This window comes from Apis florea, unplaced genomic scaffold (genome assembly GCF_048593485.1).
Source record: "Apis florea isolate Af1SG1 unplaced genomic scaffold, ASM4859348v1 contig_3036_pilon, whole genome shotgun sequence".
NCBI lineage: Eukaryota > Metazoa > Arthropoda > Insecta > Hymenoptera > Apidae > Apis > Apis florea.
The window spans coordinates 676383-911502 of record NW_028256694.1 but is presented as its reverse complement, the minus strand read 5'-3'; the positions used below and the strand labels follow the sequence as shown (position 1 = coordinate 911502).

At 42.1% G+C, this 235120-nt stretch overlaps 4 protein-coding genes and 2 long non-coding RNA genes across 12 annotated transcripts; 3 read left to right on the top strand and 3 right to left on the bottom strand.

Moving 5' to 3' along the window:
- The first annotated feature begins 2791 nt into the window (after nucleotides 1-2791).
- Nucleotides 2792-93026, top strand: bi (T-box transcription factor bifid). 4 transcript variants are annotated; one of them, XM_086908114.1, is made up of 7 exons: nucleotides 2794-5197; nucleotides 17279-17603; nucleotides 38957-39070; nucleotides 41343-41496; nucleotides 84238-84384; nucleotides 85362-85438; nucleotides 91827-93026. In XM_086908114.1, the coding sequence occupies exons 1-7, from the start codon at nucleotides 4471-4473 to the stop codon at nucleotides 92647-92649; spliced, it is 2367 nt and encodes a 788-aa protein (XP_086764240.1). In that variant the 5' UTR covers nucleotides 2794-4470; the 3' UTR covers nucleotides 92650-93026. The 4 variants fall into 4 exon arrangements, with proteins under 4 accessions (XP_086764241.1, XP_086764240.1, XP_086764239.1 ...); XM_086908113.1 differs by having other exon boundaries at nucleotides 2796-5197; nucleotides 41343-41505; nucleotides 91830-93026; XM_086908112.1 differs by having other exon boundaries at nucleotides 2796-5197; nucleotides 41343-41505.
- Nucleotides 93027-93187: 161 nt separating this feature from the next.
- On the top strand, nucleotides 93188-125467 carry LOC105737020 (uncharacterized). The gene is made up of 2 exons (XR_001112997.3): nucleotides 93188-97396; nucleotides 124919-125467. It is a non-coding gene; the product is annotated as an uncharacterized LOC105737020 (long non-coding RNA).
- A 20770-nt stretch (nucleotides 125468-146237) lies between these two features.
- LOC147657638 (uncharacterized) lies at nucleotides 146238-147142 on the bottom strand. Its single transcript, XR_015292058.1, has 2 exons — nucleotides 146756-147142; nucleotides 146238-146676 (listed from the first exon to the last, which is right to left on the bottom strand). It is a non-coding gene; the product is annotated as an uncharacterized LOC147657638 (long non-coding RNA).
- An 11267-nt stretch (nucleotides 147143-158409) lies between these two features.
- Nucleotides 158410-218761, top strand: LOC100872417 (Fanconi anemia group J protein homolog). Of its 2 annotated transcripts, XM_012487619.3 has the most exons (15): nucleotides 158410-158580; nucleotides 158825-159350; nucleotides 159467-159578; nucleotides 204909-204971; nucleotides 214793-214922; nucleotides 215011-215112; nucleotides 215219-215312; nucleotides 215583-215807; nucleotides 215901-216134; nucleotides 216396-216707; nucleotides 216931-217239; nucleotides 217434-217766; nucleotides 217847-218043; nucleotides 218130-218181; nucleotides 218262-218761. In XM_012487619.3, exons 1-15 carry the CDS (start codon nucleotides 158489-158491, stop codon nucleotides 218343-218345), a joined length of 2865 nt encoding a protein of 954 aa, XP_012343073.3. In that variant the 5' UTR covers nucleotides 158410-158488; the 3' UTR covers nucleotides 218346-218761. The 2 variants fall into 2 exon arrangements, with proteins under 2 accessions (XP_012343073.3, XP_086764203.1); XM_086908077.1 differs by lacking the exon at nucleotides 204909-204971.
- On the bottom strand, nucleotides 218387-220853 carry LOC100872533 (coiled-coil domain-containing protein 86). The gene is made up of 3 exons (XM_003694424.3): nucleotides 219900-220853; nucleotides 219615-219819; nucleotides 218387-218733 (listed from the first exon to the last, which is right to left on the bottom strand). Exons 1-3 carry the CDS (start codon nucleotides 220103-220105, stop codon nucleotides 218653-218655), a joined length of 492 nt encoding a protein of 163 aa, XP_003694472.2. The 5' UTR covers nucleotides 220106-220853; the 3' UTR covers nucleotides 218387-218652.
- Nucleotides 220854-220985: 132 nt separating this feature from the next.
- Nucleotides 220986-234560, bottom strand: LOC100872650 (synaptic vesicle glycoprotein 2B). Of its 3 annotated transcripts, XM_012487623.3 has the most exons (14): nucleotides 234400-234560; nucleotides 234193-234236; nucleotides 232103-232663; nucleotides 227689-227751; nucleotides 226530-226691; nucleotides 224163-224325; nucleotides 223775-223896; nucleotides 223201-223445; nucleotides 222856-223013; nucleotides 222454-222646; nucleotides 222064-222178; nucleotides 221809-221968; nucleotides 221594-221721; nucleotides 220986-221446 (listed from the first exon to the last, which is right to left on the bottom strand). In XM_012487623.3, exons 3-14 carry the CDS (start codon nucleotides 232125-232127, stop codon nucleotides 221376-221378), a joined length of 1605 nt encoding a protein of 534 aa, XP_012343077.1. In that variant the 5' UTR covers nucleotides 232128-232663; nucleotides 234193-234236; nucleotides 234400-234560; the 3' UTR covers nucleotides 220986-221375. The 3 variants fall into 3 exon arrangements, with proteins under 3 accessions (XP_012343077.1, XP_086764204.1, XP_031772909.1); XM_086908078.1 differs by lacking the exon at nucleotides 232103-232663; XM_031917049.2 differs by lacking the exons at nucleotides 226530-226691; nucleotides 227689-227751; nucleotides 232103-232663; nucleotides 234193-234236; nucleotides 234400-234560 and adding an exon at nucleotides 226362-226496.
- Between the last annotated feature and the right edge of the window lie 560 nt (nucleotides 234561-235120).

The window sequence follows — 235120 nt, the reverse complement described above, 5'->3', positions numbered from 1 at the left end:
TATGTGGACTCTATTTACACTGGCTATACGATTCACAAATGCGCGTGAACGCATTTTTCAATGTGGTTGGGGCCGAATTTTGGTTTCGAAATCACTTCGAAACCTACGTGCAGTCGGGCGTTAAATTATTTTACATAATACACATCGAAAGATTCTAGAATTGTTCTTATTCGTATATTCGTTGATTCGGATCGGCTCGCGACGAGTTGTGCAAACTTGTTGCAAATGATTTCTCGAGGACGAGGAAAGGGATCGATTGGAAACGATGTTCCAAAAAGATCTCCAAGAAGATATTCGATTAAAATATCAGTTTGGGGGGAAAAATTCAATTTCCGTTATTGATCGACTACTTCACAAAGAGAAAGAACCCCGAAGCGGAAAATCGAGTCACCGGAGCATCATCCCCTCCATTTCCTGGCCAAACGATCGAAAAACTCAAGAAGCCTAAAGTTCTATCTCCAAAAGGGGATGTCCAAGCCAATTTTCCGATGAAAAATCCCCCCCTCAAAGTCTCAAAATGTCACGATCCGAAAGAAAAGAGGAAAAAAAAAGAAAAAAAATCCAAATTCTTTCTTATCGACCGAGCGGACCGATATTCGAAAAAAACTTCATCGGTAGCAAATTCGAAAGTTGCTTCGAAAGTAAAAAACGAACGCAATGCCGTCCAATGCGAGATCTTGTTTCGCGGTTCCCGATTTCCGAGCGTGTGTGTTCCACACAGCACCAAGTGTTTCTGGAAATCACGGTGTGTCGGTGGAAAAGCTCTCGCGGATTTGGCAACACTGTGACGTGGCTGGGCGTCTCGCTAACACTCGACGGCGCGAAGGACGAAGGGGGCCACACGGAGACCGGGGCGAAAAACCGAGAGTGGTTTTACGCGGCGGAGGTGGGGGGCGGAACCGAGCCGTGGCTGAGGAAGGTGCCGAAGGGACGCGTGAGACTGACTGAGGTGGTGGGGCAGGCGCGTCACGTGACCGCGAGCGGTGGGGATCGCGCGGGCGGAGTGGGGACTCGGTGGGCGGGGCCAATGGTTTCTCCTCCGTTGACGACTCTTGCGACGCAGGGCGCAGGTCGACTCGAACGATCCGCACGAGGGACCGATGGGATGGGAGGGGGAGCGAGGGAGAAAAGGGGAGGGGAAGGGGTAGGGGATGGGCACGGGGTGATGCTCGTGACGCTGGCTAGCGCGAATTTTGGCACAGCTCGCGAAAATTTCTCACTCGACTTTCCGCGGAAAACTCGGACGGCTCTTGACACGGCCAATCGGCTTGAATTATGACTGATGAAGTGCCGTTTCCGGGCTAATGGAGGAAACCGACCGTCGAGGCTAGCCTGTGTGTTAAGCAGTACGGAGGAGCATCGTCGCTTCACGAGAATCCCTCTTGACCTGGCTCGAAACACAGGACAGGGACTAAAATTGGAGACGTTGGACGGCATCGTTGATTCACGAGTAATTCGGACGTACGTACTAATTTTATCACCGATGGTGATAGCCCGATTCGATGATTTCGAATCATCTTGACTGACCGAACTTCGAACGAAGAATACGATATAATTTTCTTGTTTTTTTATACATTCGATCTTTACTCTCGCGGAGAAAACGGTCGAAGGACGGCTAACGACGGTCGATCAATATCCAATACGGATCAAGAATTCGAGGAATCCGGAAAAAGGAATTTTCCCCGGAACAGGAAAAAAATACTCGACACCTTGCAAATACTCTCTATCAAAAACATCTCGTCACGGGGAGCGCACTCTCTCGTTCCTGAAAAGCTGCACGTACGATTTTATCGCAGCCGAACCGCGGCAAAGCCCGTGAAAATCCAGCAACGTGTCAATCGGCTGCGTTGTCGACAGCGAAGTTTCGAGCAACGTCGATCACCCTCCTTCCCTTCCCCACTCTCACCCATCCCGCCACCCCTCCCCGTCCCGACAACCTCGAGAACAACCCGATGCCGCGGGGAGGGTGGTGTTAATGGGCGTATTCGCGGTTAACACCCTTAAATTCACGCTCGGGTGGGGAGGGGACGGACGGGCGACCAAAAGAGAGAGAGAGAGAGAGAGAGAGAGAGCGAGAGAAACGAGGGAAGAACATCCGGAGCGTTGTGCAGAACTCTCGTCGTCGGGGAGGGGGTAACGAAGAAGGAGACACAGAATTCAACCGGGAGAGAGAGAGAGAGAGAGAGAGAGAAAGAGAGAGAGAGAACGTCGGAAAAGGCGTCGAGAGCAACGCCGCTCGGATTGGCGCCGGAACGCCAATCCGAACTACGAGCGCTCATTATCGCCCGCTGCTCGGCCGTGGTGGGGGGAGTCGGTAGACAGCGCTCTACCCCTCCTCGTCCTTCCCTCGCCGCTCGGCTAGTCTCGTTCTTGTTCGACGCGGTGGTGCACCGCGGTCGCCGGCTAGGTTGTCGAGGCAGGTTTCCCCCACCACGGCTCCCCGGCCGAACGGTCGAAGGGGAAGGGAGGAGGAGCCCCTGCACCGTCTCAGTCTTCGCGTCGCTGCCCTCCAGCATTCACGCCTCCCGCGTCCGTTCGCAGCGGCGCAGGCACACTCCGGTCCGTCCGTCTGTACGTACACGCACATACACGCGGCCGCCACCTCCCCCCGCCTCCCCCCTCGGCCCAGAGATCACCGCCGCCCCCTCTCCTCCCACCCTCCCTCCCTCCCTCCCTCTCTCCCTGTCTCGCCACCGCCGCCGCCACCGCCGCCGCCGCCGCCGCCGCCGCTCCCGCCCCGCTCCGGTCCACACGTAGACGCGCGCGTACACACGCCCTGAATCCGGACGAGGACTTTAGCACACCAACACCTCCGCGGGAGGTGTGGGGGTGAGCCCCCAGAGGAGGTGTCAATCCTAGCGCTGCTCAGTGACCATCGCGGCGCCACCCAAGTAACACCTTTCGTCCGCTCTCCAGCCCCGGCCGAGGCGGCTAGCGCGCACAGCCCACAGCACACACAGTGTCGTCCAGAGAGCGCCTCCTCTCTCTCGCTTTTTTGGCCCCTCTCGCCTTTCGCGTTTCGCGCGAGGATCGAAAACAACGAGCGGTCCAAACTGTCCTCGTCCTCGGCCCGTGTATCGTCCGCCCGTCGGACGGTTGCCGGTCTCTTCTCTCGCGTTCCGTCTCCGTTCCGTCTCGCGACGAGGGACAACAGGCGTGGAATAGATATATATTCGACGAAAAAGAAAGAGAGTTTTTTTTTCTCCACCATTGGTCGCGTGTCGGTGTCGCGTAAACGTTGTTTGGATTCGTCTCGCGTCCCTCGAGTAACACGAAACGCGTTCGAAATATTCGAGATATATATATATATATATATCTGTATAGTGTGAGGTGTGCTCGCGTGTCGCGACGAACTACTTACTTACTTACTTACTTACTTACTTATCACGGGATATTGTCGGGACGGAACTTTGTCGGTGTTGGAAACGAAGAAGTGAATGAAAATCAAAAGTGAACAGTGAAAAAAGCAAAGGAAAGATTTATATATATATATATATGTATGTATATATAACGTCCTCGAGGTTGGTGATATTGTTCGATCGATCGGTGTTTTCGGCCACGGTGTGACTCTGTCTAAGCGCCACCGCCGTCCCTGCGAGTTCATTAACTTAAGATCTATCTACCAAAAGATCCTTTCCTCGTGGATAGAGGAAGAGTGCTTGCTTTTGTCGGTGCTTTTGCGTAACTCCTCCCACCCTGGTGTTTCTCTACCAAAGTAAATTTCGGTGAATATCCACCGAGAGGCGGATATCGTTTCTCGAAGCGGGGGAAAAGGCTTCGGTCAGGATTCTCGAGGCAGGAGACGTTTCAGGAGGCGTACGATGTCGAGCGAACGACTCGCGACGGACTACTTCGAGGGGAGATCGCAGCGGGAGCGACGAGAACGCAGCGTGGATCGCGGCCTACGCTCCTGAACGTTTTTTTGTTCCCAGACCACGTTTTCTCTTCGCGTAGCGTAGACACGTAAATCGAAAATTCGGAAAAACTCGAGTATGCCCGAGATCCGTGCGACGGTCGAAATCGCGCGGCACCACCTGGTAACATCGGCGTTACTCGACGCGGCACGGATCCTTCGACGGTAAAGAACATCCCTCGTGTGTCGGGGGAGAAAGAGGAAGGAAAAGAAGGAGAAAAAAGAAAAGAGAAAAAGGAAAAAACCGACCGCAACGTCTAAAATTCGATCCCCCTCCCCCGTAATGTGTATTGTGTTGTTGTGCGTGTGAAATCCAAGTTGTTCGGGCGTGCCTCGAAGAGTGGTAGTAGTACAGTACGCGAGAGAAAAGAAAGGGCGGTGAAGAAAGGAAGAAAGAAGGAAGGAAGGAAGGAATCGAGAAAGAGAGAAACGAAGAAAAAAAAGAGAGAAAGAAAAGCGCGAGAAGAAGGAGAAGAAGAAGAAACCCTGTTGTTCCAGTTGTTCATCGAGTCACTCGAAGAGGAATCTCGCGCGACTCGGCACACCCGCCCGTCTCGATGAGATTCGAACAAGACACAGCGTGCAGGGGTACCCACTGCGCCAGCACTCCGCAACCCTCCGCGCTGCAGCAGCGATCACGGCTCGAGGAGGTGGTGGAGGAGGAGGTGGACTCCTCGTTGAAGGACATCGACGTAGGCCAACGACGCAGACGAAGAGAATTGGAGGCTAACGTGGTCGAGGGTGCGAACACGGGGCCGAGGGCCGAGGCGGGGGGGCCTGGGATGGCGTACCCCGCGTCAGCGACGGCTCTCAACACCCAACACTCGGCCTTCGCCGCCACCTCGATCGCTGGCACGCCGCCGGCCAACCCCAACGGCCACATATCCGGCGGCCACCTGCCGGCGCCGGCCGCCCCGCGCCCGACGGACTTCAGCGTCTCCTCCTTGCTCACCGCCGCCACCACTCATCCCCCGATATTAGGCGGCTCGTCCTCTCAGGGCAGCGCCTCGCCGCCGCCCGGCGGACCCGGCAGCCCCGCGGCCGCGCCGGAAACGCCGCCCCCGTTGCCAAGCCAGAGGGAATTGTCCCATCCGTCCTCGGCGGTCGCCGCGGCCAGCTACTTCAGCGCTGCCGCCCTGGCGGCGGCCGGATTCTACAATCCGGCGGCCCATCTGCCCGCGACCAGCTCGCCTGGCCCGACGGCCCACCACCTCCAGGGCAAAGGGATCCTCAGCGGCACCCATCATCATCCGCATCTCAACCCCCACGGTATCACGCCGCCAGGTAACGACCGATGTAACGCGTCTACTCTCCTCTCCTCTCCTCTCTCCTCCCCCTCGCGGCAGAGGAGGATGGGAGAGAAGAGGAAGGAATAGTTTTTAGGAGCGGTTTTTTGGTAGACGATGGTGGAGCGGCGTTAAATAGAAACGTTGTACTGGAATGGAAACAGTACTGGAAGGATAAAAACGAACGCGAGCGATTATTTGTCTTAATCGGAGAGATCTGTAAGAATACGGGCTTTGTTGATCCGTGTGAACGTTTGGGGGAACACATTTTCCAAGAGCAAAAAGTAAGTTCTCCTCGTTTAACTCTTTGTCTCGTTGAATTCCTCCAAGATCCTCCATCCGATCTTTCTCCACTTGTGGAGAAACAACACTTTGTTGTTGCATCGATAAACATCTTGCCGCCTAAGCGTTCTTCCGAATCTGGATCGGAGACGCGAAATTTGCGGAGCATTTAATGTTAAGAATAGTTTCGAATACCTCTCTCTTTCTCTCTCTCTCTCTCTCTCTCTCTCTCTCTCTCTGGTTAACAACTTTGGTCGAACTTGAGATCGGATCTAATTATCTCGGTCGAGGAATTTGTTCGATCGTGAGAAGTGGATAAATTTTTGGCCAAGTGTTCCCCAAAAGCGTTGGCGAACAGTCAGTTCAGGGAAAAGATTGTTCTCCTAGTTTCTTCGTAACGATGGATTTTTTCCCTAGGATTGGATCGTTCGAGAATTAATTAGAACTATTTCTGATCCGTGCAAAGCATCGTCCAGCAGTTTGAACCCACAATTTTGAAAAAGTGTATCCGCGAAACTTTTGCAAACTTTCGATTCGAAAAGATTAGAAATTCTCGAGAAGATCGATCTGTGGAATCTTTGACGATCAATGTCCGCTTGTGCAATCTCGAACCATCTCAAACTATTCCTTACAACATTCCTTAAAAAAAAAAAAAAAAAACGTAGAAAACTATTCGCTGCACAAATTCTTTAAATTTCATCTTTTTCAAAAAAAAATTCCAAAAATTCTCGAGCCCTGCGGCGTGGAAAATCCACGGAGAAAATTCGATCGAAATACCGATACTCGCCGTTGGAAAAATCGGGCGGCATTTAATTACCGTGGATCCAGTTTGTTTTACGATCGACTTGTTGCGCGCGGTTTGCGCAAACCGCCGCGATTTCCGGCGCGGAATCCGCTTTTCATCCCACTTTTCGCCTCTGATCGCTGAACCCACGGTTCGTCCATCCTCGATAAACCTCGATTCCTCGGCGACGAGACGAGGGATCTCGAGATGGACGCTTGCCACGCGAGCGATGGCAACCGTTCCATTCGCGGATATATTTACGTTCGATCCCGTTTCTTGAGATTCTCGCTTGTCACTCGGACGAAACTTGGACGGTTGTTGGCGGATTCGAGTTTGCGGTTTTAGGGGATCCTCCCCCCTCTTCCTCGGCAAGGAAGGTGATTTGTTTGGAAATTGGTGTAAGTGGTTTGCTCGAATCGATGGATTAAAATAAGCGAGAGAAGCGATGGGATTCAAGCGATGGGAAAAGGTGTATAAACGGTTGAGTTATGTTTGTGGCGGTGAAACGAAATTGGAATAATTTATGGATAGAGCGGTGAAGATAGAGAAATATACGCGAGTTATTCTTACCGTTGCAAATAGGAATAATTTATTGAGGTGTGCAGCGATGAAGGTGTAGCAAAGATATCGTAACTTTTTATTTCGTGGGTTAAATTTTGATTCGATCAATCTTTACAATCTTCGCGATTCGCGTTGAGAAGGAGCAGCTTCTTCCGTTTTTTTATTTTTGTAATTTTGTAATATCGATTAGAGAAATTTGGAAGAATTGCGAGAAGAATCGTCGATCCGAGAATTTTCGTTCGCCGACAGAATCGATTCACGGAAACGAAATCGAGGAAATTGAGATTGAGATTAAAGCGGAAACTCGGCGAAGCGTGTTAAAATTACAAAAATTTCCCCAAATTTTCGATCAGAATCGTTTGAAATAACATCGTTAAATAAAAATTAACCTTAACTCAATTTTTCCTTTTCTTTTTTTTCTTTTTTTTTTTTTTCTCTCTTTTCGATCTTGAGGACGACCATTTGAAGTATCAGGTGTCAGCTGAATATAAAATGGAAGCTCAAGCTGCCCTGTATTCGATCACGAGTTTAAACGAGTTGTCAAAATTTACAATTTACGTGGTCTGTCTCATTTCTTAAAATTCAAAAAATTCCTGCACTCTTAGTTTATTATACACTCAAACCGCTTCGAATTTTCTTGCAAATAATTCGTTCTTGTTCGTTCGAGCAACCTATCATCGAGTAATCGGGAAAATGGAATTTTTCTATCTTGATCCGACAATCGTCCAAAAAAGAGAATCTAATTTAATACTGCGCAACGATCCGAGACAAAGATCTCGTGTCTGGCCGGTAGTGTCCTGGCGCGGTGCCATCCTTCCGAAACCGGAAGCGCGCGTCTTACGCAACGCGGCCGACGGGAAAAGTCTGGAAAAGTGGCGCTTTTGTTCGAAAATACCCGGCTGGACGTTGTCCGACGCGATAAAACGTGGCTAATTAACGCGGCGTAATTATTCCCTCGCATTCAAATCCTTTTGATTATCGTGAAAGACTGTAATAACGTTAAAAAAGAAAAAAAAAGAAAAGAAAAGAAAAGGCTATTTAAAGTAACAAAAGTAGTAAGAAAAGTCGTTTTCAATAAAACTTTCGTTCTTTTCTTTCTGGACGCTTTTTAAAACCCCGTCCCTTCGATTCGATCGAAATATCCCCCGACGCGATAAATATCTTTTTCCCTGTACAATTCGATTTACAATACAATTGCTGGTGGATCGAAAAATTTCGAACGAGATCTCGTCGAAAGAGATAATCATTTCCTTCTTCCAATGGAAATTCCAAATTCTAACAAATTTTAACGGGACGATTTCTATGGGATTAATTTTCAGATTAATGTATTCGATGTAACCGAGTAAAAATCGAAACGAGAATTCATCGTAATTCGTTTCGTTTTGAAAGAATGTCGGCGATAGTTGGACGATAGTTGGTTTAAGATTGATTGTAATTGTGATATCACGCGTGCGTTGTCACGGTTTAGAAAGCTACTCCTTGTCGTTCCGTGATTTTTTCCCTGTTCCTTCGTTGTCGAACGAGGCGGGGACAGAACGGGGCGAGGAGTGCAAAGAATTCTTGGCGCGTTTCTTTGCCGTAATGTCGGCCATGTTGTTAACCGGCGACTGGCGCATTGTACTGCCCTCCACCAAAGAAACACTCTACGCTCAATTTTTGTCAAACGGAGAAATCTCCTAATTTCCCCCTATTGAAATTAATTGAACAACGCATCGTGGGATATTCTTTTTTTTTTTTTCTTTTTTTTTTGCGGTTAAAAATATCTAAGAAGAAAAGAACTCCTCCTTGCTTCCTTCGTCGTAATGATCATTAAATTATTGGATGTAAAAGTTGAGGAGAAATTTTTTCCAAAAAAGAAGAATAGAAAGAAAAATAGATGAAAATGACAAGGAGTGTCGAGTTTGTTCCAAGATGAAATCGATCGTCGGGGAGAGATCGAGGGGGAAAGGGAGGTTCTCGAGCGTTCAAGATCCATTAGCAGGAACAGAGCATAGATTAAAAAAGCTGTCAACGGAGCCGCGCCGCGAGGAATTAAGCATCGCCATCTCCATAAATCTCGGTTGGAGAAACTGTGAATTAATCCGGAGCTGATAGCCATCGCGGGTCACACGGCTGGTTATGGTTCTGGTTCAACAGGATGATTAACAGCTCAACCCCGTTCCGCAACTTGGAAACCGTTCCAACAATAATACGAGGAACGTGAATTGGAAATTGTGGTGGAAAAACGCGATCCAAAGGCGATCGTTCGTCGAGGAGGACACAGTGTGGTTTTTCTCTCAGTGTGGATTACATCGGTGGAAGAGGAAGAATTATGATTTTCTTTTCGAAAAAAGGATTGAGGAAAGGGAATCGTTATTATTCGTGCTTTTGTGCCCTTCGTCGTGACTTTGTTGATTCATAGAAAGCAAAACGTGGAGAAATTTAAAATTGTTGGATTTAAAATAAGTAAACCGTGAATCGATTTTATTGAAGGATTGTTGAAGGGAAAAAGGAGAAAGAAGAAGTTTGAGAAATCTGGAAAAGTGTGGCCAAGGTCTGATTGCCAACACGTGCCAATTTTTGAAATTCTTCAAGTACTATGGTAATCGTAATTTTTAATTAAGTGATTTGCAAATGGCGGCAATTAGGCGATAAATGTATTTCGAGTGCGACGCAATTATTATTATCAATACTTCATTACGAAGTCATTTCCACTCGTTATCCGTAATAATTCTAAAAATAATTCTAAAAAAAAAAGCGTGATAAACCGCGATGACTAGACTAGACAACAGACGAAACTCGTATATTTACATATTCTTCCCCTTTAAGGAAACCAATGAAATTCATAAAAACGGAAAAAAAAAAAAAAAAAAAAAAAAAAGGAAATAATATTCAACGAAACCATTTTATCTCTAAACTATCTTTCCAACTTCTCCAAAATTAAAATATCCATTGATTTATAATATCCCTGACAAGCTGCAGCTCAAAAAGGAAAGGAAAAAAGAAGAAACGTTTACTTCGTTTACCTCGAATGATGAATTAAATTTCGATCGTAGTCACGCGTTGCCCTTCTTGCGATCACGGATGTCGAGCTGTTGAACTGTTTTGCAGAAGGAAAATTCTGCTGTACTACTCGGTTTGACGACTGTTGGCTCTCTTGTGTTTTGTACAAAAGACGTGTAGAAGATCAGTAGTTTTTAGTATTTTAACAGACTATTTTGTTGTCTTTCAGTTCAAGAATTTTTTAACAGATAAAAAAGTATCGTTCGTTGTTCGTTGTCCTTTCTTCTAGCCAATTTACGGATTTGGTTTCTGGATTTTTCTGGATTTTCGCCCTTAGCTTTTAGCAAAGAAGAAGAAAAATTCGAGAATAATTATTTCTTTATTATCGATATTTCTTGTACTCGTGACGTCACGTACTAAACTCTAGGGGAACTTCTAGGCTCTTTATAGGCAATAAATTTTAATAATTACGTTACCTATGTGGTATTATACTACGTAAAATATGAAATTTATAGTAGACACCGCATCATAAACACGACCACTCTTTCCTCTATATTAATAAAAGGTTAATTAGTTGTTGAAAAATATGAAATTTCTTTTAAATATTTTATTATTATATTCGTTTGAATTCTCTCTACAAAAAAAAAAAAAAAAAGAAAGAAAAATTCTCAACAAGTTTTCCCATTTCGTGAAACGACTCGTGGCGAATTTCAATTTCGTTAAACGACGTTGTTGTTTTACAGATTGTTCCTTCAAATCGTTCCTCGACACTCCTTTCTCTCGAGGGAAAAATTGCTGCGGAGACAGATCGATTTTAGGTATTTGGACGACGAATTTTCGTGCGCTTTCGTCTCGCAGTTTCCCTCGCCTCTTAAATTGCAGCCAGTTTGCATTCCCCGGCGCAGCCCGAGTATCTCGAGACGTGCGAAGAATATTCCGTGGAACGAGGAGCCGCGCGATGCTCGTTTCGTAGGCGATAGGCGCGAAGCGTGCTCCTAAAGCGCCGAGACTTTATTGATCGTTTGTTGTCGCTAAACTTGAGCTACCGTGTTAGAAAATGCAAACCTGCCCCGACCATTCTATCTATCCGATCTATGTAACGCCCCATCCGAATCAATCGAAACCTCTTCCCTTTTCCCATTCCAAAGAGAAATCTTCGTACATCCTCCGTTTGCATTTTCGTTCGTTTTCGCAACGCTTGATTTGTACACGCGTGACTCGTGATCAAAAAAGAAAGAAAGAAAGAAAGAAAGAGAGAAAAATCTTGGTTTAAATAATCGTCCATTATTTATATATATTTGCTCGCTCGAAAAAGATGTACGCGATATCGTGAAGCGATTTATATCGCAGCCCGAAGTGGAAAAATTGTTGCACGGTGGCGCTTTTCCCCCGAGATACGTCATCGGGGGGGGAGGGGGGGAGCGATCTGTCATTCTTATTGGTCGTCCGTCCCGTCATTTCTCGGCCTCTTCCTCTTTTCTATCCGGGCTGCAAGCCAACTGACCGCAGTCCAGCGGCGATTAATCTCACCAAGGGCATGACCGACGTTCCCCGCATTCGAAATTCCCGCCACGTATCGCGCCGCGTAACCCGTGGAGAAAACGAGCGGAATGAGGAAAACGGGGAAAACGCAGACCGAGTGTCGTCCTCCGCTATTCGATCCTTTTTTCGATCGATTTTTCTTTTTCTTGCGAGAGAATAACTCGAATAGGTTTAAAGATACTTTAACCGTGAAAGTTTTTTCCGTGGAGGAAAATCACGTTTCGTGAATAATAAGGATCGTATTGAATGAATTCAATCACGTTTCGATAGAACGGAGATTAGAGATGGAGATTAATCGATACTATCGAGTTACAAAATTGTACAAATTTGATTAATTTGTGAAAAAAAAAAAAAGAAAAAAGAAAAAATTTGCACGAATTTGATAATAAATTGTGCAAACGAATTTTATAATTTAGAAACAATTGATCGTCGAAATAAAAGGCGTTTTATAAATTAAAAGTTCGTTACTCGCAATTTATCGTTTAATAATTTTCGTTAATTTTCGTCAATTATTCAAGTTCAATTAACGCGAGAGAATTTTAAGAGTTGATCGTTATTTCGACTCGATAGGAGTACTCGTTTCGTTAAATTTGGATTTGAATGTAAGCGCCACACGGTGGACGCAGAATTCCGACCGCAGAGACATCTGCGCAGATATCGTAATAATTATGTTTAGACGCGTAGTATACGAAGCAGAGGCGAGACAGGTTAGTGTTCAGCTTGCAAAAGTTTAATAAAACGGTGTTAACAGTGTGTTTTCGTTTAATTAATCGGTGAATCAGTGAAAATAGCGAGGGACTGGTAATGCACGAGCTGTTGTTTGGAAAGATTAGGTAATTAACTCTCCACAAATACATAATTTTTATTCTTCTCTCCTTACTTTTCGTCGAGCTTTATCGTACATGATTGCTTCGTATCGTTTGGATTTCGATCCTATAGAAATCCTTTCAACGTGAATATTTCTTTATAAACAATCCGATGTTTATTCGTTCAATATCTTTCTACGATAGAAAAAGCGAGTATTAGTATCGTGATCGAAGAGTGAACGGTATAAAGATATTAAAAATTGATATATATATATATCGTTATTTTTTCCGAAGAACAATTATTATATTTTTAATACAGATTCGATTTAATAGAGAAAAATCGAGGTATATGAAAATCGTTTTATGATATTCGTCCAATTTTTCCTGCCATTTTTTTTTTTCTGGTCGAGAAGAAATCGATTTGAATCGAGTCGTTCACATTTCGAGACATGGTATGTTCGGTGTCGTGGGGAGGGGGGGAAAATAAAAACAGACGACCGATAGAAAGCGACGCAATTAATGGCAGCCGGCATTGTAGTCCACGTTTCCAGGTGAAATTTACCCGGATAAAAAATGGAGCGATCGTTTATCGAAACTCGCCGTTCGATTTTTCATATTGTACGCGATAACATTCGGAAAATCGTTTCTTCCTTCCTTCCGATCGATATTCAACCGCCATTTTATCTCGATAATTGCTTGTTTGCGAATTCAATCTTCCGAATGTTATTCGCAACAATTATTCGCAAGAAAATTTTACAGAATGATTAGTTTAAAAGTTTAAGACTAAGGAACAATAGAATTTAATCTATTAATTATATTTGATCAAAATATCGGATTATTATTCGATAAATAATAATGTTTAAAAGAATTATAACATATTTCTTTTCTTAAATAATTTTTATTCTTTTTTTTTTTTTTTTTTTTTTTACCATCTATTCACTTTCACAGCAGAAGAAAGGTAAATTGAAAAGAAAATTCTTTTCGTATTCGATATTCGCGATATAATTAAATCGATTTCGAACAATTCGAACAACCGGAACACTTCGATATTCCATATTCGGGAAATTGACGAGCCAACAAGTGGTTCGAAAATCGAGACTCGGCTCGGCCTCGATGAATCATCGTCATTAACGTGCGTAAAATATATAAAACACGACCGGTAATAATTATCTCCGGGAGCGGTAATGCTCGAATAATTACGTCGAACGTACACGAAACAGTTGCACAGGTTTTCCAAAATTGCCGTGCTCCCTTCCAAAAATTCGCTCGAAATGTACACGTTAGCCGGCCGCGATGATGGAACAACAATACAATTTAATTGCACCGCGGTGGATCGTTTATGGTGAAATAATATTATCAAATTATTAATAACCACATTTCCGTTTCTAACTGGTAGGAATATCAACACCGTTGTTGAAATTGCATCGTTACAAAGCTTGTTGAAGAAAATCAACAAGCAAATTGCACAACATTTCTCGTGCAATACCATTTGCACGAGTTTTAACAATTTCCCACAATTCGAGAATAATTTCGAGAGGGAGAAGGAATCGAGATAGGAAAAAAAAAAAAAAAAAAAATATGCAGATATATTTTAAAGATACATTTTATTCCTATCTATATTTTATCCGTATTATATTCTATTCCAACTGTTGGAAAGGATTGGAATTGAATCGAGGCTCGCGCATTGGGATTTGAGAGGAATTTTTAATTATTTATCTTACATCAAGTTATCAAGTATTTGCGCGAGTGCGATGCTTAGGAAACGATTTTTGCTAAAGAAATAAAAAAAAAAAGAGAGAGAGAGAAAGAGAGAGAGAGAAACGAACGAAATATACGGTTGAAATTTTGAATTTCAAAGAAATTTTCAATTTCAATTTAAAAACGAAGCCTCGATTTACTTTTATTCTTCGATTATTCTTATCTTTTGTAAAAATAAAATTATCAAATCGTTATAAAGGAACAAAAAAAAAAAAAAAAGAAAAAAAGGAAAAATTTAGGAAAGAAATGCCAATTTTAAAATTTTAAAAGTGGTAATCGTTCCATTTTCTTTATTTCGTCGAAATGTGCGGTGAAAGGAAGAGACGAAACGTAAAAATCAGGATCCATTATCCGTGAAAAATGAAGGGTGTTCGCTTGAAACACGAGATACACGAAGGAACGGTATATACAAAACAGATAAATAGTATCGATTTAAATGATCGGCTCGCGCGGACTTTGCATGATAACAATCATGAAGTCATTAACAGTGGCAACAGGTTTTGTATTTTTTTCTTTTCTTTTTTTTTTTTTTTTTCTTTTTTTTTTTCTTTTTTTTTTTTTCTTTCTTTCTCCTACCTGCTCCGCTGTCGGTAATTGATTGAAACGAAAAGAAAATACCGGGAGCCGTGTCCGTGTTGTTAACTATTAACCGTGTCATTATTCATAAATAATATAATCGTGATTTGCATCGTTATGAACGATAATCGAGCAAGCTTATTCAATCGTGTATTCCTTGGTTGAAAAAGAAATTTGTAAACGCATTGTTATTATTAAATAGGATATATCGTGGCTAATTAGAACGATCTATCTTTCTTTCTCTTTGAAATGAAAAAATGATTATGATTAAATTTAATCGAGTGTGAAAATATTTTGTTTAAAGATTTTCTTTTTTCTTTCTCTCTCTTTTTTTTTTTTTTTCTCTAAAAAAATTTTTTTAAAATCGAAACGACGAATATCTCGCGTCGATGTTGCATCTCTGTGCAACGTGGAATATAGCGGTGTATAAAAATTGGAGGATGCACGATAGTTAACAAGTCCTTTTTTTTTCTTCTCTTTTTTTCCGCCAAAGTTTTGTAACCGATCGGAGGATTTTACGAACGAAATTTTACGAACGAGAGTGATGAGTTTTATTTTTCTTTTTCTATTTTTTTTTTCCTTTTTTCTTTTTTCTCTCTTTTTTTTTTTTTTTTTTTTTTCAATGCAACAGGTAGTTCGCGATTGATCGGAAGTAAAGAAAACACGTTGGAAATCGAAGGATAAGCCGCTGTAAATAATGAAATTGTTCGCATGAGAAAAGCGGTCAGTGGTCGAGCTCGAATTCGTTCTCTCTTTTTTCGCGTAGATTTTTCGTACAAAGATCGTATAAAGTCGAATTTTTTCTCTCTCTTTTATTGCCTAGCGATTAATAATTAGGCAAATTAAACGGGGGCGATCCGTTTAAATGAAATATCGTTCGAGAGAAAGAAAAAAAGGGGGGAAAATTCGATAAATTTCGATCGAAAATTCGGTAATAAGAACTTGGAAGCTGAGTCTTACTTGGTTATCTTAACTGTCGCTCGTTTATTGATACTCAATTTACCCGAAAGGATGCCGACGAATTTACAAAAATTTCCCCAAACAAGATGGAGGTATGGAACGATAAATATCGTCTCTATTTGTGGAAGCATTATTAGCATAATAAGATGTTATTACACGACAATCGAGTGGAGAATATTTAGGTAATTATTTGATTCATTGGGAAACGGTAAATTTGATTTGACAAGTTGCAACAAGGTTTTTCATTTCTATTCGTTTATCGATTGTTATTCCAAAAGTGTACATAATATTTGCTCAATACTTTATCCAATGTTTGCACGCTAGTAAATATTCCAACTCTATTCAAACTCTGTTCACGATGATTTCGAATTATTCGATAAATCGTACTCGCCACTTGACGCTGTTTCCACGCATTGTCCACGCGTTGAAATTTATTTATTCGAAAAACGCGAAGCGATTTGTCTCGCCACGAAACTCTCATTTAACAAATTGTTACAACTTCTTCCTTAAAATTTATTTAAAGGTTCGTTTAATACAAAAAAAAAAAAGAAAGACGATCCTATATCGATACGAGGACCGATCATTTCTGTTCTGTAATCTCGATTACAAAGAACTTGGCGATTATTAAAAAAAAAAAAAAAAGAAAGAAAGAAAAGATAATCGTTCCAATTGAAACACAATTGGCGGGCACAGGATTCGAGGTTGAAGGAGATCAAGGGATAAAAAGGTGAAAGACAACCGCTTAAAGTTCGCGAGGGTGGATCGACTGACAGTTCGCAACCCCCCACCCGTTCAAACTACTTGTTACTTTTTTTCTTCTTCTTCTTCTTCTTCTTCTTCTTCTCCTTCTACTCTCGTGCCCCGAAGGTTGCTCTGTCTGAGAAAAGTTCGAAAGTTGCCCGAAGGCAGATGGATTTCTCTCTCTTTCTCTCTCTCTTTGAGAAGAAAATCGCGAATATACTTCGTCCCTCGAGCGCATCTTAAAAATAGAGCTGACGCGGATTCGAGGGTCAATAGTGCGATCTCTGTATTCCAGACAATTGCCCTTCTCTCGAGACGATCGATCGGAAACGAGATCTTTTCGAGGGTCCCTTTCGGTCTTTTTAAAAAGATTAAAGTTATATATAGTTTCGATTCGAAAGGAATATACGAATATACGAACATTTATACACCTTGGAGAGGTTATTATCGAATCGACGGTCGTTTAATAAAATTTGTGGGATCGGTTGAAACCGGGCCATTGCCAATTCACTGTGTTTAATTTATATATAACAAAAGGTCATCGTTGATAAATATCGGATATTTTTCCATCAGAAAGGATTACACGCTGTTCTCGAAAACAGCGGGAGGGAGAGGAGGCGATGCTGCGTTACCGTTATTTTTGCGGTGGTTGCGCGAACTCGATTGGAATTAAACGTTAATAATATTTTAATTAAACATCGGAGGGGAAATCGTAAATGCGCATTATCAAAACCGACACTCGGGCCCGTATTGTTGTTGATTTACAGCCAGCAAGAAAGATAAAGTTTATCGTTCCTCAGTTATTTAACGGTTCCCGCGATAAAATAAATAATAACTTTGGCATTTCCAATTGTGCGCGTTTCAATCCTCCCCTTTCACGGATTTCACCCTTTATCAACAAGGGACGAAATGATCGAATTAATCTCCGTGATAAAATTCTAATGAAATTACCCCAAAAACTTGGCCAACAAATCAATTTACAAATTAATTCACGAATTACACGCAACAAAACTATCGTTATACTATTTTCAATTTTCTCACAGGCCGTTTCATTACCCTAAAATCCATTTTCTTTCTTTCTTTCCAGGTTTAGGCTTGGGTCCGCACACGCCCGAGGAAGCAGCCGTGCTGGCGGCCGCGGCGGCAGCGTTGCACCATCATCATCAAGGTGGTCCTGGCGGGCCAGCGATGAGGCCGCTCAGGCCTCCCTTGCCTCCGGGGATGCTGCACACCTCGCCGCACCCTCTGGCGCCGCACCACCCCCTCGCAGGCCCCCACCACCCTCTCGTGCCCCCCCATCATCCGGAGGAGGACGGGGTCGTGGACGATCCCAAGGTGACGCTCGAGGGGAAAGAGCTCTGGGAGAAGTTCCACAAACTCGGCACGGAAATGGTCATCACCAAGAGCGGCCGGTAAGTGTTTATTTCTGCATCCCTCTTGCGCGACAATGGAGTTTCAATCTGGATTGAATTTCGCCGATATTAGTCGTGCAGAAGGCTAGGACGACTGGATCGAGTTAACTTAAACGGGGGGGAATCTATTCGATTGTATCGATTGTAAATTGTAAAAAAGGGGCGAGATACGAATTTTAAGGTTTGTTGTTTGTTGGCTTGATTTCGATGATGACACTTGTTTCAAGAAAGGAAAGAGAGAGAGAGAGAGAGAGAGAGAGAAAGGAAGGTAACGGCGTAAGGCAAGAGCCGTGAGAAAAATGACGGGTTTCCAAGCGAAACATGAGAAGTCGCCGCGAGAAACCGCAGAAAATCGTTCCCGGCCTGGCTTTCGTTCGCGAATTCAGCCGGAATTCAGCCCGCGAAATTCGAAATGTGCGCGAGATCGATCGCGTTTGATCTACGTGTGCATACACCTATCACTTTCCTACAGGCTACCTTCTACCACCTTTCATCGCGTTTTAAAGATTCAGGCCTTCTATGGCCGGCCCGCACACTTTCCCCAACCCTTTCCACGATTGGAAATCCTTTCAAGCGCAAACTTTTACAACGATCGAACGGGGACGGGTGAAAAGGGGTAGTTTCGATGGAAAACACACGCGGCGTGACAGATACGAGTTATAATAGTTCACGGGGAAAGAGCGCTCATGCTTATACCCCTGCGTTTATACTCGTTCTTCCTTCCTTCTCCCCTCCCCTCCCCTCCCCTCCCCTCCCTCTTTCCTTTCGCGATGATCGACGCGATGTACGATCCCGTCTCCAATCTCACGAAACAATTTATTCCTATTCTCTCTCTCTCTAAAGAAAAAAAAAATCCCCCCTCCAATCCTTCGAGATCCGCGTGCTTAACCCGTGAATGCAATTTTTTCGGGTGCGGTTCCTCCAATTTCGTGTATTCCACGCGCTCGTGTGTCCCGAAGGAAAGAGAGAGAGAGAGAGAGAGAGAGAGAGAGAGAGAGAGAGAGAGAGAGAGAGAGTCTCGTAGACGAAGCCAGAGCCAGCTTCTCGCTTCTCTGGGCCCGGGTAATATCTCGTTTAGAAAGATTACAGGTTCGGTGAACAGGCTGCCAATGTATAAAACAAACATCGTTAAGCGAGCCCTATACTTAGAGAAAGAGGGTGAGAGACAGAGAAAGAGGGGGGAAGGCAGCGGTCCTCGGGGCCCTGGATCACCCCGGGCCATTGTACGAGTCCATCGTTCTCTCTCTCTTCCTCCAGTCAGAGAGAGAGAGAGAGAGAGAGAAGGATGCGTGGCTGGCTGTCGGTCGACCGGCCACTGGTACAGGTCAGGAGCGAAACGAATGGACGGAGAGGAGAAGGGAGGAGGCGCGCGTACGAGTATTGAGACGTAGACCACCGGACGCAGGATTGGGCCAGCCGCAATTTCCGCGCGTGTAATTATCCGTGATAGTCGTCGTCGTCGTCTTCGTCGTCGATCGAGCCTCGGCTTCGAGGCCGAGTAAGCTTGTTATTTAGCTATGGAGATTGATTTAGAGCGCGGGCAGGCCGCCCTCGATTATGCTCAAGGGGGGGGAGGAGGATTGGTCTAGGATTCTTGGAAAATGGTCAGGTGGCGAGGATGTTGATGGATTCGGGGAGATTTATGATATATCGGAGAGATTCGCTGCCTGTTCATTATTTTGCGTATCCCTTTTTCTGTCTTTCTCCCTTTTTTTTTTTTTTCCTTCTTTTTTTTTGGAGATGGTTTTATTAAACGCGTCGTTTAAACTCGTACCGTGAACTGTTTACGATTCGTATATTATAAAGGGGAAATCGGTGTCGTTATTTATAAAGGAACGTAAGGGTAATCTCCTAGGTTTTTCGATCGATTCGAAAATTATCCTCCCTTGCGAGATCGTTCCAAGAATAGAAAATCGATCGACGACGCAATATTCGACGCGCCCGATATTATCCAATGTATGATAATTCGTGTTATACCCGCTTCCTTTACACGAGTGGATCCCCGAGTGTTTTTTTTCTTTTTTTGCGCATCCTGGTGAAACGTTCGATCTTTATCTTGTTTACTCGGTTCTCGGTGAAACTTGAACCACCGCGCGTTATTCTCTTTTCTTGCGTTAAATATCGCGATAAGGAAATAAGGTCCTCTCTATATATATATATATATATATATATCCGACGCGTACTAAAATTTCTCGAGCGTTCACGCGATCGAGCTAGCACGATCCCTCCCTCCTCCTCGTCTTTTCCATATGATAATAATGAAATTCACGGTAATTACGTGAACGTAAGTACAGGCCACTCGGTCTCAGATCGGCTACCGTTCCGAGAAAATCAACGGTTAATGGATCCTCCTCCTCTACACGCTAGTTCAATTCTGAAAGAAACGCTTAATTACGGTTTTTGGTCGCGTGTGCGACACGCACACACACACACACACATACGAGCGGAAGTGCGAGCGTAGAAATTCGTAAGCGAGTCGATCGAGGAAGGGAGAGAGAGAGAGAGAGAGTGAGAGAGGAGGGAGGTGGGGGAAGGCCGGTTAAACGAGTCAATTAGGCCAGCGTCTAAGCTGTATAAGCGTTATATATAAAGTATAGGGAAAGAGACGACTTTTTCGACGATTTGACGCGGTTACGAGAGACGTTCTCTTAGCAATTGCTCGCAGCCTGTTGAAATCGTTTAGCCACTCTTTTATGAAACTTAATTTCGCGTGATTTTTAAATGAAATAAAGCGTCAAAGCAGGGAGCACGCGAGCGAACAAACAAGCAATAAAGCTTGCCCACAGTTCCACGGGGATGGCTTGAGTGAGTTCAACGGGGAGTAGAGGCTTGTGCTATCCATTTTCTTCGTTGTTGCATATTTTCTCACCTTTTTTTTTATTCGCGAGAATTGATTTTTATCCTCAATTATTATGAAAATTTCAAAAGACGAAATAACTTAAACGGAATACGTATTTTTTTTTTTTATTATTTGTATTCTGGAAAATTCTAATTTCCACATTTCTTGGAAAATCAACGTTATGTCTGTTCGGAAATAATCGATCGATCTTATTCAACGAATCCTTCTCGATCTCTGCTCGTCTATCTTTAATTCTTGCTAATAAATTTTCCTTCCTTCTTTATTTCCTTTTTTTATCCAATTTCTAAAAATTACTCGCTTTGAAAGTTGGATTTGCAGATTTTCTTCTCTCTCTCTCTCTCTCTCTCTCTCTCTCTCTCTCTCTCTCTCTCTCTCTCTCTTCTGCTGCAACAGGTTTTTTTTTCTTTTTAACAAAAGTCTCGTCTCTAGATACAGGCGTCGAGGACAGGTGTCGCGTTAAAGGCAAGGCGAATTATCGTGCATTATCTTCGGGACAGGGGTACAGTAATTTTCATAGTTGCGCAACGAAACGAGATATCGGCGTTCCTGTGTCGCGATCGGACGCCGCCGGCTCGGTATCGCGGCGCGATGAAATATGCATGTCCATTTTGACGTTTGAACTTGTACTTATCGTTAATACCGCCGCTCATCACCGTTATCTTCGCTTCGACAAACGGGCTTCTCCACCTCGACGGGAAACGGATGGTTAGCAGGGGAGGGGAGGGAGGGAGGGAGAGGAAATGATCGTGTGAAGATATCCGCGTCCTCGCCACCTTCTTCTTCCTTTTCTTCTTCTTCTTCTTCTTCCTCTTCTTCTTCTTCTTCTTCTTCTTCTTCTTCTTCTTCTTGTTCTACCACTGTCGTGTCATTACAGCGTACATTCGAAATAATAATAATAATAATAATAATAATAATATAGGATAGGGATATTTTAATTTCGACGAGGATGAGGAGTTAATTTAACGATCGGGGGAGGGATCGCTTTCGCTTTTTTCGAAAAGTGTGAATGGAATAATATTTATTATTAATTTTCGTTTATCGTTGTTCGAACGTTTATTATTTTTAAACTTGTGCACGTTTGAACGTGGTTTACACGGTAAACGACTAGTTTCGGGCTCGCGAGGCGTTAAACGTCGAATGATAATGCCAGATTAACTATCATTTATTTAAATAAACGTTATGAGAAACGTGGTACGTGTAACAGGTATCAATTAATGTCGACGATAGATTAAAGAGAAAAGATAAATGGCTCGATGCACGTATCATAATCGCGGTATATTTTCTAACCAATGCCGCGTAATCACTCTCATTACCAACCCGCGCGTATCAACCTGCGTTGAAAAACTATCTACTATCTATCACCACCCCGTTATTTTCCCGAACAAAACACGGATCGGGCAAATCTCTGGAAATTCTTTCATCGACGACACGAAAACTACTATTACGATCGTTATTCAACGAAAAGTATGGGGGAGGGGGTTGAATTTCTTCATTTTTCTTCCGCCTACGATTAAATACTTTCCCCAAAGAGAGTCAAAGCGCGTGCTTAACAATTGTTGGCACAGATTCCGTGAACGATCATTCGCCTCTCTTTATCGCTGCTTTCTCGCCGAGGAAAGGCCGAGGAAACAAAAGCGATTTCCGTCACGCGTTCGCGTGCGTATCGGCGGGACGATCGCGGGTCGATTTACTTTTGCCGTCCAATTGAGGGAGGAAAAAAAAAAAAAAAAAAAAGGAGAGAGAGAAAAAGGCACGCGTTGGTGTGTACACTTACAACGTAATCGTTCGCGTAATATCACCCCCCGCGAGAAAGAAAAGTGTTCAAACGAAATGATTAATGGTCCAAGAAAGATATCGTATATAAAGGGTGTGTGTGAGAATCGGTGATAAGGAAAAGACGTGAAAAGACAATTTCTAAATTACGAGATATCGATTTAAAATAACAAAATTTTCGCTCTTGTTCTTTTCGTAAAAAAAAAAAAAAAAAAAGAGGTTAAAATATCCTCGAACTTATGAGATTAAAAAAAAAAAAAGAAGTCCTCCTCCTTCCCCTGCTCACCCTAAAAAACCCTCAACGCATCGCTCAGCCTCCCTCGCCCTTTACCTGCGGTCCGCGATCGCCTCATCCTCCCCACCACCGATCCTCCTCCTATATCTCTGTCTCGCTCGGGCGCCCGAGCCCCACCATTCAATCGTACGAGTTCGTTCGTCCTCGTCTTGGCCTCGGCCGTGGCGCATGTGCGGGCCTTCTCAGTTTCTCTCTCGGCCGCGAAGGGGACGCTTTCTCCTCCTGGGTCGCGCTCATCCCGCGTTCATAGCCGGGGTCGGTAATTAGCCGTGGTGGCCTGAGCACGCCTGAAAATGCGCTCTGCGATTGTGGTGGAAGTGTCGGAGAGTGGTTGTATCGCGGCCGTGTGTTGTATCGACGTTTCCTTCTCGCCACACCGCTCGCGAAGAGGAACGAAAGCGCGGTGGGAAAGGAAAGCGAGGGGAGGAGGAGGAGGAGAAAGAGAGGAGGGGTGAGAAGAGGAGGGAGGGGGAGACGGGGCTCGTTTGAATGCCTGCCGTCGGTCCCTCCTGCACGAGCTGGGCGCACGAGTGCACCCGTGTTTTCTTCGTGTTTTTCACCACCACCACCACCACCACCACCACCATCACCACTGTTTTTGTGCCACCCTTTTGGCCTGGCCAATTCCCACGTGGTGTCTGTGCCGGGACCGGTGTGGATCCAGCCACAAGGCGTGGAGATGGGAGGTGAGCGTTTTTGTATAAATATATATGTATATATATATCGTTCTCTCGATGTTGGACGAATTTTACGAATTTTACGTTAGAAATATCGTTAGAGAGGAGAGGAGGTATTCGTGCGTACAGGGACAATCGATGTAGAATAGAGTTAGAAATTGATCAATGTTGCGAGGTTAGATTGTAATTAGGTAAAAAATTGTAAGGAGGTAAAAGAGTGGACGTGTTGAATTTATGTACGGTTGTTGAATTCGTTATCGGTGGCGTGCGTGGTACAAGGACAGTTACGGGATTTCGAGAACAAATGTGCGCGATGTACACAAACGGCGCCGCGATGGCTCTCTCGGTGTTTGTTGACATTATAGTTTAGCACATGCCCGCTGATTCATACCGTCGTTTTTAACGCGTCGTATATATTATATACTCGTGATGATGATGATGATGATGTGTAACGCGTGTTTCCACGATTGGGTCACAATCGTGAATAAAATTATACGGGACCGGTTCGTTTCGAAAAATCTCGTTTTCTATAATCTCACTGGGGATCATTCTCGAACTCTGTTAGCATCGAATCAGCAGAGAGAACTATTAATAATAATTCTTTCCTCTTAATATCATCACGCAGTGTATGTATACGTGCTATTACATTTTAATTTCAACACCGAAAACTCGAATTCTCGGATCCACTTGATATCCCATTTTTTTTCCTTTTTTTCTTTTTTTTTTCGAAAAAACGCTTGCGCGCGACCCCGCCCAATTTTCGTCCCCCTTTTTCGAATTTCCCCGGTGCTTTATCGGTTTCTATCTCGATCTTGCATCGGTCGCGTGACACCTCGTTTCGACGCGACGTTGCTTATTCCTCGCGTTTCGATGAAACGAGACGGCGCTCGAGTCGAGAAAAGGAGAGGACAGCGCGGCGAGGGTGGTGGATCGGTGGATGAACAAAAGAAGGGCGCGTGGGCGCCGTGGCTGCGCGGAGGGGGGGCGCTTTCGACGCGCGCGAGATTGATTGCTCGAGCTTTCGGTTTAGTGGCTCGTAATTAGGTCTGTCGAGTCGCTGAGTATTTCTTTATTCGCGCGCACTACGCCTCTTACCCCGCCAAGCGTGGAATAGAGGCTACAGTGAAGCGCGCGATGGGGTACGTACGCGCGCGTGTGCCTCGATCCAACCCCGTGATTAAGATTTTTTTTCCCCTCCATCTCTCTCTCTCTCTCTCTCTCTCTCTCTCTCCTTCGTCGTCATCCTCCTCGTGTCTTTCTGCTGGATTTTATTTCGATTTTCGTCCCCGCGTTTACTTAAGTTTTTCTCGCTCTTGCTCTTGCTTTGCTTTCGATCGAGTTAGGAAAATTTGCGGGAAATTACAGGAAAGAAAAACATCTCTTAAGAAGTGAAAATATAAATGATAATTCGTCGTATGATTATTTTCAAAACGAATGAATAGAAAATTTAAATTTGCTCGGGGTTAAGACATGTTTTCACGATCTTAAAAATTTCTTGGAACGATTTCCAACGATTTTGCCATACTCGCCATTTTTCTTTCGATCCACGCTTGAAATATCTCGGTATTTTTATTCGACTAGTTCTCTCTAGAGGAAAAGTGGCGAGATTCCAATTGCTTTCTCCTCGCTTTTCCTCGTCCACGATCACCACGTGATCATCCTTATCGTAGGGATTATTCGTCGATACTCAAATAAAATCGGATGAAAATCGAGCGAGATCTCCTCGTAGCGAGCGAGGGGATCGGTTAATTGGCACCGAATACAGGCATTTTAACTGAAATATTATTGGATACGTTTCGATTGAAATTAATTCGAAGCCGGTTTCTCTTTTATTCCATAGGAATGGTTATGATATCCACGCGTTACATTAGCCGGCAAGATTATACGATTTTCCGATGGAAACTCGATTGCAACATTAGCCACCGGGATACGGATATTAGGTTATTCGGTGTTTATTGAAACGTTATATCCCCGGTAGCCGATTAATTTTCTGCGCAACCCAATGATTCCGATGCAATTCCATCTGGTTCTTGTGCAAATTTTTCCTCCTCCCCCCCCCCCCCCCCCTCATATCGATCCCATTCGAGAAATTCTTTTACCAACCAATTAATTTTTATTCCGACGAAATAATATTTTCTTATCTCGAATCGGGTGCAGTCGTTTCGAAGAGATCGAAAATTCCTCAATTTTTAACTCGATCAAGAATCCAATTTCGTTCGAAGAGAAACCTATTGTTACGTTTGGATGTCTGGTTTTCGAAATTACTTTGACACGCGCAAATATAAAGATTTCTTTGACTCGATCGCTATTGAAAAAATTTTCAGAAGAAGAAAAACAAAAAAAGATTCAAAGAGAAGAAATTAAAATAAAAAGAAAGGAACGGATAAATAATAATTCCCGCGCCCCAGAAATTCATTCTGCCCATCCTCTTCGTTCTATTCGAATATGTCCTTATCTGCGACGACACTTTGCAACGTGTTCCAAGGCTACAAAAGCCTGTACACGCGATTACGAGATAGGGAATGGAGCGCACGCGAGGCCGACACGACTTCTTCTTCTTCTTGCCCGAAGTGGAGAGCTGGTCTCAGCCGAGGCGTTGAAGGATGGGGCCGTCCGCGTTGACATGATCGAAGAAGAAGCGCGGTTGACGGGTGTGGGCGGTGCCGATTGTCAGACGCTCGTTAAACGGTGCAACGGGATAACAAGTGGGACGCGATTGGAAACGGAAGGTGTTGAGATTCCTCGTCCCAATATAAAGAAGAATGTGCTTCCTTTTAATCAAACTTAGTTTTATTTAACTCTGTAAAAAGTGTAATTCCGTGGTTAGATAGAAAAGATAGATATGAAAAAAAGCGTGTCTCAGAAGCGTGGTGTAGAACTGGTAATTCGTGGCGAGAACGATTGGTTAGACGCGCAGTGGACGTGCATTTTATAATCGATCGATCAATCGACAACAAACGCCTCTCGAATCCATCCATTCGAAAATCATTACCCTCCGCTCGTTCGTTTCTCTTCTCGAATTCGTTCGCAAAAGTTTTAAAATCGTTTTTATTTTTTCGCAGAATAAATTTAACAATTCACGAGGCTCGAGTTTCGTAAATTCGAGTTATTACATGGCAAATATCGTATCGAAATTTGTATCGAGCATTTTTATTCCAACAATTTAATAACAATTGTTATTAAAAAGAGATATTCCCCGTTTAAAAAACTGTTGTTAATACGAAACAACAACAGAGAAATTCTTTCGAGATCGAAAAAGAAGAAGAGAATTTCTTCCCCTTTTTTTAGGAGGAAGAAAATTTGTGGAAAGTCGGTGGCAAAAAAGGAATTGTGCGCCATATCCCACTTACCATTTATATTGGTGTCCGAGCGGCGTGAAGAGATAACGACCGTTTACGTGGCCGTCTCTCCACCGCTTTTTTCCTCGCTTCGTATCGTGCGAATATATAACGCGCCGCGAGTATCGTCGTGGACAGGATTCTCGTGCGCTAAATATCGATACATTTTCCCCCTTTTCAATCTTATCGTCCCTTGGAATTGACGAGGAGGAAGAGAAATTTCCGATCCTCTGAGTGGAACTTTCCTTTTCTTTCTCGCCGAGCATTGCGAATTTTTCGTGTGAAATGCGATCATAGATAGATGGAAATCCCGATCGAAGACGATTTATCATACATTAATTTCCACGTTTAAGCGACCGGTTTCCATTCTCGAACAATTCAACAATATATATATAAAGTTGTAATTAATGCATTAAAAATAGACGAATCGAGAGGAAATTTTCGATTATGGAGGAGGGAGGAAGGGGTATATGAGAAGATAGATGGAATAGATGATATATCCACGTTTAAACGACTGGTTTCCATTCTCGAACAATTCCAATATATATATAAAGTTGTAATTAATGCATTAAAAATAGACGAATCGAGAGGAAATTTTCGATTATGGAGGAGGAGGAGGAGGAGGAGGCGAGTCCTCGGTCGGAAGGAAGGAAGGAAGGAAGGAAGGAGGTCGCGGTTCCCCGGCCAATTTCTGAATGCAAATAACGCCGGTGTCGAAAGGGAGGTCGCGAATGAAAAGGGAGAGGCAGTGTGCAAATAGAAAGCTGTTACGGTCGCCTTCTTCTTCGTTCTCTTTCGACCTCCACACCTCCCTTACGGATGCACACACTCGCTCGCCTACCCCTTCTTTTCCTTTTTTTTTTCACCGCGAGTAGTGTACACGCGAGACGTGTGAAACGCGACCAGATAGATGGAAAAGAGAGAGAGAGAGAGAGAGAGAGAGAGAGAGAAAGAGACGCGCGAATTCAACTTCATTCTTCAGCTCTCTCTCTCTCTCTCTCTCTTGGCTTTTCTATTCTTCTGAAGCCGAGATCCGTCTTGGCGACACCCTGTCCCCTTTCACGCGGTGGAAACGTCGCCTCTTCGTCTCCTCTGGATTAATTGATATCGTCGTCGGCCCACTCCCTTTCCACTTTCATCGCGGTGGACTCTCCTCTTTTTCTCAATGGGGAAATTTGGATTTTTTTCAAAGAGATGTTTGAGATGTTGGAAGGATGGATGTGAAAAGATCGTGTTTCTCTCTCTCTCTCTCTCTCTCTGTCTCTCTGTTTCTGTTCTTTCGTTTATTGATCGTGCCAGTTAATGACACTTTTCGGATTCGTATTTCGCGTTTTACGACTTGCTCGCGTGATAAGTTGCTTTTATGATTTTATATAGGGGGAGGGGAGGCCGCGCAGAGGTGTGATAAGTGCGTCTAACGAGGTATAATTATATTGTAATTAGTATCGTTAACGGGAAACGAATAATTAACGAAGAGCAATGAAAGTTAAACGTGTGTTCTCTGGGTTGGAAAAAAAAAAAGAAAAAAAAAACAAGCTGGTTCATAATTATATTAATCCGCACACCGTGTCCGTGTTCCTTAATCCCTTTAACGTATTTTAAAATTCTATATTTTGACGACATTGAAATTAGAAACAATGCACGTGATACGATGATTAAAAAAAAAAATCGAACTAACGTATTCTTCTTCTGCGAGTAGAAAGAAGAAAACATCGAGGAGGAGGGAATATAAGTATTTTTAAATCAAAATACGCGTTAACAAATATCGGTGGGTACGAGTAAGGGGATAAAAACGGTGGGATAAATAAATAAATTGAAGAGAAAATAAATTGAGAAAAATATATATATTTCCATGGAAGTATCGCGTTACCTCGATCCACGTGCATCGCATAGGCGAGTGGTGAACTGGATCTGATCAATTACCCATTGCATGCGGGCAATTAATCTCGCGCTTTATCTAGAGGACTTTAATAGGTACCCCGCTATTCGCCAGCTGCCACTGCAGCCTGCACGGGATGTGGCCAGCATACTTTTACCAGGCCGTATTAATGGGAAGGATCGCTCGCGCCACCACAACAACTTGGTGCTAATTTACGTCCGCTCGTTAATTCGCGAACAATGAGGGAATTAAATTCTTTGATTCGGATACGTGGATTGAAGGAAAATAACGAAGATGATATAATACAGAGAAGTGTGTATGAGAACGAAATCATTGAATTCTTGCGAACGATTGAGAAGAAATTCGGGAGGAAATAAGAGTGCGTTTGATGGGCACACGTTTGAACATCTCGTTTATACATTATTCCCCCAAACTTCGACTCGATTCGATCGTTACTCGATCGAGCGGTGGAAATACATGACGTTTCGACATGACGCTCGTTTCGAATTTTCGAGACGAAAATCATTTCGTTTACCAGCTGACATCGGCATTGCTGGAAATAAGGGATAAAAGTTGGGAAGAGAAATTATATAGCGAGAAACGGATGTTAATCCGAGCATTGGCCCGTTTCATCGGCCGTGACGCGGGAAATTTCTCGGCAAAGACATAATTGCACGGTAGCCACGGGTTACACGATCGCTCGGGGAACGTGCTGGCCTCGTCTTCTTGCATACGTGCGCGCGCTCCACCTTGTCTAGGTGGATGCGATGATCGTCGGCGCTTTCGTGTCCGCCGGTTTTATCGCCGATCTTAATAACACACGGAGCGTTGGAAATAATGCCGGGTTGGGCAAACAAACGATTCAACGTCGTGGCCAACGATATTACGATACTAATCGAGGGAATACGAATGGATTTTAAATCGATGAGGGTTACACCGCGTCCGATTAATTGACCGCGTCTTCCAGTTTCGTGACGTTCAACTTTTCAAAAGTATCGATCACATTGCAATTTTTTGAATCTAGTGAAAACGGTGATAATAATCATTTACAAGAAGATTTATTCCAACGATTGATTCCTGCAACACGAGTCACCCGGTACATATCGATCGCGTCATTATAATTCAAGAGAGGCCTCCGCATTTTTCGCACCTTGGACGAACAACCGCCGGCCGAGAGGATCGATAACCCCCTCCCTCGTTTGTTTCTCCTCGGCTAATCTCGAATCTCGGGCTCGAGAGGTTGGCTGGAATCAGAGGTTAAACGGTCGATCACCTCCTACTGTACACCTCTATTTCATTCCTGATCAAGCGAGTCACACCGTTTCAACGAAAAGAGAGACTCGAAGTGAAAAATTCGATCGTTCCACTCGTACTCTACATCTCTCGGACGAAGTTGCTCAAGCACCACCCGGTATGCTGCCGATCGACGATCTTCACGAGTTTCTCACACCTCGAGCTTGCTCGAGGGCTAATAAGAAATCGTATAAGGTCGAAGAGGGAGTGGAAAGGGTGCGATAGAGAGAGAGAGAGAGAGAGAGGCGTTTGACAGGCGCGTGTGTGCGTGGCCAGGCATATAATGGTTGGCGTGTGTAAACGGGTAAGAGATATAATGTAACACGGGTGGAAGTTGGGCTGGCGCCACTCGTTATTTATACAGCGTGTCTCGGCCGACCGGCCGTCCGGCCGGCCGGGGGGGAGGAGGAGGAGGGGAGGGGGAGGGGGAGGATGAGACGCCCACTAAATTATTATTTGTTCTTGGCGAGTCATAAACGGGGTGAAATTATGCCGAGTTTCTCGAGGTTTGGCTCCGGCCTTGGGAGGACCACCTCGAGAAATCCGCGCGAGAATTAATCCCGAAATTCCGCGCCGTTTCGTGTGGCGCCAATCTATATCTATCGGTGTGTGCGCGCGCCTCCTTTCCTCGAATCCTGTGTGCGGCCCTGTGATTGGGGGGATGATCGGGCTGAGATGAAGGGTGAACCGATTCTTTAATGGGATTTTAATGAAGAATCGCAACGCGAATAATTATGTATTTCGTGGATGAAGACAAATTGTAACTGGAAATTTTAGCGTTAGGGATGCCGTGTTTAATTTTAAAAATCGACACTTGTTAAGAATGGATTTCGAGATGATTGAAGTTTAATAATCGAATCGAATACCTGACTTTCTCACGCGAGCCGATCGAATCGATCTTAAAAAACCCAATTTCCGAAAATAGATTTCCAGGAGGAATAATCCCATGTAGAGAAAGAGAGAGAGAGAGAGAGAGAAAAGATTCACGCCCCGTGTGAAAAAAAAGAAAAAAAAAGAAACTCGTTCTATTCCGTTCGATTTTTTAGGGGATCCGTTTACGAGCTGCCCAAATGAATATGCAATTAGCCGCGTTCCGTCGATCATTGTCGAAGGGGGAGGTCGATCATTCCAGAGCGGATGCTCGTTCCATGGTATTATTTTGTAGAAAGAAGCACACACGCACACACACACACACACACACACATATTTTTTCGTTTCTTTTTCGAGCCGCTCTCCGGCTGGTATAAATGAGACGCGGGTAATTATTGTCCTCGGGCGTGAAAGGTGGACCTCGGGACCCCTTTCAACCGTTCAAGTGGATACGGCTCATTGTGGCGGAGGTGACGCACGAGGACAGGGACGTGAATCATTTTTCAACCGAGGGAAACTTATTTCGCCAAACTTCTCCTCCTCCCAAATACTTCGATCTTCTTGGACCAAGATCGAATCGGTATTCCCATCTCCCTTCGTGGAATCATCGATTCGCGAGCATAAAGTGCTATCCCATTTTCTTTTTAAAATAGGCCGCCTGCAAGAAATCGCGATAAGATCCTCCAAATCAATTCAAATCACCTCAGAGAGAGAGAGAGAGAGAGAGACGTAGAACGAGTTCACCGATATAAACGCGGCCAGAAATCAATCCGAGCTGCAAAATCTCGGCTTGCACACAAATTTTCTCTCACAAAGCGGCTAACGAAGAAACAAAGCCGATTCGTTCCAGGCCCGAGGAAAGCGAAATTAAATCGTCCGATCCGTCCCCGCCTTCTCCTCCTCCTCTGCGTCGAGAACGTAAATTGCGAGGAGGAAAATAGGAGGAGGAGGAGGAGGAGGATGCAACGTTCGAGACAAGGGACCCTGGCTCCCCTGGATCCCCGGTTAAAAAACTTGCACGCCGCGGGGGTCCCGCGGCCCCGGGGATAAAGGGAGAGCCCCGACTATCGGTTTCCCTATCGGGGCTGGTCATCTCGGTTCGACCGCCTCCACGCGTATATATATAAACTCGCCTTAACTGCTTTACGACGATCGTTTGTACCGATTTGTTCGACAAGGCCCCCCCCCCCCCTCCTCTCTCTCTCTCTCTCGCTTGATCGAGACTTGGCCCGTTTCTTTTTCGCCGGTTTTAACGGGGGCGAACTGCGTTCCTTTTTCTTTTTTCTGGAATTTTCCAGAAAACGAGGAGGATTTGAAATCGTATAGTTGCTCGTCTAGGGACAGGAGGCAAGCTCGAGTTCTTTCCTATCGGCTTTCACCCTCTCCATCCAGCTAAACTTCCCTTCCCTTCCAACTTCTTTCACTTCACGCTTACGTTACTTGCATCGTCGTTATCGGATTACCATATATATATATATGTGTGTGTGTGTGTGTGTGTGCGTGTGTGTATTATGTAGTCTCCATCGTGTATTAGGCGTGCGAATAAGTTCCTCCTCTTGTTCGGGAAAAATAAAATTTCAACAACCCTTTGCACTCGTGCTCTACGTATTATATTTATTAATAATAAAGCGACATATGAATACAAAATACACATTGAATGTGAAATTTAAGAACAATGGAAAGGACAATGCAATTCTAAATCTAAAATTGCACGTGGTACAAGCCAGAATTGGAATACGTAGGATCGAACAGTTCGCGTGACAAGCGAATCACGCTGGTAAGTCTTTTTCGCGGATCAAAAATTCGAAGGGTTCGAGTATATTTCGCGAAATACCGCGTGGAAACGTCTCCCGTTATCCGCGATGTTTCTATCGCGTTAAGCCGGCGACGGTGGCGGGGCGCGACCCGGAAGGGACTCTTTCACGCGTCGGGGGACAGGTTTTCGTCTTGCGGGAAGAGGAGGCGCGCGAGGTAATTACGCCTACGCGGGCTCGCTTTCACGACACGCCACCCTCGAACGGGAGCCGCGCGGATGAATCGTTGTTGTCTCGACGACAGAGAGAGAGGGAGAGAGAGGGGCACAGCGTCGCGAGTGCAGGGAGAATCGATTCGAAATTTATAGATGGATAGGTCTTCGAGTTGTGGGAAGGATAGGAGCGAAAAAATTCCTGGACGTTTTCTAATTAAATTTAATCGATTAATTCGACTTTGCATCGACTTTAATTCTAATTGAAGATAGAACTGTTCACGAATGAATTCGTCGATTGAAGTTGTAATTAAACGCGAAGGAATTTATATATATAGGATAGAGGGGAAACTGTAAAATTTTAAATTTTTTCGATAAGGATCGTGCTCTTCTTTCACGATAATAAATTTATCGATATCCGTTCCAATTGCTCTTGCTCGCCGTTTAATTAACGAAATCGAACATAAATCGTGTCACGTATCGGCTTCCATCCGCAAGCGTAGATATCAAATATATAGATATATATATATTCTCTATCACGCGATCCTTTTAAAACAAAGATCGATCCAAGATTCGCTTCTCGCATTGGCGGAACGGCGTTATCTCGTACGGAATCCCGAGTGACGAGTGGTTGCTCTATACGCACCGCGATTGCAATTTACAAGTAAAGCCTCTCGCCGCTTCTTTTTTAATCTCGCCATAAAACGCAGCGGGGCTTTCAATTTTATTGTCACGGGCATCCGTATGGAAGAGAGCGCGGCCGTTGGCCGGGTGAAATGATCGGTGGGCGAAGCTTGGCGATAAAATAAATTAAGGGGGGATGCTACCGGGTTGCCGCGGTATCCCAAGCTTTCGGCGGGAGCGTCGCGTCGGTAATGATGCCTCGTAAACAACTGTTCGATTTATCGGCCGAGGCGGGCGGGAATATGCGCGGGAACGAATGCGCGTTAAAACGAATCGAATTTGTCCCGGTCTTTTGATCGATCCAACCGCGGGGCTATCTCTTTTTACGCGGATTTTGCGAAGAGAGTACAGAGAGTTGGTTTTACAGTTTCCAAGCGACAAGTTATTTATCTTGTCGATCTTGATTTCGAAAATCTTGATATTGATTTTGTTGAAAAATCATCAGATAGATACATCCTCGGTTGAGTATCGAAAAATTGCAATAGTTTTCGGTTTGATAAAGCGAGTTTATTTATCATATTTTGCAAGCGTTTCATTTTGATCGGAAAAATTTCGTACGAACGAATTTGATCGATCGACGCTTCCTCCTCCTTCTTGTTTAATACAGATCAACACTGGAACTATCAAATCCATTAAAACGATAAAACTTTGGTTATTTATTTTTTTCAAGTATTCTCGATATTTATGCAACAACGGTGGATAATTTCGAATGAATACTACAATACTAGTAGCTCTGATAGCTGTTGTAAAAAAGCCAAGAGGGAATTCATTACTGCGATTAATTCTTTTTTTTCAATTTCCTGCATTAAACATTTGAAGCGGACGAGTCGAGAATCGTTACTTCAGACACCACGGCAAGTTTCGCGTGGATTCGAGTAAAAACTCCGATCGGAATATTACGATTTTATAAAAGCAATAATTTTTACCTTTCATCGTCGCTCTACACCGTCGCTTAGAATTGCACCAGAAGGTGTCCTAGCCACTAGTCTTTCTAGTTTCTTCGATTCCATTCTACGTTAACGAGAGGACAGGATGGGAAACGTTTGAGGAGGAATTGGCCGGAGGCGAGATCGGCCTCGGCCGATAGAGCCGTAACGCCGAAAATTAGCGCCGTCCGAGAAACAAATACGGGCGGAGAGAGAGGGGAGGGGGGGGGTGGGTCCGAGGCTATCGGACGAAGAAAAAAGGAGGAAGAGGAGGAGGAGGAGGAGGACGAGGAATTTGGAGGGACGTGGAGCTGCTCGCCGCGTGCTTATATCGTGGGCCCCCTCTCCTCCTCGTTCTCGCGCATCACCGCGGGCTCCTGAGGTGTTTCCTGGAAGCGAGGAGAGGAGGTTCTCGCTTCCACCTGCCGCGGAAACGTGTACACCGGGTGTCCTGAAATCCCTCGGCTCGAGAGAAGAAGGGTTTAAGAGGAAGGAAGAAGGAAAGAAGCACCCTCTTCGAGCTACTTGAGAGAGAAATTTATTGGAAAGGGAAAATCCAATTTTTCGCGACTACGTAACAATTTGTTGAAATTCGTATCAGGAATTTTGGAATTAACTTAAGAGAGATAGGATACGTTGTCTCGACGACAGGGTGAACATTGACGAAAATTATTAAAAATTGCCGGAAAGGAATTGGAAAGGAGTCGATAGGATATTTTCGTTCATACCATAACCGGATTCTGTAACACTGTTTACGCAGAACAGGATGAAATTTTATAGTTGAAATGGATACACCGAATTGCGATATCCACTGTGCAAATGACACACGAGGTGTTGGAGCGTAGGACACGGATACCCGCGGAATTACCCGAAAGTAGAAGATTGCCGACCAGGTTTTACGAAGAACAAGTGAGTTGCGTTCCTTTCAGCATCCTCCCCCCTTCGAGAACCTTCGCAAGAACAATTGCATTCCTCAAAATCAAAGAGACTAAACCATCCTAAGAGAGAGAGAGAGAGAGAGAGGGGGGGGGGGACTACGTCAATTTCTCCTCGTCGATCAAACCTCCTCCCCTTCCTTAACACTTGGAATTCCCCCGAAAACCCACAATTCCGGCAAAAAAAGCAACGATCCCCAACGTTCCTGGAACCTCTCCCGGCCGAGAAGAGCAACGCTTACTAAAACTCGTCGTGTCCTCCTCTTATAAAATCATAAGGCCGAACACGTGTCCGTGTTCGACGCTCATCACAGCCGAACGTTCTTTTCCCGTAATCTGTACGAGAGAGAGGAGGAGGAGGAGGAGGGGGAGGAGGGGAGGGAGAGGGCCATTAAACCGGCGGACGCCTTCGAAAGGAATGTCACGGGGTTACGCCCTTTCTCTCCGTCCGACCGAAACGGCCCCCTGATTTCTCTCGGTGCTCGTTAACGACCGTTGCGTCCACCAAAACGAACCGACAAACCAGCCTCTTCCTTTCTCCTTATCGATTATCGTTTCAAACAAGTTACGAAGTACAGGCGCAAGTTTCAATTTATTTTTTCTCTTCTTCCGAGAATCTGGAATTAAAAATCATAAATAGTAGGAAATAATTGAAACTTTGAGTTTTTCTTGCGTCTCTGGTGGTTGGAAAGTATTTGAGGAAAGGGGAGGAAATTGGTAATTTTGAATGGGTAACAATTGAGACAGTTACAATCAATGAATTAATTTTACCAGGATCCAGTTTCTCTTTTTTCTTCGAACCAAGTCAAAGCTGAATGATGTAAGCTGATTTAATTTCATGATTGTTCGAGAAACAAACGAGAGAGAGAGAGAGAGAGAGAGGGGGGGGGGGGAACCGTTTAACCGTAAAAAAAAAAAAGAAGGATCGTGGTCGGTTGTGCTCCGCAAGTTTTTCACGAGGATCCGGCCGTTGTCGTCACCATCCACCCGCGGGATATTTTGCCTCGCGTCGCAAGGATAATCCGGCTTAGAGTCCTTCTGCGTGCTCCACGTGAATGAGGGTCGAATGCCTCCTCCCTTCACGTCACGAAATTCAGGACAGTAGGCAGATGCTACCAAAAATCCCCGAGCGGGCTTTTTAAAGTCGCCCGATCGACCGATTTTTCATTTCGACCCCTCTCACGGCTTCGTCGCGTGAAAAACTTTGGTTCTCGTGAATCTTTCGTGTTATTTTCCTCGATCTTTCTTCGTACATTTATATAGAGAAATTGTTATTTATACCTTTTCAATATTCGTGGTGTCCACGCATGCACTACGTACAAAGGTACGAATAATATCTCTTCCAAATTTTCCAATTTTTTATCTTTCACCTTTAAACATATCTCCACTCATTCGCGTACTTATTTCAGGTAGCTAAAAATAACGTGTAACGATAAATAACGCGTAATAAGTTTATTTACGCGATTCAAACGATTGATTTCTTTCTAAATTGTTCCAATAATAATAATAATAATAATAATAATAATAATAATAAAATTCAAAGAATAACGTCTTTTTCCCTTAAAAATAATTCGATCGTATACACACACACACACACACGCGCGCGCGTATATAAGATTTTTCCTGATCCCAGCCAAAACGCTTCGAAATCTGTAATTGATTATCAGAGGGCCCGGAACAATGGATCCACGAGGATCCGGATGTTCACACCGCGACATCCTTCGACTTATATTTATCGAGGCGGGTCGAGGCCTAGTATTGTTCGTGCCCCGAGGGGGGAGGTGGTTTCTCAGACGCTATTCGTTTATGGCGGCTAATTACCGTAATTGGCCCGGCCGTTATAACGGCTACGTTTAAGGATACTCGCGCCGTTAGCATACAAAAGTACAATAATTCGACGGGGGTCGAGGCGGCGATTTCTCTTAAGGCAGTCGCAGCTTCCATAATGGCGTGCGTTCGAGGCGTTGCGCTCGAACGTACCCTTTTTTTGCCATCTTTTGCGCGGCTGTGGAAGGAAGAAGGCACGAGAAGAAGGAACGAGAGGGGGCGAGCGACGGGGGAACAGTGTAAATTGGAACGTTCCGATTATAGCTCTCCGTTGCGGTGGAATTTTAATTTCCTTACCCCCACCACCCTGCACGAGCAACCTACTTCTTAGTCTATCTTTTTTTATTCCCTCCTTTCGTCCCTTCCCCCCCCCTCGTTTTCTCTTGGTTATTGAATTTTTGAATTTTGTCCACGGAGAGGGAGATGAATCGGTGGCATCGTTCGCCTTCGTTCATCTTTTCTTCGTTCTTCTTTTAACGTCGAACGCCATTGTCGATGGAAAAATTTGGCTTGCAGAGAGAACTCGAACGAGAAAAGATTATTGAAAAAAGAGACTTCTTACTCTCTTGTATGAAAATGATGAAAAAGATATAGAAAGATATATTTTTAAGCGAAAATACCTCGACTCGAAGTTCAGTTTTAATTATTTATTTTTAAGAAGAAAGTTACCGAGAGTCGCTAAAATGTAATTACATAATTACATTTTGAATTATTTGTAAGCGGAGGCAAGAATATCCTCTCGCTTGTTTTAAGATCCTGTTTTTATCATTCTTTGAGTATATCTTCTTCTTGGTTACGGCGAAGCACTCTCGACTCGGCTTCAAGAACCATCCACTTGGCCATCCAACTTGCCAGTCTTTGTCACAATCGTTTAACCTAACCTACCATCTCCTAATTTCTCCCTCTTCTGTATACCTCTTCCATTGTCCTTTCGAACCGAAATAGAGAAATATAATGCAAAGCCTCGTTCGATATTGTTCCGAACAAATTCGAAATCCAAGCGTCGATCGAGCAATTGACCATCTCGTCTAACACAATCTCTTTCTTCCTCCTCCTCCTCCTCCTCCTTGGCGCGTTTGAAAGAGCAAAGCTCGCAAGAACGCCTCGTTCGAGGGTCGACGTGGAACGATTTCAATCTCTCTGCTGCCCCGGCATTTTCGCAAAGTGGCGGCATTCCATCGGGAGGGGGGAGGCCGCGAAAAAGTGAAAACACGCCGAAATGGGCGGCCGAGCGACGAGTTTTCTGAGGCGCCCTTTCTTCGGGATCGGGATGATGATACCACGCCACCAAAGCGATCCTCTCCTCTTTCAAGCCCGGCCCGCGACGAGATCCGCTTTTTATCCGCGCCCACCTCTGACAGCGGCCACTCGATTGACTCGTGCACGTTTCTATTCCTATACCCATGCCCAGATTCCGACGAAAATTCCTCCAAGAGCATTTCCACCCAGGCATTTTCGTTCCACCCATCTTCGATTGATTTAATATCGTCGATTAATCTCGCGTTTCCTCCAGCTCTTTGAAAGCGAGGAAAGAGCGAATCTTGTTTCTCTTTCCTCGAAAATTTCCCAAGGTTAATTGAATCTCTTGGAAGCGGCTAGGCATTTTAAATGCTTTTTTAACACTAATCTCTCTCACAGAAATAATACTGTGAAAGTAAATACTCGTAAAAATATATTGCAAAGTTTGATAACGATATGATAATTCTGTAGATAGGTTGCCTCGCAAGTATATCGATGTGTGTATGGGGGTGTTTGATGAAGGGTGGTGAACGCCTATGGGTCGTTCTGCGCATGGGTCGAATTGGGGTATTGCGATTGGATATCCGTGGATATTCGATCGCGTCTGAGAGAAGCGGCCGAATTCTTTAGAAAAAGTATTGCTCGATTCTTACAACATATTCTCGACTTGAATGAGGATGAAAGAGAGAAGCAGCCTATCTTCTTTCAACTTCCGTTAATAATTCGAGCTTGGTTATTTCAATAATCAAGGTTCTCAATCTAATCGAACTGTATCCGTTGATCGGTTCCAGGCAGATGTTCCCTCAAATGAAGTTCCGAGTTTCCGGATTGGACGCGAAGGCCAAGTACATCCTGCTGCTGGACATCGTGGCCGCGGATGACTACAGATACAAGTTCCACAACAGGTAAGGGTCGAACTTCCGGCCAATCGTAGTCGCCACGAACAAACTGTTGCGTCGTTTCGTGACCACGCACATATTCTTCGTTCGTTTCGTGTTCTTTTTCATTCGAAATTTAATTCAAATTCGTTTCGTTCCGTTCGTTAATTCAATCTTGGAAGATTATTCTCCTCCTCCTCCTCTTCTCGTCACTCCCTTATTTTTTTAAACGCGAAAGTTTGCCGCGTACCGTCTAATTTTCTCCACGAGGAGTTTTTCTGCCCCGAAATGACGAGTTACCAAAAATAACCCGTTTACCCGCCGATACCGTTCAATTTGAACCGCCACTTCCCCCACCAACGGAGATTTATACCCCGAAATTATCACGTAGCAAAGCGCTCGTTCGATCGGAGACACACACACACACTCTCTCTCTCTGTCGAGTTGGCAAAGTTCGACCCAAAAATTGTTGGAGATAACGAGCCTGGAATCGAAGCCGATCGCGTCGATATTTATAACTTAACTTTCTCTTAACGCGGGCAGATTACAATTTTCATCGTTTATCTTTGCATCGTTGATTCGCGCAAGACATTTGAAATTCGAACTTTTCTTTCCTTCGTTCGCGAAAAGAATCTCTCGAATTGAGAAATTTCACATCGCCAAGTTGGCATGCAAAGAGGATGGAAGACAGCATGGATGGAAAGAAAACTTGTCGCGATTGTAAAGTTTTTACCACGAACGAATCTCCTAAAGGGATGAGTTTCCACCGTTCCCCCTTCGATAATTAGCCGGCCATTAACTTTTTCCTAGAAAAGTCGAAACGTGCAGACACGCGTTCTCACGATTCTTCCCTCGTTTTTCCTCCAAGTCGCGTGGGCGCTAAACGGAACATGATCGAGGAAAGCGGCCGATCTCTCGCGAAAAAGAGTCGTGGATTCTACGAGCGAGCAACTCGAGCTCCCGTTCTCACGAAACGAATTCTTCTCTCTCTTCCAGTTTCGTGGAATCCGTTTTGGGGAATAATAACCAAAATTTCGAGAATCTTTTTTTTTTTTTTTTTTTTCTCTCGAAAGGAACGACGAGCAAATTTTTCCCTCTTTTTCGAACGAGCTTTTTCTTCTCTCGACGCAGCGTCGTCCGTTTATATAGGGGGCCAAGAGAATTGGGGAGAGCGGAGGAAAGTCGACGGCCAATCGAAAGGCAGACCACAATGAACGATTACATCACGCCGGCGACCGCAGCCACTTTGGAACTCGTCGAACGGGTTTCTTCTTCGTTCGCTTCTTCGTTTTGACCCACCTGCGACAACGACGACGACGACGACGACGACGACGACGACGACGACGACGGAACTGGCAGACACGCCTCCCTTAAAAGACAACAATCGCGGTAGCCGGTACTTAGAGAGGAGAACGATCGACACCTTCCCGCTTCCTATTTCGTTCCTACTCGAATTCCGCGAGAATTTTCCCAATTCTATCGTGAAAACGATCATTTTCAGATCGATTTTCGATTTATATTTATTCGATATATTTTTTCGTTCGAGTCGGATTTTTTTCTTTTTTTTTAATATTTATTCAAAAAAAATTTCTCGTTTGTACGATCCAATGTTTTCGACACGCGTGATTTTTGTTTTTTTTTTTTTTAAATATTAAATACGGTATACGTATATTTTTTTTATTTAATCTGGTGGTCACATTTATGGCATGACTTTTCTTTATCGTCAACCCTTTTTTAACTCTTTTTTATCACATTAAAAATTAGTACATTAACATTTTCTATTTCTATGTTATATTATATCGTTATAATCGAGTCGGTCGTGATAGACGAAACGTATAATAACAAATGCGAACCGCGGCGACGAGAAACAATGTTCGAATGTTATTGAAATATCGATTCGACAAAGTCGCTTTCCGGACACGGAACGGGACGGACGTGTTTCTCCTCGCTCTCGCGAACGAATATCGTAGTAAATTTTCAATAAATTAGAAACTCGCGTTAACGAAACATCGCAATTATAAAAATAATTACGAAATTTCTAAAAAGTGGTCGTCGAACGATATTCTAGTAGATATTTTTTCTTTTAACGATAGCGATCGATATCCTTTTTTTTCTTTTCTTTTTTTTTTTTTTTTCTCGAAAAGAGAATCACGCGTAATATCGTTCCACGCTCACACTCAATCTAACATAATCGCGAATGAATCGAGAAAGAAAAATTCACGAACACACGATGATATAATTGATAAAATTGTTTAATGATCGGTCACTAATTGTTTAATAATCGGTTTGCACGGAGCAGCAGGTGGATGGTGGCGGGGAAGGCCGACCCGGAAATGCCGAAGAGGATGTACATCCATCCGGATTCGCCGAGCAGCGGTGAGCAATGGATGCAGAAGGTGGTGAGCTTCCACAAGCTCAAACTCACTAACAACATCAGCGACAAGCACGGCTTTGTAAGTACTGTACGTAACGCCAACCAAACAATTACTTACTTACTTACTTAGCCTCTAAGTTGGAGCTCCGAGTCTCGCAATTAATTCGCTAACGAATTTGCCCGGCTAACGACCTAACGATCGCCTCGATTAAAAGCTCGTTAGGCCGCGTGCTCGACGATGACCGCTCTCTTGTTGTGTGCTTGTTGTTTCGCGAATTCCCCCCACTCCCTGCCAATCCCCTTTATTCGAAAGGGGAAGGAAAAATTGTCGCGGAAATTTCGCTCGAATTCGAAAAAAATTCGCGATTCTTAGCGAGAAATCGTAGAACGTTGGATCGCGAGTTTTAATTAAAATTAAAATTCCATCCTACGCGATTGATATTCGAAACGAAATTGGACCCGAACACTCCATTTTCCTCGTTTGATTAATTCGTCGCGTAATAAAACGAAATCGCGACAACGATGGTTCAACGATCTTACTACGACCGACCCCGTTCGAACAAACGAAGGAAAAAGAAGAAATAACGCGATTATTATCCTTGTCCCGGCAGACGCATACATAATTTCTCGTCGAAGAAAGTGTAACACGCGAACAACCTATCCCCGTTTATTCGATCGAGAGAATAATAGAAGCAGGGCTCGCTATTAACCAAGGAGGAATCCATAATCCCGCAGGATTAAGTTATCGCGATGGATTTCGGCGTCAAGTAGTTGCAGCAGCGGGCCGCTGCAGCAGCCTGGCCCCTCCTCGGCCCTCTCCTCTCTATTAGCCTCACCCTGGTCACACGCATAGCAGCGGCCTCTTTCCATCTCCGCGAGAAGAGGACGAGGGGGGCGAAACGGGCGGAAGCAAAGCAGCAGTCGAAGCAAAGAAGAAGAAGAAGAAGAAGAAGAAGAAGAAGAAGAAGCCTGGTTCTTTCAGCGGCCACAACCCCCCGTCCCCTGGACGCTGCTGCTGCACCGTCCTCCTTTTTTGCGAATCCTTTTTGCGGCGGTCCGCGTCGGCGCCCTTTGAAGGATCCTGCATCGCTGGCTCGTGAAATCTAGTCCTCCAGCCCGGGGCCCGGAGCGATGTCAATGGCTGTGCCACAGCCCGACCTTTGTTACGGACCAGCACCAGCCTTCTCTCTTCCTCCCTCTCCGCTTGGAGGAACACCGCGTGCCAATCGTGCGGTACGCCACCATGCTCTCTCTCTCTCTTTTCTGTTTTTCTTTTTCTTCTTCTTCTTCTTCTTCGTCTTCGTCTTCGTCTTCTTGGTTGCTCTGGCAGGGGAGAGGGCAAAAGAAGGGGTTGAATCGTTTTGGGTTCACGGTTCACCTGCGCCAGCCCTGTGCACGAGCCCAGAAAATACACGGAGGGGGGGGGGGGTTTCTACTTAGAGAGGAGGAGGCGGCCAACCCTTTCCGGATTCGGGGAAGATTTCGAGCGATCTCGAGATTATTCGCTTTGGTTCGGGGGATGTGGGGCGGAAGATGCGCTTTTTCATCCTCAGCTGCGTGGATCTTTATCTCTTGCACGCTGTTCTTTCTTCCTTTTTACCTTGTTAACCCTTTCGCTACTGCGCGCTGCTATAACCGCTTCGTATACTTAACATAGTATATATCGCTCTGCACAAGGATTACAATCGTTCTGCACAAGAAACCGCGCTATCTTTTTCTGACGAAACGTAGCATCGATATTTTCTTTCTTTTTTTTTTTTCAATAAACGTCGTCAACTCAAGCAACTCGAATCGTGGAGGCGGTCACGTCGACGATCTTTCTCGAGCATCGAGTTGTATATTTTTAACGCGGCGAAGAAGTAGCGAAAGGGTTAGGGTATATCAAATTGTACGAAGAACGCGGCACAGGAAGAATTCGAAGGGGGGGATAGATGGGGAAAATTTTTGGGGAGATATTTCGAGGAAAATCTGGTTCTCGGTTATATTAATTTATGCTATGTGTATAAGAAGTTCGAAACGGATTAAAGACGCGTAATAATAATGTAAAATAAACCTCGGTCGAAAGCCGAATTGTTATATCGTGCTTCTTGGAATCGAAACAAATAACGAATTCGTCGACGCATTGAAAAGGAGAAGATTGGCTCGTTGCACGTGTTCATTTGATCGGAATGAAATATCGGAGAGAAGCGAAGGAGGAGGGAGGAAAGAAACGCTGTTGTTGCCGCATGTTAATTAAACCCGAAACGCTAAAAGCTTTACCCTTTTTACCCGCGAATCCTCGAGGAAAATTACCGGCGATCGAAACAAAAGGAAAGTCCCAAGAAAACAATTCCGGGTGTCCCCCTGGAAAAAAGGTGGCCCCCGAAAATCTCGGATGTCCCCCTGATTTCCCTCCTCGACCCGTGCCCTCGAAAAGCAGCAGGAAAATTAGCGCGAACGGGCCGAGGATGGATCCTCCTCGGTAATCCTCGTCCGGTCGGCCTCTTTGTCGGGAAAATCCCGTGGCGGCAAACAAAAGTGAGACACTCGACTCGCCGCTTCGAGTCCTTCGAGATGGTTGCCGTGGCACACGAGCAAACACGCACACGCACAGCTCGACGAGCCAAAAAAAAGGGCCACGAAGCGTTAGCAAACAGCGGGAAAAACGGCCGTCCCATCCTTGTTGGCTCCTGTTGCTCCCGTTTTCTCTTTTTTCTTCTTTCTTTCTTTCTTTCTTTCCCTCCCTCCCTCCCTCCCTTCCTTTCTTTCCCTTTCACGCGTATTCGAAGTTGGAGACGCGTGGGAACGGGCGTTGCCACCGATTTTCGGGGGCTGTTCGAACCGTATTCACAACCTCGGTTAATGGTTAATGGATTCCGGATTTGGTCAATTCGACGTGGAAAACGCGATGAAGTTTGTCCCCTTTGGTCCTCTTTGTTAGTTAGAGGAGGGGTGGGAGGGGGGGGTGGGGGGAGAGAGAGGTGCCCCTTTTTTCGGGAGGGTGGAAAAATGTGTCGCGAATAGAGGTTTGTTTTCGAAGAAGTTCGTTTGCTGATCTTTACGGTTTACAGTTTTGTTTGACCAGTGTTTTATTTGCACGCAGGATTTTGAAAGGAAAGTTTCGGGAATTTGTTTAAAAGGGGAAAAAAAAAAAAAAAAGGAGAAAACCAAGTTAAGCAATATTTTTCGTTTAACGAGATAGATTTTGGGGGAAAGTCGAAGTTTTTCTTTATCGAAATGCTTTATAATTTAAATTAGTTTCGCGGTATTATCTATTAAACACGTACAGTCAGTCGGAAAAGTATAATCTTATCTAGCGAAATCGGTGAAACGAAACGCGCGGATGGAATAATTTTGCCAAGAGAATTTTTTTAAATATAACGACAAAATATGTTTCAAGTTTCAATTGTACATAAATCCCAACGAAAGAAAGAAAAGAGAAACTTTTGCAACTGATTGATCGATCTAAAATAACATTCAAAGATTATACACACACACACACACACACACATATATATATATTTTCTTAACATTTCGAAAAACTATTCAATCATTTATTATCCTTCGTGCATAAAATATATCGTTGGTTTCACTCGATCGAGGGACAAGGATTTTCTTGCTCTTTCCGCGGGAAATAAAAAAAGAACGAGGAGGAGGAGGAGGAGGAAGGGAGGGAGGCCGGTGTCGCGAATTTTCCCCCGATTTGGTCGTTCTCCGCGCCACTTGACCCCTCTGCCTTTATCAAGAATACTTGATCTCAGCGTTTAATCCGAGCAGCCAGCTCGTCCTTTCACCCCGTCCTTTCCTCCTCTTCCTCGAGTGTCTTTGTCGACAAAAGCGCATCCTCTCCTCTCCTCGTTTTCCTTCTCCCGAATATTCCGCCATAACTCGGACGAAAATCAACTCGGACAAAATCGATGGAATGGAAAATTTTGCGATTCTCAAATTCTTTCTCGAGGCAAGAATATTCAATTCGTTGAAACGTAAGGGATATCTCGTAGGGAAAGAAAAATGGATAGAATAAAAGAAGTGGAAAGAATGTAGGAGTTTTGAATATAGGAGTAGGAAAATCAGAGTTTTAATGCTCGGTTGCCGAGAGAGAGAGAGAGAGATCCTTTTTTCCCAATATCCTGAAAATTAAAACGGGAAACAATCGGACGAACGAAACTGGATCAAACGTGCCTCGCAGCTTTAATTATCCACCGTGTCCAACCTCTCGACGAGGAGGAGCGGAAAATTGCGCGCTCCCTCCTCCGCGTGATTTGCTTAGCGTGCACACCTGCACACCTGGCGCCCCCTTCCACGTGTCGCTTACCGTTCCATTACCCTTCCACCGTTTTTTTCCCTCCCGATATGGAAATTGTTTCGAGCGGATGGAAAAATTGGCCGATACGAGTGTCGAAGGGAAGCTGCAGTTTTCGAGCGAATTTTTCTGGATGGAACGTTTCTCCCTCTCGATTCGAAATTGCACAGTTTTCTCGAACCCCCTCGTCTTTGCTCGATTTTGGATACATATTGGAGTGGATCGAGGAGGCTTTGTCGTGGAGAAGTTTTTTACGGTTTTTGATCAGGTTTCGATTATCAAGGATTATCTTTCTTTACCGTTCGTTATAACGAATGCGAACATTTACATACAAGAATAATAGGGAAAGAAGAAAACGGTTGGAATCGTAGATTCTTGTTACCCTTCCGTTTCAAACAGGCGATATCGATTGAGAAAAACAGAGTCAGAACGCGGCTGAGAAAAGGTGGACCGCTTTCGACAAAGAGCAACCCCGTAATCCTCCCCCAAAAAAGAAGTCAACGAATCAAAACAAACCTTTCTTCCAAACTTTTCTCTCATCGCGACAACAAAAATTCTCGCCAACAATCCCCTCCTCTTGCTCGAGGATAATCCAACTTCACTCCTCCCCCCCAACACGTAGTCGTCGCAACATTCCCTAAAAAAAAGAAGAAAGAACCGACGACGGCCGAACAACGAATCACTTTTCTTCGTCCAACGAGGCCTCGTTTTCTCCTTCTTCTCTTCCTCCTCGCGGTTGCGTGCCACGCACCCACGCCGCCTCATTACGGTATCGCGTGTTTCTCGAGGCTTGGTCGGGGGCCATTTTGCCGTTCGCCGATTTCGCGTGTCGCACGCGCCGCTCGATCATTCCACCCCCCCTCTCTGCCATTTCTCGATGCGTATGGACGAGATGAAGATGTTGGAAGGAACGATCCCTTTTTTTCAATCGTGATAACAGGGAAGTGTCTGTTTGTGATAGGAGAAACGGACGTTTCTCTTTTCCTCGAGGAAGTCGAGGAAGATTTTTCAGTGGTAAAAATTGGATTATGAATCCCAGTCAACGTATATCACATGTTCGGAAAATGAAGAATCGCGGTGGAAGGAGGTGGTAATTAGATGGTTTGCTTTCGGATGATATTTGAAAAATATGAAGGAAGGGTGGATGTTTGGTAAAGGGGGAAGGTTCGGAAGGGTAGAAATTAAAAGGTCGTGTGACTCGAGGCAGTTTATTGGCCTCTCTCTCTCTCTCTCTCTCTCGATCCAAGAACAACCCATTTCGGGGATTAGGTAATGCGATGGAAGGAGGATCCGTAATAAAACCTAACATTAAGGAGAATATGCTTTCTCAATTTTTAAAGCGAGATTATTCGGATGTCTTGCTTGTGATGTAACGCGTCATCTTCGAAAAAAAAAAAAAAAAAAAGAAGAATTTCCACTCGAAGATGGGACGCGTTTCTGAAAAGCCACCCCTTTTTCCCGATTTAATCGAGAGACGGATAATTTTCGAGGGATAAAAGGAAAAGAAAAATTTGTTCATTTTAAAGGGATAATCAGAGTGGACGAGTAAAAGTTGAGCGTGAACCGAGTCGAGATCCACCCCCGGGTAGAATCTGGCGCAGGGGAGAGAGAGAGAGAGGGAGGGAGGAGGAGGAGGCATCCCCGAGGGAAATCTGCAGGAGTGCGTGTCGAATGTGGTCACACGCGAAACGGTGTCTGTGACAGAGGGCGCGCCACCCCTGTCGATGAAATTTCCGAAAAATTCCTATCCGATTATTCCTTCCTCCCAAGATCTCTCCAAAATTTCACAACGAAATAAAACAACGAGTTTCAACGTCTCGATTCAGCGTCCAACCGAAACAGTTTCCTCGAATTGTTTGTCGAATTAATGCGAGGGGAAGAAGAACGAAATCTCGTAAGAATTTACATTGAAAAAGGAAAAGGAAGGTTCGTGTAAACGTTCCATTCCGTACGAATGGCGGTTCGTGCGGAGGAAAAAAGCGCATACGTCGATGATGACGATCGATCGATCAAGACGTGATTGCGATAAATGGGATAACGATGCAGGCCACGCGAGGAAATATCGTAATTATTCGAAAGAAGGTTTCGATCGATATCAAAATTTGGGCGAGAATGCCAAATTTTTCAGATCAACGAAGAGACGTTACTGCAAATCGAAGCAACGAGTGGATGAAGAAAGAAAGAAGGAAGGAAGGAAGAAAGGAAACAAGAATTGTTTGTTTCATTCATTATCTGCTCGATTAGCCGGTGTCAAACGCGCTAATTATCGGGCAACTGATAGCAAGTTGAGAAATAGAAAAGACGGGAATAATAATTTTGTTGAATCTTGCAACGAGATGGCCGAAGGGATTCAAAGTTGGCAATGATTAAACCGTTTCTATCGCCACCTCCTCCGTGCGATTTCTCGAAAACGAATGTACCCACCACGACGCGCGTATTGCACGTGTCGAATGCTAATGCGTGGAAGGCACCTGCGCGAAAGGCGGTTATTCATGAGTTGCAGCCGACACGGGGGAGGGAAAGAGGAGGAAGGACGCGTATGCGGGCGCTGATCGATCGATCACGGACGATTTTTTTCAAATATTTCTCTAAATTGTTTTCCACTCCAACTATCCTCGTAGCTTGTTTACTTGTAACTCGATACTTAACTCGTAATCGGCGATGAGCCGACCGCGATATAATTGGCGAGATCTCTTTTTCTTTTCTTCGAAAAGAAAAGACACGTTCGATGATCACCGATGCGATACGATTAAGTTAAATCGGCGGGTTTGCATCACGGAACGGTGAAAAGTTGTAAGCGAATATTTGTAATCAAGAAAAAACTAGTCACTTTTCGTGTCTCATCGTTCTTAAAAAAAATATTAAATAGATTCAATTTAACTTTAAGGCGCATTAGCAACCTTAAAACTTCATCGATCGAAACGTTTCTTTGAAAATCGTTTCCTCCTTCTTTCCTTTGTGGTCGATAATCGGTCGATAACGCCAGCTGACATTCCGATTCACGATTTATTAGAGCGAAGACGCGTGTCACCTGTCGCTTCGAACTTCTTCTTCGACGGCGAACGCATCGAGGCGAACAGCTGTCGCGAACGGTTCGCCTCGCAAATTCGGATCCGAGGAGGAGCGTGTGACAGCTGTCGATCATCCGTCCGTCCACGAGGATCAACGAAGCCGAGGTCGGCGCTGTAATTTCCCCTGTAATTTCTGTAATTTCGCGGTCGATTTTTCGGTTTTTAAAATTTGATTCGAGCCGAATTAATTGTCCGTTTTCTCTAATTTTTATTTTTTACGGAGGGTGAAAAATAATATTTTATCGTTGAGAAGTTCGAAAGTTTTATTTTATTCGTTGTGTGTATACATAATCGAAACACTTTTGCAAACCTCGAAAATACGAAAAACCGACCGTTAATAACCCCTCCCTCCACTGGGAGACTGGGTCCAAGGATCGCTCGAGGAGCCTTAGATAAAGGGGCGGACGTGTCTCTGGCAACCCCCGTCGGGGACAGGATACTCGTTTTTTTAATAGAATCGAGCCGATCCGTCTTCCTCCACCACCAATCCAGAGACGAAGAATCCCTCCTTCCTCCTGCCTTCTTTCCCTCTCCGGAAGCAAACAACGTCCCTTCTGCCCCAACGGTTGATGGATCAACCCAAGAGCGAACATCTTGTTGCGATGTGTCGCCACAAGAGGGTCCGCCTTTCTTCTTTCCGGGTTTTACACGGTTTCAAGGGGTTTTGGAATTTCGTTTCTATCGAAGGGGTGGGTTTTTAACGGCTAGGGTAAGGGTAATGATAATCGGATAGGAAGATAGGTTTTATTCAAGGGGTGTGAATATTTCTTATATTCTTATATCAATCCGCGACCCGAGGAAAAATGTGAATATTAAGACAAGATTGCCGTGTAATTCTTCTTCTCGCCAAGTTTTTCTGCTCAAGATTCCAAGAGATTATAATTATTCGTGCTAAAAAGGAAGGGATTGTTCGTTTGGCGGTGAGACGAAGAGAATTTTCATTGGGCGAGAGAATTATAAATTGTTTCCAAGCTTGTTCTCCACCGAGAAGATAAATAATTCTTGTCTGGTTCTTGGCCGGTGGTAAGAAGATGTTTCTTCTAAAGAACCTTTCCCTCTCTCTCTCTCTCTCTCGAGAAGGTAATTTACCACCCTTGACGATGTTTTCGCAAACAACTGACGCTAAAGTCTCGGCCGCTTCGCCCGGAATAATTCTAAACGCGGCGAGAGAGCGTGGAGAAAAGATCTCCGCGAGGAAGGAAGCCGCCGCCTTTTATCCACGGTGGAAGAGTTTCTTGTGGCCGACAGTGTTTCTTTAAATACACGTAACACCGTAACCTTGTTAACCTCTTCTTAATTAATTGTGACCCTTCCCCGCTTTCAATTCGCCCCAAATTTTTGTCGAAAACTTGCAACCACTTTTCAAAATTTCTGATCGCAAATTCCAACGTTAAAAATTCCTTCTCAAATCTACCGAAAAAAAAAAAAAAAGAAACACCTTCTCTCTCTCTCATCTCCATAGTTTCTCTTGGACGAATATTCCAGGGAAGAAAAACTCGAGAAACATGGACCAGTCGATAAATTTCTCAAACGTGTCGCAAAAAAAAAAAAAAAAAGGAATCGAAGAAAATGGGGAGAAATAGAGAACGAAGAAGAAGAAGGAGGAATAAGAATAAGAGGTAGAGAACGATTTGCAAAGCGCGTTAACAAAGAGCGGAGAGGACGACAAAGAGCGCGTAACCAGCCCACCCCTCGGCGCACACAGAGAAACCGAGTCCCCCTTCGACGTGGGTAAACGTGGATGCGCGTGCACATATTGCACGTACGTCGCGGCATATGCGTGAGGGGAGGCAAGAAGGGCGTTTCTGGAGGCGGTCGCCACCCCCCACCACGTGGCCAAGAGTCTGGCCGGGGGAGGGTGAGCGAGACAGGAAACGCGCGGATGTGTATCCTGGAGAAGGGCGAACCCCTACCACCGAGAAACTTGTCCCCTTTGCTCCTTTTTCTTCTTCTTCTTCTTCTTCCTCCTCCCCTCCTCCTCCTCCTCTTCTTCTTCCTTTCCCCTCGAGAGAGGCAACGCTGGAGGCGAAATCATCATCATCATCATCATGATCCATCGTAAGGTGTCGTAATTTGCGGAATTGTCAATGGGGAGGATGGAGTTTTTGGTTGGAGGAATTGGTAGGAGAATTTTTTGGCTAACTTGGTGTTAAGGATGGGACGCAGCCAAGATTTCGAAGCGTATTTCCGTGATACGAATCGAATAGCTTGGAATAATTACAAGGATTCGGTATCTCTTATTCAACAATGTGTTGTGTTGTAGTACGTCTGTGAATTAAAGAATTAAGGATAAGAAAGGAAAGAGGATGGATCGTGTTCGAGAAAAGGAAAAATTCAAAAAAGGGAAACTCGTGCTGCTTGTTCCCTGGAGAGAATTCAAGGCTCGCGATCCCCCCTCGAGAATTTTTCCACGAAATGACCGAGTTTCCATCGGGCGGTGATTCCACGCGTGTCGGGCGCGCAGAAAAAAAGACGGGGAAGGAAAATAAAAGGATGGCGGGCACAAAGTGGTCCGCAGGCCGCGCGAAGAATTCCCCTCGGCTCGGTGAGACGAAAATTCTTGGAATTCTTTCGGCGAGCTCGCCCCTCCGCCGGCTCCACGCATGGCGCCACCAAAGTGAAATAGACTCGAATATATTTCGATAGGGGGCAGGGGGAGGGGGGGACCCTTTCCGAATATTCCGCCTCGAAATTTATTGTTCCTCGATCGCCTCGTTTCACTCCCGTTCCGTGAAACCTCGAAGTCGAGGTTGAGCGAGAGAAAAAAAAAAAGAAAAAAAGAAAAAAGAAAGGAAGAAAAATTATCACTAACGTTCGTTTAAAATTCTACTTAATCTAAATGACACGATCTCGAAACGTCTCTGCCACTCTGATTCGATAAACGATCGAGAGAAACATAAAGAGAAGAACCGTGAAAGAAAAAAGGGGGAGGGGTGGCAAATTACAAGGAAAATTTTCCTTTGTTCGCTCGTACTATCTCCGAGAGAGAGAGAGAGAGAGAGAGAGAGAGAGTTGCTTCTGGTGGATAGCGAGGGCAAGGTAATGCGATGGCGGCGTGATGTTGTCGGAGGGTAAATATTAATTAGCGTTGCCTCTGTGTTCATTTCGTTGTGCGCCGCTTTCGCCGTTTACACACCGGCGTTTCCTCGGAACGGCGTTAACCCGAATAAACACATTTTCGCCCGGCGCCAGTCACACCTTCCGGGATTTTCGCTTTCCCGAATAATTAAACGAGGCCCCCCCCCTCCTCCTCCTCCTACGTACGCCCGTCGAATTTCCGCGTCGAAATTTCACGCTCGGTATCGATCTCCTCTCCTCCCTTCGCCTATCGCCGATTCGACCGATTCAGAACGAGCCCCGCAATGCGACTTATTCCCCCGTATTCTCGTCGCCTTTCTCGTTTCGAAGGATGGATTTATTTCTCTTATTTAATTCTATAATTATATTCTCAATTTAAGATCGATATGGAAGGGAAGAATATTCTTTCTATCTAGTGAGAGAGGGAGAGGTCGCTCTATCCCTTCCATCGGTCGAGAGAGAGAGAGAGAGAGAGAGAGAGCAGTAAGGTTCGGAGCGATATCGGGCCGCTCGATGACGGACGAGGGAAGCGAAGAAAAGGGGGACGAAAAAGGAAAAAATCGGAGGGAACAGCGGTGAAAAGCAAAGAGGGTTGACGAGCGGGAGGAGGAGCAGTTTTCTGTCTCTCACCATCGAAGCGTGAGGCGGACAAGTCCACGGCTCTTCGTCCCCGTTTGTAGCGGCTAAGCCGGCGCGACATCTCGAAAACCACGACACGGCCTTTGGGCCTTTCGTCGTCTTGCCACGTTCTCCCTGGTGCTACTCCGCTGGTAACGTTTCGCGTTACGCAATACGCCGACCACCTAGGGAATTTCGCGCGCCGTGCAATTATTTCTTTCTCTTAACGTTTTTGAGCGTTCTCCCTTCTCAAAGGGACGAACGAAAGACACGAGCGAACATTTTTTATGTTCGTCGAGCCAGCTTAGGATAGGAGTTTGGATTTATTATTATTATTTCGAAATAGTATTGTTTGAAAATTGAGGGAGGGGAGAGAAGATAATCGAGACGAAAGAAGGGAAATGAATAATAAGAATTAAGGGAGGAATAACAACTGTAACGCGTAGAACGCAACGTTTTTAATTAAATAAAGGAACACGTGATCATCTCTCTCACGCGTGGAACATTCGAAATTTGCAACTCGCTCACGTCGCTTTGCTTCTTGTATAAGCCTAGTCTATAAATTGTAAATCGAAGAAATAACGTTGAATTCGTAAAAGTTGATAGGAAGGTTGTAAGGAAGGTAAAAATTAGAAGAAAAAGAAAAAAAAAAGGGAAAAAGATAAAGTAACCCCAAACGTTGAAGGGAACGACGATAGGTCGGAACGATTAGTATCGCGCTGAAGAAACTGTGTTTTTCCCGACGGTAGCCGATGATAATTACCTGAGATAAAGGAAGGAAAGAGGACATTCTATCGAGCCGGTGGTAGCCATCGGTCACAGGGGAATAACACGAAGCTAAAAAAGAAACTAAAACGACTTTCGGCCAGATGACTCGCTCTTCGATCAGGCTATTTCTCGAGACCCGCTTGCCAAGTGGCTCTCCCAATCCAACCGTCGTCGTCGTCGTCGTCGTTTCTCCATCCTCGTAATTCTCGAATTATATTGTTCCAGTCTTTTTGAAAATTTTGAAAAGTATTCGGAGATACATTCTCTCGAACCCGAATCGTAACACGCTTCCTGGAAAAATCTCCCTCCGCCCTTCGATGCGATCCATCGAATCGAAAGAAAGAGAAACCCCCAATCTTCTTCCCCCTCCCTCGAAAATCCCTGGAAAAGCCGTAATCGCGCGCCTCGCTCGGGGCGACGCTCGTCCTCGCGCTTTTCCCTCCAATCAACAACATCTCGTTTTACGAGGCCCTTGAACAACCCTTTTTGCCGCGTTTTTGTCGCGGAACGAGCCAGCCAGCGGCCAAGGAAGTCGAAACGATTACCGGTGGTTATCCTTTAATGGCACGCTTCGATCCTGGACCACCGTCGAACCTGGAACACCGTTCTCTTTTTCTCCACGCTGACGCGGCAGAAATCGTGCTCCAACGACGAGGATGATGATACTCGCCGACGATCGGTTGTACAAAGCTCCCTCCTCGATGGGATAGTTTGTTTGTTGGATAGGAAGGGAAAAAGAGAAAATGGCGGCGGTAAACTCGACGGTATGTATGGATAGTTTCATCAGGTGGAGGGTTTCACGAGTGGAAGAGGAGCAATCACGAGTCTACGCGCATCGATTTGTCTCTGCTCGTCGAACTACTTGCTGTTGCAAATTTTAATCTTGGCTTTAGGCTTTATTGGATAATATCGCTCGATTATCACGATTTTCTCAACGATAGATAGATCTCGATCGTGGAATATTGCGATTGTGAAGATCGCGTAGAAAAGAAAACGATGCGATTCATTTCAGTTTTTGCCCACCAACCATCCATATTTCACCTTGTTATCTCTTCATGCCGTACGATATTTATCCCATAGATCGCACAGATTACGTCCAAGTTGAGTTAGATCGATTCGAAACGAGTTAATAGTAATCACCACACGTTTGGAATTTTTCTCCTCGAAAAGGAGTATTCGCGAATATTCTAAGAAAAAAAAAAAAAAAAGGAAAGGAGTCGAGCCTTATTAAGCCATTGAACTTTCTCCTTTGTCATTTTTCCTTTTTCTTCTTTGCCCCCCCTGCGAACGTACGAGGCTATTTGCGTGACTCATCCCCGCCACACGGGTTTTTCCTTCCATTTGCGGATAGAAAACCGTTACCTCGCCGCTTACTTTGTTTTCCTGAAGGGGTCGCGTCACGCGTAATTCGCCATTCCATTCACTCTCAACTCCCTCTCCCTCTCCCCTTCTCTCTCTCTCTCTCTTTCGTTTAAATAAATAATCCTTTCGCGCACGAATAATTTATCATCCTCGCAAGTTTTTGATTAAATTCTGGCGGAGAAGGAGGAGATTTTAAATTGTTTTCAAACGTTTCGAGCTGGGGTATCTGAATAATGAATAAGATATCGTCCATTAGATTTAGAACATTTTCTTCCGGCAAGGAAAAAGTCGGAAGGTTGTTGGAAATTAAATGAAAATCGATAATTTCTTCCTCCCCCTCTCTCTCTCTCTCTCTCTCCGAAACCCTTGTCGCCTCGATACGTTCTCGATAAATATTAATAATACAGCTTTTTGGCGGTGGGGCGGGAAGGAAGGAAGGGGCGGCTGTGCAAGAAGGAGAAGGCTTACAGAGGGCTTGATCGAATTTAAAATTCACGCAAACAGCTGAATTATGAGGAGCGCTCGAGCGCGGCTTTCTTGCGGAGAAGGCTCGAGGCACAAAGGCCCTTCCGAAGATTCCACCCCATTTGTGTGTTTAACTTTGAACCTCTCGTCGCCAGCGTTCCTTCTTTCCTTCTCTTTCCTCACGGTTACTCCCTTCTCGTCCATCGAGTCGCTTTCGCTCTTTCGTTGATAACAATAATAACAATAGTAATAAGAAGGTGTGATTTCTCATCGAACTCGTTTTTAATTACGTTTCTCGATGATTTTTTTTAAATTTTCCAAATAGAAGGGGATATGTATATATATATATATATATAGTGGACGAGAAGTTGATAAATTGTTGGTGCAGAAATTTCGTGTTTCTCTGTAATCATTCTTCGATTGAATTTTAATTGCGCGGAATTCGAGGAAAGGAATTGTCGATTCGGAGTTGTATCGTTCGAATCGAGGAGGACGCGCGTGATTACTTAGCTCTCTTGTCTCGTTGAACGAGACGAAAAAGCAGGAGGAGGAGGAAAAGCGCGGAGGAAATTCAAAAAAACGCGTACTCCGCGGGGTTGGAGGTACTTTTAATCTTCGATTATCGTTACCCCTTCTCGCGAGAAAAAGCTGCGTCTGCGGGACAACAAAGCCGGCGCGGATCCCTTTGAAACTTCAATCGAAAATCGCGCTGCTTTATCTCGTCGATTCGCTTGCACCTCGCGGAAGCTGGGGGAGAGAATAGGGGGAGTTTGGTTCTTGAAAAATATCGGGGGAAACGTTGTGCTACTGTTTTAGATTCCTTTCTTTTCTTCCTTTTTTTCGCTTTCTTTTTCGTTGGAAATTTTTCGTGCCAATGTCGAAACGAAGGGATGGTTTCAGGCAAGGTTTAAGGCAGACTCGTTGAGAAGAAGATGATCTATCTCGTAGTTTTTTTTCTTTCTTTTCTTCGAAATTGGTCTTTAAAAATATTCGACGAATTTTATTGGGATTATTATGCTTTTTTTTTTTTTTTTTTTTTGTTTGAATTTTGTTGAAAATTGATAATTTTGGGACAATCTAATTTTCAAACTATTCAAAATTCCCTCGTGAATTTTTAACTGGATACCCTCGCACAATTTTTTACTTTGGTCGTAGGTTACTTTGAAGTATTTTCGTTTCCTGTTTCAAAAATATTTTTGAAACATCTTCTACGAAAGGTTTCGTTTAAATTTCACAAGTTTATTTGTTTCCGTGAAAATGAGCGCTCAATTGGAAGGATATATTCAGAACTTGACGAAATCTCGAAGGTGCGTTCGTTCAATTTTTAAAAATTTGATGCGTAGTTTTTCCGTTTCTTTCCTCTTATTCTTCGCAAAAGAAACGAGAAAGCTCGTTCCTCGTGCGATTAACATTGTAAATAATTAAATTCTATTAAAAAACGAGTATTCTTGAAATATACTTTTTTTTTTTTTTTTTTACATTTGTTCTATTATTTTAATTCGCGTGGAAAAAAGGGATTGCAAAGAAAAGGGAAAGAAGTTTTATCCTGCCCGTCAAACGTTCCCGAATTCAACTAGTTTCACCGGGAAAACTCGAGCTTTATTCATATCATTGCTTTTTTTTTTTTGCGCGAAAATTGCGTGGATGGTTTTCATTTAGAACGATTTTCTAACCAACCGGTTGCAAAAAAATCATTCAATCTTCGTTGCTATTCCCTCTGATAATTCCACCACAATTCTATTCTAAAATAAAGCTACTCTCTCTTTCTCGTTTTTTTTTTTTTCGTTTTCGCAATTAAAACGAAACCTCGAAAAAAGTATACATCGTCGCCAATATTTAAATAGAAAATTCGAACGAACGTATGACAACACCGTAATCGAAGAACGACGATATATCATTTATCAAATTATCATTTCCATTCTTTCCCTTCCTTTATCTATCTTATCTATCTTATCGATTATACTTGCACAGAGATCACCCTCCTCCATCTCATTCCAGAACCGAGCTCAGCCATTAAGTTTTCTTAACGAATTAACCAACTTTCCCGCTCCCCTTTCTCCCCGTTCCTTCGTCTTCCTACATCGTGGATATACGAGAATTTTTCCCGTAATCGGTGTAATTCCAAAGCGAGAGACACGAGATACGTAATTGATGGAATTGGTTGTACGCAATGCAATTATTCGCAAGGGAATGAAGAGGGATCGGTTTCAACCCCTTATCGGTAAATTTCGAGGATCCATTCGCGGGGGCAAAAGATGGTATCCTCCTGGAAAAAAGGATAATTCCCTCGATCGTTTCCCGATAGGGAGAAAAAACCGTTCGAAATCGGAAGATCGGGGGGAAGGAGGGGGGGAGGAAGAGGTTTAATATATACCCTCTCGTCGATGTATCGTGTCGAGGATCTATGATCCCTCGAGGTTGCTGCGGTGGACCGTAATCCCGGAACCCTTGTGCAAAGCCACCGTAAGAGATAGATACGGTCGTCGTAATGCGATAGAGAAAAGGAGAAAGAGTGCCGCCCCTCCCTCCCTCCCTCTTCTTATCGACTTGGGCGATCGGCGATACACGAGCCATATGTCGTTCGTTCTCTCCTTCGTGTACGTTGCCCTTTCCGTATTATTTATCCGTGCCCCCTCCTCCCCACTTGTTAGTCCACGGAGGGGGAGAGAGAGGGGGAGAGAGAGAGATGCCGCCACGGCCCATGAATTATCCGGAATTGCCGAAAATTGGGGCCCAATTTTCGTCAGCCGGCGGATCCGTTCGAAAGGTGAAACTAGGTGTGCCTCCCTCCTTCCCTTCTTCGTGTTCGAGACACGAAGTGGAGGAACGCGTTGTCCCCGCGAGCTGTGTCCCCGTCCGCCTCCGTCAGGAACACAGGCGCGCTGGAACGAACGGCTGGCGCACACCACCACCGTCGAGCGAGCAACCAACGTTTGAAATTGAACGAGGAAAGCGGAGCGTGAAAGAGGAAGAATCCGGGGATGGAACGATTTACGGTGGATTTATTTTTCGTCCACGCCGCTCGGGCATTATTTTTCAGAGATCCGGAATTGCTTCCGGATTAAAAAAAGTTGGACGTATCGATATATATATATATCGTTATTATAGGCGCGAGAACAAGTTCCTTCCCTCCGTTTTCTCCGCGTAATCGTAACTTCTGAATTTCGAATTCGAATCACTGGCGCCATTCGAAAGAGCGTTCTTTCGTTAACTACGAGCGACTATAATCGATTATAGTCTCCATAAAACGTTCTACTTAATATAGTCCCGCTCCATAAAGTGCCACTGAGCTACTACAGGCGACTATAGTCGCTCTGCATAAGATGATGCCACCGAAGTACTATGGACGACTATAGTCGCTCTGCATAAGATGCCACCGAGGTACTACGGCCGACTATAGTCTCCATAAAACGTTCTACTTAATATAGTCTCTCTCCATAAAGTGCCACTGAGCTACTACAGGCGACTATAGTCGCTCTGCATAAGATGATGCCACCGAAGTACTATGGACGACTATAATCGCTCTGCATAAGATGCCACCGAGGTACTACGGCTGACTATAGTCTCCATAAAACGTTCTACTTAATATAGTCTCTCTCCATAAAGTATCACTGAGGTACTACAAGCGACTATAGTCACTCTGCATAAGATGATGCCACCGAAGTACTATGGACGACTATAGTCGCTCTGTATAAGATGCCATCGAGGTACTACGGCTGACTATAGTCTCCATAAAACGTTCTACTTAATATAGTCGCTCTCCATAAAGTATCACTGAGGTACTACAAGCGACTATAGTCGCTCTGCATAAGATGATGCCACTGAGGTACTACAAGCGACTATAGTCGCTCTGCATAAGATGACGTCACCGAGGTACTATGGACGACTATAGTCGTTCTGCATAAGATGCCATTGAGGTACTACGGCCGATTATAGTCTCCATAAAACGTTCTACTTAATATAGTCCCTCTCCATAAAGTGTCACTGAGGTACTACAGGCGACTATAGTCGCTCTGCATAAGATGATGCCACCGAGGTACTACGGCTGACTATAGTCTCCATAAAATGTCATTGAGGTACTACGGCTGATTATAGTTTCCATAAAATGTCATTGAAGTACTACGGTCGATTATAGTCGCTCTGCATAAGATATCACTGAGATACTACGGGTAACTATAGTCACTCTGCATCAAAGTACTACGGACGATTATACCTTATACCTTTTGAATGAGATGATGCCATCGAGGTACTATGGGCGACTATACTCGTTCTGCACAAGATGCCACCGAGGTACTACGGTCGACTATAGTCTCCATAAGACGCTCTGCTTAATATAGACGCTTTGCATAAAGTGCCATTGAGATACTACGGACGATTATAGTCCCTCTGCTTAATATAGCCCTTCATAAAATGCCATTGAGATACTACAGGCAACTATAGTCGCTCTGTTTAATATATAAAGTGCCATTGAGATATTATGGACAAGCATAGTCACTCTGCATAAGATGCCACTGATGTACTACGAGCGACTATAGTCTCCATAAAGTGCCATTGAGATACTACGAGCGAGTCATATAGTCATTCTGCTTAAGTATCATACGATATGACGAGTTATTGGACATCGAGTATCTTTTTCTGGAAACGAAAGCATCGATATTTTCTATTTATCGTCAATTTTTTTCTCTTCTTTTCAATAAACACCGTCAAAGCAACTCGAGTTATAGTGAGGCGTAAACGCGACCATTGACGATCTTTCTCGAGCACTGTGTACATGCGGCGGAAGTCGCGAAAGGGTTAACAAGAGTCGCTATGACGTCGTTCGCTTACTTTTCGCATTCCAGCTTAGGAATGCTTCGGCTGTGGAAAAAGTCGTACCAAAAGATTCAAAGCCGGAAATTTTAATTTGGAAGACGACGATTGGACGATCTTGTAATAAAATTGGCGCGATAAAATGTTGAATTTGGGAAGAGAAAGTAGTTATTTCCGTGCTTAATATATTCATCTCGAAACATTTCGTTACATTTACGCGATTTGTAAAGCAAAGAGGAGGATACGTAAGTAACCAGAAGAATTCTCCGATGGCTAACGAGTCCGCAGCTGCGTCCTGTCCCATCTGCATACACAGCTGAGTTACGCGGTACAAGTTGCGCGGCGCGACTTACCAGAATGCAGATTGCGCGAAAGATTAAGAGGAGGAGAGCCGCGCGCGGCGAGAGAAACTTGGCCCCCGCTTGATATTTTAATCAACTCTCTCGGCTCTGTTCGTATTAATCGGGCCTTGTTATAAATCAACACTCACCGTGTTCCTCGTTGCTTCGAGTACCGAACCGGACTCGAAAACCAGTCGGTCGGTTCTTATTGGAGAGAGAGAGAGAAGAAACGCGAGATTTTTTTTTTTTCTAAAAACTTTGGAAGTGGAAGCGATCGGTGGGCTCTCCGATTTGGGTTTGACAGGAAATGAAATGAATTTTATCGCAGGCTTAAGGATAATTATTTTCTCCTCTTCGAGAAATTGTGATAATTTATGGTGGTAATGATGTAGTATTCTCTTTTTTTAAATTCGTAACAGAGCTCGTATTGGATACGAGTTTCACGCGAATCTTCGAATTAAATAACGCGTGATAGAATAAGACGCGTCGTTGCGTTGTTATTTTCTGCAATTTCTCCTCTCGAAGCGTGAAAGAAAGAAGAAAAAACGCGGGAGATGGAGGAGCAACCTAAAAGGGCGAGTCTCCTATGGGATCTAATGCTCCGAACGCATTCCGGTTGCCCCGATATAGCTCGATATCGGCGACTCGCAAATGCACTCGTGCAACTCGGCCGTATGCAGATGCAGGGCCCGCAGCTGCGCGGGCTTGGCCGGGGAAACTCGCTTCCTAATGTCTACTACGCACTGGTTGGAGCTGTTGGCGCGAAAGTATCGCATCGACGTGCCTCGTAAACGCAGGCACCATTTAAATTTATCGCGAGTGTTCAACAAATGTTTCGGTGTGGAGGACGACAATTCTCTCAGCCGGGTTGGAGAGAATATAATGTGATTCTCATTCTCTTCTTTCAGAATGAATTTTCTTTTCTTTTCCTTTCAAATTAAAATTATATAAATATAAATTATAGGAAGAGGAGCTCGAGTCGTTTATCGATTAAAAGAAAAAGAAAAAGCCGTTCCGTTCGAAGGGACGATCTAATTGTTGAACGTTGGACTCTCCTCTCGCTCTGGCTGAGGAGCACACCGAAGGTGCAAAAGAGAAAAAGGGAGGGACGGGTGTTGCGTGCCTCCACGCGATCCGCCAGACGTCTCAATCGGCAAGGAAGGTCCCTGTAAATTACCTGTCCGCAGCCAGAGAGCGTGGACCGATCGCGTCCGCGACCATAAAAGTGTCCGCGTCGCATATTATTCCCATGTTGGGATTCACAGCCGCGCCGGGAAACTCGCGCGGTTTCCTTCCACCGACGTCGTCGTCGCCACCGCCGCCGCCTGTCTTCCCCTTTGCAACACTGTCCAGTTCTTCTCCTCCACGACACGTCTCTTCCCGGCTCTGCTTTTTCGCCTTCCTTTTCCTCTCCTCCCCTCCCCTCGTTTTATCGTGGCCTGCCTCCTCCTCTCGGCTCGTCGCGACGTTTATGGCGCTCGACGGACCGAGAGAGCCTTCTTACGTTCACGGTGGGGGGGAGGGGGAGGGGGGAGGGGGGAGGGGCTCGAAGATCGTTCGGCAGATATCTTTCAGAGCGGATGGTGGAATCCTTTGTTGCTCGAAGACAACTTTTGGAGAAGGGAGGGAGGGAGGGAGGGATGGCTACTGGGTCGGGTTTCTCTAAGCTTTGGCTTCGCGTTGATTGATTCATTTTTGGAGGTGTGGCAGAAGACCGTAACAAGTGAGTGGATAAGTCGGGGGTAGGTAGGTAGGTAGGTAGGTATCTGTGTGGATGAACCCATCTCGAGATCCTCCTTTTAAAAATCCGTTGTAATTTTAAAAATTGCTGTTTATATACGATCTTCTTCTCCCGTTGAATCCGTTTTATTTCAAGAGTTTCGTCCTCGCCTTCATTAACGAAATCCGTAACGATCGCCGCGTTCAACCCAATTAAACTCGCGCACTCTAATTAATTCATCGCGTAATTCTAACGATATTCGCTGGGAAACGAGAAGAGAGAGAGAGAGAGAGAGAGGGAGACTCATTCCAGATGGAAGAAATCGTAAATATGAGGAGGAGGGAGGAGAGAAAATCATGGATATAAAAATAACGAGGATAAGAAGGAAGAAACGTTGAACGAGGAGATGGGTTTCCCACGGGGGGCGCCACCCACGGCGGGGCGCTCGTCCAGGTAGGTACGCGGCTGCTCGCGCCCGTTCGCTTCCCTCGTCGCGGCTAACGAGTTGTTATGGAAATACGTCGGAGCATAATGAGCCTGTGTAACGGGGATGATGGCCACCTACCGGCTAGAAAATTCCGGGCGGAAAGGAGGACGAGCGCCCCCTGGTATCTCGGCCGACTGGGACGCCGCCTGTCGGCGATTCAGTTGAAAAAGTTTGTTCGAATCGACTAAATTCCACCGGCTGAACGCTTCTCGCGTAGGTTAGGTTAGGTTTTAACGCGAATCGGAATGAGATATCCCGTTGAACGGATAGAATGGCTTTGGAATGGCCAAGTTGTCGCGACTCATCCACTCACTTTCTTTTCGTTCGAGTGGACGGATTTTCGAGGAAACGGATTGCGAAGAATAAATTGGATATTATTGTTACAAGCAGGCGTAGTACTGGTTCGATAGAGATATAGTGCCCCGGTGGTGTTCCCTGCGATTTCACCTTCGCTTCGAGGACACAAACGGGCACAATGGGGACCGGCATTAATGTTAATGCCCGGTGCCTCAATTGGCAGCTCCGTTGCCAATAAAGGCGGTTCACCGTGTTGGACGGTGCTCGACGTGCCGTCGAGCATACCGATAACGAGCCATCGTGCAAACTCTATTTAACGTGGAGCAATATGGCACGGCCGTTGAAAATATAAATCTCACGCGAGTCTCGGCCAACGTGGGAAACCGGAACGCTCGTGTCGATGGTTGCGTGCTTCGATCGTTTTGGAAGAGGTGTTGCCCGAACGTCGTAACGATAGCGACGGGTCTCAAACCCGTTTTTCTTATCCTCCGCTCGCACTCTTGCACTCCTTCCCCATTTATCCATCGTCTTCCCCGACATCAACCTTCCCCTGATCACGTATTTTAAATTAAGATTCGCGTATTTTAAATCGACACGCCGGATATTTCCAATATACTTCGATCCAATTTTGTCCACGAATATTCGGGCGATCGCGAGCCACCCCCGCGCTGGTTCGAAGAGTTAATCGAAGTGCAAAGGGTCCCGCGTTAAAATTCAATATAAACGCTCGCCAATAGCAAATCTAATCGGAGATTAGATCTGCAGGTAACGGTCGAGGCGAGAAACTCGCCTCGTGGAAAGGAGAGGGGATGCGGAGGAACGGGGAGGGAGGACGGTCGGTAGCCACCGTCCTGTACCCGGTGGGATTTAAGGAACGTCAACCGCGTAGGCTCGTAGCTCGGGTACAGGAGGACAGTTTATCGGGTCGGCGCGATGAAAGGCGGCGCCTTATCTACGGGGTGTCCATGGCTTTTATCTACGCGGTAAAGGATTCCCGTGTTCCACGCGAGATAGATCTTATTTATGCGACCCCTTTCCCGGCTACCGATTAAATCGACGCGCGTCCCCGCTCGCCCGGATCCCGTTTCCATCTTCCTGGAAGGACGAAACCCGCACGCACGCACACACACCGCGCCCCCTTCCCCTCCTGGAATCCTGAAACCGAGATAGCGAAACCGAGAGCGGAGAGAAAATTCGTTTTTTGGCGGACTGGGCGGGGGGGGGAGGGAGAAAGTGATGTTCTTCTTCCTCGTTTCTTTCTTTTTGGAAAATTGCCACGCTTCGATACGAAAAAAATTGCTGGAATCGATTTGTCCGGTGATCAATCCGGCGAGGAATTATCAATTCCTCGCGTGTAATTTTTGTCCTCGATCTTCGATCATCTCGTCCAACAAAAGAGGAAATTCCTTTAACCTTTTGTATTGAACGTTGAAATGTCTCTGCTCTTAACGCGGGTGTATTTTTCTCGTCGACCGATCGATGGCCTCTCGATTGGAAGGGAGTTCCGTGGTCTCTCGCCTATATCCGCGGGAAGAAATCGCGTTGGAATGAATCACGACGACGGGAAAAATCCCTGCGGAACACCTGCCCGGACAAAAGGTATTGAACTGTTCGCGTGAAACTATTCGCGAAAACGTGAAAAGTCACGTTTCTCCGCGTCACGGCTTGAACGGGAGGATGAGAAGGAGGGGGAAGGTAAGAAGAAACGTATATGCACTTGCGAATAAATTCTTTCTCCTCTTACCGACCGACCGACCGGTCGGTAGTTGCCGTGCAATTATTATTTCACGATGCTTGGCACCCGTTCCTGACAGCTAGCGTATTATCGCGTCACCTCGGTGCTATAGCGGCCGCATTAAAAATGAAGAAAAGGAAAAGGCGTTTCACGCGATATCATCAATCTCGCTAAACGCGATGACACGGCCTGCTCATGAATTTTTAAGGTGGTGGCGCTGCCGGCGCGTTAAACTCGAACCCGTGCCCTTCTATCGTTAATTGCAATCGAGATGATCTTTATCGGACTAGAAACGGATTATTCCGTCCGTTCTCGCAGCTCGTTGTAGCTCGTGCTTCGTTATAATCGTTCGTGTAACTCGATTTCCTTACCGTTATTCCGTCTAACGTTAACTCGTTACTTAATTTCATCGATAACCGAGTGCGAGAAAAGAGTGCGAAGAGGTTAGGTGCGAAGTTCGGTTTCAAAGTGATGGCGAAGCTTGAAATTAATGGAGAAAAGTATAAAGTGCATTTTATTACGATCGATAATAAGATTTTCGACCATTATTATCGGATATGTATCGCGGAAATGTAGATAAAATCCAACCGTTCCCCTTCCACCGCACCTCTCAACGGTTCACTTTCCGTGAATCACGACACGCAGAGTTTTCTTTCGTTTCGTAACGAGAAACCGTGGAAGGAGGTCGGCGAGATGCAGTATTCATTGTTCGTCATTCGAACGTTGACGTCACGCGCCCGATCATGAAAATTTATATATAATTCACGATCAGGAACGCAGGATCGGCGCGAACAAACGCGAAACACGCACAGGTGGTCGCGGTGACAAGCACCAGAGGGGGCGATACTTTTTTTTATTCGACGGGGAAAAGGAAAATAAATAAACGAAAAAAAGGAACGGTGAAGTGAAACGGGAACGCGTTTCGCATCGCGAGTAAATCGCGGGTGAATAAATTGTTCACGCGGACGTCGAAGCATCGGCATGTAACTCTTTCTCGCCATTAAACGCTGTTATTTTCGATTTGTCGCGTTTCGATGCGATTCCCATCCCATTCATCGATTTCCTCTCTATATATATATATATATCTATATATATTTTCGATTCAATATCGAATTTCAAATTCGAACAAAGAAATTACCCGAACGAATTACCTAAGCTAGATCCTACCGATCTAATCGTTAAAAGACCATCGTAAAAAAAGGCGAAAGGAAACGAATCGTCAAACCTCTCCAAAGAAAAAAGAAGAAGAGAGAGAGAGAGAGAGAGAGAAACCAACGGAAAGATCCCTCTCCCCCGGCCCATATTCAAATTGCCGGACCCGAGTCGGTCGTCCCTCCAAGATCCTGGAACCCCCAACGCGAGCCTCTATCAACCTCCCCTATCCCCCTTTCCACGGACGGGGGGGTCTCTGGTTTGTATACCTGGCCGCGACTAGTTAAGGGCCTGCCGCAGCTGAAACTTTGAACAGTTAAAACAAAGCCCTCGAGGCGGCGGCGGTCGGCGACGGGGGGGGGGGGGCGTGCAGGCGGAGGAGTGGAGGGGCACGCCGTTGTCCGGAGGTGAGCTCATCTAAATCACAAATCTCAGCCTCCATCAGCACACCTCCAACGATAGAGAGAGAGAGAGAGAGAGAGTGCACGGTTTAATAACCGTGGCGGCGCGTCGGTGTGCGCCTTCCTTTCGTGTTGATGCGGTGATAGTGGTGGTAGTGGTATCCTTCGGGCCACGAATACGAGGAGCTGAGGTGTGTGTGTGTGTGTGTGCGAGTGTGGGTGCCGTGGACCCCCCGCGACATGGCGCCACGGTGCTCCGCCTTCCTTCTGCCCCCTTCTGCACGCCGTGGAACGACGTCGTGCGACCACCAAAGGATACACCTCGTCGGCCCACGACGTTGCACCGACCGCGTCGATAGGAATTGATGATGGAGTGGGCTCGAGTGGGTTCGGTGAAAGCTCGCCGTGTACACGATGCGCGTGCAACGTTGCGCGTGGTCCAGGCATTTTCGTCATTCGTCGTGGAGTGGGGGGAACGAAGGAAGGAAGGAAGGAAGGAAGGAAAGAAGGAAGGAAGGTCCGTCGGGTTCGTCGATTTTGGATCGTGGTCGTGCTCTTATATAACACCTCGTTCCGTTCCATTGTGGGGAATATCATCTTCGTTTCTCTCTCTCTCTCTCTCTCGTATTCGGTTCGATGTTGTTTCTCTCTCGAGTAAACTGTAGCTCGAAGGTGCGTATATAATAACCGATTATTTCTTCCCTTCTCCCGGTTCCTTTTCTTTCGTGTCCTCGTCGAACACGATCGTTCGAACCGGCGAGTAATACGACGATTCGAAAGTGAGGATGGAAAGAGAATGATTTGTTTTTTCTTCTTCTTCTTCTTCTTCTTCTTCGTTCGAGAATTCTCGAGACTTCGAGAGACACGATTCTATAAATAATCGACTGGTTCGAAGAAGGAGAGCGAGGAGAGCAATGCCTGAGAGAAATTAACGTCGAATTCTCGCATTGCTCGCGAACGAATGTCCTCGACGATCAAAAAAAATTGAAAAATTTTCCCCGAGGAGATCGTTCTTCCTGGCCGATTAATTAGATCCGCTCGCGGATCGAGTCGGACGGAACGATCCCGCAACTGATCCCCTGGTGATTGCGCGTATTCACCCTCTTCCCTCTCGAGAGTCAAGGAATCGAATCGATTGCCCGATTAATCCTCGACTCGGGGATTAACCGAGCGTTTACTCGACCCGAAGCTTGGCGGCGCTGCATCCCCACGCGCGCTTCTCGCAAATTCGTTGCGGCCATTTATGACTACATTATGCCCGTTGGAACTTACATCGGCAACAGGAATTACCACGGCCGGTTATCGAGCCGATCCTCGTGTGATCCGCAACGGAAGTTGCCTTATCATCATGCATAATTGCGAGAGGAGAGCCGGCCACTGGCGAGCTTTTCTCGCGAGATATTTCCAGGGGAAGCGGATTAGGAAGAGAGAGAGAGAGAGAGAGAGATTGGGATTATTGGTCGTAAAAAATGGGAGTGGCTCGGTTTCGTTCGGTTGCTTAGAGAAGGGAAATATCTTGGTAATTTCTTCGAGAACGTATATATTGGATATGTTATTGGATATATAAAATGTTCGCGTACGTAAGGAGAGATTAAAATAAACGCAAGAGTTACGAGGAAATGGTTGGTCGATTCGATGATTCGGCGAATAATTTGAGTTTCTGTCGGACGAAATTGTTCTACACTTTCCTTTCGATGTACTCAAAAGTACTAGAATAGAATCATCACGCCACGTTTGTGCTAACTAATGAGTCGATGAGAACGCTCGATCTCGTTGATCATTTGCCAACGATTAACCAGAGTGTTTAATAAACAATCTGAAATATCATTTTCCCGAGGAAAAAGAAAGAGGAGAGAGAAAGAAAAATTAACAATTATCCGTGAAACCAGACGGCGATAAATCAACCTCGAACCACCTCGGCCAACCGGCTCGATGCGTGAAAAACGCGGCTAATCCGTGCTTTACGAGGGCCCCGAGACGCGTGAAATCTCTGCTCCATTAATACGCGCCGTGGACCGAGGTCATCCATCACTCGCTCGAGGAGAGGAGCGGTGGCGCCCGCGCCAGGATCATCCTCCTCCTCCTCCTCGACAGGATGGAGAAAGGAGCGGAGGAGGATCGGGGGAAAAAGGAGCAAGAAGAAACGACATCTTTGTTCGAAGCTCGGGGTGGCCGGGGTGCTCGAGGGACCCCGTAGATGAGGGGTTTCGGAGGTTAAACAAACATGTGATTACCGACTGCCTACAGCTGGCCGCATTATATCTGCCTACCAAGGTAACCATTCATCCCCCTTCCCCCTCACCCTCCCCGGCCCCGCCGGATCCATCATCTTCTCCGGATGGCTCGGCTCGCAGACGCAGAGTGGAACAGAGGAGGAGAGAGAGAGAGAGAGAGAGAGAGGAGAGAAGGTCGGCAGGCAGCGAACCGTGGCCCGCAGGATGAGCTCTAGCTGTGGTGGCGCGCCATCTCGTCTCCTTCGAGGACAAGGTTTTTCGATGGGAATTCGGGGCGAATGGAAGAAGAGGAAAACTTTTATGAAGCATGATCGTCTCGATTGAATAACATAATAATTTTAATTTGGAAGTTCAGCAAGTCAAAGTTGGCTCCTTCCTTATCAAACCTCCTCGAGCCACTTCTTCTTCGCGTTTCTTGCCCCGGCCTGTGGGAGTGGCTGCGGGTCGAGCAACAGCCGCTTAATTACGCGGATTCCTCGCACAATCGCGGCTGGGAAAAGGTGTGCGTGCGACAGAGCCGCCGCTTCTTTGACGCGCTCGCCTTCCGGAAACCACCCTCCAAGCCTTTTTTTTTTCCTTCTCTTTTTTTCCTCCACCTACTCTTCTTCTCCACGCGGAGGAACGCGGTTTCGTGAAACCGCGGTGAATGAAACTTGGCCTCAAAGCGGAATATGACGTCCAAGGATCGGAGAATTGTTCTCGAATTGTAGCTCGAGTCAACGAAAAAGTCACAGAGAGAGAGAGAGAGAGAGAGAGAGGAGAAATATTCTTTTCTTATAATATGGAGCGAAGAGGAAGAGGAGACTTTTCGAGGTAAAATCTACGTACGATTTAAAATTAATTATTCTTTCGAATACGCTTGGTTCTCGATGTTGGATCGAACGAGAGAGAGAGAGAGAGAGAGAGAGGGAGGAGGATGGAAGAGGAGGCAGGCGCGGAACGCGTGGCAAGATTGGCCGAAGCGACGGGGGCAGCGGAGACAAAAGGCGTCCGGGCAATCACGTGAATTGTCGGCTATCGTCACCCGGAGGTGGCTCTGATAGAAATTATGATTGGCGGGGCGATGGTCGGGGCAGCGAGACAGAGAGGGAGGAAGGGAATTGGGGAACGAGCGGACGTGGCCGAGTGGCTCGGCGTTAAGCAGGAAGCCGTCCCGACGAAGCGGACCCATTAAACGCCCTCCCCTTCCCGCGTTTTATCATTTCAACTCAATTTTTCAATATGGCCGTCGTCGCGCGCTTTTCTTTCCTTTCCATCCAGTTAGATGTCGCTCCCTTCCTTTCCATCTCTCGTTCGCCTCTCGGAGAGGAGATGCACGCACGGAATCGTGATTTGGGAAATAGGATTCGTCAGGTGAGAATTGATTGACTTTTTTTTTAAGGAGGAGCATGAGAGACGGAAGTCTCGAGTTGGTAGAAAGGGAAAACACAGATTCAAAGCCACTTCCTCGAACGCAAATAGCCGGAGCCAAACGCGTGAAGGAGCAACCCGACAAGAGGCGTATTAGAAGATAGGATAAATATTGCTCGAGCAATTGGAAACGAGTCAAATAAAGGCTCGAGCTTCGTAGGAAAGTTTTCGACACGCGATCAGAGAAACACGCGATTCGATAAAAACAAGTCCGCCGATATTTAGCTTATATCGAGCCGAGAAAAGAAATCTCTTTCTCCCTTTTTTTCTCTTTTTTTTCAGTCCAACGTGCCCATTACAATCGTTCCCATTAAAATATCGTCTATCTACCTCGATGAACAGCATTTTCATCGAGTATAAATTACTACTGATAGGTCGATATTGACTTTTCTAACCTCTTCTAACGTTAAAGCATTTATGCACTTTAGAAAAAAAGAAAAGAAAGTTAGTGCTACTCGGAGCTAGATTCAGAACAAGTTTGGTGAATGAGCGTCTTGATTCGTCGTCACGAAATACGTCTATAGAACGTACTAGTAGTTATTTATAGAAACTGGCAATATGTGTCGAACGTAAAACGAGGATGAAATAGTCGAGTCTTCCCCCCCTTTTTTTTATATATATATACGGAATAGTTCTCGCGACCCGGAAATTGGACATACGATCATCGTTTCCCAGAGCTATAAACGAGTGACAACTTTTCTCTCTCTCTCTCTCTCTCTCTCTTTCTCCTGAATAAATGAAACATTTAGCTCAACAAAAGTGGATATACTTCGTTGGCCATTTCATTCCCGGATATATTCAAGCCCGTCGATTATTCGTTTCTCGATAATTCTTGGTAAAATCGCGACCTACGCCTTCCCTTTGCGTCCAATCCTTTCATTTTATTTAGGACGAGAAGAGAAAAAAGTAGGGAAGTAATTCTCTATCGCGATTATCGAACGACGATATAAATTTCCCCAGTTGCAGTTTTCGCGCAAAAAGGGGGTCCTCGGAAGAGAGAGAGAGAGAGGGTCCTCTGAGGAGGGCCGTTTTCGGCCTGCACAAGCGGCGCCTTTGAGCAAATTGAAAACATGGCTGGATTCGGCCAATTACCGAAACATAATGAGCGCCTCTTCTCTTTTCCCGCGCGATATAGACGTCTGGCGAAATTCAACGAGAGAGAGAAGGAGGGAGGGAGGGGGAGGAGGGGTGTTGAACGGCTGGCGCCACCCAGCTACGAGGAAATCCGCCGATTCGTGGATTTCCGGCTCCTCGCATCTGCATCTTCTTCTCCTTAATTCGTCGCCCCCTCGTCGAAGAACGACGAAACATTCGACAACGAGATCGAGGAAGAGGCGAATTCTTTGTTGTTATCTTGGAAATGATAGATTTTGTGAAAGTTCGAGAGAAATTTCGACGAGAACTCGTTGGAAGGAAATGGAAGGATGGGTGACGAGAGCGGTTCCATTATTCTGGTTCCATTATATCGTGTCGACTAATGGCCGGCGATGGTTAACCGCGAGCGGATGGAATGACGGCCACGCGTGGAATTCGAAGGATCCCGAAGGAAATCCGTTTCTGACCGATCGGCGCCTCGATTTCTTCGAAACGAACGCATCGAAGGCCGGTGCTCGTCATACCTGTTCCCGATTCTTGCTCTACAAGAGCTAAATCTCTTATATTTTTTATATTGTGCGATAAGCTTCTTCCAACGTGATTGGGGAAAATTTATGAAAGAGAAAATCGTAAGAGCAAATTTGATACTAAGTCTACAAAATGTAGACGCTTCTCGTAACAATTAATTGTTTCTTTTAAAGTTTCGAGAGCGATGAGAAATAAGGAAGAATTAACGCGACGAGAAGTGGTGTATTTAAGATGCGTTTCTAAAATTCTTAAATACGAATACGATTTAATTGCTTAAGAGGATGAACGATTTTCGAACGAAACTTTTTCTTCCATACTTTCTGTTCTTCTTTCCTCGTCCTGAGAAATCTTTCCCTTCGGAGAAAAGAGCCGACTTCTTTTTTATTCCATGAAAAAAATCGGAGAGAGGAAGGAAAGTATAAAGAGTCGAATCAGATCGAATCGGTAAAAATGGTTGCCGGCGCAGCTGTTCCGAATTAGAGACGCCTATAAAAAGTCCTGGCCGAGGAGCCAGCTCTCGGGAATCTTATCACCTCACGGTGATAATTAGATTTCGCGAACTGGCAGCCGATTCGTCGAACCGCCGTTTGAAGTTGCGCGAGGCCGCCCTTCATTAAAGCCGCGCGACTTTTCGCCCCTCCATCGTCCGCGCGGTATTTCGGGAATACCGAGGAGGAGAAGTTCGGAAATTCCGTGAGAATCCGGGAATCTTGCACCACGTTCTTCAGAATGTATACGTGTCAACGTTTATTGGAGAATTTTCACCGATCATTCTCTTATATCTCGAAAAGTTTTCACAGGAGGAAACAGTGGAGATGTTTCCAACATTTCTCGCGCCACGTTTTTCTGCTTCCATGACTCTTACATTTCGAGTATTCAAGAAAATTTGTTCACTTTTCAAAAATCTACATCTTCGTTACTGGAAACAGTTTGGATAGGAAACAGAAGACGATAAGAAACGTTTTCTCGCATTTCGAGTATAAGAAAATTTGTTCACTTTTCAAAAATCCACATCTTTGTTACTCGAAACAGGAGATGATAAGGAACGTTTTCGAACATTTCTCGCATTTCGAGTATAAGAAAAATGGTTCACTTTTCAAAAATCTACATCTTCTTTTTACTGGAAACGGGGTGGGTAGGAGGAAAAAACAGGAGGAGACGAAATCTTGCTCTTCTCGGGGATATTTTAAAATTCAGGATCCGTATGCGCGGCCTCCGCATACGGTACACACGGAAACTATTCAAGCCTGGAGGGATCGCCTAAAAGACCGTCCAACAGAAGCCCGAGGAGGATTTCGAGACGCGAGCGGGTACGGTGTTTGCGCGGGCAGCTCGCGGCGCCTGTTGCCCGCGGTGGAGGGCCCAGGGGACACGGATGTTCGTCGATCGGACATCACAGGGGCCGCCGCGCAAACTCCATTAGCGGACGCTCGGACGACAGTCGCCGAAGAAGGCGACTCCTTGTTGTTTGTCGTTTGAATGTTTTAGGGCCTCGAACTCTCGCTCCAACTGCCTCCGTGGGAGACCGGTGTTTGCACGGGCCCTCTCTCCCCCCTCCCCCAGGCTTCTCTCGCGCTTCCTGGGGGCCCGTGGACACCTTTCGCGCCACTCCCTCGACGCCTGTGCAAACACGTCTAATTAAACACCGCTCGCTCGTTCGATCGTCCGGCAGAAGTCGTCGAAGTTTTCGAGAGGATTTTTCGAAACGAGGCAGAGACACTTTTCTTTGAATAGCATCCAGTTTGGAAAATAAGTTTGGATGTATCATTTGTAAAATTCTTTTCTTTTCTCTCCCGATCGAGATATATATATATATATATATATATCTTGTTTAAAAGGACGAAATTCGTGAAACTCGGCGATACTTGGAATAATATTCGATCGCCAGAGAGAGAGAGAGAGAGAAATAAGCCAACGTCTCAGTTATTGAGACCAGATTAGAGACGATAGAGAGAGTCCCGAACCTTGGAGGTTATCCGTTCCTCTCTCCGGGGTCACGGATAATTCCTCCGATAAATTCTCTCTCGTCCATGAAATCCGACTGTTCGGCTTTGAAGTCTTTTTTCTTTTTTTTTTTTTCTAGTTTAATATATATAACTTCAGAAAAAGAGAAAAGAAACAAAAAAGACACACACACACGTTTCCACATAATACAAACTCTCGACTCTCCTCGTTTATCTTCATTCATTCTACGAAACTCATCATCATCTTCAAAAAGCAACGCCTTGTCAACGCTTTAATTATCGATCGTTTCCACCAGTTTTTTTCTTTTTTTTTTTTCTTTCCCTCTCCCCTCCATTTCGGGGATCACACGATTTCTACGATGATTAAATTATCGTCGAATGCGAGAGCGGAGCTTTTTTTTTTTTTCTCATAAGGAAGCTGTGATCGTATTCTTTTATATTTCTCCCTCTCTCTTTCTTCTTTTTTTTGTCGATGGAAATTTGTCGGTAGTAGTAGATCGACAGGGAAAGGTTAATCGTTAGGTTTATCGCGTCCTCTTTTGCCATCTTTAACATCGCCGCTTAGTTTTATTGCCACGAGAAAGAATAATAAAATTGTTCTCGATGGATGTCGGGAATAGAAGAAGTATAAGCGAGAAAGGCTTGGAACGGCTGCTTCTTTTCCTTCTTGATCGTCATTGATCCCGACGCGGTTGTCTGCCTTTTAATGAATTTATTGCGGTGACGGGAATAATTATTTCTTAATTATTTCGGAAAGTAAAAACCTTATTTTTAGAATTATATATTTTATTTCTTCTTCTTCTTCTTCTTCTTCTTCTTTTCAAAGAATTTGCCTTGCGAATTTGTATTTAGAATGGCGACGAATAAGTTGCCTCGATATTGAATCGAAACTTTTTTGGAAAATTTAATTCCCTTGCAGAAATTTTTATTCGTGATATTCGTGATATTTAAAGGTTTCAGCTTGACGAATCTTCTATTCTCTTTTATTTGTTCATCGATTCATTCAATGCTTTTCGTCATCACTCGAGAATAAAATGGAAAAGTATAGTTGATAAAAAGAAGAAGAAGAAGAAGAAGAAGAAGAAACGTTAAAATATTATCGAGTAATGACAAATAATTCCTTCTTTCCTCCTAAATCCACCACGGATTTAACCGTCATTCTCCGCAAATTACACCCCCGGAATTCACCCCCGCTGTGCGAAGAATCGACGATGGTCAGCAGCGGTTGGTTGGTTTTGGTTTCGCCGAGCTTGAGAAAAATATCGCAGAGGGTTCGTTTGTATTCGCAAAAAAGCAAGGCTTGATTAGCGGGGTTGGTCAAAGACGCGGGCCGAAAACGAAGGGGGTGGCACTGTATTCACTGTACTCCTTCGTTTCCTCCCTTGTTTTCGCTCCCCTCTCTCTTTCTTTTCCTTTTCTCTTCCTCCTGCTCCCCCCCGCCCCTCCTTTCTTCTTTCCTTTCTCTTTTCTTTTCTTTTCTTTTCTTCTCTTTTTTTTTTTTTTTTTTTTTTTACCACGTTTGACCCCGTCACCCCAAGCAGAAATCACAGGGTTGGCGGTATCTCGAGCGGAAGCGAGCGACAAGGGTGTGACCGCGGCGGTAAGTTAAAAAGTAGGAGGAAGAAAGGTCCGATAATTGCTTTCAATCAGCACCATTGTTGATCGCCTGTGAATCCTCGATTGAAAATGGGGTTGGAAGGAAGCTTGGCCGGTGTTTTCGAGCGGAGAGAGAGAGAGAGAGAGAGAGAGAGAGAGAAATCGTTATGGAAATCGCGCGCGATTAGGGAAGCACACGTTCGTGGAATGGAGAATGTGAATTTGGAGATGAGAATCGTTCGAATGATATCTGTTCGTCCTTTTTTATTTTCCTCTTCTCGGATGGAAGAATATTGGTTATTAAATTTGGAGGAAAAATTTGGTATACACTTTCTTTACGAAAGGCCATTTAATATTCACTTGTTATTGTTACAGTGATTAGAGAGTATTCTTCTTCGTTGATAGATGTATATTTATTTATTTTTTTTCCTTCAGACGGTCGATTCGATGGAATATTTTTAATCTTCTTATCGCAAGATTCGAGTTAACATCAATCGATGGATCTACGCTGTTCGTTGTTGCAATTGAACAACGACGTTTTGAACTTCGTATCCTCGCCACGTGACTTTAACTTCATCTTCTCTTTCTTATCATTTCACGATTTAGGAGAGAGGACAGAGTTTCTTTTTAATCGCCTTCCTTTTAACGAGAATGAAATTGGTAAAAGTAGTTTCGTAACAATCGTGTACGCGACCGTGTTTTATCTTGTTTGTCACCCAGTCACGATAACGAACGATCCTTTACTTTTTGCGTGACATTTCGTGCTACGTTATTCGGTTGTAGGATAAATTTGTAATTGATTAGCTGAACGAGCAACGAGGTTTAACGATTTGTCGCAATACTAATTCGAGGAAAGAAACGATTCTACAAACGCGTTTCGTTCTACGTACGCGTATTTTTCTTTAATTCCAACTCTTCGTCCTTTGGAATCGTTAGAGAAAATATCCTTATTTTCGATTCTTTCTCGAAAATCTTCGAAAATTCTACACCCTAATCTCTACGCCTTGGAAATTCTGCTCGACAACCGTTTTTCCGATATCAACCAAGGATAAAGCCAGCCCCTCCTCACCTCCCTCCTCGCGACGGAACAGGAATTACAGAGAAGAAATTCCTCTCTCTCTCTCTCTCTCTCTCTCTCTCTCTACTTTCCATTTCGTGGCATCGGCGGCAATTTCACACTTTACCCCTCCGCGGCCGTTTTCCATCTTTTCGAGCGTGTCTCTGCGCCCCAACCATCAAAGAGTTTTTCTTCCCCTCCGCCACCCCCGGCCAGGAACCCGCCGCCTCTTTGTGAGCGGACGGACGGCTGATTTCCGTTTAACGTTTTCCACCGCCCGATTTTTTTTCCCTTTTTTTTTTTTTTTTCTTCACGGCGCAAAGGCCTCCCCCACCCCCGGAGGGGGTGGTCGTTTCTCAAAAGGATCCTCGATCGGTGGCGTGTTTCCGCGTGTTTCCTCCTCTCTCTTTGGATGCTGTTCGAACAGAGAGAGGACGAGTCTCGTTCGAATTCCACTTTTTCCTTTCTTCGCCCTTCTTTTCTTTTTCTTCTTGTTTTGGAAATCGTCGGTGAGACGTCAACACGATATTGATTATAATGGTAAATTTCTTGGAGAGTTTCTTGGAAAAGGAATCGAGAAAAACAACGTGGGAGGGTTTAATACGATGTTTGTAAAGGAGGATTTGTATTATAGGCAAATTAAATGGCAATTATTTATATGGCGTAATTGTGGTGCACAATGAAGGATCTGGTAGGAGGGTTAATAAACGGAGTTGAGGAGGATATGAGGTTGACAAAAGAGAGGGATTGAAGTGATATCGATCGAAGTTGGTAGATTTACGAGCTACTACTGGATCGATTTTAATCTGGAAAGGAGAGGCGGAGTGGAATCGTTCGTTTCACATCCTCATTATTATCAATTTCCTCAATCGATTCGCTAATCGACTTATTCAGCCACCTTCGGCTCTCGTGTGGGGAGCCGTGACGAGCAAACAATGTTTATCCGATATTCTGTGTCCAATAGAATTATTCAAAATTCATTCGTTCTCGTTCGAAAAATTCTTCGTTCGTTAAAAAAGAAAAGAAAAGAAAAAAAAAAAAATCATCGTCGACCACCTGTTTCGACCACTTCTCCAATTCCTCGAATTGGACAATTTGATTCGATTAAAAAATATCAGCCGGATTAATTAGCCGGTATTCGAAACCGCAGGGAAATTCACGCGACTCGAATCGAAAAGAGGCTGAATGGGCCCACTGTCCGCCGCGGCCAGATAACCGTTATCGGCCCAACGCGGTTCTTTGATCATTGAATGAAAGTAAATAGGTACTACTATCGTGACCCGCTCTGACTCGACACCCCGCCCCGCCCCCTTAATTCACCGATAGATAGATAGATAGATCCTCTTTCTGAACGCGGCTTATTCCACGAAAATATTCCATCCTCGCGTACACTCAAGATGATCTGGACGACTGACCGTTGGTTTCATTTCAAAAGTTTGGAATATAGAAAAATCGGATCGAAATTTTAGAATAATAATCGTAACAGTAATTATCGTTGAATTATCGTTCGAGCGGGTCGTTCATAACGCAATTTATTCTCTTTCTCTCTCTGCCTCTCTTCGCCTCGATTCCCTAATTCTGGTTGATTTTCTAACACCACCTCGACGAAAGTGGATTAGAAAAGAACCCCTTCTCGCGATAACAGGACACGTTTGTCGAGCGGTGGATCGCGTTTTTATCGCGTCCGATCGGGCGGAATCGGGGCGAAGGAAGGAAGAAGGAGCGAGGAACACCGAGCGCATCGACTCGCGTTCCCATTGGTCGGGCGGCTCACGTGCGAGTCGGCCATAATGCCGTGAACCGGATGATGGAAAAGCCACCCTCGATTCGGGCCAATTAGCTTCCGGCCGGGCAAAGTGGCGGAGAAAGCCCGGCAGGATCCATCTTTCTTCTCCCTCTTGCGGATCTTTCTCTCCGCGCACGAGACAGGCACGGAGGAAGGGTGCGACCAAGAATTGTTGTATTTTTCTCCTGAGGGACGAAGCCACCCTCTTCTCGGTGATTTATTTCTTTTTTTTTTTTTTCGATTCATGATGATTATGATTCTGTGAAAAACGAGTTTTAAACTTTATCGATTTTTAGGAAAAAGAAGAAATTTCGGGGTAATTTGGTGATTCGTATTGAATAAATAAGCGTATCGATGATATGCGGGTACAAACGATCGATTTTAGAGGTTTCTGTTTTTATTGTCGCGTTATATTTGTACATTTTTCGACGCGCAACGCGTCGATTTAATAAAATAATAATAATAATAATAATAAATAAAAGTTAATCGTGGTAAAACGAAACAACGATACGCAACAGTTTGATTCACGGTAATTACTTTTCCTTTTGAAATCTGTACGATATAACTAAATAACGCTTTTTTATTTTTAAAATTGTTATTCAACGATTTTTCCGAATCGTTTTTAATTAACGAAGGAAAAATTAATTTCATAAACCTGTTAAATCAATCACTTGGAATGTAAGATAGGATGACAATTTTTGTTTGTTTCTCGACACGGTCACAGCCGCGTATATTCTAATTTGTTCCAGGAAGGGGAACGCGAGCGCTCCCACGCGCCGCTTCCCCGAACTTAGATCCGATCCGGGGATTAATTGGATTCCGGGGAACCGAGACAGTGTCGAAGTTTGCCCACCTCGATTAACTCGCGCCGTTCTTCTATTCAGATCGCCGCGTGGGACAGAACGGGCGATCTGATCCTCGCTTTAGAAATTCACCGATCGCTCTTTCCGCCCGGAATTACTCTTGCGTCGAGGAAGACGCAACGGTTCTTCACCGTTGATTCTTTATTCCATTTAGGCGGTGATCGTGCAGTTTTCAAACGGTTTTTGTTTAGCCTTTTTCAAGAGGTCGAATTTCGACCCGAGCGAACTTCAACGAGTCGGTTTTTTCGATCGTTTTCAAAAGTTTGGAGAAAGTTAAGAAGATTCGAAGAGAGATGTTGGATCTTCAAATTTACTGGCATACCGGAATTCTATGTTTCGTTCGGAACGTGTCGAATTGAAACCGAAAGCCGTGGCGTTAATTTTGTCTATCGATTTCACCCGTAATAAATTCCGGGATAATTAAGTAGCTAATAACCGATACACCAATATTCGGTGTAAAAAGTCGGGCGCGGAATCGAATATCGATATTTCCAAACCGAAAGGAGTCAAGCAATGACAAGCGGCTTGAAATTATCCTTTTCAAAGAAGAAGATCAATAACAAGCTGAATTTTATCTTCGATCATCGCGACATCGATGAAATCGGAAATCCTTCCTCCCCTCAAAAAAAGGAAGAAGAGACGTAAGAAAATCGGATCGAAGCTCGAGAAAAAGGAGCAGAGAGAGAGAGAGAGAGAGAGCGTGGAGTTTGGCGATCCAGAGGTGTGGGCTAGTCGTAATCGAGTCCAGAACACGTCCCTCTAACGCTGGTCCTCCGCCCAGGGGTAGAAAAATCCACCCCTTTCTCAGCCGGTCGATACCAGGACGACCATCACTTCTCCTTCTCTTCCGCGTTCCACCCCCTCGCCTCGCCTTTTCTTTCTTACGCCCCCGACACACGGAGGACACCCTCCGCACACGCCTTGCCTTCGCTTCTCTGCCGCTTCCTGCCGAGGCGGCGCCACTGTTCCCCACCCCGAATGACCCACGCGTGCGGCTTAACGTCTTTTCTCCCTCCCTCCCCCTCCGCCGCTGCTTCCTCCCGTGGATTTATTCGCCTTTCTTTCTCCATCTCCAGCTTCTTTCCGGCATTTTCCTCGGTATTTTTTTTTTTTTCCTCCCCTTCCCTCTCCCCCCCCGTTAATCCTTTCGATTAGCAAGAAAAGGCTTCACGAATGAGATTTAATTGCCGGATTTAGAGACGCGGAGGATTGGATCTTGTTTGGCGAGTTTCGCGTTATTCGTCTTGGGTTTTTAAAGGAATATCGAATTCTTTTTGAATCGATTGAAAGTAAATCGATCTCTCTCTCTCTCTCTCTCTCTTGTTCCTTTTTATCCTCGAATCTTGCTCGATCGAAGGAAACGGGACAAAATTCATTTCCCACGAACAATTGGCCCGGGGCGACAATTCTCGACGAATGAAACGAAGCGACCTATCAAACACTCGAGCAACCTTTAATCCTCCGAGGAGGACTTGCCAGCATCCTACTCGACGAGCCTGGTTCCTTGAGCCAACAAAGGATACCGTGAGAGAGGGATTGTCCACGGTGGACACGCGTTGGGTCGCGTTGTTTGGTCAACCGATCTTACAGAAGGGCAAACAAGTCTCTCCGCGGGGCGACGACGAAAGGGTTTGCCGGCCAGGTTCTCCACCACGTCCATCGACGTGGCTGGCTCCTTTCCGCGCGGAAACTCGCGCGGACGGAGACAAAGAGGGAGCCCCTCCCCCTCCTCCTCGTTGCTTCCTTCTTCTCTCGAGGCGGCCCCTTTTCGCTTTGAGGGTTAAGAAGTTGGCTGATGGCTCGAGGATTACTTAGACTCCGTACATAAGGCAACTGTGCGCAGTTAGTTTGCGGTGCACACGGATTTCTGAGGTATTCTTCTTCCTCTTCTCCTTTCCCCATCTATCCTCTCGGCTTTCTTAGCTTCCGCTCGCCGCTGTGAGGATATTTGCTCGAGAATTCGGATACGCTTTGCGAATTTTTCAACAGGTGCGATGTTGTACTCTCTCTCTCTCTCTCTCTATTTCTTTCTCAACGAATTCCTCACCGACATTACATCTTCGTACCATTTGCCAGTTGATCAGGATCGATTTTGCCGAAGAAAGAAACCTGTTCCAACGAAATTCGTTTCCTCCGATTCATCCACCACGTCGCTGAAGAAGAAAGGAAAAAAAGTCGATCAAACCCGAGAACACACTAGCCGGAGACGAGGCGGGCAGGAAACGAGGTTGTGGAAGCGTGTGCAGCGTTCGTGATTCGAAGTAGGTGGGCCCCAGGTAGCCAGGACAGATAACAGCCGGAGATTACCGCGGACAGAGTCATTAGCAGCGTCGGCTTCTGTGTCGGCCACGGTATTCTCTCACTTTCCTCGACCCCCTCCCCCCTTTATCTCGCCGGTCAATTCACGCGGCACGATACTTACGTACATAAGTCGTCGTCGTCGTTCCTCTCTCCTCTCTCTTTCTCTTGGAAAGGTGAAGGTCTGCAAGGTTTGGTTGCATCGTTGGGAGGTGTGGCCGGTCGTTGGAGAGATGCCCTTTCCTCGGGTTTTTGGGGGTGACGGGGCTCGAGTTTAGGGTTTATCGTGTTCTCGGAATAATTTTACTCCGTTATTAATCCCGGCCGCCACTTTCTTGGGCCATCAAACGACTCGTGTCAGCGCTTGTACTTCTTGTCCCCAAAATTGGATAATAAATATATGCAACGCAAAGTTTTCGATGGATTTTTGGCTAGTTAAGAACTCGTGTCTCGCTATACAGAAAGATTTGTTGTTAATTGAGAAATACAGTCGCCATCCATTTGCAATTTGCTTTTATTTATGTAACGTAATTACAATTCCAGCGACTCTTGTTACCTCGATCGGTCGCGGTCTTCTTAATATAAATATAAATACGGTTAATCTCTTTCCAAGAAGAGAGAGAGATCGATCCCTTTCGGCAATCTCTCTCGTCCGTAAAAGCCGAAACAATCCCTTCAGAGGAGAGAAAGAGAGAGAGAGAGAGAGAGAGGAACGAAAGAAACTCGAGAGGGGAAGCTACTAATTGCAGCGATCGTCGTTCGCGCATATTTTCCACGGCGCCGTAGGCGTGTCGGGGCAGAAGGTCCAACAGATAGAGGAAGAACGGCCGTGCTTAACCCTGGGCGAGAATGCCAGGCCGGGCATAAAGGAGGCGAAGGCATAGAAGGAGCGTGGTATTCGGGTTTGATAGGCTAATGACAAACGCCTAGATTGGCCGGCGTTATCAGCCGTGCAGCGCTAATTATTTCCCCTTTGCGGCGAGCCGCGCATAATGGCGGACGCCCGGCCATTTCCACCGTTTTTATTTATCGTCTCCGTGGATCGAGCTCGTTCCTATCTCTCTCCCTTCAACCGACGATCCATCCTCGCGTATTTCGTGTGTTTGGGTAGTTAAAAGTCGACGAGGTTTCCTTTTGGAGTCGGTTCGAAGAGGCTTTTAGCTTAGGCGCAAGTCGCAAGGAATAATAATAGAGAGTCCAATTATCGTGGAAGGTGTCAACTCGTCGGCTTGAGATCTTAGAGAACGACGTTTCGACGTTTATTTGCACGCGTTCTGAAATAATGGAAAAAGTCCTATCGAAGTCTTTCGATTGAAGGAAATTTCAAAGATGTGAAAAAACTCATCGATCGAGATCGATGGATCGTGGAGAAATAACGAAGAAAAATCTATGGAAGTGTTTGGATTCAAGGAAATTTCAAAGATGTGAAAGAACTCGATCGAGATCGATAGTTGAAATTGTTGGTAGTAATATTCGTTCTAATATCGGATGATGGTCTATTAGTTAAGATTGGTTTCGTATCGGATCTATATAATTGGATTTATACGATTCCTCTTTATTTATGTACGATTGAACAAGATAGCGAGAAGATAATAGCGTATCGATTCGATTTGAAGAAAACGGTGAAGAAGGCCGATGCTTCTTAAACCGTTCCACTCGAAATTACCATAATTTCTCTCCATCCTATATACTTGTCATAGACGGTGCAGCCTCGTTATAAACCACCTTCGTTTATTCCTTACCCGTCTAGACGAACGAATTTAAATACACCAACGAAACGAATTAAAATATAAAAGTGTGCGTGTCTCCCTCTTTGAATAATTATCACTGGAAGATTTCGAAGAATGATCCATCATGATCTCTCTCTCTCTCTCTCTCTCTCTCTCTCTCTCTCTCCCTTTCGAATAATAAGAAGAAAGAGAAGGAGGGATTAAACTCGTCGAGTTATATAAATTGCAAGGATCAAAATTGGTTCCAAGGTTTCTCTTCTGGCATTACAAAATAGTGACCGCTTGTAAAATAGTGACTGGCCTCTTTCTCCATTACGAAAATTCCGCGGCGTAATTGCCGCGATTCCAGGATGGAACGTAGATTTATCGAGACGGGGAGCGTCCACCTCTTCCACGATGGAATGTCCCGCGCAATCTTGCTACCGCGCCATTTGCATCGTCGGCGCAACAAGACGCGGCTAAAAGCGGGCCGATCGTTTTATCCCCCCCCTCCCTTCGAATCGCTCTTAAACCGCTCGTTTTTTCCTTCCTTTTTTTCAAAAACAGGATGGCTACGAGCGGATGGATTTTCAAAGTTCTTTCGAAAGATGTTATCGATACGAAATAGAAGAAAAAATATCGAAATTTCGCATTAACGTTTCGAGATGATATAACGTTAACGAGACGAGAATCGAGAAAGAAGGATGGTAACCGGATTGATAGATTCGTTTATTTATTTTTTTTTTTTTTTTTTTTACTCTTCTTTCCTGTTGATTTAAGACGAGTCGATAACGAACGAACGATCACGTTATGTTACGTGAATAATTTAAATCGTGGAGGAAATTGAAGGCTAACTAAGATAATGTCGGTGATGTAAAATAGAGAAATCGGGTATATAGGAAATGATCATGGTCGTCGTCGTCGTCGTGGACGCCGGTTCTAGAAAGAATGAACGAAAGAAAGACGAGCTTTGGAACGAGTTTGCCCGATCGGCGCTGCATGATTACGCAACGATTGTGCCGCTTTTGCGAAATAATCTTCTTGATCCGCGCTTTCGGAATCCCATGCAGCATGATAAACTCCGACTAGAATTCGTGTCTCTTCTGTCCCCTCTTTCGCTTCTCTCTTTCCCCTCCCCTTTCGGGCTTACTGTATCGCGGCCCATCACGCGTAATTGTGCTGGCGAACGAATGTTGTTGCGGCGATACGATTCGATGGAAAGACGAAATTCGAAGGAATGCTCGAGTCGTTCGTCGCGTAGTATATTCGCCGTGTGTGAGTCGATGATGCAAGAGAGCGAAATCGAGACTGGCTGCCTTTCGAAGGTGACGCGAAAAATTTAATTATTGCAAATTCGAGTTGTTCGATGATTTCGAGATTCTAATCTATCCTGAGTGATGTACAGTCCCGATGATAAATTTCATTTTTACAATTATCTCTGGTAAACTTTACCAGTATAATATAAAATTCGAAAGACGATACCTTCTTTAACAAAAGGCATAAAATGAACAAATTCCACAAATTTGCAACGGTGTCGCCAAACGGTGCGTCCAGTCCAAATGCCCTTCGAAATGAATAAAAGAACAGAGAGAGAGAGAGAGAGAGAGAGAGAGTGAACGAGAGACTATTTGCGAGCACGGGCTCTGCGCTTGAAACAGTCTGTCCCAATGTACGGTCCGATGATTTTTTTCCAGACGATATTGAACTCGATGCACAAGTATCAGCCAAGGTTTCACCTGGTGCGGGCCAACGACATCTTGAAGCTTCCCTACTCCACGTTCAGGAGTTACGTTTTCAAGGAGACGGAATTCATCGCGGTGACCGCCTATCAGAACGAGAAGGTGAGCTTTTCTTACTCTCCTCGGCATTTTCCTCGGGGGAGGGAGGGAGGGGAACTCGTTAGTCCGGCTACAGTTTGGCGAATTCCGATCGAACTATGGCCTCCCTCGTCGGGAGGGAAGTTTTGCTCGAATGGGGGATCGACCTTCTTCTTTTCTTTTTTTTTTTTTTATCTACGAGGGAGGGAAACGCACGAGAGATGATAAAAAAGTTTCGAGGTGGAAATCGTCGTCTGGAGACTTTCTCCGATTTGTGGGGAATTTTTTTTTTTTTTTTTTTTTTTTTTTTTTTAGAATTTGGGGAGAAAGAGGTTTCGATAATTGCGAAGATAACGTCGCGGAAAGGATATCGAATCCCTCCCGTGTTTTCCATGTATATTTCAACGTATATACACAGAATTGATTAAATTATAAATTATATAAATAGATTAAAAGGGAATTGAAAATTGAATTCGAATAATTATATTCCAAAGGAAAATTCCATCAAGTTACATCTGAAAATCTAGTTCGTCCCTAAACGAAGAGGGAAACTCTTCGATCAGAGAGAAGGGAACGACGATTTTTTTCGTCGATCAGGATCGTATTCCCGGAAGTGGCGCAAAAGGGAGGCCTTGTCCGGATTTTTCGTCACGCGATTTCTCTCTTCACCGTTATCTCTTCGCCGTTTCCCGGTATCTCGGCTTGCTTGGAAGAAAGATATCGGATCTTTTCGAGCTCTCCGCCTCCTTCTCGAAATCCCGCTCGCGTTGTTTCGTGGGATTCTTCGTGAAGACGCGATGATTGAAAAACGAATTCCGGGAAAGAAGATAATTGGATCTAAAAAGTATTTTCAAGTAGTTGCGTCTTGTGCCCCCTTTTCTTTCGTAAATTAGTTTAACGTGAAAAATTCGTAACAATTATAGGATAAATATCGTTGATATTTTTGATTTAAATCATTCAAACGGTTTCTTTCATCGTAACATTATTATCTTTTGTTGCAGATCACCCAATTGAAGATCGACAACAATCCTTTCGCGAAGGGATTCCGGGACACGGGGGCGGGGAAGCGCGAGAAAAAGTGAGTATCGCTTTCAAAATTTCATCGAATCGTATATACATATTACATTCGTCGTAAGAACAAAACATTCGTCTTTCCATTTCTCGTAACATTCTTACAAGTCCCAACGAAGATTCCATCAGAATCTGACGACGCTTCGACCATTTTTAAAATCAGCCGCCTTAAAATCAGGAAGCAACGAAATTTCTTCCATCGCGTGGAATATAATAATAACGATAGACCCGATTTACGACCCGAAACGAGATGAAAATTCGACAAAGCACATGGAATTCCCATCGATTTCCAGTCTCACCGAACTCCTGTCTTCTGGATGCAAGCCTAATTGATCGACCGAGCTTTTCATGCTCGACCCCCCTCGATCCCCCCCCCCCCCTCCCCGCTATTAGGTTGAACTCGGGGATTCGGGGCTCGGGGTCAGCCCCCAGGCCCCCTAGTTGAGGGGAAAGGGGGGGGAGGGAGGCTTTCTTTCACCCGGCCTCATTTGCACCACCGTCCATTTGTATTCAATGTATCGCGGCTTTTACGAGCTTATGGGGAGGGACGGGCCCCGTTTCAATTTCATCCGGAGGGGAGGGTTCCATCGTGATGCAAGTTAAGTCGCTGTGCAACGCGCGTAAGCCTGCCGTGCCGTATTTTGTTAACCACGATGAAAGCCGGCGTAAGCCTCGCTAATTTGTCTTCCTGTTGGAGCGTCAAAGGGTGAAAGAGTCGCGAATATGATGAAAATTGATAGGCGGATTTTCGGCCGCAGCTCGACTTGCGAGAAGCTAATTAGGCGAGAGCTGATGAATAGCGAGAGCTATTGATTCTCGAAAGGGAGAGGATCTCTTTTTTTCTTCTAATTAATCGTTTGGCTACTTTGCGACGACGATTTCGGCTACTCCCGAGCGTTCTATTCGGCTCGATTAATTCGATTCTAAATTCCTTCTAAAATTTAATTTAAAAAGAAAAAGGTATCTATACGTCGATTTGTATAGAATACGTTCGTCGTGTTGCTCGACGTGGTGTTGACATTCGACACACAAATCAGAGATAATTGTCCCAATCCACTCTCTCGATGATTAGTTACTTGAGAAGGGGCGGGAGGAAAAGAAAAAAACAATTATCCCGACGCGATAAAATTTACTCGAAGGGGTGGTTCGACGATTCCTTAGATAAATGCTCGAGGGGGTGGATGGAAAAAGCAGGTGGGGAAATTCCGCGGAAATTGAGGCGACGCCCGACACACGGCTAAGGGATGAAGAAAGGGCGAGGTTAATCGAGAAAATATGCAAAGCAGGGGGGGTGCCGCGTCGTGGCGCCGCCTAATTAGAATAAGGGTTAGTTTTGGCTTATGGTTTCGGTTAAGGGTGGCCGGATCCCATCAGGAAACCGCAGAGAGCCGGGAGATGGAGTCGTGGCGACGAGAGAGAGAGAGAGAGAGAGAGAAGGGGGAGGAGGAGAGCGAACGGGGTTGGAACATAGCCAATCATCGGATTAGCATACTGATGCTCAGGGGCGGCGCTGTCGTGGAGGGTGCCACTTGGTGGCTTTGAATTTTATATCGCCGCTACAGCCAGTAACCGGCTGTATAAAGGCTGGTTTTCGTGGTGGGGCGGACCACTTCCGGCGTGCCAGGCTTTCTTTTTCTTCTCCTCTCTCTCTCTCTCTCTCTCTCTTGTGTGTGCTCTCATCGATAGCGTGGGATACAAAATGGTTAATTAATTATCGTCGAAATTGTTGGGACGATTTTGGGGGAAAGTTTGTTGAAAGTGGAAGAAAGAATTTTTGTTTAATTAAAAAAAGTAATCGTGTTTTAAAAATTAATAGATATAAATCGTAAAAAAAATTATTCTCGATCAATTCAATCTCTCTCACGAACGAGTGAACGACGAGTTGCTGACAAAGATTCGACGCGGTTTATTTCATTAAGTTTTTAACTGGGCGAACTTGGAGCGTGGCCGGTCGATTCGTCATGCCGTGTCGGTTAAAAGAAAAAAAAAAAAAGGAAATATTTTTCTCGGGCAAAATAGGAGGGGGGGGAGGGGGGAAAGGGAGAAGATAAAAAGGGCAGCACTGGCCCCGGGCACGGCTCGTTGTCACGTCATTTATCAAGGCGTGCGCCGGAACGATCGTATCGTGCCGCGCGAAGAATCAATCTGTCCGAGATTTCCACGCCGGTTTCGCGTTATTAATCGCCACGCCTCGCTGTTCGCTGCGTTTACGCGACAATTATCGACCTGTAAACCTTCGGATAGATCCGTGAAACTGGAACTTGTTGGAACAATCGATTTTCCAAGGATGAATCGTTGGAAATTGTCGAAAGAATCGGGTAACGATTGAAATTTCGATCGATGGCAGTAGATTTTTTTTATTAATCAATAAAGGACTTGTTAAACTCGAAATAACATGGAATATCGCATTTCTCTACGAATATAAATATTTAAAAAAGTTCTTTTTAATACTCTCCCGCCCTCTCTATGAGACGATTTTATAATACGACCGTGCTTATCTCTCACAAGAGAAGAGGGTTTATCCAATCGATCATAATTTTTACTTTCATGAGGAAGTTAAGGAAGTTTCTTTGAAACGAAGTTTGAAATAAAAGAAAAAAAAGGAAAGAAACCAGTTGACCTTCTGTATCGGCATACAAATTATTATTCGCGAAACTTTATTTTTCGAATCTTCCTTCGATCGATCGTTCCCTATCTCTTTCGACTATTCAACCGGGTGATACAAAACCTGCCAATAAATTATGCCATACGATCAAAACCCATCTCGTTCGAATCTAATAGATGAACCAAACTAAACGAGTAATTTTAAACCGTATTTCAATATATCCAAACGGAGCGTAGAACACAAGTCGAGAAAGAAGGGCGTCTTATTCTTCTCGACTCCTTTCGAAACGAAGATCCACACGCGCTGGATTCGGAATAATCATCGCGAAGGAAACCACTCGAATCCCGCCCTGCGTTTTCGAGAGATAGAAAACAATAATCACAACCCCCCAACGAGTCATCCGTGGATGCTCTTCATCCCCCTTCTTGCCATCCGATCACCCCGCGTTATATCATACGATATATCGTATCTTTCTCCATTAAGATCGTCGTCGATTCACCGGCGATCATCGGGGGAAATGTTTCATTCGAGGGAGGATTGGAGCAAGTTCGAGAGTGATTGTTGATCCTCGCCGTACGTCAAAGGCAAGGGGGAGGAAAGGTTTTTTTTTTTTCATTGTTAATGTGTCTGAACGCTTCGATCAGAGGAGGAGGTTGGCTAGATAATTACGAGGGAATTATGCTGAGTGAGGGACCCGCTCTTTTTCTCTAACGAAGTCAACCCTGTGTCGGGGGAGGGGGGGGGGCGGTTTAAGGAGGAAAGGGTGGATGAATAGGGTCCACGGATCGATAGGAGAGATTCTTCGTCGTTGTTTGTTGGATTTTGATCGAGGGATTCGAGATCGGATTTTGCGAGTGAGAGAATATTTTTTGGAACATCAATTTATATCTATTGATACTTTTTTGTTTTTCAGAGGGAGTACTCGTTTGTTGATGAAATTAAACAAATTCTCTTTTTAAACCATTCTATTCCGAAGTGGTGCTCGTCGAGAATTATAAAAAAAAAAAAAAGAAAATAATAGAAATAACAATTTGAGGAAAAAGGAAAGACAACACGAATCTTGGTTAGTAACCGGTCGATTTTTCAAATCAGCTCAATTACACTCCTCGCTCCATGAATTCTGCTGCATAATTAATAACTGGAAACTTGATGAGAGGCAAGCATAATTCGGAGAGAAATTACGATCTAACGCTTTGTTTAATCCCATTTCTATCGTTTCTAGATATATCGGATATATATACGACACGAAAATAACACAATTGCAATCGCATTAAATAATGATTTTAAATAATCATCAAACGAAACGCAATCACAATTAAACAGATGGCGTGCACGCGTCGTTTCGAAACGTAAAGATAATGGTGAGATGGTAAAAATTGAATTGGAAATGGAACTTCTCGTGCGTTTTGTTAGTTAATGCTCGCGTCGTCGATATTGCACGCGTCGTTTCGTAGGATAAAACCCGGATTAAATCGTTGTTTCTTTTACGACGCTGCACGCCGAGATTACGGTTGTAGAGATAATGGAGGGCGTTTAGAATGATAAGGATGTTGAAATCGCGAGCAAGTGGCGTGAACCAGTTCGAAAACTGGAACGGTCGCGTACGCGACAGAAGCACACCTAGTGAATCCAATTACCCGCCTCATCCTGCTCGCGTGTAAGCGCAAATAGCGGGATCGGCCGCCGACGAGATACGTTTCACGGATAATCATGCGATTTGCGTTTGCATCGGGTATCTCGTTCCGTGATCGAGATGTTTAAACGAGATGAAACGAGAAGGGAAAAAAAAAAAAAAAAAAAAAAAGAAGGAAAAAAAAATAATAATCGGAGAGCACCGGATTTTTAATTTAAAAATTTCGATAGGGTAAAAATTTAAACTTTACGTTGGATTTGATGAAAATTTCCGTAACGAGGGGGGAGAGGAGGGGGGGGGAAGAAGGAGGAGGAGGAGGAGGATCGCGTTGAACATCGCGTAGATAGAAAGAGGGGGACGATGGGATTATTATTCGAATCCCGTTTAGAATTTTTCTTTTTTCTTTTTCAAACTACTCGCGTTGAAAAATTCCATTCCAAGTGAAAATCTTGTATTTATTATTGGACAAAAATCGAAGATCAAATAATTGCAGCGTGGAAAAGGAAAATGTGGGATTACATGCGTACGAATTTTATATACGAAACGGAACGAGAAGAACAGAGTTGGTCTGATCTTGGATTTTATTTTCCTCTGCGTAATATAAATCGATCGGTCAAACCTCTCAAATGATTGAAATGCAAAATTTCGAAAATTGGCCCGACCTATCTCCATCCAGTAAGTTGGGAAAAGGGGAAAGAATCCCATATCGTCCACGTAAATTATTGATTTTAACGTATTTAAGAGCATGTCGGAAACCGGAGAACCGTAGAGCGTAAGTAACACCCTTTCCAAGCTCATGGGTTCATCCGTACACCGACAATGTGTATATATACGTCATCGTGAATCGTTGCTCCTTCTTCCACCCGTCGTTGCATGCGAACGCGAGGCCTCTGTTTCGCCTGGTCGTCGTTTTGCCACGCTTGTGTCAGTGCATTGATCGCATTATACGGTATTAAGGTATCGGTAAGCTCCTCGTTACATCCGGCTTTCGAGCGGCTGTAGTTCAGATTTACACGATACTTACCTTTGCTTAGATTATTCGTTGAAATACGCTGATTTGCATCCTGATCGTTCGTGAGGGCTTTATCATTGTAGTTGTAGTTATTTTAAGTGGCAAAGCTGGAATTACAAGTTGGATTCGGTGATTAATTTTTTTTCTTCTTTTCCCTCCCGTAATTTTTCCACGTTTTTCTAAACTTTTCTACTCGATTGCGATATTTGTGATTTTTAAGGATGAAGAGGCGAGAAGAAGCGAGAAGGATGTTCGGTTTCGTAGATTCTTCGATTTCGACGAGAGAAAAATAATAATTTTCGTAATCGATGTAATGTTGAAATGAATTGGAATTGGAGACGAATATTTTTTTGTACATGCACGTGTACACTCGATAGAAGAAAGTGTTTGGTTTCGTTGAATCATTTTTCCATTGCGTTATTTATTATCTATCGTTACATATCGATTCGTAGAGTTGAATTTCCAAAATGCTTCTTTGGTTTTTGTTTTTAAATACAGGAAGGTTAATAAGTCGAAAGTATACGTAAAATTTTAAGATGTCACTGGTTTCTCGACCATACATTTCTTCCGATATTATTTATCGGCTCGAAATTTTTCGACGTTTCGTTTGACTTTTTATCAAACTTTTGTTGGACGATAACGTATACTTTAATTAATGAAAAAGTTAGGAACCCTTTCATAAAATCGTGAAACGTCGAACGCTCTGCGTTTTCGAGTTGTATCGATTCGGTGAAATACCAATATTTTTAAAAACTCGACTATTAATTTCGATCATCCCGTCGCCTCGTTGAAAATAACGATAGGTGCAAATTTTTCAATCGAGTTGTTCCAGATGATCCAACTTGAAATTTCTCAATATTGAAAATAACGATACCCGTATATTCGTAGGACGCTTTCAAAAAAAAAAAACAATCCTCGAAACGAACGCAAAAGTTCGTACGTAAAAATGGTAATATAAATGGTGTATCGAAGCTTACTTATCACACAATTTTCCCCAATCAACATTTAAAAATGCCTACTCTCAAAAACACCTCCCAATTCTTCTTCCAACTCGCCTCGATTTTCAAAGAAGCCGTCGAGCCGTAGCCGCAAATAGCGAGGAAAAGCGTGGTAGAAAGATTGCTAACTCCGCGTCGTTGTTGCAGAAGGCAGGCGCTGTTGACGGTGTCAGGCGGCGGTTCCCGTCTGACGACAGGTGGGCCGGCATCCCCCGAGAAGCGGCGCTCGTCCAACTCCGTCAACGACCTGCTGGACGACGAGGACAAGCTGCTGGACGTGGTGGGCCCGGACACGCCGCACCCGGCGCACCATCAACGGGAGCGCGAGCACAGCCGCGACAGGGAGGACCGGACGAGCGAGAGGGGCGAGGGGAGCGAGTCGTCGGGGTCGGAGAGCGGGGGAGGCGGGCCGGGGCCGGCGGGCTCGGAGGGGCCCAGGCCGGACGTCTCGGTCGGCCCGCCGCTCCACCCGCCCCTTCTCCCCTACCTCTACCCCCCCGTGCCGGGCCTGTACCCGGGCCCGGGCCCCCTCATACCCCCCAGCCCCCTGGGGATGCACGCCGGGGTGACGCCGGGCATGCTGTTCAACGCGCAGCTCGCCCTCGCCGCGTCCCAGCACCCGGCCCTCTTCGCCCACTACCCGCACCCCCTGGCCAGCCCCCTCCACCAGCTCAAGGGCCACCGTTTCGCCCCGTACACCCTCCCGGCCCCGTCCCACGGCTCGGCGTTCGAGACGGTGACGCCCGGCAGCAGGACCCTCAGCCCGAGGTCGCCGCCGCCCAGGCCCCCGACCGGCTCGCCGACGCCCACGCCGGCGGGCCTCGCGCCCGGGGGGGCGACCGGCTCCGCGGGCGAGTTGAAGTCGATCGAGAACATGGTGAACGGGTTGCAGGAGAAGAGGAGGCGCAGCCCGAGCCTGACGCCCGGCGGGCACAGGGGGGACGCGGACGCTGGGGGAGGGAGTCCGTGACAGGAGAACGAGCCCGTGACCAGCACGAACGGTGACGACCCGGCGGCGGCGGGCGAGCAGGTGATCCTCGGGCCCTGCGCCGAGACCACCGAGCACCGGCTGTCAGGCGACGAGAGGGAGCCGGACTCGACCTCCGAGCCGTCGTAGCGGGGGAGAAGAGGAGGGTCGTCGTCGTCGCCGTCGTCGTCGTCGGCGGCGGCGGCGGCGGCGATCCGTCGCCACGCCCGGGGACCGGGCCCACAAGACTCGAGATACGAACGAAGTGCAATTCTTGCCCGGGGATCGCCCTCGCCGACCTCGTTGTGTTTTTCGCTCGGGGCCCACGTCACCTTGCGTGCCCGTGGCTTGCTTCCCTTGCGAGTGTGTACATAAAATAGGGGGGGAGGGGACTCCCTTCCCCTCCCCCTCCCCTTCCCTCCTCCCCCTCCCCCCGGCCTTCGTGGACGCTGCGCGAGGAGGACGATGCGCGTAACGTGCTGGTGGTGTACATTTTTCTTTACGGAGGGGGGAGGGAGGGAGGGAGAGTGGGAGGGGGAGGAGGAGGAAGGGGAGAGCTTGCCAGCTCTCTCTCTCTCTCTCTCTCTCTTCTCTCTGTCTCGTTGTTGCCGCGAGAACGACTCGAAGAGGATCGAGGAGAGAGGAGGAGGAGAAGGAAGGAAGGAAGGAAGGAAGGATGTTTCGAGCCGCTTGAAGCGTGGAACGGGAAGGATACGAACGTCTGTAACGTCTGATTGATTTTTTTTTTCACGGGATTATTTCTAAGAAATATACCGCGCCACGCTCGAAGCGACTCGAAAAGTAATCGAGGAAGTAAAGGTTAAGTGAGGTAAAAAGTGATGAAGTGAACGAGGAAGGAAGGAAGGAAGGAAGGAAGGAAGGAAGGAAGGAAGGAAGGAATGAATATTAAAGGGAACGAATACGGTTATAAACGATAAAGCGTTACGTTACGTTCCACCCGCGTGCGTATGCGTAAGAGGGAGAAGAGACATTGCAATACGAGAGCAACTCCTACTTTACTTTGCAGCCCCTGTACATATGTACCCTAGTGATATTATATTATATTATATATATAAATATATATATATATATATATAAATATAAATAACTTACTCTCTGTATTAATTATTAAATATAATATTGTATTAATTATTAGAGAGACGCATAAACGCACGCTGCTGCCCGATCAACAAGCGTCGATCGATGCCCTCGAAAGTCTGGCGCGAGAGGAAGAAAAGAGAATTGAGTGACGGACGAGTGACAGACGATGAGAAGGAAGGAGAGGAAGAGAGAAAAAGAGTAAAAAAAAAAAAAGAAAAAAAAATGAAAGAAAGTTTAAGTAAAACTCGAGTACGCGAACGAAATTATATTCGATTAATTCGTTATAGAATTTCGTCGCGTGTTTCGTCGGATGATCGGATGAAATAAGAAAAAAAAAGAAAAGAAAAGAAACGCGAGAAAACGGAAAAATCGAGCGTCGTTCCTCGGATTCGCACACGAGGACGCCACGATGGGCAGCCTCGTTCACGAACGTTTCGAAATTGAATCGGAACGACACGTCGAAAGATCTCTCTCGGGGCTTTCATCCATCTCTTCTCGACGTCGTTGCTTCGAAAATGGAACACCGCTCGCCCTTCCCACCCCCTTGCGTCCCTCCTTGCGTTTGTACAAATCGATCGATGTAGATTACTCGCGCGGGAATCGTCATCGTCGTCGTCGAACATCGATGTTTCTCATTTCTCGGTGACAAGAAGAGAGGGCGAACCAATCGTGAGAGAAAGTGACTCCGAGACCTGTGCCGTTCCCGAAACTCCCAGGAGTTTGGATCCCGCGATTCGGTTGACCCTTTGATCGATGATATTCTCGGATTCTTCAAGAGGTGAGATCAGATTTCTCGATCGGATTGATCGGATCGATGGAGGCCGAGGGAGGGATATGACGATCATTATTGGTTGGAGCGTTGATTCAACAGAGATACATGAGAAAGTGCATGCAATTGGGATTCACGTTTTCGAGTAACAACAAGTAATGTAATAACGACGCGTAAATGTAAAAATTATTTCTCTTCGCGTTCGTGATCTCTACGAACGAGAGCGAGCTCTCGTTGAAGCTTCGCTCCCTTTGACAGCATTTCCTTTTTTCTATTTTATGGAAATACGGGACGGATCGTAGTTGTAAAATTGTGAAATTTTTTTTGTTACTATTTACCGTGTAAAAATGCCAAGTTGTAATTAGTCTCGATCGATCTGTCGAATGAATGAAATGTTGGCGGCTGATTCGCGAATTGTTCGTTGTGATTAACGATAATCGAGATAATACTTACTTCTATGTAAAAATGTATACCGTATAATGTATATTTCGTTCCGATTGTACGAAATGGTGGAACCGTGAGATTAGATCGACGAACCTATTATATAAAGCGTTGCTTACGGATTTAATAATGACCCATTCTTCGATGGGCTCTTTTCATTAATAATTATCATTATTATTATTATTATTATTATTATTATTATTATTATTATTATTTTATTATTGAAACAACTCGTGATACCTCCCTCCGTCGTGTTTATCGTGTATAATAATGTGAATACTTATATATCTGTTCCTATCTTTCTTTTATTTTTATTTTATTTTATTTTTTTTTTTTTTTAAATCGATGCTATTTTGCCAGTTACAAACTGTCATTATAATGACTTTTAAAATATTTCTTTTTCCTATTTAAAATTTTAAATAAACGAGTTAAATGTTTTTTCCATTCTTTTTTTTTTCTCTCTTCTTCTTCTTCTTCTTCTTCTTCTTCTTTAATCGCTTTCCTCACATTTTCATCCATTTATTCCGTTCTTTTGTACTTACGTACGTACGTACGTACGAATCGCATCCAAAAGAAATATTCCAATATTCCAAAATTTTTTTCCTTCAATGCGTTCAAAAACGCAGTTATAAAAAAATAAAAGAAAAAATATATCATCGAGAGAACTTCAACGACAGCTTGTTAAAAATGGTGTTAAAAAATTTTGAAATTAAAAAGTTTCGGTTTATTATTAAAGTACAAAGTTTCGGAACAAAAGAATCGAGATCAAAGGGTTAACAACGTTGAACTCGCAGACCGATCGAGTTTCGTTCCCGTGACGGAGACACGTTTTCCTCAACTCCTCCGTGTTGCTTAAGATCCTCGTAATCGTGTTATTGTCTCGATGTGAATGCGAAGAAAAATTCGAAAATTGTAGCAAAAATAGAGATGATTCGAGGAAAACGAGCGGAACGTCGTGACCACTTTTTTTTCTCGAAACGAAATCGCACAGGAAATTTTATTTAAGTGAAAATGTCGCTTCCTCGTCTCGAAGAACGAAAAAAAGAAAAATATTCGTTGAAATATTCGAGAAAAAGCGCGAAAGAGACGAAACCGATAAAATTCGAAGGTTAGACGAGACTTGGAAAATGATAGAATTGCGCGGTACTCGGGGCGCGGGTCAGGGCCGTATCGTCGAGTAACGGGGCCCTGCGACAAATTGCGATCTTTCCATTGAAGTTCCATGAGAATCTTGCTCAACCATCGATCCCGTTTTGTTTCTCTCCGTATCTTTATTGCGGTTATTTCTCGAAGCGCGTTGCGTGTGTGCGCGCGGTGTTGTGTGTGTGTGTGTGTGTGCTTAGCGAGAATGCGAGAAAGAGAGAATGAGAAAGAGAGAGAGAGAGAGAGAGAGAAAGAGAGAGAAAGGAAGAGAAATAGGAAAACACGTTGTCGAGAGAAAAGCAATAAAATAAATGAATAAAAAAAAAAAGAAAAAAAAAGAACAAGTGTAACTCGAGGAGAATCGAAACGTTCTAAACTAACACGAGAATCCGTGATATTCCGTGGCTTGCATTGTATATTGTACACCCACTCAGTCTGCCCCTCCTTCGCTCCTACCTCCCAGAAACGCCCTCTATGATCCACGTGGCTAAGAATTATATATATATATTATATATATATAATTAATTTAAAAATATAAAATTGACTTTTTTCTCTGTAATTTTTGCTCCCCCAAAATCGTGAATACAGAAATTATATTTTGCACGAAAAATATTAATTTTAAATAGATGCGATAAAGAGGGAAATATTTTAAAGGCAATATACCGAGCAAGATGAACGCAATGCATCGTTATTTTATGAAATTTATTATGATATTAATCGATTCGAAAGTTTCGTAAAAATTTCATTTTTCTCCATAATCCATTTTGTTAATTTTTCGGTCGAATCCATATATACGTATAGAATGCAAGATAATCAAGAGGTGGAAAAGTGAGATTTGACAAGATCATTGAGAGCATTGACTTACCGAAGAAGCTGCTTCGTGCTTCGTTCCGTAACGGGAAATCACTTGATACATCAGAGTCGATGAACCGGCTACTTTCATCGGGTTCATGTTCCAGGCAAGCGATCGATGTCTCGGCAAAAGGAACAAGAAAATGGTAATCCACAGTATCGGAAATCCATTGGTGAAGTTGACCTAAATAACGAACCACCAAAGCCAGAGAAGATTCACTTTATTTCGTACGCGCGCAAACGAATGACGCAACGCGAAAGTGTACCATCTGGTGTCGAATTTAATAATCAATGTCAATCACGTGACTGATCTTCGGTATACGCAATAAGTAGCTTGGTAATCGTTGTCGTCGCGTTGTGGATACGGTCGTTCGGCCTGCGTAAAATACGACGATAAAATAAAGAAAATCGGCCTGTTCAAAAATCAGTACCTCGGGAGAAAGGGTAAGTCTCTTAATTTTTCCGTTGCCCACCATAAAAGTTAACGACTTAATCGCACGTGAACGTACAAATTGCGTGATTGTATAATTAGAACCGGCCGGGATCGTGTAAGCAGGCATTTTTGTCGGAAACGTGCGACTCCACGGTTCCCCTTTTCTTTCTACCTACGAAATATCGCGACCACGTTGTAAACAAGCTGCCTACGTGAGTATAAATAATTCATGCACGCGCGCGTATGAGCTCGTTGGAGAGAAAGAAAGGCAAAATCATTCTCGTGCGTGAATTCACGAAAAAGAATAAAATGCTCTGCGATGAATTTCGTGTATAGTAGGTAGTAGTAGAAGTGTAGGTGTGAGTGTGAACGATGCAATAACGAGGAAATTGTTATTAGGATGATCATTCCCGCGAAAATTTCGGATTGCTTGTTAACTTTGTGCAAATTCGATTAGGAATATTTGCATATTGCATCGTCACGGATATTTGTACGTGCGGATTGTACGTATAGCGAATCATTGTCATTTATTATTCGGCGAACAATATACATAAATTTTTTTTTAGGTTAAGTTGGTTATTCGAACCTATATTCGATTTATATCGAATTCAAACGTACAACAATAACGATACGAAGATCTAATCAATTCAACAAGATTCTGCAACCTGTTACGATTATCGATAATTAAAAGGAATATTGATCTTTATATAAAGAAGAGGTATGCATATATTTTTTTTATAATTTCTTGATAATCGATCGAACGTACGTGTTCGATTATCGATAGCTGTTTGAAACGTTCGATGAATTATCTCTCATCTTTCACGAAGTGCTTTCATCGTCTTGAATCAAACTTCCGTTCGTGAGAAAGATGAAGAAAAGAGGCTTTATTGATGCGAGTTATAATTGCGAACTTTTTTTCTTTTTCAACGTGTGCAACACGTAACTGTTAAACGTAATCGCGAAATCTCCGTTTACACATCGACTCGGTGTTCGTCTCTGGTGTTCTCCATTAATTTTGCAATTTTTTTGCGAAACGAACGACCACTATAATCGTTGATGTTGAAATTTTTTAATGGCTTCCTCGTTCTCTCTTCGGGGGCCATGATAATTCAAGATCAAGTATCGAAATATCGCAAATATTTTCCGTACGAATATTTCCTTTCGTTTCGAAGATTTTTTTTTTATTCTATCGACTCGAATAAAAATAAAAGGAATCTATTTCACAGCGGTGAAGGTTTTTTACGATTACTCTGTAAAAAATTTACAGCAACCATGTCTTGACTCGATGGAATAAATTTTTCCGCTCTCCTTGCACGAACTACGCGTCGCGTGATGAAAATGTTAATCCATAAATGTTTGAAACGCTTGCCGGGGCGAATTCGTCGCATGCTTAACCTCCTTCGATTATCCTCGAGCGCGATGAATGTTTCATGCGCGTGAATTTACGCCGCGTTCCGGATTCAATTGTCATTACAAAATAGAAAACTATTTATGCAAGAGATGATATTCCAAAAATTTTTCGACTAAGACTAAGAAGTATAAAAATTCAAAAATCTTAACGATGTTAAGAAACTGTGTCGAGTAAAGAGAGAAGGGTGGACGAAATTGAAACAAGTGAAGGAAAAGGGTATAAAAAATAATTGTAATATCGAAGAGAGGGTAAAACAAATGCAAAATGCATGCTCGCGTGAAATTTAAATATCGGATAAAAATAATGCGCGATCGAACAGATTTTCCACGTTGGTGTCGCAACGAGTGACACGATTAAAAAATGCATCGATGACTGTCGGGCACGTCGGCGAGAATATGGCAATAATCTCGTGGACAGAAACGAGCGGTAGTCACGGCAATGCCTAATCTGGAAAATCTACGAGCCGTGACATTCCATTTTCATGGTCAATTAATGCAACGCAATCGATCCATCGCCGCCGCTGACACCGATCCTTTCACTCCGTGTCTCCCGCTGATTTTTTACCACGGTCAGGCGTTAATTGCTCGTCCAAGTTGTTTGCCGTGCCTATTTCCAACTAAACAGAATTAATTAACCAACGTTCGGAGCAAAAATGAGATTATTTCGACGTTCTTCCACTATCGATAAAGAATATTTCATGCTCCCGTAACTTAGACGTTGATTATAGACGTATGGTCTTGATTAGAAATTAGAAACTCGATTTAGATTAAATTCGATCAAATTAAATTGAATTAAATTAAACAATAGATTAACTTTTCAGGAATGATTTTATTAAGGTAAGAGACAGATGATGATAATTTTTTTATTTTGATTGAATTTAAGATAAATTTTTCAATATAATGCAAAAATATTTTTGAAACGATCGAAAAAAGAATTATTTTCACATATATGATTATTATATATTTTTGTTACCGTTCGGATGAAATTATTTTAAGATTTCTTTTTTTTTTTTTTTTTTTATTGTTTTTCTTTTGTTTCGTATTGAAATGGATTCTTATTCATTAGTTGAATAGCGATTAAAGAAGACGAAAGATTTCGTTTAGAGTTTCATTTACATTTTTCGGTAATAATTTCGTGTTTTATACAACTCGAATCCTTGTCGGCATACAAGGTGTTAAATTAAAATTCCATTAGGTTAATGGAAATTTAAATTTCGATACATCTAGATCAATCGAAGTTCCCACGATTAAAACTTTTAATTAAATTCCGATTTATCTTTTATTATTTGCAAGTAGCAGTTGGAATTGGGTTATAATATTTTACACGTATATGAAAAAATAACTTTACATATTCACTGTGTATATTTTGTGTAAATTCGGAGACAAATAATCGAATTACAAATTAAAAAATTGCGAAAGTTTGGAAAAGAATTTTAATTTATGTTAAATATATTTATAGATGAATATGCATATAGATAAATCTGCATATATCCGTGTGCCTTTCGATTTACAAAGAAGTTTCTTCCATTAATTTATCTTCAAAATCATCCGATCTTTGACCTTTATCCTCTCCTTATCCACCTTCTTTATCCACCTTTATCTATATATTTTTTCCATTCTCTTTTTAAAATTTCCCTCATTTTCTCTTTGTACATCGAAAATTCCTTAATACTCTTTCTTCCAATATTCTTTCTCCTTTTTTCGTCTCATCGTTCATCGAAATAGATGATCATCGTTACCTTCTCGTTCTTTTTGCTTTTTTTTCTTTAAACATTTGTATTCATCAAATTTTACGTTTTACAGAAATATCGATTGTGTCGAAATCGACAACGAAGATACGTAACAACACACATACGTAGATATATTTTCAAATACGTCGTATTGGTTAAAATGAAAACAAAGACGGTTCGTGTCGAGTCGAGCGAAATCTAGACAAGATGAGTTTATATTAAAGTCGAAAGGTAAACAAGCCGTTCGTGCCGATAAATGTTCCATCAAATCCGCTTTGGCCACGGGAGAAACAATTACATCGGTGAACGTCGCACAATTATCGGTCGACTCGCGTGCAAATCGCGCTCTATTAAATCTTGCGAGATGAAATTGAAGAAGAAAGAACCTTCAGAGCCTGGTCTAAGGTTTTACGGCGGAGCAGGTCCTCCTCCTTTGTTTCCTGGACTCGAACATTCCAACCAAATTTTTACTTCTTTCATTTCTTTTCGCATCCGTGACGTATATTCTCGACTCGACTTGAATTAACGATAAGGAATAACTGCGACGTTGGTGATCGATCGATCGAAGAATCTACACGAAGTGATCGAGTTTAAAAATTTCCAGAAATAAAAGAGGTTCGTAAGTTCGTTTAAACTTTTACCCTCGATAGGATAAATATCCTTTGGAATTTTAATTCGAGTTTCTGGAAATCAGATTTTCCCTACCGAAAAAAACGTTCCCTAACGTAATCGTCGTGCCAAAAGGTGATAATAGGACAGGGGCATGGAATTATATTATCTCTCTTCTTTCAAAGCAAGTATATTTAAGAAACGTCGAAGAAGGACGTATTAGCATTAACATTCTATTCTACAAAGGTGTTCATTGGGCGTTAATCACGCGAAGGATGCATGTTGCCGGCATAGATAAGCAATTTATTTCTAGAATCCCGCGATTTTATGGAATTCCTTGTCGCTAATTGCCGGTTGAGACGAGTTTGAATTACAAAGTGTATCGAATGTAATAAGATAGGGAGCGGCTGTGTGTCGCAGGTGTGAATTACGACAGTCAGTCGTGAGATTAAAGTTCTTCGCGCTAATTGCAGGAAACTGTGGAAGCAAGGCTGTCATTAGTGTTAAGCACTAAACTATTAAATCGGATTATTTCCATCGATGTTTAGATCTGCAACACTTGATGAATATAGCCGATACAGCTTCCGATAAAACGGAAAGTCCTAGATGGTTAATTCTATCGAATTAAAACTATCCATCTATATCAATTGGATTAAAGCATAATAAAATAATTAATTCGTTGATTGCTAGAAATCGTAGATTGAAATTCTTTTTCAATCTTATTTGTTGCCCTTACAACAGGGCTGAAATTAATTACAACGTTATATATCTTATTATACGGTGTTGTATTTAATTTGTTCCAATTTTTAAAGAGATACGTAAGAAAAAAAAAATCAACAATTATACATCTTCTTCAATTTTTACGCTTCACGTGATGTATATTCCATTCATTCATTAACGTTATCATTTCACATATCATAAACGATTGTCACTTAGCCACCAGCATCGCAAGTTGAGAGCGTTGCCCTCTGATTATCCATACTCCCTTTACTCCATCTCTCTTTTTCTCCCTCGATTGATTTTCTTCCCGTTTTGCAACACAGGGAAGGAAGACGAACAGAAGTAATTTGCCGGGTTCGATAAGAAATCAATGTATCGGGCTTTAAACTCGTCGAAAGCGATGATCGGGGATTGGAATCGAGGCACGTGAAACGCGATCACTTAGCCATCACGAGAGTGGTGGGGAAAGGGATCCCGTTCGAGGCAAGATACCTATCGGTTGACTTTTATGCGGCTCGTTTTTCGATTTTATTCCGCGCGCTTGCCGAGCTGCCAGCCAGTTTCGCGGTAATCGATTCGATCACGAAACTCGTGCTCGTCTTTTCGTTGTCTCCGAATAGCAGCAGGCCCTGCTATCGATATTAGCATAGGCCGCCACCCCCTCGAGGCTGGATTAGCGGTTTCTTAAAAAGTCGTTGGCGAAACGAAACCACCCGTTTCTCCCCCGTGGCGGGGAAGAACGTTTATGGAGGAAATTGCGCCCGTGAAATCCGAGATGATGGAACGTTTACGCCCACCATCTTTTTTTTTTTTTTTTTTGGAATGGCTTTGATTATGCCTATTCTCTATTTCCACACGAATCATTTTTTTTTCTTGGACAAATATCGTTAAGGTAGTCGTTAAGAGCATTTTATTTTTCAATTTCGTTACAAAATTATTTTATTTTAATATATAGTTGCTTCATTCGTAGTGACACGGTATTAATTTTATTTCAGAGACGAGTGAAGATTGGGCCTCTCTTGGACAAATATCGTTAAACGTAATAGTCGATCGAAGAGCATTCTATTTTTCAATTTCGTTACAAAAGCCTTATCTTGATATAGTCGATTCGTTCGTAGTAACACGGTGTTAATTTTATTTCAGTGACGAGTGAAAATCGGACCCTTCTTCTTGGACAAATATCGTTAAGGTAGCATTCTATTTTTGAATTTCGAGAAGGGCAGATTTCTGAAAATTCACACGCGAAACTCGCCCCCTTTCAATTGACTCGTCCCCGTGGACGTGAATTTACATTTAATAGTCTGAGAAGTCGCGGCAGATACGCGATGACAGATTGCATTCCCGACGATAAATTCGAGACCACCCCCTTTGGCGGTGGGGTGGGTGGGGCCGAGGGTTGGCCGGTACCAAGCGTGTAGCGTGCCCCGGCCAAAGAGCGCGGTTTAATATCGTTTATAAATTATTCCACGGAGATAGCCATCAGCATACAAATTGGTTCGGCGAGGACCTCCGGCTGGGCCGCGTGTTTCCTTCGATTCCAATCAACCACGGATCCTTTTTCCGCGCCCGTTCAACCACGGCCCTTTACCCAACGGGCAAACCATCTCAAAATGGAAAGTGACGCGAAAGCAATATCTATGATTTTATTGGAATCGGGAAGGATTACACGTCGAATAGAAATTAATATTATTATTATTATTATTATGATTCATATCGGGAACAATTAACATTCGATACAAAGAGAGGAAAGGATAAAGCTCTCCTCGAAACTTGCCCTCGGTATCCGTTTTATCGGTATCCATTATAACTCGGATCGGGACTTAATAGCGAAACGTGAAAGATCGATATAATCGCTCAGAGACAACACGCACCGCCGCTCGTCGTGTGTTCCACGTGAAACACGAAAGAAAAGAAAAAAGAAAAGAAAAAGCAACCGGAGAGCCACGTAGATCAATCAAAAACCCATAACCGATAAAGGCCAAGATGTTGAGGAGGTTGGCCTCTCGGCGAAGCGGAGATTAGGAAGCAATTGGAATGCTCGGTGGCCTTTGATCGGCGTCGAAACTCGTCCAGGGCGAGGGCAGGGGGAGAGAGAGGGGGGAGGGGGGAGGGAGTTGTTTCGAAGTTGAAGGGGGCCTCGGGTTCCACTCGAAACACCGATAGCGACGAGGATTTAATTGACACCGGGAGGTGTCGCAGCGCTAAACTATGCAAAGTGGCGGCGGCGGTCGGCTTTCGCTTTGGATGGGATGTCGTACGCGACGATCCAGCCCCGAGAAATTAAGGCTGCACGCGTTTCACAGCCTGATCGATCGATCTGTCCCCGACGTCCGGCCCAACTGTCACTCCGGAACGCTTTGGGGGAAATGGAGTTCTGTTCCCTGAGATACGCGGCCGAAAGCGGCGGCGATGAAGGATGTTGGCAGGCGTGCTTTTGAAACGATCTGAAAACGGTTTCTCCCGATCCCGATAGGAAGAATTGATGCCAACTTTCTCGACGGGGAATGAAAAGTAGACGGAGCGGAAAAGATTCTATTACGAGAGTATACTATGGGTAGATAAAAATGGGAAAGAACAAAGGAACCTTATATTATTATAATAGTCGGAAGACAAAGATAAAGGTGGAGAAGTCGAGTGGAAAGGAAGGAATTTCGTACGAATCACATTTTGAAAGTGATCTAGGTATCCCTAGGAAAAAAGCTATATAACTAACGGAATAGGAACGAGATCACGATTTTGTTTAAAACCACCCATTGACCACCCATCAATCGGTTTTCAATTCATCCAAAGTGTCCCTGACGAGGGAGCTAGGAACAATCAGCCACCTCGATTCCCTCGATGCCGCATTCGTGGAGGAAGCGCGAGCGTGGAAGGAGGAGGACGGCGAAAAAAATCCGACGAAGGGATCGTTGCGCGCAAAGGGAAAAAATGGCGAAAAATGCGAACTTCTCACCGCGGCCAGCGACAAAGGGTGCTGCCTGCGTGCCCGCGGCGCGCAGATAAATCTTTCCGTCTCTTTCTGTTCCACCACATCGGCGCGCGTTAGTTGGAAGCCGGAGGAGCCGTGGAGGCCCTTTCTGGTCCAGGCCTAGCGACGGACGCCACCGTTCCCCGCCCCGGCTGGCTCTCATTTACACTACGAGCACCAGGATTTACTGGCCGCAGAATACAATGCGGACCTGTCCGTGTCCATCCACCGAGACCGGGAGCCATCCTCTCTCTAGCCGTGTACTCGCCTCCTCTCTTCGCCCGTTCGGGCTATAGATATCCGTGCCTCTGCTCGCTTTGACTCGCCTCGGCTTCGCTGTCTTCTTCGATGGAGGGAGGAATAATGGGAACCGGTGAGCGGATTTATGCCGGCGCGAGATTGATGCTTGTCGCAGCTTCTTCTTCCCCGTCCTTCCTTTTTTCTTTTCTTTTCTTTTCTTTTTCTTTTTTTTTCGCTTATGGACCGTAGGGTTAATTAATTGGTAACCGAGGTTGGGGGATGTTAATTGACACCGTCGATCTTACGAGTTTGTGGACGCATCACGTTCGAGGAGGGATCGATCGTTAATTTCGATATATCTCGTCGATTCGATCGAAATTATTTCTTATTTGCTTCTAACGTGAAGTGAACTTGAAATCCATGTGATGGATTTTGGAGAGAAAGAAAAGAAAGTTCACGAGAGCTCTCTGAAAGGGATATGTATGAAGAAGGAGGTGTGAAACGAGGCTAGGCTTCGGTCGATCCGAGAATCCCTTTGATAACGATTCTTTTTTTCAAGCGATTCCTCGGAATCCCACGCCGATGGTCGGAGGACCATCGTGTCGGCCCCTGAAACATCTCCAGAATTCAACCACCCGTTTCCAGCTGGACACGAGAGAGGGGGCAGCCTCGATTCGAGGGCGAGAGAACTGTACCAATGTAAGATTTCGGTGCCTTTAAGCAAGCTGGAGGCGGCGGCTGCGGCGCTCTCAAACACGCCGACAAACGTTGTCCCGCTAGAAAGCCCTCGTTTTGCCAACCCTTTCCCAAAGCCGAGCCGCGTCCCTCGTCTCGCGATCGAAAGGCCGTTTTCGGGCTACCAGGTGCGAGAAATTTCGCGCGTCGATGCGACTGAAATTCGTGAAAACTGACTTGGGAAAGAAAACTTGTGTCTATTTCTCAAAGAAACGAAACGAGATTCGTATTTATCGAGTATATAACACTGGACAAGAAAGAATATCGGACAGGTGGTCTATCTGTCCATCTCTTGGCGATATCTCGTGCAACGAAGCGATTAATTTCTTACACATGGCGTTGTGTAATAAGTCGAAAAAAATACTGAGTCTAATGAAATGAAAAGAAGGTCGGAGGAGAAGGAGGATGCGCAACTTATTCCAGGAACGTCGAGCAAAGCCGAGGAAGGCGAGCCTAAACCAAACGTTAGCCGTTTAGAGGATTTACATTCGTGTAGGAAACGAAGATGGCCAATAAAGCGGGGACCGTTCGGGCATTACTTCTCTCTCTCATCTCGTCGTTCAAGGCCCTCGCGTACAAAGTCCTGGGCCGGGCATGTTGCCGTCTCTTCCCCTTTCCCGGACGGATCCCCGTGTGGGAGTGACTCTCGTCCAGCTTGGCTGATTTGCGATCAATTTGCCCTAATTTACAATCGGTGCCCTCGGTGCCGCGGTGCCTTCAGCGTCTCCTGGCCATGAAAGGCCAGGAGACCGGCCCTTACGCTCCTCCTGCGGACCGAAAGATTCATCTCGACCGACGAGAAATTAATCGGACGCCTTGTAAACGTCCTACGGCCTTTCCTTCGACTCCGCTCCAACGCTTTTGTGGCGCTCTCGAGGGAGTACCTGCCCCGATGGCGCTAGTTGTCTATGCGGATACTGTGCAGAATAGAGAAAAAAGAATTGGGACAGAGTGTAATTAATATCGAAGAGGTTATCGCGAGATATCATCGTATGCAGGTGAATAATTTTGAAAAACTCTTGTATCTTTTCTATTTATTATTGTGTTATCTTAAATGCTTGAGTACGATATTTTTTCTTTTCCTTTTTTTTTTTTTTTTTTTTTTTTTAAATAGATAAAACGTATTGTAAACGTATTTAAAGTATAAAGGATGCAACGCAGAGAAAAAGAATTAAATTTTAAAGGGGGATCGAATTAAAGTCTCGGCGAAAAATACAATGGCACGATTTATAAATCGTCGATCGAGCTATTATATTGACAGGTTTGTAAATAATTGATCACCGTTTTAATGGCGTTATAACAAATTCATCGAAATTCTGCGCTTGATCTATGGTTAATTAATTAAAAAGTTTCCCGATTGCCGCCGATGACAGGGCATTTCGAAAATCCTGAACATCCAGTCTCGTTAAAATTTTAACGACGTTATAATTTTTTAACGAGCGTCCTCGACTCGATCCTGGCAGAGTAATTAAATAAAACTCCGACAATTCTACACTTCATTAACCACCGTCCCGTCAAATCCACGCTCGACTAATTAATTTCCCGCATTCGTTAATCGCGTTGATGTCACGTTAATTAATACCTCGATACTCCGACATTCGCTATTAAATAGCGAAATTTCTATACTTTTATAAAGTAATATCAAATCGGTATTTTCGATCCAAAGATTTTTAATAACTCTCTTCGATCGTGTTGCTCTTTCCTTTTTTTTTTTTTTTTCTTAACACGATTCGACAAAAGATCGCGAAGAGAAACTCTTAGAGATATGACGATTGTAAATTAAGGAAACAAAAGTTGAACGTTTTGAAAGACTTTTAATCTTCGATCGAAGATCATCACGAATTAAATACTACTGAACGAACCCGATAAGATCCTCTATCACGAGCGAAGAATGAAAACTCGAACCGTTTCCGACTCGTTAAAATATTTCCAACGTTTGATTGAATCCCCCATTTTATCGATGGATCGAGAGGCTTGGTTTTTCACACACTGGACAGTGAACGGTAGACTTTATTAAGTAAGAGGCGACGGGTTTGCGAAGTAACGGTATCGTTTCTGGTTCTCGCGCGGGTTTTATTTGTTTCCAGGCCCGCCGGAATCGCGGCAAAAATAATGGCAGGAAATATAAATTTTGCCGAGCGGTGACGGCGAGATAAGCGGCTGGCAGACTGGTTCCACGCCGTCCCACTCGGCAACGACACTCTTTTAATTACTTTATTATTTGCTCGCCGAACCGTTCCTCCAACCACCGATCGAACTCCCTTCAACGAAGATCGAAGAATAATCGAAGTAAAATCGAAGCTAGAGTGGAACGGACACCGTTTTCACTTTTCCTTCTTTCGATACCGATCGAAAAGGAATCCCTTTACGAAATAATAATAAATATGTACGCATGTTGTTCGCGGAGACCCAAAGTATCCGTAATGTATTAGAAAATCTCGGTGATCGAGAAGAAGGATTTGTTAAAAGGAACGAGGCGCGGTGTATTTGGAGGGAACACGACACGCCGCAAAACACGTATACACCAAAATTTCAAAAGTGGAAATAAATGAGTGGCGTGGAGGATAGGCGGGGAGGGGGAAGGGAGGACGGTTGTATTTCACCGTCTCGGCTCCATGGGGCCCGCTATACATAACCGCTGGCCCCCCTCACAAAGGGCTCGTGGTGAGATGGTAGCCTACAAGATCGGATAATATGGGTAGTTATTTGTCGGCGCCGATGTTGGTTTTTCGGCCCGGTGTGTTGGCTCGTGCGTGTGAGGAGGCCCCCCGCGGCGAGCCGGCCCGTTCGCCGCGGGGCCCGATACCCCCCCTCCCCCCTTCTCTGCCCCTTATCGCCACGCTCCCCATCACTTTTCGCGCTCTATCTGCCCCCTCGGGTCGCGGCCAGCAGCGCGAGAGATCGGAGGCCGGATTAAACGCGAAATGGGGATTAATAGAGGGAGATATATATGTCGGAAGGGAGGAGAAGAGAGGATGATTTTCCAAAGTTTCCAAGATTTTGCGCTCGAACGGTGATGTAATATTTATTTGTGCGTGATCTTTTTAAAAAAATATCGTGACTAGATTCCCAAGTTCTTTGAATATAAATTTATAAAGCGTAGGATAATATCGAATTATTACATATTGGACGTTAGTTGGACAATCGTGGCGATAGAAATATTGGTTTCAACGTTTCTGAACGTTTTCGTAAGCACGGAATGTAATGAAATTGGTTCAAGCGGGATGAGTTGATTTACGAATTATTTCTATTCATAAGAATAGTAAATGAGATATAATGATATATGTTACTGGGATTGTAAGTTTATAACAATATTTTATTTGCCTGGACAAGTCGGGAAAGCTTCTTATTAATTACTTTGTTATTAAAATATCGCACAACAATAGATTTTCAATGTTCGATAAATTACCTTCCCTTATATATATAAAGACAAAATATAAAAGTTTTATAATTTGTTACGCGTGAAATCATTTTATCTAGGAGATTCACGGAACGGGTACGGGAAATCGTCTGGAAAAAGAATACGAAGAAGAATTGACGCTGGTAACAGTAATAGTACAATTTATTAAAAGAAAAATCTTACGAATTATCAAGCGATCCCGTCTAATTTGACGATTCGTTTTCATCGCCTGTGAATACCCTTCATCCCCGTTCGATGGAATCTCGATGCAAGATGGCCGCCGCGAGGGATCGTCGCGTTGTCCCGCGCGACTCGTCTAATCGCAATAAACCGGTGGAAAGGCCGTTAAAGCGGAGAAAAATATGGACACACGTGGAGGGTGTGCAAACGACGTGCGGAACGGTGTGTACCGGAGGGGGGGGGGGCCGCCACACACATGCTGCTGCGTCTCGAGAGGCGTCCGTAACGTCTTTTAATCACGAAATGAGCCGGCTCTCTTCAAACGGCCAAGGGGCCCACGGCCCTCGGCTGGCCGAATTAAGTAAATCAATAAATAACGAGGATACCTCGGCAACACCTGCGCGCACCTCTCCTCGCCGGCAACAGGATTTACGGCGCAGGGCGCCGCGTCGCGCCGATTCCCCTCTCTCTCTCTCTCTCTCTCTCTCTCTTCTCTCTTTATACCGATCTCTTATGCCTCGATTCGTTTTCTCATTCGTCGTCCTAGGCGACGTTTCGTTCGACTTGGATTTTCGCTCGGTGAAGACGAACGGTGAGACGAGCCTCTTCACGAAGAGCGATATTTTTATTGTTATCCAGTTTCGAATGGATCGATTGGCGTAGAAATAAAAGTAGAAGGGATTATTGTTGGAAGGAATTATCAAGTTGGAAATTGTTACAGATATTTAAAAGCGAATAGAAATTTTTTCTTTTTATTATTGTCACTCGCGCTTTACCAATTATCGTCCAACGGATTATTCAAAATTAGATGCGCAAAATTAGATGAGTCATGTAATAATTCTTTAAATTAGCAATGCAAATTACTTACAAATTCTCTTTTTTAAAATCAATCGATGAGCTAATTCCGGTATAGAATGGTGTCCAGTGTCGGTGGAACTGGTTATCGCGGTTTCACGCCACGCATAAAGGCAATAATTTACGTGAAATCGGACGGCCTGCGTTAGATCCGCGCAGGTCAGCGCAGCTGCACATTCTCGCGATCTGTCTTTATTAATTTTAATATAGCATAGAAAGATAAGAGAGGCGGTAATGGGGCCGCGGTTGAAAATACGATAAGGAGTGAACGAATGGTCAAACGGACGATCGTATCATCGTGGCATGAATCGGGCATCCGTAATGTAATTCATCGCGTGGATCCAGCTGTTTCGTTTCTCTAATTCTCGCTCTCGATTCAACAAATCTCCAATTTCAACAAATTGATAACGCGACCGCGCCAGTATTTCATTCTCGATCGAGAATCGTGTCTCTGTTTTCGTTTTAAAACATTGTTAAATTCCATTCACGTGTCTCTATACGTAATGATGGTAATATATAAAACGTTATGATTTTTTCCTGGATTATCATTTTATATATAAAACGTAATAAAATTTTTTCACGTGTTATTCAAAAATAATAGGTTATTGTTTTTTATACATTCATTGTTTTTTTTTTTTTCTTTCTTTTCCAATGAATTGCTTTAAATTGAATATGTATATATATTTGACTGAAATGCTTACGTCTATCGATGCGTAATGGAATGAAAGTATCCTTCCAATAGATATATTAAATGTTATTTTATTAAATCTATAAGAAAAAGAGATCTCAGATTGAATTTGATAATTTCTCGTAAAGTAATCTCTCACGAGATTTCTACGAGATGTTAGGAATCGATTACACATATGTTACACATATTTGTTCGTAAAAGGGAGGATATAGGTTGGAATAGAAACTTGAAATCGAAAATATCGATGGAAATAATAATGGGTAAAGGAGGACGAAGCAGAAGGTAGAAATGGCGTCGACGATTGCCAAAAGCGATAAAAAGGCATCGTTATCGGTGAAGAACGTGTCTTGGACGACGACAATTATGGGAAAGGTAACAACAAAGGGTGTATTAACGAAAATGGGGACAAGCAGTGTGTACGTGTGCAGGAAGCTGGGATGAGAGGGAGGAGAGGACGCATAAAGAAACGCGGTGAAAAGAAGAAGAAGAAGAAGAAGAAGAAAAAATAATCCGAGAGTAACGTAACCAACGTATCCACGAGGCCTCGTAAATAATAATTATCATGAGAATAATCGGGAAAAACTCGGGTTACCCGGAGGAAAAAGCTTTCGATCGTGGTGATTTATGGCTTCGTATTCACAATGGACCTTGGATCAGACTTGGGAAACGCGAGTTTCCTGAACACTGGATTCCAATCCAGGTTGGAACCTTGTTCTCATCTTGGAACGATAGAGAAGACAAAAGCTTCGTTATTGCCATTAAGATTTTGCTCCACAATAAAAATTCCAACAAATCGAGGACCATTTATTTGGGTATATTTAAAATTGGACGATCGAACGAGAAATAATCCAGCTATTGGTTGATAAAAATGAACAACTGGAGAACAACGAAGTTTGACCAGAATATAATAACAAAAAAAATAGGAAGACGTTATTTATCCCCCAATAAATTACCGAATGAAACAAGAATGTATTCGGTAATCCTAATCCTTACGTACTACGAAGCTACTCAAGCTTCCGTCGTGGCAAAACAGCTAGTAAACGGCATCAACGAGCCATTAAAATCCAACTTTGGCAAAAACTCGTCCTCCATTAAGAGAAGAAACGAAAGGAGGAAATTCCTTCCTTGATACGCGCAGGAAACGAGTCCTCGATTCCTATGGATTAAAGTATCCACAGGTAAGGAGGAATACGTCCGAGCGGAAACATTTCGATGCACAATTTGATAAGGGCACGAGTCCAATCGGGATCGAATTTTCGTCGAAAATTAAATAAAAACCTTTTATGTTTGAAAACGTTTTCGAATTGATCAAGAAGGGATGATTCGAGACGAAAAGACGACGACACGAGCCATAAATGGAGTCGGGACAAACGAAGATGTATCCATGTTTTAATTAAAGAGGCAAACAATTCAAATATGATTCTCATTAGATAATAGAGCTCGAACAATTAATCGAAACATCATCAAAAATATTTATACACGTTTAGAAGAAGGCACCACTTTTCATCTCGGGAGTACATTAAAAATATCGAAAAGTGAAGGATCGCATCGAGCTCTTTCCTTGACACCTTTTTCGAATCGCACCTTCTCGTGACGATCCTCCAAATTTTGTCAATCGACGGCGGAGGAAGAGGAGAGATTGGAAATGGAAGGGGGGAGATCCTTGGCGGTTCCTCGCGACAAGGAAACGAAGGAAGGGAGGAGGGGGGAGGCCCGGTAGCCAGCGCCATTTCGCAAATTGAAATGGAACGGGGCGGCGGCGGCTGGTTTTTTTCTCGCCGTTTAACCGTAATACGCAGCGCGTTTATCCGCGTGTAGCGGGGGCCCCCGGCAAAAAGAGGAACTGGCGCGTATACAAACGGCAAGGAAATATTGCTCGGTGTCGGCGCGCGAAAATTTATTGCCGAGGCTGGCTGCTGTCGAGTGGGCCGAAGGCCGCGCGAACCGCAGCAGCGGCCAGGATGGATGGAAAGAAAGAGGGAGGGAGAGAGGGAAAGTGACGGTGGGGAGGGGACGTGTGTTTGCGGGGAATGGATGGAAGAAGCGGTGAATGAGCGATTGAGGAAAAGGAACAATGGGGGGGTGGAGAGATTTGATAATTGATAGAGAGGAGGAGAGTGAGAGTAAGAGCGAGGAATGTTCTTCTTCTAAGCCAGAAGAGGGAAGATTCGAGGAACGGGGGAAAGATTAGAGAGAGGCTTTGAGAAGGCTTTCTCGGCTAATCGAAAACGTGAAACGTTGAAACGCGGTACTCGCGTGTGACGGCGCGTTAAATTGTCGCGCAGAACGATGTCCACGGTGGTTTTGTCTCTTTATTTGTTCGTTTCTTTCTTTCGGCTGTGAGATTCGTTGCACCGTCAAGTCGGTGTTTTTTTCTTTACGTGATCCGCCGCGACAAATAGTCGGAGCGAAACGAGTCGTGGAACCGCTGCCTTGGATCGTGACGCATGGGGCCGAGGCAAAGGGAAATCGTGGGGATCGCGTATGAGCGATGGCCCCTCGCGAGCCATCGTCGCTCCACGTTTTATTCGTGGACGAATATATACCTCCTCGAAGGAGCTGAATTATCTTTGCGATTCCTGCGCCCATTGGACGAGGAAGAGGAACGAAGATTTTAATCTTTTAGATAATTTCGAGACCAATTAATAGTTAATTCGTGGAATTTAACGAATAAAAGTTTGACAAAAGGAGGAGCATGGTAGGATAATGTATTCTTATTTTTAAGCAGATATAATATCTCGCGTATTTCTTCGGGCAAAATGATTTTCTTTTCTTACTTTTTAATTTTAATTTTAATCCTTTCGTCACTCGAAAACGTGCTCGAGAAAGATTATCGGTCAAGGTTTCACTGCAAGGCCGAGCTTGCTTTGAAAACAAAATATCGATGCTCGACGTTTCCATTCAGGCAAAGATACTCGATGTATACGATTGTAACTTCGTGTGTACAATACAATCTTGTGGAGTCGTGTATTCTTTGCGAGTAAATTGAACACATCTCTTCTTCCACCCGTTAAAACAAATGAAAACTCGATCGAGGAATATTTATTAGAATCTCTCGAATTTGTCTAAAGTGAAACAAAAGTGTACGGTTAAAAATATCTACCGGAAAAATTTATACGCCATTCCTCAACGACGAACACTTGGCCCAAAGGGCTGTGAAATATTCTCATCGGCACCGTTAATTCATCGAGCCTGAAGGGACGAGACTCGGTTCAAAAATAAAAAGATAGAAAGAGAAAAATCGAAATTTGTATGGAACACTTGGTGGTTGTGTATATATATCCGGGGCAAGCATCGATAACGCGCTTTCACCGCGAATACTTGTAAAAGTTCCACGAAGGGCGGAACAACAGGTTCCTCGAAGCACTTAATTCCCGATTCCCAACAAAACGTCCTCGAGAGCGGGCCGCGTTTCTGAGAGAAATCTCGCCGGCCGGTCAAAGGATTCGACCGTGGAAACAATCTCGTTCGATGGAGGCACTCGAACCATTCGCCTCGATTTTCACTCGAGGAACACTGCGCTTCCACCTCTCCTATTGGGTTTCATTTTAACTCTAATAAACGCGTATTTCGGTAAATATAAACTCGTTTTCAAACTCTTTTTAATTCCATCGCGCAGTAGTTAGAGCAATGCACGAGTCCCGTGTATAAACGACGTGTTCTCGTCGAAGCGACGATCCAAAGAGAGAGAAAAGAAGCATTAACCTTAAGCGGCGCGGGGCGTTAATAAACTCAACTCGAGGAGGGGGTGAATTTTCTCGTGCGGATATAAATTTCGCGGATAATTCCAATCTATCAGGCTTTTACGTAACTGGCGTACGAGAGCGGCGCGAAACGCCCACGCGCGTTCCCTCTGCCGTGCCGTGCGAAAGATGCTATCTTTTTGCGTTGACGGGATGCATTACAAAATTATGCAAAGCGGCGGCGACTCTCACCCGAAAGATTAATATCTTTCGAGAGTGGCTCGCGCTTCGTGACGAGTATCTTTTAACGAGTAAATCCGCGCCTCCTCTCTTCAGATATATATATATATATTATGTCGTCCAATCGTATCAACAGGGAGTAATTTATTTTTTAATTTCCCATTCATTTATTTTATTATTTTATTTAGCAATTACATTCTCTTTCGAAAGGAATTGGAAAGGATTTCAATGGACTCGTTCGATAATCCTCGAGGGGGAAGAGGTCCTCGAAGAGGAAGGGAGAGCAAGCACGAGAGACGATAATCGGGCGGAAGGTGCTAACGGAATTAAGCCAGCCATTTCCTTACTTTCCTGGCTAATTTCTTGTGTGGTCCTCCCCCCTCCCCCCTTCCTTATGAGGGACGAGGAGGGTAAACGAGACGATAAATCTTGCACGCTGCGTGCACACACAACGTGTGCGCGCTCGCAGCTTTATATCGGGCAGCCGTAATTAGGCCGAGAGACAACAGGTGAGCGCGACACAGCTGCCGGGCTTTCATCGTGCCACGACGCGCTCCTCTTTATCCTCCTCGTTCCATGAATCGAACGAGGAGGAAGAAGAACTTTGTCCGCGCTCGAAACCCGTTTGTTTGGTTGAAATATTCGAACGATGGTTGGTTAACGTGGTTCCAGTGGCGGAATATTATAAGAATATCAACCCTTTCAACAGTGGCTCTCAATCATTCACGGTACGAGAGGTGACGATATTTGTTATTTGTGTTTGATGTGTTTTTTTTTTTTTTTTTTTATATTCAAGAATATAAGATTCGTTCCAAAGCGTTGATCGATATATAGTATTTGATTGGATCTGAAATTGTGGATCGTACTACATTTTTCGACGATGTTAGTTCGACAGTCGATAGAAATATTATTTTCAAAGTTTTCGGGTTTCGTGAGGAATGGAATATTTCATTAAATAAGAATAATATTGGGATCGTATATGATAATTACTTTGTTATTAAAACATCACGCAACGATATAGATTTTTTAATATTCAACAAATTTTCTTTCTTCACGCGTTTACAGAGATAGATAAAATATTGAAATATAAAAGTTTTGGTTCGCCCGAGCGAAAAGAAGGCCTGGAATGCAACAAGGTGTTCGTTTATGTTTGATATTTTTTTTTAAATTCACGAATAGATTCCCAAGCTGTTTAATCTTACAAATCGTACGAACCCTATACTTTCGACGATGTTAGTTCGACAGTCGTCGGCGATAGAAATATTATTTTCAAAGTTTTCGAGTTTCGTGAGGAATGGAATATCTCATTATTAAATACAGAATAATATTGGAATTGTAACGAAATTTTATCCGAGGAGGATGCATCTTGGTAGTTGCTTTATTATATCGAAATATCGCGCGAAACAGACTTCGATGTTCGACGAAATGTTCTTTCTTCGTAATATAAAGTCGATACGTAAAATGATTTTAAGTTGGCTAAGAAATTCATCGAGAGAGGGCAAAAGAGATACGGAAATCGACGAGTGCGAGCTTCTCCTATTCGTTGAAATAGTGGGAGAGTATTTCGAATATTCGAGAGAGGAAATATTTTCAGTATAGAATGATTCAAGTTGGAAGTTTCGTCGATTCTGTGTTTTTTTTTTTTTTTTTAAAATGAAACGTATCGCTGACGGCCGTTTTATCATTTTCAGGGACAAGAGGGGACGCCGCCAAAGGCCAATTAATGCGAGCAATTACAGGCGGCGCTGACTGAAAATAACCCGTAAAACTTGTCACCGCCTATAAACTCGCCGCTCCGTTATTCTCGCGTTATACACTCTCCAAGGGGGTAGATGTTATCAGGTGGCACTTCGCCGAGCATCGAGCTTCCGGCCTCTCCAATTTTAGCCCCCCCCTCCCTAATTAAGCTCGAATATTTTCTCGAAACGAAGGAATGGAATTATCGAGAGTGGGAAAACTTTGTATTTTAAGTACGGTATTCAATTTATTCGTAAAAGGTCTTCTTCCTTACTTTTTGTATCGAATAACAGAGAGTATAAGGGAAAGCGAAATTTTTACCCGCGGATGGTAAAAATTTGAAATACTTATATATCGTCGAATTTTGTCGTTCTAACAGATACTTTAGAAACTCGATCGTTCCAACACTTCAAAACTTCGTTCGACATCTCTTGTAAAAGTTTTCCACCCGCTATTGCGTTTCGACAATGTTTCGAAAATGTCGAAAAATATATAAATAGCGGGACGCCCTTTTTTTTCGACAAATCCTTACAAACAAAACGGATTTCTGTTTGCACGTTTTGCAAATGTAAATAGAGCATCGATGGAAGGGGAAAAATATTAAACCGATACATTGTTTATAAACGATGGACTATTATCGAGTGCGGGGGACGAGAAGGCAACAAAGTTGCAGCGATCCCCGGGATCCGTGGAATCGATTACAAAGTCGACAGGTTGGCGCAAAGCTGCCACGGGCAGACTGTAAGACGGTGTTCCGCTGTCAGCTTATAGCAAAGCCGATTACGGAGCGGTGAAATTCGAAAGATAGAGGCTTTTAGTCCTCCATGTCGATGGATCGTCCCCGTCCATACTTTTATCGCGTTTCCTTCAAATTGATGACGTTTAACATCGAGGGGGGCGGAAAAGAATGCTTAAATAGAAATAAAATGTTGCCAAGGGATCCAATCATATTTCTCACGCGACCTTCGAAACAAATATAATAATGTAACGCGTGTTAAAAGTGTGTTTGCCTCGAAATCCCATTTTGTACATAGTGATACAATTAAAAATTTTTGAGTTATCATCAGAAGAGAAGAAACGGAATTAAACCGATCGTATAATCTTCAAAATACGTTTAGAATCGTAATTTTTCGTAGTTTCACGTACGATTAGCATATTCTCGACCGTGTATGAAACGCGTTATATATAAAGAACCAATGTTTCATAGAGAGAGAGAGAGAGAGAGAGGGAATAAACGGCGGAGAAAACAATTTTAGGATTTTCCCGATTTTTCAATCGCAATTTTCGAGCACCCATGTGTATTTATACGGGAATTATTTACACGATTTAATTTTATATCGGTGAGGAGGAGGGGACGCGCGAAATAATCGACATTTCGTATTTTTCGTTCCAGCGGAACCGGTGTTTCAATAACAGGAAATCGCTCGACGATGGAAAATATTATGCGTGCGCTGTCGATTTTTAATTTATCGCGCGCCATTGAAGGGGCGATTCGTGTAACGCGCGACTCTTGTTTTTCGATCCCGATGCAAATTTATGTAGGGCCAAATTGGGGGTGAAAAACGCATGTGAAAAATTGTTGCTTTTTTTTTTTTTTTTTTTTTTTTTGGAACCAGGTGGGGAGGTCAAGCACGTAAAAATCTGGCCCGATATCGTTTCGCGAATATGTCCAATGATCGGGAAATTATGAAGCGAAATTTGTCCGATCGAATGGAACCAAAGAGAGAGAGAGAGAGAGAGAGAGATTGGAAAAAACGAGATTCGGATTGATTTTTGAGAAATAGTTAGGAAATAAAGTATATAAAATGTTAATCGAAGGAAGAAACGTGTTATCCTGGAAAGATTATTAATTTAAACAGCACACTGTTTACCATTGCGTATCAATTCAACGAGATGTTTGCATTTTTCATATCGATTTCGAAAAATTAAATATCCCGAGAAACAAAAATATTATTCTTTAATCTATTAATATATCAAAATATTTCAAGAAATATTTCAACGATCGAGTCGATTCCAACACGTGTTTAAAAAAAACGAAATCGAAGCTAGTGGCTGGGTGGAAGAACGCGTGGAAGAAGCGAGTCGAAAACCGTGGAACTCGAGGAGGAACGAAAAGTCGAGATAAAGAGGAAAGAAGAAAAGGAATGAACGGCCGATCCTCCTCCTCCTCCTCCTCCTCGAAGCTTCGGGTAACGCGATCGATGCGCGATATCGATGACTGAAGCGGCAATGAACCGAAACGACCATCTTGGATACGTGGCAGGATGCAACAAATTCCCTGGATCCGAAGAGAAGGATCGAAAACCGAAGATGAAGAAGGGAATATATATATATATATTTCGAGGAGAACACGTTTCCCTTTAATATTCTCGAAGATTTTCGAAGATAATAAGAGATATATACGCACACTTATACAGAGATCCCGATTATTGCATACTTTCATCACATATTACATCATGGCGAACGAAGCGAAACAACCTCGTTCGAGAAATAATATTAACGTTATTTTTTATCTAACGTTCGTTCGTGTCTCATAATCGATATAATAATAATAATAATAATAATAATAATCACGAGATAATAATCTCTGGAATTACCAAGAAGCGAGAGAGAGAGAGAGAGAGGGCGAGCGAATAATCGTCGAAAGACACGAGAGTTGGGACGAGAGAAAAGGGATCGATCGAGCGGATCGATAGGGCGAACAGCTCTAAGCCAGCGTATATAAAGTTGTCCTTTACCCATTCCCCGTGTATATAATCCAGAAGTTGGAAACCCCCTTGCGCGGACGGTTTGTTGTCTGCCACCCCTCCTCCCCCACGAGTCCTCCGCTACCGGTTCCCTATGGTTCCGCCACCGGTTTCGATTTTCGACCGAGGTTCAACTGCAGGGATCATCTGATTGCGGGCATCCGTGTGGAACATCCAATTCCTCCAATTAAGCTTTCGCACTTTTTCATGCCGAGGGAAACGGGGCGGTGGAATGGCAGGGGAGATTGGAAGGGGGGAGGGGGAGGCGGTGGTGGAGATTAAAGGAGGAGGAAAAAGGATTGAGCCGCTCGGTTGGGATCCGACATTAAGGGTCGATTGGATTCCTCGCGTGACAATTGACTCACGTCGTCAGCGTCACGTCTCGTCGGGGAACGAGATTGCTCTGCAAAATTCGCGGCTCTCCCTCCATTCCTCACTCCATCCTTCTCCAATCTCCTCTTTGCTCCTTCTTTTTCTGCGACGTGTACGATTTTCACGTTCGAGGGATTTCGTGGTTTTAGAAACGCGGGAGGAAGAAGCGGTTTCTGCATCCGAAAGAGGAAGAGGTAAGAGATGATGTAGGCGAGTCAAGGAGGTTCTTTGCTACGAAAAAAATAAAAGGACAGCAAAACTCATTAACGATAAATCTTTCACCCCCTTCGCCCCAATACAATCGTAACAACATCGCCTCGACCGTCATAAATCCGTATCGTAAGCGGTCAACGCAAGCGACCCTTGGAAGGACACCACCCTTCGTGGCCCTAATATCGTGGATACGACAAAACCAGCACTAATTTCACAAACGAATAAACGCCGGCCGGAGAGACGAGTCGAGCGTGGAAAACGAGGCGTCCACGAGGAGGGGGCGAAAGGCCTTCTGCGAGAGATGGAACGTGATAACGCGTGGGGTGATACCGATACACGATCTGATGAGTCAGCTGCACGCAGCACCCTCCCCCCCCCCTCCTCACCAACGAGATTCGCCCCCAGAAGCGCGCTGGATCGTCGAACCGCGACTCTATCGATCCATTCCGGACGATCCACGCGACGAATCTGGATTTTGCCCAAAGCCTTCTTCTATTATTTCGAACGTTCCAGAAGATGGAAGAGTTTTATCGCGTACGATTTCATTTCGATTTTTACTGCCGCGAAGCTCGATGCTAGAATTAGAGTTTCATTCGTACGAATCATCGTAAGAATCGTGCGATTCGTTGAAATAAATCCGAAACCGAAGAAGAAACTGTTCGTTCGTCGGGATAATACTCGAAGAAAATTATGCGAAAACCGGTCGAGGATTTTCGTGTTGCCGATCGGTCTAAAAATCGCTCGATTCCGGATCTAATTGCACCGCGGGGAGGCCGTAAAGCCGATCTCTCCGATCGGTCTCGGTAAACGATCTGTATTGGCGGGGCCGGCGTGATCTTATCTCGGGCAGCGGCGATCCCGCTTTGGTCGCCGTGTTCCCCGCCGATGTCTATCTTTTCGACACCCTCACCGATAAAACCGGCGCTCGACCACCGTGCCCGGCCGATCTCTCTATTCGTGAAACGACCGACATGCCACCGTCTTTCCTTCTTCCACTGGGTGGTCCTTGCGGAGCGAACCGCGGTTGAGTTGCCGATTTTTGAATTTTTATCGACGCGATGATTCGATCGAAGATGATTCTCGATATGTTTCCATCCGATTCTCTCCCTCTTCCTTCTATTCCTCGTATCGTGCCCAACAATAATCGTGGAAGATCGAGAATCATTTCATCGAGTTTCTCTCCGTGATTCCGCGGCTGAAATAAAATCCACACCGGACGAGATCTCGGGCTTAATTAACTTAATGCTGGAGGATGGAGAGAAAGAGAGAGAGAGAGAGAGAGAGAGCTGGTTTGCGGGGCCCGAGGTTGGGCCCTCTGGGTGGCCACGAATTCCAGTTTCTCGATAATTGGTCGAGGTGTTTCGACACCCGACCACACCGGTCTCCACCGAGTATGAGGAATAAATCCGCCACCCCCTCCTCCTCCCCTGGAACTGATTTAAAGGGATTTCGAGGGGAAGGAAGGGGTTGAGAGATGGCACGATAACGGGGAGGCGATGACACCGCGAGAGGCGCCTGGTTACGATCGTTATGACGCCGATTAATTTGCCGATTGGGGGAGGAGCGACGTCGACTTGGAATGGATTTCTCGGTGATTGAGACGTTGTCGAGCATACGCGACAACGAAATCAATAATTTATTTCGATCTTTCGTATCGTTCGTAATATTGAATTCGTAATCCAATGGATGTTCTAATTAAGATTAAGAGAAATTTGTGTAAAATTTCTAGGCGAATGTTATACCGAATGTTGGAAGAAACTGAGAAACTAAAATTATTCGAATAATTCTTTTTTTTTTTTTTTTTTTTTTTTTCCCCGTTTTATAGACAGAATTTTTCCCGGAAAATTCAATTAGCGTGGGAGGGGGGAGGGGGGATGGATGGATGGATGGATGGATCACATTCGTTCGAATATTTAGAAATATTTAGAAAAAAGAAAAAAAAGAAAAAAAAAAAAATTCCATCGCTCCATTGTAAATATCTACTCGTCGCAATATGATCCCGCTATTTATTTATCGTACGCGGAATCGTGTTGCGAACGAAGCGAAAGCGTGTTAAAATGCTCGGATTTCGGTGTATTCGAGTGGATCGGGCGCGCTCCAATTTCCCAGATCGATCGTCGAAACGACGAGATACGAGAATCTGGCCGAAATAAATCTTTGAACAATCCAGGGAGGGGAGGGTGCATAACTTGGAGCTCAAAGTAAATACCCGGTTTTCCGTGAAGAGAGAGAGAGACTGACTGTGCACGATATATGTGTAATTGACCGTGAAGAAACTGTGCGCACAGAGACCCCGCCCAGTGGAATATCTTGATTACGCCGGCAAAAGCTGATCAGAATGAGTGGACACGGGCATTAATCTCAACAGTGTCGGGAGTCTGTGCAATTATAGAAACGAGAAGAGAGAAGGAAAAGAAAAGAAAAAAGTGAAATCGAGAGAGAGAGAGAGGAAACAAGGTCTGCGCGTGCATGTATATCATAATCACTGGCACGGCCGTGGAAATAATTAATAAGCGATTAATGCGCGATCAGACCCTGAAGAGAGACGTTATTAATATGCATGAATTCGCGGATCGATATATCGCCAATTCCCCTCCAAAGTTTAAACTCTTTGTTCGCGAGCAAATCTTTTGCCATCTTTTTATTACATATATCTTATACACGTTCGAAACGAATTCGATTCTCGTGTAAAATTCGATCTAATTTCATCGAACAATGCGTAGAGATCCAAAAATCCGTGAAATTCTCTCCATCTTCTCCTCTCTCTTTCATCTCGAAACCTTGCGACCTTGGCTTCCGGTGGAGCAGAGCGCCTCTTTGTGGCCTCTCGCACAACAAGGTTACAGAGAAAGAAGAAGAAGAAGGAGCGGTTGTATCATCTTCTGTTGTTGGTTTCTGGACGAGGCGCGGGTGTCAGATGCATTCGAGATAAAAAGGTTGGTCGGTTGCACGGTTTCCGGTGCACGTACTCCCTCCTGGACGGGGGGGGGGAAGGAGAGGAGAGGAGAGAGGAGAGGAGGGATGGACGTCCCCTTTGGCTACGACCGCAACGAAAACCGAAAACGTGGTGAAACTACGAAATATTCTCTCAACTCTTTTCACGAGCGGAGATAAGGATCGACGAGGCGCGCTCTCGGACCCTGTCCTGCATCCTCTCGAGATCACTGGGAGCGACATGGCCCTCGTTTCGAGGCGGAAAAAAAAGTGAAGCCTGGAAAACGTGCAGGCTGGGAACAACGCATTCGATGTTCGCGGCCAAATTAGAAAAGGGTGTGTGCGATAGAATGATAGAAAAACGAATAATGAAACGAATTAAGGAAACGGTACGAGTTTTAATTAAATCGGAATAAAATGATCGAATCGAATCGTTCGAGAAAGAAAAACAATTCGAGAAGTCGGGTTGAAAGAGGGCTGATAACTTCCTCTCTCTCTCTCTCCCTCCCCCCTACTCCTTCCCCCTCCCGAAGGGGGACAGATAAAATTTGTGGCGCGATAGGATCGAGCGTTCAACGAGGGCAGGAAATTTGTGAGAGAGGTTTTTTGTTAGATTCATTAGAAACGTACGATTAGGCCGTGGAACGGCCTCGTAAAAGTAATCTATAATTGGCTCGTAAAACAATAAACTCTGTTAAGCTTCAAGGACGGGGGGAGGGGGAGGGAGAGAGGTACGTGGAAGTTTCTCGAAAGTGTACTTCAATAACCGGCGATCAGAGATTTCGATCTCGGAGACTGTGAGAATCTCGATGTTTGAGAAGGAAGAATTAGCAAAGAAAGCCAAGTAGAAATTTTACGCGAGAGAATGATAAGTTTTTGGAATTGCAGTATTGCCGAAATATAATATTTAAAAAAATGGTATTTTTCGATTCTATCTGTACGAAAATATCTGTACAAATATCTAATTATTCCAACGAGGAGGATGGACGAAAATAATTAAAAAAATTTTCGAGTAAAGGCATGAACCTTTTATTTATTAAACCTTCGAAATTATTATCGAAATCGTTACGTTAGACGCGCTAATAAAGATTTCCAACCGGTATTGCGAGAGGCAGTATTCCAATCGTGCAATGATTGGAGATAACCAATCGTGTACCAATTTTTTTGAAAAAAAAAAAAATTAAACGCGATAACTTTCCTAACCGCTTGCTTATCCAATATACATTTCCGGATCTCGTACAACTTTTTAACGAAGCATTTCACGACCATTTCGTTCTTTATCAAAATCTTGGGGGGAAAAATTTATCTAAAGTTTTCGAAAACGAAGTTCAAGCCTGAGGATCGATTCGAGCGATCGATACGAGAGATCGAAGAGGGAGGAATTTACGACGAAAAATAAGAGACGACTGTTATTCGAAGGCGGAAAGAGGAGGGTCTCGAAATCTATGGATCGGTGAGGAGTGAATCTAAAAGCACTCGCAGTTACTCCTTTCCTTGTGGAGATAACCGTTGGCCCCCGAGTTCGCTTTGTTGCATGCCTGCCGATACGATCCGGTGATTTGGTCAAGCGGAGAGGCCTTAACCGGCCATTTATGCGAACAGGAGGAAGCTGAAGGGGGAACCGGAATTTCAGCGTAGCCCGACGTGACCTTATACGATGCTCGCTCGATCTCTCGCAATCAATTAGATCGCCGATAAAGACGACACTGTTCCGGAAACAACTTGTCAGCTTTTTCTTTATTCGAACGTCGCTCGGATAACGAAACTTTCCTTTTCCGTAGAAATCTTGGGAAATTTTTTAAGGGCCAACCCCCTCCACAAATACTCGAAAATTATTTCAAACGAACGCACTTATACCAACGTAAAAATTCTAAATTGTGTTATTGTTGAAGCAATACGAGTGATACTTTTTAATTTATAATTTTGTTTCAGATTATTCAAATTAAATTTCTTTCCTTGACGATCAAAGATTGATAATATTTGTAAACTATTATGCACGGAATAATATTTCGAAAGGAACACACATAAGTTTAAATAACTAAGACGGAAAACTTTTTTTTTTTTTTTTGCAGCAACAACCGATAATAAGCGTGGGCTCTCCACGAAACAGATATCAGAGGATCATCAGTGGACACCTTGGAACCCATCAGTGCAGCATCTCGGATTCAGCTACCTGAGTTTAACCCCCGCTCGAAGGAACAACCCCCCACCAGCCTAACCAACCGAGCAACAATTTAATTAATTCCTCGTTCTCCGGCGACATGCCAGCAGCCGGGCATCAAACGGATGAAGCGGATGTCAGGCGAGGCAAAGCCGAGAAAACGACCTCCGAGTCGTTATTACCTGTCCAACCAGCCGATGGAAGCGCGTCACCAGCCGGAGGATCCCTGTGCAGCAGGTAGCACACGTGAACGTGGTTTTCGCGAGGGGGCAATGGTGTTGGGCGACACTTGTCTCTTCGTGAAAAACTGGACGTTCCTGCTCGGTTACCAGTGGCGTCGAAACGAGCGGCCAACCACGCTTCGTCAACAATTGAATATTATCGAAGAGCGAACATGTTTATTAACGCGATTATTGTATCTTTTTTTTATTATTTCAAATAAAATTTCTACAAAATCAAATGGGATTTCCTTTTATTTATTATAACAATAAAACGACACTTGGAATTTGATATTTCATTCTTTATTATATTCTTTCAGTACGAAGTTACAATTTTCGTTAAGTACACGCGGTTTGATGTGGTATTCGGCGAGTGTTTGTGGGGGCGTGGCGATTTTATTGAAAAGCGTTTCTTTTTATAATGATATTGGGAACAAGGTGAGTATGACGTGTCGACGCCAATGAAGAGGCTGAGCTCCATCCATCAGCGGTGAACGGTCGTCTTCTGGCATTCTCTACCGGTGCCCCCTTTGCCCCTTGGCGTCGTTGGACCATTCCAGTCCTCATTCCCCGTCCACCATTCTTCATTCCTTCTCAACTTTAATTCCACCGGTGCATTCCCCGTTACGTCCTGGCACAGACTAGATGTAAGAGTAGACCAATCATCTTATGGACATTGCCGACCCAAACTCGATACTGCTACACCGATATAGAAGTTTCACACTGATTTCAGTGTCTCCTGCACGTAAACGCGATAAAATAGTTATTAAAGTATTAGTGACAGCTAGGGACGGACAAAATACGTGTAATAGACGGTCGAAATACAATTATTATATTAAATAAATTTAAAGATATAAAAAGCGAATAATTTAGAAGAACTTTTACAAGAATAAACACATATAAAAATTATATATGATTATAAAAATTACAATTATTTAAATAAACTTTCTAACATGGAACAGTATTTTACGACAAAAATCAATCGCATATTAAAAAATGTATTATTAGCAGTTATCATGTTAATTTTAAGAGAATATTGTATAATTTTCTATATAAATTCTTGGAAAAGACGATAAAATTCGCGGAAATTTCCAAATGTTAGAAATAACGAAACTTTGGTCAAAATTTCGGCTTTGTATTAGGAGAATATAATATGACAGGAGGTCGTTCGAGAACATTTTCCGAGAATTTTAGCAGTTCTTGGAAATGACGTCAAATTCTTGGAATCTCTAAAATTCCTGGAAATTTCCGAATGCTGGGACGAAAGTGGCTTTGGCCGAAAATTCGACTTTGTATTAGGAGAATATAATATGATAGGAGGTCGTTCGAGAACTTTTTCCGAGAATTTTAGCAGTTCTTGGAAATGACGTCAAATTCTTGGAATCTCTAAAATTCCAGGAAATTTCCGAATGCTGGGACGAAAGTGGCTTTGGCCGAAAATTCGACTTTGTATTAGGAGAATATAATATGATAGGAGGTCGTTCGAGAACTTTTTCCGAGAATTTTATCAGTTCTTGGAAATGACGTCAAATTCTTGGAATCTCTAAAATTCCTGGAAATTTCCGAATGCTGGGACGAAAGTGGCTTTGGCCGAAAATTCGACTTTGTATTAGGAGAATATAATATGATAGGAGGTCGTTCGAGAACTTTTTCCGAGAATTTTAGCAGTTCTTGGAAATGACGTCAAATTCTTGGAATCTCTAAAATTCCTGGAAATTTCCGAATGCTGGGACGAAAGTGGCTTTGGCCGAAAATTCGACTTTGTATTAGGAGAATATAATATGATAGGAGGTCGTTCGAGAACTTTTTCCGAGAATTTTATCAGTTCTTGGAAATGACGTCAAATTCTTGGAATCTCTAAAATTCCTGGAAATTTCCGAATGCTGGGACGAAAGTGGCTTTGGCCGAAAATTCGACTTTGTATTAGGAGAATATAATATGATAGGAGGTCGTTCGAGAACTTTTTCCGAGAATTTTAGCAGTTCTTGGAAATGACGTCAAATTCTTGGAATCTCTAAAATTCCTGGAAATTTCCGAATGCTGGGACGAAAGTGGCTTTGGCCGAAAATTCGACTTTGTATTAGGAGAATATAATATGATAGGAGGTCGTTCGAGAACTTTTTCCGAGAATTTTAGCAGTTCTTGGAAATGACGTCAAATTCTTGGAATCTCTAAAATTCCTGGAAATTTCCGAATGCTGGGACGAAAGTGGCTTTGGCCGAAAATTCGACTTTGTATTAGGAGAATATAATATGATAGGAGGTCGTTCGAGAACTTTTTCCGAGAATTTTAGCAGTTCTTGGAAATGACGTCAAATTCTTGGAATCTCTAAAATTCCTGGAAATTTCCGAATGCTGGGACGAAAGTGGCTTTGGCCGAAAATTCGACTTTGTATTAGGAGAATATAATATGATAGGAGGTCGTTCGAGAACTTTTTCCGAGAATTTTAGCAGTTCTTGGAAATGACGTCAAATTCTTGGAATCTCTAAAATTCCTGGAAATTTCCGAATGCTGGGACGAAAGTGGCTTTGGCCGAAAATTCGACTTTGTATTAGGAGAATATAATATGATAGGAGGTCGTTCGAGAACTTTTTCCGAGAATTTTATCAGTTCTTGGAAATGACGTCAAATTCTTGGAATCTCTAAAATTCCAGGAAATTTCCGAATGCTGGGACGGAAGTGGCTTTGGCCGGAAATTCGACTTTGTATTAGGAGAATATAATATGATAGGAGGTCGTTCGAGAACTTTTTCCGAGAATTTTAGCAGTTCTTGGAAATGACGTCAAATTCTTGGAATCTCTAGAATTCCTGGAAATTTCCGAATGCTGGGACGAAAGTGGCTTTGGCCGAAAATTCGACTTTGTATTAGGAGAATATAATATGATAGGAGGTCGTTCGAGAACTTTTTCCGAGAATTTTAGCAGTTCTTGGAAATGACGTCAAATTCTTGGAATCTCTAAAATTCCTGGAAATTTCCGAATGCTGGGACGAAAGTGGCTTTGGCCGAAAATTCGACTTTGTATTAGGAGAATATAATATGATAGGAGGTCGTTCGAGAACTTTTTCCGAGAATTTTATCAGTTCTTGGAAATGACGTCAAATTCTTGGAATCTCTAAAATTCCTGGAAATTTCCGAATGCTGGGACGAAAGTGGCTTTGGCCGAAAATTCGACTTTGTATTAGGAGAATATAATATGATAGGAGGTCGTTCGAGAACTTGTTCCGAGAATTTTAGCAGTTCTTGGAAATGACGTCAAATTCTTGGAATCTCTAAAATTCCTGGAAATTTCCGAATGCTGGGACGAAAGTGGCTTTGGCCGAAAATTCGACTTTGTATTAGGAGAATATAATATGATAGGAGGTCGTTCGAGAACTTTTTCCGAGAATTTTAGCAGTTCTTGGAAATGACGTCAAATTCTTGGAATCTCTAAAATTCCTGGAAATTTCCGAATGCTGGGACGAAAGTGGCTTTGGCCGAAAATTCGACTTTGTATTAGGAGAATATAATATGATAGGAGGTCGTTCGAGAACTTTTTCCGAGAATTTTAGCAGTTCTTGGAAATGACGTCAAATTCTTGGAATCTCTAAAATTCCTGGAAATTTCCGAATGCTGGGACGAAAGTGGCTTTGGCCGAAAATTCGACTTTGTATTAGGAGAATATAATATGATAGGAGGTCGTTCGAGAACTTTTTCCGAGAATTTTAGCAGTTCTTGGAAATGACGTCAAATTCTTGGAATCTTTAAAATTCCTGGAAATTTCCGAATGCTGGGACGAAAGTGGCTTTGGCCGAAAATTCGACTTTGTATTAGGAGAATATAATATGATAGGAGGTCGTTCGAGAACTTTTTCCGAGAATTTTAGCAGTTCTTGGAAATGACGTCAAATTCTTGGAATCTCTAAAATTCCTGGAAATTTCCGAATGCTGGGACGAAAGTGGCTTTGGCCGAAAATTCGACTTTGTATTAGGAGAATATAATATGATAGGAGGTCGTTCGAGAACTTTTTCCGAGAATTTTAGCAGTTCTTGGAAATGACGTCAAATTCTTGGAATCTCTAAAATTCCTGGAAATTTCCGAATGCTGGGACGAAAGTGGCTTTGGCCGAAAATTCGACTTTGTATTAGGAGAATATAATATGATAGGAGGTCGTTCGAGAACTTTTTCCGAGAATTTTAGCAGTTCTTGGAAATGACGTCAAATTCTTGGAATCTCTAAAATTCCTGGAAATTTCCGAATGCTGGGACGAAAGTGGCTTTGGCCTAAAATTCGACTTTGTATTAGGAGAATATAATATGATAGGAGGTCGTTCGAGAACTTTTTCCGAGAATTTTAGCAGTTCTTGGAAATGACGTCAAATTCTTGGAATCTCTAAAATTCCTGGAAATTTCCGAATGCTGGGACGAAAGTGGCTTTGGCCGAAAATTCGACTTTGTATTAGGAGAATATAATATGATAGGAGGTCGTTCGAGAACTTTTTCCGAGAATTTTAGCAGTTCTTGGAAATGACGTCAAATTCTTGGAATCTCTAAAATTCCTGGAAATTTCCGAATGCTGGGACGAAAGTGGCTTTGGCCGAAAATTCGACTTTGTATTAGGAGAATATAATATGATAGGAGGTCGTTCGAGAACTTTTTCCGAGAATTTTAGCAGTTCTTGGAAATGACGTCAAATTCTTGGAATCTCTAAAATTCCTGGAAATTTCCGAATGCTGGGACGAAAGTGGCTTTGGCCGAAAATTCGACTTTGTATTAGGAGAATATAATATGATAGGAGGTCGTTCGAGAACTTTTTCCGAGAATTTTAGCAGTTCTTGGAAATGACGTCAAATTCTTGGAATCTCTAAAATTCCTGGAAATTTCCGAATGCTGGGACGAAAGTGGCTTTGGCCGAAAATTCGACTTTGTATTAGGAGAATATAATATGATAGGAGGTCGTTCGAGAACTTTTTCCGAGAATTTTAGCAGTTCTTGGAAATGACGTCAAATTCTTGGAATCTCTAAAATTCCTGGAAATTTCCGAATGCTGGGACGAAAGTGGCTTTGGCCGAAAATTCGACTTTGTATTAGGAGAATATAATATGATAGGAGGTCGTTCGAGAACTTTTTCCGAGAATTTTAGCAGTTCTTGGAAATGACGTCAAATTCTTGGAATCTCTAAAATTCCTGGAAATTTCCGAATGCTGGGACGAAAGTGGCTTTGGCCGAAAATTCGACTTTGTATTAGGAGAATATAATATGATAGGAGGTCGTTCGAGAACTTTTTCCGAGAATTTTAGCAGTTCTTGGAAATGACGTCAAATTCTTGGAATCTCTAAAATTCCTGGAAATTTCCGAATGCTGGGACGAAAGTGGCTTTGGCCGAAAATTCGACTTTGTATTAGGAGAATATAATATGATAGGAGGTCGTTCGAGAACTTTTTCCGAGAATTTTAGCAGTTCTTGGAAATGACGTCAAATTCTTGGAATCTCTAAAATTCCTGGAAATTTCCGAATGCTGGGACGAAAGTGGCTTTGGCCGAAAATTCGACTTTGTATTAGGAGAATATAATATGATAGGAGGTCGTTCGAGAACTTTTTCCGAGAATTTTAGCAGTTCTTGGAAATGACGTCAAATTCTTGGAATCTCTAAAATTCCTGGAAATTTCCGAATGCTGGGACGAAAGTGGCTTTGGCCGAAAATTCGACTTTGTATTAGGAGAATATAATATGATAGGAGGTCGTTCGAGAACTTTTTCCGAGAATTTTAGCAGTTCTTGGAAATGACGTCAAATTCTTGGAATCTCTAAAATTCCAGGAAATTTCCGAATGCTGGGACGGAAGTGGCTTTGGCCGAAAATTCGACTTTGTATTAGGAGAATATAATATGATAGGAGGTCGTTCGAGAACTTTTTCCGAGAATTTTAGCAGTTCTTGGAAATGACGTCAAATTCTTGGAATCTTTAAAATTCCTGGAAATTTCCGAATGCTGGGACGAAAGTGGCTTTGGCCGAAAATTCGACTTTGTATTAGGAGAATATAATATGATAGGAGGTCGTTCGAGAACTTTTTCCGAGAATTTTAGCAGTTCTTGGAAATGACGTCAAATTCTTGGAATCTCTAAAATTCCTGGAAATTTCCGAATGCTGGGACGAAAGTGGCTTTGGCCGAAAATTCGACTTTGTATTAGGAGAATATAATATGATAGGAGGTCGTTCGAGAACTTTTTCCGAGAATTTTAGCAGTTCTTGGAAATGACGTCAAATTCTTGGAATCTCTAAAATTCCTGGAAATTTCCGAATGCTGGGACGAAAGTGGCTTTGGCCTAAAATTCGACTTTGTATTAGGAGAATATAATATGATAGGAGGTCGTTCGAGAACTTGTTCCGAGAATTTTAGCAGTTCTTGGAAATGACGTCAAATTCTTGGAATCTCTAAAATTCCTGGAAATTTCCGAATGCTGGGACGAAAGTGGCTTTGGCCGAAAATTCGACTTTGTATTAGGAGAATATAATATGATAGGAGGTCGTTCGAGAACTTTTTCCGAGAATTTTAGCAGTTCTTGGAAATGACGTCAAATTCTTGGAATCTCTAAAATTCCTGGAAATTTCCGAATGCTGGGACGAAAGTGGCTTTGGCCGAAAATTCGACTTTGTATTAGGAGAATATAATATGATAGGAGGTCGTTCGAGAACTTTTTCCGAGAATTTTAGCAGTTCTTGGAAATGACGTCAAATTCTTGGAATCTCTAAAATTCCTGGAAATTTCCGAATGCTGGGACGAAAGTGGCTTTGGCCGAAAATTCGACTTTGTATTAGGAGAATATAATATGATAGGAGGTCGTTCGAGAACTTTTTCCGAGAATTTTAGCAGTTCTTGGAAATGACGTCAAATTCTTGGAATCTCTAAAATTCCTGGAAATTTCCGAATGCTGGGACGAAAGTGGCTTTGGCCGAAAATTCGACTTTGTATTAGGAGAATATAATATGATAGGAGGTCGTTCGAGAACTTTTTCCGAGAATTTTAGCAGTTCTTGGAAATGACGTCAAATTCTTGGAATCTCTAAAATTCCTGGAAATTTCCGAATGCTGGGACGAAAGTGGCTTTGGCCGAAAATTCGACTTTGTATTAGGAGAATATAATATGATAGGAGGTCGTTCGAGAACTTTTTCCGAGAATTTTAGCAGTTCTTGGAAATGACGTCAAATTCTTGGAATCTCTAAAATTCCTGGAAATTTCCGAATGCTGGGACGAAAGTGGCTTTGGCCGAAAATTCGACTTTGTATTAGGAGAATATAATATGATAGGAGGTCGTTCGAGAACTTTTTCCGAGAATTTTAGCAGTTCTTGGAAATGACGTCAAATTCTTGGAATCTCTAAAATTCCTGGAAATTTCCGAATGCTGGGACGAAAGTGGCTTTGGCCGAAAATTCGACTTTGTATTAGGAGAATATAATATGATAGGAGGTCGTTCGAGAACTTTTTCCGAGAATTTTAGCAGTTCTTGGAAATGACGTCAAATTCTTGGAATCTCTAAAATTCCTGGAAATTTCCGAATGCTGGGACGAAAGTGGCTTTGGCCGAAAATTCGACTTTGTATTAGGAGAATATAATATGATAGGAGGTCGTTCGAGAACTTTTTCCGAGAATTTTAGCAGTTCTTGGAAATGACGTCAAATTCTTGGAATCTCTAAAATTCCTGGAAATTTCCGAATGCTGGGACGAAAGTGGCTTTGGCCGAAAATTCGACTTTGTATTAGGAGAATATAATATGATAGGAGGTCGTTCGAGAACTTTTTCCGAGAATTTTAGCAGTTCTTGGAAATGACGTCAAATTCTTGGAATCTCTAAAATTCCAGGAAATTTCCGAATGCTGGGACGGAAGTGGCTTTGGCCGGAAATTCGACTTTGTATTAGGAGAATATAATATGATAGGAGGTCGTTCGAGAACTTTTTCCGAGAATTTTAGCAGTTCTTGGAAATGACGTCAAATTCTTGGAATCTCTAGAATTCCTGGAAATTTTAGAATGTTAGTGTCCAGATGACTTTTAAAGGGATTTGTTATAGGAAGGATAAGGTAGGAGAAATAAAATTAAAACGATTAGTTATAATTAAGATTTATTAATAGATTTATTTATACTACATTGACATGAGTACAGTAGTTTTTGATATATGAAGTTGGAAATTATATAAAAACGATGTAGAAAATGCCAAAATTCGTTAATTCGTCCCTTCATGGTAGAAAAGTGTCCACTTTTGTTGTATTAGTTGCATGCTATTGATAATCTGAAAAAGAAATATATTAAATTATAAATAAAATGGAAAGACATAAATATTACAAGAAAATAAATATATAATCTAATAAAAATATTTTTTTTAAAATTACTGGAGAAATTTTCAGACGTCATCTCTTGTCTATTTCTGTTCTCCCAATACAACGATGGTATTTCAGGCAGTTAACATTATCTTTAGGCTTCCTTTCAATTTTCCATGTGCTATGTTATTTCCAACATTGGAGAACAATTCAATTTTGTATTAGGAGATTATAATATGATGGGAGGTCGCTCTAGAAATTTTTCCGAAAATTTTGGGCAATTCCTGGAAATGTCATCGTATTCTTGGCAAATGCTGAAAAGAACGAAACTTTGATCAAAAATTCGAGTTTGTATTAGGAGAATATAATATCGTAGGAGGTCGTTGAAAAAATTTTTCCAAGAATTTCAGTACTTGTTGGAAATGACGTCAAATTCTTGGAATCTCTAAAATTCTTGGAAATGACGTCCAATTCCTGGAAATTTCCGAATTCTAGAACGAACGAAGCATTGCTCAAAAATTCGACTTTGTATTAGGACAATATAATATCGTAGGAGGTCGTTGAAAAAATTTTTCCAAGAATTTCAGTACTTGTTGGAAACGACGTCAAATTCTTGGAATCTCTAAAATTCTTGGAAATAACGTCAAATTCCTGGAAATTTCCAATTGTTAGAACGGACGAAACTTTGGTCAAAAATTCGACTTTGTATTAGGAGAATATAATATGATAGGAGGTCGTTCGAGAAATTTTTCCAAGAATTTCAGTACTTCTTGAAAATGACGTCTAATTCTTAGAATCTCTAAAATTCTTGGAAATGACGTCAAATTCCTGGAATCTCTAAAATTCTTGGAAATTTCCAAATCCTAGAATGAACGAAGCATTGCTCAAAAATTCGATGATTATTATTAGGAGAACATAATATTATAGGAGGTCGTCCGAGAAATTTTTCCACGAATTTCACCAGTTCTTGGAAATGACGTCAGATTCTCGAAATTTCTAAAAATTTCTTCTGGAGATCTTCGAAAAGAATTTTTTTAAAATTATATATACTTACCTATGATATACTTACCTATGATACTTACCTTTTACATACTTCCTCTATGCAGCTGCTATTTCTTTTCTTTTCTTTTTTTTTTTCTGTTTTTTTGATTTAATCGTTTTTTCAACAGTTTACTTAATCCTAAAGTTCCTTATTATTTGTATTACTTACCTTAAAGCAATATTCTTAATTACTTGAGAAACGATTTTTACAATATTCTTGGTTAAAATGTATCTCTCGATCAAAATTTAATCTCTTGATAAGAACGATTCATTTTTTGGAAGATGGAACGAGTCACCGTTGATGGACAATTCAATCGAGACTTTTCACGCTGTATTTAATCGTGGAAAAACGCGAGAAGAACACGTGGAATGTTGCAGGATATAATGATCATGGTCGGAGGAAGCATCATATTAAATCAATTACCGATCGTGGTACGTTCCTCTGCGAGGAAATGATAAAAATGGCGGCGCGCTCGATCGCAATAAATAAATCCCGTGTAACAGCGTGAAATTACCGAGACACGTATTATTCAATTTCCGTGGACGCCGCTCTATCTAATAAATCGCGTTAATCGTGTTATTAATAGGTTCAATTAATAAATACGGCCTGGATCGAGCGTGGCGTCGATTGGCCTTTGTACGTCGGTGTTTTATCTTTTTAATTAAAAGCCCATATCATGTGCGTGTCGCAAGGTATAATATGCTCGGTAATTGCGCGATCCTCGATTTTAATTTTCGATTACCCGATTTTGATATCGTTATCGAAATCGATTTTTCGCCAATTTTTTGGACAGGAAGAAAAAAACGAATTTAATTCTTTTCAATACGTTCTGCATCCGTTCGATATTTCTTTTTTTCAATCGTATTAATCGATTACTTTTATTGATTATTTTACATTTTATATTTTTCCTTTCTCTTATATATATATATATTTCTTCCGATAATTTTGTTAACAATTTATCAAAAATCTATCAGGTAACGTATAAAGTACAGAGACGGAATTAAAGGTGCATTTTTTCGAATATAAATTTTTCAAAAAAGATCACGAGCACGTGAAATGAATCCAATAAAAGAATCCGTGGTTAGAAACATTCTAAACAAGTAAAATGTAACGAAAACGGCGTTATAGATTTAACAGAAAGGATGGAACTGTTGTTGCCAGAATTAAGCATCTCTGGTTCCGTGTGAATCGAATAAAACGATGTTTTCGGCCCGTTGAAACCAATTAACGTGCCTTCAATGTTGCGATTACGGTTTCATCCGCTGTTACGTCGCGGCAGAATCAGAAGATTAAAGGGAAAAGCGGAGGAGTGATCAAGGCTAATGCGTTCCGATTAAACGCCATTTTTTTCACGCCAGCGTAGCATCCTCTCCGCGGGGAGAGAAATTATTCTGATTTACAGCGACCGGCGGTGGTGTATCAATGGTAAATTAGCGGCTGGTGAGTCACGCGTGCCGTTAATTGCACAATTCATTTCGCACAAAGGTAAAAAAGAAGTGGGGGAGAGGGAGGGAGAGGCGTAGAATGCGGGAAAATCGCGAAACGTGTCGAGCTCTCGCGCGTTCTGCGCGCCCAATAATCGCGACACGATTCTCTCCACGAGTGATTTTTATAAAATCTTTCTCGCAAAAAAAAAAAAAAAAAAAAAAAAGAGAGAGAGAGAGAGAGAGAGAAGTGGCAGAGATCCAAGTGAAAAAATTCGTTAAATTCGTTTCGTAGGACATTCTGTAGGACAACGTTGTACAAAAGGAAATGAAAGGGAAGAAAATCTGCACGAGTTAATTGAGCGAGAACTGGTTTCTATTACTTGTGTTATGAGACTTGCGTTATAAGGAGCTAGTAATTTCGATATAATTTTCTGGAAAATAATAATAACATGTGATGTAATAAATTAATGTGGAATTGCGATTATTAGTCACGCGATTGAGAGCGTGATCAATAAGTAGCCTAGGCCTTTAAGATGAGAAAATATGAAATCGGAGCTGATTACAAATTACACATCGTGCCGTGTTAAAATTAATAAAAAGGAAAAGGAAAATTTAAGAGGGGAAAGGGAGCCTGTCCATCATCGTCCCAACTTCGATTCGATTTCTATCGTTTTTTCAAAATTTAATGATCTTAATGAAAATCTTAAGATCTTTCGACAAAACCGAATCTTTTAAATTCGATAAATCATTATAATGACACTCGAAAAACTTTTACCAAACTTTGAACTTTCTTCTTCGAAATCGTATCTTTCGGTTCAAAAAATAAAAGAAATTGAAAGCAGGGTAATCTTCTAATTCTTGGAAATTTCCAAATGCTAGAACGAACAACGCGTTGGTCAAAAATTCGATTTTGTATTAGGAGAACATAATATCGTAGGAGGTCGTCCGAGAAATTTTTTCCAAGAATTTTAGTAGTTCCTAGAAATTTCGAAATTCTTATAAATTGTTAGTTTGATCATTTTAGAACAAAAATTTCGATTTATCATATTGGGAGAATATAAATCTGCAGAAGGTGGCACTAAGAATTTTTCGTAAAATTTAATTTTTCAATCTTTCTGGCCGAAATTTTTGATTTTTTTACAGGAGAATATGATGTGTAAAGAAGTGGCACTAAAAATTTTTCGTAAAATTCAATTTTACAAGGTTTCTGACTTAAATTTTCGATTTTTTTAACAGAAAAATATAACTTGATATGTCGATCGATAAATTTTTCCAAGAATTTCAGCAATTCTTGTAAACGACCTTGAATTCTTATAATTTCTAAAATTTTTGGAAATGACATTATATTCCTGGAAATTTCCAAATATTAGAACGAACAAAACTTTGGTCAGAAATTCGATTTTGTATTAGGAGAACATAATATCGTAGGAGGTCGTCGAAGAAATTTTTCCAAGAATTTCAATAGTTCTTGAAAATGACGTCAAATTCATGGAAATTTTCAAATTCTAGAACGAACGAAGCGTTAGTCAAAAATTCGATTTTGTATTAGGAGAACATAATATCGTAGAAGGTCGTCCAAGAAATTTTTCCAAGAATTTCAATAGTTCTTGAAAATGACGTCAAATTCTTGGAAATTTTCAAATTCTAGAACGAACGAAGCGTTGGTCAAAAATTCGATTTTGTATTAGGAGAACATAATATCGTAGGAGGTCGTCGAAGAAATTTTTCCAAGAATTTCAATAATTCTTGGAAATGACGTCAAATTCTTCGAAATTTTCAAATGCTAGAACGAACGAAATTTTAGTCAAAAATTCGATTTTGTATATATATATATATTAGGAGCATATAATATCATAAAAATTTCGACTCGTTAGGAGAATATGAGTCTAGAGGAGGTGGTTACCAAAAAATGTTTCGTAAAATTCAATTTTACAAGGTTTCTGACTAAAATTTTCCATTTTTTTAACAGAAGAATATAACTTGATATCGTCGTCCGACAAATTTTTCCAGGAATTCCAGCAATGTCAAATTCTTGCATCTTTCGGTTCAAAAAAAAAAAGAGAAAAAAAAAATTGGAAGCAGAGGAGGTAATCTCGTCCGCTCCTGGGCCCGGGAAAATAGGCAGGTAAAGCGTCGCAGAAGCCATTCACCGGCCCACCCCTAAATAACTCCGACACCTCAGCCTCTCCCGTCCTCTCCGCGCCGAGAGGAACGCGCGTGCACGTTTTCCAACGCTTGCCGCGTCCCGAGGCCGAGGTGAAAGGGGTGGCTCGCCTCGATGCGGCCAGATAAGCTCCTCGTTATTTAGGGACTTTCCTCGGCCGAAACGGGCGGCGAATCACAATTACGTCGCGTCTCACGCGGGACGCGTGACACCCCGCGTGCGCGTTCAAACTTTCAATCGCGCAGGAAGTCTCGATTATTCGTCACTCCTCGATAGGATCTGCCTTCTCTACCGCTCTCACGGAGCGGTTCGGATGATTTTCAACCGAGATAACGTGAAATTCTTATATGTATATATATATATATTATAATTTATTTGTAATGGAAATGGAAAAAATTATTAAAGATATCGTCTAAGATATTCTTCGTGTTCGAGAAGAGTTTTAGGAGCGTGTCGCATTTTGAAAATATGTGTTTGTAGTAATTTTAGGTATCTACGAAAGGGTTTAAAGATAAATTGTCGCTTCGTTCGGTGATCTCTTTTTAACAAAAGTTTCTGGATCTCGGCTGTGTTATCTTATCCGTGACTGATTCGCAACACTAATTGCACCCGCGATACAATCTCAAGTCGGGCAAACGATTCCAGCTGTCCGAAGCTTGTCGCAGTAAAAGCAAAAGACGCGAAGAGAGGAGGGCTTTAATGAACCCCGGAGGGCTCGAAACGAGCTCTCCACCGTGACACCTTCGAGGCCAGCCTCGTGGGTGCGATCGTAAACGAATTAAGGGTTTTCAACCGAGTTGTAAACCGATACGATTAAAGGAGCGGCTGTAAAGGGCTGTAAAGGCCAATTAACACGGGCCGTGACAACGGGATTGTAAGTCACTCAGCCTGTTACAGGCTGTCGCCGTGAAAAACATCCTCGAATACCCTCATCCTAAAAACCTAGTGACTCTGAACGATTCGCCAAATGGTGAATGGACGGCGGTGGAGGAGGAACTCGATGAGTAACATTTTAGCAAGGAAAAGATGCCGAAAGAATGCTTGAAAGATTCTAGATGAGAATTATAGATTTTATCCACTCTTTCCTTATTTTTCTTCCTTCTTTTATATCGATTCTGTAACAAATATATATATATATTTGTTATATGAATATAGAAAGAAGAACGACAATTCATCAGCTCGATAATTTTTTTTTTTTTTTTTTACAATGGAATAATTTCTAGGAGCAAAGATTCGTATCTGTTTCCTATTTTCTGGGGTAAGCGAGTGATAATAGAGGATAGCAGGTCGATGAAGGAAATCAGTAGAAAAGGAACATAACGTACTATCTTCCTCTCCTATGTTTTCCGTTTCCCAACGTGGACACGCAAAGAGTTTTAAGGGGCTTCCCGTTCGACCGGCCACCGACAGGCCGGCCAAACTAGCGGCACGAAACTCACCTCCGAGAGGGGAGCCACTCATCCGGTTCTTTCCTAACGAGCACAACGCATTTCTGCAACCATCGTTTCCCTTTACAATTGCAAATAAATGTACGTTTAACGGGCTTCACCTCGACTATATATATATCGATTCTAGAGGACATCTCGACGCGTTTCCTCTAAAATTCCCTAGAAAAAAAAATCCCTATAAGATAAATCAGAAAATCATCTTTTATTTAAAGAAAAAAAAAAAAAAAGAATTCACTCCCGAAAGAGAAAGATTGAAACTCGAAACGGGAAGGAAATGACGAATTTTTAGCGAGGTTCAATTATCGAAGGAGCAAAGTTCGAGCAAACGACACCCTGCGTGTCCCGTGGCAGTCATTATGGCGACCTTTATGGTCGGTCATTTAGTATGCTTTTTAGCTGCGGGTTAACAGCTGTGCGTTTCACAGCTCACACACACACACACACACAAACAACTGGCGTGCCACGTTCCTCTCTCTCGGTCGCGGGGAATGCACGCAATCGGCGGAGAGAGCTATGCGTGCGCGACTCGAGGAACAACCGGGACAAGACTGTCGAAGAACCGATTATTCTCCAGAAATTCTTTTCGCGGAATTTTCCTTCTCGCGGCGTGTCGTTCGCATTACGCGTAAATTGGTTCCCATAATTGCGGATCGGATGATCGGTCGGCCAATTAACGATGGTAATTAGGGGGCGGGGTGTGTGTGTGTCACCGCCGACAAGTTCGAACGGAATTTTCAGGAATTCTCTCCGTGGATTTTTGAACTTTGACGAGGATCGATTAACCTTTTTTTTTTTTTTTTTTTTTCCTTTAAAAATAATTACCTTTCACAGGAAGAAATATTGTATCGGTATCGGTATAATAAAAATGAAACTCCTCTTCGTGGACAAGGTTAATAACAAGGGTACAACAAATATTCTCGGGATTGCATTTCGGGGAAAAACGGATGGATAAAAAGGGGATGGAATATTCGTGAATCAAGAGAATTTTAAAAGTTGTCGTGTTGGCAGATTTGACGTTTTAGCTAGCTACCCTACTTGCCAAGTCGAAGTTCAAGGAAGATACTTCTAAACAAGAAGGGAAACGAGGTTTCATGCGACCGTCAATCACGATCCACGATCGCGGTACCGGCTGTCACGATGTCTTCTTTGAACGAAGGGGGGGAGGGGAGGGGAGGGAGAAGGGGGGGAAAAAAAAGGAAAGGAAAGGAAAAAAGAAGAAGCTACAGAGGGAACAGAGAGAGTCGAGGAATAACGAGACGTTGACGGGCCAATTAGAGGTTAGAACGTGGCAATAATTCCCTCCGAGATGACATGTCGCGTCCGTTTTTAGGGGCATAATTGGTAAAAGGAAATTCCTCTAATTTTCTTCATCGATCTCTTCAGAATCAACCTCCATTACGTTTACCATTTACCATTTTTAAGAATTTTCTTATTAATTTTCGTAATATAATCCTCACAATTCTCCTGCATCGTCCATCCCTTAAAAAAAGACCAAGCTCTTAAACTTTCCACCAACCCCCAACAACCCCTCCTTCAGAAACAGAAAAAAAAAATGCAACCAACCTCGCGATCCAACTCGATCCAACCGTTTCTCGGTATCCCGAAACTTTCCACCCGGGCAAAAATACCTGGGCGGCGAACGTCCCCAACGGTGTGTCAAGCGATTTGACGCGGCTCCCGCATACCAGGACGGCCGGGGACGACTTTATGGGCGGCGGCCGGGATTCTCTGTCGTTGAATTCTTTCGATCGACGGGGGAGGGGGGTTTCCAGTCGGATTTCTGCCGATGGCACGTCGCCGGTTTCACACCCTAAGTGGCGCGGTGCCTCTGTTCCGGCCACCGACACCGCCCCGTGTCGCCACGGCTGAATAAAAGATGAGATTCACACCGAGTCTTGTTCGCGGCTCCTCCTCTCCCTCCTCTTCCCCCCGCTTTTTCTCGAAACCGCCGCTTAATAAAGTGAGCGCAAAAGCTCTCCTCGACCGGTCTGCGGGAGAAGGAGGGGGAGGAGTTGGGAGGGTCGGATCCGTTTTCGATAGATCGGATAAGATCGGATTGAAAGGTATCGATCGAACACATCGTGTTAGAAGCGTCAATGTATCTTCTTCTATCATTAATTGGCTCGAATTATTCGTGTTAACGTCGAGCGATCCACGAAATTTATAAGCAATGATTCGACCAACTTGCAATTACGCACTTAAAATTCGAATCCCTCGAGCACCAGGAGGAGGGAGCCTCGAAGGAGGCGAGCGAGTTCGTATCTCGGTTCCATCTGTCGTCTCGCAATTTGGAGGCGCGCGTCTAGGACCTAATTGGGCCGTCAACGTCTCGTTATCCCGTGACAGCCGGTACCACCGGTGTCCTCTTGGTCTTCGCCCGTTAAAATCCAAATTAAACGTCCCTCCTCCCGTTGTCGTCCCGGCTCCGTTTATTGATTCGTAATGGCCGCTGGCGTGCCTCATGCAATTCTCCCGATATTGCGAAAAAGACGATGGAACGCGGGAACCGGTTCCCTACCCCCCTCGGTGGTGTGTTTCGGTTCGAATCTTTCGAATATCGATAATCCCCTACGAGGGAGGGAGGGAACGGTCGACACGCAGCAACGGGCAACCCTGTCTCGAATTATCGATGACGCCGCGCGTATTTGCATAATGACCACCGTTGTATAATTAAATGGGACACGTACGGATCGGGCCGCTGTTTGTCCGGCATACGTATGCATGTATAGCTTATGCCCGGATGATATCGGGTGCAAATTCGACGGGCTAATGGAAACTGATCGGTCTGGTGGAGAGGGAAGCGCGGCCTGTTGTCGGGGAGAAGGATGGAGAGAGTTAGGTCAGGCTCGCTCTTTCGTACGGTTAATATTATCGTGATCTTGATCGGTACGAGAATCATATTATTTTTCGTCGGTTTATTTATCGTCCCTCTGTCGCGCGATAGTAATTCGTTTGCGTCTAAATAATCTGCAAAATTTGTAGAGAAAACGTTGTATCGATGCGTTGAACGATTACCAGATCTTGCGATTAAAAATTCCTTCCACGATTCAATCGTCTTCCTTCGATCTACCATTCCAAACCAAATCGTATCCTTCGCTGAATCCCACGAAAAGTTAGGTTAGGTTCGCTCTTTCGTGCGGTTAATATTATCGTGATCTTGATCGGTACGAGAATCATATTATTTTTCGTCGGTTTATCGTCCCTCTGTTTGTTTAATAAATAATCTCCAAAATTTGTAGAGAAAACGTTGTATCGATGTGAGTCATTTGTTGAACGATTACCGGATCTTGCAATTAAAATACACAAGGGAAATGATTATCCCCACGTGTGATTAAACGTACGTTAGTTATACCTTTCTCTTGCACCCAACCTCGTGATCAAACTGTACACTCACGTCACGCATATTCCTTCCACAATTCAATCGTCTTTCTTCGATCTATCACTTCAAACCGTTCAAATCGTATCCTTCGCTGAATCGAAGGAAACGAAAAGTTAGGTTAGGTTCGCTCTTTCGTCTGGTTAATATTATCTTTATTATTTTTGGTCAATTCTATCGAACTTGTCTGTCTGAATATCTAATCTCCTACCATGGATATGCACAAAATTTGAGACGATATGTACGAGTCGCGCGTACATCGAACGATTACGAGCTCTTGTACGAAAATTAAAGTACACACACAACGGAACCGATTATCCCCACGTACGTAGTTACACTGCTTCCTCTTGCGGCCAACCTCGTAATCAACCTGCACGCTTGCGTTTCGCGTCACGCATATTCCTTCCACAATTCAATCGTCTTCCTTCGCTCGAAACCGTCCAAATCGTATCCTTCGTTGAATCCCACGCCAAAAGAGAGAGAGAGAGAGAGAGAGAGAGAGAGAGAGAAAAGAAAAAAGGATGCCAACACGAAGCCGTGTTCTCGCCCCCGGAGACGAAGGCGGCCTCGAGGAATCCCGATAAGACGGGGCGTGCCAGGTGAAAATCGGCGAGCACACAGAGATTTCCGGAGCGTAATCGCGGCCGTCTGAATTACCGTGGTCGCACTAATGGCCAAATTAAGCGGCGTTTCTATACGGAATTACGGAAGCCGCCGCGCCGATATTTCAAGCATTCGCCGCCGTTAAGGCCAAGTAACGAGGCGAGATAAGGCGCCCCACCGTACTTAAGGCCCTTAGGCCCTTGCTTAGGGGCCCACACAGAAGCCGACCCACCCCACCGTCCCCCCGTCCCTGTCCGCGCGACGCCATCACTCCGTCCTCCTCCCCTCCCCTCCCCTCCACCGGGCCCCGAGTGTGTGGGACCGCACATTTATTCGATGGTGTTTCACGTTCTCCGCGGAGAAATTATCGCTACGAGGTATGCTCGCTTACTGTGTGACCAACCGCGCGGCCAGCGATGGCTTCGAGTCGCTCTCGAAATCTTTCGTCTTCCAATTCTCTGTATTTTGCGTATTAATTTCGTCGATCTAATCTGGTAATCGACTCGTGTTCACGAGTCGTCGATAGGTGATGGATACAAGTGTAAGATAATCGACTTACTTGCTTGTAGAGCTTGCGATTATTATTATTATTATTATTATTATTATTATTACTTTTTCGACTTTCGACGGGGGAACAAGAATGGAAAATTTGGATGTAAATGTTTTTTTTTCCAAAGAATTCCTCCACTGTATCGGGTAAATGCATTTTAGCGGTTGACAATAATCGGAGACAGCTGTGAGTTGTGTAGAATTTAGAGAAACTCACCCTTATTTTAATCCACGGGCATAAATTACGTTTCTCCCCGATGCTAATCGGCCTCGTCGACCGTTTAACCCAAGAGTTACGGGTGGAACAAATTTCATTTCAAGATGCTCGTCGAATTATTCCGCGAGGTGTTGCTGCAGGTGTCGCGAAAAACGAAAAAGAAAGATTCTTCGAATTTCTTCACGATATTTTTTTCTTTTTTTTTTTTTTTGCTATATTATGATGACGAAAGTAGACGTAATCTAAATAAATTCTAAGAGAAACTATTGCTCGTGAATTGAATATAAACGACATGTCCTTTTTACCAAGACACTCAGGGGCAGAGTTACAGTTGAAGGGAAAAACGGAAGAAGAATAGCATTAAATTCGTGGAAAAGCCGAGGAAGATCGGCGATGAACGGTATTAAAATCGTCGAAGTATGGCCGAAGATTAAAATCGCGTTTCGGTGTAACGAACGCACGGAGGGCCGTTTCGCCTGTTTTCCGGCCAATTTAGAGCGATTAAGCTGCCTCTCTTTCCCCCTTTCTTTCTTCGAGCTTTAAAATAATTGCATACCCTATCGGCCAAATGTTTGAATGTTCACTTTTTCTTATTAATTCAAAATTACTTCCCGCGAATATCAATAGCGATTTGCATATTTTAATAGAATTTACCGCGGAAAAGTTTGCGCGCACTTTCGATCGATAATAACGATGCTCCAAGATATCGCTACTTACATATCGTTTCTAAACGATAAATTTCAACAAATTTCGCTCCTTCTTCTCTTCTCTTACTCTTGCGCTCGTGAATTCTCTTCACACCACTTACCACGCTTAACGTCGAAATAAATCGACACCAAATACCTTTATTATTATTACAATCGAAACGCCTCTACTATTATTCCCTCGATTCAAACAAAACTATTAAATCGAACCTTTACGCTATTATCACCCTTATCCAACCCCGGGGTATTATATAAATGCTAAAGACCCGTATCAAGATCGAGACACCGATGCGAGCGTGGAGGATGGCCGCGGCACCGTTGATATCGATAAAACCAGAACTTTTATTCCGCCTATGGCTTATTAGCCTGCATTAGGCGGACAGTTTGATCGGCGGCCGGTCACTTATCGGGGAGAACGATCGTCAGGACCGGACGACTGTGGAAAAAGAAAAAAAAAAAGAAGAAACCTTCTCCTCCTCCCCCTCTCTCTCTCTCGCGAGAGAGAGAGATACGCGTGATGCGGCGGCCAAGGATTAAATTTCACGACGACCGTCGTCCCTACTAATGACTCCGTCCGACGAATTGGCCGATCGAATCGATTATAACCGGTCACCTGGCTCCCAGAGGAAAGGATTGAAAAGAGACCAACCGAGCATCGTAAAACGGGAAACAAGCGGGCCTTCTCTCTCTCTCTCTCTCTCTCTCTCTCTCTTTCAGTCGGTCCCATAGAGCTTCTGATCAATTTGCAGCCATTAACGCTGGTCAGACCTTTCGCATACACGCGCGAGAATTGCGCGAGGAGGCCCGCGAAGAGGCCGAGAGAAGAAAGGGGGAATCGGCCACCCGTCACACACAATTTAACACCTGGCCTAAATGGTTTGTTAGCGCATAATATCGGCCCGGCCCCGACAGGATACGGGACATTACAATATGGAAATGACGGGGACCCGACACCGCGCCCCGGGCTCGGCCAATTTCTGTCACTTTGATACGCGACCGATAAACGGGGGGGGGGGGGGGGGGAGGGGCGAGTTACGCGGCCACGATCGAAACCACGATCGATCAATGGTCGATGCATCATCGGTAGATTTCGCGTATCGTTAAGGGTTAAGGCTTTTTGGCCGATGGTTGAATTCGATTTTCAAGAAAGGTAGGCTTGAAAGGGCTGAAAGAAGAGTTAAGATGTAACGAAGAGTGTATCAAAAGTGATATATTTTCGTTATCTAATCGTGTTCTTCGGGATTTCCTTACACGTATACAGGAAGTATTCAGGCTCGATACTTGTCGAGGATAATTGATTAACCTTCTGACAGTTGCAACAGTTCGTTGTGTCTGTATAAAAAAAAAAAAAATCCACGATGATAATGATTGACGTGTTCCGCTAATAAAATACGGTCCTCCCCACGCTGGGTCTAGGAATTTCTCACAACGAGGCAGGAAGGGACACCTGGAGGATTCGCGTGGAGCACAGGTGAATCCGTCAAGTTGCCGCTTCGACGCCGCGCCGGAAGTCACTTCCTGCGAATCGCTACCAGCAGAAATTTCGCCTATTATTATCCCTCGATTCAGAACAGGGGGGAGAAGTGACCAAGCCCGACCCTCTTGCGCGCGTCGATACCTCTCGATTCTCCCTGGAACAAAGAGACGTGAAGCGTGAGATAATCAATTTTATACAATTCTAAGATTCTTCAATTCGATCTTCTTCGATACCGTATAACGTATAACGTCCGCTTTGGGTTGAAAAGTATATGAATAATTAATCGTCGAGGAAGGAACACTTGATAAAATTATGAAAATAATTATCAGTTTATCGAACTTTCGATTGGCCAATATCGTCGATTTCTGAAATATACCACGTTCAAGTAGAAAAATACCGAACGATTTCTTCGCGCGAGGTTAGATTACGTAAAAAAAAAAAAAAAAAAAAAAAAAGAATACTCGCGTAATCGAGGATGATTTCACGTTTGAAAGGTGGTGGAACAATGGTGGAGCGATGTAACGCGCCGTTGTCCGTCCTCGTCTTCCTCGAAGCGTCGCTCCACCGCTCGCTTTCGCAACACGAGAAACTACACTGGCGTGTCTCGATCGTCGAGCAACGATTTGACATATGGGACACTTCCTACCGGCGTCGCTCGATTCACCGTCATTATTCCGTGTCCCGTGGTGCACGCGTGTGCAGCACGCCAATAAGCGTCACGCTCGCCGGCCGGACACGGATTCGATTATCGTTCCGAGGGAAATTAAACGGCTACCGAATATGTGGGATTCGTGCGTTCCGGCCAGGTGGATGTTTCCTACAACAATCGTTCCGAATGGAAAATCCCGTCCAAGGAAACCATAAACAACCACCGTTTCCTTCTTCTTCAAATTATCGCAAACGCGAAACGATCGCCCGGAAAATAATTAAAATTTGGATCGAATTATCGAGGCGAGTAGTAAAAGAATGTGACTGACGTTTAAAAATTGTCGCGGGATAACAAAAAAAAAAATAAGAAACGTAAGGATTTTCGATTAAAAAAGTAATCTTGCGTAACGATGGATCCGAATTGTAAATAGCAATTTAGCTAGATTATGATTAAAAGGTTGAAATGAAATAGGAATTTCAAATATTTGTTTCAAACTTATTTCAAATTCTTCCCCCGGTAAAGGTGAAATGTAAACGGCTGTAAAAGTTGGTAGAAAACGAATTCCACATTCGTTAACCATTCGTTTAAACGAGTTGGTCGAGCTCGTGCTATTAAAGGCTTCGACACTATTAATTCCAAATTCGTTCCAGTATATTTACATCGCTTACATCGATATTTCAACATTTTTCCGCATCCATTTCAAAAGTGATTCCTATTCAAAAGTGGTCCACATCTTTATACTCAAAATACTCATCGCCGCCGTTTGTACTCCGTTGCCTGCAACACGTTCGATTAACGAGAACACGATCGATCGACAATTTTCCAAAAAAATTATTCCCAAAGAATAATTTATCGTGACGAAAAAAAAAAAAAAAAAAAAAAAGAAAAAGAAAAAAACCACCGTGAAGCAGCATCCACTATCATCAAATCCCTCGATCGAAAATTCTGCAGCACGCCGAGCCGTGCGTACGGCTAGCAATGTAGTTACAATCCAAACTGCCGATCGGAATTGGTAACAAGTCTCTGGGGCGAGCGGAAATGATCGAGCCGGAGGGGGGGAGGGGAGGGGAGGAGGTGGTGGAGAAGCGCCATAAATCTTGGTGGCGAGCGAGGGTGTGGTCAAACGCAGTGTCGAATGACCGTGGTCTCGTCTACAAATCTATAAAGGGTCGGTGGTGGCCGCCATCCGCTCCCTCCCCCGCAACCCCCGCGGCTGCACGCGCGTACACGAGCCGACGCGCGTGTCTTTGCACGGCGCAGGGACAAACGAGGCTGCGGGACCGCTGGTCAAACACACTGCACACCTCTCTGCCTGTCTGTAATATGTCCTCGTCACCGGCAACGGCCGGTTTTCCCCTTTCGCGGAAATTGCCGTTTTTCGGTGATTTATTCCACCTCCCCCTCCCTCCCTCTCTCTCTCTCTTCACTCGGCGCGACTCCCTGACCCGCGTCGTGGAAAGAAGCTGATGGTGGCTGGTTTCGAGGTGAGCGTTTCATTGCAAAGTGGAGGAGTATTGGGGAGGAGGTGGGATTTTTTAGTGATTTATTCGTCTTCTCTTTCTTTCTCTCTCTTTCTCTCACTCGCGTGGAGAGAAGCTGATGACGATGGAGGCTGACTGATTGGTTTCGAGGTTATCCCCGTTTCTATTCAAAGAGAGGAGGAGGGTTGAGGAGGAGGTGAGATTTTTTTCAGTGATTCGTTCGCGACCATCCCCTCTCTCTTTCTCTTCACTCGGCGCGATCCTCAATTCTCGGACTCGCGTGGAGAGAAGCTGATGGCGATGGGGGTTGGTGATCCTCGTTTCTACGCAAAGTGGAGGAGGTGGGAGTCGTGGGAAGTTTCTTGGATGGCCACCAAGGAAACGCGTGATTCGGGTCGGATTGGAATCGAAACGTAACGAGGCAGAAGGAAATTGAGGTTTCCTATGCGTGGTAGGGATCGTAACCTTGGGCGAGGTTGACGAGGGGTATTGATCTGGTTATTTATTATTGGCGAGCTGGTTGAAACGATGATATTTCGAGGGTGCTTCAGGGGTTTTTTTTAATTGTATTCCACGTACACGCCACGTGTGTGTGAACGGGAAGAGCAACGTTGCATAGAATCAAGAATCCTTCAATCCCGTTAGATTCACGATTCACTTTTTTTTTAATTTCGATAAATCGAAACAGAAATCGAATTAAACTAAATAACTAAAAACCTTAAATATCAAATAACGATTTACCAACAACAAATAACAATAATCGAAACGATCTTAAATTTCGTTGGAAGAATCCTTCCTTTCCGAATTTACCGAAATTCCTCCCCGCTGAAATCAGGGCACAGCCTGATTATCATCGTCGGATTCATCGATCCGGTTCTTTGTGCGAGCTCAGCAATTACGAGGGGGTGGGCACGTGGGAACGAGGCATCGGCGTTGATACGGGGCGTGTATTGTAATGGTTATTAGCGTCATTTAATTTTCTGTCGACGTTCGTTAATCGCGGTACCCATCCTCCGAGGAAATGGCCGATCCATTTGTCAGCGGCGCACCGGAAGCGGAGAAAGATCCGCCCGATGGACGGACGCGCAAAGGACTTCCTGCATATCGAGCCGCGCATTTATTCCGCGGGGGATTATTTATTTCGAGGGGGAATGAATGCGACGCGACTCGACGTTTCACATGTTTACATCGTAGCCCGCCTGTCTCCTCCATCCGGTTATTACCCGTCGAAATTAAAAAAAAAGAAAAAAAGAAAGAAAATACGCCCCCGCTCGTAATACGTAAGATCGTCCCGGATAATTTCCAGAGCCGCAGTGCTCTTGGATGGATACTTGTTGTTCGCGACAGAGAATAGATTTGAAGTGGATAAAGGAGATTCGTTGAAATCGGGATATTTCTCTATTGGTGGTCTCATTTCGAAAGTAAAATTCTCGAAAACATTTTTTTCACAAATAGACACTGCAGAGGATGGTTTTTTCTTCTTCTTCTTCTTCTTTTTTTGGTATTCGCTGGCAAGAAATAATTCTCGAGAGTTCACTTTTCAACTCTATGTTTTTTAAAAGAAAGAATCCTTTGGATATACATATTTTTATTTTTTTTTTTTTTTATTAATTATTCTCCAAAGTTTCGCAAAGTGTTGGAATTTTGTTGCTCGTTTCAGAAACGAACTGGAATGAAATTCGTTCTAATTTTATAAAGAAACGAATGACGAATAACGAAAACGAAAAATTGTAAACTCGTTTAATAATATCGTGAAAATTGGAAAATTGTAAATATTTCAACGGGCGGGATAAAAGCAATGGAGAAACGAGAAATGAACCATCCCTTCTAAAAGGTTTTCAATAAGCTTCCTTCCGAGAGAATTTTCCCCTCGGCCGATCTCATCTTTCGAGAGTTTCCCAAAGTCACCGGTCCCTCCTCTCTTTTCTCTCTGTCTTAGGGATGATTATTCGTGCGGACACGCGGATTAGCCCATCGGTTTGTGGATCGCTCTAAGGGGATCAACCCCAAGGATTAGCCTCCGGTGTGGATGAACAGATTATTTTCCGGAGATAAGCCAGGATCGCTTGTCGGACGAGCAGGATCTGAAACCGAGTGGATCGTTTCAATGGGATATTGGAATTTAAAGCTAATCGTATCGCGTGGCAGGCAAAAGTCGAATTGTTTGGAAATAGAACAGGCAAATCCGCGAATACGTTTCCTCCTCCTTCTTCTTCTTCTTAACGCAGACAAACATTTATTTTTCCGCCTCTATGCTCCATGTTATTCATATCTCACTCGACCGGTGTAGCTTCATTTATCAAGCCTGAATATTTAACTTACCTCTTTGAAAAGATATCAACGAAGAGCGCCGCTCGAGCTGCCTTTCTATTTACGCTATTTTTCCGTTTATCCGAGAAGAACGCGTAGAAATAGAATTTGTCGTTGCGCGAAGAAAAAAAAAAAAAGGTATTCAAGAGGGAAGCTCTTATTATTATAAATTTAAATCAAATAGCTACGTGTAATAATATATTGCGCGAAAATTCCTATACGTTATTCTATGTCTTTTGCGTAAGAAGATTGATACACGTCGTAGGAAAGATATTTTTTTTCAACAACAAGATTGTACGAAAACTTGGGACGAAGAGAAGAAGAATCTATTCGTATTTTGTTCATGAAGAAAATTTCTTCTTGAAATTTCATATTGGAGTCATTAAAAAAAAAAAAAAAAAAAAAAAAAAAAAAAGACACGTCGTTAAAAACGTTTATCACGAGGCGTATCCTATCTTTTTTCCTCGACCTTTGACCCGAGGTCGCTGGAAAGGGCAACGCGACATTTTTCCTCCCCACACGATGTTATAATCACCATATGGAGGCGTCATTTGGAACCGACGACTGCCCCACGGAATACCGCTCGAAGGGATATCGATTACGGTAATTACGCTTATCTAGTTTACTGCCCGTGTAATCGATCCAGCTACTAGAAACCTCACTTAACGCAAAAACTTTATTATCTGGAGGCCAGTCCGGAAAAGCTGTAAAAACTTTTATGCCCCCATCGTCATCGTCGTTTTCACGACCGAGGAACGAAAAACCATATTATTCCATGTTCGGGGTGATGACGGAAATTTTGGAAGGAATTCTCCGAATTCTACGATTTCTTTGAGTTTGAAAAAAAAAAAAAAAAAAAAAAGGAAATATATCTTTTGAGAAATCTCGATCCGATTTTTTCGAACGGATGCATTTCATTTGTGTGTCCGGGAAAGCTGATATAAATTATATCGCGAGAATTTGATACTTAAAACAAAATAAAAAGCTGCAAATAAGATAATCACTTTCTAGAAACGAATATATCGAGTGCAATCGAATCATTCGCGTTCACTGTCGATCGATATCGAAACGTTTGTAGGAAGAAATCACGCCTCGAACGATGTATTCTTTGTATTCTTCGATCCGCTTAATCGATATGTATACCGTTGATTAAATAATTCAACACTCCCGAGCAATCGACAAAGACATCATCTCCCCTCCTCGAAGGATCTCCAACTCCCTTCGAGGAGCAATAAAACAGCGAGTGGGCAGCGTGGCCAACTTATTATCAGCTGGGAGGTCGAGTGCTATCGTCTTCGAAACGTGTTCCCGCGGTGGCACCCCATGTTTCCCACCCCTCGCTCACTGGATCCTGCAATTAATCTGGAATTGGATAGGACGTCTTCCACGCGAAAATATGGAGGAGGAGCTGCGAGGAAAAAGGGGGACGGGGTTGTAGTCATCCCCGCGAGAGAAAGCAGGGGGGTAAAGTTCAGCCGAGTGAGAGGGCGGTGATCACACAGGACATTGAGCATCCCGACGCGACAAATTATAACTTATTTTACGACTTTTTTGCACCGGCCATTTAACCTGCCCCGCCGCGGGATTGATCTGGCGAGAAATGAAGTCGCACCCTAATGACTTCCAGAGAAGTTTTTATAAATTCATCCCTTTCTCCAAGAAAAACCATTGTCTTTAAAATCGTTCCAATATCCGACAGGATACTTGAAGAGATTAACATTTGCCGCAAGGATCGACGAGAAACAAAAATCGTTGGAAAAGTGGTAATGTAACAACGGTTAAACGGAATCCTTAAAACATAGTTTTAAACTCGCTAGTAAACTCACGATAATGAATTAATAATAGTCTCGGCGAAGAGGGAGGAAGTGATATAAAAAAAGAAAAAAATATGAAAAAAAAAATTAACACTGTCCAGCGCGTGACGAGTTGTGATCGCGTGTTGATAAGGGGCGAGCGCGAAACTTGTTTCTTTCGTCGTTTCTCGGTCGGCCGGCGCGCGTACCCATGACAGCTTGTGTCAGAGCGCGGCCACCGTGACGAAACAGTGTGGGATAAGCCAGTTATAATATATCGAAATGAAGGAAGAATCTTACCCGCGAGTGGATTCTTTTATATATTTTTCTCTTTAATATTTGAACAGATTTGAAATTCTTCTATTAATTAAAAGAGAGTTGTACGGTTGGAATACGAGCATCGAATAAAATATAAGGACGTGAAATCGTGATTTCTCGAGGCCAGTTCCCACCTGGGGCAATTACCCACTGTGCAATTATCAAAGCGGCGCTTTAAAGATCGCATGAGGAATAAGATAAGCGGTGTGACCGAATTAAATGCTTTAGAAGGAAATGCGCGAACGAGCCCTTCTTTTTTTTTACTAAATCAAACTAACGCCTTGCCTCTACGCGAAATTTATTATTCTCGAGAGAAGAGAACACGTGAAAGGAGGAAACACGTAATGTATGTAAAAGTGTAATAGAATAATTGAATATCAGATTGTACACTCCTCTCTCTAATAAATACTCTTAACACTTGCGAACGTTTAACCAGGTATCTCAAAGATTCAAATTTAAAGAAGAAGTTTCGTTTGTTCTCTTCGACAAAAATTTGTAATCTCTTCTCCAAGATCATCCACTATGATCAAATTACGGCGCGCTATGATCTTCCAAAGAACAAAAGAAAAATCACGAGAGAGATCAGGGATCTTGAAGAAAATCGAGAATACTTATTGTCGGATGAAGAAGCGAACGATGATCCAATCTTATTTTCGACGAAAGAAAAAAATGTCCCGACATTGTCATCGTAATCGTAAAACAGGGGCGAATAAGGAAAAAAAAATCCTTATTTCGTAAAAACGTCTTGGAACGAAATCTGGGGAGCAAGGCACCACGCGGCGTACGCGCGTCCCGTTTTATGGCCTCGTGGAAACTACTAAACTTATTACGCGGCGGGGATGCGGCGACTCGGTTTCCACCCCATCCGCCGATGAAGGGAGACTTTTTATTAAATCACACGTCTCGCGTGTTCCTCGCCGACCGATTAATTCGCCGTGACGCTTCCTTTTGTGGCCTCCGACCGATCTTATCCATATTTCATGCCGATCCATCCCCTCCCCGCGTGTTTTCACTGCCCTCGAAACATTCGCAATATTTGATGGGTCCTCGAACACGCCATTTCGTCGCATTCTTCATCTTTCTTCCCCCGTCGAGACGTCTCCAATAATACTCTTCGCCAGGGTGTGATTCGAAAGACAGGTGAGTTTTCGTTGGAGGTGACGCGTATATAATTATTAATCTTTGTTACGAAGATTTTTACGAAGATTTGTTTCTCGTTGCGAACGAAGCGAACAAGTCAGATCAAGAAGAAAATATTTTCACGAACGTATTGTAAATGTCCGAGGGTTAAATGTTTGTTCTGGATTGTCAATTCGTGGATTTGGACGCGTTTCTGTCGGAGCACGCTAATAGAATCATTTATCGTCGACGAGCCTTTTGTCGAGGTCGAAGAAACACGGACAAGGGTGGTTCCGAACCGAGGGGGTGGAAGGAGTTCTCGAGTCCTGCAAGGGACGGCTAATTCCACCGTGATCGCATCTGATCGATGTCCCTCGACCAATCCCGTGGAAAAGTTATTGTCCACTCCGCTCCTTCGAATTCGTCCTCGCCTTCCGCCTCGCCCTTTTCGCTGCCCATCGAATTTTTCGAGTACGGCACGATAAATTAAAAATAAAAACAATTCCAAAAAAAACGATTCCACTTGGTTCCATTCGCTCCCTTCCTTATCTCTTCTAGAATTCTGCAAAGTATATTCGATCGAAGTTCAAACGAAACGAGAATTCGCTTCGAAGAATTAATCCTCCAAACTTCTTTACACTTCGATTATTAAATTAATTCCTCTCGAAACTTTCGCTCTTCGAGAAAGAAAAAAAAAAAAAGAAAAGAGGTTTTACTTTTTTTACACCTCTCTGTTTTATCCATCGTTCGAAGTACAAGTACGAATTATGAAATGTATTCGCGGGGAGAGTTCACAAGATTCAGCGTCTTCGACTTTAAGAAAAATCGAGGAAAGAATATGCAACCCCCGGACAAAACATATACATCCCGTAGTAGCTGGCACGGGCGCACATGGACAGTTTCCCCGGTCCCCAGCCAGCATGATTCTTTTATTTTACTTTCAGCCGTGCTCCTGGTCACGACGTGCTCGATTCTCGACCCCCTCCACCTCCCCTAGGAAACAAAGAGGAAAAGTCTTTCTCGGACGGTGAAAGAGAAACGGACGGGGGAGGGGGGGGGGGGCAAGGGAAAAGGGAGGCGTAGGGGAGGACCGATGGACGAAGAAGGTCGCATATGGTGTCCTCCACCCCCTCAAAGTTTCCTACTCGAGCAGAAAGGGGGAGGGGGTGGGTATCTACGCCTGTCCTCCTGAACTCTGACCCTTTTATCTTATCTCATGGCCGATAGATAAGCACCGGTGATAAAGCTGCCGGGCGAAATGAAGGCACCGTTGGCGTGGATGCAGTCGCCATTCCTTAATTAAGTCCCGGCGACCGTTTATTCGGTTTATTGGCTTGTTTGCCGCATGACTCTCCCTTCCCGTCCTCCCTTCCTTTCCAGTGACGAAGATGCTGCCGGGAATTCTCGGTCGTTCGAACGTTACGTTATTCCCCTTTATGGAATTGTTCCTTTTTTCCTCTCTGTCTCCTTCTTCCTTTTTTTTTTTTTTTGCGCTTTTCATCTTTTCCTCTCGAGAAACGTATCCCGTTCCCCGGATGGATGGAGAACAATAAGAAATTACGAAACGTGTCGCGTCCCGTGCGGAGAGATTCGAATACACGTGTCGCACGCGTGATTATTCTTGGGATTCTTGGAAGGGAAAGGATCGAAAGATTTCGATGAAATTTAAATATCCCCGGTTAAAAGGTAGAGAAATCACCCCCGACTTTGCCCGTCTATCGGGAGGAGAGGTCGGTGATCAAGATCAGAGATGAGAATATATAGGCGAAAGAGATACGAGATAGGGGGAGGCAGGATGCGGGGAAGGGAGGGGAATACATTACGTATTCCTCCGGCATCCCTCTTGATCTCCCCGCATTTTTATTGCACTTGCTTCTTGCTAAGAATATGTTTTATTTATATTTCATATTTCTCCCCGTCCCTCGGCCGCCTCGTGGCCGCCGCATTGAGGAAAGAGCGTTTCCCCGGATTCGCGCAGGGTGACCAACGAGATCGTCTCCCCGTAATTCCAACCTTCCACGTCCCTTGCTTCCATTTCGACCACCCATTTTCGAATCCCCGGGCTATTGTCCAAAAAAGGTAGCAGCGTTTCGAATCATCGTTCATCATTGAATTACGCGACAACCCCTTCTCTTTTGCTTGATCAATCGTGTTCAACTCCTGATCGTTGTCGCCACGATTATTATTTACTTGCCCGTCGAAAAAAAAAAAAAAACACTTTTCCAACAAATTGGAAAATTTGTGTCGTGAAATTTAAACGATGATCGATCATATTGGTTAATTGGTCCTCTGAGCACAATTCGTATCCCTTGACACTCGTGGAAAAAGCGGGGTGGGTGGAAGGGAGGGAGGAAGAGTTGACACATCGTGTATAGCCGGCGGCGCGTAAACCGGATCCAGACGCTTTTGTGACTTTTCGGCAGGGGTGTTACACGCAATTTGCCACACTTTCCTATAGTAATGACTTCCTCGGACCCTTCCACGACAGTATTTTATGGATATCACACTGGCTGTGCATAACTTACAGCCGAGCGGCTGTTACGATTCCAACATGAAATCCCTCGCTGGAGCGACCAGACGCCGGGAAACCGACAAGTAAATCACGTCTCGCGATCGTAAAACGTTGAGGACGCGTTTATAGCTCGTACATTATTAGATACGGTTGCATATTACTATTAATCCGATCGTCCTTTTCCTCCTCGCCCGACATTTTCAATTTTAGTCGTGCTCCGAACGAAGCCCGTAATCGCTCAACTGTCCATCGAATATCGAATTGTAAGGGACATTTTGTCTGTTGCTTCAACCGGATTTCCAATATTTATTCGTTATCCCTTTAAACTATCTACGTAATATACGTGTTCATTATAAATTGTACGATAAATTCCATATTGATTCCATATTTTTTATTCTATAAAGTGGATTTCGTTGGTTCGGAGAATAAAGTTTAATATCGTAAGAAAAGAAGAAGAAGAAGAAAAAGACAAGAGTCTCCTGTGTTAAAAATTAATCGAGACGTTCGGGGAGGAAAGTGTATTCCTCCCGTGAACCGTGTTATCATTAAGATATACATCATAACCGTGTGAAAACGCAAGGTCTCCAAGGATCGTTCGAAGCAAAGCTACGTGAGCTGAAAATACTCTCCGCAACCTGAGTAATTTCATTGCATATACGTGACGGTCTCTCTTAAACGTCTTTACGCTGCTCCGCGATATGGAAATACACATACACCCTTATATACAACGTATATCCATCCACGAGCTTCCACGTAGATATACACGTGTATATATGTGTGGTACAACTCGCGCGTGGGAATTTCGGATAATTTGATAAGGATTCATGTCAGCGCGAGATGCTCCTCTCCTCGTAGAATGAAATTCCTTATTCAAGTCGCACGCGCGCCGGATGGCTTTTAAATTCCGTAGCCCCCTTTGATGGGGGCCGCTTTCGAAATCACGGACGAAACAACCACGTAAATCAGAAGTTTGATACGTTGGACCAGCCTGTATGGTATAAATCACACGCGGAAATTATATATATATATATTTTTTATCTCTCTCTCTCTCTCTCTCTCTCTCTCTCTCTCTCTCTCTTTTCTTTGCTCTCCTCGACGGTAGGAGACGACGACGCATCACCGAAACAACATCGGAATTAAGACTCGAGGGGGAGTGCGGGTTTCGCCTGTCTAATCCTCAAAAATTATGTTTCCTCGGCGGGATTCGTGTGGAATAATGTCCCGTATAAATATGATCGTCCCTCAACGGCGAATTGTCGAGAAATTGATGACGGATTATTTTATGTGTTCACGAAAGTGAACGATGAGAGCGCACTTACTCGTCGTTTAAATTTGGATCTTGGAGGACGGAGATATCGTTCGAAATAATAATATTGTTCGAATTTTGAGGGACAGATAGTTATTATATATTGTTATATTTTGGAATATTTTTTAAATAAGTAATGATAATAAGGGAAACTTTTAAATGTTATTCACGCGACAGCTGGTCACGTGATTTTACGTTTTGACGTTTATCAATTTTATGCGGGAAAGTTCAATTTCGTGCGGAAAAAGTTCAAATTTCATCTGTAATTTTCGTATTTCGTTTATATTATTGCAATTCTGTTCGTTCTGTTTGCGTAAAAATATTTTTAAATTGTTGTGAAAATATAATTTAAATATCGCGCTCTGACATGACGTAAATTTAGAATGAAATGTGAAGGCTAGGTAAAGGCGGGAAACGCGTGTGACGCGTGCATAATAATTCATCAGCTGTTTCTTCTCGATTTAACCGGTGTCAATCGATGTTTGTGATTTGTGTAATTATTGCAGTGTTTGGATATATCATTTATACGGTATTCAAGATAAAGATCGAGGAGTGGCTTGAAGAAGCAAAGTATGTAACGATACACGTGATAACGTATACAATTTTTGAGGTTATATTAATTTGTTGCTTTGTTTCTGCAAATTTTTACATTCATTTTATGATGACATCGTATGAATTTTATTAAAAAAGCTTTGAAATAGCATAGTATTTTTTTTTTTTTTTTTTTTACGACTCAACGATCTTATATATCTTTTATTTGGAAAAATATAACATTTGTGTGACTCTAGTTCCCTGCGTATATTTCTGTTTTCAGTATGAGTAAGTTAAGTCTAAAGAGACATCATTCAATAAGCGAAGAGTCTCAGAATGAAGAATGTTTTTGTTCAAAAAGTCCAATCAATAATATTGAAGTGACCAGCGATGAAAGTGATAACTTGCAAAATAATGAAATAGTAGAAAGTGAAAAGAAATCTACTTCTCCATTGATTTCAAATATAAGCTATGATGAAAAGACTTTGAATAAATTTGAACAAAGTACTGACAGTATAGAGTCAAATGAAGATGATACGGAATCTATGTTTTATACAAATTCAAAGATTTCAATGTTCAATTGGAATAAACAAAGATCAAAATTAAACACAAGCAATGTTGGAAAATATAGCGATTCTGACTCTTCTGATAAACATACGTCTAAGATATCTAAACGTAAACGTAGACATAAGAAGAAAAAACATAAGAAGAAACAAGAAATAGAAATACAACACGAGCTATTGATATCTGGTATTAAAGTAAAACTACCTGTCAAGCCATATTCGTGCCAGATTGCTGTAATGAATAAAGTAAGAATATTATAATTTAAACAACTTAATAACTTGAAAGAAATATATATAGCAATGAAAAAGTGTTTCGTTAATAAAGGATATCATTGATGTATCATATTATTATATTTTTACAGCTTATACAAGGTTGTGTAAAAGGAGAGAACTGTCTTTTGGAAAGCCCGACAGGAAGTGGAAAAACTTTGGCTCTCCTCTGTGGTGTCCTGGCATGGCACGATCATTACATTGGTAAGTCAATTAATTTTTAATCAATCATCAATTATAATTATATCATAAACTTTTTCCAAATCAAAATCCAAAATAATAAATAAATTAAAATCTATCGTTCATGGATAAAAATTTATTCTTATCTTCTCATTCTTCTTCAATCTAACAATATTCCGTTCGTTTACTTTATTTTATTTTATTTCGTACGTTATCGAGACACTTTTACAAATTAAACGTACGTATCTGCATTTTTTATCTATTTTGTTATTTATTTTGTTGTATCGCACAATTCATTTTTACGGTTATCTCGTGATAAAGAGTCCTTAAACCGGAATCCCGTTAAAAATATTTCTTTCCCCGGCATATTTGCCTTAATTTTTGATTATCGTGTAAATTTTAGAAATTAAAATTAATATGCTTACCTCGGCGTACCTTTGTGTAAAGTTTAACTTCGTCAAAAGTTTTAGAAACGCTCTAAACGCGTCACAACGACGATGACGCACAACTGTCTCGTGAAAGATGCAAAATATTATCCTTGCGTCATGTTTTTGTTGTTTAAATTCTCGGGAACTCGTCGGGCGTTCGCAAAGTTTTCGGCAACTTGTTTCTGTCTTGAAATAACTGTCCTCTCTGTCGGAAACGCAGGGAAAATTAACGGCTTATTTAAAATAATCATATAGAGAAATATTCTAAGATTAATTTCACACGCATTAATATTCTATTTGCTTATTTAGAAAGTTCTTAGATGAAATAAAATGCTTGTTAAAAAATTGATTTTTAAGCAATTCTATTTGGTTTATATTCTTATTTTTTTTCTTTTTTTAATAAGAAAATTAGTGTTATTAACAAAATTTTATATTTCGTATTTTAAATTCACAATAATCTCGATAACAATTGAGAGCACATTTTCGAAATTTCATTGAAATGTAAAAAAACGTTCAAACAGGTAAGTACTTAATTTACATATTACATATCTATCATTCAGATTTCGATTAATTTAATTCAAAAAAACACATGAACATTATGAAATCTTTTATTCTGATATTAATATAATAAAAACGAAATTATACGTATCTTTATTTCCTCGGCATTTCTTGATATGATAAAAAAAAAAACCATTTTTTATCGCCTATCCTAGTCGCGAAACGTACGAAACAGAAAAGAATGGTTATACCGTTAAATCGAAAGCTGGTGCCAATCCGCCGGGCGTAAAAATTCGTGGCGTGCGCGAGATATGAAGCGTGCGGATCAAGGACTCGAGAAGGGGGAGACGTTTAAAGAAGTTCCGTCGCGAAACCGACCATCAACCGTTTCCCTATCCGCCGTCCTATTAATTTAAATTATTCGGTTAACCCTCACGTGCCCCCGTCCCTTGGGCGGTGCATGCCGCTAATTGGCCGCGATTCGCGCAATTCCTAAACAATTAGAATCGAGTCGCGATCCTCCTCGCGACGGTACCAGCCCGCGGAAAGTAATTTCTCCGTTTCTGCCTTTTCGGGCTTATTATTATTTCGTATTTGCATAATGGCCTGGCCTTCCTTTGTCGCTACTACGTCCCACTTCTCTCCGCACGGAGTGCAGAGAACTATCGTTAGGGGTTGATTTAGGGATACGAAATGAGGGGTATACGCGGAACGAATGAAAAATAACTCGAAATTTCGAAAGTTTTATTCTACGCGCAAGTTAATTTCGGGTTATCGAGGCAATAAATAGGAAATTCGAGGGGAGAGGAGAAGTAATGGGGCAAGTTTCTATATTTGGGATTTGCGTCGTGTGGAAACTTGAGAATGAACGTTCGCTTCGAAATTTCTTCCATGTTTGCGCAATGTTTCGCAACGAACACGTTTCGCCTCGTGAATTAACGACGTAGCGTATTCACTCACAGGGTCTTCTATCTTCCGTTTATTTCGTTCGAATAATTAAATCGTGTCGATTCCGACATCCGAAATATTCTTTGCGAACTCTCTCGGAATCGACAACTTTTTATCGTTTTTTTGGGTGCTCGTGAATGGAAAGGCTCTCACGAAACCGAAAGGATCAGACATTAGGTGTAAACGCAACGCGTATATTTATCTGAAATTGATCGTACGGGAATAGCGATCCGTTTTATCTGATTCGTGCATAGGAAAAATGAGCGTTCCTCTATCGAAGATCGCGTCGTCTCTTATCTGACGAGAGAGTCGCGACGCAGACGGGCCATTGTCTCTCTGAAAATTCCTCGGGGGTGGCAAACTCGGGGCCGATGATTCAGAAACTCTTCAGGGGGTTACGTATCATTGGTCGTGATCTTAATATTCGAGTGGATCCGCCAACTAAGTCTGACCGTCCTTCTTCTCTTTTATTCCGTGAATCCTCTTATCGAATCGCGGAGAAATTCTCTTGCGGAACGAGAATTTTAATAACAAAACCATCCGTTATTGTCCAACCTCTCTGTATACCCAAAGTCTGTGAGAAATGAATATTATTCCTCGAAAAATCGTTTAAAACTTAATACGAAATAAATTTTCATCTGCGTTGATCGAGAAAGTTTGAAAATTTTCTCATCCACGACGTCGCGTTTTCCTCTTATTGAAAACGTTCGAAGGAGCAATTAGAACAAGCCAGGAAGCGTATCGTTCCGCTTCCGGAATCACGGATGGAACCTCCCCGTGCTTCCTCTCTTCCACCTTCTCTCTTCCTTCTCCCTCGTCACATCCTCGTGAATCTGGAATTATCGAGCACGCGAAACCTCTTTCCGCTCGGCGGATCGAACGTGTCCCAGCGTGGAGGAAGGAAATCCTGGGATTAATTGGTAGTTTTCTAGATTCCAGTGTATCATTGCCTGCACTGCCTGCACTAGCCTTTCCACTGGCTACCGTTGTTCCATGAAAATTGTACGAGGTGTTGTGCGCGTTGATATTCAAGAGAGAACGTATCCTACTCCGTCTAAATATTAACGATATATCTTCTTTCCATTTGATATTGAAAAGGGTATAACGATAATTTCGAGATAGAATTAAATTTTTTTTTATAATAAAATGTGTAATAATAACGATAATTTAGAATTATTCTTCTCGAGGTGGTGGCGTTAATCGCTGTTTCAATTTTACTCGAAAATTCATAAGTAATTTTCGTAAGGGGCTTCGTGATTGTAGAATAATAAGAAAACGAGGAACAAGGAAGTGTTATGATCAAGGAGAATGCGCGGAATTATATTTCTTTACGTAATACGATATTATACGAAATGATTCTACGGGAAAATAGAAATCGTTAAAAATACAATCCTTTCCTCCTTAAATTATACATCATTTTAATCATTTTTAAAATTCTACGATTTAGCCTAACCTAACGATTTCACTCGCTCCGATCTTATTTCATAAAACGACCTCGAATTAAAATTTCGATCGAATGATATTACATTAATAACTCCAACCGAAACAATGACTACAATTAATAAATAAATCGTGGAAATGATAAAAATTTCTCGTTACTTTACAAAAAAAGAAGAAGAAGAAGAAGAAGAAAGAGAGAGAGAGAGAAAAAGAATCGGTGCCCTCGAACGTGATCCGAGGAGGCGCGTGCGGATCACCTATTTTGATTTCACCACTCGTGTCGCTCGACACTCGATACGCTTTGTAGTACGCATTCGTAATTAGACGAACGAGAGAGTGTGTGCGTAGCTCGATTAACGTTAGTCATGGCAACGTGTCCCCGCACGGCATGCTCCTCCTCCATGCTTTTTTTCCAATTATAATTCCTCCAAACCTGCCACTGTCACGCTCCACCACGGAGGTCGAGTGGCACTGCTAGCCGCCGAAACTCGTAGATTCGTGTGCCTGCAAAGAGTGGATATAATAAATCATCGAGCTGCCCTCAACCGAGCCGTGGAAAGAAGTCTCTGCGACTCTTGGTTTAATCGATACCGACTCCGACGCTGGTAATCGTGCGATGACCAAACCGCTCTCTCGAAATCCCCGATTCTTCTTCTTTATTTCTCCTTGCTCTCGACAGGATATTACACGTGTGCGTTTCATCAAAGGGTTTCGTACGAAACAAATGGACATAATTTTTAATCCTTATCGTTCTCTCCCTTCTATTCTCTTTCCGCAACGCGAACAGTTGGAAATTTTTACCCTTTTGCTCGTAATTACAGGATTTCTATTTACGGGGGGGAGGGGAGGGAGGAGGAGGGAGGAGGAGAGGGTGGCGCGTTTTCGTGGATTAAAGCGCGGTTTCCCAGGGATGGATGAAAATTTGAAATTTTCCGCAATTACGCGATCCTCGGATTTATTTCGTTCGAGTTTTTCCATCCATTCGTTCCTTTTGGTTACTTACGTACGAATTAAAATATATGAGTTGCGATAAAAGAATGGTAAAGAATGGCGGGATTTATTTATTCGTAATTATATATTTATTCCGTGGAAAAAGGAACAACTTTCATCCCGCTCTTTTTAAAAATTCACTCTCTGAATTTCGCATACGACGACACGATTCGTCTGTCTGAATATCAATTGAATATCCATCTATATAAAAAATTTCGAGATGTAGTCCACGTAGCTGTAGTCCCGCGTTATATATTAAAACGAGAAAAAAAAAAAGGAGGAGGAGCGTGTAATTTCCAAACGAACAAACGGATCGACCAAGAAGACTACAGACTTCGTTCGATTGCAAAACAAAAGTTGTGACGCACGACAAACTTCTTGATCCAACGTTATCACGCGACAAACAAGAAGAGAACACAAACATTCCAAACATCTCTCCACTCCTCGCATATATACATACTTATAAACATCGACTAGAATCTTAAATTCCTCGTTTCACAACAACAACAACAACAACAACAACAACAACGAAACTGCATACTTGCTTACTTTCTCTCCCATGATTTATTATCCCTTTAAAAGCATTAATCAACCGATCGCTAAAAACCCTCCCTCCCTCGCAATTACCAAAGAATTCGCAAAACGAAAACGTCTCCTGCCTTGCCTCAACCATCGTTTACCGAACGAAAGGAACGTGCGCTTTCCTTTAAAGGAAACGACAAGGGTGTGTATCGGTCCGGGGAAGGAGAGGGTGGTATAAATTTCAAAAGTTTATCGCGGAATCGCATGCACGGCCTAATGTCACTTTATTACGAGGTTCGTCTCTCGTACGAACGAGAGTGGCCGAGGGAGGGAGGGGCCATTGTGGAAAGTTGGCGGGTCGCAATAATTATCGGTGAACGGGGAATTATATATCGTGTACCGGGCAATGTCGACCCCGTCGTCGCCGTGAATCGTCTTTGCGCCTCAGCATGCAACTCGACGACGACGACGACGACGACGAATACGCTCCTCTGTAACATTGTGACATTAATAACCGGGTCCTTTTGTGCCGGGGAAGGTACCAACCGTGGTACCATCGTCGAGCACCGTTCCCAACGTTCTATACGTACGGCCGTATAGATGCAGGAATTGGGCAGGCTTCGCTGTAATATCGAATTGATTTTGCCCTTTCGGTTTGTTGTTGTTAAATTTTAACCGTTTAAGAAAGAATTTTGATTGTAATTTCGTGGGGATAAATTCGAGTTTCAACAAAAGGGTCGTTGAAATGGATGAGTTTCCAAAATCGTGTTGTGTGTTGTATATATTTTTCTTGCGGGCGAACGGATGATTTTTTTTTCGATATTTTCAAGTTGCAGTTGAAAAGGGAGAAAGGAAAAAAAAAAAAGGAAAAAAAAGGGAGAGCCAGATCGTCGAAATCGATCGTCTCATTTAAAATTGAAAAATTATGGTCAAAAGTTAAAAAAGTGAGTATAATCGTCAATCTGTTTTTGACAATTGGAAAGGGATTTGTTTCCTTGGGGGTTTTATTATTAAAATTTAGATATCTTGGACAAGAGTTAGTAATAGAAATCGTAACAGAGTTGGTTGACGTTGAAACGTAGCTAAAACTAAAAATCTGTTACCTTTGAAATGGAATATTTTACTGACAGCAAAAATGTTTTTTGCCCGAGTTGGTTTTTCAAGTTATGTAACATTTTTGCAGGATCGCGTTTCTTGATGGAGTCACGTTTCTGAGAGAATTTTTCTGAAAAAGGGAATGCAAATCGTTTAAAGGTGGTTGTGACGGTGAGGGAAAAGCAGAATTTTGCGAGTTTCAACTGGTGGCTCGTGAAATTTTAATGGGTTGCCAGTAGATGATATCCAATCTCGAAACGAATCTCATTTCGCTTCATTCTTTCAAAGAGAGTCATCTCTAATTCTAATTTAACGTCGCTCGTCGTTTTGTTGCCGATCCAACAAATAATCGCAACCAAGAAGAAAAGAAAAAAAATTATTTTAATAAATAAACGAGTAAACCTTGGCCACAAAAATCGTTTATATACTACATATTCTCGATTGAATATACTTTCTCTCCCTTTTCACCACCTATCCAATAACAATTCGATCAGATAATTACTAACAACGAGTAACAAAAAACAAGTATCACGCACGCTGCTGATAAATAATTCGATACAAATTTGATCGACTCGTAAATTCAAAATTAATTCGAAATTACTGAACTGAAATTTTATTCCTCGATTCACGAACGAAGAAGATTTTCCACGATCTCGTCGTTTCGTTATTCATCAAACGCCCCCTCCCCACCGAGGAGAAAAATCGGATCCAACTTTGGCGATTCGCGAAAAAAGGGAAAAAAAGAAAAGAAGAGAGGACGTACGGAGAGGAGGGACAAAGGGACGTTGCGTCTGCCGGGAGCAGAAAAGAGATGGAAATAAAGGGAAGAACGGTAGTGGAGGAATGGTAGTGCAGGGCTACCCGCAGAGCACGCTACTTACTGTGGCAGCTTCACGAACGAAAGACAAAGGAAGGCCCATGCTTTCATCCGTGCCGACATTAAGGTACCTACCGTATACGCTCTTTTGGGACACAATAAGGTCCGCATGCGGGTCCAACGGATCTCACGTCTTCTACGTACGCATACGGTTTTCTTCACAATGAGAATATCTCTTTCTCTCTCTCCTCCGCTCTCCCCTTCTGCTCTTGTCTCTCTATCTCTCCATCTCCGTTCCCCTCCTCTCGCTCCCTTCTCCATTCTCTCTCTCTCTTTCTTGTTGCGTCTTCTTCCTTTGCTCGCTTTCGCCGACCTCCTCCTCCTCCTCCTCTCGTTTCCATCTCTTCTATTTCGTGAAGTATCTTGCACGTACATCTTGCGTATAACATTTCGTTTCGGGGTTATTTATTATGGTATATATATATATACGTAGCATCGAGTCGATCGAAATTTTTTAAAATCCATCTTTTCGTCTTGTCTCGTAATTTTTTAAATTATCTTTTTTTTTTTCTTTTTTTTCCGTAATAAGAAGTCTTTTTATAGGATAGCCTTTTGTATATTGAAAAAACGGTGGAGAGTGAATTTTCATGAAGAAATCCGATATTATTTATCGATTGATTCAATTCTTTTTTTTCTTTTTTTTTTTTTGATTGGATGGAACGAACTCCGATCGAGCTCCAGCTCGGGATAAGCAGGGACGTTCGAAATTATGAAGTTTGCAATAATAAACCGCGGCGTTCAGGGATTATGGACAAGGGGGGGGGGGAGGCGTAATTGATTGCGTGGCAGCGGCTAACGAGACCAATTATTCATAACCGGTCGATACGAAGATTTCGAGTACGGTGAAAAAATAATACACCGGCTAATCGTTATTCCGTTTACCGATATCCATCGATTCCGGCTCTCGTATCTCGTCCTCCCCCTCTTACAGTGGCCTTTGCCAGCCTCGAATATATATTTCATTTATGCAAAGCAGTGTTGTTACAACTCAAAGTGATACGCGAAAAGTTCCTTTTTTTTTTTTTTTCCAGAAAAATATCCCATCTTGAATCCCTGTCCCTCCTAAAATGAAATTTAAAGGGGAATATAATCTCTAGCTCTGAATAATTATATATATATATATATTCGATCTGAGATTTTGCTTGATCAGAGATGAGAACGTTTAACTCAAAGACATTTTCAAAATATACGTACATTTCTTACGAGAGGAATCACTACGTGAAACATTTTTGAAACAGAAATAAATAAATTCACAATCCACCATAACGTCAAGTCTCTTTTTCGAAACGAAACGTAACATCTGAAAATTGCGCATATATATGTAAATATTTATATGAGCACGATAACTTTACAAAGACTCACCTTTATAAAGTTGCGAACATTTTCCCAAAAAAAGGAAAAGGAAAGGAAAGTGGCGGGATTATGCAACGCGGTTATTGATCGATAATAGGATGCAGAAATGGTCGCGGGAGCAAAAGGTCCGCGGACAGGTCTTGGCTGTCCCGGATGGTCCCGGCCAGACGCGGAAGATAAGGGACCCCCCAAAGGTATGGCGTGCGCCGCCGGTTCCCAACCAGTCCTGAACTCCTCTCTCGGGTGGTCCTCCACGTTCTCTGGGCCCCTCTCTGCCCTTTATACGGACCCCATCCTCCACCCGTCTCCGTCTTTTCCACGCTGCTCCTCCATTCTCTCTCTCTCTCTCCTCTTCTCTTCTCCTCGACGATTCGTCCATTTCCGTGCCTCGTTTTCTTTCCTCGACTTCACCTCTACTTTTCTTTTAACATCCTTTCGCCAAGGTGACGATATAGCTGCGAGAACACCTCGTAATGAAAAGTATACAATATATTTAAAAGTATCTTGAAACAATTGTAACAGCATAAAAATAACGTCGATTACTAACCACGATTTCATCCCATTCGAAATTTGCGTTAGAGGTGAGGTAACACGGTTATATTTTATCATTTATATTTCGTATTAATTAAATAGAATGGAAAAATCCTTATGGGATAAGAAAATAATTTTAATTCCCTGGAAACGGTGTGGTGGTGTTCGGGGAACGAATTTCTGGAACGGCGGATTAAAGGAATCGTCGGGGGTCCTGGATAGAGATCCTAGTCGGCTATCTGGAATCGTTAGCCCGGCCCTAGAGGCTCGTGGAACAGGGCCGATTCCACGATCTCTCTCGCGCGGAATTATGTAAGATCGCGGCCCGCCTGGAATCCGCAGGGGCGGCGCTTTTTGAATCGCGGATCCTTTCTCGGAAGCGGATGCCGGCCAACCGGGCGTGCGATCGTTCGATCGGGTCCCTTCCTAGTAGCACGAGTTGTACACGTGAAATTTGAAAAACTAAGAGCTTATTTCTCCACACGTTCGTGGAGAACAGATTCGTAAAAGAAATTCAAGGAAATTGCGTTTCTTTTTTTCGACATTTTTTTCAAGATTCTACTCGTCGTGCTGGAAAGATTGTTGGCAAGTTTGCCCCTTTTTTAGCTTTTCGTGTCACAAATATTTGGAAACGTTACTCTACGATTTTGTTATTAAACCTTCTTTCTTGATCGATCATCATTCGATATTAATTTTATTATTCGTTAAATCGTCTCGCGAAATGAAATTAGTTGTAGCTTATACACGGATTCACATGTTTGCTATTGCAGCTTAAATCGTAAGTAAATTTCCAATTTTTAACCCTTTGCACTCCGGGCGAACCAACAACAACTCCACACGATTTCCACGCACAAATTAACGTGTAAATTATATTCTTATATTTTAATATTTCGTCTGTTATCGTCTACGCGCGAGGAGAGAGAAAATTTGTGGAATACTGTAAAAATCTATGTTGTTGCTGGACGTTTTAATAATAAAGTAAAATTGCCAAGATGCATCCTCGATTCGTCAGGGCAATTTATCGCGATAAATTGATAACGTGCTCTCTCCTACTTTTAAATTTCTTAACGAGTAGAAACAATTTCGAAACAATTTGGTTATTCGATAACCAAAGATCGAACTCGTCGAAAACTCATACAAAACTCAAAAACTTTAAAAACAATATTTTCATACCGCTCGATCCAATTTCGGATAAAAATACCATTCGATGGTACATTGTCCCGTAAGATTACACGTTTTAAAGAGTTGAAAGCGATATCTTAAAGAAAATTTCGGCCATCCACCTTTTTTAATTTCCATAAAAAGCGTTCCCGGAATCGGCCATCCCCTTCCCAACCCGCCAACAGTTAATGAAAAATGACGCGCGTACGAAACCGCGTCGGCAGATAAATTGACTGTGGCCTTGAATGATCCCTCCCCTCCTCTCCTCTCCTCTCGGCCAGAACGACGAATTCGACCGCGCATTCCCCGATGTAATTCACGTGGAATCGATCCCCTCCGCGTGTATTCGGACGTGGCTCCGGCCGTTTCTCGCTCGGCCGGAAACGTTGCGCAGCAGGTAAATTGCCGGGCGCCGGCCGCCCTCTCCCCCTCCCCCCCCCCCCAATTCGCTCGCCCAATTCACGCCGATGGTTCGCGCGGCCAATTTTTCCCGCCGTTGAATCGCGTCGTTTCGCTTTCTCGCGTCGTTCGATGCGGATACGCGGCGATTAACGTCCCTGTCCTCTCCTCTCCTCTCCTCTCCTCTCCTTCAGCGTAGGTGAATTCGCGCTGCGATTGCGTGCGCGATTGAAAAAAAGGAGGGGAGGGGGGGGGAGAGGGAAGAGGATTCTCCTTTTTTGGAGAGATGTGAAAATTGAAAGGAAGGTTCTTCTCATCTCTCGAGATGATTCTTGAGGTTGTTCATTTGATCAACGCGAGTTCGATGGGGTGGGATTTTGTTTTTTTTTCTTTTTTTTTGCTTGGATGGAATAGTGGAAAAGTGTAGATTTGAGAAATGTGCTTTGCATGTGCGATGTTTGTTGAAAAGAAAATATCGATGCTGCTGCGTTTCCAGAGAAAGATACTTCGATCCTCGTGTCGTATCGATACGTCGATATATCGATAGATCTTTGTTTCCTGAATGATTAAACGGAGAGTGGGATCGTATAGTACGAATAGTAGGTTTGTTTCCTTCGATTTTCTAAATTTAGGTGAGAAACACGGCGTGCATCTTCCTCTCGTCAGATTTTTGATCCCGAAACGAAGGTGTAAACATCGTTAAGATGCTTTTCAAATCGAGCCATCGAATTTGCATATTCCTTGGAGGAAGGAAACTTCTCGAAAACTTCGGGAGTCACGCGAGTCGGTCTCGCTCGGATTAAAAATTAAAAAAAGAGAGGGAAGGAAGGAAGGAAGGAAGGAAGGAAGGAAGGAACGTTGCAAGATCGAGATCCGGCTCCAGTTTATATCCAGTCACTCGCCTAATTAGATTTAATTGGCGTGCGTCAAAGATCATCGTCCAATCCCGGCTCTTTTTAATTCGGCATAATTCAGCAATAAAACGCAAATACGAATCGCGCGCCATCTGAATTTCTAACGAGGCGACGAACAAACCTTCCCACGCGTGCCACTTCTCGTGCCAACTTTCGAATCGACACCAGATCGAACGAGAAAGGATCGAAAAAAAGAATGAAATAAATAAATAAATAAATAAATAAATAAACGAACAAAGAAGAAACGCAACCAGGAAAATAAAAAAGGAGAAGAGAAACGAGAAAAACGATCATCGAGTCTCGCGAGATTGTTTGTTCACCCGATTGTCGATTTTTATTTCCCCATCTTCCGTCGTATCCTGCTTCTGTTGAACAGAAGCGTTCGAACCAGCGTTCGACCAACTCAGTTTGTCGAATTACAGGGAGGATACGGTCTACCGTCTAAATAAATAAATCGTTGATGGGCGACGCGTCCGATCGAACGGAGCGTCAATCAATCGGCTTTTTAATCGTCACTGTAACGCTCCAATTCCGCGAGGATTTCACCCGTGCGTGTGCCCGTTTCGTTCGCGAAGGGGTTTTTCGACCGCAGACACTGGAAATCCCCTGCTACCCGAATTAACGGAATCGAAATTTCGATCGTTCTCGGCCGGCCTTTCGAAGCCTCGCCCTCACTCGATCCTCGTGAATCGGGTGTGTGCGTGGATGCGTGTGTCTGTGCCCCATTTTGCCGTGTTTTTCCCCTCCCCGCCCCTCTGGAGCGGAGCTTTACCGCTGTTCAACGATATAAAAATAGTTTGTTCCCCCCGCCCGCCCCCTCGACCCCTCCCCTCGACCCCGCAACCAAACGGAACGAAAAAGAAATATTCGTGGATCGCGTGAAACTCGCTTCGTTTTTTTCGACTTCTCTTTTTTTCTTCCGTTTTTCGTCCCCGCCCCCCTCCCCTCCCCCTCTCTCTCTCTCTCCCTTCTTTTTTTTTTTATTTCAAAGAGATGCCTGCACGAGACTCGCAGGGTTTTCGAGGGGAACGTGTTTGGACAACCGAGTGAAAAGTTGCGATAACAACGAAATCAAGCGCGAAATCTTTCCACTCCTTTTGTTTTTTAACCTTCTCCTCTCCAACCGAATTCGCATCATCATCCCGATCCCGAGACCAAGTCGAATCTTCGTCTATTTCCGCTCGTTGTTAACCAATCTTTCGTCCTTTCCTTCCTCGAGTCAATCCATTTTACTCGTTTTTCGAGTAAAAGAAAAAAAAAAAAAAAAAAAAAACCAACTCGAAGGGATTGGAAACTTTTGCCTTTCGGTTATTATCGGTATTAGCTTCCCCGATCGAGAGAAGAAGCGGAACAGGGGGCAGGGGGGAGGAGGAGAGGAGAGAGGGCGGGCGACACCCTCCCGATCCCGGTTAGTTAAGTGCAGAAACTTCTACGCGCGCATTCTGCGCGCTCCTCCCTCCCTCCCTCCCCCCGCCCCCCAAGCGGCCATACAAATTTATGGCGTGCATACGCACGCACAATATGCGTGCACACGACGTTAAACAAAAGCGATAGCGCGGCGCGTCGGTGTGCGCGCGTTCGCGCGGCTTTTTGCGCGTGCGTGCACACCGCGGGGATCATGAATATGTATGGGTCCTTTTGCGGAAGATATGCGCGTGTCCTTTTCCCAGCGTGGCGTGTGTGCGTAAGATCAAAGGATGCCGCCCACCTTCTTTCTCTCCCTCCTCCTCCTCCTCCTCCTCTTTGCTCCTCGCCGCGGCTAATCGACCCCCCCCTCCCCCCTCGTTACGCTCCCCCCCCTCCTCCCCTCGCCCCGCTACCTTTTCCCATCGCAAAAATCACTCGTCTCGCTCCCTCACTCGGGCATTTTTCCCTTTCTTCCTCTTCTCCTGCGGTTCCTCTTGCTCCGCGCCGCCTGTCAACCAAGCCCCCTCTCTCCTTCCAGCCAACTTCATTCGCGCAAATGTGTACGTTACGCGAGCTTGCTCTTTCTTTCTCTTTCTCGTTTCGTTTCGTTGTGCGCGGTTTCTTTCGTTTTTCTTCTTTTTTCGTCCCCTATTTTTTTTTTTTTTTTTTTTTTTTTTCGGTCTCTCTTGGTTGGGGGAGCGGGTTTTCTTCGTTGGGGGAAATTTATCAGCGAGCGAGAGTGAAGGATCCGAGTTAATTTTGAGAGTTTTTTTTTCCAATGTGGCTTCTAACCATTATTCTCAGATGAACTTTATTCAAAATATGTATTTCGATATATTCGGTTATGCGAGAGATGCAACGTGTGTGTGATATAATATATAACGTTCTCGTGTCAATTTAGATTAGCTTGCATCTAAATTCTTGTTCGATATTTCTCGTGTAGATAGAAATATTGGAATATCGGAATGAAAAATTTGTTTGCACGTAACGTTTCTCCAATATTTCTTCAAATTATGTATTAACGAAAAATTTACGCTTACGAAAAATCCATGGTCATTTCCATGGATTGGTAGATATTGAGTCGATTCGAAAAGCGAGGAGGATAATATATTAATATGTTCTATCGGGTTGAATCGATGGTCGGAACAAGGGAGAAATGTTAAAGCCTCGGCGAAAGTTTCCATTGTCTCGGTTTGTTTCAGAAAAGTTTTGCGGAATGGCGAAAAATCCAGTTTCAGGGATAGATTTGTTCATTTAGGTTCGTAATAGGTCTTCGTAAGTCTATTGAAGTTATCGACTGGTGAATGTACCCGCATCGGAAAATCTTGTTCAAAATATACTTCGTGAAAACTTTCAAGTACCGCGAATTAAGTACAGGGAGAGCATTGCGATCTTTTTCAAACACGTGTGCGGACCGACTAAGTTTCTCGTCGGTGTGTTGTCGGTCTTCTTTTATCGCCGTGCCCTCCTCGCGCAACTTTAAAGCACCGTGAACGATGTTTCCCCTATTTTCCCTTGCCCAAAGTACCAGACTTCAATCTCGCGTACCGAAGAAACCGAACTTTATTCCGTTCAAATAAGCTTCGTTTCTTCCTCGATCTGGTCCACCTGTTTAATCGAAATTAACACGAACCTAACCTCGAATCCATCCATACCGTTATTCGATCTTAATTATCCTTCCCATCACTCCTCTCCGTTTTTCCTCGAAAATATCCTCATCCATAATTTTCCTCGTCGTTCTTCGCCCGACCACACTATACGCAATCCAAGTACGCGAGACTATACTGTGTACGCGTGTAAACTAGGTGAGAAAATTCTTTACTGGCAGCCAGTAACAACGAGTGTCTAGCGGCCGATTGCGAAACGGAAGCGGGCCTCGAATAATGCGCCCACAGCCGCGAAGAATCGTCGAACGCGGCGCGGAAGCGGATGCTAATTAATGACCCTTAATTCTCTTAATTGGTCACTGCTATCGCGGCGATCCACGAGCGCTCGTAGAGAGAGAGAGAGAGAGAGAGAGAGAGAGGAGGGAGAAAGAGAGAGAGAGAGAGGGCCTTCCACGCTTTCCCACACTCGACTGGCCACGCTGCCCGTATACCACGGATCGATCCCTCCGCAGGACCCCCGCGATTAATTTTTCAAGGTCACGAATTTTCCCATCGCGCCCCGTCTCTGTCGATCGGCCGCGTGCCTCCATCTAGCGGCGGCGGCGCGAACCTGGTGGCGGAGCTTAGCCTGGAACAGAACCCTGTATACGCGGTGTCTTGAAAAGAAGAGCGTTCGCTTCGATCGAATCTTGTTAATTGCGATATATTAAATTAAGATTCATCCGGAAATTCATCCGAGTTTTTAAATTTGTCCGTATATTGTCCGTATGTTTGAGAAATATTTTAATTACTTTAGTTGTTTTATTAAAAGAAGAAACGAGTATTCAATTTTTGGAATTCGTTTAGACAGGTTTCTCGTTGCTTCTCCTTTATAATCTCTTCTCACATTGCCAACAGTCTTTTGTATTTCTATAAATAAATATTTCCACTCCAAAAAATAAGATAATCGAATATATTGATTCGAGGTAAGAGAAGAGAAATGGTTTAGTTAATTTTAAGTATATTATATCAAATTAAAAAAAAAAACTGCACGATAGATTGACAGGCAATCGAGATATTTTCGCAAATAACCCACAAATTTAATTCGAGATCGAAAGAAAGAACAAGTAATCGCAATATTCGATTAATTTTATAGATTTATATATCTACAAATCATTCAATCTATAAATAGGAAAAGAACGACAAATATTAGTACGATCAACGATACTATTGATGGAAAAACTCAATTTAATCGATTATACCTTGATCAATAATTCTTCAAACTTTTCCACCGTTTCACATTAGGATCAAGCGCAAACCGATCAGTCATTACTTCTCTCACCGTATTTCAATTCGGTGATATTTATAAATAAACCAATTCAAATTAAAACGAAAAAGATAGGATAGACTCGATCGAGCAAATCCTAATTTAATCTCGAATCGAAAAAAGGAAAAATTACTTTCTGTCACTTTCTGCCGATCACTTCGAAAACCGATCGACGTCTCGAAATACTCTTCGTGGCTCTCGTTTGAATCGACCTATACGAACACGCTCTCCAAGTTCAGCCCGAGCGAAGATCACTCCCCGCTGAGTCTAGCGTTATCGCGACGTCTCCGTTTTGCGCATGCAGAGAGAGCCGAAGGGGTTGAAACTGGGGTTGGGGGAGGAGAAGTGGTGGGCGTTCGCGGAGGAGGAGTGGCGGTACGTCGACGACAATGGAAATTAAAAATGCGCGGGTGGAAAGGAGCCGGGAGTATAAGAGTGGAAGCGACGGCTTCCTCCAGGATTCCAGGATATTTCCCAGCGTGGAAAACAATGCCGCCTTCGCGTCACTGCGCCCTCCGCAACCGCGTCGATGAACTTCCATGAAAACTACGTTCCAATATTTATCCCTTTCCTTCCCCCTCCCTCCTCTTACCGCCCGCTTTTGTCTGCTTTCGGTTCTCTGCCTCGGTCCCGATGTCTGCGCGTATCGGGAAACTTTGCGACCATCGAGAGACCCTCGTTTCGAATCTGTTTAATCTGTTTTTTTTTCCCCGTAGTTTCTGATACATTTTTCAACGATTTCGCTCGAAATTCGAGAAATTCGCATTTTGATATATACGATTATTCGCTTTGTACGTATAAAACACTCGAACACTGTTTTTTTCATTTCGTGGCTCGTATTCATCGGCGAGCCTCTCTTGCCAATCTTCGATCGAAATCGAAGAGACTATCGACCTCGTCGATCTTTATCTTACCTTTATCTTCGGGAAGAAGAGAATCCTCCCGAAGAATCGGAAAAGAAAAAAGGTATGTTGCAAATCTTAACGAGGCATTTCGACTCTCACTTTCTCCTTTCTCAATTTTCCTTCCATCTGGGATAATAAGAGCAGGAGAAAAAAAAAAGACCCATAATCTCGCTTCTCTCTCATCGAGCGTCTCTCTCTCTCTCTCGTCGTGACAACGAGTATCCCAAACAACTCGACCGGTTACCAACCTCGAGCAAGCGTGAGCACGTATCACAATCGAATCGAAGCCGGCCTCGACAAGACCAGAAGAAAACTCTCCCGAGGAGGAGAAAGTCTGCAATTCCTATCTCGAGTTCTTTTCTAGATCAAATAATTATCTTCTCCCGAGGAGGAGAAGAAACTTTCATGTCGCGGTAAATTTGACGACCACTCGCTCCCCTACTTGCTTACTGCGTACTCCTCCCCATCCATCCATCCATCCATCCATCCATATCTCTCTCTCTCTCTCTCTCTACGCGTACGATATGCACACGTGTCGTAAGCTCTTCATCGGCCTCTCGGCATCCTCCCCCTTTCCCCTCCCCTCCCCTCCACGCGTGTAAGGCGAAAGCATGCGAGCACGTGATGCACTCGGTGTACACGGAGCGAAACCGCCCCGTGCCACGGCACTAATTAACTGATTCTCATTACGCGGTGCGCTGTACGATGCCGCGTTTAATGAGACCACCGGTAACGGGGCGGCTTCGACTCCGGGGAAAGGCATTTGACCACTCGCCGGGAATTTGTTATGATAATATCGATCGGACGGAGACACGACCGTTCGCCTCTTAACGAGGCGGGCTTCCATTTTGTTTTGCGCGCCGACGGGAAACATCCACGCGTCTCTCTCTCTCTCTCTCTCTCTCTCTCTCTCTCTTTTCTTCGAGCAAATCGAGTAGCTGCGCTTGAAGATATCATGATGAATTTTGGAAGAGGATCGATTGTAATTTTTGTTCAAGTTGGATTATTTGGGGAAAGGTAGGAATTTTAAAATTGTTCGATTTGGATGAAATATAAGAGATTTGTTAACAGGGACGGATGGGAAATGCGCGCGTTTGTATTTCGAGGGGGAGGGATAAAATTATCAACGATATGTTATTTGCCCGCGCAAGGTGTTGAAAGCTATCGAGTTAATATTTGCAAGGTGGGATATTCGAAAAGGTATCGGCGATTTGTTTGCCGGCGAGTAATTTGCATCGACACGCCTGAATTGAAACGGCGGGCGATTAATCGAGAATTAAATATTACATTTAATAAATCCGGAAGAGGATTAACACAGAGGTGTCGTATACACCTTTAACAGAGAACCGCGTTATTAAACACTCGTCACTCTCGAAAATTACCTCCTCCCCATTATCGTGCCTCACATTTTCCAAAACTTGTGCACGCACGCCCCTTAAATTTATTTATATATTACAATTATCACCCTTCTCCAAATTCTTCAAAAGTCAACTGCTCCAATTCTCCCCTCGACATCTTAAAAATCTTATCGACCCTCGAGAAGGAAAAGTCGAAGGAAAACCTGAAAAAGAAAAAAAAAAAAAAGAAAAGAGCTTCCAAAAGCTTTCCACATTCCACGGATTTCCAATTTCTTCTTCGTACGTGCGCGCTCTCTGAAAGAGGAGAGAGTGAGAGAGAGAGAGAGAGAGAGAGAAGGGAAGGGCAGGAGAAACACCATCGTTTCCATCCCGGAAGCCAAATCCCAGACGTGGTGCACTCGGGATCGATCCCCGCGATCGAACTAAAACCGGATGCCACCGTCGGCCACCACTCTCAGGGATTCTGCAGGCGTTCGACTTGGCCGCTCTTTGTCGAGGATCCGTCGTCGATCCGGTCTCCATCACACGCGAAATGCCCATGCACATTGTCCTTCCGAGCCACCAGGATCCTCAATTCCCATTGGGCGAAAACCGTCACAGCCACCACGCCCATCTGGCCTTCCACACTGCTTCACCTATACTGCTTCCCAACCGAGAGAGAGAGAGAGAGAAAGGGAGCTCTCCCCCCTGAGAAGAAGGCCTTCTCTCTCCTCTCCTCTCCACGTGTGCCTATATACACGCATACATTCACCTTCTTTTCTTATTTGCCCCTGTGTTTATAAGCGCGCGCGCGCGTTTCCCTTCTTGCACATGCACCTCTTCGCCCTCTCTGTGCACACCCCGGCCCTACCTACCTACCCTTCTTTTCTCTGCGACCGACCGCTCTCTTATTCGGTTCCGTTTCCAGCCCGAGGGACAGGGAGAGTCTCTCCGACGTGGAGAGCGAGCGACGTGGATTCAGGCTACCCTTCGCGCAAACAGAGGAAGAAAGAGAGGAAGAGGCGCGTTATTAGCGAGGGCTCCGAGCCGCGGATTTATTTGCGTATTCCTTTGTCGCGAGAACACGCCGCGCCAATCACCCGATCAGACTCCTCGAGATAACGAGAGAGGAGAAAAGTTCGAGTGGCGGCCGATTATGCGATTACATTTGAATAATATGGATTGGGCCTACGGTTGGGGACGGGGTGCTCTTCTTCTTTGGATTGGAAACTTTGGATTCGAGTGTTTCGCTTTCGAGCCGATTCTAGGAGTCTAGGAGCACTGATGAGTTTTTCGAGTGGCAGGCCAAGCCGTTTCGTTGTTCAACACATGTGAAGGAGGAGCTCTCTAGACTTTCGTCTAGCTGACTCGTTACTCCATCTTCCGGAGGAGCGAGCTCTTCTTGCTTCTTTTTTTATTTCGTTTCTCTCTCTCTCTCTCTCTCTTCTTTTTCCTCGAGTTCAAGCAGAGGAGAGAGTCTGACGATGGGAAAGTTGGACGAGGGTGCGAAACTTTGCAATCCGTGTAACGATTGGATAAAGAGGATCTATCAAGTGATCTAACACGTGATGTAACGTTTCTTTGATATAATAATCGAAGATATCCTTTGCTTCTCCAATTTCGACTTGATCCAATTTCTCCCTTAAGGAGAGATTGGATCTAAGACACTCGTCTTATTTACTCTTCGATCGATCTCGTTCCTTGAAAATCTTGTTACCTGAGGTTGTACGCTCCCTTGGAAGAGGCCGAGATGTTTCTTATGCGCCGTGGATCTTCGTCAAAGGAAAGAGAGAGAGGGATGAATGTAGTTTTTGAATCGAGGAGTGGACAAGGAAAAAAAGAAAGGAAGAAAGAAAGAAAAAAAGACGAAACGTGATAGGAGAGTATAGTTGATGAGAAGTTGTAGAGAAATGGTCAGTAAACGAACTATTATGCGGAGAGGAAAAGTTAGAAGTGGTGGAATCGGTTGGGAAAACTAAACGGGGAGGGAGGAGCGCGGAAACGGAGCGCCAAGAGGCTGTACTCTTCAAATAAGAATGAAATCGCGGATGGATGCTTGCGAGAAAACGTTTCCTCTTTATTATTATATCTGTTCATGATCTGTCCTATTCGCAATAATATTTCCGTCAAATTATATTCGACGATCCTGTGTTTCGTACGATGATAATGATAAATAACGCTTTATTCGTTGTTTGTAACAGTTGGAGGAAAAGATGCGTGAGATTCGTATTCGAACAGATTCAGACTCGAAACTCCGTTCGTGTCCTTCGATTCTTTCTTTCTCAAATATTTCGATCTTGTTCGAAAGAAGAAGAAGCAACGAATCACCACGATTCCCTTTGAAATCCGAAACACACGTTCGTGGAGGAGGAGGTGGAAAACTGGATAGAGAAAATAATTCGACCCGAAAATGATTTATAGAAAAACAGTTGCATAATTTCAAACTTTCTCTCTCATGCACCAATCTCTCCTCGATCTGGAGAAAAAACCAACACCAACACTTTATTCGATCACAGTGCGTTCGCTTCGACTCTTCTCAAACATTTCGATCTTATTCGAAAGAAGAAGAGGCAACGAATCACCGCGATTCCCTTCGAAATCCGAAACACACGTTCGTGGAGGAGGAGGAGGAGGAGGAGGTGGAAAACAGCGAGGAAAACTGGATCCGCGCGCTTTTAATTTGCTCCCGCGGGAGGAGCAGCAGCGCAAATTCATTTCATCGACTCGCGTCCCCAGGAGGGAGAAAGGGAGAGGATAAGAGAGCCGTTGCTGGGAAATCCGGGCGAGGAAAGTGTCCCGCGGGACGACGATCCGTATCCCTCTCTTCTCCGTAACGCGCGCCACTCGTAATCCGGCCGTCGGTCTATCGCATCGCCTCTAATTCCTTTAATTAAATACTCCCGTCCCTGGCCCTTTGATCCTCCTTAATCCCCTTCCCTCCCGTGCGTGTTTCGCCTCGCGATAATACACGCCAACTTGAAAATGTATCGATGGTATCGATTATATATTACAGATTCCTTTTCAACGATGGATCGCCGATTTCTCTTTTCGAAGAAATATTTCAGTCTGACGGATATTTCTTTTCCTTTCAATTCTATTTTACAATTTTAAATTAAGGTGATCGTTACCAGTTAATTGAATACGAATGCATTGATAAAATTTTGTATATCGATATTTTTAAACTATCGTTCAATCGTTGCCTCATCAACTGTCGCTCGTTACAATTAGTTATATAATTGCCTCTCGAATAAATAAGACGAAGAGCATCGACAATATGAAACGCGGTGAAATATCTCAACATCTTGCCATCGAAAAGTTCGTGTAAACGGTGTATTTAAGATCATCTCAAAAGAGGACATTCCAAATCCGATCTTCGATTCGCGTTAATGTTTCTAATCCAATCCCATATTTTTCTCCCTTTACAATTCCTTCCCCCACCCGTCACGAAGCAATCGACCAACAACAAAGAGAAACTTTCTGCTTCTATTTCTTCTTTCAAAATCAGAGACAGCCTAACTATCGCAATCATCCTCCGAAACTCGCTCTCTCTCTCTCTTTCTCTCTCTCGACCACAGATCGTTTACTCCGCTGAATGGGCGAAACTTGGAAAACTTGGTGGATGAGGAGAAATCCCGATGGTAATCGGATCCACCGCGCGAAAAACGATCCTCGAAACGCGTACGTGTCCTCCTCGACCGTCGATGTGAATCCTATCGAGGCGGAGGATCGATCGAAACGGAAACGGAAAAACGGGGAGAGGAGAGTCGGTTGAGAGCACCACGCTGCTTGATCCAGCTAATCTACGGTGAAAAGTAGCTGTTGCCGGCGACCTGTTTCCCGTCCGTCCGGTCCGGGCCAAGCATTGTGCATTGGCCAAGCTCCGGGTCACCTCCTCCTCGAGTGTTTACGCAATAGACGCTTTTGTCCATCGAACGACGACGATGAGCATCGTCCTCATTGTCCGTCCATCTGTCTGCACGTTTACCGAATAGATATTCCCTATTCTTTCTATCCCCTCCCCGCTTCTCCTCCTCGAGCAAGATGTACTTTTATGTACCTTTATGAAGGGAGCCGCCCCACCCCCCTTTTGTTCTTTCCTCGTTCCCGAGGTTTTCGTTTCGTTGCGTCGAGGGTTGCGCAAGGAGGATCCCGCAGGACCTCGCCTCTTTCTTCATTCTCTCTCTCTTTTTACTACGAGCAAAGGTGAGCTCGTCTCGATATCCTCTTGGTCGCGCACCCTTCTCTTGAGATTGGTTTATAGTCGGGGATGGTTTATATATATATATATATGGATTTTGTGGGAGGGTAAGGATCGATTCTAAGAGAATAGGAAGGGAGGATTCGTTCTTTTTCTAATTGGATCGTCGGTGGGCGATCGTCAATCGACGGATACTCCATTTATCGGTTAAAGGGATGAGAGATGGTGTGTTTTTTTTTTTTTTTTTTTTAAACGAGGATAAAGGGTTTTCTACTTGTTCCTTTTCTCTCTCTCTCTCTCTCTCTCTCTTCGTCTGGGATGGTTAAGAGGATTCTTCGATTAGGGGGATGTAAAGTTTGAAGACGATTGGTCGGCCCCGTGGAACCGTTTGAAATGGTAAAATGACGATTATTGCAGTGACGGAGGGTCGAGTGGAGGTTGGAGAAACGTTCGAAAGTGGAGTCTCTGGGTGGTGGGTCTCTCTCGACTGTGGAAAATCGATTGGCCAGTTACACAAAGTCGCGTGTATATGTTGTGTATTGTGGTTAATCGTGCGCGATAAATTATTATAAATAATAATAATAATATCGACGCGTGAACAAGAGAACGATCGAAGGATAGGATAGGCCTCCTCTTCGTGAAAAGGGGAGTGTGTTTGGAACGAAGATAAAAAAAGAACGGGGGAAAAAAGAGAAAAAAAAGGAATCGGAGGAACTGAAACCGTTAGTGGTGATGATAAAAACTGGTGGAAAATTAAACTTAATCAACCTAAAAAGCCACTAATAGTATCTCTCCCGCGTGCGTGGAAAAAAAAAAAAAAGAAAGAACGGGGAGGGAAACACTTGGAGTGCGTTGAAGCAGATCGTCGGTAAAAATGAAATCATGTGGTCGATGAAAATAAACAAAATCCGTTCGTGTATACGAGAGCCGTGAACAGTTTTCAACGTGGTCAAACTTTGTTCGAACTGAAAAACGTGTGAGCTTCAAAAAAAAAAAAAAAAAAAAAGAAAGAAAGAAAGGGGGAGAGAGAGAGAGAGAGAGAAGGGGAAAAAGAGAGGGAAGAAGAGGGAAGAAGAGGGAGAGAGAGAGAAAGGTAAAACGAACGGTATATCACGCGAAATATTAGCACGCGAATTATCCATTTTAATGTATTTGTAACACTTAAAACACGAACGTGTCTTTTTTTTCTTTTTTTTTTTTTTTTTTTTTTTTTTACCTCTCGAATTCATTTTTTTTTTTTTTTTTTCCACTATGTATGTTTTGCCGACTATTTTCATTCACGAGCCATGATCTTTTATTCCACTCGAATATACGGCGAAATGGTGAAAAATTCTTCGGTTGTTTGTTTGAAATTCGATAGACATTTTTTTTCAGAAAATAATTGAGTTCGGTGAAAAAATTTCGAAACAAAAAAAAAAAAAAAAAAAAAAAAAAAAAAAAGATTTATCAGAATAGCAACGCCGAAACGCCGGTCTTCGGTATAACGTTCCGAAAAAAAAAAAAAAAAAAAATATGATATCGTTTTTCGAGTTTAAAAAAAATATATATCGAGAGAGAGAGAGAGAGATGTGATTAAAACATAAATTAATTCCATTACGTTGTTTAGAATTGATTGAAAAATGAAAAATCGAATCTGCTAGCCCGGCAACTCGCTATGATACTTTGGATGACACGCCTTTGGCAAAGGCGTTCGGCACGTCAAAGAGTAAAATGTCGCATGGACGCCATTACAGTGGCCATATTTACCCTGATCGTCAACTCTGTAGGGAGTTCTGCCCTCATAGTGCCCATATTCGCCACATAAGTGGTGTACAGTATCCGACAAAAGTACGCCGCGATGCACGATCAAACCGAACGACTCCTTTCCCCGCGATAGAATCATCGTTCTGCAAAATATATCATCTAATAATTATTTAATCGAATAAATTCTCGCACGATATTTCCTTCTCTTCGCTTCTACTTCTATTTTAAAATTTTAACACGAATTTTAACCGTGTTGACAGGTTAATTTTCATCACAAGATTTCTCTTAAATCTCGTCAATCGCGAAATATCATTATTACAATTATCCTATTGCTCTTCGTTAGCCATACTTAAAATATACTCGACGTGATCGAAAGGCCAAGATCTTCGAAATACGATTCACTCGAGATTCTTCTTCGCGAAGAGTTGATAAAGAAAAAGAAAAAAAAAAAGCCTAATCAAGAATCGCGGTTCATAATCCCCCGCAATCCGACCGTCCCTCCAAATAATACAAACTTTGGGGGGGGGGGGCAATTTCCCGATAAGTCTTTCACCACGCCACCAATCGCGAAAAAGCTTAAGGAGGCCCGATCGAAGGGCAACAATGGTTTCTGGAAAGGGAGTGGCGGTAGCAGAGGTCATTTCGAACAAAGGCCAGCCTCGTCGAGGGCGTATCGAAGGAGCGGACTCCTCGATCGTAGAGCCCCGACAATCTCGATTGGTTTCCGGTACGAGAGAAACAAGGCCGCCGAGCCAAGGAATTTCCTCCTCTCTCCCTCTTCCTCTTCTTCTTCTTCTTCTTCCTCTTCCTCTTCTTCTTCTTCTTCTTCTTCTTCTTCCGCGTCCAGAGCCGACTCTGGAAAAGAACAGGCGAAGAAGAGTCCTCCTCCTCCTCCTCCTTCTCTCTAGTTTCTAGCGGAGTGGCTCGACTAACAAGTTACCGCTGCTAACAAGCAACCAGCTTCCTCCGCTCGTTTTCTCTTCGTTGCTCCCTCCTTTCCTCCCATTCTCCTCTCTCTCTCTCTCGGCGTACTGTACACCAGCCTTCCGCGATTCTTCCCCTCGCCACGGCCAAGGAAACAAGCGGCCATCGCGATAATAGGGTATCTACTACGTCAGGACAGCGAGCGCAAACAAACCCCCTGGCAAATGACGAACAAGCGTGTCCGCGAAGGAAGCGCACACGATCTTTCTCTCTCTCTCTTTTTCGAGTGCCCTCCGGCTTTGCGAGAGAGAGAGAGAGAGGGAGGCTTTTCACGGGCCCCGTCGAGTGCTCCAGTTAGCCTGGATTTTGTCTCTTCGTGACCTGGAATGGAATTTTCTTTTCCTTTGGAAATTTCGCTGGGACCGATGGAAGATATTTTGCCGAAACGTGAAAGGGGACGGTTGAAATCGGTTATTGTTCGAGGTATAGAATAGGGGAAATATAAAGTATGCTTTTTCCTTTTTTTTTTGGAGAGATCTCTGGAAGATGGAATAATTGATAAGTTTTTTCGTGTCCGCTTCGAAAGAGTAAAGTTGGATACACATCGCTCCTTCCATTTCTGGATCGATTTTCCTTTTTTCCTCAAACCGCTTCGAACAGTGTTCTCGATGCAGGGTAAGTATTCTGGAAATAACTTGAAAGGAGGTTTAATTACCGTTAGCATCGAAGGATGAAACCTTTTTTTGAAATAATCTTCCGCGTGCGTCCACTTACGTAAATCCCCTCTCCCTCGTGTTTTCGACGACTGATCAACCTCGCTACTTACCTCAACAATCTTTCCAACGAAGCTTTAACCCAGTAATCGAGAAGTTTAACTCAATTTCACTTCGTACTTCCTCCATCTCTTACGCGTCTATTTGTGTACCCTCAACAACAAGTCCAACTTTCTCCTCCAACAGCGAAAATCACTCAGGCAACATATCGCAAATATCTTTTTTCTACGATTCATCCATCCATATCGATCCCCAATAATCGTTACGCCTAAGATTTTTCTTTCTCTTTTGATCGCGTTTTTAACGCGATAGAAAGAGGGCCAGATGCGTAAGCGGATAACACGGCGGATTGATGAAAAGAAAGGGTATATGCGTGATCCAAAGCTGGAAATTAGCAATGCGAGCGAACAAGCGCCGGCTGACCAATCAAAGCCTCTCTCCTATCGGTTCCTTTACATTTCATCCCTCCCTTCCCCCCCCCCCCCGTGTGTGCACGAGAACACACGTGTGCCGGGATGGATACGTGCGTTGCAGGTCACCCTATTAACCGGTCCCTTGCCCATCCTCCATCGAGCTTCCATGTGTGGAATTAATTGCACATTCGTGGAACGGTTTAAAACTTTGCGGATGGACGTTTCGTGAGTGGCCGCACGTGCGACGCGTAACGCGTCTCGATTCTGACTCCCCTTTCTTGTCTTCGCGGATCGAAATAAATACAAGAAGATTATAACAACAGTCGTTTAATGACGGTTCCAATGTTTACGTTTCGTTCGGAGTGGAGTTTACGTTTCGATTCGTGGAGATTATCGAGGCATAATGTTATTAATAGAGTTGAATTTATTATTAACGTGTTCATCATAATTAATAGCAATTGGAATGTTTTTAAATTTTTTATTCTTGAGTGCCTTTCGTTATTGTTGACAACGAAACGATCGAATTTTTTTTCAGATTCGATCGAATTAATATCTATCTACAGAGTTTGAAATTGGAGTTCGAAAAAAAATTGTAGTTTTTTTTAAAGTTGAAAAGGAAATTGCGGTTTCGACGTTTCTATCGACTATAAGAATAGAATAGAATGTTTTTAATCAACAAAGTAAAGGGATCTATCGTTGTATGTTTCTTAATGATTGAATGATTGAAAATTAAATTTCCTTGATTTCGATTTATTGAGAAACTTTGTTGTGAAAATTCGCCACGCATTTCCACCACTACTCGATTTCTTTATTTAAAACGATCAACGTTAAATCGTCATTTATCGGTAAATAAAAGCATACCTCGGCCAACAGCCGACAACCTCAACCAATTTTTCACCGGTATCGCGAGCATCATAATCGTTGCAAGGATTGAAAAAGATGGTGGCCCCCGTTGATGTTGGCAAATAAGCCGCGGTTCCATGGCTCAGGCGGCCCGAAAAGGAAGCGGTCCACGATTTATTTTACATTTTTTCATGTGTTTTATTGTCGCACGGTGTCCAGGCCGAAGTGTGCTGAAAGCGGTTAGACGGTTGAAACCGGAGAAGCCGACGAAACGCTTGCTCACTCGCCGCTGGCGAACAATTCGAATTTCAAAGGGCCAACTGTCGCTCTCTTACCTGACTTTGCCTGCAAAGGAAATCCGCCTGGGACCAGCTATCCCCGCTCCTTGCCATTTCTTCCTCTACTTACTCTAACCCCTACCATCGACTTTCCAAAAATCTATCTCCCCCTTGACGAATATTACGCACGAGGAGCGCGTTCCCCGCTCGAAAAAGTGATCACAAATATCCCTAGGATCTGTAGTATACACACAATTATCTATTATCTAGGTGGACACTTTTCCCCAGATTTTCCGTCGATTCGATTCCTTTTCATTCATTTATTTATTTATTTTCTCATTCCATCGAGAATCGAAAGAAAACGTCCGTCCACGTTTTCTTTCTAGATCTATTCGTTTCGTTTTCTTTTCTTTTTTTTTTTTTTCTTCTCCTCTCTTTGCCTCGGTTCGGGGGGGGGGGGGGAATTTTCTGCGGGGGATTGGCTGCATCGCCAATGGCGACAAGGTGTGCGCTCGGAAAGCAAAGGCAATCGGCCGTAGGCGAGAGATTAAATCCCGGTGCAGCCGAGAGTTTTCGGTAATTTCGACCGCGGGCTTGTTTGCACACCTGAGCCCTGCCCCTTCGCGGCCGATATAATTCCGTGGGAGCATTATTAATTGCTCTTCCACGCGGGACCCTCCGCCCATGCATTTTTGCCAGGGAAAACCGATCTCTCCCCTGGGAATTTTCTGCGGCGCCAGCAATTTTTTTTTTTTTTTTTTTTCGCCCGCGTTCTTCGTCTTTCGTCTCTTCTTTTCACTTTCACGTTTTACGAGAGGGGACGAGAATTTTTATATCACCAACAGTCGGCGAATTGTTTAGGATCGGGGAGAAACGGTTTCTTCTTCTTCTTCTTCAAAATTTTATGAAATTTTGAAATTTTTTCCCCCTCGTTCTCTCTTCCAAACTTTTTCACGAGAGATATTTCAAATTTTTTTTTTTTTCCAAAACGCTCGATATTTGATTCGATTCTTTCGAAATTTATGGTTTCGTAGTATTTTACGAAGTTTTATAAAATTTCAGTTTACAGTTTTAATTTTTATCTAATTTTTGCTAAAAATTTTTTAAAGTATTAGAAATAAAATTTTAGAGACGATCGAACGTTTCGATTGAAACGTTTCGGTCAATAGTTATTAGATATTGTTCAAAAGATCAAATTAAGATAAAATACGTAACGTGTTGATACGCAATTAGATTTTATTGTCGCAAAAGTTGTAATTAATTGAAACGATCAAATTCGTCGCAGTTTGTTCATCGCGAGATAATTCGCGATAAGTTATATCGCGCGCACGATAAAATTCATTCGGCCGAAAAAGGTTGGAGCTGAAAAATTCCTCGCTCGTCCCAAATTATTGGCTTGATTAAGAGTCGCAACGGCGGTATGCAACGATGAAATCAAAAAGCGTTAGTCGCAATTTTTCACATTCGAACCAATCGAATCGGGATCGACGTATCCAGGCTTTCTGCAAAGGATATTTCCAATCGACGAGGGAGGGAGGGAGAGAGAGAGAGAGAGAGAGAGAGAGAGAGAGATCTCGAATTTATATATCTCGTATAAAATAATTCGTATTTCGGTTTTTTTTTTTTTTTTTTTTTTTTTTTTTTTACATTTCGAGTTAATCTGTGATATAAATTCAGTGATATAAAACCATTTTACCCTCCCCTCCTCCCCATCTCTCCTATAGGAATTTTCCTACCGTTAAATAAAACTATGATTATTTACCAATATCAAAACTCGTCCCGAATGATTTTTCAATTTCAATGAAATTCGAGACCACGTATTTCCAACGCGTTTGACCGCGGATACACCATCAGCCTCGATGCGTCGATAAATATTTTAGTAATTCTCATTTTTCTCTTTCCCTCTCCCTCTCTCTTTAACTCCCCCCATTTCTTTTGTTCTTTTATCTCGCGAAAAATTTCAAGCCTGGCTTTTATTTATATTCCATCCGCTATAAATCGACTCTCGTAATTTCAATTCTCCACGCATGATTCTCGATCGTTCCAATTTTCCGTTATTTCCCCCCCTCTCTCTCTCCCCCCCCTCCTCCTATTTCTTGCTTCTTCTTCGCCCTCTTGCGCGATTTTCGTTTCATAAAGAGCGCGCTTTGAACGCGTTTCCACGCGAAGATTCGTCGTGCGACGAATCGAAGAAGATCGAGAATCGGCGAGAAATAAAGAAACAGAAATAAAATTCGATCGAGGAAATTTTGCTCGTTTCTTTCAACCGTTCTATTCGCGTTCGAAAGATTAAACTTGCCATATCAATTAGACTCGTTATAATTATGCCATGTTAACGTTTCATCTCAGTCACGCGACCTGTCGATCTAAATATATCTAAATAGAATTTGTTAAAATTTTTCAATATATATTCTCTGTTCTATACAGATCGATATCGATATATATATATATATATACTCGTATTTTCTAAAGAATAGAAATTCTTAGAAGGAATAATAATCGATGATTCGAAAAAATACAGATTATATCCATATATATATATATATATGTAGAAATAGCAATTAACAAAACAGGAATTTATTTATAACCTATCGAAAATATAATCATTCATCTCGAGAAAAGGACGCTCGAAGTTTTGGGGCAAAAATTAAAGAGAATTTTAAAAAAATCGACAGACGGACGGAAGAGATATCAAACTTCCCTTCCCTTCCGACAAGAGAGAAATAAAAATTCTTTCGACGATTTCCTCGGGAGTAAATTTGTAATTTCTGTTCGCCGCGATGGCGGCGAATCACAACCGCCCGCGGCCATCGTCGCGTATGCAATTTTGTCAGGTAGTTATCGCGAAACGGGTTACGTAAAAAGGGGTGGCCGATAGGGCGGAAATAGGAGGAAGGAAACAAATGTAACTAAACGAATCGCGCAAACTGGCCCGAGGCGGTCGGTTTGTTTCCACGCTCTCGATCCAATACTCTGCATCTAATTTTTAACCAACGGGTGTATCTCTCTCTCTCTCTCTCTCCTCTCCCCCTCCTCCCTTCGACGAGAACACGCTTGTCCGGGGAGGAGATAAAAAAAAAAAAAAATAAGAAAAGAAGAAAAGAACGAGAAGAGAAACGTTGCTTCGTTGCGCGTTAAAATTTGTTCTAAAACGAGAGAGAGAGAGAGAGAGAGAGAGAGAGAGAGAGAGAGAGAGAGAGAGAGAGACGATTGTACGTATCAATATGTATCAAGTGTATATCGCCTGTCAGTATATCGCGAAAGTTAAACAAAACGCAAACTACCGGTAGAATTTTATTTACAACCTACTAAAGATGGAAAGTTTTCCAGCGAGAGTGTACCGGAGAGCAGTAGCTAACGCTACTGCTGGAATACTCCATTCGCGAGTGTTCTTCAGGCTTCAACAAGGGTTTCGAAGCGAGCCGAGGACGGAAGAGTGGAAGAGTTGGAGCTGCTGCTGCGCGTCTCGTTCTCCAAATAAGAAGAAGGAGAAAAAAAAAAAAAGAAAAAGAAGGGAGGAGAAGAGAGAGAGAGAGAGAGAGAGAGAGAGAGAGCTCTGTCCACGCTTGTCCCCGGAATATAGACACGCGGAGATAAAAAAGAAGCTCGCCTCTCGCTCACCCCCTCAGGAGAGACGCGGCAAGAAGAAGGCCATGGAGGCCGAACCTTGAACGAAAAGGGGGAAGCGAGAAGGGGAAGTCTCGGAAACTATCCGACTATATTGGACCGTTGATGGCTTCCATTGGCCTGTTATTAGCCTGCACGAGAGAAAGTCGCGCTGTTGGAACAATATGAGGGAAGGGGGGCAGAGAAGGACGAGGGCATGATGGTAGGGTGTCGCGACGCAGCTGTGCGCCAGCCAGCATATATATATATATATATATATCGCACGGCCCCTCAGATTGGATCACTCGGTAGATTATTTGGCTTTATGGTGCGGGGAATATACTATGCCAATATGACGTGGAGGGCTTGTTCACAGCGAGGGTGGTGGTAGCCATGGAAACGCCGGCACCCGTGAGTGTCGGCTCCAACGCCAGCCGAGTCCCTCATCTCCCTCCTTTCCTGGCCACCCCCGCTCGCTGGGGCCACCCCTCGCCTGCAGCACCCGCCAACCCTCTTGCTCTCACCCTCCTTCCGGCGCCAGCCCCCTCTGGACCGTAGGGCGAAAGCCACCCCTAAACTCGGCCCTGCAACGTGTACTTCTCCTCCTCCTCCTCCTCCTCCTCCTCCCCCCTGTACGTGTGCATTATACGCGCCCTCCGCCCTCCGTACAGACGAGTATTTCTCTCCTTCCCTTCGTGCACGTGTGCGCGCCTGTGCCCGTCACATTGATTCGCGTGCGCGTCAATGTACAGATGAGAGGCGCGGTAAGTGTGCGAGCGACTGAGACTGTGCGAGTGTGGTGGCTGTATAGGCAGCCAGGGGTGCCTCCGCGATCAATATGGTGGACAGACGCACCGACACCCTCCACGGCAAGGCCAACTCGATTTACTAAATTCCCTCCTCCCACGAGGAGACTACTCCTCTCTCAGTTTCGCTTCGATCTTTCTTCCCGATCGATTCTTTATCCTTCTCTCTTTCTCTCTCTTCTTTTCAAGGATAGAATCCATTTTCGATCCTTCCTTCAGATTTCAAGGAAGGATATTTCGTCTTTCGTCCAACTCGAGGAAAAGTTGAAAAAAGGGAAAAGTTGTTTCTCCTCGCCGCGATTTATTATAAAATACGACGCGTACGAAAGGGAGGGGAGGGGAAGGGGATGGAAGGGGGAAATTTTCGCGACATCGGATAGCAGTGAAAGAGCGGACGAGAAACAATCTGGCCGGCGGAATACAGAGCTCGGCGAACCGCGAACAAAGTTACTTTGATCGCTATCAGCGAAATCGAAGCGCTTTGTCCGCCGTTGCACGTGTCTACTCCAGGATATTGCTACTTGATGGCGGTGCGCGATCGGCGAGATTATATTTCGCGGGGTGAGAACCAACGATGTACAAGTCAAAATACAGTCGCTAACCACCACCACCATCATCACCACCACCTCCTCCAAACCTCTGTGTTTCATAAAAGGGGTGGCGGAGGCGGTTCGCGCGTATCCTAGCCTCCGGTCATAGGTATTTATTTTCGACCGTTTTCGTGCCTGCTCTTTTCCCGTGTAATTCGGCACGCTCGTTTCGATAATGTAACCGTTTTTCCCGCTCTTCATTTTTTCTCTCCTCTTTTTCCCTTCTCTTTCTCTTTAGGCAGAGCTTATTTTTTTTGGAAATTAAAACGTAACGTTCGTTATATGTTTTATATATATGGATTTCGTAATTTCTAATTTAAATTGGAATATCGCTTATTCGCTATTTTTTTTTCTTTTTTCTTTTTTAATCTCTAATGAAACATTTGAAAACGAATTTACTATCATTTCATTATCGTAATAAGTATGTATTTTCATAGATTTCGTAGATTTCGTTCGAGAGTACAATTTGAGCGATTGAAATTCTCTAATTCTTTTCTTGATTTGTTTCTTTAAATTCGAAGCAAAAGAGAAAAAAAAAAAAAAAGAAAGAAAGAAAAGGCTTCGAAAGAATTAAAAGCGGGCTAGAAGAAGGAAAGAAGGTAAACCGCGCCGTGATTAAATTACGGAAAAGGGAATCGCAAGGGCGTTCTTTTGATGATAATTACAATTAAAACGTTCAGTTCAGAGAATTTATTATAAATCTGTTATCGTCGTGCCTTTTGATTTTTTGATTTTTATAAAAATATCGCGCGAACCGACCGATTTTTCTTCGTAAATAATAAACTCTAGATAACGATAACGAAAACAATAGAAAGTAATGCGAGAAAAGTTGACGAAACGTGAAAAGGTACAGATTTTTTTTTTTTTAATCTATAAAAAAATCTATAAAATATTCGATTTATCGAAAATAAGGATGGAATGGAAAGAGGATAAGAAGAGTTTATAAGTAATGAATGAATCGTAAATTGGAGGAGGAGGAGGAGTCACGAACGAAAGGAATGAAATTTTATCAAAATAATGGCAATTTGTCGATGTGGCAATGACTCGAAAGAACGAAGAGTCGAGTTGAAAATAATATAATATATTCGTTCGTTTAGTTTTAATAATAAAGAGGAAAAAAAAAAAAAAAAAAGAAACGAAAAGAAAGAAAGAAAGAAAGAAAAAGAAGAAAAGATTTCCGCGAAATTACATCGATCTCGCGTAATTAATTATATTCGTTATTTTTACGCGTTGATAAAAATGGTAGATAATTACGGTTTTCCCGGGGAAAATCTTGGGTTAATTGATTTTTGCCGTGCAGCGCATGGTAATGAGCATAAAATAATAAACTTCTTTCGTGCGGTGAATTTTTAAGAGCGTGTTTATTCGGACCGGCGAAGGGAAAGCGAGAATAATTAAAACGTAAATAAACGAACTCTGCGCGTTCATTAAACCGTGGTTACTTATGTTTCAATTCGTTTAACGAAGTGTAAAATGCAAATAATTTGATCCTCGACGAGAAACTCGAATTACCCCCTATTGTTCGCAACTTCGAGGCTATAATAATACGATCTGCCGATCATCAGTTTCCGAGGAAACGTGCAACCTTTCGATCTTCTGTTTCTCGCGAGACACGCTTCCACGACAATTGCAAATTTTCAGGATTCGAGAATTAAGAATTCTAAAAAAAATCCAGATATCCGTATCTTCTCCAACATTCGACCTCATTCGACCCAATTCGTTTCCAACTTTTAAATCTTCTCGATTCCCAAGAATTTCCCAAGAATCATGTATATATTTAAATTCACGAATTTTCCCTCTTCCAAATTTCGCGAGATATCGAATAAGAATTCTCAGCCAGACTCATGGCGGAACAAGGTTACTTTATTCAATTTCCGGTTAATTATTGGCGGTCATCGCGACCGATCTCTCCTCTCCGTTTTCCACCATTTCACGCATCCGCCTGCCCGCCCGCGCGCGCGCGTGGGAGTAGTTGTCGGGCGGGGGTAGTTGCACAGAGGCATGCACCACACCTATCCGCGCAACGTGTCATCCCCAGTACAAAGGCCAAAACAAACCCTTCGCGATAGGGGGAGCAAGGGTTGGCTGGATCCCTGTCAATATCAGGCTCTCCCCGTTTTACGTCTATTGCGAGACTCGATTTACGCGGTATCGCTTTCCTTTCCCTGTTAACGTATTAAACATTTACTTTTACCCTTTTAATCCATCCATCCGGAGCGAGGCACGGAAAAACGGCGCCGAGAAATTAGATTTCCTCTCCATTTGTGAAACTTGATCGAAACTTTGAAAATCATTCGGGACCTCGATCCTTCGAATCGATGCGAAACTCGCCTCGAAATTTTATTACCAAAAAAAAAAAAAAAAAAAAAAAAAAGAAAGAAAAACAACAGAGAAAAGGAAAAAAATTTGCCAAAATCGAATCGTGGATCGACGCACCGCATGGCGAGCGACACGATCCATGGGAAAAAAAGGTGCGCGACAAAGGGAGTAACTCGATCAAACGTCGTTGCATCCCGATGAAATCAACCTCTCCCCTCCCCTCCTCCAAATACCAAAGGAACGGTTCCAAAAAAAAAAAAAAAAAAAAAAAGAAAAAACGAAACGAAACAGAAAAAAAGGAGAATATCAATGGCGACGAACGACGAGATGTATCCGCGTGCAGCCGCCTGCGAGAAACGCGAGCGGATCCGCGAGAGACGGAATATACGGACGGAAGGTATGTTGCGAGGGTTGGGGAGGGGGGAGGAGGGGAATGGATACAGAATGGAGAAGAAAAGGGAACGAAACAATCGCGGGAGAGACAAGTTGGAAGCAGGCCGTCGTTGGAAAACTTTCTCCCCCTCCCCCTCCCCCCGTGTAGACACGGGAAGGCGAGGGCGAGGGAGGGAAAGGAGAACGGTGGCGCGAATCGTTTTCTCGCTGCTTTTCCCGCGGCTGCATCGGGAGGAGGAGGAGGAGGAGGAGGTTGCAGCAGCCTCCCTGGGTTAGAAGGGCTACTCTCTGTGCATGGCTGCCAAGGAGGGAGGGAGGGAGGGAGGGAGAGGACGACGGGAAAGAGGACGGTGGCTGGCGAGGCTCATTTTGTCGGCGGCGGAGATAGTGCAACGTCCCCCCCCCCCTCTCTCCGCTCTTCTTTCTTCTTCCACTTTACACTTTCAGCCACTTTTCTGTCCTTCCTTCCTCCCTCCCTCCCTCTCTCTCTCTCTCTCTCTCTCTCCCTCCTCCTCCACCCTCTCTCTGTTCACATTTTCACCTGTCCCACCCCGCCCCGCGCCTCCCCCCGTCTCTCGTCTTCCCCTCGCTTTATCTCGCCGCCCGTCACACCGCCCCCTCCTCATCAACCCCAACCGTGGGGAGGAGAGAGAGAGAGAGAGAGAGAGAGAGAGAGAGGGTGGCCAAAGAAGGAGGGTAGGTGGATGGATGTGGTACGTGGAACGCCTGGCTGGCGACATTATTAGACGCCCCCGATGAGTCAGTGAGGGCAGGGGTGGATGAGGACGGGGCGACGTTCACCCGACTGCGAAAGGGTGGGATGGGGGAGGCGGCCGAGTAATGAGAAGAAAAGACGGCGCGCAGCGAGATATCGCGCGCCAGATACGCCCGGGAAAAAGGCAGCCTCGCGAAAAAAAGGCGCAATTTTCGCGTGCGTCGCCCACACCCCCGTCCCAACCGCCAACGGGGGATTAACCCCTGGTCTAGGCCTCGGGGCGAAGAAAGACCGCGTCGTCGTTCGATGCTGCAGTTCTTTTTTTCCCTTTTCCCCTCCTTTTCTTCTCTTATCTTTCTTCTTCTTCTTCTTCTTCCTTTTTTTTTTTCGATTCGCGATTTTTACTTCTCGTCCTTCTTTTCATTTTTTTTTTTTTTTTTTTGGAAGCCTATGTTCCACTTCGCAATCATTTTGTGTCTCGTGGTGCGTCCCGTTTTTGATCGTAATGATTCCGTTGGAACTGGCCTGATTTCGTAATTTCTTGTCGTTATTTCTATAACGCACTGGAGGAATGTAAATAATATTCGGATATATATATCCGAATATATATAATTCGTAGATTCGTAGTTGGATTTGTAAATTTGTAAATTTCGATCGTTGATTTTTGTAGATAGATTTTTTAGAGACGCAGCGGATAGATTTAAAATGATTTATCGATTTAACTCGATTATCGTTTTATTGTTTATTGCTACGTTGTTGAAACGTTTTAAATTCGCGATTTTTAACGATAAATGGTTCTTGAAATGGTTATCGCTCGAAACGATCCCATAAACGTTCTACCAGATTAATTTCCCTTTTGATTTCATTTTAAGTAGGGCAAACGCGATTATAGCTGATCTTCAATCAACCCCAACCACGATTGGATTTCGATGAAACGCTAGCTACGCTAGTATAGCTAGCTCAATTTCGCGATTTAAAAGCTTCCATTCGATTTTTCGTAATTAATCATTTTCTCGCCGAAATATTTATATTAATTTTTATCTTCATGGATTTTTTCTGTTTTTTTTTTTTTTTTTCAATACGAATAATAGTGTTTCTTTTACTCATTTTTATAGGATTCCCTTCTCTTTTTCTTTTTTTCTTTTTTTTTTTTTTGGTCTTTCATTCGATCAATATTGAAATAAAACGAAGAGTTTTCGTGTCGATGCAAGCGAATAAATAAAAATGTTTATAGCTCATTACCGGTCGGTAATATCACTTCTTCGTCTACTTCGTCAAGTACCTTAATGCATCACGTTTGATTGCGGAACGTAGTCGATGCGGAACGTCCATTTCAGCGATAACGAATAACGCTCCATTAACCCCGCTTCGTTTCATATCGCTTCAACTTTCCCTACGCGATTAAATGTAATTAATAATAGGCAACAAATAATCGGCTACATTTTTTCACGATCGATTTCCCATTAAAAATGCAATTACCGAGCCACTTTTTCCCCCTCAAAACTTAAACTTTTATATCTAAAAGAAAAAAATAAATAACAACAACAACAACAACAACAACAACATCGCCTGTAACGTATAATCTTGAACTAGAGTTAAAAAAAAAAAAGGAAGAAGAAAAAGAAAAAGGAAAAAAGATGGAGCAAACCTCCTCATTTGCAACATCCTAATAAAACGGCGACAACGAAATCCGCGTCTCGATATCTCCATCCTCCCTCCCCCCCCGTGCAAGGCAGCAAACAAGAAACAAGAAGAAAGAGAAGAAGAAGGGGGAGGAAAAGAGAGGAGCGTGGAAAAAGCGTAGCGCCCTGGGGGAAGGAAAAAGAAGAAGGGAGAAGAACGAGGAGGGAGATAAGGTAATGAGGGAAAAAAATGTGGCAGAAGTAGGAAAGAGGGTGGGATCGGAGGGAAGAAAGGGGTTCTTTTCATGCCGCCTCCTCTCGTTGAGGTTTTCCGCAGGAAGAGCACAACCCCCGGTTGCGTGTGACAGCCATTTTAATTCCGAGCCCCCAGGGGGTTCCTGATTTTCATTCCCCATGATGGAACATCACCCACCCTCCTCCATTCGTCCCCTCTAACTCTCTCTCTCTCGTCTCGATCCCGAGCTCTCCTCCTTCCTCTGTCTATCTCTTGGCCTCTGTCTCCATCCAGGGCCCTATTCCCTCTCTCTCTCTCTCTCTCTCTCTCCTAGTCTTCGTGTCTTTTCCCATCCCCCTCGGTCGGTGGAAAAGCTTTCAGAGGCGTCTACGGGTCGTCGAGGGAGGTCGTCGGGGATGAACCGCACGGTGTGTCGGCTATCTCGGCTGTCGCATCGCGAATCGAATAAAAGCCGGCCGGATGGCTGAGGGATGAACCGCGCTCGTTTAATTTCGGCGAAAGAAGAACACCGTTCTTCTTTCTCTCGCTCGCCCTCTCGAGAAACTAGGTCCGACCGATCTCGAGGCATTTTCCACACTTCGATTCGAAACGAAAAGAAAAAAACTCGCGGATCGCCTCGTTGGGAAACTCGTACGAAAGATCGTCTCTGTTTATCTCGGTAGGTAAGTAGTTTAACTTTGAAAATCGTGTTTGAAAGAAGAAAGGTTTTCGTTGCGACGCGGCGAATGATTTATTCTTTCTAACGGCGAAAAACCGTTCTTTCCCTCGACGAGGAGAAAATTCAACGACGAACTGAACTCGAGGAATTCAATACGGTACAGGCAGGTTAGTTGCGTCTCGATGAATCGCAATTTTCGTCAACAATTTTCACCTGTGTGTCGTCTAACACGCATAACTAACTTCTAACTAATATCTGCTCAACAAATATCACATCACAATAGCTTATCCTAGCGCGTAAGAGATGTATGTATGACCGGAGAAAATTTATCCCGCGTAATCCTAAGCTTCGATATCTAAAATTTCTCCGGGGACACCCGTTAGAGAAGATCCCCTCGGCGTTGTAACCAAGTCGTGAGGGTAATCTCGCGAAGGGTGCATGCGTGTCGGCCTCGTACCGCTCTCACCCCTGATTCGCTCCACCTTCGGTTGGCCCCGAGGGGATTGAAATTAAAATGACAATGAGGGCAGATCCGAAGGGAGGCTAAAAACGCGTACCCTTGCCATCGGCCAATCAGCCATCGGATCCGTGGACGCCATGGCGACCCTTCTCCCCTTTTCCTTTCCTTTCCTTTCCTTCCCTTCCTTTCCCCCTTCTTTCTTTCATTTTTTTTTTTTCCTTCTTCTCCTTTCCACGAACGAATGCGAAGGAGAGGAGGGATGCCGTGTGTTCACACGGAGGAGGAGGAAGAGGAGAAGGACGAAATGAAAACGTTTAAAAAACGGCCGGTGACGTTCAGAGATGTTTTCGACCCCTTTCGCGACATCATTCGCAGGGAGACACCACGAGGGAAACAAAATAGACGGGACTCTTGCGAACGAGGGGATGAAATGCATAATCGGGGGGGGGGGGGATCGAACAACCCTGCGATTAATATTCTAATTACGTTGGGATGAGAGTGTCGTCCAGGAGGGGAGGCGCACCCTCGAGGCGGTCGTTGAATTTTTTTTCATTCCGTCATCGATATTGAAATTATTAATCGTAAAATTTGGCATGGAGGTAAACCAATTATCGTTCGACTTATCCAATTCGAACATCCGCCTCCTTCCCTCCTCCTCCTTCTATTTATTTCGCGCTCAATTTCTGCAAGTAAGCGAAACAAAAAGGATTTTATTTTTTAAAAAGCAACGACAGAAGAAAAAAGGAGAATACGTAGATATATATGGAGGAGAGATTGGCTCGTAAAAAAAAAAAAAAAAAAAAAAAAGAAGGAAAAAAAATGGAAGGAATCCACGACGAACGTTTTAATTTCCGCCCCATTTTCCATCTTTCAACTATCTCCAATCCCCGGTCTCGCCCGTTCTCCGCGATCTCTCCACTCCCCCTCCGCTCCTCCTTCTTTCTTCCATTTTCTCCTCTCCATCTAGCGGATGCGCGCCATGCAAAGTCGTAATTAGTGGCTTCGCGTGTATAATTATCGTGGAAAAAAGGGCTCTGAATGCCCATAGTATTCAGCCTGTCGAGGATGAGTCCTTCGCGATGATGGAATCGCATCGCAAGCACCCTTGAGACATGCGGTTCTTTCTTCCTTTTTTTTTTTCTGAAAAATTTTTTTCCCCCTCCCTTCCCCTTCCTTCCATTCATGGTTGGCATGGTTGACTGTGCTCGATTCGGTTCGGTTGTACGCCACCTCCCCCTCCCTCTCCTGCTTTCACAGCGCAAAGCTGTGAATCGACTGAGTTTTCGACTGTCATTAGTTTGTCCTAGGCTAGGAGGAGAGCGGGACCGACTCCATTTACCAGTCGGTCGGCCATTTGCCACGTTCGACGTTCCTGTCGTTTCCTTCCTACCTAATCTCCGGTCTCCGATCGAACGGATTTGTTTGTTTCTTTATGCATTCGACCGTCCCTCCCTCCCTCCCTCCCTCCCTCTCTTTTTTCCTTCTTTTTTTTTTTTTTTTTTTTTTTTTAATTAATCCGAACGATGATGGAAAATTGAAAGGGAGGGGAAAAAATTCCGAAACGAAAATCGTTTCTTCCTTTCGGACACGCTCGGAAAAAAAAGAGTGTACCTTTCAAGGACACTCTCCTTGGTCCATAATTTTATCATATATAAATTCAAGATTCTTCGTTACGTGATTAGATTATTGTTGTTGTCTCTTGTTGTCTCTTGTCGAAACGGGGGAAGGGGGGAGGGGAATTAATAACACAAGTAGCAGAGAAGTCATCTATGCGACGAGCACGAGCACACGCGCACATTACGTCGTTTCCAAGCCGAAACCCGATGGCAACCTCCCCCTCCCCCCTCGAGTAACGACGACGACGACGACGACTATGGTGCAGGATGGATGGAGAGGGGTGGGGGAGGGTTTTGGCCGCGGGGGTTTCGAGGGCTCTACGGTCCGCTTTCGATTCATTGTACAATAATATGACGGAAATGTCAGTCAATTAATAAGCATACCGAAGCTGACTAATTTCCGCCTTTGTTCGTTCCACGGACCGGGATGGATGAATAAGTGGCCATTATGCGGCTTTTATGATTGGTCAGATCCGTATCACGACAGCCGGTTCCGCTTTTATAAACCAGCGCGCGGCACGTCGAAACTTCTCTCTTGCGGCGAACCTTTTTAACCGCGTGCACGTGCCGGCCGAATGTAGTATTATCGTTCTCTTCCCTCTCGTTTCTTCCTTTTCTTTTTTTTTTTTTCCTTTTCTTTTTCTTTCTTGCTGTTCTCGTTTCCTCCTCCTTCTTCTTCTTCTTCTTCTTCTTCTTCTTCTTCGTTATTTACCGCCTCCACTTGTTCCCCTTCTCTTTCTCTTCGTTCCAAACGATCGAGTTGAATCTCGATCACGTGTATCGTATCGTGTTTTTTCTTTTTAAATTTTGGAAGAATGGGATTAATTCCTCTTCTTTCGGGATTCGAAATTTTTTAGATAACTTTGAGATTGATCCCGTAGTAGATGGAAACGTTACAGATAACTGGAAATTTTAACGTGAATACGACTTGATTACGACGTTCGATAATACGTTGAATGTCGGATGGAATCCATTCGATTATAACTTGGAATATATCCTCGCATCCCTTGAACGTTTCACGTCGTTATAAGTTGCACAACTAATGCTTCGTGTATACCATCATTGCTCAGTAGTAGATAATGTATCAATTTAGATTCCAATTGTTTTCTCTTTCTCTTTCTCTCTCTCTCTCTCTCTCTCTTTCAACGTGTTATCAAAACGTTGTGAAGAAAATGTACGTGAGATACGTGCGCGCGAATTTGAAATAAATACCGTATATATTTATCTTCCATTTCCAAGATACGAATTTATACAAACATTCTCGCGATAGTTTCGATTACACTAAGTAAATAAACACGGGATTTTATTAATTAAAAAAGTTAAGTTGAGGGTAGCGAGTCGTGGAAAAAAATACAATTAAGGGGATCAAAATATGATTCGTTTCGCGTTTAGAGATGGGAAAAAAATTTTGGTAGGGTACGTTTGTTTTTTAATTTTTTTAAAAAAAAATATATATATATATATATATATATATATATATAAAATAAAAAGATTACAGCAGCGTTGCACCCAGAGCATAAACGATAACAAGACCGTGGCGGCGTGGGGGCAGGGATTATCTCTCGTTTTTCCGCTTTTCCACCCTCGTTTATTTCACCGACGAACGAGCGGAATAAGAGCGCGGGCTAGCAATTACTCCATTTTTTGTTTCCCTTGACCTTCGCGGAAATTAAGCCGCCACGGCGAAAAATAATTCGTCGACGGGCAAACATTTCCGCCCTGACGATTTTTCCGCCCTCGGTCCCCGTGTTTATTCTCTTTACAGTAATTAAATGTTTGCTCCTGGATCCACGTTTCGCCGAAACTGTGAACCGTATCGTCGGCGCGATTAGTCGAATTAAAGGGGCCGCGAAAGCGTCGAATCATCCCACTTCTCCTCGACGTTCCAGTAATCGTAAAAGAAGAATTCATGCTTAAACATTACCTTTCTCGAATCTATCCGGAAAAGTTTAATTGGCCAGGATTTTTTTTTTTCTTTTTTTTTCTTTTCTTTAAGCGATTCTCCCCATTCGTCAGAAAGACGAAAATTCGCGTTATTTAGCTTTTTCTATCGTGTAGTTCTGCGATGTATCTTCTGTACATCCTCCATTGGATTGTATTTTTCAATTACGTACATCTTATAAATTCTTTAGTTTTTTTTTTTTTTTTTTTTTTTATTAATATAAACCTCTTGAGATTAGAAACAATGTGTCTAACTATTAATTACTTATATTTGTTTCCATCTCTTTCTCTTGCTATTCGCGAAAAACGAATGGATATTTCTTTACCATCGTCTTCGATAATTTCCAAACCGTGTCAAAAACCAAAAAAAGCTATCCAAAAAAGCAAAAGTTGAAAAGTGGCGTTCGAAAAGAACCTCTTCCTTCAAAGTGAATCTCTTTCTCGTCTGCCGGCGAAAGGGTTGCGAGATGGCGGCGGCGGTTGCTCGATTCTTGGAACGGTCAGGCAATTACGCCCTCGAATGACGATGACGTCGCGTTATTCCGCTGACATTGCGGCCCGTCTTGCGCCTCTCTCGCTTATCTTGGGGTGGTTGCGGCGAGGGGCGGGTGGGCCAAGATATACAAAAGGGAGAGGGCGTGGCGGGGTGCAGCTGCGCCACGTATCAGCCACCTATATCCTTGTCCGGCTTATATTGCCAGGGGGGATAATAGCACGAGGGCGCCGGGAACGGTTTCATTACACGGCTTCCCGAGGTATAATATTCTCGGATATCTCGTCGCTGGCCGCCCCCGCGGGCTTGAAATTCCGACCCTCCGCGTCACCGTCGGCCCCCCTTCTTCCGAGAGGAGATCCGCCGCAACCCCTTCTCGAAACGATGGAGGAAATTGTGGACGAGGCTCGATCCAGGGGGGGAATGGCCGCAGCGTGATTTCACAGTTTGAGCGATTTCTTCCTTTTCGCGTTCCATTTTATCCGTTTCGATTTGGATTTTTAAATTTTAAATCGAAAAATTTAAATAAATGTTGAATTTTCTCGATCGATTTTGTCAGGATTCAGGGAGGAGCGGAATAATTTCGTTCGATCTTGCGTTCAATTTCACTGGAGTTTCGGCAAATTTTAGAATGGGAAGGGAAACTTTTTGTTTAAAAGTTGTACGAACAAATTTGTAAACGAATGAAACTCTAAGGTTTCGGACGGAGCAATCATTTTTTCTGAAATTGCTTCGGGTTGTAAAGTGATGGCGTGTATTTACGATTCTCTTCGTACGACGTTGACGACGAATGTTATAAGATCGAAGAAATTCTTGAAGAAATGAAATGTCATCATCTTGGAGGAATATAAATCGAAATGATGATCACTGTGTCCATGAAAAAGTAGAGGAAGCAAAGACAATCCCTTTTTTTTTTTTTTTTTTTTTTAGGAAATTTTAAATAGAATAATTCCATCTAATGTGAAGTGAAACGTTCTCTCTCTCTCTCTCTCTCTCTCTCTCTCTCTTCTCTCTCTCAAAAAAAAAGAGAATATTTTGATAACGAAATTACAAATATCTCTTCATGATTGACGTTAATGAGATTTATTAAATTTTGTTTTTGTGTGTTTTTTTTTTCCATTGATTTCCCTTTCAACGCGGGGGATCGCGTATCTCGATCGAGAGAGAACGGAATGAATATCGAATGCAGTTTTGAAGTCGCGTGCACGCAATTAATTCCAACGAAATTGTCAAAACTGATTAACACTCGACTCCGATTACAAATTCATCAGAAATTAACGACGATGGCCCGAGCCGGGCCGCGCGCCAATTAATAAAACGTTACCGATAATTCAGTTTAACCAATTTAAAAGGTAAATCATTGAAATGATTCACGACTCGACACTCTTCAAAATCCTTTCCCAATTGGAATCCAAATAAAAGCTTCTTGCCTCCTTTTTCCCCCTCTCTTTTCTCTTTTCTTTCTTTCTTTCTTTTTTTTTTTTTTTTTTTGTTCGACGAGCATGTTCCACCCTCCATCGAACTCTTCATCCCTGCACAACTTCCATATTCATCATTCGAAATCAGCGGAACGAACGGTGCATCAATAATCTCCCACAGTCAATTCCATCCTGTCAACCCCCTCCCGAAACAACCCTTTCGCTCGATCCTCCCTCCACGATCGACAAAAAAAAAGACAAACCTACATCTCTCGCATACACACGGGACAACAAAACAAAAAACAAAAAAAAAAAAAAAGTCAATCCGCACCACTCCACACACGAAGCGTGACACAAAAGAAGCGTGACGCAAAAATCAAGGAATCCGAACCACACGATTTATCGTACCGTTCCGATCGTAGTCGACGACTCATCCTCGATTCGAAACGAAAACACGACATCGTGTCCTCGAAAATTAGAGGAGGACCTTCTCTAGGAGGAATATATAATGTAAAAGGAATGTATAAAATTGTCCTCCTCGCGAGGAGATGAAATTCTTCTTGGAAGAAGAAACTCTCACGAGTCTCGGCCGGTAAAAAAGGAGAAGAGGGAGAGAAGAGATAAAGCGAGTTGTAAGAAAGAGAGAGATCGTGTGCAGAAGCTTTTCCCCGGTACATTGGTCGGCGGCCTTTGATGATCCCATGCGCTGGTACAATGCGCGATCGTGCTCGTGCTCATTGCACGATTAGTGTTTTTAATGCGCACATTGTAATAAAGAGCCCCCGGTATCAGATGCGAGGTGGCCCACCGGTTATTAGGGCCTCTGACAGGCCCATAATCCCGTCGGCTCTCCTAACGAAAAATATAATGCCCATTAGCGGAGATCTTTTCAGAGCTTGTGCTGAACCCTGCTCTCTATGCCCCTGCCCTACACCATATTTTCTTTTTTCCTCCTACCTCGATTCTCCTCCTTCATCTCTGTCCCTTTCCTTCCATCTAGGCGAGACCTATCACGTTCGCTCTCTCCCACCTTCGTCTCGTCTCGTCTCGTCCTTCCACTCTGCTACCCTTTGCCTTTCGCCGATCTTTACAGTCGATGCGTGGCACAGGGTGCTACCGGAACACGCGTGCTACCTTTCCAACGGAATCATACCTTCGATGCTAATCTGCGGCGATCTTTCTCGATCGTTCGATCCAGGGTTATAATATCCTTGGCTTATTCCTATGTATGGAGAATGAGAAGTACGAACACTTTTGATGTTTCGCGAAACAATGAATATCCTCTAATTTTTCTTGTATCTTTTATATCGTTTTTATTTGTAATTGTATTCGGCTAAATCTTGCCCCCTTTTTTTTTTTTAAGTCAATAAGATAAAAATTCTCTGGATCAAAATTTTCGTCTATTTAATTTATTATAATAAAATATTTGTGACACGTTAAAAGGGAAAAGAATTCGTTTCGAACGAAAATCGATGTCTCGATTCTGAGATGTCACAAAAACTTTTTTTTATCACCACAACATTATTCGCATTTAACATTAACGTGGATTTTGAATTTTTTTAACGTTGCAGCCGAGATTGACAAGAAGATTAACAAATTGGAGAATGCCGGTACCGGATACGAGGATCTTTCACGTAAGTTGATCATACTCGAAAACGTATCGTAACATATCGGAATGGTTCCTTCCGAGCGGATGCAGCCACCGTCTTCCAGCCTCTTGCCTCCATTGTGCCAGGTCGATGGCAGAACAGTGAATATTACGTAACATATTCCAGCTCGTTCAGCCGTGAAAATCCCCGGCGGTTATTATATTTAATAGAGCCCACTCGATTTTGCAACATCTGCTTTTTTCCCTGTCGGTTTTCCCAACAACACGTGGCCTCTTCTCAGAAAAAGAAATTCTGATTGTATCGAGGAGCAAAGAAAGAGAAACCTGTTTCTCAATGTTCTTTCCGACGATGGCCGATCGTTTGATTTCAACCCCCTCGAAGGGAATAGAATGTTCCATTTCACAGTGTTACAGTCTTCCTTCTTTAAATGGATATATATATATATACTTGCTGCTGCTCGGTCGAAGAGAAAATTGAGGGGAGAAAAAAAAATGCAAGAAACTTTAAATTTATAATAGATTGTGAAAATGTAAGTATTCCTTCGAACGTTTAATTTAATGATTGAAATATATCCCTTGATACTCGATGAAGACAACTTTTCACATCACGTTTCAAATCGACGTTCGATGAAATATTTACGATATATATATAAAAGAAAAATTCGGTGTTAATTTCTCCACGAGCGAATTAATCTATTTTCAATGATTAATTCGACATTAAAAACAATTTTAATGGAGAATAAACCGCGTGCAATCAAGATTGTTTGCACAGTTATCGTATCGTTATCGTTGGAACGATAATGACGGCGACACGATCGAGTGGCGAAGATAGCCACGGGACCGGGATCATATAATTTTATTGTTAAATTAGAATGTTAAGTGATGTTGATGAACGGGACGACACATATGTAATGAATGTCATACCGCGGTTATTAATTCCGCCGATAATACGTAACGCATATTAATGCACCGAATTCAATTGTAGTTTCATTTCAACGGTTACAAATGCTAATGATGATTGTTAATTATAACACGAATTGCAAATCGAACATCCTAAGGGGACGTAGTAGCGAGTACAAACAAATTACTAATGCGTTCGTTTGATGCCGCTCCCCCTCCCCCGAAATTTGTTAAAAACAATCCCCATCACGTACGATACAAGCAGGATTATTAATTAATAACATGTATGAAACCGATTCGATTAATACATATATCTGTTCCCCCTGGCTTACTGGTTTACTTCACCGCCCTCCTCTCAGGGTCCACTGATATTTTTAATCTCTTATACGAATATCAAAATAAAATATCAATCTCGTCTTCGCGCGTGTCTCGAGAATGAAGAAAAAATCGAAAGAGGGAGCGAGCTATTTGCACTTTCCCTCCTTTCTCCTCCACCCCGGTTGATGAGACGCATCGAACGCCAGCGCGCGTCGAACACCAGCAGCGCCAGTAGCGAACGCACAGTGTGCGTGGAAACGTTTTGACGGGGGTGAGTAATGTCGGGAAATGCAGCTAACGAAGTTTACGAAGACACTTAACGGAATTACGCCCTCGCCAGCAATGGCCTCTGCGAGCGAGCGCTGCCTGCCTCTCTCTCTCTCTCCCTCCCTCTCCTGTTTCCAGCCGTTTCCTTTTCCTCCTAGGGTGGCAGGGGATCGTCGCGTTAATTACCGCGAGCGGAGGCAAGAAGCCGGGGAAAATCGCGGCGAGAGAGCGCATCATCGTTCTCGTGAATACAGGAGGGGAGGTGGGGGTGGGGGGTTTGGCGAAAGGTCGTGGAAGAAAAAGCAGCTGCTAGGAGAGAGAGAGAGAGGAGGAGAGGAAGGGTGGGTGGATGACTCTCGGGGGCGAGACGAGGGAGGTTGGCTCGGTTTTGCGTCGAAGAAGGGTGTTATTGACATGGTGGGTGTCGCGTCGTCGGCCATCTTGGCCTGCCTGCACCCTCTCCTCCGCTCGAGTCTCTCTCTCTCTCTCTCTCTCTCTCGGTGCTCTCTCGATCTACCCTTCGCACCCTACCCTCTTTATCGGTCGGCCGCCCCGCGCCGTACGACTGTCCCTCTCGCGTCCAGGACATCCTTGTGTCCCCCTTGTGTCGAGTGACATTCGGGCTATACGCCCGGCCTAACCTGCCCGACAGACGCCCTGGGCCACCCTTTTCGACCAACCCCGGCGACGAGCTCCGTGGGTCCCGGGGGTTGCTTGTCGCCATGGAGACCGAACCCTCCTCGCCCAACCCCCGTCAACCAAACACCGGTTTCCTGTCCCTCGGTACACACACTTCCCTCTTCGTTTCTCGCTGTCTCCTCGCCTCCTCCTCGAACCCTTCCCTCCTCTTCCTCGAAACCGGTAGTAGTAGTAGTAGTTTTACAACAGTATAGGTAATAGTGGCCCGAGTATAGTAGTGGTGGTGGTGGTGGAGGATCATCCTCCGCGATTCTTCGAATTCTTCCACGTCCGTTCTCTTCTTTCTTCTACTCCTTTTCCACGTCCCCTCTTCCTTCGAATGCGCTATCCGTTTTCTGGTCTGTGGTTCTCGTTGTAATATCGACGAGGAAGACTGTCTGTCTTCTTTCTTCTCGATTCGTCTCATTCGTTCCCGCTCAGCTAAGGGATGATGGTGTTTCCTTCCGGGAAAAGTAATATCGGCGGGTGGAAAGTATTTTCACGCTGACCGCTTCTTCTCGATCCCTTTTAATCCCCTTTTGATCCCCTCCCGGTTACTTTTTATTTATGTATTTGCTCGACCTATTTCTTCACTTTCCGCTATTAACCGGACCAGGAGGATCCAAGATAGAGGATCTCCCCTGCGTATATTTGCTTTGCCCTTCTCGATTAGAAAGATTTCCTGCTCGCCACCACCCCTCCCTGTTTCCATTACTTTTTTTTATAAAATTCTAGCGAATTTTATCCGGTTCTGATTGTTACAAAGATTATTCTCACGAATAATTGAAATAATAAATTGCCGAGTTTGTGCAATGAGAAGATAATTGAAAATACGTTTTGTTATGGTATTCAGAACGAAGAGATGATCTCTTCTTTTGTAATCTTCTTCTTTTGCTTCTTAGAAGAAGAAAAAAAAAAAAAGAAAGAAATCTTGAATATCTTCTTCTGTGAAAGAAGATCTTGGAAAACGATGAGGCACTGACACACGGAGGTCAGTGGGTGGATGTGGAAGCCTCGTGCTAATAACGTTCTTGTACGACATAAGGGATGTTACCCCGAATACCCGCATTCTTCCCTTTGCTTTCTTCGCCGCGCAGGAGAAGCTCCATCTCTTCCAACCCCTTTTGTTTGCCTCCACTCCATGCTCGCCTCTTTCTCCATCGTGAACTGTTGCCGAGGGTTGCGATCACGTTGCCCCTATTTGTCCGGGGAATGTAATGATTCCACGTTGCTTTCATAGTGCGAACGAAATACCGGTTGTATACTCTGGTATACCGGAGTACAAGTAGAAAACAGTTTATTCAACGGATTCTAATCGAATACCACCCAACGAAACAGATTTTTTTTCCCCCTCGTTCGTATCCGTCAAACAGCAAGCACAATAATTATCCGTAATCTTATCCAAGAAGATGTATAAACATTTATATCGAGCATATACAATTATTTACACATTCTTTCCATCCATACGAAACACACGTTCGTATATAAGCATAATATTATTGAGATATATTTTCGTCTCATCCTCGACTGCATTCTTTTCTTTCTTCTTCTTTTCATCGATGCGCGATTTTATCACCTGCCGCGTTCCTCTTCGTTCACCCCTTCGTTCATCTTATTGTCTCCCATCTTCTCGAAACGCAAATCCCTCGGACGATTCTTTGTTCTGGCCGGCGGGTGTATGAAATGAAAAATAGAGGGAGGGAAGGAAGAATCGATCGGCGGCCATTGTGCCGCGGGGATGGATTAGAAATTCTGCGATCCCGTGGCCGTCGACAAAGGGATTACGGAATTTAAACGATTCACCGTAGTTTACGGCGCATCGTGTCCATATGTCGCGCACATCGGCATTGTGTCCCCGGATCGTTTCGCAATCCGCTCGCGCAGCGGGTGCATCGCGAGAACGCGGCAATTTCAATGCGACCGTTTCTGCGATGCTGCGCCCGAATGGGGGTGAGTCGCGCTCGCTGATTAATTCGCGAGATTTTTTCTTTTCTTTTATTCCTACCTTTTTTCCTTTCTTTCTTTTTTTTTATTTTTTTTTTTTTTTTAATGATTTGTCGTCGCACACGAACGTGGTTGAGAATAAATTATTGTCGATGGCGAGCAAAAATTTCCATTATTTTTCAAATTAAAGATATCGCTTCGATTTGTTAAGGATTAATCTCGCACGAAATCGTAGAATTCCGAACGACGATCCAACGACGAGTGATTGAGAGTAAAGTAGACAGAGTATTGAATTTTAATCGTATATGTTTTTACTCATCCATTTTCTTTATCATTAATAATTATCTAATGTATCTTTTCGATTAATTATATATATAGTAGTAGACGCTTTGAAACGTTCTTTCATTATCTACTATTATCAGACTCTTCTCTATTTTCTCTTATCTCTTTTAAAATATCGATTTCAAACATTCATATCCGTCCTCGGTGTAGACAAAGAGTAAAACGAGAACTCTTAAAAAAAAAGAAGAAGAGGAAGAAGAAGGAGAAGGAAAAGAAGAAGAAGAAGAAGAAGAAGAAAAATCGCCTTAATAGAACCGATAATTGGGATCTCGGATCGCAGCTTCTTCCGGTGTTTTTAACGCAATTCCGCCTAGTGGAGAAAACGACGAAGAAAAATACGAGGTGAACCAGGAGTAGGAGTGGTGGTGGTGGTGGTGGTTTTCTCATCAAGAGGACTTAGAGTATTTGTTGTCGACGACAGGAAGGGAAGAAAACGACGGGGGAGGGATTATGGAGGGAGAGAATGGAAGAAAGTCGAGGACCAATTAATTCGTGGCTGCGGCTTGATTTAGCAAATGGTTGTTAATTGGTTGAATTGCGGTGCTTCGCAAAACTTTATGACCGGCCGGGACAAAAGCCATATCGATAGAGCCTGAAGTTCTCGCTAATAATCTCTAATTCTCCAACTTTAGACAAAAGGAAGATCGGGATGAAGTTTTTCACTATCCACCGATAAATTCATTATGGGGCATTATGGAATTACAATATTCGTGGAATTATAATATTGATCCCTTTAACTTCTGCTCTCTTGGTAAAAGAAAAAAAAAAAAAAAAAGATACGACATCAATATAACAATTTTGAATCTCGTGCTTTTAAAAATTTTGATCTCGTGCCGATATATTGTTCGACTTTATTATTCGATCATCGTTGTCCACATCAATTATTTTAAGCAAAGTGATCTTTCAATGATTTAATATGCAACAAACATATTATATAACAAAAAAATATAAGCAACGATAAATGCATTTAAATTTCCTTTTCAAATTCAAATAATCGTGTTCGAATTAACAAAAAAAAAAAAAAAAATATCGAAATCATTAATCGAATAAATATTGCACCTCGCTCCTCGGCGATTAATTAATTACTCCCGCTTAAAAAAACACCTAAACTCCTTTCTTTTGAAACACCCTGTACGTCTCTCGCCATAATACCCTCCCTCCCTCCTCCACCCCTGGAATAATCACGACACTTGCGATAACCAATATTAATTAGCCATCGTAACCGATCGTACAAAGTCCCCGTATTCCATCGACAAGAATCGAAGAATCGACCGCTTTATACTCGCGAATCAACTGTTTATTTATTCGCGATATGTGGGTGGGGAGGGAGCGAGATATGGAGCGAGTGATCGACGTGAAACGAGCTCATTCATAGTCTGTACGATGAATGGGGAAGGAAAGAGACGGGCGAGACACGACACCCTATTGTTTCTCTGAATTTTCTTTTTTTCCTTCTTTTTCTTTTTCTCCTTTCCCCCTCCCCCCCCCTCTCCCCTTTTCTTTCTTTTCTTTTTTCCTTCACCTTCTTCCTCCTCTTCCTCCTCGGTCAGAATTATTATATTTCGTCAAGATAAGAAGGCACAGTGGCCGATTCATTTAGGATTCTCTCGATAGCGAAGGATATTATTGGAGGCATGTTGACCTCGATTTCGCCCGACACAGGTCGTTCGCGAATGATTAATATTTCAGTTTTATAACCCTATCTCGATGGGGAATGGGGAACGCGCGCTGTGCTTGCACATTTTTGCAACCACAGATTTTCATTTTTACACGCGTTTCTACGAGGCCGATCGTTTCGTTCGATGATCGAAGTGAAGAGCTCGAGTGAAAGAATAACGAACCGCTGATGAATGGAAATCGACGTTGATCGTTAATTGATATAATTGCTCGCGTTCTCGTATAAAAAAAATTTCAAAATGTGCGCTTTCGAAACGAAACTCTCGCGCGTCATTTTTCAAATATTTCCACTCGGAGGTTAAATTAAAAAAAAAGAACGAACAAGTAGTCGGTTAAGTAATTTTAAACTTAATATTCGTATCCGATAAATTTTCATTGTCGTTTTCGTTTTTGCTGCAACAATAAAGACTTTTCTAATAATTATTCCTTAATATTATACCGATAATACCGATTTGCTCTCGTGTTATGCTTGTTACATTCGGTATATCTTCCTTTTCGATCTTTATGGCAAATATAAATTCATCCTGTTTTCTATACTCTTCTTACTCTGCTAAAAAAGAAGAAAAAAAAAAAATGCAACGATTAATTTCAGTGAGAACAATTTCGGAGAACTTTGTTTATTAAAAAAAAAATTTCAACAAATAAGTTATATTTTCAAAAATGCGCAGAATAATTTACAAAAAAAAAAGATATCGTAATCCCTGTATGCATGTGTCGTTAAAGTATTGATAAATATTCAAAAAATGATGCACGCGTAAATATAAATATTCATATTTCGTGTGTAAGTGTTAAGTATTAATGATAAAAAAAAAAAGAAGAGGAATTTGTTTAAAATATCACGCGTTGGAAAATGAATTAATGCATAAGAATGTTTATTTATGAATCTTTTAATTTTCCATCGGATGAGAAACGATTCAAGGAAGAAGAAAACGTGAGAAAAGAAATGCCAAAGATAATTTGAATATTAAATTCACCAATCATCCACCAAATCCAACCTTACTTACACAACCTGTTACAACAATCCTTACCATTATTCGTAATTTATTAAAAAATCGAGAAACTCGTCAAAATCTTGTGAACACACGAAATGGACGAATAAACGATTCGATCCGAGCAGGCATCCATTTTCGGACGAGAGTTCGACGTTCTCCTCGTCTCCATTGATCCCTTCCCCTGGCTCGCACGAATGCAACAACCCGCAAGTGTCCGGACGTCGAGGGCGTAATTCGATGGCGACGTTAAAGGGGGCGTCTCTCAGGGGTGCGATAACTTTCGGCGTCGACTGTATCGCTGGATGATACCCCCTCGGGGTTTTCTCCCCTCGGGTGTTGGGGTGTGTTTCGTTGCCTGGCAACGACACCCTCAAAGTCCCCGCTCTGATTGGCCCCGTCCCGCTTCTTCCTGTCTTAGCCTCTCTCTTCTCACCCCCTTCGACAATCAGCCAGCCGCGACTCTGCCTCCTATCGACGATCAAAACCATCCCCCCTCTTTGTACTCCAACCCTCCAACCGCGACCACCCTCAGCGACGAAAATTGAAAGTCGGCCACCTTTTCCCTCCGTGCCAAGATCCTTCTCGAATTCGATTCTTCCCTATCGCGAGTATCCGATTTAACAGCATGCTCCGTTTTAATCGCTTTGTTGCTGAGTTTGATCTTTCCTTGTGCCGTATTTCGCTTTTTTTGTTGTTATTATTTAATTATTATTATTACGATGCGAGAGATTTTTCGTGTTCGAACGATCGTCGAATAATATCGAACGATCGATCGTTCAAATATTTATTTATCTATAAAGGAAAGATAAATACAGTAAGTACAGTAAGTAAGCTTATATCTTTTTTAATCCTTTATTTCTTGGAATTGAAATTAAATATTATTTCGAAGTTAAGTGTTCCACGTGATTAATCTTTTAACCACGAGTCTTCTTGCAGTTTGGATATTACTTTGGTTATTTTTAAAGTGGTGGAATTGAAGATGGAAGAATATATTGTTCGGATCAAGAATGATCCGAACTTTTTCCAAAGATCTGCTTTAAGAATCTTCATCGGGATGTTCCATTTTTTTTTTTTCTTTTTTATTCGTTTTAAAGTATCATTCCGTGAAGTTTCCGTTACATGTTGCGCAAAGTCGAACTCAAATGTTAAACTATCAAACGATCGATCCACAGCAACAGTTTGGCAACGCAACTTCGTAAGGAGAGGAAATTATATGAACTATCATTCGAGCATTTGATTAACATTTTCACGTCATCAGAATATTGCATGGAATATCGGTCAAAAAAGAAAATATTAATCCTCCACCACCGCCACAAATAATCACACAATCTACCCACAAACGGCAATAATTCGATAATTATTTTGTTAAATAAATATCATTAACTCCATAAAGAAGTGAGATTCATCTCATTTTGTCAATATCAAATATCGCGTATCCAACACATTGCATACGAGTATTAATTATCGTTACATTTTGAATCAACAGATCCCAACACACCTCGTTTTCGAATCTCGTCGATAATCAAATATCAATGTTAAATATTATTATTTCGGAGCGGAGAAACAAACTCCCCTCAAACTCCTCGAGTCAAATATTATATTATCTTGCTCGAGGAAATAGACTCGTCTTACGACTCGATTTTCCAGCTAGAGAATCGTTGCGCTTGGCAAAATCAAAGGCACAATCGTGGAAATCCGCTTACGCTCCAACCCGTCCGTCCATTTCATGCCTTTCATCGTCATTTACGATCATTCCTATTTTTCTGACTCGAGGTAAATCGAGGCACGAAAGGATTTAACCATGCTTCCGCCACCCTCCGTGTTCCTTCGAGTAGCTGGCCTCCTTTTGTCGACATCCGGCGAGAGGGTGGATAAAACCACCCCTATTGATCCCGCTCAATAGATTCCCCTGCCCTCTCACCTCCCATCAATCCCGCTGTTTTGACATTCCTCTCGCTCGTCCTCGCTCGTTTCACGGCATTAATAGAGCGCCAGAGCCAGAGAAGGAAATAGATATATATATATATATATATATACATATAAGGTATAGATACGAATGGTACACGAATGGTCCTCTTTCTTTATCTATACCGTGGAGGAGAGATCCTTTCAACGGCCAAGAACTTCCTAAATAAGCGTAATCCTTTTCAGTTAGTCGAGCTCGACCCCTTAGAAATCGCTCGCGTCGAGGATGCGCCCAGGGATCATGCGAATTCGATGAAAGATTCTTGTCCCTTTTCCAACCTTTCGCCTCGCTCTGCCCCCCTTTTTTTTCTTCTTCTTTGTGATCTGGAAATGAATCGTTGGATTTTTATCTCTCTCTTCTTTTTTTTTTCTTTATATTGCACGTAAATAGGATTTGGAAGAGGGTGGAGGAAGGGGTTGGAGAGGATGGAGGCAAGGAAGGTGTGTATATAAATTTTGATAGTGATTTCTTCGTCGATTGAAATAAAATTTTCTTTTGTTACACGTTTCATTGATTTTACAATTCGGGGGTGAGGGGTGAGGGTTAATAATTCGAGTTAATAGTAGGATAAGTTGGGAGAGAGATGGTTGGAGGAGAAAGATGCTCGAGGAAGAAAGGAATTATTGACATTCCCTTCTTTTTCTTTTCTTTTTTTTTTTTTTTCTCTCTCTCCTCGTCGTCGAAGAGTTTCGAGTATAATTTCTTCGATGCTTGAAAGCTGGTGTAGGAAGGATTTAAACGTTTCTTTGTTTCGTTTTCCAGGAGAGGGTAAACAAACGACTTCGTGCGAGAACAATGAAAAAGATTGTTGCCAAGAATCGAGTAAAAAATGTATGCTTGATTCCGATGATTCCTACGAGGATTACGAAGATTTGCTCGAGGATGCAAAAGGGTAAAAATTATTCCATCTTTTCTTCTTCTTTTCCTTTTTCTTCCCGAATTATTAAATTGATTTTTTTCGATGCGTAATATTATTTTAGAAAAAAGTTAAAAGTGCCAAGAATATTTTACGGCACGCGAACGCATAAGCAAATCGAACAAGTTGTGAAGGAATTGAGGAAAACTTGTTACAAACATAAGAAGTAAGAAATGTCTGGTTTTATTTTATGTGGAACATAAATTGTTAATTGTTGATTGTTGTTATTATTATTTTTTCTTTTTTTTTCTTTTTTTTCTTTCTTTCCTTAGAATGACTATTTTGAGCAGTAGAGAGTATACTTGCATACAAAATACCACTAAAAATAAAACTGAGCTTTGCAATGAATTATTGGATACTGCGAAGGTTTGTGTTCAATTAATTTAAATTAATTTTAATTAATACTTTGTTTGAAGAAAAAGTTTCCTTTGTAAAAACTTGTCAATTCTTTTTTCTAATTTTTTTTTTTTTTTTTATTAAATTAAAATTATTAACGAGCTTAGAAAAGAAAACTTATCCCGTTTCTAAAAGAATGGAATGGAAATGTTGAAAATTAATAATTTTGTCTCATGTCGAAAGTCATCTTACGGATGAATCTATTGAAATCAAAAAAAAAACTATATTTTTATACACAAGCACAAAGGGTGTCCATATTACAACGAGACTAATAAAAAAACAATTGGCACGTTCTGGGCGTTGGAAAGATTTGGTTTAAGACCGATATGGGATATCGAAGATTTGGTGGATATTGGAAAGGAGAAAGAATCGTGTCCATACTTTGCAGCGAGAACCTTGATGGACACTGCGGATATTATTTTCTGCCCTTACAATTATATCATCGATCCTAATATTCGCGAAAGCGTGAGTACATTTATTTTATCATTAATAATATAAGATATTTTGTACGCTACAGTTTGATTCTCATTTTATATTTTTCTATAATTAAAAATTTAGCTGCAACTGGATATGAAAGATCAGGTGATCATCTTGGATGAGGCTCATAACATAGAAGATATTTCTAGAGATGTTTCCAGTGTTTCTTTTCGCGAGGATCATCTCCAAGCTACTGCACATGAATGTGAAACCCTCGCGAAACAGAGGGCTGAAGATTTCACGACTTATGATACTCTCAAAACGTTTCTACTCAATGTGATGGCATTTTTAAAAGACATGAGTCTTGACAAAGTCGTAAGTATTTTCTCTTATTTAATTAAATGATTGCTACTGCTAAACTAAATTTGTTGAAATTTAATCGAAAAATATATTGCAAAAAAAAAAAAGGGAAAAAAAGAAAAAGAGTATGATAGAAATGTGTATAGTTTAATCAAATTAAATCGAAGCTGCCTCGTTGTATATAAAATCCTTTGCTGTGCTAAAATTCTCTGTCTTGTCATTAATTGTCTACTATAATTAATTTGTATCTGATATAATGATACATTCTTTTAACAGGATTACAATAATGAAAATCGTTCAAGTAAATATTGGACTGGTGTAGAATTAGTACAATTATTTAACATGAAAGGTTTAAACGACACTGTCCTTTCTATGTTTCTGATGGCCTGCAATAAAGCGATCTCGGATTTGAATAAGGCGAAAGAGGACAATAGAATGTACAAATCAATAACGAAGCCAATCATATCATCTAGCACCAAAATGACAATTGAAAATCTAATGTACACCATAAGAATGATCACCTCTAAGGAATACCAAAATGATTATAGGGCATGCGTGATTGAGAGCACAGTGAAAGATTTCAAGCATGTACGTGAATTGAGAATTAATAAAAAAAAAAAAATTAAGAAAAATTCTATATTATATCATCTATTCGTCTAATAATTATTAAAATATTTAAGGAATATAACAAATTTCATCTTACCTTTTGAACGATGGATCCAACTATCTTAAAATAAACTATACTCTCTAAAAAAAAAAAAAAAAAAAAAAAAAATTCCAAACATTATCTTTTATATTTTTGATATTTTAGATGAGTGAAAACGCGTGGATATCGGTAAAGAAATGTGAACAACGTGTACGAACCTTGAAATTAGTGTGCATGAATCCTGGCGTGGCCTTTTCACCGCTCGCTCTAAATGCTCGCTGTATAATACTCGCGTCCGGCACCCTGACGCCAACCGCGTCATTCCAAAGTGAATTAGGAACGTCATTCACGCACGTGCTAAACACTGGACACGTGATACCTAAGGAACAAGTTTATGCGACATGTATACCAAAAGGACCAAATGGGATATTGCTAAAAGCTAATTACCAAATTGTGAATACCTGGCAATTTCAGGTAAGCTTCTAATTAAAATATCCAAAATGTCCAAGTAGGATTTGAGGATGCTGTAGAGGATTGTTTAACGTGAAATTAAAAACAGAATTCCAAATAAAATATAATTTTCAGGAAATTTTTTTTCCATTATTTTAAAATAGTATCCTCTTATTTGACATCTTTGATATATGATTTTCTTCTTCTTCTTCTTCTAGGATGAATTGGGTCAAGTGTTACTAGATGTTTGCGAATCGATACCTCACGGAATCCTCTGTTTTTTCTCTTCCTACAACGTAATGAATACACAAATGGAGAGGTGGAAACAAAATTCTATTTGGAGTAAAATTACAAGTGTTAAAACTGTTTTCATAGAACCTCGTCATGGAGGCGGTCTTACAGATATTATGAACGAATACCGTGAAGTGATAGAGTATACTTCGACTGAATCAAAAGGAAGAATCACTGGAGCTCTATTCTTGGCAGTTTTTAGGGGGAAAGTAGCAGAAGGAATTGATTTTAGAGATAACGAAGCTCGTTGCGTAGTAACTGTGAGTGATTCCACAATTTAAATATGATTTAACATCATATTAAAAATCATAGAAAAATCATGAATAATGTTATCTCTCAGGTTGGAATACCGTATGCAGTAAGAAAGGATCCTGTAATCGATATGAAAATGACGTACAATGATATGAATGTTTCGAAAGGATTATTGAGAGGTTCAGAATGGTATTCTATTCAAGCTTACAGAGCTTTGAATCAAGCATTAGGACGTTGCTTGAGACACATTCATGATTGGGGAGCAGTATTGTTGGTAGATGAAAGGTTCGTGTTGATTTAATAACATGTAAATGGAGACATTTCATTACAAATATTCAACAATTTGATTGATTTCTTTATTAATCTCTTAGATTCTTGGTGTCACAGAACAAGGAGAATCTTCCAAAATGGGTCAAATCAATGGTAAATTTTTTAACATTGATTTCGTATTGTTTTAATAATCGAGAAAGTTATTAACGAAATTTTTATTCTCGAATTTACAGTGGATCACACAAAATGAATATGATTTAAAAAGAAATCTTAAAAATTTTGTGGAAAAACAAAAGGCAAGAGAAAATAAAGAATAAAATGTTTTAATTCAGGAAACGTGATATTCAAAAATACTGCGTTATCTTTAAAAACTTTTTTACATATATAAAAATTATATTTTTAAGAAAATATTTTATTTGAATATTCAAGAATCAATTATATGATGAAATATAAATAGATCATAAATTGTATAATTAAATTATATCATTGATAATTATATATATATATTTTTTATATATGTTTAGACCATTCTTTTTTTTCTTTTTTTTTTATTTACAATACATACTTTATACATTTTAATTATAAAATCATAAATTACTTTAGAGATGTAAGTGCTCAATATTTCTAAAAATTGAGCGTATCTCTTTTTTCTATCATTCTAAGATGTTTCTTCTTAATCTTTTTCAATTTTGCAGTATTTGTGATCTATAAAATAAAATAATTTATAATTAAATTGTGTTTCAATTTGAGTGTATCATAGTATTTGGGCCCACGTTTATTAGATTTTATGATGATACATAAACATTTGGAAAATATATGAATGAGAAATTCAATATAGATATTACTATAAATATTCGAATCAGAAAATATTCTGAATTAAAATATCTAAATTCGACATTAACATAATAATCGTTACGACAATCAAAATGTACTTAAACCAATTCAATCGAATAACGTAATCTTATGCACAATATATATATTATAATATTAATCGCGATTCCTTAATTTAACGAATTAAATAGCGATAATTTAATTCAAAAATTATGCCTGAAAGATTATAATAGTTATAACGTGGATTGTTATTGAAAATTTATATTTTTCGAGATATTAAAATAAAAAAAATTTTGTTAATACTACGTTGAAGCACATTCATATGATATGCACAGCATCAATACACGATCGCTATTTATTTATCGTTTCTATGAATAAATCATAGTGACTGGTATAAAATTGATATAATGAATTAATATTACTAATTAATCAATACAACTTAATCCTATCCATCTATAGGGACATTCGAATCCGTGGAATGCGAAAATAAAGTACAAAACAATCCTTACATGATTGAAATTACAATGATAACATATTCTAATTTAACTTTTTTATGATATAATTTACGATAGTAATTATCATCTATATTGATCTCTTCTACATTTATATATTTTATAATATATATCATATGATTCGATATGCACAGACCTAAATACTATAATACCGTCTATTGTATAAATTATTCTCTTTATATGTTTTTTATATTTGTAATACAAATACATAATAAAATGTTTAATTTAATCAAAAACACTTACAACTTGTACAATTTCACTCTTCCTTTGATTCTCTGCAGCACGTTTTAAATTGGCTCTTCTTCTTTCTTTTTTTGCCTCCTTTTCCGCTTGCTTTTTCGCTTTTATTTCCCGTGACATTTCTTTAACATGTTTTAGATCTTCCTTCAATTTTTGTTTTTTATCAAAAGATAATCGTATACCACGTGTTTTAACAATAGAAGAAAACCTATTTATAAATATTATAAATATAATGTAACATGAAATAAACTTAATATCACTAAATATATTTTATTCTTTTTTACAAACCTTTTTTTTTGTTCTTTCCATATCCTACCAGATTTTGGTTTTCCTTTAGGAATTTGTTCCTCTAATGACTTTTCTTTTTTGGTTTTTAGACTTATTTTATTACACTTTTTATTGATACTATCCGAATCTTTTGTATTCGCATCTGAAATACCTGATTTATTATTCAATATATCTTCCGCACTAATTATCTTCTCGTCAGTTGTCATTTTTTCATTAATGATTCTTATTTATAATAATAGTACGATAAACAATTATTGCCTTTATAGTACATAAACAATTAGAATAGGTTAGATATTCACGTGGACGCGGATACCATATTGCGAATGATTGTGACCACCAAAGCACCACAGAGACATCTATTAACGAATGTTGGAAATTTTTAACAAAAATTCATGATCTCTCTTATGACTGCTTTTATAATCATGACATTAAATCATGTCATAATTTTTATCGACGTGAAAATTAAATATCGCATTGACATGACATTGTATCGCGACATACAATGTCATGTTGCTGTCATAAAAATATTAAAAAATATAGAATCAACGCCATCTCTAGAATATAAATAAAAACAAATATAAACAAGGAGAGGAATAGCAATAACAAGCAAAGGATAGACATAAGATAGGAATTAATTATCAGCGCCATTTTTTTGAACACACGATATTTTTTGCATTCAATCCAGATGGCGCTGGTGGTTAATTCGTATTTCATTTCTATCTTTCTCGTATTATTTGCTTTCTTTATCTATATATGTTTCATTTACGGCACTCTGAAGATGGCGCTGATTCTCTAATTTTTATCCTATCTCTTTCTTTTTCCTACTATTTGCTATCCTTATTTATACATGCTTTACAAAATTTATGCGCCAAAACGCGGCTCCGATTAATTTTTTTATCTTCTTTATTTAATCTATTGGTTAAAAATCTTTAACAAAGTCTATTCCATTTTATGTATTCCATTTTGTTATCTGTATTGCATAAATACATAAAACATTTACATAATTGTATAGACGAATAATAATACGAAACGAAAAGGTCAATTTATTTAGAAATTGAATTATTTCTAAAACAATAAGAAAATATATTTTTATTATATAACGATAATGTTTCTTTTTATTAAATTGTTTTAGAAAAACATTGCAATAAGAATTATGATCTAATTTACAGACTGACAAATCGACTTAAAAATGACGAGAATTATTTAAAAATTATTTCGTGCCATACAACCACGAGACTTATTTTAAAAATCTCACTTAGATCATGCATTCGATTTGCAAAATTATTCGAATTACACTTATAATATGATGAAGATATCTTATGCTACATGAATGTAATCGTAATGTATTTACATATTTACATGATGAAAAATCATGCATTGAAATTATACATTCAATCAAGGACAAGATATATATATTTACAAACCGTGTTTTCAGCTATTATTAGCTGATTATATTTTATCCATTCGTAATAATCATCAAGCAATCTGCTTTGATTTATTCTTCTTCGTATGCTTCTTGGGAAGAATAATTACCAACAATGCCGATACTGAAATGAAAAAAACTGATGAAATAAAAAAGAAATAATAAAATATTCAATTGAGAATGAAACAAGATTAATCCATCATCATCATCATATCACGATATGATCCTTATTTATTTAAAGCCAAAGATTTATAAAAGGAGATAATGTTACCTAGGGAAACGGAGGCAATCATAAAGAAAGGACCCAGACAAGTTAAGTTGAACAACACCGGGAACAATAAATTGCCTGTAACAGCTCCTATTCTGCCTATCATCATGGAGAAGCTAATTGCCATGGTTCTGAAAAAAAAAAAAAAAAAGGATATTAAAACAGTTGGAAATGTGATACGATAGGATATGGAGGAAACGAATAAAACATTTTTACACCTTAAACACGTAGGAAAATTATCAGCAACAATGTTTACGACGCAAGCGCCGCCTATACTCGACATAGCTACGAATACCGAGCACAAGCCGAGTATACTATTGCTGTTTTCAGCCCAATAGAGTGACGTGCAGCAACTGGCTGCCACCATGAAACAACTTGCTGAAAAAAAAAATAAAAATTAATTGCCAATTTTATTGATTAATTTTGTGAAAATTAAATCTAGATTAAAGAAAAGTTTGGATAGATCTTTTAACCTATAAGCTTCTTCTTCCCTATTACAGTAATCAGTGATCCTGCCAAAGTGTATCCTACAACACCGGTAGTCGCAATCGCGATAGAATTAATGAACACTTTCGAATTTAATTCCGCCTAAAATGAAAATTGCAAAAATTATAAATGCAATAATATATAATGTGGGAAAAATTTAAATTTTAATTGTTAACGAATATGCAGGAGCATTATATATAAAACATTGGAACATCTTGAAGCTAATTTATTTTTTACGAAGATGGACACTAACCTCATCGAAATTGTAAATTGTTCGCAACTTTTATTAAATAAATCTTAACTTTCGTTTCATTATCTAGAATCTAAAAATGAATGTGGTTATGCGTGCAAGAAATTAAACATGCATAGATAATTACCGGTATGCATGTGTGAGCAACGTTTAAAGTTTCGTTCACGAAACTTAACGGGGAGCTGTAATTCGTTTGCCGTTGGCCTAACATGTAACAGAAACGTGGCTGGGAGCTCGAATATTCCTGTTTCGTGTAATCACTTTTGAAATGTTCCATCATAGTAAACAATTGCGGCATCCACAATCTAATCGAGTTTGACCTGAAAATTTAAAATTTATGTCGTTGATACCCAGTCACTCTAATAATTATTAAAATTGAACATTGAAAATTGAACATGAGAAACGTTAAGAAACTATACTTCGAAATCATGTCAATTAAAAGTCTGCGTTAAAAAAAAAGGGAGAAAATTTTAATAAAATCGACAATGTTGAAAATATATTTGAAGAAATATATTCGTTAATTTCTAACCCTATCGTGGCACCCAATTGAATCAAACTTATCACGATAAGTTTGAAGATGTTCGGTGGCAGGAAGAGAGGTTTGATCTGTTGCCAGCAGGATCGCAGCTTGTCCCGTATGTTGTCACTCGAACATTCGACCGAATACTCTTCCTCAAGATCTTTTATCTGGAATGTGCATCATCTTTCTTTCACATATAAATCTTTGAATCGTGGAATTATTAATGTGAAAAATTTTTGAAATTAACTTGTCCGTATTTTTTTAAAATTTTCCAAGCAAATCGTGTATGGCTGGGAAAAGATTTAAATCTGCAACCAAGATCATTTAAATCATAATATAATTATTATTGCTTACAGGATACGTGTTTGGATCCTTGCCGGTGTTCACGGAATATATCTTTTTAAAAACCTCGAGAGCCTCGTCCGTCTTGCCTTTCAACAAAAGAAAACGAGGGCTTTCGGGGAATGCGAAGATAGCCATGCAGGCAAGAAATTCTGGCAACGAGCAAATCGCTAAAAACACGCGCCACGAATTGATCTCTATGTCCCCGTTTCCCAGATTAATAATCCATTTCTGCGGTATGATCAACCACGCGATACCTGAAACCAAACGTACATTTCTTTTCCTACGATTGAGAAACGTAATTTTAAAAATCATTCGTGCATTCCAAATTTTAAAAATTATCCCACGTAACGATGTATATTTCAAACAATTTTGTACATTTTTTCTTTTCTATTAGATGATTAGATGATTTTATAAGGAAGAACTGACTATATTGACTCCCATTTTGTACATTTTTCCTTTTCCATTAGCGATTACATTTTACAAGGAAGAATTGATTAAGGTTAATTCAGGTCAGGCTATTTGCTCTTATATATGGTTTTTGGAAAAATAAGTATGAAACTCGACTCTCAAAGTGAACACTTACACGGAAGAGAAATATTTCCAAGCGAGAAAAACACTCCTAGCCACATATAAGTTCGAGATCGTTGAGCATCGTTGTGCACTTCCGCCAAATAGGACATCAACGCTGCGTATGGGCCGGAAATGCTGACGTTAAAAATATTCGAAATTATTTTTAATAATCATTACATTAAATATCTTAATATAATTTACATTGCTGCAATTATATATATATATTTTAATTATACGTGACAATAATAATTCTTTTTTCCGAATCATACGTGAGTTTAACATTTTTTTTTCATTCGTCAGTTAAACAGCTCACGTATATAATGTACTTGCCGATGTTAATATAGATATCAAACGCAACGATTCAAGTTTTCATTGTTATGCCGATCGTAATATCAACTTACATTACTCCGTCGAAAAACTTGAACAGAATTAAAAGCCATGCGGTATGCGAGAAACATGTCACCAGACTCATGATTCCGGTGAACATGTAACCGTAAAACATTATCTTCTTACGACCAAACGTGTCAGTCATGAATCCCCAGAAGAACGAGGTGCATATCATACCTGAAACCAGCCAAATTTTTGTTAATAATTGGCAGGGATTTCTCGTTAATATTAATGATTCGTTAATAGAAATCGATATAAGTTCGTTCGTATAGATTTCGTATTAAGTTTTTGATTTTTATCGATTATGAAAAATTATCGAAGATCGCAAGGAAATTTATTTTAATTATTTATTTCTGTTAGAAAACATCGTTTACGTTTATGGAATTTTGAAAATTTGGATTATAAATATATTCAGTGCTGTTGAGAAAAATAACAATAATTTTTAAAAATACAGATTTATACAAAACATATACGTATATTTATTTAAAAATTCACTTGAATTCCTCAATTAATGAGGATATCTATTATTATTACTGGAGAGTAATAATTACTATTGTGATTAAACAAATTTTGATATGAACATGATGATGCAATAAGAAGCAATAATCTTTTTATTCGCAGATGGATAAATCAGAAACGAAGTTTTTTTTAATAAAATCTATAAATGATAACTTAATATTTTATATGTTATTATGAAATTTGTTTACGTATAAGATTTTTGTTTTAAGTAAAGAATCGTTTAAAAAAATTGTAAAAATTGTACACATAACACATTGTAAATCAATCTGTTTATTTGTCTATACTCATTGATATTTCCATGGGATTTTCCGTTTTCATAAATCCTCGTATCTCTTCTACCTGTTTTTATTATTATCGTTATATCAGTTTATTTACAAAAAAAAAAAAAAAAAACACACGGTATACTGATACGATACTGATAATTTATTTATCAAACAATTGTATTAAAGATAACATCGAGGAAAACATTACGATTACAATTACAACGATCTATTAATTACGTGATAAAGAACTGATAAGCTTCTAAAAGTTTTTAAAAGTTTTCCGTAGAATGTTTTGCCTCGTTTGTTTATTTTGTTTAGAATAACACAAATAATTTTGTGATGAATGGTTCAATCGATTTGAATCGCACACATAAAAACAACGAAACAATGCAATATAAATTCATAATACGATATAAAATATCATAGATAATATACGAAATAAATTCAAGCACGCTAATATCTCGTATCAATTATTTAAAACAAATTTATTTAACAAATTTTCTCGAATAATAAATCCATTATTTTTGTATGATTTATAAAGATACTACACGAATTAGATTGAAGACGAAATATTTATAAATATGATCTCAAATATGACGAAACGAAAATATCTTCGTTTCTGATTACATCACAAAATTTCGTTTCTCGAAAAACAATCTGTCCTCTTTCTTGGAAAAAAATTTCCAAGAAAGTCTCAATCCCGATACCCTTTAAAATTCACATAGGGATTCGTTTGTTGTTATTATCTTTAAGTGTATCACTGATAAGCAACCAAGCCTTATTTCCTTACCTGCGCAAATAATTAAAAATCTAACGAGGCATTAATATATTCGTGAGGCAAGAAGATCGTTTCTAGGGACAAATAGAAAAAAATTGATATAGAAAAATAGTAAGAGCGAGACATCCTCATCTCCAATCTATCTCTATTTCTTCTACTACTAAATTATAACTTATAATTCCAAAACGAATAACCGTACATTTTCAATTACACCGACTTTTGCATTTTTCTTTCTATACAATCGATGATTCTCCAAACCTATCCCACGAATATATCAACACTCTGTATACATTCTGCGTACATTCCTGTCCAAAAGCTTGAAGCTCACTTCATTTCTTAAACAAAATTTTCGTGAACATCTTATCCGTTAAAAATAGCATCAAGCATTACGTTTTAAAATTGAGATATTTCCAGCACAAAAATGTGAAATGTCGTTGTTTAAAAAACGAAGGGTGCGTCCAAATTTTCGAGCGTACACACGAAGTATTGTCGGAATATATAAAAAAAAAAAAAAAAAAACGGAAGCAATTTTCTAAGTGGACGAATCGAACGATCTGCCGATCTCGAACGCTCGACCGTTCGAGATCGTTAGCCATGCGAGCCACGTGGCCATTTTGCAGGATGAAGTTACAAGAGTTGTGTCGTTTAATTACCATGTCTGAAAATACATTCCCTAAATTGTCCATAGCGTACACCAGAACTGTTCGTTCTAACCAGAAACTCGAAGCGTACCGAACGCGCGCTTTGACTCTCTGTGTCTTAAGCTCAACCTGTAATTACAGTCGCGGTTATGTGGTTACGCCAATAAATGAATATACCACCTGCGAACGTCATCGAGTTGAGTAGGCCCTTGTCGAACATGGTGAGGCCCAGGTCGCATTCAGCCGACGGCAACACGTACGATATAGCCGACGAGGAGAAGATGCTGGAGAAGCTGGCCGGCAACACGGCCAACAGTAACAAGTAATTGAACCTTCCATAACCTGTCCAACAAATTAAATAAATTTATCCTGTATTCGTATTGGAAAAGAAAATTTGTGGAAATCTTCTTGCACGTTTATGTCTTAAGTATTGTTTGAATAGAATGAATAATATAATTGATTTTACGTTTATTACAATTTTTTGATGATACATTGTAATATTTGGTGGATGAACGAGAAAATTGTATTAAGGTGTTCGAGGTGTCTAATAAGTGGTGGTTCTAGAGTTAAAAAGAGAGAATAATATTTTTCGAGAAAGTCGAATTTGGAAAATGAAGGAAATGATGGAAATGATAATTTCGATTGGAGAACTTGAGCTTGAGGATATACACCTACATCAAATGTGTATTCGAACAAACTGGATTCAAAACCAGATTTTTCGTTTCTGTTCGAGTATTCATGTTTTTTTTTTTTTTCTTTTGTAAATATTTCCAGATACGCATGTATTCTTTTCTCCCCCTTTCTTCTCAAAAAAGAGACCCTTTTCTCGTTCGCTTCTTCGAAGGAAAAAAAAGAAACGAAAGCAAAAAGATGGGGATTCTTAGACATTTATATATCTCTTTTTCTTTTTTTCCTTTTTTTAATAAATGTATCTATCTTTTATACGGTTGTTTTGAAAGAAAAATTCTTTTTCTTTGAGAGAGATCTGTCTCTCTTAAAAAGTTGGAAGATTAGAATATATAAAAACTATTAACAGTGAGAATTTACAATTATTATTATTACATTTGTATAATTATTTAACACGTACGTTATTTATTTTTAAAAAAATTACAATATATTTAAAGTTTTTTTCGTAAGTTGAAAGATTTTTTCTCTCCAAATTATTCTTTAATTTTATGATTAACTTTACGTAATATTTGTAATTAGGTAATTAATATTAAATATTCGATAAAAAAAAGAATATATCACGAAAATTCACAAAAATTATATGAAGATATATATTCGCAGTTTGAATTATATACTATCTATGACATAATTTAATAAAATGATATGTACTTACCAGAATTAATTATTGCTCGTTCGAAATCTGCAGGACCAGATTCCTCAGACTTTTCGTCCTCGCCTGTAACGAAACATACAAATTTACAAATCACATTATTAACACAATAATGTTCCAATAAATTATTTATAAATTAATACGAAATAAAGATTGGAATTTTTAATATATACTTATATGATACACCAAGAAATGATTAATTTTAATAAATGTGCCAAACTTTGAGAAATTGTTTTATCAAAATATTCTAGACACAAACGATTATTAATAAATTTTAAACTCGTTATCGAATTAATTTCATTGAATAAATAGAATCGAAACAGCAAAATAACATACATCGGAAGCGATTGTATCTGAACATCGAAAACAAGTCGAAGATTCTTTTAAACACCATTATTCACTCACTACACTCGAAATAAAATAAATAATTATTATCATTGATAAAATGAAATAATCGATAAGTAGAAATTTATTTTAACTTTAGACTATTTCTTTTTTTTTTTTTTTTTAAATATTTAAAACTTGTTTACGTTCCTCTCATAAATGTTCAATCAAATTCAAATCCGAATATTATACCATACAAAATGAATTCCTATAATTTTAGATTAACTCTTTTTGATCGAAAATACCATATAAATTTTAAATATTTCAAGATATATTGTCAGAGAATTTATAGGAAGATATTTATACACTCGTATCTAAGAACTTAAAAAAAAAAAAAAAAAAAGTGGTTTTCTCGATAAATCATAGTTCGATTTATTTCGAAATGAGGGAATATAAAAAAGTTGCAGATCCTAATCCCAAAACGATAAATTTTAATCAATTTTTTCCTATTCAAAGAGAATCGGTTAATCGAAGATTAAAGGGATATAAAAAATATGACGATATACTTGAAAAGTTTTAAATTGCGTGCGTATCAATTCATAGAATTAATTAAATTTAACTAAACATTTATGGAAAATATTCGAACAAGCAGAGTTGTAAGAAAAAATTTATTTTAAAATCTTTGAAATATCTATTGAAATGCATATATAATTATATATATATGCAACGTGTAATATAAAGTGAACATGCCTTTAATTTACAGTTCAATATGTAATGAGCAGTTAAATTATAATACAATAATATTGTAAAAAAAATCTGTACTGTTTCGTTGGATAAAAGAAGAGAAGAAAATTTAAACAAAATAAATTATGGTGTTAATTAATAGAATATAAAATTTAATACTTTAACACTGATTTTCAACACTGTAACAAATTTAAATACGATTATTTAATGGTGCTGCGATGAGAGTCACGGCCGAACTGAAGAATTAAATACGAATAAAGTTTCGAGTTGAATATTTGTATACAACTCGATGACTTGTGTCGATCGACTTCCACGTATCTATATTTATAAATATTATAAACACACGAGGTGTTTGAAATTTCTCAAATTTATATAAATGTTTGAAAATTAATTAGAGAGCATGTGTTTATGCATAAATTCTATTCTTTGTTATTTTATTTTATTATATATAAATTTACAACAAGTTATATTCGGTATTGTGTAATATAATTTTAAAAAATATCTCATTTAAAAGATGAATGGTTATCAGATTGTATTGAAAGAAAAAACAATGAACTATATAATTGATTAATCAATAAATTCAATCGATTAAAAACGTTGAATGTTATAAAATTTGAATAAAGCAAGAAGTTTGTAAATATTTCGAAATATTATAAATCATTATTAAGAAATTTTGTAAAATTAAACGTTCGTACAATAATTATAATATATTCTTTGTATTTTACTTATATTTTATTACCCAATATTATTACCTAATATTATATATACAATGAATTCTTTATGAAAAAAAAAAAAAATTATTTGTTAATATAATATGTAAGAAAAATAATAATAAAATTAAAATCATCGATCATGAAAATTATTCCACAAAAGAAAGAAAAAAAAATTTAGAAAAACATGAATGACATGAAAAGAAGCATCATCACAACAAAACAAGTATAATTTCTTTATCTTTCATATCGATGTTCAAACAAATTTTATTGGCAAATAATTAAGCATCCATTTTTCGATAAAGCAAACATTGTGATCTTATAATTTTATCATTCGTTTTAATTAAAAATATAAACGAAGGGTAATTCGTTATCTTTTATTATCAAAGAGATACAAATTTTAGTGTACAATGAATGTACAAGCAAATCATCTAATTCCAATTGATAACGAGGGGGAAAATTTCGAGATATCCCGACAATGGAACAAAATATTTGTGAAAATAAATATTTAATAAACATCCTTCTATGTATTTAGCACACGTAAGTATGATTATCTTCAGATAATTAATGCATTTTTCGATGCTTTCAGAAAAATATAACGATGATTAATCATTATAACTGACATTCATCAACAATTTAAATTTAAACAAATTTAAATTTAAGTATTCTAATTATACGTAGATCTAAAAGTTTTATTTATTTAAAACTCCATTAGGAAATCCTGAAATAATTTATAGCGCTTGAAATAATTTATGTATTTTTTAAATACCACTTTAATACTTTAGAATACTTTGGAAAATCTTAAAACGTAATATCACATATAATAGCTCGAAGGTAATTAAATAATTTATTAAAAAAAAAAAAATACTTGTTAAAAACTTTGTTAAATTATAATAAATAAATGATCGAGATATTGTTTATAAAAAAATTATAATTATCTCTTATAAGTTGTTGACACGGTATGCAAACGATATTTGTTTAATCTCTTAAAATCGATAAAATTTGTATCAGAAATTTCATATATCGTAATGACTTGAAAGATAAAAAAATTTTTCATAATAATTTAAATATAAGTTTCTGTATACAATTTTTATCTGATTAATAAAGAAAACATTTGCAAGATTATTTTAATTGTAGAAAACTTGTAGAAAAAAAATAAAGAAAAGTTCCACTGCAATAATATCAGATTAAATAGCTTTTCTAACTTTTTCAAATAATGATAATATCTATAATATAAAAGATTTTTTCCATTTAAATTTGTATTCCTAATTTAATAACTACTTGTTATAACGAAGAAATACAAGAAATATTGTAGTAACGTTCACTGATATTTTTATTTTGTAATGAAATTTTGTAACGAAATTTTAAAAATAATAATAAACATTATTTATAATATTACTATTCGTATTTGTTCGTACATCTTTCACTGCGAATAAACATTTCTTTGATCGTGCAAATATTTCAGTAAATTTAATATAAAACGAGAAAGTTAAAATTTTACGTGACTTTTGAAATAATTCAAAACGTGCCTGTTACGTGATTTCCTCGTTTTTCAGTATGGTTCATGACAAATGTAATAAACAAGAGGAAAAACAATATTAAAATGTTAATTCTTCGCCAATTTATCTTTACTAGCGACAAAACGCCAGTATTTTTTCTAATATTAAATTTTTTTATTATTAGTTTTTCACAATAAAAATTTCGATAATAATTTTAAAGTTAAATTTTAAATTTGTTTTTAAAATTAAGTTTAACTCGCAAAGGAACAATTATTTGTGAATAATTCATGCTATTTGCAAGAAAATGTTTTTCATCTACGAAACACGCAAAGGTTTCAATGGATGGTTTCGATGGGGGAGAAAAGATCTTGGAATTTCTCTTTAAATAAAATTTTATCATTTTGTCTAATTATTTCGAGTTAAATCGAAATCGTTAAATAAACGATATATTTATACAATATTGCTAACTTTAGAATATCGCAATAAATAAAAATTTCGACGATATTTAATTATCTATTAGAAAATATATTTTCATAAATTAATGCATCACGATGATCAAAGAGATTTAACTTTCGTAATTAATAAATTTTAATTATATTAATAGAATTTTCGTAATTTTTTGCTTAAAATTACAACAATTTGACGAAAATTTTATGTCAAGTTTCGTCCATGAAACCATTCGAAACCATCTTCCTAAAAATATAAAAAAAAAAACATAGAATAAATTTCGATGATAATTTTATATATTAATAAAAAATCAGACAAGAAAAGAAAAGACTTTTTGCATCAAAAGTCTTATATTCACCTTATAATAATTGAAAGTTTCTCCTTTAAAATATGATTTATTTACTAATATAATAATAATAATAATAATATAGTACTCTAATATTTTATCTTTTCTTCGTTGTTAAAATTTGTTGAAAAGTGAAACATTAAACTTTTGTAAGTATGCAATAAAAAAAAAAGTATATGTCTGATTTTTCATCATTAATCAGAAACTTTAATTATTAAACAATACCTTATTTAAAAAAATATCTATAAAACATCCAATTTTACTCAACCTTGTTCGAAATCACATGAAAAAATAAAGAGAGCGAAAATGCTTAAAAAAAAAATCTCATCGCGAATTAAGAAACTTGCCTTTGAACTTCACTGAAGAATGCATTAAATATCCCTTTTTGTTTTCCCTCCTTAAGTCTATCGATCAGTCTATCGGTTGCCACTGAGGAGAATTCGCACAAACACAACAACAAAAATCTTAAAAAAAGGAAAAAATGACTACTGCGCGCTTCTTCTCTTCTTACAACAAAGAGAGTTAAGGGTGAGGAAGAGAAGGTGAGGAAAATAAAAAAAAAGAAAGAAAGGAAATTATGGTTGCGCGTTACAACAATAGTTACAACGTGCACCGTGGTAAAACAAGAAGAAGCGGATCGTAGTTTCAGCTGCACGCACCGTTCATGCCTGCCGCGAAACTACAATTCGTGTTAAAATCAAGCGAACGTAAAAGCCTCCTGCGACACGTATGTAAATCCAGACTTTGGTGGGGCGAAACTGGTTATCGAAACGAATCATATCGGCGATAGACAAAAAAGTCATCTCCACCCGCACAACACCGCTCCATCGTCAATTTGTCCAATGGCCCATGCCTAGGGATTTCGCAGGAAAATTTCTTTCGAACAATCAAGTAAAAGGCATCACATCCTGCAATATGCGAATTAATACGGGTTAATATGAATTTCAGAAAATGCACTAATGCGATTCTTTTTTTTTTTTTTTTTTTTTTTTAAAGAAAAAAATTTAAAGTCAAACTTTTTATCTGCCTCTCTTCTATTAATTATTTCACATAAAGCCTCAGATAATTGATAACATTCTTCTAAATATTTTAATATTGAAGCAATTTATCATACATAATAATGAATTTTAGAATATTGAAAATGTATCTGTATGACTGTTTAGTAAGCTTCACTTAGTTATTTATTACTTCAAATTTTATCGAAAATGTGATTCACGTTTCTTACTAAAATAAAACTGATTCATCTGTGGAAACATTATCAAATGATTCACACGAAGTCCTCTTCAAGATTAGTTCTTAAATTTTTAATAAAAATATATTTCGTGTGTTTTAAAATATATATTTTTAACAAAATATTTGTCAGTGAGATCATTAAATTTGATAAAATAAAATAGAATATGCAAAATTTCTATATACATTTACATGAACTATTAATTATCTGTTATGTGTCCGTTTTTCGGGCCTTCTTAAAACTTCCTTAAATTTGTAAACTAAATAGTGAACAAAATACATAATGGAAAATTCCATTTCTCCGTTCGACAATGACGAAATTTGCACTGTTCCTTCACTGATATGGATGTATATTATATGTACACACCCCTAATCCTCTTTCAATAAAGGTTATTTACAAAGAAGATGGAAAAAACCGAAATAAACACGAAATCACGGTCGATATAAATTTCATCTTCAATTTAATTATTTGACTTCCAAAAAAAAAAAAAAAAAAAAAAAAAATTGAAATGTAACAAACAAGTAGAACATTAAAGATTTTTTTAATATCAATTGTAATTTATATATTTTCATAAATTTGTATTATTATTATTATTATTATTATTATTATACATGCGATATAAATAATATTATTATAAAATATGGATTTGAACAGTTCATCTGTAAATATTATTGAGTTATCAGTGATTGGCAAAATTAAAAACTGATATTTATAAAAAATTTCTTCAAAATATTTTCAAGTAAAATATAGTAAGTAAATCAGTATGAAATATAAATTTGAAAAATTGTAACAATTATTGTAGTATTTATTGCGAGTATCACGATTCAAAATAGATCAAATTAAACATTGTATTATATACCTAAAAATACTTTTTTTTTTTAACCGTTAATAATATTTTTTTCATTTTTTCCTTTCTCTTTTTCAAAGTTTTATTAAATTTTTATCTGTGAAAAAATAAAAAAGAAAATTATTTTAGATTGTAGAGATTTAAAAGATTAGAAATTAACGATAATAATAATAATAGTGACTTAAGCGATAAAATTTTATTTTACATTTTTTTCTTTACTTATTTTCACACAACTAGAATAGTTATTTACTTCATTCGTATCTAATCGAAAACTAGTCTAGTTAAAAATTTCTCAAACTTATTTTACTCGAAAACAACGTCTCAAATGAAAAAAATTTTATTACATACTTTCGACTTACTTTTTCACATCACGATCACTGCATATTCGTTGTTACAAGAAACCCTGTAAAGATTTTTTATGTATAAATTATTGTACAATATTTTCGCAATTAATGATTAAATTAAATTAACAATTGAAACACGTGATATTTAATCATCGTAATAATTCGATGAAATGTAAAATTGCAAAAAAATTAATTGATAAACGAAAACTTAAAGAATCTTACCTTATCTAATTGCAACGTAAATGCGTGACTTTACTACTGTCGATGCTTTGGCCGCCTGATGAAACTAACTGCTATTCTGGTAAATTGACAGGAAACTCATTCACCAGGCGATGAATTATGATATTATTGTGGCAATATTTAAGATGATCTCAAAAATCTCCAGGACCTGAAATGTAGATATTTATTCATTAGTAAAATATAATAAAAAATATATGGCACATTAATTGCGATTTGGAAATTCAGATATAGATTCTACCAGTAAAAAAGTATGTACATACAAGCAACAATAACGTTTTCTTAATAAACCAATAAATCAAATGGAAATTTTAAGTCATCTATGTCATTGTTCTACGACAAGTCAGCAAATAATATAAAATTTAATTTTCATTGAAAATTAAATAATAATAAAATACGTAAATAATAAGCAATAATAAAATATTTAATTAAGAAAAATGAAGGATTAATATGCGATTAAATTAGTCGTGGATTATAGTTATAATTATATGTATTGCAAAGTAAAGTGCTTTTGTAAATCTTAATTGATACTTTATTAAGTAATTGTAAAAATTCAAGGTATTATAAAAGTAAGAAATGTAAAATGAATGCCATCGGACAAATAATCTACCGACCAATAATAATCCATCGCATATATAGATGGCGCGAGAATCTTGTTTCGTAATTTTGAACAATTTTAAATGAAATTAAATTACTAACTTTTCTA

Bases quoted from the DNA above. Each gene is read 5' to 3' on its own strand.
- bi (XM_086908112.1), top strand. From the start codon at position 4,471: ATGAGATTCGAACAAGACACAGCGTGCAGGGGTACCCACTGCGCCAGC. The intron at 5,198-17,278 runs GTAACGACCGAT...CTTTCTTTCCAG, and splicing joins CCACGGTATCACGCCGCCAG to GTTTAGGCTTGGGTCCGCAC. The intron at 17,604-38,956 runs GTAAGTGTTTAT...GATCGGTTCCAG, and splicing joins GTCATCACCAAGAGCGGCCG to GCAGATGTTCCCTCAAATGA.
- LOC100872533 (XM_003694424.3), bottom strand. From the start codon at position 220,105: ATGACAACTGACGAGAAGATAATTAGTGCGGAAGATATATTGAATAAT. The intron at 219,820-219,899 runs GTTTGTAAAAAA...ATTTATAAATAG, and splicing joins TGGAAAGAACAAAAAAAAAG to GTTTTCTTCTATTGTTAAAA. The intron at 218,734-219,614 runs GTAAGTGTTTTT...TTTATTTTATAG, and splicing joins AGAGTGAAATTGTACAAGTT to ATCACAAATACTGCAAAATT.
- LOC100872417 (XM_012487619.3), top strand. From the start codon at position 158,489: ATGTTTGTGATTTGTGTAATTATTGCAGTGTTTGGATATATCATTTAT. The intron at 204,972-214,792 runs GTAAGTTGATCA...TTCGTTTTCCAG, and splicing joins CGGATACGAGGATCTTTCAC to GAGAGGGTAAACAAACGACT. The intron at 216,708-216,930 runs GTACGTGAATTG...TTGATATTTTAG, and splicing joins CAGTGAAAGATTTCAAGCAT to ATGAGTGAAAACGCGTGGAT.
- LOC100872650 (XM_012487623.3), bottom strand. From the start codon at position 232,127: ATGCATTCTTCAGTGAAGTTCAAAG. The intron at 227,752-232,102 runs GCAAGTTTCTTA...GTTTCGTTACAG, and splicing joins TTCTTCAGTGAAGTTCAAAG to GCGAGGACGAAAAGTCTGAG. The intron at 222,647-222,855 runs GTTAGAAATTAA...TTAAATTTTCAG, and splicing joins CAATTGGGTGCCACGATAGG to GTCAAACTCGATTAGATTGT.